Source organism: Marmota monax, unplaced genomic scaffold, assembly GCF_021218885.2.
Source record: "Marmota monax isolate L192 unplaced genomic scaffold, Marmota_monax_Labrador192_F-V1.1 WCK01_AAM20220418_F8-fsc00069, whole genome shotgun sequence".
In the NCBI taxonomy this organism is placed as follows: domain Eukaryota; kingdom Metazoa; phylum Chordata; class Mammalia; order Rodentia; family Sciuridae; genus Marmota; species Marmota monax.
Window position 1 is genome coordinate 6,914,962 of NW_026695243.1, and position 278,760 is coordinate 7,193,721.

The following is a 278,760-nucleotide window of genomic DNA, read 5'->3' on the forward strand; positions in this document are numbered from 1 at the left end:
CAAAATAAAGAAGAAAAATCACATCATCATCCCAACAAATGCATACAAAATACTGGAAAAAATTCAACATCCATTCATGATTTTTAAAACTTTTAGAGGAAAAAAAAGTAATAACATATATGTCTTCATTTGGGTGGGAAAAATAAAGGGAGAATGTGCACATGCCTGTCTGAGTAGAACGTCTCCAATGACTGTTACCATTAGTGTGCCCAGGAGGGGAAGTAGGTTATAAAGTGACATGAGCAGGAGGGAGACTTCGTCTGTATATCCTTTTCTACCTTTTAAATATTATACCACAAAATAAACTGCTTATTAAAAATAGATTTTAATTTAACAAGCAGTTAAATTTCTTAAAATTCTTAGCAAATTAGAAACAGAATCTTTCTTAACAAAGAATACCTAAAATCACAAATAATTCTAAATTTGATATTGGAGAGGATTCTGAAAGAGCAAAAGCCTGAAAAAGGAGGCTGGTCTTGCCATTTCTTTTCAGCATTATTCTCAAAGACCTTAGCCAGTTGAGGAAGCAAGATAAAATGTATACCAAAAAATAAAGATTGAAAAAGAAGAAACAAATTTGTCATTATTTGCAGATGATGTTATTATCCATAGGAAATTCCAAAATAAACTGTAAATTATTGCAATTAATAAGACACTGTAGTAATATCTTTTACCTTAGAATCAATAAATAAAAATTAGTTATATTCCAATAAAACAGTAATAAACAGCAAAAATCTAATTTCTAAAAATAGTTCCCTTTCCAATTTCAAATCACTGAAATACATTTAAAGAAAACAAAAACAAATGGAGCAATATGCCATGTTCATAGACTCGATCTCATAAAGATATCAGCTATTCCCAAACTGATTTATAGTAATGCAATTCTAATCAAAACTATAAGAAGTCTTTTAAAGTTTCAAGCTGATTCCAAAATATATATGAAATCAAGTCTCTCACAAAAAGAGAATAAAAAGTAAGGGTACTTTTTCTTGCCAAATATCAAGAATTATTCTAAAGCTCTTGTAATCGAGGCAGTACAATAATATTGCAATAATAGAGCACAATAAAGAACTCAAAAAAGATCCACACTCTCAAGAAAAGTTGATTTAGAGCTAGCATTGCAAATTATCAAGAAGGGGTGAGATTTTTAACAAATCTACTGGGAAACTTGGTTTTGCATATAGAAAAATGATACTGTGAACGTTTCCCTGATGTGTGCGATAACTTTTGAGCTGAGATCTGAATGAAGAGTCAGCCAAGGAAATACCTAGAGTCAGAGGTGAGGATTCCAGGAGTTTTCCAAGTAGAAGGGGCAATTTTTTTTTTTTAAGCTACGAATGAGCTTGGCTTGTCATCAGGCAGAAGAGAGGGACTACATTGTTAGAGGAAGAGAGTATCATGAAATACACAAGGGAAAGATGGAGGGAGATGATCACCATCAGTCAGGTGGTCTGGGATGGATGACATTGGGTGGGACTGGGCGGTAATGAAAAAGGAGAAAAACAGGCAGAGTCAGCAACATGGTTTGCTGGTACAGTCTGTAAGCCATGTTAATGCAGTAACTGGAAGGATAAGGGAAAGAGAGATCAGCATAATTACTAGGATTGTAGCTGAAGGTTACACTGAGCTCTGGAGAGGCGGGAGATTGGGAAAAAACAATAGTTTAGTTTCAGTCAACTTAAATTTCAATTCTAATAGCTATCCAAGTGGATATGTGATGAAAAGTCTGAAAATGATGATTCTTGATCCTTTGTAAGATATTTGTTTCTCTACCTCACTACCCCCCCCACCCCCACCCCCACCCCGTCACCCATGGAGTCCTTTGGGAATTTTCTATAATAGAGCTCTGAAATGTGTCTAGGTGTGAGTGATTCAGGGGTTTTGTTCATTTTTTTTCTTCAATCTGTGTGGAGGGCTTTTTCAGTCAAAAGAGTAGCTTATTCCTTCAGCCCTGGTACCTTTTCTTCTACAGAGAGAAAGAGAATCCCTGTCCCCAACCCTTATTCTTGTCATTCTATTCAACTGGAGTTTATCTTTCATATCATTTGAAATTTCTTTCCACACATTTTCCTTTTTACACTGTGTTTAGGCATATTTTGTACTGCCTTTGACCCTCTGGCTTGAGAGAGATTCTGCTCACCAAATATGTTCATGCATACTCAGCAAATTCACTGAGGTTGTTTGTCTTCATTTCAGCAATCAACAGAATCTTTTTTTTTTTAAATAAGTTTGACCATTTTTTTAAAGAGAGAGAGAGAGAGAATTTCAATATTTATTTTTCAGTTTTTGGCAGACACAACATCTTTGTTTGTATGTGGTGCTGAGGATCGAACCCAGGCTGCACGCATGCCAGGCAAGCGCGCTACAGCTTGAGCCAAATCCCCAGCCCCCAACAGAATCTGTACTTGGTTTTCATTTCATATTAAGTTACTGCTCCTTGGATGAAAACTCCATGCTTGTCCCTCTGATGGTATCAGTTACACATCTTTAACAGCCTTCTGCATTTCTCAGTGCTATTTCCTCTTTGTTGGTTTGACTTCTCTTTTACAGGGCTTATTTTTCTTAAGTGTGTGCTTATTCTTATTGGTAGGTTTATCTTCTCACTGAAGATTCCCTGTTGAACTGTCTGGGACTGCAGTTTCCATGTTTTGTCTCCCAGAATTATGATGGGGGGATAGCGTCGATGCTGCCTACTCCTCCAAGGACTTCTCTGAGCCTTGGGAAGCATTAATGATGATACACTCAGTTTAAGGGGAAATATCGCTGATGCCCACTACTTCCTGCTGCCTACTTGCTACAAATTAGAGTTCCTGATCTGTCACCTGATGGGTGCCTCATGCCAATCCTCCTGTTCCTTGTAACTGCTAGCCTGAGCTGGAAATGCCCCCCAAACTGCTCTCCTCATTGCAGTAATCCCCTCCTTTTTTTCTGTTTATTTTTTTTATTGGTTTTAATTAGTTACACATGACAGTACAATGATCTTGACATATCATATATTTGAATCAGATGGGATATAATTTCTCATTTTTCTGAGTGTACAGGTTGCAGAATTACATTGATCATACAGTCACGTATAAACCCACAGCAATAATAATGTCTATTTTACTCTGCTGTCCTAGTAATCCCCTCCTTAATTTGCCTGCGGTTTGCCCCTCCACTCCAACAATCCAATCTCATCTGCTTACCATTTTTCAGGAATCCCTCAACATTGCTGGTTGGCTGGTAGCACTTTTCTCTTGTTTTTCAGGGCCATTAAGAATTTGTTTTTATCTAAGCCTATACACATTCTATCTTTTACAACTTTCCAGGAAGATCTCCAAACAACTGTGAAGCTTCCCAACTGAGCTGGTGCCAGCAACTCAAGATTCTACTTTCTGTACCAAGTTTGGGACATAGTTTCCTGATTTGCAAGTTCGTTGATATAAAAAGCTAAATTCATGAAATGAAACAATATTGAGGGTTTGCTCTTGTTGAAACAGACATAAAGATCATGATTAAGCTTAGAGAAGAGGGCCTATCACTGAATGGACTGTTGGATTCTGGAAAGAATGGATTATTTTAACACAGATCACAGATATAGTCCCTTCCCCCAGGATATTCCTAGCAGTGAGAAGCTAGCAGATCCCAAGAAGGCCTACATAGCTGGTGGCACCTAGACTCTGTGTCTACCAGATTCCTAGATCTGTGATCCTGCTGACATAGTGATACACTAGAGCTTTGGAGTCCAGAATTTCACAGCAATTCTGATCCCCATTCCCAAAGGTTGCAAGAAGTGACCCAATGTCCACCAGGGGGAACCCAGGAGCTAGTCAGGTCACCTCAAGTCAATCCTGCACCCATGGACAAGACTACACATGCACCCCCAAAACACAAAAAGAATCCAACATTAGGAAAAAATATATATGCTTAGGTAAATCACTTCGCTAACATATTAGAAGAAGAACAACATGATCAGGATATGGCAAAAGGCCTGGATTAGTGGAGAGATAATTTTGTTGGATGAGAAAATTTGATTTTGTAAAAATGTCATTGCTGTGTCTCAAATTAGCCCAGAAATTAAAGGCAAAATCCCAGATGAATTTTTATGAAATATGACAAGTTGATTGCAAAATTTATCTGGAAAAGAAAATGTGCAAGAATAGCCAAGAAATTATTGAAAACAGGCTGGCAAGAGGGGGTTTAGACTAGTAGATAACAATATAAAACTATAGATCACAATAAAATGTTTCTGGAAATTGAAACAGTGTGAGATGAGGACAGCAAGAGAAAATAAAATTTCTTCAGAACATATCAGTGGGTGCAGAAAGAGACTCATAAATACCTGTGAAATTATCTCACAGTAAAGGTCGTGTTTTCAAATCAGTGAGAAAACAGTGAACTTTATAACCAAATTTGCTGTCAAAAGTAAATAAGCTCATCCTACCTCAATCAGTGCGTAAATAAATAAGTTCCAGATAAAATAAGAGTCAAATTGAAAAATGAAAAATGAGAATATATTTAAAATCTTGGGAACATGAAGCAAGAGACAAAAAGAAAAAGAAATTTGACTACCCCAAATAGTAAAGCTTCTATAAAACAAAAGATACCATAAACAAATGTACAAGGCAAGTGACATAAAATGTTTGCCACAGAGATAATAAACAGAAGAATACTACGGAGAATATACAAAGGACTTATAAATATCAATATTTTCAAAATTGGTGGGGGAAAGGCAAAAAAACATGAAGAGAAAATAAACAATTTTTTCATAGCAAAAAATACAGCCCATGGATATATGCTTAGTGTTCTTGTAATCAAAAAATGTAAAAATAAAACAATTATATTTTTATTTTCATCCATTATAATGCAAAATTTAAAAGACTAATAATACCCAGAACAGTTAAGGTATGGAGAAGTGGGTACTGCTGTACTGTACCTTGATGGAAAGTTAAATTAAGATATTTTTGAGGGTTATTTGATGACACTTGTAAAAAATTTAAGTAAACATGCCTTTGATCTAGCAATTCTCTATCAAGATAGCTAACCTAGGGAAGTATTTGATTTGGTTTTTTGTTGTTGTTTTGGTACTGGGATTGAACCCAGTAGCCTTTACCACTATGCTACATCCTCAGTCCTTTATAAAATTATTATTATTTTGACACAGGGCCTCACTAAGTTGTTGAGGGTCTTTCTAGGCTGCTGAGATTGGCCTCAAACTTTCAATCTTTTTGCCTTGGCCTCCCAAGTTGCTGGCATTACAGGCATACAGCATCACTCCTAGCTAGAGAGGTATTTGGACACGTGTCAAAGAGTTGGGTGAATTCTTTGCAGCATTATTTGCGTGAAAAAAGAAAAATACTGTCTATACCCTGAATGTCTACCAACAGAAAATGCTTAAATATGGGGCTGGGGATGTGGCTCAAGCGATAGCGTGCTCGCCTGGCATGTGTGCGGCCCAGGTTCGATCCTCAGCACTACATACATACAAAGATGTTGTGTCTGCCAAAAAACTAAAAAATAAATATTAAAAAAAATTCTCTCTCTCTCTCTCTCTCTCTCTCTCTCTCTAAAAAAAAGAAAGAAAATGCTTAAATAAGCTATAGTATATTCATACAATAAATTATTATGTGTTACTTTCTAAAAAACAAGTAATTATATAGAACTGTCTGAAAGCACACTATGATTTATTAAAAGCAAGTCTCACATATTAAGGAAAGACATAGAAGATTATACAAGACCCAAACAGAACTTCTAAAGATTAAGAAAAATACAATTTTTGAGATAAAAATTACATTAGATGACTAAATGCAATATGTTGTCCTGGATTACCTCCAGGAAACAGAAAAAGGATATTAATGGATAAAATGGTAGAATCTAAATAAAGTCTGTAGTTTAGTTAATAGTACTGATCGTAGTTAATTGTGACAAGGTCAATTTCTTAATTTTGATAAATGTACCATGGTTATATAAGATGTTCACATTAGGAGAAATGAAATGAAAAGAATACAGGAAATCTATGTGCTATCTTTAGAACTCTCCTGCAAACCTAAACTTTTTTAAAAAATAAAAAAAATTGTTTAAAAAGTACATTGGATAGAATCGATAGCAGATTAGAACCTACAGGAGAAAATGTTAGTAAACTTGGTGGCCCAACAAAAGACCCTATCAGGTGCTGGGAGATAGCTCAGTGCATGTGCAAGGTCCTGGGTTTGATTCCCTGCAGTGAAAACAACAAACTCTTGCAACTCAGTAATACAAAGACAGAAAACCCAATTTGAAAGTGGGCAAATGATCTGAACACATACTTTCCCAAAGAAAGATACACAAATGACCAATATGTACATAAAAGATGCTCAGCCTTATTGGTCATTAGGGAAATGCAAATCAAAACCACAAGATACTACCGCACTATAACTAGAATGGCTATTAGAAGAAGAAGGAGAAGAAGGAGAAGAAGGAGAAGAAGGAGAAGAAGAAGAAGAAGAAGAAGAAGAAGAAGAAGAAGAAGAAGAGGAGGAGGAGGAGGAGGAAGAGGAAGAAGAAGAAGAAGAAGGAGAAAATATTAATTGGTGAGGGTGTGGAGAAGTTGAAACCCTCATAGATTGTTAATGGGAATGTAAAAGGAAGTAGCCATTTTGAAAAACAGTTTGGCAATTTCTCAAAAGGTCACTTATTGAATTACCATCTGACCCAGCAATTCTGCTCCTAGGAAAATATTCAAAAGAAATGAAAACACATGTTCACCCACAAAATCTCATCATAGTAGAATATCTCTTCAATTGAATATTACTTAGCAATAAACAGTATAATAAATCAAAGAAAGTAGTCACAAATGGACACATATTTTAGGATTCTATTTATTTTAAATGTCCAGAATAGGCAATTTAAGAGAGACAGTAGATTGGTGATTTCCTGAGATTGAAGAAGGTTTGAGGGGTAAAGCAGAGAGACAACTGATGGGTATGGGGTTTCATTTGGAAATAATATAAAAATGTTCTAAAATTGGCCAGGTGCAGTGACACCCTCCTTTAATGCCTAAGGCAGTATACCAGCTTCAGCAACTTAGCAAGACCCTGTCTCAAATGAAAAACTAAACACGACTGGGATGTAGCTCAGTGTTAGCACATCCCAGAGTTCAATACTCACTACTGAAAAAAAAAGTTCTAAACTTGATTGTGATGATGGTTGCACAACTATGTGAATATACTAAAATCTATTGAATTGTATATGATATTTTAATTATAGCTAAATAAAGATACTTTTTAAAAAGAACTATTTAAAACTGTAAGATGGATGACTCAAAATAATTATGCTGATGCAAAGAAGATATATATATATATATATATATATATATATATATATATATACACACACTCACACACATAAACACACACATATGTATACATATACATTTTTTGTTGTTGTTGTACTAAGACTACCCAGGCACACCACTAAACTACATGCCTAGCCTTTTTTATTTTGATTTTGAGACAAGTGCAAGTTGCTGAAGCTGGACTTGAACTTGCTGTTCTTCCTGCCTCAGCCTCACAACTAGCTGGGATCTGCTCTTAATTAAACCAGATTTTGAAAAGAGTACATACTGCATAATTTCATTTACGTAAAATGCTAGAAAATACAAGTAATCTACAGTTACAGAAATCAGATCAGTGGTTGCTGTTTGGAGCCGGGAGGAATGGACTAGCAAGAGCACAAGAAAACTTTGTGGAATGATAGGTAAGTTTATTATCTAGATGGTGGTCATGATTTCATGGCTGAATACATATATTAAAACTCATCTAATTATATGATATGAATATGTGCAGTTGTACATTCCTCAATAAAGCTGCAGCCAAAAAAAAGCATACTAAAAAAGTACATATGATCACAAAATCTATTTCTATGTATAGATCGACATATGCAAATGACTAAAAAATTGTGTATGTGGGTGTGGGTGGGTGTGCATTTTATAACACTGGTTACATTTGAGGAAGGGGGCTGCAGGGGACATGGAAAGGAAGTGTCACTTTTATATTACATATTTATATTACAAATTTTTTACAAGAATGTTTTCTATGTATTACTTTTGTAAGTAAATAAAAAGCTAATAAAATTACTTGTTTTAAAATAATTAAATAAAACTTAACAACAACAACACCCAGTTACAAATTAAAATGATGCTATTTTTATTTCAGGGAACAAGCCCAGGCCTGAGATCATGCCAGGCAAGCACTCTAGCACCACCAAGCCACATCCCCAGTCCTATGATATCGTTTTAAAGAGGCTATGAAGCCTGCAAAATCATGGACTCTGTTAACTAGAAGGAACTTCCTGAAGGAACCATCAGGCTGGATGTTCTGAACACAAGGAAGTGGGAGCTGCTGAGGATGGGGGTAAACAGTCACTGGCTCCCAAGGACAGACCAGCTCTGCATTGGCTGAGGGACATAAGGTTCAAGAGTGGACAAATGGGGGGCGGGCGGGGCTGGGGTTGTGGCTCAGCAGTAAAGGCGTTCGCCTAGCACGTGAGAGGCCGTGGGTCCAATCCTCACAGAAAAATAAATAAAATAAAGGTATTGTGTCCAACTACAACTAAAAAATAAATATTAAAAAAAAGAGTGGGCAAATCAGCGTCAGAATGAACAGTACTTCTGCCTCATTGATGATGCTGAGCTGGTTCCTGCACCTCTCAAGGGCAGTCTCCGGTTTGTATAGTGAATATCAGACAGGATGGCCTTTAGGGACGTCCTGCTCTGATATTATAGAATTCTGTCTGTGTCTCTTCATCCTGGTCATTCCCCTGCCTCACTCCAGATTTTGCACTTTTGTAAGATCCTTATGGGAGCTGGACCATACCCCTGACTCCCAGGAAAGCAACTCTGCCTATCATTTTTTCACTTACTCATTCATTTATTTTTAAATTTGTTCATAGAGAATTGCTTATGCATTCATTTAATTGATCATATTTCCATTCATGTATTCATTCTGTAAACACTCCTGGACCAGCACTGACTGGGGACGGACCTGTGAGGATGGATCCCTGGCCGTGAGCCACTTTCTCCAACTTTTCCACGCCAATTAAAATCTCTAAGTAGATTGTGTAATTGGGTCTTTGGGACATCATCCCTGAAGCACCCCCAAAGTTTCTAAACTGGGCACATTTCTTCTTCTCCTCATAAATTGCCTTGAGAATTGAGCAGTCCCTTGGTACACAGAGAGCTTTGAAAAGTGCCACCTCCATTTGGCCTGCTGCTCGCCCCCACGCTGTCCGTTAGCCAGGATGGAGCTGGAAGCTGCCCAGGCCAGGGACTTCCTGCTTCCTACAAAAACTGTTCAGCCCTGAGCCCACCAGAGTTCTACTGTATCTGACACACTTCAGAGAACACCACCAAAATCTAAGCACTTGGAATATTCTGCTCAATTCTAAAAGCTTCACTTAATTAAATCAACTTTCAAATGCTTCACTGAATTTCATGAGAGTAAATTTTCTGTTTCGGAATCTTGGCTGAAGTATACCCACCATAATCCTCTGCACAGAAGAGGCTCAGCCCAACTTCATTGACCTGTGACCCCCTAAGGCTAGTCAGAGACTCTGGTCTCAAACCTTCAGAAACATCTTCCAGGTAACCAGGGACACAGACCCAAAAGAGCCTGAAGGTAAGTGGGAAATGGGGAAGTGCAGATAGAGGAAGCAGTCAAGATTCTGAGGAATAACTGGGAGCTTGGCTTCCATTCCCACTCACTGTGTTACTCTGTGTAAGCACCTTCCCCTCTCTGGGCCTGGGTCTTCATGTACAACAAGGGGGTAGTCCAGCTAATCCATACAACCCCTCCCAGCTTTGCCAGAGTGTCATCCAAGCTGGGAGAAACCCATGTTTGGAAGCCACCTACCCATTCAGTTTATCCCAATCCCTGGAAGTCATTACAAGACAGGAAGAAGTTGGCTGTGGCCAAGCTGGTACCCTCAATGTGGCCTCTAGAACCTGAGAGAGGAGAAGGAGGAGATGACAGCCCAGTGGGCTGGTAGGAGTGGGAAACAGGCAGAAAGAGAGTGAGAGAGGCAAGCAGCAGCCTAAAAGTACAAATGCAAGACTATGGAGCCCAAAGGAGAGGGAGGACTCCTTATTGGGTCTCAGAGTGACCTCCCAGTTCACACTCCCCCTGACAACTCTAGACACAGTCTGGTTGAGGCCAGACCTTCCACCTGAGGCCTAGGACTAGATCAGAGATCTCTTTTGCTGCAGAAATGGCCCTTAATTCCCCAAGGTAAGGTTCAGGGTATAGGGATACATTCTGAACCTGGTGACTTATCATGTGAGAGGAAGGAGTATTCACAGGGGCCACCTTGCCTGGTCACCTGACAGGCAGGAGAGTCCCACTGTACCCTTCAGGTGGTGTGTTAGCAAAAGAAAAGAAGAAATGGGCTTCCCATTACTAGGGGTGTGCAAAAAGAAGCAGGGTGAGGCCAAACCTGGGAAAGTAGAGGGAATTTCTTCCTGGAAAGTATTTGGATTCAGTGACCTGGGAGAATACTTGTCCTGACTTATCCCCTAATGCCTGGCACATAATAGTTCATCAGTTACTTCTTGATTTTGGAATGAATAAACAAGGGAAGAATGAAAATAGGAAAACATTGCACGCAAGTGAGGCAGAGCGGAACCTCCCGGCCCAAGGCTTTGGCCAAGGGTCTCATAGGGTCAAAGGCACCATGCCAGGTGCTCTGAAACATTGAGGAGAGATTGAGTACTGCTGCTTAGCAGGTGAGAAGATTGTGGGGAGGACATTGAAGAAGGACCATCATCTAGAACCATAGGCGTTTGGGGTTTGATGGGAGCAACTGTCCCCTCTAAACATGGTGTTGTGGTCATAATGTTGGGAGGGCTGTATTTGAGATTCACTTCACCAGAGACCGACCATACAACCTCAGTTTCCCGACCTATACCAGGGAGAGCCAAGTTGACCTCTCAAGGCATTTCCATGGGACATCCTCAGAGTACACACAGACAAGCAGCCCTGGCTCTGGCCCAGAGGAAATAGGGATTGGGGGTAGGTCAGGAGGTCTGTTAAATTTTAGCTAGAAAGCCCACAATGAAGGCAGATTCTGAAGGTCTAACACATACAAAGTAAATGACAAAGCAGGCCCTGTGGGGACAGGTGGATGTGTCCACTGATAGACTTAGAGGCCAACAGCCCCACTGAAGCAAGTCACAATGTACAATTTGTACATGGAAACCTCAGTACCTGAAGACTAGACCCACTGCTGCAACTGAGGGATAAAGGACATTGCAGACCATAGGAACAGCGTAAGCAATGGCTCAGAGGTTGCCTGAAAACCAAGAGGATCTTCAGAGACCATCTAGCCAAGGGGTTGTCAAGTGTGGTACCTGTGCCAGCAGCATCGCTCACACCTACTCAGTCAGAACCTCTGGGAGGGAGTGGTGTCAACAACGTGATTCTAGTGTCCATTCAAGTTGCAGCCCCTGGGTTCCCAAACTATGTTCACAGAACACTTATCTACAGCAGATTAAGGAGTGTTTTGAAATGGGTACCCAGGGTCAAATCAGCTTGGAGAGCACAAGTTCTACACTGCATTTGGAGGATGCTGAATCACATTAGCATATCAAAGGCTTCCTATAAAGAGCTTTGTTTGTTTTCATTAATCCAGCCTGACCTCAACTTGATTTTTAAGATTGCCCACCCCCCACTTCCATTAACACTCTCTTAGGGAATCACTGTTCTGAATCCTCATTTTTCATATAGGTAAACTGAGGTCTACAGAGGGTGAGGGGATTGCCCAAAAGTCACAGAGAGTGTGTCTGAGAGCAGAAGACCCTAGCAATCCACCCCATCCCACAAGAGGCTCCGTGAGCTCCCACCACATGTACCCTCTCTCCTTCCATCCCAGCTGTGTGGCCTACTCACATGGAGTCTGTCAACAGGACCATGGTCTCTCAGTTCTTCCTGAAGGGATTTTCTGGCTACCCAGTCCTGGAGCATATGCTCTTCCCACTCTGCTTAGCCATGTACCTGGTAACCCTGCTGGGGAACACGGCCATTGTGGCAGTGAGCATCCTCGACACCCGCCTGCACACACCCATGTACTTCTTCCTGGGCAACCTCTCCATCCTGGACATCTGCTACACATCCACCTTTGTGCCTCTGATGCTGGTTCACCTCCTGTCATCTCAGAAGACCATCTCCTTTATTGGCTGTGCCATCCAGATATGTCTGAGTCTGTCTACGGGCTCCACAGAGTGCCTGCTGCTTGCCATCATGGCCTATGACCGCTGTCTGGCCATTTGCCGACCACTCAGGTACCCCATGCTCATGAGCCCCCGGCTCTGCTTGCTGCTGGCGGGGGCTGCCTGGGTGCTCTGCCTCCTCAAGTCAGTGACTGAAACAGTCATCGTCATGAGGCTGCCATTCTGTGGCCACCACATGGTTAGTCACTTCACCTGTGAGATCCTGGCAGTGCTGAAGTTGGCCTGTGGTGACACGTCAGTCAGCGAGGCCTTCCTGCTAGTGGGTGCCATCCTGCTGCTGCCTGTGCCCCTGACCTTTATCTGCCTGTCCTACATGCTAATCCTGGCCACCATCTTGAGGGTACCCTCAGCTGCCGGCCGCCGCAAAGCCTTCTCCACCTGCTCAGCACACCTGGCTGTGGTGTTGCTTTTCTATGGCACCGTCATCTTCATGTACATGAAACCCAAGAGCAAGGAGGCCCGCATCTCTGATGAGGTCTTTACAATCCTCTACGCCGTGGTGACACCCATGCTTAACCCCGTCATCTACAGCCTACGGAACAAGGAGGTGAAGGAGGCTGTCAGGACAGTGTGGGGCAGGAGAAAGGCCCGTAGGTGAGAAAGGGAAGGGCTCTGCATGGCCGAGGGGCTTGGTGTCATGGTGAGGTTCCTGTATACCAATGGCAATGTGGGGCAGGGCACAGGGTTACATGTACCTTCATCCTAGGATGGAAGCACCAAGTCCCACTAATCCTGCCACAGAATAGCTCACAAATCACCCTTTGCTCCTCGCCTTGCTATGGTCTCAGGCTTTCACTCAGCCTTTACAACCTACTGTCTAGTCTTAAGACTTTTGTCTTATTCCCCCTTCTAATCTGTCCTCATATGGGCATCCAGAGAGCAAATGGGATCATATCACTCTTCTGATGGACACTTGGGATAGGCCTTCAGGACACTGGGGGTGCTCTTCAAGGCCCTCACAGCTGACCCCACCTGATGTAGCTCCCTAGCCTTGCACCCCACAGTCTCCCACCTCACAGCCACACACCAGGTAAATGTGAGCCTTGCCCTTCCTTGCTCTCCCCAACTCGGAGCTCTTTTTGGGTTCTCCCCATAAGGCAGCCTCCCCAGCACACACTAAACATATAAATGGACTGCCTGGCCCTTCAGGCTCAGCCCCATGCCACCTTAAACAGGAAGCCACCCCACTCTGTTCCTTTCACTGTGACTCTCCTGTGCTCTTGGTTTCCCGTAATTACTCCAAAACCAGCGAGTGTCTGATACCACTCTGTCCCAGAGTCCAGTCTTGCCTGACCCCAGGCCCCTCACAAGTTTTCTAAATATATAAATGAGCACAGGTGTAGCCATTATATTGGCAGAGCCTGAGTCCTCAAGGATGAGCAGAGCTGAGATGGAGTTGGATGACAGGCAAGGCCTAGCCCCTCTGGGAAGGCACCGTAGATGCAGCAATGATGCCTCAAGTCCAACATCCCCAAACGTGTCTGACCTTGGGACACTAACCACCCAGAGCTGCCCCAGCTGGAGCCCTGAACTTCCCACTTTAGTAGCAGCAGCAGCAGCCCCTGTTTTCAGTACTCCTACCTAGAAACATCACCTGGCTCTAAGGGAACTTGCTCTTCATCAATCACCCACCCCTGGGACCTGGACTGAAGTGGACTGTCTCCTTCCAGGATTGGATATATTTATCCTATTCTTCATGCCCAATCACAGAAGTGTGTTTAAATAAATTCTGGTGAAGGTTCAGTGATGAAATGTGATACAGTTGCTAGGAAACCTATTTTGTGAAGAATTTGATGATGAAATGTTCACAATACAATAGAAAAAAAAAGCAGATCACAAGACATCATATTTAATACATTTATTTTTTAAAAGTATCATTCATAAACCGATGGAAAAAAAGTATGTAGAAAATTCTGGAAAACTATGAAAAAATAGTAAGAGATAATTTCTGGGTGATAGGATTACAGATAAGTACTGTTACCTTATTCTTTTCAATATCATCCAATATTTCTGAAATGAATATGACTTTGGACTTAAAAAACATTATTTCTTGCAATAATATTACAAGAAGGAAGGAAGATGATATGTTCGAAGACAGCCCAGGCAACTTAATAACATGCTGTCTCAAAAGAAAATATGAAAGAAGAACTGGGAATGTAGCTCAAAGATAGAGGGTCCCTGGTGGTGGGGGGTGGTGGGGAGAATGAAGAAAGGGAGGGAGAAAGAGACAGAAAGAAAAAGAAAGTAATTAAGAAATCTATTTTAAGAAATGGGAGATCTTCTTGCTCTACAAAAGAGGACAAAGGATAGGGCCTGAGCCAAGGGCTGGGAATTGAGGAAGACATAGCAGTTTCCAGACATTTGATGAGGCTGAACCAGGCAGACAGTGAAGCAGACAGGGTGGGGCTGAGAAATATGTGGAGGATATTGACATATATATTATATATGTGCAATGATATTTGGGAAATAGAGATTTAATACATGACAAAATACATTATATATATATATACAATCTCTGGGATTACAGATATGGGTGAGGGAGAGGGAGGACTGTAGGCTGATGCCAGTTTCAGGTTTGACTGTGGGCATTGACTTGCCACCACTGAACCCTGAGATGGGGAAGATGAGTGAGCAGGAGGGGACAAAGGAGACAGAATGAGTCTGTTGAACTCAAGTGTCCAAAGGGCAATCAAAGAGCACTCTTCTGTAAACAGATGGAATAAGTGCGAATAGTCTTCCAGTTGTTTACCTTGACCTATGCTCCTGATAAAATTCCAGATCACAAATCATAATATAATGTGGCAACAGATACCTTCTGCTGTTTATTAAAGTCTGCTTTTCAGTATCTGAATTGTGTGAATTTGTTTACCCTTATGGTGAAAGGACAGGAAGAAGGGAGGCAAGGAAGAAAGAAACCTGTACACACCCACGTGCCTGAGTAGATCCTGGCTAGAAAAGCTCCCTCTCACACACTCTTGGTCTCCACATGATGAAGCAATGGATTCTCTTTCGGTTTGAATAAACTCAGGTCCTGCAGCAATCCTGGAAGGAGACAGCCCACTTCAGTCCAGGTGACCAGGCCTGGTGAAGGAGAGACCCACTCTCAGAACCTGTAATATCCAGGGGGCTGGACTGCAATGAGACCATCATCAGATTCTCTGTCCAGTCTCTTTGCTGTGGCCACTTCACCCCAGCAAGCCACTCAAGGGACAGTGAAAGGAACTTAGGTCCCTCAGATACCCAACCTGCAACTTTGTGTCATTACAGAGTTTGAACTTTAAATTGGGCAGGGACTACCAGGTCCCTGAGAACAAAATGCAAGCAGGCTGTCTGCATGGCAGGGGACCAGGACGCTAGTCCTTGGGGCCCCTCAGCCTGGCCTACCCCAGAACAGTGCATCTACTGGTAGTGAACTCATCAATTCGTCCATGGCTCCCCCAAGCCTCAGGTCATCTTACCTGGCTCCAGCTCTCTGCATACAATTCTGCCACAGGCCAGTGGTTAGGAGGAGCAGTCATCTGGTGTGTGAGTCTCACAAAAGCTTTTTAAAACATTTCAAAGCCAGAATATTTGCTTGGAGAAGGAGACACAAGAATAATAATAATATCATCCACCACTTGCTGCATATTGACCCCAGGCCAGGCTCTGCAGGAAGAGCTCTACTTCAGCTCACTGGATCCTCAGTTGACACTCACCCAACAAGGAAATGCCACTACCTCCTGTTACAGGTAAGGAACTGGATTGAGAAAACTGTTAACAAGTGACAGGGATGGGACCCCCAATCAGTGTGACTCCAAAGCCCACCCCAACACCTCTGACACACAAGAGGAAGTGGTGACACAGGAACCCCAGATCCAGGCATTACAAAATCTGGACCTGTGCTGGGCAGGCATTGCACACCTGTAATCTGCACAATCCAGAGGCTGAGGCAGGAGGACCCTAATTGTAAAGCACAGCAACTAAGGGAGGCTCTAAGCAACTTAGTGAGACCCTCTCAAAATAAAATTTTAAAAATAATAAAAAGGGCTGGGGATGTGGCTCAGTGGTAAAGTGCCTCTGGATTCAAATCCAAGTACCAATTAAAATAAATAAATAAAAAGCTGGACCTAAAGCTTCCTGCCTGTGATGCCTTTGCCTTTATTTTAAAATGATCTGTGAAGCCTAAAATAAGCATTAAGAGGGTAAAGTTAGATTTACCAGCCAATGAGATTCATGTGATATTTTCCTTACAAAGGAACTCTAGTTTCTCTGACCTCAGGATTGGAGGATTCTAGAGAGTCTGACTAAATGTTTGCAAGGTTACAGAGTCCAGAGGTCACCTAACTGACCAGCTCATTTCTCAGAAAGAGGAGCTGGATCCAGTCAGACTGCAGAACAGGAACAAAGGCCAACAATCAAACCTGGGCTCCATCCACCCACTCTAGGGCTCATTTCATGCTCACCCCACCATTCAAGAGGTATAAAATTGTGAAGTGAACTGAAACCATTACTTTCAGAGCCATTCAGTGTCTGATCATTCTGTGAATCTAGTCTTCTGGAAGATGACAGAGTGTGTGACATTGGCGGAGAGATGCCCTGGAATATACGGTAAAACAACATGGCACCCAAAGGCAGAGGGGCTGCTCAGCTGCTCTAGGCATGTGTTAAGAATACTTTGGGCCAGGGTATTGTGGGCAGGTGTGAAATGTGTCACAGCATTTCACTGCTGGTGGAAGATGCTCCAGGTGTCATTCCCTGGCCATAATAACTGGTAAAGCTTTTGATGGTGGAGCCTCCATCCACCAGGGTCTCTGAGGATAGGCCCCTGAAACCCACAGTGGACATACAGCATGAGAAGGCAAAAAACCTCTGTCATGTTGAGTCATAAAAAATATGAACCTGTGCATTAGCACAGCATAACCGAGCCATCCTAACCAGTTCTCCCCAAAGTCCTATCCTTTGCCTGGGTTGTAGTCAAAGCTGTTGGGCACCTGCAACATTGGCTTTTCTATACTCAGACTCCTTTCTTTGGGCTGTTTTTATTTGCCAGGAATGTGCCATACTCTGACCCTTAAGCTGCAAGGAAACTCACCATGCCCCTGATGTAGCTCTCCAGAAAGAGCAACTCTTCCCACAGGCAGGAGCCTGGATCACAAGGCTCATCTCCCAGCAATCACAATGGTGGCATCATTCTATTGAAGAGTGTGATGGACAGGGAAGCGGGTAAGGAGTGTTAGTCCCAAGGTGAGACATTGGGATGAGATTTTGGGACGAATAGCAGCTCTGGATTTCAATGAATGCTTAGTTCCATTAGAATGGCAATCACTGATACTCCTGGGCAGGTCACTTGGAGGGTGACAGTGATGAACCAGACACAGCACTTTTGCTTCAATTGCTCATTATTCAACAGTCTAGTCAGAGAGAATCAGCAATCTAGCCAGAATTCAAGGCACAATGAAATTAATCTGTGTTAATGCAGGGCAACCATCCTGTAGTTTGGGTGGACAGTCCTTCAGAGCCATCAGAGTGAGCTGCATGCAGAAAGTGCAGGGTGAACTCAGCCTATAAGAATAAGTAGACAACAAAGGGTCTAAGGGTAAGAGGTCAATGTCTGCTCCCCTCCTGCCACCTGGCCAAGTGACCAGTGGAGACAGTATAGCACAAAAATTAAGACCACACCACAAACTAAGCAGGAGATGGAGACGTAGCTAGAAGTAGAACACTGGCCTAGCATGCATGAGCCCCTGACCGTCTAGCAGCCTTTGTCCCAGCAATGGCAGTAGTCTGGCCAAGCAGGTGTGTGTGACGGGTGGTGTGGAAGTGAGGCAAGAGGGCAGGCCACAGTCTTGCCAGAAGCCTCAAATGCCTGCACCTCTCCCTCTTGGGTCTTTGGTAAGAGACCAGAGTGAGGAGAGAGATGCAGACTCAGGGAATTACCACCTTCCTCTGCCTGAAAAAAAAAAATGTCAGAATTTGAAATGAACATAGGTCTGTTGTAAGTGCACACAGAGCTGAGACAGAGCCCTCCCATGGCTTCTTTCCAGATTTCAGATTTGACAATTGTCTTTATACCCCAGACTCATGGACAATACTGGAGGTCTAAAGCAAAGGAGGAAAGAGATGTGTCCAAGGTTGCTGGGACCTAGAGAGTGAATAAATGAATATAAACTCCAGGAGGGTAGAAGACATGACTATTTCTGCTGTATTCTCAGTACCTGGCATAGGCACCAGCTCGTAGTACTTGCCCAGTGACTATTAGTCAAGTAGGAAATGAAGGACACAGCACACTGGGCATTTCTTTATCTTTGTGCCAATCTAAGCCCAAGGAACTCTGCCTTCAAATGTTCATATGGATAATTTAAGGGGAATTACTGACCCAGATTGAGCAACTGCCATGTAAATTGCAGATTACAGAAACTGTCCCTTAACAAGCACCTTAATTCAGGTTAAAGAAAGGAAAACCTGCATCAGCCCTCCACGGAGCCCTTGTCTTGAGAGGTGACAAGTACAGACCAAGCAGGTGCCTGTGGTTGAAGTTTCAATCTTCCATCTGGAGCCCCAGTAATATGTGGCTGTACCACCCTGGGTGGCTTACAAGCATGTCCATGTGTGTCTCCTCTGTGCTGCACAGATCTCCGATTTTCAAAGGGAAAGCAGTTTCAGAGGCAGTGAGTCTTGGTAATATCATACAGCTACTACGTGCCGAAACAAGGAGACCATCTGGGGGATTTCTTAAACAGGCATTCAAACCTATTGAGTGCCTGCTCTAGGCAGCACCAGGTATGGGTAGTGCAGGAAGGAAGGGCATATTGTTCTGCCCTCAAGGTGTGCTAGGGAAGGCAGGCAAATCACCTGCCACATAGTAATATAAAAGGATGGCTATGAGTCAACAAGAAGGCAGCAGGTAACTCTGCAAGGAACAGAGAAAAGAAGAGGAGATCCAGAGCTGGTCTCTGAAAAATGAGCAGGGAGGCCCCCACTGGCAAGAAGGGAGGACATGCCTCAATCTTGGGCAAAGTAATATAGAGTTGGGAAAGACATGGTTCACTGGAGCATGGGGCCCATACAAACGGCAGATATGATTAAGCAGGAGCAATGAGAAAATATTCCAGCCCAAAATGAAAGACAGGCTCTATCTCTGTCCTAGTTTGTCTGACTTTACAGACAAACCAAGAGTGGGGCGGGGGGGCGGGGATGCGTTATATCTACTGAACAATCAAAGTTCAACCTCACCTCCTATTTTTCCTTCACACCAGGGGCCACCTGACCCATAAGACAGTTTTTCTGTCCTAACAACACTATTATGCTTTGGGGACATATAGGCTCCCTCCTGTGAATATTGACGCTGTCCTTTCCCCAAGGAGAGCTTGACACCAAGCTTGGCATAGCAGTGAAGGCTGCCTAGCAGCAAGCAGTCCCTGCCCACAATTCCCTTTTCTAAAGCTAGTCAACAACTGGCCACACCAAGGCCAGATTAGCTCCTGGTGTCCCCTGCTTGACTGACAGCTCTGCCAATCTCACTTATCCTAAAAAGTAATATGGATGCTGTGGTGCAGGGGCTCTGATCCAGGAAAAAAGTTCTGGGCTCGGCAGGTGGAACGATTTACAAGATGCAAAGCCTCCTGCCTCCATCTTCAGTTTCAGCCCTCATTTTGCCCCCTGAACCCCCAAGTCTTTTCCATAGGCCTTTTATATGAAGGACAGATAAAGAAAGCACACTGCCAAGAGGCTACCTAAGGGGGCACATGGACACAAATTAAGGTTTATGACTTTGAGTATACAAGCAGAATCAGAATGTTTCTAGAATCGACTAAACATAAAATTGCCAGTTCCCAGCCCTGGAAATCTCAGCAGGAGGGCCCAAAAACAGCCATTTTGGGCTTGCCCCAACAGAGACACACAAGTGAGTCACTTGTATCTCATGACCAAGGTTAAATCCTGTGACCAGCAGCTCCACTGGGGTATATATGTTTATGTGTGTCTTTTCAAAAAAAAAAAAAAAAACCCACAATAAATGGTTTATGATTCCTTAAGGAGACAGGACCATTATCGGATTTACACATCCTATGAAGGCAAAATGTACCATCCTCAGGGCCCAGAGGGACACCTTCATGATCATCTATCACACACCTGCTTCTCAGAGATAATCTCACCTCAGTCAAAGAAGACAGCCAGCAAGAGGGATGGGATAAAATTTATTGATCTTATTTTTCTTACTGATGTAGACTCAGCACCTGAAACAATACCTAACACAGACTGAATGAATCAGCAAATGAAGAAATCCGTAATGCTGAGGACATAATTCAGTCATAAGAAGTCATAACGAAGAAAAAATGCTTACTTTAAAAGGTTAGAGTACTTTGGATTAAAAACCACAAAATATGTCAAAGATTCTCCTCTGAGAGCTTCAGACAAGAACAGACAGTAAGTAGTCCAGGAGGCTGAGATGCATCACATCGCCCCCTAGATAAGGTGGGAAGAACTGCAAGCTGGGAGGGCCAGCTGCAGGCCTGAAGGCCAGCAACTCTCTCCTTGTACAGATGATAAAACTCGGTTCCAGAGAGGGAGGCTGATACACTGCAAGTCACACATCTACCACCCTTGGTCCCCACACCAGCAAGAGCTTCTTTCCAAAAGCTCTGTGGTTAAAGAGCAAAGAGGATGAGATGGAGGAGACAAACCAGACAGCCGTGATGGACTATGTCCTGCTGGGGCTCCATGGGCACCATGACCTAGAGGTGGTCCTGTTTGTGCTTTGCCTGGGCATCTACTGCATGAATCTGCTGGGGAACTCCCTCCTCATGGTGCTGATCATGCTGGACCCCCACCTGCACAACCCCATGTACTTCTTTCTCAGCAACCTCTCCCTCATAGACATCTGTGGCACCTCCTCCTTCATACCTCTCATGCTCACCAACTTCCTACAAACCAGAAGTACCATCTCCTTCCCAGCCTGTGCCCTGCAGATGTACTTGACCCTGGCTTTGGGTGCTACAGAATGCTTGCTCCTGGCTGCGATGGCCTATGACCGTTATGTGGCTATCTGCCACCCACTCAGGTACACAGAGCTCATGACTGGACAGATGTGCATGCAGATGGCAGCGCTGAGCTGGGGGACAGGCTTTGTCAACTCACTGCTACAGTCCATCCTGATCTGGCGCCTCCCCTTCTGTGGCCACAATGTCATCAACCACTTCTTCTGTGAGATTTTAGCAGTGCTGAAACTCGCCTGTGGGGACATATCCCTTAATGCCCTGGTATTGATGGTGGCTACAACCATCCTGACAGTGACCCCTCTCCTGCTCATCTGCCTCTCCTACATTTTCATCCTGGCTGCCATCTTTCGGGTTCCCTCTGCTTCAGGCCGGCGCAAAGCCTTCTCCACCTGCTCTGCACACCTCACAGTGGTGGTGATTTTCTATGGGACCATCTCCTTCATGTACCTCAAGCCTAAGGCAAAGAACCCCAATGTGGATAAGATTATCACACTGTTTTATGCCGCCGTGACACCCTCACTGAACCCCATCATCTACAGCCTAAGAAATGCAGAGGTGAAAGCAGCTGTCACAGCTCTGCTTGGGGGAGGTCTGCTCACTAGAAAATTCTCCCACGTTTACTGTTGCCCTCCAACTCTGTCAGTCAACATGAGCTAGCCTATCTTGTGGTAATGGAATCATTAATTAAGTGGCTTAAAACCAACAGATTTCTCACTTATGCCCCAGGTCCATAAGGGCTTGGCTGGGGTTCTGCTCTGCTTCCTTTTATCCACCCCTCACCCCCACCACAGGACCCATCTGTAACATGGCTGGGCACCATTACAAAACGAGAAGAGAAGGTGTCCTTTCTCTCCCTTCACACCCACCTTCTTCCAGACTGTCATTCCAGGGTCCTGGAGCACCTTCAGGCCCACCACAAGACACAGAGGTACCAACTTTCATTGGTGTCTCCAGCTGCTCCCAAGGCTCTGTCCCTCTAGTCTCTAAAAGAAATTCCTCACATTCCTCATAGTGGTTCTGCCATTGAAGTCTAGCCCCAATTGATCCATCACTCTTTTGATCGAGACCCTTCATGGCTCCCCATCACCACAGCATTAAGTCCAAATCCTTGCTGAGTCTTCAAGGCCCCCAGAGTCTGGCAGCATCTGCTTCTTCAGCCTGACTTCCACTTCCCCCTCCACACAGGCCAGCCAATCACTACATCCTCTGCACTGCCCCCACCTCCAGGTCTTTGCTCCTGCTGTTCTCAGTCACACTGGGATGAGTTTTCAAAGCCAGCTCAGACACCATCTCTTTCATGCATTCTTCTCTGATGCACTTTGAGATTGTCCCCTTTATATCCTACAGCACCTTTCACTTTACCTGTCTCATCCTGACTTGTGACATTTCCTCATCATCAGAGCTCCTTGGGGGCAGCCTGCCACCAGGTCTCACCTACTGCTGTAGCTTTGGGAGGGCTTTCTCTACAGCAGATTTCCTGAACTGACTTGTTACCCAGAAGCTTTGAGCACTGAGTCCAGTGGTGCTGAGTATCTCCAAGCAGTGGCAGGTGGACAGGGGTCCTGGCGTGGCTATGTACAGACAGGTGAAGGGAGCAGCAGTACTGATGGCCACAGTCTTGTCCTCGATGCAGGCAGGGCTGCTCTGGACCTTGGGCTGTCTCCTGTGAGACAAGTCAGGAGACAGCCAAGGGCTGCTGACCTGCTTGGCTGTTAGGCCTGGCTCTGTCTTATGGTGGTATTCTTCCCACCAGGGATCCCACAGGCACCTCACACTCAACATGTCCAAATCGGAAATCATCCCCAACCCCCAAGTGATGGCACCATCTTCAGGAATGGCACCATTCTAAAACAGTACAGAAGACATCACTTATTCTCTGCTTCAAAGACCAGACACAAGTACTATAGTCCACTAAGTTACCCAGAATTCATTTAGGATTTGGGGTGTTTTTTCAAACATTTCACCTTTCAGGTTTAATGAGGTACTTGCTCCTAAACCATATTTTCAAGTGTATAGAAGGAAGGAAATGACCAAAAGTTTCTGGAAAAGGGACTTGTATTAAATCCTTCTATCTTTGATAAGGCAGGATACAGAGCATGGGGGTGGGGAGGCAAAGCCAAATCAGCAAATATTGAAGACACACCCAGGGGAATCACTGAGAACTGACTTTCTCCTATGAAATATTCTATGCTGAACAAAGACTGTGAGAAAATCTAGATATTGTTTCTGGAGTGTGGAGATTTGGGGAAATCATCTGATCGTCTACTTAACATTCTCAGTGTTAAGTAGGATTTAGAGCATAAAAAGGGATAGATAGCAAAGACAGAAATGTAGGTAACACCCCCAAGCTTTTAACCCACCTAATACACTGTCTGAATCACTTTTCTTTGAAGGAAAACTGGGTTATATTGCAACTAACGGAGGAAGCTAGATGGCCACAAGGGGGAATTCAAGCCCCTAATGTGAAAGTTCCAGATCTTGGTTGTGTATGTGCAATAATCTGAGGGACTGACCTAAAATTCACCTGTTGCTAGTTAACATATCATTAATATTGTGGTTTGTTCCCCCTGTGTGCATTTCCCAAGGAAAAATAAATTTACACATAGCCAGTAAAGAAAAAATTACACTAAAGTAAACTGTCAATCAAGGTTCCAATCAACCCCAATCCACCCAGGGGAAAAGGGGTAGGTAAAATTATCACAGCCCAATAAAAGTGAACTCCACTGTTTAGTCAGAACCTTGAGCTACTTTGCAGCTCAGCCCACTATGTTCTCCCAGAGTGTATGCTTTTACTTCCAATAAACCTTTGCTTTGCTTGTCAACTTCATAGGTCTGGATCAATTCTTTGTTTGAACATCAAGAACCTGGGCCCGGAAATTTCTGGGGATCCCCGTATCCATGCCAGTAATATCTGGAGTAGAGAGAATTGTGAGATTCTTCTCATTAATATTCTATAGCCGATCATCCTCTAAGCATATTAAAAAGTCAAAGTGATTGTTGAAGGTCATAGAAAATCCACAGGGGTAGAGTTCATTAAAATTGCCATTCAAGGAAATTGTTTTACTGGATTGTGTGGGTTAATTTTTAGACTGGTATTTCTCTTGTCAACAATAATGAAAAGAAGTGACAGAAATGAAACAGAAAATTTGGGGAATTTAACAAAATAAATTTTCACTCCAAGCTGGATTATGTTAATATAATTCTAATCCAAATCGTTCACCTTCTTTGGAATTGTTTTTTTCCTTTCCCCCTGAGAAAATTTACAGTTTTATAATGTAACTACATAGGTCATCTGAGGACCCAAAATAAGGTATCCAGGCACAAGAGAATGTCAAATTTAAAATGCAAATCTATTTAAACCATGCAAACCTTGGTATATTCACACTAAGGATAAAATGGAACTTAATGTCACTCTCTTATTTTTTGTTTCCTCATTCCATTTTCTTTGGAAACACTTTTGGGATTTGTTAAGGGTCACTGAGAATTATTCTTGAGGCTTTGAGGAACAGAACAAGTAATAAAAAAGTGGGCTTGCTTCCAGTATGTCAGCAAATCAGCAAAAAAGTGTGCACAGCCCAAAATGTGGGCTCTAACTGGGCCTTCTCAGATGTGATTATAAGGACTGGAGTAGCATTGTGAAGTATCGGACATTATGAATAAGCATTGCATGACGGCATGGTTGGGTATCCCCTTCCTGATGGATTTTTATATTTGGTGTGGTTATATGTTTGATCTCCTGATTGGCTCTTTTAAGAATTTTGGGAAGAGCTGGGAATGTGTCTCAGTGGTAGAGAGAGCACTTGCTTACCATGCAGGAAGCCCAAGGTTTCTAGCACCACAAAAAGGGGGGAAAACTATGCAAGAATTTAGGAAGAACCTCTAACTTAAGGTGATGTGTTTCCATACTCCAACACTTCTGAAAAACTACAGTCATAATAGAAATTGATCAACACTCACTGCTGTGGGTATATCATAGTTTAAGGGACATGGAGTCAAACTGAGTAAGAATCTAAGCTCTACCATTCACTTCTTCCCTTAGGCAAACTATGTAACTTTCTTTAATCTACAAAAAAAATTATAAGAATCTAACTTTATGCATTTTATTACAGGATTTGTGATAGTAAATCTGAGTATCCTCTTGATTAGATGGAGAGATGATTAGTTAACTAATAAAGCATATTTCCAACAGAGTCAGAGAGGGTGTTTCCAGAGACAACTGGCATGGGGGACAGCAAGCTGAAAGTGAGCAGCATGGTCCTACAGATGGAACAAAAGCAGAAGAGGAAGCCACACAGTACCTGCAGGCTCTCTTCTATGAGAGCAGGTGTGTCTGTTGCTTTGCCCATCACCCATGGACATCAGACTGGCTTCTTCAGCCTTTCATCCTGGAATCACCTCCAGTGACCCTTCAGGAGGCTTCCAAGTCTTCAGCATAGAGCCATGACTACATCGTTGGTCCCTCTTACCCTGAGACTCCAGCTTCTTGGCCAGAGGGATTCAGATCCTTCTTGGTTTCTCTGGCTCTCCAGCTTACAGACAGTCATTGTGGGACAATACAGCCTTGATGATGTGAGCCAAACTAATAAATCCACCTTTAAATTCATACATATATACATGCATATATATATATATATATATATATATATATATACACATATATATGCATAAATATGTATGTATATACACACACTCTCTTTATATATTCATATGTTACATTTAATATATATAATATATATTCTATGGATCCTATTCCTTTAGAGAACCCAAATACAGTGTTAATATGAGGACTAAATTAGCAGTGTCTGACACAGCACATGTTCAGTAGACATCATTTTGCTGTTATCATTATTCAAACCCTTTGGCTATACACAAAATCAACTGCAAGTTTGTGGCCTGTTTAGGAGTTTTTCAACAAGTTTTATGTTTGTAAGCACTGATTATAAACCTGCTATCTGTTCCTTGGCCCTGGATAGGAACCTGTTTACCAGTCCCAGAAGTCCAGTGTCCTAGATTTTAAGACAGGGACCCTGACTGTCAGCTACTGTCTTGGTACTGTCAATGCAACATGACCAATGCTTCCTCAAATAAACACAGCTGCAGGATAAAACAAGTCTAAACTCCTGAAAGAATGGGAAAGGAGAGACTATAGGGAAACTTCCCTGGAAACTGAATGACTAGGACCTCTCATTTTGGCCCAAGTAATAAAAGAATAGGAGTCAGAGAAGGATTCCAGCCAACACCTAAAGCCAGAAGCTCTTCCTTACTCTCTTGCTTCTTGCCTGGTTTAAGAAAGTAGGAGCTCTCTTTGTGGTGCTAGGCACTGGAGTCTCTTCCAGCACTCCAACTAGAGAGAAGGTCTTTTGTTTTCAAGTCAATATGCCATTGTATCCAGAAAAGGAAGTGTCAGCCAGCCTAGAACACTCTGGAACCAATGCCCAGATGCTTGTGCAAAGTCCAGGGGACTGAATATGCTCTCCCCACACGCTCCAGGCTCCTGACACACTGAAGCACTCATACCAGTTGTGAATCACATTCCACCTGCATGTAGCCAAGAGTGGGCTGGTGGAACAGCTGTTTCTATAGGATTTGGTGAGCAACAGTATGGAGGGCATCTGGCAATGAGAAGGGGAGACAGTGTCTAATATAAAAATAGAGTGAGCCACTATCAGAGCAGGCCTGAAAAGAGACCCAACCAAGAAAAACTGGACTATGTTCTTCTCATGCAGCTTAAAGGATCAAGGCCTGTCTCTGTAGCATGGTGGTAGCCCATGCTTCCTCAACCAGGGACCGGGCTGGGGAGTCAGGGGGTAGGACTCTCAGTTTCAGCACATTGGTCCTCTACTTTCTCCCAGATGACAAGTAGGTTTTTATAATGTGGACATATGTCTGATATAGTAATGCTGGACAGCAGGGAGGCACCAGTGGTTTCTGTGGTATTCTTGTTGCCAAGACATGAGGACAGTCTGAATCCCTCTAAGATTCCTGCAGTACTCATGGGCAGGCACTCTATGTCACAAGATGCCAAGAACAGATGAGATGACAAGATCCCTAGATGCAGAATCTTGGTGGGGCAGAAAGCCTACTTGGGGGGAAATCACATTAGTATATTCACTTTTCTTATTTCCTGATATCCAAGATGCTGATTCACCAATCAAAATTATGGAAAAATTATAATATATAAGATGCTTGTATGTGATATGAACATTTTTGGGTAAGGAGGAGTGGGAAAACTCAGGAAAGGAATCATGGAAATTCCATAATGAGAGTTCAGGGGATTCCAACACAAATCTTGCTGAGTGTGGTGGCACATACAGTAACCCAAGCTACTTAGAAGGTTAAAGCAGGAAGATCTTTTGATCTCAGGAATTCTAGATAAGTCTGCATAACATAGTGAGACTCCAATCTCAACAACAACAAAAACATCTAGAAATCTCTTTCAAAATGTACTCCTTTGAGCTGGGATTTTATATTACATTGCCATGTCCCATGATGCCTCAGGACCAAGTATCTCAGGACCCTGAGATCCAGACTTACCCACACTTTGTCCAGAGACAAAGAGAGATCCCTTCTGCCTTCCAAAATTTCCTGTGAGAATACAAGAACATGCAGATGCAGTTGTACATGACTGCAATCCCAGAGACTCCTGAAGCAGGAGAACAGCCTCAGCAACTTAAGGAGATCCTGTCTCAAAATTTTAAGAAATGGAATGGACTGGGGAGGTCACTCTGATTAATCATCCCTGGGTTCAAGTCCGAGTCCAGAAAGAAGAACAAACGAATGAAGGAACAAAGGAATAAAGGAAGATTGCCCATGCCTGTGCTCTCCTAGTGTCTCTCCTGTGCCCACTCAATCCAGCAAGGCACTCCAGAGATAGCAAAATGGACCTGAGTTTCTGAAGCCCAGGCCCCTTAGTTGCCTAACCTGAAATTTTGTATGGTTGGAGAGTGTGAACTTTAAATTGGGCAGGGACTACCAGGTCCCTGGGAGCAAGAGACAAGCAGGCTGTCTGTGTGTCAGGGGACTAGGTCTCTAGTCCTTGGGGCCCCTCAGCCTGGCCCACCCCAGCCTAGTGAAGCTGCTCGTAATGAATTCAGCACTTCTTCCATGGCTCTCTCGAACCTCAGAGCAGTTCACCTGGCTCCAGCTCTCTGCACACAATTCTGTCACAAGCCAGTGAGTAGGACAAAAAGCTTTTTGAAATATCTCAAAGTCAGAATATTTGCTTGGAGAAGGAGAAATAATAATAATAATAATAATAATAATAATAATATCATCCACCACTGGATCCACATTGACCCCAGGCCAGACTCTGCAGTAAGAGTTCTACTTAAGCTCACTGATCCCCAGCTGATACTCGCCCAACAAGGATATACCACTACCTCCTGTTACAGGTAAGGAACCTGGGTGGAGAACCTGTAGCAAATGACAGGGTCTGGACACCCAGTCAGTTTGAATTCAAGCCCATGCCAACTTCTCTGCCATACAACATGACATGCTGATCCAGGAACCCCAGATTCAGGCATTTCGAAAGCTGGACCTGAAGCTTCCTGTTTGTGATGCCCCTTCCTCTCTTTTAAAATATGTGTGAAGCCTAAAATAAGCATTAAGTGGGTAAAGTTAGGTTTACCAGCCAATGAGAATCATGTGATATCAACTTACCAAGGAACCCTAGTCTCTTTGACCGCAGAGTTGAAGGATTCTAGAAAGATTCAGAAAAAAATGTTGGCAAGACCACAGAGTCCATAGGTCACATAATTGACCAGCTCATTTCTCAGGAAGAGGAGCTCAATCAAGTCAGAAGCTAGAACAAAGGCCAAGAATCTAACTTGGGCCCCACATTCCCACTCCAGGGCTCCTTCCATGCATCACCGAATACAAAGAAATTATAAAATTGTGAAGTGAAACTAGACCATTACTTTCAGAGCCACTCAGTGTTTTATTGCTCTGAGAATCCGATACAGAGATATGACAGAGTGTGTGAAATTGGCAGAGAGATGCTAGAATAGCATTTGGAATGTACTGAAAAAAAAAAAAAAAAACACCCAGAGAGGAGCTGCTCAGTAATAGCGATGGCTTCCTTCATTCTGGACATACGTTACAAATAGTCAGAGTTAGTGTGTTGTGGGCACATGTGAAGTATGTCACTTCTGTGTCAGAGCATTTCACTGTTGGTGGAAGATATTCCAGGTGTCATTCCCTGGCCACATAACTGTAAAGCCCACATTGTAGAGCTTCCATCCACCAGGGACTGTGTGGACAGGCCCCTGAAACCCACAATGGACATGCAGCATGAGAAGGCAAGAAACCTCTTCATGTTAATTCATAAACATTATGCATCTCTGGGGGCTGGGGCTGTAGCTCAGTGGCAGAGCACTTGCCTAGAATGTGTGAGGCACTGGGTTAGATCCTTAGCACTGCATAAAAATGAAAAAAAATATAGGCATGCTGTCAATTACAACTACAAAAATAATTTTTAAAAAAATTATACATCTTTGCATTACAGCAGCAAAACCAAGCCCATCCTTACTGGTTCTCCCCAAAGTCACATCCTTTGCCCATGTAATAGTCAAAGCTGTTGCTCATCTGAAAAGTATCACATTTTCTATACACAAACTCCTTCTTTATGGCTGTTTCTACTAGACAGGAATATGCTATGACCTGACCCTTAAGTTGCTAGGAAACCCACCATGCTCCTGATCTGGTGCTCCAGAAACAAAGACTGTCCCTCCAGGTGGAACTGGCACACAGAGCATTTCTTCCAAATGTTCGTATTTTTCTTTTGGGGGTAGAATGAAAAGGGAGAGGGTGATCTCAAGGTGAGACACTGGGATCAAGATTTTTGGAAGAATGGCAGCATTAGAGCTCAATAAATGGTCACTTGCATTAGAATGGCAACCACTGATACTCCTTGGTACAGGGCAATTGGAGGGTGACAGTGATAAACCAAACACAGCACTTTCTCTCCAATTTCTCATATTCAACAATCTAGTCAGAGAGAGGGAATCAGCAATCTTGCCAGAATTCAAGGCACAATGAAATTAACCTGTGCTAAAACTGGACAACCATCAACTGATGGGATGGTCAGTTCTACCTTGTGCCATCAGAGAGGGTGACACACAAAATGCACAGTGTAAACTCAGCCTGGAAGAATAAGTGGACAACAAGGGACAGTCCAGCAGCCTTTGTCCCAGCAATAGCAATAGTCTGACCAGGTTGGAACAGGTGTGCATGAGGTGTGCTGTGGAAGTGAGACAGGAGGGCAGGAGCAGAGCCTGCTGCCAGAAGCCTCAAATGCCTGCACCTCTCCCTCTGGGTCTTTGATCAGAGGCCAGGGTGAGGAGAGAGAGGCACACCCAGTGGTTTCCACTATCCCCTGTCTGAAAACATGTGTCAGAATTTGAAATAAACATAGGTCATGTTGTAAGCACACATGGAGCAGAGACATCACCCTCCCAGGACTTCTTCCCAGGTTTGACAGTGATCTTTACACCCTAGACTCATGAACAATGTCAGAGGTCTAAAGCCAGGGAAGGAATGGATGCTTGCTGAGATCCAGAGAATGCTTGTAAGCTCCAGGAAGGCAGAAGACAAGACTGTGTCTGGCGTACTCTTAGCACCAGGCACAGGCACCAGCTTGTAGTAGCCACCTGACCCCTAAAACAGCTCTCGTGTGCTGACAACACTATTGGGCTTTGGGGACATGAGAGCTCCCTCCTGTGAATTTTAACACTGTCCTATTCCAAGAAGGCCTTGAGACCAGCTTGGCACAGCAATGGAGGCTGCTGGGAACAAACCTCAGCCTCCTTCCTGCCTTTCTAAAGCTAGTCAACAACTGGCCACGCCAAGGCTAGATGAGCTCCAGGTGTGCCTACTTGCCTGGTATCCCTGCCAATCTCACTTATCCCAAAAAGCAACTAGGAAGCCCACAAGTGAGTCTCTTGGTTCTCTTGACCAGGGATAAATCCTGTGACCAGCAATTCTATTGTACCTCTATATCTACCTCTATTGGGGTACTGTTGAGAGCCACAGCCGAAGGGGCCCCAGCAAACTTCCAGCTGCCAGCAAACTTCCAGCTGCCGGCTGATGATTGGCTCACAGCGGCCCCAGCAACATCTAGCTGATTGGCTCCTCTGCGGTGATGCTCATTGGGCTGTTTCCCTGCCCTTTCAGACCACGGGGCTGCTCATTGGGGGACTTTTTTGGCTCCGCCCATGTGACCCAGCCAATCGGCCTCAAGAGCAGGAGGATTGTGGGAGGTGGAGAGAGGCTTGTGTTGGAGAGAGAGGCTTGTGGGAAGCCGGTGGTGGCAGTTGGGGCTCTGAGGGTTTTTCCTGAGAGGCTGTGTTGTTTGGCCTGTGTGGTTCTAAAAATAAAGTTAGTTTCTTTTGACAAGTGGCTCCTGATTGTGCCCAGCCAGACTGCGGCATTTGGTGGCTCGCACGGGAAGCGACTGAGGGTAAGTGATAAGGTAAACTGCTCGCCCCTGAGGGCAGGGCGAGAGGATGGGTAGCCATTTTAAGATTCTTCTTTTGTTATTTTGTTTCACTTTTGTTTTAAGTTGCCTGTCCCTGGAGATGTGTAGGGTGGAAGAAAAACCGCTCACATCTGAGGAACAGATAGGGAGAAAGGACGGATGGACATTTCAGGAGGCTATTATAATGATTTTGTGTTGTTCCAATTTTGTTTCACTCTGTTTCAGTTTTGTTAGGCGTTATCTTGTTGGGTTGTATTATAGTAGAAATATGGGATCAGAAATTAGTAAAAAACAAACTGAAAGAGTGTTAAGTAAATTGTTAGAGGAAGGAGGCATCTCAGTAAAATCAAGAATAGTCAGGGCATACGTTGATACAATACAAAAATGTAGCCCATGGCTTTTTAAGGAGGAGTTGTTAAATATATCACAATGGAACCATCATGGTGAAGACTTAAAAAGAATAGAAAAGAAAAGCCCAGGGACTCTGCCAGTTGGCACATTGCCATTGTGGACATTGGTATCTTGTTTGCTTAGTCCAAAGCCTTCAGTTCAGACAAAGGTAGAGGAAGGAGAAGACATATTGATTCAAGTAAAAGAGAAGGTCTCTCAAGTTAGTCAGACAGAGGAAAAAATTCAAGTAAAAGAGAAGGCCTCTCAAGCTAGTCAGGCAGAGAAAGAAAGTGTAAAGCAGAAAAAGCCATCAGGGGGAAAGTTACAACAGGAGACTGCTACTAACACCTTTCTATCACCAGAGGACGTAAGTGTCCAACTAACAAGGCCACCTCCATATGCTGGGAGGCCCCCAACCCCCGCAGTTGATAGTTGGGATCCTGAGACAAGATCTCAAATATTAACATGCCCTGTATTTGAGGCAGGAGGGCAGCGAGTTTACCATGTTTTAAATTTCAAAACAGTGAAGCAGCTAAAAGAGGCTGTAACAACCTATGGTCTTCAAGCACCCTTCACTGTAAGCATGGTCGAATCCATTAACAACTTGAACATGACGCCAGCAGATTGGGCTAATATGTGTAAAGCTGTGCTAAATGGAGGACAATACCTGTTATGGAAGGTTGCCAATGAGGAATTTTGCAAGGAGACGGCTAGGTGAAATGCAGCAGCTGGTTATCCTCAGAGAAATCTAGATATGTTGTTAGGAAAGGGACCTTATGAGGATCAGCAGCAACAAATTGCATATGATCCTGGTGTATATGCACAAATTGCTGTAGATGCAATTAAGGCATGGAAGACTTTACAAGGACATGGAGGTATACAAGGTCAATTATCTAAGGTAATACAAGGAGCTAATGAACCTTATGCTGAATTTGTAGATAGGCTTATTCAAACAGCTACCAGAGTTTTTGGGAATACAGAACAAGCAATGCCATTACTAAAACACCTGGCTTATGAGCAAGCGAATCGTTGGTGCAGAGATATCATTAGACCATGGAAACATGAAGATTTAAACACATATATTAAATTATGTAGAGACATTAATGAACAAGAGCAAGTTGTGGCAGCTGCAGTAAAAGAGGCTTTAGATGCCAGAGACATTAATGAACAAGGGCAAATTGTGGCAGCTGCAGTAAAACAGGCTTTAGATGCCAGGCCAAGAACATGCTACAATTGTGAACAAACAGGACATTTTAAAAGGAATTGCCCCATAGGAGGAGGGTTTAACAAAACTAGGTATCAAAGGAGTAGAATACCAGGTATTTGCCCACGATGCCATAGAGGGAGACATTGGGCTAATGAATGCCATTCTCAAATCACCATAGAGGGTACTCCATTATCAAAAAATGAACAAGGAACAGGTGTTTATCCACGATATCGTGGAGAAAGGCATCGGTCTCCATTGCCAAAAAATGGACAGGGGGGCCCAATGCTCTGGGGCCCCAAACCACAAATATACGGAGCACTGGAGGAACCCAGCAACCCCATCAGGGTAGTGCCCAGGACACATTGTCCATCAGATCCCTCATCAGACAAACCAGAGGGAGCGGAGGGTTGGACATCTGTGCCTCCGCCAGAGCAGTACTAACTCCAGAAATGGGAGTTCAAATCATTCCCACAGGGGTAAAAGGACCTCTTCCCAAAGGAACAGTAGGCTTATTATTGGGACGCAGCTCTTCTACTCTAAAAGGACTTATGATAAGTCCTGGGGTAATTGATCCCAATTATGAAGGTGAAATAAAAATTATAGCCAGTTCTCCAAAGGGTATATCAGTAATTTCACCAGGAGATAGAATAGCACAGTTACTAATAATACCCAGCCTACATGATAAATTTTCCAGTCGTACTGTAGAAAGAGGTTCCAAGGGATTAGGCTCCACAGGTGTAGATTGGGCTATGCTTTCTTTAAATTTAGATTCTCGCCCCATGCTAAAACTAAATATTCAAGGACATGAATTTAATGGACTACTGGATACAGGCGCAGACCTTAGCATCATCTCTCGTCAAGAATGGCCAAAACATTGGCCATTACAACAAGCCACTCAAACGCTTCGAGGCCTAGGAGTGGCGACTAATCCCCATAGAAGTGCAATGGTATTAGATTGGAAGGATCCTGAAGGATGTGAAGGAACTATACAGCCATATGTATTGGATCATCTTCCCGTAAATTGATGGGGACGAGATGTCCTAGATCAATTAGGTTTGACATTAACAAATAACATCAACCAAAATGCACCCACTATTATGACTAGACAAGGTTTTAGGAAAGGAAAAAGATTAGAAAAACAAGAACAAGGTATAGCAGCACCAATACAAATAGATCAAGGAACAGACAGACATGGGTTGGATTTTCAGAAAGGGCCACTGAGACAATAAAAATTACTTGGAAATCAGAAAGACCAGTATGGGTTCCTCAGTGGCCCCTGACTAAAGAAAAGATACAAGCAGCCCATGACCTGGTCAAACAACAATTAGCAGAAGGACATATACAACCTTCTGTATCTCCCCATAATACTCCCATTTTTGTCATCAAAAAGAAATCTGGTAAATGGAGATTATTGCAAGATTTAAGAGCCATTAATAATGAGATGGTTATTATGGGACCTGCTCAATCAGGGATTCCTCAGTTGTCTGCTTTGCCAAAAACCTGGTATGTTTTAGTTATAGATATTAAAGATTGTTTTTTTTTTCAATTCCAATTCATCCTGAGGATTGTCCACGTTTTGCATTTACTATCCCTGCACTGAATCATGAAGGTCCTGATCAGAGATATGAATGGAAAGTACTCCCTCAAGGGATGGCTAACAGCCCAACTATGTGTCAAATTTATGTTAACAAAGTAATCCAGCCACTTAGAAATCAAAATCCTGAACTACAAATATTTCACTATATGGATGATGTATTATTAGCACACAAAGATAAAAACACATTGCTAGAATGTTACGCCACACTTACAAACTTATTAAAAAATTATAATCTAGAGATAGCAATAGATAAAGTACAATTAAATTTCCAATTAATTATTTAGGAGTTCTATTATCCTCAACCATGGTCCGTCCACCAAAAATTCAAATACGAGTAGATCAACTCAAATCACTTAATGACTTTCAAAAGTTATTAGGAGACATAAATTGGATAAGGCCGTATTTAGGTATACCAACAGGAGAGTTGGGACCTTTATTTGATATCCTAAAAGGTCCATCAGATCCAAATTCACCCCGAATGTTAACGCCTGAAGCAAGAAAGGCATTAAAAATCATTGAAACATATATGGAAAATATGCATTTGGATAGAATTGATATAAGTTTGCCTTTATTATTTATTGTACTACCAACAAAAAATATTCCTACAGGAGTATTTTGGCAAGAAGGTCCATTATTATGGATACATTTATCTTATTCTCCTAACACTATTCTTACTAGGTATCCTGAGGCTGTAGGACAATTAATACTCAAAGGAATAAAAGCAGCAAAGGGAGTGTTTGGAATTTCTCCCAATAAAATTATTACTCCATATACTATGAATCAAATTGATGAGTTAGCTAATGAGTTAAATACTTGGGCAATAATCATGTGCAAATCTAATGTTTCATTTGATAACCACTTACCATCTAATCCTTTATTGTCTTTTTGGTCATCGCATCCTGTAATTTTTCCAAAAATGACAAGAAAAACACCTATCATGAATGCTCCAAATATATTCACTGATGGATCAAATAATGGTACAGCAGCAATAGTTACACCTGATCAAACTTTTACATTTTTAGTACCCAAACAATCAGCTCAAAAGGTAGAGCTTAATGCAGTATTACAAGCTTTTGTGATGTTTAAAGATTCTGTATTTAATTTATTTTCTGATAGTCAGTATATAGTTAACGCTATAGTATCCCTTGAAGATGCTGGTAGGATTTCCCCTTCCTCTACTGTTTTCTCTTTGCTTTCCACTATACAAAGTCTAATCTGGGACAGAAAAGATCCATTCTTTATAGGACATATCAGGGCACATACAGGATTGCCTGGAGCCCTTAGTTTGGGCAATGATTTAGCAGATAAAACTACACATGACATACATATTTTCTCTACACTAGAAGAAGCTACAAATTTTCATAAAAAGTTCCATGTCAATGCTAATACTTTACAAAAGCGTTTTAAAATAACTAAGGAACAAGCTAGACAAATAATAAAACAATGTCAAAATTGTGTGACCTTTTTACCACAAGTTAATCTTGGAGTCAATCCTAGAGGATTGATACCTAACCATATTTGGCAGATGGACATCACACACTTGCCAGAATTTGGAAAATTAAAATATTTGCATGTTACAATTGATACTTCTTCTGGATTTTTGATGAGCTCCCTTCATGCCGGAGAAAAAACTAAAGATGTTATAGCTCATTGCTTACAAAATTTTGCCACTGTGGGTGTTCCAAAACAGTTAAAAACAGATAATGCCCCTGGTTATACTTCTACCTCTTTTAAACAATTTTGCTCAACATTTGGCATTACTCATATAACAGGAATCCCATACAATCCACAGGGACAAGGCATAGTTGAAAGAGCTCATCAAACTATTAAAATGTACTTATTAAAGCAAAAAGAAGGAATTGGGAAGGGGTATATATTCCCCAAAGATAAACTTAAAATAACCCTTTTTACTCTAAACTTTTTAAATTTGGATTCATCAGGACTTAGTGCTGCGGCAAGGCATATGTGTCCAAAAAATGTGCATAAGCCCAAGGTACTTTGGAAGGATATTCTAACAGGACAATGGAAAGGTCCTGACCCAGTAATTGTCTGGAGTCGGGGGTCTGTTTGTGTGTTTCCACAGGGAGAACAGCAGCCGATTTGGATTCCAGAAAGATTAACTAAAGCGATTTCTACAGACCAAAAAGAAGATGATTTGGCTCAAATCCATAACAACTGATATCCAAAACTCCAGTTTGGCTATTCTTACATCTGCAACAGAACCAGGATGCTTTTTTCAATATCTATTTTATTATTGCCCTTTGCCATATCATGAAGTTCTATTTTGTTTTTTGAGCTCATACAGACCTAGGTTAATGTTTTGCTGATCAGTTCTATTTTTTGACTATAGAGTTTTTAAACATTGCAATGGAGATTTCACCTGTAAAAAGTTATAAGGCCTTTACTATAATGTTATGTGTTGTATGTATTATATTATGTGTGCACACTTGTGTTTTGTGTTATATGTTTGAATGTATGTATGTCCATATATCATATATGATGAGCGCTCATGATAAAATGGATCCAAATATTTTTTTTCACGTGATTTATATGGTTTAATTTAAATTGGGTAAACAACTGTTGAGGATTGTTTTAATATGTGAACAAAAAAGGAGGTTAACAGATCTGTTTGTTTACTTTCACCTTTCCTTTTCATTATATTTAATAATTCTCTTAAAGACAATGTAAATTGTTAAGAAAATTGTTTTCTTTTAGTGCCTTCTGGAATGTTACATAATTTTTTCTTTAGCCATTATTGCCAGAATTCCTATCTTCATCCCAGTGCTGGTGAAGTCAAAGATAAAACCAATCTACAGCTTCTGCAATAGCCATCACTGAACTGCTTGCAGAACTTGCCTGGACACATTGTGAACTCACCTGTATGCATTGTGAACTATCTGTTGGTGCAGCGACTTGTGGTAGTGTTGGGGTATTTCTGCTGATGATGTCATCGGTGGTACAATTTTTCCAAAAGGAGCCGTCAATTGGCTTGGTGTATCTTCCTCTCTTCTGCTTGTCATGATCGTCCAGCTAAAATTTGGGGGCCAACAGAGGTGAGGCAAAGAACCTCACCCCCCCCCAGCTGGTACAAAGACCTCTCCACAGGTGTGGCTGTATACTGGACCGGTAGTCAGTGACGGGTAAGATCCAATTGCAATGGTACCAACCTAACGGGTAAGGACCATATGTACTATTGGACAACCTAAGGCAGGCACGGTCCCTAAGCCACATGCTTGTTGTTTAAACAGAGAGGGGGAGATGTTGAGAGCCACAGCCGAAGGGGCCCCAGCAAACTTCCAGCTGCCAGCAAACTTCCAGCTGCCGGCTGATGATTGGCTCACAGCGGCCCCAGCAACATCTAGCTGATTGGCTCCTCTGCGGTGATGCTCATTGGGCTGTTTCCCTGCCCTTTCAGACCACGGGGCTGCTCATTGGGGGACTTTTTTGGCTCCGCCCATGTGACCCAGCCAATCGGCCTCAAGAGCAGGAGGATTGTGGGAGGTGGAGAGAGGCTTGTGTTGGAGAGAGAGGCTTGTGGGAAGCCGGTGGTGGCAGTTGGGGCTCTGAGGGTTTTTCCTGAGAGGCTGTGTTGTTTGGCCTGTGTGGTTCTAAAAATAAAGTTAGTTTCTTTTGACAAGTGGCTCCTGATTGTGCCCAGCCAGACTGCAGCAGGGTACAAATGTTCATGTGTGTTCGTTTGAAAAAGCAATGAATGGTTTCTGATTCCTTAAGGAGAAATGACCATAATTCAGAATTACACACCAAAGTGTTCCATCCCCAGGGCCCTGAGGGACACTGGGTAAGATCAGCCATCATACACCTGCTTCCCAGAATGTCACCTCAGTCAAGGAAGTGAGGGTACAACAGAGACAGTGTGGAATCTTTTTTTTCTCTTATTTTTCTTACTGGTATAGCCCCAGCACCTGAAACAATACCTATCACAGAGTATGAATGAATCACTGAATGAAAGAATCTGAAATACAGTGGGCATTATTAGGAATAGGAAGTCATAACTGAGAAAAGATGGTTCCTTTGAATTGGTAGGAACTTTTTTAAAAAAAAAAAGAGAACATGTCACATATATTTGTATTCTACTGTCCCCTCTGAAATCTCCTGGGAAGAACAGCCAAGAGTCTAGGGAGCCAGGATGTTGCACATTCCCCTCAAAGTCCATAGAACAGCAGAGCTGGGAGGGCCAGATGCAGACCTGAAGGCCTCTCTCTCCTTGTACAGATGATAAAACTCGGTTCCAGAGAGGGAGGCTGACACACTGCAAGTCACATATCCAGCAGCACCCTTGGTCCCCACACCAGCAAGAGCTTCTTTCTAAAAGCTGTGTGGTCCAAATGAAAGAGCAAAGAGGATGAGATGGGAGGAGACAAACCAGACAGCCATGATGGACTATGTCCTGCTGGGGCTCCATGGGCACCAAGACCTAGAAATGGTCCTGTTTGTGCTTTGCCTGGGCATCTACTGCATGAATCTGCTGGGGAACTCCCTCCTCATGGTGCTGATCATGCTGGACCCCCACCTGCACAACCCCATGTACTTCTTTCTCAGCTACCTCTCCCTCATAGACAACTGTGGCACCTTCTCCTTCATACCTCTCATGCTCACCAACTTCCTACAAACCAGAAGTACCATCTCCTTCCCAGCCTGTGCCCTGCAGATATTCTTGACCCTGGCTTTGGGCACTACAGAGTGCCTGCTCCTGGCTGCGATGATCTATGACCGTTATGTGGCTATCTGCCACCCACTCAGGTACACAGAGCTCATGACTGGACAGATGTGCATGCAGATGGCAGCGCTGAGCTGGGGGACAGGCTTTGTCAACTCACTGCTACAGTCCATCCTGATCTGGTGCCTCCCCTTCTGTGGCCACAACGTCATCAACCACTTCTTCTGTGAGATTTTAGCAGTGCTGAAACTCGCCTGTGGGGACATCTCCCTTAATGCCCTGGTATTGATGGTGGCTACAACCATCCTGACAGTGACCCCTCTCTTGCTCATCTGCCTCTCCTACATTTTCATCCTGGCTGCCATCTTTCGGGTTCCCTCTGCTTCAGGCAGGTGCAAAGCCTTCTCCACCTCCTCTGCACACCTCACAGTGGTGGTGATTTTCTATGGGACCATCTACTTTATGTACCTCAAGCCTAAGGCAAAGAATCCCAATGTGGATAAGATTATCACACTGTTTTATGCAGTCATGACACCCTCACTGAACCTCATCATCTACAGCCTAAGAAATGCAGAGGTGAAAGCAGCTGTCACAGCTCTGCTTGGGGGAGTTCTGTGCACCAGGAAATTAGCCAACTTTACCATTGCCCTCTGTCTCTGTCAGGATGAACTAACCTATCTCGTGGTAATGGCCTCCCTCATATTTCAGTGGCTTAAAACCAATCGATTTCTTGTTTATGCCCCAGGTCCATAAGGACTTAGTTGGGGTTCTGCTCTGAATCCTTATCTTCTCCTTTCTGGTACCCATAATGACAAAGCAGTTACCATCTGCAACATGGCTAGGCATCACAACAAAAGGAGAAGAGAAGGTAACACAGCCTGAACTGACCTTAGTTCCCACTCAGAAGTGACACATGCTACTTCCACTCACACTCCTTTGATCAACACCAGGCTCATGGTCACATTTAACATCAAGGACAGGAGATTCACATGGAGAATGTGTGTGATAGGTCAAAAGGACTGAGAGGTTTGTGAGTACCCAATGACCATACGCTATGCTGCAGCTCCTATCCAGGTGCTCGTAGAGATTTGGTTTCCTTTTCCTTCATGGTGTTTCCTTCACAGGCTGCTGCCTGATCAATCATCTCAAGAAAGCCCAGCTTAGCTCACTTATAGCTCTCCAATGGGTCATCCAAGCTAGATTGGAAATGTGCTTCTTGGGATTTCCTTCCCTTATGGGTGGGCTGTGTTTGCCCATAAGGTAAATGCACATAGGGTGGAAGGCAAAGGTGAACAGCACCAGGCCTTGGGGGACATTGTGTTACCAATGCACTGGCTCTCCTAGTTCTGGCCATGTTTCCTCCTTCAGCTGTCCTCAGTCTGGGCCAGGTTCAGCTCCATTGGCAAAAGGTGCCAGCTACTCCCTCAAGTCACCTATGTCAATGAATTTGAAGGCACTGAGAGCCAGACACTGGTCATCCTGGGTTCTCCGTTGCCCTTCCTCTCCCCCTTTCACACTCAATTTTCCTTTTGACTGCCAGCCAGGAGGCCTGGAGCAACTTTATGCCCAACACCTAATGCAGAGGTACCAGTTTTCATTGGTTTCTCCAGCTGTTCCCATGACTGTGTCCATCTAGTCTCTGAATGAAATTTCTTACATCTCTCATAGTGGTTTTGCCATTTAATGTGAAATCCCAATTGATTTATCACTCTTGTGATCAACAATCTTTCATGGTTCCCCATCACCACAGCATTAAGTTCAAATTCTTTTGCTTAGTCTTCAAGTTCCCCAGAATCTGGCTACATCTGCTTCTTTGGCCTGATTTCCTCTCCCCCTCCACACAGGCTGGCCCCTTACTACATCCTCTGCGCTTTCTCCACCTCCAGGTCTTTGCTCCTGCTGTTCTCAGTCACCCTGGGATGAGATTTCAAAGCCAGCTCAGACACCATCTCTTTCATGCAATCTTCTCTGATGCACTTTGAGACTGTCCTCTTTACATCCTATGGCACCTTTCCCTTGGTACTTCATCCTTTCTTTTGTGCGATTTCACCACCATTTGAGTTCCCTCAGGACTGGAAGTCAGCATATCTTACCTATTTCTATAGCCCTCAGGGCTTTCCCAGGAGCAGTTTTTCTGAACTAAATGTTCACCCAGCAGCTCACCATTGGGGCTTGAGCTCTGTGGTGCTGAATGTGCTACAGGCAGTTGCCAGTGGTCAGGAATTAAGAGTGTGGCTGTGTAAAGATATGTGAAATGAGCACTAACACAGCTGACCACAGCCCCATCCTTATAGAAGGCAGGGCTGGTCTGGTTCTTGGCCTGTCACCAATAAGACAAGCTAGGGGAGAGACAAGGGCTCTAGGCCTGGTTTGAGTGCTATACCCAGCCTGGTTTTATTGCTAATCCCCTCCCCCCATGAACCTATAGGCACCTCAAACTCAAAATGTCCAAAATTAAATCATTTTCAACCTCAAGTGGTGGGACCATCTCAGTGACACCATCACCCCAAGTAAGAAACATAGTGGTTATCCTAGACTTTCTCTCACACCTCACCACCTACATGTTCAATCAGTTATTAAGTCCTGCACCATCTATCTCCTAAGAGCTCTTAAAGTGGTCCCCTCCTTTCTACTGATGCCACATAAAGTTTTTACTATTTCTCTCTCAAATAGTGCAACAGTTGTATAACTGCACTCTCATCTTCCAAACTCTCCCTAAAACCTGTCCCCTGCACCAGCCAGTTCCTCATTTCCTATTGAGCAAAGACCAGAACCCACCTACCTGTCCAACTACATCACTGGCTTCATTCCAACAACACCCCACTACACTCACGCACAAATGCACCTAGGCATACACAAACAAACATGGCCCATACACACTGCACTCTTCAGTTTTCTGAGTAAATATCTTTCCTTCCTGCCTGTGTCTCACCCTCAGTCTCCCCCCACATCCCAATACTCCACGGCCTTTGACTAGCATATACTGGATACACGTCACACACTAGCCTAGGGAATATGCTTTGTTCTAAGTTTTTTACTGAAAGGGAACCAGATGGAATGATAAGAATCTCGTGGAAGGGATATAACATGGACTTGGCGACCTCAGAGAACACTCTCCCAACATCTTGGCATTATAGAAATTCATTTAATCCTCATTCAAGCCCCTCATTTCCAGAAGCCCCTTCCAACCCATCCTAGCAGAGTGAGGTGTGTCCTAGCTCGGTTGCCTATTCCAGTGTCTTCTGGATTCCACTAACTCTATCCTGAATCCCAGCTAATTGGGTTCAAGCATCTTAGTAACATGGCTCTATCCAAATGAGTATTGAAAGAAAATAAAATTTCTGATGTAAGAACAGACACCAAGGTCATATATCTTCATTCTCACAATTCATTTGGCCACATCATTCTCTACTAAGTAACTCCAAGGAAGAGATGCGATTGTAGGAGGAGAGGATAAAGGGAGATTTTCCTGGCATTTGAGGATCAAAAGCTTAGTCCCTAAAGGGAACAGAAAAAAACTTAAGGCACAGATAAAAGATTTGGGAGAAAACATGGCAAGTAACAATAAGGCTTCCCCCATCCTCTCCTTAAGATTAACAAATGGAGGAAGAGAAAGGAAGAGGAAATGAAGTGATATCACTGCCACAAAAAGATCCCAAAGGGAGGGGCCCTGAGCCAAGCCCCTGCGTGGGTCTGTAGGATTTAAAAGAGCAACTTATGCCTTGTTTGTCAAGAGAAACTCAGAAAAGGACCCCACAGTAGAAATGGCTTCATGGTGTCCACATAACAAAGGCCTTAGACAATCTTGTAGGTCTTTGCATGTGGCACAGACCTTCAAACCAGAAGGGTTATATAGATAGGAACAAGATCTCTCCCTCATCCAGATGACTTACCTGGAATGCTAACTGGGAACCAAATGGGATGATGGAAGTCTCAGTGGATGGGTGAGGCCATTCTCTCTGGAGGCCAGAGAGAATGCTCCTTTCAACATCAATATCTTGGCATTTTGTAAAACCCTCAGAACTCAGCTATGACCCTGATGAAAATTATTAAATCCTAATTAACAAAAGATTGTTTCTGGTACTCAGAAAAAAATGGAGGCTCAAAATAGAAGTGACATTCTTGTGATATTTCTTGCACAGCTGAACTTTGTACCTGTCACTTAATTTCCTGGCACCTCAGCTTCCTTCCTGTGAGTGTGGGCTTATCATGAAGGAGGTCTGTCTCACTGATTCAAGCATCTCAGCATACACAAACACGTGCATGCTTATATGTGACCAACACACACACACACACACACACACACACACACACACACACCCCTCTTAATTACTGCAGTCTAGGTCCCACAGGAATTGAAAAGTAGGCACCAGGAACTGTTTAGAAATGAACACAGGGACCAGATGAGAGGGATGCAGGAGTGTACATGATAGGGCAGAAGCCTCAGACAGTAGGCTCCCAGCAGCTCCTGTAGGCTGGGGTCCTGTCACCCCTTCTATTACCTCAGGGACCCTCTCCTCCTCTTCTCCCCACTCCCTGAGCCCAGGGGAAAAAGGCAGCACAGAACCAGCACATACTTCATTGGAGACACTCCAGATCCCACCTGCATCAATTCAGGACGTCAGCCACCCAGCCCCAGTTCCAGTTACGTCTGTCCTACAATCCTCCCTTTCCAGCACAGCACAGGCCCAGATGCTGCTTCTGGGAAGGAAGCCTGAGGCCAGAGTTGCTGAGTCTCTGGGAAAATCTTAAGATTCAGTTTCCCCAAGATGGACTCCATTTCCTCTGGAACAATGCCACATTCCTAACAGAGCAGTGTCTCCCTAGTGTCTATATAGGAGGGCTCCATATCCTAGGGGCTCTATGCCCCTAGGAGGGACTCCTTGGTCCTGAGGGGGCTCTCTGCCCTGCATAGCTCCAGTCCTTAAGAAGGACTCCATGGTTGCAGAAGAACTCCAAGCCCTCAGAAAGTTCCCCATGTCCTTGGAAGGGCTCCAGGTCCCTGGAAGAGTTTGATGTCCTTGAGAAATGCTCCATGTCCTCAAGAAATACAACAATCTCTTGGCACCAGGAGGGCTCCACATTCCCAGGAAAATCCCTAGGAAGGGTTCATAACCTCAGGGGCCTGGCCTAAAGCCCCACTCAGCTGGCACAGATGCTGCTGACAGTGGTCCCTCCTGAGCCCACAAGGCCCAGCTCCTCCTGCTCATTGATGCACAGTTGGTATCCACAGCCCCTGGCCCGGGCTCCAGACGGGACCCGGTGGTCAGTCTTGGCACGAGGAGGCAGTAAGAAACCCACGCTGCCAGCGATAAGCATATGCCAAATGCTATGAATGTAGAAGTAGTTGTCCCGGGTCTCCACAAAAGCATACAGGAGGACAGCACTGCCTGCAATAAGGCTGCCTGGGCACAAGTAGAAAAGCCAGCGGCGCCACGTGGGTGGGTAGCAGTGCCGGCGGCGGACGCTGCGTACTGTCTAGGGGAGGCAGAGAAATGGGGCTCAGAAATGTAAGGCCCTGGGACCCAAGCCAAAGCCAGTCATGCTCAGGCTTCCCATGAGCCCTAGCTGTGACCTAAAGGCACCTGCCAAGACTACAGTGTACACGATGAACAGCAGGTGGTAACAAGAATCCATGCCCACCTTAAACGGAGAGCAGATGGCCAGGGCCCTTCATCCAAGTCTTCCTCCCTTGCCTCCCAACACACACAGCCTCCCAGCCCTTACCCAGGCTGTGGCCAAGATTCCCAGAGCGAAGAGACTGGGTCCAAGCAGGTTCCAGAGTCCATGTCGGTCAAGCTGCAGAGCCATGGACAGCAGCATAGCCCCCAGTAAATACAGCACCTAGGGAAAGAGGACTCCGGGGCTGGGCTAATGCCAAGTGACAGCACTCTAGGGACTGGGCCAGAATGGACAGAGGTACTTGGAAAATCCCCCAGGGAGAAGGCAGGAGTGGGTTTCAAGTAGATTTTGGCTATGGTTGTCCCCCAGGGCCCAATCCAAACTGACCTGCTTTACCACGGGCTGTAACCGAGCCATGGCAATGACAGTGACCCACACAGACATTAGGGAGCCCAGGAAATCACAGAACTGTAGCACATCGTAGTCCATGATGCAGAAAACCACAATGCCTGGCTGGTCACAGGCATGATAGAACTGGAGGAAGAAATGACAGGTGTTAAAGGAACTTGGGGCCAAGATCTAGGTCTACAAAACTAGAGAAAGAGGCCACAGGGGTGGTATACTGCTGTCAGAGAAGCAGAGGTGAGAGACCACAGGTGAGAAGAACCAGGAAATGCTCAACTCCCCACTCCTGAGAAGAATGTGGTAAGGAGGCCAGGTCTGCCTCATAAGCCATAAGCATCTGGAAGTTTTGACCTTGGTCCTCGCCTTCTAAATCTTTCCACTTCTGGAATGTGCTGTGAAGTGTGCCAGGCCAGGAGTAGGGGAGCACACATCTCTCAAGATGAGGTCAATCCCTTCCCTCTCTCCTCATGCTCATCATAGGTTCCATCAATAATCGCCATCCCTGGCCCACGCTTTGGGTCTAGCTCTGGCCTCTTTGAAAGCCTAGACCCACCAATTCCCTTAAATGTTCCAGTTTCTCCTGATAGATCGATCGGATTATGAAATGGGCTTCACTTTCAGGACTTGCACACACTGGCCTTCTTCATCCCTTCCCATCCAGTGCCAAGGGGAGCACACAGTAGGCAAAAAGGCAGTCATCAAGGCCCAGGAGAACAACATGGTGCTTCACACCACAGGGAACAATATGGGGACAGTATCCACCTCTCCTACACTACGGAGAATTAATGTTTGACTATGCCTGAGATTTGTTTATTTTTCAGATTTTTCTCTTACACATGCTGATTAATTGTTGATTGATTTTGTTCTTAAACAAATCAACATTTTTATCTTTTTCTATTTTAGCTATAAAACACTGATTATTCTCCACTTCTAAGACCAGATTGTAAGCACTACAGCCACCAAATTACCCAAACTATTTCACATTTTAGAGTGTTTTTTTTTCAAACATCTTTTTATGTTTCAGGCTTAACTAAGCATTTGCTTCATATACATGACTTTCAAGTATATAGAAAGGAATGTCCCAAAGTGTCTGGAAGAAGAACTTGTAATGAATCATTTGATCAAAAATAAAGGAAGATACAGATCAGCAGTGTTGAATTAACCAAATAGTGAAGACACATTAAGAGCCGACTTTCTCTAGGAATTTCTACGCACTGAAAAAAAGACTCGGGGGAATGCATATATTGTCTCTGGAGTAGAGATGTTTTAGAGAAATCACCTCACTGATATTCTGTGACTAGAATTCTCCTAATACAATAAAAAGTCGTAGTGATTGTTTCAGGTTGTGGAAACTCCACAGGAGTAGGGTTAAATTAAATTGCCATGTGAGGGAATTGTTCCATTGAAATGTGTGGGCTTATTTTTAGATTGGTATTTTTTGTCAACAGCAATAAAAAGTGGTAGAAATGACACAGAAAAACGGGAATTTAAAATTTTCCATTACAAACTGGATTCTATTAAAATAATTCTAATCCAAATTAATGACTTTGTCAGATTTGGATACTATATATGAGGACATTTGTACGTTTTATTTCTTAGTTGGTACAGTTATACATAATAGTGGGATTCACTGTGACATATTTATACATGCACATAACACAATTTGGTCAATCTAATTCCTCTTTCACTCCTCTCCCCCTTTTTCTACTGGTCTCCCATCTATTTTCAAGAGTTTCGTGCCCCCATCCCACCTTCTTTCCTTTGTTCTCTCTAGTGTCCAAATCAACCCTTGATATTATAAGTCAAACTTATTTTATTTAACATAATATTCTATCTGAAGTAAATTTGGGAAAATTATCCTAAATTCTTTTTTCTATACAATTTAACATTTTTATAATATAGTTCATCTAATGCTCCAAAACAGGGTACCCATGCACACATTGGGATACTTACACTCAGCATATACTGTAACTTAACTGTCACTCTCATTTTTTTGTTTCCTAAATTCATTTTCTCTTGGAAACACTTTTGGGATTTTGCTAAGGGCCACTGAGAATTACAAGTGGCAGGTCAAGGAACTGAAGAGGTAATGAGAGGGTGGGCTTGCTGCCAGGATGTCAGCAATCAGCAAGGAAGGCTGCATAGCCCACGATGTGGGCTCTAACTGGGCCTTTTGGGATCTGATTATAAGTAGCACTGTGAAGGATCTATGGCTTGCACCGAAGGGGTGAGCACTGCACAATTGCAGTGTTCTTCCTGGTTTGGTTTGGTATATTATTTAAGAACTGGAGAAGGGCTAGGGATGTGGTGCAGTGATACAGTACTCGCCTAGCATGTATGAAGTCCTGGGTTCAATCCCCAGCACTGAAAAAAAAATTTTTTTAAATTATCACACTGGGGCTGTAGCTTAGTGGCAGAGCACTTGCTTAGCATGCCTGAGGCACTGGGTTCTATCCTCAGCACCATATAAAAAAATAAATAAACAAATAAAATAAAGGCATTCTATCCATATACATTTACAAATTTAAAAAAAACTATCACAAGAATGTGGGGAGAACTACTAATCTAAGGTCATGAGTTTATATATGCCAGGATATCAGAAGAACAGAAGTCAGATTAGAAATTTATGAATAATTTCACTGTCCAGGATATCAGAAGAGCAATATATCTCAATGATTATTTGTAAGGGACCTGGAGTCAGGCTGAATGAGAATCTAGGCTCTACCATTCACCTTCTCTCTTAGACAAAGTATAAAACTTTCCTTCATCTACAAAAAGTTAAAATTAAAAAAGAATAAAAAGACCTACCTATTATATAGTTCTACTGTAAGGATTAAATTAGCAGAATGTGACACAACACATATTCAGTACATGTATGTCTTTTTGCTGTTATTATCTGAACTGTTTGGCTACATACAAAATCAACAGCAAGCTTGTGGCCTGTTTTTCCCCCCATATTTCATATCTGTAAACTTTTGAATTATAAACCTGCTCTCTGCTTCTGTGCCCTGGTTAGGAACCCATGTAACAATCCCAGGAGTATAGTATCCTAGATTTTAAGACAAGGAACCTGATTGTCATCTACTGCCCTGGTACTGTCAACTGCAACATGACCAATGCTTCCTCAAATGGAACTGCTGCAGAATGAAACAAGTCTAGACTCCTGAAAGAATGGGAAAGGAGAGACTATAGGGAAACTTCCCTGGAAACTGGATGACCAGGACCTCTCATTTTGGCCCATGTAATAAAAGAACAGGAGTCAGAGAAGGACTCCAGCCAACACCTAAAGCCAGAAGCTCTTCCTTACTCTCTTGCTTCTTGCCTGGTTTGAGAAAGTGGGAGCTCTCTCTCTCTCAGCACTCCTACTAGGGAAAAGAAGGTCTTTTGTTCTCAAGTCAACATGTCATTGAATCCAGAAAAGGAAAGGTCATCCAGCCTAGAACACTCTGGAGCCAATGCCCAGGATGCTTGTGCCAAGTCCAGGGGACTGAATATGCTCTCCCCACACACTCCATGCTCCTGACACACTGAAGCACTCATACCAGTTGTGAATCACATTCCACCTGCATGAAGCCAAGAGTGGGCTGGTGGAACAGCTGTTGCTACAGGATTTGGTGAGCAACAGTATGGAGGGCATCTGGCAATGAGAAGGGGAGACAGTGTCTAATATAAAAATAGAGTGAGCCACTATCAGAGCAGGCCTGAAAAGGGACCCAACCAAGAAAAACTGGGCTATGTTCTTCTCATGCAGCTTAAAGGGTCAAGGTCTGTGCAACATGGTTGTAGCCCACACTTCCTCAACCAGGGACCAGCATTGGGGGTCAGGTGGTAGGACCCTCAGTTTCAGCACACTGGACCTTTACTTTCTCCCAGATGACAAGTAGGTTTTTGTAACGTGGACATATGTCTGATCTAGTAATGCTGGACACCAGGGAGGCACCAGTGGTTTCTGTGGTATCCTTGTTGCCAAGACATGAGGACAGTCTGAATCCCTCTAAGATTCCTGCAGTACTCATGGGCAGGCACTCTATGCCATAAGATGCCAAGAACAGATGAGATGACAAGATCCCTAGATGTAGAATCTTGGTGGGGCATAAAGTCTCCTTTGGGGAAAATCACATTAGTAGATTCACTTCTCTACATTCCCTAATATTTACCTGAAATTTTTGTTTGTGATATGAACTTTTATGGTTAAGAGAAGTAGAAAAATTCAGGGGAGGAATCATGGAGATTCCATTATTGAGAATGGAGGGACTCCAAACTACAAATCTTTCCAGGTATGGTGGCATACATCGTAGCCCTTCACTACTCAAAAGGCTGAGGTGGGAGGATCACTTGAGCTCAGGAGTTCCAGACAAGCCTGGGTAACATTGTGAGACCCCATCTCAAAACAACAACAACAAAATTCTACAAATCTATATCAAAATGCACTCCTTTGAGCTGGGATTTTAGATCACATTGCCATATCCCACGATATCTCAGGACCAAGTATCTGAGACCCAGGCTTTCCTACATGTCTCTAAATCTCCTCTGCCTTCCAGAAGTTCCTATGAGAAGTCAAGAAGCCCATGGTGACTGAATGGGAGACATATCTTCATGCGCTACAGATGAACATGCTAAAGATAATAGAAATTCCCCCAGGATGATTGAGAACATGAGCACAAAGGAGCTAGAGCTCATATCAAGAAAGAACATGAGGGGCTGGGGTTGTGGCTCAGTGGTAGAGCGCTTGCCTCAAACCATACAACCCTGGGTACAATCCTCAGCATCACATAAAAATAAATAAATAAAAAATAAAGATATTGTTTCCATCTACAACTAAAAAATTTAAAAAAAAAGAAAGAAAGAACATGATGGTGAAGACTCAATGCAAAGATATGGGTAAAAGCATAGATTTCCTGTCCCCACCCAGAGGAGATCAGAGTGAAGGTATAGACATACTTCTGTATTGTCTCCTGGCCAGTGTGCTGAATAGAGTTGTCCTTGGCCCTCCAGAAGAACAGAGTATGGGGCAGCTAGAGTCTCACCCTGTTGTATTCAGTTGCAAACAGCTTTGTTCATTTTTACCCCAAGGTCTTTACCAAAACTATCACTTTCAATGCATGCCATGGGAGGTTGGAATACTATTATAAAAGCCATCCTAAAGGTATGCATCCCCCAGCCTGTAGAGAACATGATGGAAATGCAGACCCTCATGCATCACTATGGACAAGAACATGGTAAAGAGAAAGATGCATCACATACCGTTGAGAAGAACATGGTGAAGGTGTAGACGGCAGCTTCTAGCACATACCGGCTCCGAATGGCCAGGATCACAGGTGGCAAAAACATGAGGTTGCTTAGGCAGAGTAGAAGCGTGGACAGCAGCTGGAATCCATAGGTGAGTGCATCGGCACTGTCGGTACAGCCCCAGCCCCGCCACCCTGTAGGTAGGGAGGGCACAGGGTAGAGAACAGGAGGTAGCCACAAGTTCAGCAGATACTTCTGCTGGCCCCCAGAGTCCTAAGCCCATGTTGGGGCCCAGCATTTCCCCACTCCAAGCCACCTCCCAGGGTCAGGAAGGCCAGCATGCCCACTCCCTTGCCAGCATGCTCACCAGCCTTGCACTCGCAGGCTGCATATAGGTAATTGTGTGTACGCAACAGCTTGCACTGGCCGTAGGGTCCACAATCATCCACACACGGGGACAGGAAAGTGCGCAGCCGCACTTCAGCAGTTGCGTTGTGACACCGCACAAACCTGTACACACAATGACTGTTACCTGGAGCCGGGGTCTTCCCCACTCCACCCCCATCCATGCTGCACTGCTCACCGAGACCCTACACCACACAAGGAGCGGAGAGTCAAGAACCAGGTCCCTGTCTGTGGAAATGGGATACGTAGCCTGGCCATTCTGGAGGTGGCACTGACTGAGAGCAGGAAGCCAGCCAGGGATTCTGAAGAGGGAAGGGAGAGGGAAGAAAGAAGAAGCATGAGAGACAGGGAGGAGAAGCAGTCAGCCTGGGGTCAGGATCCAGGAACCTTCTACCCACCTTTACCCACTGCCCAGAGACCCTGTCCTTCCTCCACACCATCTCCCACCAAGCCCAGACATCAGCCTCCTCTCCCTCCTACTCCTCACCCCACCTTTGGAACAGGTCACTGCAGCATCCCCCAGGCTCAAAGGCACCTCATGAGTCAGGCATCCGAACACTGTCACATTTTCTTGGCGCACAGAGCTCTGTAGGAAAAGGTATTGAGATGAGGTTGTCAGATTCTTCAGGTGGGTCCACCACCTCCCGCCAGACTCCTACACCAGCCACCCTTCCAGACCTCACTGGACCTCACTTAATCTAAGGCAAGGTTTGCCTGCCACTCTGGTCAGACTACCTCAGATCATTTATTTCAGAGACAGGATGACCAGTAGAAGTATGACCAGAGAAGAAGTGGCAGATAAAGAGAGATCTGAATAGTAGGGGCCCAAGTCACCAAGGTTGTTTCAACTTTGGGGAATCTAAAGGGAAACATCAGAGGGCTGTTAAAATACAATAGGGATATAGTGAACACACCTCACCAAGATCAGATGTCAGTAACAGGGAACACTGTGCAGACAGAGAAGGGCATTGAACTGAGTACTTTCTGCTCACTCTATAAACTAAAACTGCGCTAAAAAAGTAGTTTATTAATTTTATTTTATTTATTTATTTTGATGCCAGGGACTGAACTCAGGCGCACTCAACCACTGAGCCATATCCCTAGCCCTATTTTGTATTTTATTTAGAGACAGGGTATCACTGAGTTCCTTCGCAGCTTGCTTTTGCTGAGGCTAGCTTTGAACTCAAGATTCTCCTGCCTCAGCCTCCCAAGCTGCTGGGATTGCAGGCATGTGCCATTGTGCCTAGCACGTCTATTAATTTTTTTAAAAGGACAGGGATAGATTTACTAGCTATGACTTCTGAGCAAGACAAAGATAAAAAAAAAAAATCTTGCAGGCAGACTTTGACGGAATGTCAGAAACATCACTGGCAAAAGGAGCTACCCAAACAAGGACTGCCTGGCCACAAGAAGTGGTGAGCCCCTCTTTACAGAAGATATGCAAGAAAAAAATGAACAATTACCAATTACCATTAGAGAGGCCCTCTGCAAAGGCAGTCAGCCTACAAAAATGGAAACTCAGACCACTCTGAGTTGCCCTGGCTGACCCAGCCTGTTCTCAGCAGAGTCAATATGCAGAGCATGCTTTCTGACCAAAACTGGACTGAGACAAGTTCTCTTAAAATGGGAGCACCGTCTTGTTGGATAGGTGGAAGTGACCCATTCAATAGCTTAGGTGGAAGCAGTCTGGACTGGCTTTTTGGAGGAAGCAAGGCCCTCCACACCTCTGACACCTTCCCCTTCAACTCCCCCACAGGACAACCACTCCATTCTACAAAAGAGTACCGCATTGAGCTGGAGCTCCAGGCTGAGGACACCTCCACTGTCCAGAACTGGCAATAGCCTCAGGGCAAACACAGCTGGGCGCTCAGGTGGAAGAGCCACACTGGGTCCAAAGAAGATGTAGAAGTGGACAGAGAAGGTGTCCAGCTCATTGCGCAGAGTCGGGCGCACTGGCCAGCAGTGCTCAGGTGGAGATGTGGCCTCAGGCCCCTCTGCAGGAGTCCTCAGGGATGGTGGCTCTGGAGGAAGTGGTTGGTTGCCCAGTGATTGAGGCATATTCATAGCAGCTCCAGGGACCAGGGCACGGGACAGACTGGGCTGTGGGCACTCTGTAAAGCAGAAGAAACCAGAGCTGACACCTGTAGCCCTCACAGCCCTACAGCCACACCACAAACCAGAACTGAGCCAGACAGGAATTATCAAAGGATATGAGGGGTAAGAACTAGAATATGATATCTCTTGGGAGTGTAGGGCATCCAGCTTGCAAGACAGGGTCCAGGTGTTTCCCAGTGGACACAGCTAATATAACATCATGTTGAAGGAATCAAGGTCATATGTCCCTCCCCTAAGGGCAGTGAAACACTGTTGAAACAGGTAACTAAGTATGACAGACCGTCTCACTGAATTGCATGGACTTTGGCAATGATAGTATCCCCAGAAATCCTAGCTGTTCCTGCCTACCCCAGGAAATTGAAAGAGGTTTAAATCAAGAAAAATAATGAAGAGTCATCAGCTATCTCAAGGCAGGTGCAAACAATGATCTCAATGCCATTAATGATTTGGAGGCCCAAATTGTGGGGGATTCAGGGAATGTGAAGAAACCTGGGTGGGATGGGGAAGATTGTAGAGATATGGCAGAGGGTCACTGAACGCAGCAATCCAGATCATTTCCCAGTCATGGATGTTTGCACAGGCTGAGTGACTGGGGTACATGTGAGGGTTCTGACCTTGTAGCCACACACATAGCTGGAAGCGGATGGTCCTGCCAGGGCCCCGGTATGATGTCTCCACACGCACGTAGACCCAGTGCCCCCAGGGGGGCAGTGCCAGCTCCAGCTGGCATACTGAGGCACCGCCACAGGCCACGGAGCTTGAGTTGTGCAAGGGTGGGGCCTTGGGACGTAGGCGCAGTGTCAGAGGGCAGGCAGACACCCCTCGGCCCCCCACACACACCAGCTGCGCTGAAACCCTGTAAGTAAAGCTGGGCACAAAGACCCTGGGCAGAGGAGAGGTTGGGGGCAAGAAAGGACAGTGAGGTGAGAGGGACACCAGAAGGAGGGAAACATGAGGAAGAAGGGAACAGGGAAGGGATAGGAAACACAGGAGCATAGGTGGCCTTTTCAAGTCTTGCCCTCTATGCTAGAAAAGAGGAGGCAGGAATCCAACCCACCCTGGGGGTTCTGGGTCACCCAGCCATCTAGTTCAGCCAGAGGATGAACAGGACCAGGCAGGTAGCTGAGAAACCAAAACAACCCTGCCATCTGCTTAAGATCCAACATGGAAGTGAAAAGGGGCCCAGTATAGAGTATTTGACTTACTTGTACAGAGCTGAGCGATTGTGTGGAAAAAGGGTTTGCTCTGAGGGTCGGCCAGGAACCAGTACAGCCACGTCCAGCAAACGCCGGACAATCAGCTGCGGTTGAAGGAGATACTGACACTCATCCTGGAGACCCTGAGACAGAAGCAAGGGTGGCAGGAGCAGGAGAGACAGCAGGGGTGCTAGTAAACCAAAGCTAAGGAATCTGCTAAATAGATTAGAGAGAACCCTCCCTGCCCATCCCCCTCCCCTGTCCACCTGATCCCTGGGCTCTGACTGTGGTCTTTCTAAGCTCTGGTCCTTCCTGCCTGAGCAGTCATTTCTGATCTCCTCTGTCTACCGGGGTCTTCAAAGTCTGCTGTGATCCTCAGCACTGACAGATTTGGGGACTTAAGCCCAAACCCACCCAATAATCAGGCCCTTGTGCTTCTCCCAACCCAACCCTCTCTCTTTAGCATTCCTATCTAGCCCCAAGATGCTGTAATTTCAAACCACCCCATTCCCTGACCAGAACACTGGCTCTCTGGGGGGTGGGGGTCAGGGGAAGCTCATTCAAGCCTTCCTAGCCAACTCCCACCACCACCACCACCACCATCTGAATCATTCACTGCTTTTATGTCCCACCTTGTTCCCTCCCTTGTCTAGTTTCTGCTTCGATACTCCCAGTGAGGGTTACTCATCACCTCTCAGGCAACCTCCATACTCTTTGTAACTTGAATACAAGAAACTTTGTTTTATTTTATTTTTGTTCCTTCAGATATAAAGCCAAATGTAGTATACAAAATACATAATAAATATCTGTTTAATAAATGAATCAATAGGGGCTGGGGTTGTGGCTCAGCAGCAAAGCTCTTGCCTCGCACATGTGAGGCACTGGGTTCAATCTTCAGCACAACATGAAAATAAATAAACAAAATAAAAATAAATAAATGAATCAATAGTGAAACATACCAGCTTGGGGCAGCTCGAACATTTTTGAAGCCAAAACCTATCATCTTTGAATCCCCTTCCCACCTCTCTGTCCTTGAGACCCACAGTTACACCTGTCTCCTCAGCCTGAGACTATTTATTCTGACACTGGAGGACAACATTTCCCCCAGCTTATCTTGTCCTGGACAATTTACCTAGCCCATTCTTCTCTACTGCACTGACACCACCCCAGCCAACTGAGCCCCATTACTCCAGTGAACACAGTCCCATTTGTTATGGTGCCTCTTCTCCAGCATTTTCAGATACATAATTCTAAAAACCTAACAGTTAAGGGACAGAGTGGTCTCCTAATTTGTTTCCTATAATCTTCTGGACAAATGGTCTTCTGCTGGCCGAAGAAAGTAAGGCCATGACCCACTTATGTGGTTATTCTGACCAGGACATACCTCCAAACCTTGTTCTGAAATAAAATTTCTAGGCCCTGACATTCCATTGAGTTTCATGCCATGGAATAATCCAGTCAAGATACTGACTCCCTGCCAAGTTCCATGAGGTTGGAAGGAGGCCTTGAGAGATGATAGCCAGAAGATCTCACTATCCTCTTCCTGGAACAAGAATGGCATCCCCAGTGCCTAGCATGGATCTGGCACACACTGGGTGCCGAAGAAAAACAGCCATCAAGTTGAAATAATAGCCATCAAGTAAGTTAAGTGTCAAAAGAGGGTTCTTCCAAAGAGCTACTGAACAATCTAGTTGCTCACAAATTTCCCTCTCTGATATACAAAGCACATGTCTGTCATTTATGGTGTCATACCCTAAGGATCAGAAATACTCTCAACAAGGCATTTCAGTGGCCCCACCTCTTAAGTTGGAAATCACCACAAAAATCTTTCAGTGAGTGAGTCCCGACGGTGGGGCTCATGCTCAGGAAGTAGCCCATTTCCTTGCTAGACAGTTCAGGGATATAAACACTGCTCCACATTTTGTTTGCTATTTGCTGTGGGCTTCAGTAAGGATCATATGACATGACTTCTCTAGTTAAAATGGGCTTCTTCCTTCAACTGTAAAACATGCATGTGCAGCCCCTTCCCTCGATATGGAATAGAAAACAGAGAAGTTACAGGGCAGAGAAAGGGCCCAGAAGTCAGGTCCTCAAGAACTGACAAGGCAGAAACCATGTAAGAGAGTTCAGACTAAATCAACAGACCAAGCCAACATTAACAGCCATGGAAGGAACAGGTTCAAAGCAAAGAAACTCAAGAAACCAGAGAGTCAAGAATTAGAAGTAGATGAGAAACAATCTGAATGATCCTGGTGTGGAAGACAAGGTAGATGGATTCTGGAATGTCTTTGTATGGGTGAGCTGCATTTCTTTAAAAGATGGAAGATGCCCAAAGAAACTTGGCCTTCTCTGGAAATAGCCTATTATTGGCCCAGCTCCCTTGCCCACAGTTGTCAGCACCAACTCAACAGGAAAGTAAATGATGGCCAGAGAGACTGCAAGGGGCAGAAGCAGAAGCAGGGAGACCATTTAGGAGTTTAACATGGTGACCCAGGAGAAAGCTAAGAGAAGGTACACTAAGAGTGGAAATGGATAAAAATGGAATTGAAACACTTTAGAAGTTGACAAAAAAATTTTCTTTATGGATTGGTTATGGAGAAAATAGGAATCAAGACAGTGACGTTTACTAAGAAGATAGCTGGAAAAAGAAGAGGCTTGGATTGGAAGAAGTGAAATGGGAATCAAAGAGTTTTTTACCTTTAACTTTGCTTTGATTTGTACATACTAAGCTTGAAACATTTCTTGGACATCCAATTGCAGATGCCAAATAAGCAGTTGAAAATTGAGTTTGAGATTCAAAGAAATTAGGACTGGCTGCCTACTCTTAAAAGGCATTAACTCATAGATGATATTTTAAACAATTGTGCTGGTTACACCAAGCAAGAGAATAAAAAAATAAAAAGGAGGTGTTCTAGGACCATTCATCAGATCACTACAGTACATACAGATCAAGCAGAGAAGCAGCCAGGAAAAGAGAAAGAGAGGGGGTCAGGGGTAGTGGGAAGGAGAACAAGGACAGTGCTATAATGTTACAAAGGTCAAGAGGAGAAAGTACTTCAAGAAGGAAAGAGTAATATAAGAAACTAGTTAACAGCTGATTACAAGTTAACTCTGAGGAGAGAAACTGGGAACTGGGAGGAGAAAAAGGGAAGACTTACTTTTCACTGTACGCCTTTTGTACCATTTGAACGTTGTACCAGGTGCATATATTACCTATTTGAAATATATAAATACAATAACTTAGAAGGAGGAGGAAAAATAGCAATGGTACTATTAGTAGATTTGAACCACTTCAGGTGAGATTGAGTCAAACTTAGTCCTAGTTAGTGGATCGAACAGGTTCTTTTCCTCCATAAACTCAGCTTCTTTGTTTTCTTTTTGGTTGTTTTCTTTATTTCACCTTTTATTTAGTTTCAAATTTTAGACCCAGAAGAGGAAGGCTTTGAGGAGAACCTACACCTATCCATGTAGGAGAAGTTTCTCCTTATGAAGTATCCTTATGAGCCATTTGGGTGCCAGCTGAAATCTACAAGCCAAAGGCCAGCCTCTCCAGGCAGGCTGGCAACTAGGCACTGTAGAACGAACACATTCTTCAAGACAGGAAAGGCAAGGATATTGGGAACAGGGAAACAAGACAGAAGTGGTTGACACGAAGAAGGCAACAAGGGAAGGAGGAGAAATTAAGTCAGTTTGGGATATAAGAGTTTGAGAAGGTGGCAGGAGGGCAAAAAAAATTGCCAAGGCTCCACCATGGATCAGATAATGTGCTGGGTACTAGTAATAAATCATGCAGATATGGGCTCTAGCAGAGTGTGGGACTGGAGCTCAGAAGAGCAGCCTATACCAGATAAATTACTTCCCTCTTATAACCTTTCCAGGCTCCTCAACAGTCTCAGAATACAGTTCAAACTTCTAGGCCCTTCAGGAGATGACTTCCATTAATCCCTCCACCTTCCTCACCCAACCTAACACTCAGCCCACACTGAACTACTCCAGTTCTCCCTTCTGAACTTTGGCCTATGTTACTCCCATTATTTGGAATGCCTTCCCTCCTCATCCTTAGGTCTTACTTCCTCTAACATTTGCCAAATATCACCTCCAACAAACTCTCAAACTGAATTAGCCATTTCTCCTTTGTCCTCTTAAAACATTTCTGGTATCTCACCAATATATATCTTATTTACCCCAGTGTTCCCAGCACCCAACACAAGGCCTAGTACAAGCAGGTGCAAAAGGACTAAGGAATAAAGGCTATCTGAGCTTATCCCCAGAGTTGAGGAAGATCCTAGAAACAACACTGCCTTTTCATTGTTGGAACTCTTTAGCTCTCACCTAAGTCTATTCCTGATTCCCCATAACTTCCTGTGTTTGACGAGTCTCACAGGAAGTCAGAACAACCATGGTACAAGGACTACACAAGTAGAGAGAATGGAGGAATGTTCTGGGCATAAACCCATGGGTTTGAGTGTGGAAAACTAGCCATGGTATGGAGAGCTTGGAGGTGCGTATAAGAGTTCAGATGGCAATCAAATTCTTAGAAGGATCACACACAACTAACCTCTAGAGCAGGACTGGCTAAAGAGTTACATCTTCTTGGTGTCTAAACCTTTTGCCACCTCATGAGCAAGAGCTGTGCCCTTTCCCCCTAGTCACATTGCTGCCTGGGAGCCCTGCTGGCTGAGGCTCCAGCTACAGTAGCAAGGACTTGTTCTAAATAGAAGTAAATAAGCATGGCAGACCTGGTTCTTTTCTTATTACCCAGCTCCCTTTAATCTGAGCACTTTGAATCATGCTTTAGGTTTAGAGCAGCCTTTCTCTGTACTACTATCTCTGATTCCCCATTTTCCCAATTTGGCAGCTATAAGAAACCCTGTCCACTTCTACTCAGGCCACAGCTGCCATAATCCCAGCCCAGGACTAAGCCCCAGGATCCTCTGCTCATTTAGGAAGATTATGGATAATTAGAGAAGGGATTGAAGAGTCTCCTCATCAGTTCTCAAAAAGCAAGTCAAGGATCATAGTTGGGATTAGGAGCAGGTTCTTTGAAATTTGGCCAAAGACCCATGAAGACATTCCTCCCTGGTTCTGATACAGCTCAAGGCCTACCTAGATCCCAGAGCCTTTTCCAGGTAAGCTTCCAGCATGAACTCATCCAGAGGGCTCCCAGGCTCTCTTCCTCATCACTCTTAGGAAAACTAGGCCTATTATCGAGGCCTCCAGAGACTACCTCATTCCTAGTTCATGTCTCTGCCAACAACAAAGCCAGTGTACTTGTCCCTGTGCAATTCACAGCTCATTCAAAGGCATTATTAACACATGTTCTTAATGCTGGACTCCAACAGGAAGTGAAGAGGTGAGTCTGACACAATCACTGTCTCATTCCTCAAGAAACTTATCCTGGAGAGATATATCAAAGTCAAATATTGACCTGGGTGGGAATTTCTTCCACTCCCAATTATCAGTGACCAAATTCCACCAGCTTTCTTATTCTATAATGTCCTGTTCTTTAAATATTTTCTCTGTTCATGCTTTGACCTTTGCCCTTACTAATAGCCCCACACATATGGCTATCCTACTCTGACAATGTCCAAATCATCGTGCCCTCCCCACTTCTCCAACAAACAGGAGTAGGAAACTTACAGCTCTCCTTACAACTGCAAGGAAACCCAGCCAAACACATGAGAGTGGCAGGAAAACACTGTGACATTTCCTTCCTCTCCCAACCAGAGAAGCACCCTGACCTTTAACCTGCCCTTTAGACTTTAATAATCTCTGCTTTGTAAAATCAGTGCTGATATTTAAATCAAATGAAGGCCAAGTCATAATGGACACTGGCCACCCAAAATCTCCTTTTAACAGAAGAGGGCTTCTCTTATGGTTTCCACAGGGTGAGGAGTGCTGTCTGAAACTATGATGGATGAGCAACATACTCCCTCTTGTTCTAGAGATTAGGCTGTGAAATAAGAGAGACTTCAGGGATCTCACCAGCCAAAATGTAAACAAGATCCTAGAAACAACACTGCTGAATTTGTACAGCAGATTTGACCAGTGCTGAATTTGTACAGCAGATATGACCAGTCTCTTGTTGGCTTCTGGTCACCTTGATTAACCCTAGTAAGTTCCAATAGGAAGGGACACTACACCCCAGTGCCAGAACCTCTAATTCCAGGTTATGGACTTTGTCTTCATTTTCCTGGAACCACTATATCTCCCTAAGGCTCCCAAGTTGTATCCTGCAGACTATCTCACCAAATGACCTGCTGGCCTGAAGCCATGCTCTACCACAACCACCCTTGTGCTGCTGCCCACCCTGGCTCAAGATTAGTGTGACTGGTAGCCCATGCAATAAATTCAGCAGAGATGGAGAGGCAACTCTGATCCCTCCTACCCTGGGCAATATACACCCACCTTGACAGAGATGTGGCCATGCGCCTGGGGAAGGTGGGCAGCCAAGAACCAGTCCCCAGGTAACGGGCTGCTGACGTTAAAGATGCCTGAGGTGCGGTTGGGCAATGTCCAGCTGAGGGTCAGTGAGAAAACCCCAGGCACAGCTGTGTCCCCTGGGAAGTGTGTATGCAGGGGATTGATGACAGGGGGTGCCCCAGACCGGAAATACCTGAGGGACCAGAATTAGGAGAGAAGGAAAGCAGGCAATGGAATAGGAGATAGGAAATGGGGGAAAGAAAGGAGAACTGTACCTCATCATCAGAAAAACAAATGGATTCCCTATACTGACCCATACAATAAAGTGGTTCCAGGTTAGAAGTTCAGGCTATAAGGGGAAAAGGGTCAGCTCAGTTGCTCACACTATTATACAGTAGTCAGGAAGTAGTTAGATGACAGAGTTCACGGCCCTCAGTCACCCTCCAATATGGATAAGGGTCAAGATCAGGGTCAAGAGATCAGTTTACATACTCATAAAGTCACACTTTAGTTTGGAAAGTGTTCTGGATTTAGAAGGGGAAGTGGGAGGGCAACCCAGACACTTACACAGTCACACTTTGATCTGGGCAGTGATCTCCAAAGGTTCCTCCCTGCTCCTTGAATATGATGAGGTTCCAAACTGCCAGGAATGTGTCTTCAGGAACATGGAAGTGGAAGAGCTCGGTGCTGGCAAAGGAGCGAAAAGGACTCAGCTTTCGGGGTGAGCAGGTGGAGTAATCAGTCAGGAAAAGGCCTCCTAGGAAGTAGGAGAAAGATAAAAGAGCAGAACAGAACAGAGGGCATTTCCATTAGGCATGCCAGTCACCCTAACCATAGCACCAAATCAACAAATGCTCTCCTCCAAGCCAGGAAGTAGATCTCATGATGCCCTAGTAAGCATTTGGTATAATCCTTATAGGGACCTTGTTAAGAAGGGAAAAAAAAAGGAAAAAGAAAAAATATCTTATTTTACAAATAAGGAAACTGAGGCTCCTACCTAGACCAAACTGAGGATTTAAAACCAGGGCCCTTTAGATAATCAGCTGCCCCCTTACTTAGGAGCCATTGTTTTCTTCTTACCAAACCTAACAACCTAACAAAACAGAGGTACAGAAGGTGTGTTTGTTTGTTTGTTTGTGTGTGTGTGTGTGTGTGTTTGTGTGTGTTGGCATGGGCTCTTAAGCCACTGAGCAGGCTAGAACTCCACCTGTGGGGCCTGGGAGTCAGCATGGAACTGTGTAACTTCCTTGTTTATTTTCTGCCCCTTTCTGTTCCCTGGTGGTTAGGAGCAGCAAAATCCCTCAGAAGCTTCACAAGAGCTGTCTGTATACTAGCTCAGAGCAGGAGAAGGGAGGGGAAGGTGTGGTGAGGCTACAAGGGGGCCTGCTTGGGTGGCAGAGGCAAGAACAGGAGCTGGCAGACCACCAGCAGAATGCCCAGGAAAAGAGAGTCATTAGGCCCTCTAGGGTTAGAGTAAGCAGTCAGGGGTGTTTACCCTGAGGGAGGCCCTGTGAGGCAGTCATTTGGTGACCCAGTGGAATCTCAAACCACTTGGGAATATTCAGGCTGGGAGGTGGGGAGGAAGCGGTCATCTCTAGCTGAAATACCGAGATACCTGATCATAGTTGTCAGGAGCAGAGCCAAGGTGAGCAGGAACGTGGTGTCAGCACCATCCAAGCCAACATGTGGTGACTAGGACTGCTGTGGTAGTGAAAATAACCCAGCAGTTTATCTGGATAGAAAAAGAGGGTTCTAAAAGACAGGCAAGGTCTTCCAGAGTAAAGCTCTAGGGAGTCTGACCACTCTGGAGACTTCAGACCAGTCCCCATAGAAGCCTAGTAGCATGTCTTAATGACAAGTGAGAAGGTAGGGAAATCAAGTATTTTCAGGCAGAACAGGGGTTAGGGTGGGGAGTTTCTGGAAGGGAGTTTTCAGGCAAGCAGGAAATATCAAAAGGGTGTAAATCTGACAGTCTCTAAAGACAGGAGACACAAACTCCCAAAATGTTATTTCCTTGAAATAACAAAGAAAAAGGCATCTAGAAAAGCATGGCTACTGAAGGAGAGAACATGGTAAAGGTTGGCCCCACTAAACTGAGGCAACTTTAAGAGTCACAGACACTCCAGAGAGCTTCCCTATATAGGTAGAGGTCACTGCTCTAAATTGGTCTGTGCTCATCCTCAAAGGTAATGGTTACACTCAAGCACTACTCTTTCCAGTTCCAACAGTACCATCAGTTTCAACTGTCAGCAAAGATCTGCCACCTTGCAAGCTGAGCACTGCCCAGGAACCTTTCTAGGCTCACAGCACAGCACTCAGAAAGCAATGGAGATGCATCCAAGAGTGATAAAGGACATCGGGACCAACTGATGGGGAAGGCAGGTTTTCTAGGAGCCCTGGCTGTGACAACTGTGAAACAGAAGGCCTACAGCTGAAGAGCCTGGATTCTGTTACAAAAAATAAGAGCTCTAGAGCACCCTCTGCTGGGTTTAGGGAAGGGCTGCTCCTGCTCAAAGCTGGTAGCGGAGCCTTTGCTACTCTTAGGAGACATGTTGGTCAGTCCCTCAGAGAGCTAGTGTAAACAGCAGCTTGTGACTTTTAGCAAACATGGATAGATGAGCACAAAGAGTCCTGGGATTTGAAAGATAGTAGTATGACCTGAAGAATCAGGGAACTAGTAAGCCATCCCCAAAGTGATTAGGGGCTGTGGAGGTCACAGAATAGGCTGGTGGCAAAAAAGAGTGAGCAGCAGCTGAGAATGCTGGGAGGAACCTTGAAGTGGTTCTGGGGACACATCCTTGAGAAAGGATCCACAGCTCCATTCACCCCAAGCTTTTATATGGGGCTTGAACAGGGCCTATCAGAGCTGTGCCAAAGAAGAAACATAAGTAAGGCCTTAGCCAAGATCAGATGATCCTATCCTGATGTCCCAGTACTTTTATGATGAAGCTAGGGAGATTTACCACTACTAACCCCTGCACACACACACACATGTGCACATGCATGCATACACACACATATACATACATGGAGGCTGACACTGCTCCTAACAGCACTAGGTAGAACAAAATAGAATTTTTAATATATTTATATTATATACTTATATACATACACACACACACACACACACACACACACACACACTTACATGTTGGAGATTGAACCCAGGGGTGCTCTTCCACTGAGCTATATCCCCAACCCTTTTCTATTTTGAGACAGGATCCCTCCAAGTTGCTGAGACTGGCCTCATACTTGCAATCCTCTGGCCCCAGCCTCCCAAGTCACTAGAATTACAGCCATGTGCTACCACACCTCACCAAAAGATCATTTCTCAAAATGACAAGGCATGCCCAGGTTATCAACCAGAGTCAGCTAAACCGAAGGAATGACCCAAAGATCAGAGACAGAATCAGAAGATCCAGAAATCAACAATAAGAATTTGTGCAGTCCTATACTATGATGATCCTATGACACTGACAGTTTCTCTTCAAACAAAGAAGGTCACAGAGCACCCATGAATGCCAGGTCACAATTGTCAAGGCACTGGCTAATAACAGTACTAAGGGAAGCCCCACCTGCTTTTGGGCCTATTTGGAATTCTTTTTCAGTTTCATTATAATTCTCCCCAAAGCAGTGAACCTGCTTCTGGGCAATCATATTTTTATCCACAACTTTCAGCCCTATACACTGTGGCTTGCAGTCTCCCTCCTCCCCTAGCCAGCCCAGTGGGCTCATGAACAAAGAAACTCTGGTGGCAGGGATGGAAGCTATGGATTAGGCTAACTAACCAGTATGGGTTCCCTCATCAAAACTGAAAAGCTGATGGGCTGCTGACTCTGCTGAGTGCCCAACTTGCCAAATGTAACAATCAACACTGAACCCCATCTTCCTCAATGATTCCTTCCTTCTAGGAGATGGGCTGGAGACCAGTGGATTAGTTCTACATATTGTGAACACTGTCTTCAACCTAGGAACCATCTACTTCTAAAGGTAACACTTCAGTGATAAGTCTGTACAAGCAGCAGATAGAGATGAAGAGGTTTATGCATGAACCACATGTCCCCTCATGCTCACACAAAAACATAGGTATTCTGAGGACACTTGGGTTACATGTACCCCACAAAAACCTGTGGTTATACTCATTAACACACAAACATGTACAAACACTGCACATGCCAATATTCTTACAGATCCCTCAGTTAACACACAGCATATAAATGTGCAGGCATCTCTGCAGGGTCTGTGACCTCTGGCTTGCATTGATCTCCTCAAGTCTATACACTAAATCAGACCCACAGAGCTCAATGAAACCCACATTTACCCACAGCTGTTCTGTTAGCTGTTATTGCCAAAGATTCCACTAGGCACATCTCCATGTGATCTAGAGTGCCATCATCCAGCAGAGGTAGTTAGAAGGTAGTTAGAAGCTGAGGCCATGAAGACTACAGTCATTTCATTATGGAGCCACTGATATGGCAAATCCCCTAGGCCAGGACCCCTTCTTCCTCCCTCATTCCACTCACTAAGAAGCTGGACCTCTTAGTAGCCAAGTTACTTTCTGGGCTAGATGGTGGCCCCAGGTTGACAGTTGATAAATAATAAACAGTTCACTGATGAAGCCCCTTTGTAGGCAGACTGGGGAGAAGAGAGGTTGTACTTTGAACCTTTCCTTACTTCATCTTGTTTCCTATTCAGTGTACATTGCAATGGGGTGGGAAGAGGGAAACACTAGTAAGGACAGGATTTAGGAAATCTTTTTCTAGCCCCAGCACCATTTATAAATGATATGACCTTTAAAAATTGCTCCCTCACTGAGCCTCAGTTTCCCCATCTGTAAAACAGCCTCTGGGTTTCAACCATGCTCTAAAACTATCAAGAATTATTTCTAGGCAAATCAAGCTTGTTTGGAAAAAAGACTCACTACAAGAAGAAAGTTCATTATATTGGCAACTAATCTAGGTCCATCTATTTGCTACATGTTATCTTCAATACTCTGCACTAAGCATATCCAATATCTCAAAGATTTAGGCCATATCTTCTCAGAGTGGACTAGAGGCTTCTGATACAAGGCTATGTCTTCCCCTATCAAACTTTGACAGAAGGAGGAGCAAAGCCCTCAAGACTTCCTTGGAAAAGCCAGAATCAAGGGGGGTCAAGATGGACACACCAGCAGAGAAAATCTTTAAGTCTCTGATCTAGGGACTCTTAGCCACTTGCTGAGTCTCAAACCCAGTTCCACTCTTGATGCTGCCAATTCCTCTGTTGTATAAACCCTCTCTCCTCCCTATTTCTCCCCACTTCTTCCCCAGAGATCTAGCTCCCCAGGTCCCATCTCTCCTGAATCTCTCCCCAGCCCACCCAGCCCTACTGGAACCCCATCCTTGCCTCAATTTTTCCTGCTTCCGCACTCACCAGCCCCTGGACCAAGGACAGAGAACAGCAACAACAGCAATAGGGCTGGCGGCAGCTGGAGCCCAGACCTGAGTCGAGGCTGGGAGAGGGGCAGAGTATGAGAGGGGCGGGGGGCCAGCGGGAGAGACTTGGGTAAACACAGAGATGAGGGCAAAGGCTGAGATAATGGATTGGGCTGAGCTGAGCACTGGGGCTTGAATAAGGGCAGCGGGTGTGATGGAAGGTGGGACTGTGGTGGGGACCTGAGCAAGGGCCGAGGTTGGGTCAGGGACTTAAGCGAACCCTGGGAATGGGGTGGGGGCAAAGGCTGGGCTAGAATTTGTGACAGAGGGTGAAACAAGAGCCGAGGCCGGGATGGGAGCCAGGCCAGAGACAAGGACTGGGACTGGAGGGGGGCCCTGGATTGGGACCCGGACCTTGGCATTCGCTGGGACCCAGACCGGGGTTGGGACAGATTTGGGAAATGGGGCGAGGGCGGGGCCGGAGGCCAAGACCGGGATTGGGATAGGATGAGGGGCCGGGATAAGGGCTGGGCCATGGCCCGGGGCGGGGGCGGGGCCGGACTGGCCAATGCGGGACGCTCGCAGAGCTGACCCGCGGCTCCGTTCCCCACCCCCTAGGGGTGGCCTCCGGTGTCCTCGAGGGCCTGGGGCCGGGGTCTGGGACCTGGGTAGGAGTTCAGGCCTGGGCGACTCCGGGCTGCGCTGAACCGGCGATAACCAGGCCCCGCGGCGGCGGCCTGGGCCTGACGTCGTATGACGCTCCGCCCCTGTCCCAGTCCGATTGGTCCCTCTCAATAAAGCCCGCCCCCTGACCAATTCTACTGGTCTCTAACTTAGTCCTGCTGGGTTTCGAGAACAGACTCCGCCCAGCCCAATTCACCTGAGACCCTTCCCTTCTCGCTCATACAACTGAGCCCGTTGACCCCTCAGATCCTCACAGCCCCCACTGAACACCTCACAGGTATCTCACAGGAACCCTAGAGGGACCCTCACAAATCCAGACTCCCCACGGTTGTACCCACAATATCGACACTTCCTACCTAGAGACTCGCTGAAAACCCCCTTAGCAGGTCCAAGGTAGTCCCCTCAGGAAAGAGCAGCCTCGAGAAAGATGTTTAGACTGCTATTTGGCAGGGAGAATACTGGGCGTTCCGGTTGTCCTGGTGACCGATCCCTCCTCTCCCGGCCCGGATTCTAGGGGTTTCAGTCAATCCCCTCTCCTTGACCCTGGACCCCCTCTTCCTTATCGCCACTCCCCAGGTAAGGTTAAGAGCCCCTTTGCGAAGGTCTGCGGATGTTCAAGTCTCCCCAAACAATAGACTTTCAAGCAAGGCCTTTCACTTTTCACCTCCTGAAGCCGAGCTCATCCACAACCAAGATCATCTCCTCTCTTGGGATCGACACTTTGCTCTTCAATCTACCATAATTTCCTGATCTAAGGACAACAACCAAGCCAAAGCCCAAAGGTATGTAGTTTCTCCAATGGTTCTTCCCACCCAAACCTTCAACCTCGTCCCCTCCTAATACCTGTCCTGCCACCTTCTACTTTTCATCCTTCTCCTCCCCATCCCTCAGTCCCTCCTCCCCCTCTGGTTCCCTTTCCTTTCCTCCCATTCTTTAGTTCTTCAGCCTCCGGCTACTTTTCCCTCTAAGTGACTTTGAGCCTCTTCCCACTTATCACCCTACCTCTGTCACTACTTCCCGTCCCAAACTTTCCTTTGGAAAGGCTCTGATGGATTATGGGTTTTTTGTTGTGTTGTTGTTTGTTTTTGTTTTGTTTTTTGTCTTTTGGTACTGAGGATTGAACCAAGGGGTGTTTAACCACTAAGCCACATCCCCAGCCCTTTTTTTTTTATTGTATTTAGAAACAGGGTGTCTCTGAATTACTTAGGGCCTCTCTAAGTTGCTGAGGCTGGCTTTCAACTCGCAATTCTCCTGCCTCAGCCTCCCAAACTCCTGGGATTACAGTCATGTGCCACTGCACCCACCCAATGAGTTTAAGAAGTGATATATCTAGTGTCTCTGGAGCAAGGCAAAAAGTAGAGAGCAGAGAAAGTAAAGGCAGGAATTCTCAGTAGTGTCGCAAATGATAACAGACCTTGAATGTCAACGGCAAAGAAATTTGGACTTAATCCAAATTTAAACTGAGTCATTGAATGCTTTTAAGCAAGGCAAGACTAATGTTGGGTTTGTGTTGATTGGGTCAGGAAGAAGGACTACCTATCTGGGGCCTCCTTCCAGGAGGAATTAGACAGCCCCATAGCATCCTATACTTACCCCAGCATAATATCAATTATTCCTTGTCATTGTTAGTTGACTTGTCTCTCCCAAACTCAGCTGAATCCAAGGCTTAGTACAGTGCTTGAGTAAAAGCATAAGATCAGGCTCTTTGCAAAAAGTGTAAATTACATAAATGAATAAAATAATGGGTAAATGAATTAATATGCTGGGGGGATAGTAGAGGATAGGAAAGGTAGCAGAATACAACAGTTACTAATATGGCATTATGTAAAAATGTGGATGTGTAACCGATGTGATTCTGCAATCTATATTTGGGGTAAAAATGGGAGTTCATAACCCACTTGAATCTAATGTATGAAATATGATATGTCAAGAGCTTTGTAATGTTTTGAACAACCAATAAAAAAAGAATTAATATGCTGAGGGTGGCAGTACAGAGGCAAAGTTATTACACAATTCAGGCAGAAAATAATGAGAACATGAATAAAATTGGAGGAATAGCAAAGGAGAGAATGCGTATCAAGACTTTTTAGAAAATAGAAATGCAGTTCTCATTACCTATTTGAAGATCAGGACTTAGCAAAAAGAAGACTAGGATAATTTTCAGAGTTCAATTTGATGTCTCTGGGACATCCATTTAGAAATGTCCCATGGGCAGTTGGGTGAGTGTGAAATACAAGAGTCTAGAGAGGATCTACTCTGGAAATATGGACTTAGAAGTCAGCAGCACACAGCTAGAAGTAGTTGAATCCTTAAATATAAATGACGTCATCAAGAGAGGGTATATGTGGTCCCTAAACAAAACCAGACTACAGACAGGGCCTCCCTGCCTTAGGCATCATGGCATACTCTTCACTCTTGAGAGCCAACCCCAACTTTGGCTTGATATTCTCAATCTCTGGAATGCCATAGCTTGACCTCCAGGGGCCAAAGACATACCTAGGACCCAACTCTTGGACTGGCCAAATAGCTATGTTCAGACTCCCTCCTAGGGATGGTCCTCTGCTACCATCTACTGATGGGATTCTGACTACTTCGGCCTTTCTTTTTTTTTTTTTTAAAGTATTTATTTTTTTAGTTTTTTATGTGGATACAATATCTTTATTTCATTTTTATGTGGTGCTGAGAATTGAACCCAGTGCCTCACACATGCTAGGTGAGTGCACTACCACTTGAGCCACATCCCCAGCCCTACTTCGGCCTTTCAAACTTTTAAGTTTCAGCTCCCTAACCTCCCATTAGCAGCATGCCTCATCATGTTTGCCACATGAGAGAACCTCCTGGCATTATACCTGGAGACACTCTTTTTTTTTTTAATTAGCTACACATGACATTACAATGATCTTGGCAATTCATACATTTGAATCAATTGGGATTGGAGACACTCTTTTTGTTTTCTTCTTGTGTCTCACATGTACTGAGAATCTTCTCCTAATTCCATAACACGCCCGCCCCCAACCCTGTGAACCCTATGCTCTCTGTCCTGACTTGTAGACCCTCCAGTCTAAAACTAACGAAGCCTGTACCTTATTCTACCATTAGATTGAAGCAGACAAGGTCACAGAAGAGCCTCATACCACCATGGATGCCAAGAAACACCCCTCTTCCAAGGACCCCTCTACTGAAGATTTACAGGAGCCCCCCCTCTCTGAAACTACCTTGGAGCCTTCCATCTCCCAGATCCCTTTAGAGGCCCAGGCCTCTGAGAGCCTTTTAGAGCATTCTGTCTCTGAACCCCCTTTAGATAAATCCACTTTCAAGACCCTTTTAGAGCCCCATACCTCTGAAAATCCTTTGGAGCCTTCTATCTATGTAACCTCTTTAAAAGAGTCAGCCTCCATGGTCCCTTTGGAAGCCCCTACCTTTGAGACTCACAATTCTGAAGTACCAGAGAAGCATATTGCTTTTCAGTCCTCACCAGTAAACCAGCTCTCTTCCTCTGATACATTGAGCGATGATGACCTCTCTGAGTCTTCTTCCACTGAGGTCTCATGGACAAGGACATCCTCCCAGGAGCTTTTTCCAAAGCACTTCGTTTCAGGCCCTTCAGCCCAGAACCACATGGATACATCTACCATGCAGAAGGAAGATTCAGGGGAGAACAAGGAGGGAATGGATACCAATGACATCACTGCTCAGACAGCCCATCCTGAACACCAGCTGGGCAAGAAAAAGGAGAAGAAAGGAGTTGGCCGTAATTGCTCCTGCCCTTTCCCCTGTTCTCATCACTGTCTACTGTCCTTGACCTACTCCAGAAGGAGAGGACTGTGTTCCTCTTGGACATGGCCCTTCCTCTTAATTTTAGGGACTTCTCACTTCCACCTGGTTACTCATCCCCTTCCTTCCCAGGTTACATAGGCAGCCCAGTGGTCCCTGCTAAGCAGGCAGAGCTGATGGACCTGACTAAGGAAATGGAGAGGGAGAAGTCTGGTGCTCAGTTGAATCATCTTTTCCAATGGGAGAAGGATGCATCCCTGAATGCTATCCAGACAGGTGAGCCTAGGTGGCCTTTCAGAGGCCTGTAAGAGGGCCCATGGATATCTTCCAATCCAATAGGATCTGGAAACCTGCCCATTCCATAGATAGCTGCCCCTTGTGGAAACAGCCATGCCATTCTGCCTGGAATCTGGAAGGGGAGCAAGCGGGTAAGCCAAGAAATAGCAGTGTGGGTCTGACAAAAGGTGAGAATATTCATACAAAGTCCAGGCAGGCACAGATGGCCCATCATAATTTTAATAAATGTATTAAAAACAGAAGGGCCAGAGGCCAGCCCAAGATCTAGGGCCCAGATCCAGGTAGCCTGTACCAGACAGATCCTAAGGCAGACATGGCCCAGGACCATGGTCAGTCTCCAGGAGACTTGTTGTTCTGATATGGCAAAAACCATTAGCCTCTTTGGTGCAACTCAATTAAAAGCTGTCATCCCAAAGCAGCATGCCAATTCTTTTTCCTTGTGGAACTTCAGGTTTATGCCTAGAATTGCTCACACGGTGTGGTGGCTTATGATTATAATCCAGCAGCTCAGGAGGATCACAGGTTCAAAGTCAGACTCAACTTAGTGTGGCTGTCAACACAGAAAGATAAGACCCTGTCTCAAAATAAAACATAAAAAGGGCTGGGAGGCTGGGCACATGGCACATGCCTATAATCCCAGCGGCTCAGGAGGCTGAGGCAGGAGGATCATGAGTTAAAAGCCAGCCCCAGCAAAAGCAAGGTGCTAAGCAACTCAATGAGGCCCTGTCTCTAAGTAAAATACAAAATAGGGATGGGGATGTAGCTCAGTGATTGAGTGCCCCTGAGTTCAATTCCAGATACCCCAAAAAAAGGGAGGGAGCTATGGATGTGGGTCCGGGATTAAGCACCCCTGGGTTCAATCCCTGGTACAAAAAAAAAAAAAAAAGCTGCCATCCCTGCTTGTGAAATCCATGATAACTTGTATATCCAAAAGTTTTGAGTCTCCCCACCGAAGAGGAGAGCTGTGTCCTCTAGCCCTGTTGAATCTAAGTCTCAGTCCAGAGCTAGTACCTTTAACTGTGCTGTTAGCAGCATGCTCTGAGTATCTCTGTAATGGGTGTGCAGACGAGCTGTGTAAACACATACCATCCTGTGTTTAACAATGTCTACCTGTGTTATTGAACTTCATATCTATAGGGATTACTGACTTCAGTAAGAGGGCCACCCTGACCTGATGAGAAGATTCTGAGATTTCTAGAATAAATTTATATATGTCACTACATTTATGTTGGTCTTTCATACTTCCTTTCTACTTAAGATGGAAATAAGGCTTAAGATATAAAGATAACCAGGTAATTCCATATCCTTATCCCTTCTCTGTGTAATTTACTTTCCCCATTCCCATGCAGGATCCCTCCCCACTCTACCTCTAGCCAATGAAGTCACAATGATCTAATTTGCTTCTCAGTTTATTTCAGGCATTGAGACAGGTTTTGTTTTGTTTTTTGCTTATTTTAATATCTTCTGTTACTCTTGCTTATTTTCTTGCAAATATAGGATTTGTTAGTTTCCCTTCTTAGACACTCTTGTCTACTACCTTCTTCTCATTTCTTCTTCTAAATTGAATGCCTTCATTTTCCTATTGAAACAGGAAGTGTAATTTAATCCTGATCAAAGATATTTGGGGCCCCCTTTTAATACTGGGTATCTTCAGTCCCTAGAGAGTAATGACTACATGACAGTACACGTAACATGTTGATAAATGTCAAATGTAAGCTTTTTTTAATTATTTCAACAAATATTTGTGCACCAACTATGTGCCAGTACGAGCCTAGCTGTGGAGGTGGTGGGATTGGAAAAGTTTCAAAAACAAAATTCCTCATTAGAGTCCAAAAAACTAATTTGCACTCTAATAAGTGACACCAATAAGGACAATTATAATTCACTTTAATAATTTCTATACCAAGAATGCTGCAGGGGTAGAGAAGAGGGACACCCAATCTTTGGTAGTAAAGGAACAATGTCTTACGAGGAAAGATTTCTCAATTGATATCTGTAAGATAGTAAGGAGAGGCGGCCAAGTCAAGAAAAGAGTAAGGTGAGACATGACAAGGCAGCTTAAGGAACAGCAGCAGTATATTATACCTGGCAAATAGTGTTTTTGACGGGGAGTAACCCAGCTCAGCTTTGGAAGGGAAGAATTATGCAGGCATTTCTGTGCCCAGCTAAAGAGTTGGAATTATATCCTGAGGGCAACTCAGAATCACTAAAAGTCTTTCATACTTCCTCTCCCTTAAGATGGAAATAAGGCCTAACATATAAAGATAACCAGGTAATTCCATATCTCAGGCCAAGCCTTGATCTATGGGCACAGACCCTTGTTCTGTACTTCTGTACATCACCTGCTTATCCACTGTGTCCTGTTACTCCAGACAGGGTTCAGGATTCCTCTGGTGGAATCCTGGCTCCCACCCATTTCCATTGTGACACTGCCTCAACCAAGCTTTCTTGGTGTAATAGGGCATTGGTACTACAAGCTGTAAGCATCAAGACAGAATCAGCCAAGCCAAAAGACGCATCTGAACAGGTTTTAGGTCCTAAGAAGCTATGGGTAAGACTAGGAAACCTGGCCTGAGGCACAAATTTGTGGATTGTGACCCTGGCCAGAGTTAAAAACAAAGCATGCCAATTCTTTTTCCTTGTGGAACTTCAGGTTTATGCCTAGAATTGCTCACACAGTCAGGCAGTCTGTGTTCTCTGAGTACCTATTTCATGCCAGGCCCTGTGCTAGGAATAGAAATGTGTATGAAAAGACAGGTATTACCCTTAAGGAGCTCACACACTAATGGGAATCATGGTAGGAATAACACAAGAAGCTGTGGAATGGGTCCTAGACAGACAAGGGAAATCAGGGGCAACTTTTTGGAAGAGGTGAAATTTCAGTTGAAACTTCAAATGGGAATAAGAGTCCTGCAGCCTCAGGTCCTACTCCATGGGGACTCAGGCAGAATTCTTGGTTAGAAGAACAAAGGATGAGAAAATCTGAGTGGGAGGTGCTCTCTGGTTCTCCTACCATGTTGACATAGCACCACTCTTGCCTCATGGTGAGACTGGCCATGAAGCCAGAAAGCTTCAGATCCCACTGCTGAAACCAGGCTCTCAAAGGTTGTAGCCTTCTGCTGGTGCCTGCTCTCAGGGATATTTATTAAGCTTGCTTTCCTTTCTATGTCTCCTTTCCTAGTCTCAGAACATATTCTTGGTCTTCAACAGCCATAACTTCTGGCCTACCCCCTTTTCCTGGGCCTTGGAGAGCAACAGGCAGCCCTTCTCAGGCTCAAAGAGGGTATTAGTTCCTTAACACTAGGAACACAGAAGAGACATATGAAGGAGCCAATCTAGAGAAGATAGGGGAAGTCCTCCTTCTATTTCCTGGTACCAAGGGTTCCCAACCACCTCCTCTTCTTCAGGGTCTGTCACTAACCATTCTCCTTAGGAACCAATCCCTATCACATACTGTATATCTGGCCACGTTTCCTCTTCCTCACCTCTAAGTGTCTAACACTTCAAAGGAACAAAGCAAAGCTGGGTTCTAATGTGAAGAGGGGAAGAGAAAAGAAACCCCACAGTCACAAAGAACTCAGTGAGATTCATGTTCACCTTCAAACAAAATTTTACCTGTAATCTTCCTGCTCAGAAACTGAAGACTCTTCAGTCATCTCTGGCGGACTCATATAGAATTGATCCTGGGATAGGAAGGGAATTGAAGACATGGGATGATCAGAAAACCTTGAGGGAAAAAGTCAATGGGGTAGCTGTGAGGACTGTGGGGTGGAGATAAACATACCTGGGGTAGAGGTGAAGCTCCACCCTGACCCCACGAAATAGGTCAAAATATCTGGGAGAGCTTAGGATTTTTTTTTCTTTCTCACTTTTCCATATTATTCATTCCTTCCACAATTCCCTATTATTCACCATTTATAGGTCTCTACATTGGTTGGCGCTGTCCCCATTACCTATGGGACTGCTTCCTGATTGGGGATGAGTCCAAGTGCTTTTGTGGACACTTACTGAGAGAGCACCACATTATCTCAGGTAGGGGAGAAGTGACCAGCCTTTGTCAGGTATGGAGGGACAACTCTGTCATCATGTCTTGGGATATGTGAAACTGTGTGTGTGTGTGTGTGTGTGTGTGTGTGTGTGTGTGTTAATATGGGGAGGATTTGGCATGGGCAGGCCAGGCCCTGTCAGGTGCTCATCCAACCCTACCACCCATCCTTGTCCCATAGACATAACTGTGCCCTGCAATGTGAGTCAGTGCCGCTGCCTCATGTTCTGCTTCATCCCATCACGCCCAGAAGAGGTGGGTGAATTCTGGCTCAAGAGACGAGCCACTTTTGATCCCAAGGCCTGGAGGGCTCAATGTCGCTGCAAACATAGCCATGAAGAGCATGCAGCCACTGGAACTCATCCCTGCAGGCATCGTGGTAACTTCTAATGCAGGGGAGTATTGGGTGGGAAGAAGTGAGTATAGGATGCAAATAGTTTGGGGAGGAGAGTGGGGAGCTGATAAAAAAGATACTTGTTTGGTGTTTGGTGGGTAAGGAAGAGCTGAGAATGTAGTCAGCCCATGGAGATGCCTCTCCATTCTCTATATTCTCCTGGGCTGTCCTTTTGTCTCAGGTTGTGGCTGCAACAATTTTGAGTCTAATTTCCTCTGTGCCGCTTGTGACTGGCCCTGGGAGGAACATGAGACTTTCTTTGAGACCCAGGAGACACGCCGACGAGGAGGGAGACCTCATGGTAAGGATGCAATCTGGGACAGGGGGCCAGCCCAGCATCTGTAGTCAGGAGGCTGGGCAGAAAGGCACCTTAACTGTCCCCTCCAGGACTACTGTATTTTCTCACTCCCCAAATCCAATGCCTGAACTGGTTTCTACCCCCAGGAGCAGAATATGTGACATTTGCAGACATGCCTGTCCTCCAAGAAACCATCCTGAACAGCTCTGACTTCGAGGCCCTCCAGATGCAAAGGCTCCCTTGTCATCCCAGTCCCCACCCTAGTTCCCCTGCATTCCCTAGCCCACACAGACTCCAGCCTGGTCCCCCATCTGACCGCCATACCTGATCCTTTAAACATTTACTCTCCCATCCTCCAGGGACATACACTTCAACAAACGGCATAGGCCCTTCTGAGCCTGGCCCAGATCAGCAATAAAATGGAAGCCACTAGAATCTGACGTAGTCCTATATGGGGCAGTAGAGCCAAGAGCCAACCAAAAGTCATTAGAGTTGGCACTGTTTGGGGGCAAGAGACAGCACCAAGCAGGATAAAGGCTGGATCCAGCTATCTGCCCCACATCATGCCCACATTCAACCTTCTGGCTGTGACATCACAAGCAGAGTGATTTCAAGAAAGCCAAGAAGGGAGGAAATTTCAAGAAGGATAAAGTGGGCAATGATTTAAGATGTAGCTAGGGCTTCTGTAAGATAAAGACTAAATAGTGCCCATTGGATTTTACAGTTAGAAAGTGGGGACTTCAGAGAGTACAGTTTCATACTGGTATAGTAGAGGGAGAAACAAAATAGCTATGAGTTTGAAAGGGACTCTTCCAGAAGCTTGGATGAAAAATGCAGGGAAAACGTCAGACAATATCCAGAGGGAGATATGGAGTCAAGGAAGCAGTTTTTTAGGAAGGAAAGGGGGAAGAGACCAGTAGATAAAATGTCCTTGAAAGATGCAGAAGAAAGAGGAAAGATTCCTAGTGAGACAAGATCCCAGAGAAAAAGAAATGGTATGAGATCAGGCAGAGGTGAAGGGATATGCTCTGAACAAAAAGGAACATCACTTCCTGAGACCAAGAAGAGGAACGAAAGTTTGGAGCCTTCACTGAGCTTCAGGAAACATATTAGAGAATTTCCCTTCTGATAGCTTCTCTATGAAGAGGATAAGAATGAGGGAGTATTAGGAGACAAGAAGGGAAAGGTGAGAGTTTAGGCAGGCTAATGTTGGGGAATTGGAGAAAATCCTGATCATAGTTTAGGATTCAGGTACAGTTGGAAGTGAAAAACCTAAGAAAAATGTTTAGATTACCTGATAGATGGAGATGGGAGGTTGTCGGGAAGGATTATCAGGAAAATGAGGCAAAAGGAATTGGCATAAAGATGTGGAGGGTGTGGATGATACAAATAGGGAAAGAAAATGATTCCAGGAATCAATTGATGAGTTGAAAGGAAATAAAAGTCTCTAACGAGGTCCAGTAGCAGTTGTAGTGGCATGGACTGAATTAAGGAGACAACAATCAGAGCCTGCAAAGCATTACAGCTTTCACATGAGAACAGCTGTAGGTGATAACAAGGACTTAGAATAGAGAAAACTGTGAAAAAACAGTGAATTTGGGGGAGTAACAAGGAAGTTGATAGGTAATTCTTCCAGGAGTTGGAAAGCCTGACACTGATGGAGCTCTGTGCCTCTAGAGAAGAACTTCCCCACTTTGGGCCTTGGTTTCTGGATCTGTAAAACAGGATTAACCAGTGTTGTTCTCTGTGAAAACCCAAGGAAATAACCAGTTTTAACAAGCTTTGTATTCACTATCCCTCCAGGCTGGTTTCCTTCCTCTTCTAGATCTCAGTTCTCTTGCCTTCTCCAGGGAGTTTTAAGGTCTTCAGGTGTCCCAGAAGCATAGAGAAAGGAAGCCTCTGGGATACAGAGAAGAGGTCATTCTACATTTCCTCACATTTAGGGAGGTCGTCTGTCCTACCAAGGGAAGGAATACAGCCTAGACTACTAAGACCCCTAGGGAACATCACAGGATCAAATGTCTGCCCTGGGGCTGGGGACGTGGCTCAAGCATAGCCTGCTCACCTGGCACGCCTGGCATGCGCGGGCACTAGGTTCAATCCTCAGCACCACATAAAAATAAAATAAAGATGTTGTGTTCACCGAAAACTAAAAAGTAAATTTAAAAAAAAAAATGTCTGCCCTTTGGAGAACAATGGACTTTCTAACAATAATATAGTTATATAAAAGAGATCCGGTAGGGTTAGGGATGTAGTTCAGTGATTGAGCCTTGTATAGCAGGCATAAAGCCCCAGCAACACAACTTTAAAGAAAAGGAGACTGTACTAACTCTAGAAGAATTTTCCAATACTGATTATATGCTCCTTGATAACCATTCATCTAAAACTAATTCATTTAAAAGTCAGCTACAGAGTGCTATGGTAAACTCATTAAGGAAATAGTATGCAGCCCCATTACCTGATATATTGACATAGCCTATGTAATAATTTGAAAAATTGATGGGAGAATAATATGCCATATATTATAAAAAAAATGTAACACCAAATTTGATTAATTCAACAAACAGTTATTAAGCTCCTGTATGTGGCAGGTCATGTGCTTTTTTAAAAAAGAAAAACAGTGGAGATTTATCCTGTGTTAAACTTCAGACTAAATTCACCCTGTCTTGAGTATTTTCGTGACACGATGTTTCTTATATCAAAAGTATGAACTCCAGCAGAGTGAACATGTTTCCCTGAAAACTCCTGAGCTAACTATATCATACTCTTGATTAGAAAAGAACATTAGATGCATATTCCTTTGCTTTTTGGTGCAGTAAAGGTAGGACGTTCCCATCTTCACCCGATTAAAAAAAATTTATATATATATATAATTTTTATATATATATAATTTATATATATATATAATTTATATATATATATATATATATATATATAATTTTTATATATATATATATATATATATATATATATATATAAAACACACACACACACTACTGTCATATATATCTAAAACCAATTAAAAAAAAAACTGACCTGGAAATAATTTATGGTGTGAATGTGTTAATGAGAACACAAGAATGAATTGCCTTTTAAAATCTTCCAAATGGTTCCTGCGCGGTGACCCAAGCCTGTGATCTTGGAAGGCTGAAGCAGGAGGATCCCAAGTTTGAGGACTGCTTAGGCAATTTAGCAAGACCCAGTCTCAAAATCTGAAAATAATTATCCCCAAAAGGTGAGGGGCGCTGGGGACGTACTTCAGTGGTAGAGCGCCTGCCTAGTGTGCCTGAGGCTCTGGGTGCAATCCCAGTATCACACACACAAAAAAATCTCTGAAATGGTCAAGTGACTGAAACCGCCCGTGTGGAGAAAATGCTGGGTATCAACACCACCAATTAGAAAGACCCCCTTCCGGTTCATCTTTAGCCCCACCCAGGTGATTCCTGGAACCACATGTACCTAATGCCCTCAGAACCTTGCCCGCCGCCTAGCCAAAACAGTGAAAGGATCCAAAGTACGTTTAAACCTTTGTGCAGCAACTGACGGAGCCCGCCCCCTTCCTCCAGCCCACCAGTAGGGGCCAGAACTGAGAAGGACTAGCCGGGAACGTGAAAGCTCGGGGTCCCTAACCTAAACCGAGCTATGGCTGTGAGTCAAAGCCAACTAGGTGAAAAATTACACCTCCAAGTTTCTTAATCCTTGGAAATTTATCTCGTAGCGAAATCAGAGACAACACTCAAGAAGGAACTTTTACGCTAAAAGACGAAGCCAATGGAGTGGGAATTGGCCCTGCGTTGGAAGATGCAGCCAATTGGATGAAAAGATTCCGCCTCTAAAGTGGCAGCGGAGCCAATGGCTTGAGTAGCGCCCGGAACCGCGATCCAATGGAGGTGGCCAGGCCCGCCCCCGGCCGCGGAAGGGGCCAATGACCCCAGCTCTCCCTCTCCGACTGCCCACCTTCCGTAGGCCGCAGAGTGCGGGACGAGTGAGCGGTTCCCGCAGCTCCGGGAGGATGGCTGCTGCGGTGGTGCTAGCCGCCAGCTTGCGCGCGGCGAGCAGAGCCTTGGCGGCCTCTGGGCCCCGGGGGGTGCAGGTGAGAAGTGTCCGCGGGGACAAGGAGGGACTTCCTCAGTTTCTGACGCCCTCTGTGGCGGGAGCCACGGCGCAAGCAACCCAGCAGCCTTGCAGAGCCACTGCCCTTTCCGAGGATCAAGCTCTAGGATTGTGCGGTGAGGTCGGACTTGATGGCTGCGGGTGTAGCGAACTAGCGATCACCGCCTCCCCGCACAGGCCCTGGCTCCGAGGTCAGGACGGGGTCAATGCAGCAGCTGCTGCCCTCCATTGTCTGAAGCCCAGCTGGCCGGTCACCTCAGTTCCCTCAGTAGAAAGTGAGGTCTCTCAGAGCAAGTCCTCTGCCTGCTCCCTTGGGCCTTCTAATAAACAAAGGTGTTAACCTTTGATCTTCCCCACTTTGCAGTAGCAACTCGGGAGTCAAGAGCCTAATTCGTCCAGTTCTTTTCTCCCCCATTATGACGCACTGACTTTATTTTTCTCTGAGTCCATGGGAAACAGGTATATCTCTTCCTCCTGGATAACTGGGGGAGGACTGAGTTCATTTAGCTGATTTATTTATTTTTTATTTTAATTTATTTTATTTATATATTTTTGGTACTGGGGAATGAACCATCCAGGGACACTCAACCACTGAGCCACATCCCAGCCCTTTTTTGTATTTTATTCAGAGACAGGGTCTCACTAAGTTGCTAAATTGCTGAGGCTGGCTTAGAACTCGAAATCCTCCTGCCTCAGCCTCCCAAGCCTCTGGGATTACATGTGTGCACCACTGCCTGGCTAAATTAATATGTAATTCCACTGATGTAAGTTACTAGAGTTAAAATCCACGTAAGAGATCAGACATGACACCCAAATGAGAAAGAGCTAGAGTCAAACAGGACATATGCATTAAAACCTAAATAAACAGGTAACCAGGCTTAAATATCAGAAAACAAGTAATGGAAATAAGTGAACACATACTAACAAGGTGGGAGTATACAGACCTTCAAGCTGTGTTGAGATAATACAAACCGCCCCTTTTTATATGAAGCTACAGAAGAAATTTTTCTGAGGTAATTCAGTGTTAGAACAGGAACTGAGACATAAATCTTGAGACTCTCATTTTGGATCCTTTTCCCTGCACATGTTAGATTTTATACACACATTAGCAGGAATCAATTGCACTCCTGAATCTTGCATAATATTGCCAGTTATGTCCCAGTGTCTCATAGTCATTTATATATATATATATATATATATATATATATATATATATATATACACACACACACACATACATACATACACATATACATATATACATACACACAAACACACACACACACCCTACATATGGAATACCAGCATGTAATAGGTTGATAACTATCAAAGCACAACTCTGCCAGCTCCAACTGAGTACATGGAAGAGTTATTGCCAGTTCCCTCCCTTGGGTGTATCTGATTCTCCTGCAGGTCCGAGGAGCTGCAGGTATGATAAATGGGAATGAAGTGGCTAAGGCCCAGCAGGCAGCTCCTGGAGGAGCAGCTCCAACCATCTTTTCCCGGATCCTGGACAGAAGCCTTCCAGCTGACATTCTATATGAGGACCAACAGGTGGGAACCAAACCCCTTAGGAATTTCATAGATACAGCTAGCCTGATAAACTAATGTGATTGTCTCTGGCCTGTCATTGCTCCCAGTGTCTGGTGTTCCGTGATGTGGCCCCTCAAGCTCCTGTGCATTTTCTGGTCATTCCTAAGAAGCCCATTCCTCGTATTAGCCAGGCTGAAGAAGAAGACCAGCAGGTGGGAAGAACAAGGCCAGGAGTTGTTGTGGGAAGAGCCCTGGTAAAGCTAGAGGTTTTGCCCTCTGTGAATAAAGACAACTATGTCCCTCCCTTCTCCCTATAGCTTCTAGGACACCTTCTCCTTGTAGCCAAGAAAACAGCAAAAGCTGAGGGCCTGGGAGATGGATACCGACTTGGTGAGTGACTTGGCCCATGGGTCCCTCATCTATGAATTCCTGCTCCTCAATATGATCTTCATTCTTTGACCTCTCCCATAATCCTGACCCCCTAACTTCAAGCTCTATTTCAGTGATCAATGATGGAAAGCTGGGAGCACAATCTGTATATCACCTTCACATTCACGTACTTGGAGGCCGGCAGCTCCAGTGGCCTCCAGGTTGAACCTGCCAACTGACCCAAGAAACTCAGATCTGGATGTTTGGATGGGAAAAGGAACCCTGTGATGCTAATAAACCTGTTCTCCCTCACTTTTGCATGCCTGTCTTTAATAAAAAGGATTTATACCACAAAGGGGAAAGAAGAGTGATTCTGCTGTGTGCTCCTTTGACAATGATCAAAGTAAGAGACACTGAGGAAGCCCACTGTGTGGTCAAAAAAAGCACCTGCCTGTAGATATGCCTCATGACTAGTAATCTGCCCTGGGTCAAACTTTAGAAAAGTAGCAGTAGGAATGAGCCTGAATGAGTAGAAAGAGACTGAAACCCAGGTGTAATCCTGGACTTCATTCAGAGGCCCAACCAGGTTCAAAAGGGAATTGGGAGGAAGGTAGTCAATATAAGGGCCTAATATTTGAAAAGTAGTAACATACACACACGAACACACCAGCTGTTAGCTATATGCTGCTCCATATGTTCTCTGTTTTGCTCTTTAACTGTTTTATATATTTTCATCCTTAAAAACAATTTTAAAGCCTCCTCACTCCTCACTTTTGAGAATGAACCAAGCAAATTAAGAGGAAGCTACTATTGGTCCTCCACAACACATCAACTAGGCGTTTGTCCGATGCCACGGTCCTATGCCAGTCTCCAAGGTATCCCCATAAAGAATCACCTTAGCCGCAAAGAATCAGGCTTGAACAGGGAAGTCGAGGTCTCAGGCTAATGGAACCTTAAAACCGCGTCTGAGGCAGCATGGAGTCGGAACCAGAAAACGGAGAGCGCACCCAGCTTAAGACTTCCGCCCCTCAGAGGACTTGCCTCCACCTCTTCCCTCCACTTCCGCCCAGCTTTAGTTCTGCGCAGTCTCTTGGAATTTTTTGCTGTCTCTATGGCAACCGTGTAGCTGAAGCCTGAAGATGGAGCCCAACGAATCTACAGAGGGATCGCCGTCGCGGTGAGAGCCACAGCTCTGGCTGCAAGTGAAAAGGGACAAGAAAGGTCAGCGGACTTCCTCTGCTGGGCTTTTGATACCTTGACGCTTTTGTTTTCTTTTAGATCTTTAGAAGTACAACCCTGCGCCGAAGAACTAGGGACTGTTTCGGAACCGTTTCTTTCTTCACATGGCCATGCATCAGCCCTGGCATCCGCAACCACTGCATCAGCTGCCGCAGCCGCCGCCTCCGCCAGAGCAGCTGCATTATTTACAGAGACCCCAGCACCCTATTCTAGGTTCACAGAGCCCTCCTCTGACAATTTTCTTGGGGCGGTCTATGCTGGAACCCCACAAATAGGCCGTGAAAGTCTTGGCTTTGACCCTGACTATGTTTCCTCTACTGCTAGGCATCCCTATACTACAACTGACCTTAGCTCTAGCGCTGCTCCTGTTCCTGGCTTCAGCTCTGACCCTTTAACTGGTTCCAGCTCCAGCCCTGTCCCCAGTCCTGGCTTCCGTGGCTATAGTTCTTTCCCTGGCTCCAGTTCTGTTCCTGACCGTGGTTTAGTCCCTAGTTCTGGCACTGGTCCTGGAAGTGGCTCTAGCCCTGGCTTCCTCACTGGTCCTGGCCCTGGAACTGTCCCTCCCTCTGGCCCTGGCACTATCCTTCCCTCTGGCCCTGGCACTATCCCTCCCTCTGGCCCTGGCACTATCCCTCCCTCTGGCCTTGCCACTATCCCTCGTTCTGACACTGGTCGTGGCCATACCTCTGGCCAAGGCTTCGGTCCTGCCTCAGGTCCTGATCCTGCCTCTGGAGCTGGTCCAGGTTCTAGCCCTGGCCCTGAGCCCAGGCCCAGCACTCCTCAAAGGTTCAAAAACCTTAGGCCAGATCTTTTTCCTAATTATGCCTCCTGGAATCAATACTGCCACTGGGATCCTCAGAAACAACCATCTTGGGAATCTTTGCAAGTCTCAGAACCTGGTGCCCGAGGGCTGTGGAAAACCCGAGAAGATGGAGGGAAGCCTAAGTTTCTCTATGAAACAATGCCACGGGGCCAGTGCCTCCTCTACAACTGGGAGGAAGAGGTATTAAGTTTTGACCTTCTTTTCTTTTTTGAAGGCTGACCCAAGTTTCTAGGGGAGCCAATAGTTTGTGATGAGGGTAGATAACAAGGGATATCACAGTCATTCAACTTACGGCCCACAGAGAGCTACAAACCACCTGGATCAAGTTCCAAACTGGCAGGATATCTCTGAGAGTTTCTTCTTCCGACATGGACACCAGGGACTGCTGACCACCCAACCACCTTCACCCATGCCCTCGAGTACCACCCAGAAGGATTCATACCAGCCCCCAAGAAACCTTTCTCAGCCTCTTCAAGGTGTGAAGCATGACAGCCAGAATGAGCCCATCAGGCAGACAAAAAAGAGGAAGGAATTTCTGGTGGGACTGTGGATTGTGTGATGGATATAAGGGCAAAATCTAAGATTCCCATTCCTTTTCTCAAATTTGTTTCTTTTTCTTTTCTTTTTTTTTTTTTTTTTTTTTTAATTTTTGGGGCCTGCTTTGTAATCACACTCCCACTTCACCCTCCCACAGGGAAGCGTGAAGCCATGGTGGAGATGCTCCTGCACCACCAGATCTGGTGAGAAACTAGGGGAGGGGGAGGGGGAGGGGGAAGAGCAAAACTGGGGAGAATGGCCTTGACATCTCCCAGGGCTGCATAGTAAAGAGGTACAGGCAGATCTGGAACCCATAAAGAAGCCCTTTAAGGCGGAGTCAGTGACACACCATGACTACAGAATGGAGCTGGTGCAAGGAGGGCCTCCTGCCCCAACGAAGGTGAGAACCCATCCTACCCCACTTGCACAGCAGGGCTCTGATTGATAGGTGGTGGGAAAGTTCCTAGTCCAGAAGTTGAGAGAAAGGACCAAAGTCCAATTATTCAGTATTTCTCCCTACAGCCTCACGATTATCGTCGGGAACAGCCTGAAAGCTTCTGGATTCAGAGGGCACCGCAGTTACCGGTGTGTGAGAGTGACTAGGTGTGGGGGGATGGAGAAGAGAAGACAGGGAAGAGTCTGTCTATTGTGGGGAGAGGGACCTGTCATCATGTTGGCATTGATCCAGGGTGTCAGTAACATCAGGACACTGGACACACCGTTCCGGAAGAACTGCAGCTTCTCAACACCAGTGCCCTTGTCTCTGGGTCAGCCTTTGCCCTATGAACTTGAGAATTATCCCCACCAATTAGGGGAAATGTCTTCCCTTGCCTGTCAGAGAGAAGGGCAGGGGCATCCAGGGGGCAGAATGGGTCCTGTGTAAAAGTTGAAGGGGGAAGTTGGATATGGAATTTGGAATCTGTTTCTGCTTATATCAGAGAGGTGAGCAGAAGGAAGTTAATTCCCTCTGTACTTGATGAAGGAGCTTTACATAAAGGTTCTTCATCCTGAGACTGTTAATTGACTGATTCTGTGAGTCACTGTGTGCATACCCTATAACCTTTCCTTGGAGTTACCTACCCCAGACTATGACACCATGACTACTACTTCTTGTTATTTTATATTTGGCCAAAATATTCTGGTTTAGATATATATATTTACAGGAGGTAGGGAAGAAGGGGACCAAACCAGAGAAGGACAGATATATGTACAAAACTGAGCTGCAGAGGGCTATGACTTCCATATAAGGTGGGGTTTTTGTGCACATTTTCCATCTCATGTGACAACGTCTGTTTCTGGTATATGGAGAGATGGTGGCTACTGCTCATCCAGGTGCCAGAAGCAGGAGATTGTCTAGCTTGGGAAGATGTAGGGTTTACAGCAGTCCAGGAGGTCCTTTCCGCTCTCCTATGAGCCAATAAGTTCGCATCTTTCCTTTTCCCTGGAAGCAGAGGGAGTAAACATGGTTCAGACTCTTCTGTTAGTCCTTGATCTCCCTCTCTTCACCCCCAGCCACATAATCACTTTCATTCTCCCTTTCCATGACCCCCTCCCCATGGCCTGCCATCACCTTCATCTCCACATCACCCCGAAGCTCTAGCTGGAAACATCCTAGCTCATCCAGGGCATCCTTGGTGGTAGAGGAGACATGGATCTTCAGGGCTGGGGTAGCATGGGGTATGATAGGAAAAAAAAAAGTCAAAGAAAAAGGAAATAGAAGAATTGACAGTGCTGAAGAGCACCTTACCCAACCAACCACCCCCCAGGAGGCTCCCAGTCCTCCCAGCACACACATTCACTAGAACCAAAATGTGCACAAGGATGGGCCACTTAGGAGTTGTGGTCTCTTGTATTGAAGATTTGGAGGAGCTCTGAAAAGAAGAGAGCAAGACAGAGTGAGGCTGAGGCTGGGGTTGAAGGCTAATGTCTCACCTTGACCATTAGACTCCATTCGGGAAGCAGTATTCACTGTATCTCCAAAAAGACAATAGCGGGGCATCTTCAGGCCAACAACCCCAGCACAGACTGGCCCTATGAAAAGAAACAGGTTGGAGAGAGCCTGGGAAACATGGCATCTAGGGTTGGAGTGAGAGTTAGTCTTACCAGTATGAACCCCTATGCGTAGCCTCAGCTGGTCATGGGGTCGGTGGCGGATACGGAAGGAAGAAACTGCATCTAGTAACGCTAGGGCCATCCGGGCAATTTCTGGTGCATGGCGTTGACCATTTCGGCCTGGGAGGCCAGACACCACCATGTAGGCATCCCCAATCGTCTCCACCTGATTTAGAGGGGGATTAAAACATCACTTCTCTCTGTATCAGTAGGAATGAGAAAAAGTACCTGTAGACAAGCTAGACAGTATCAGGCATCATCCTGACCTCCTGGGAGGCCAAAATTTCAACTAAAAAATAAAAGCTGTAGTCCTGAGAATCTGGGAAGAAGGGCAGTCAAGAAACCCTGGCAAATACTCAGTAAGCATTTGCTGAATGACTAGACACCCTTTCCACAACAGGACATGGACAGACAGGCCCTGTTGCCAGGAAATGGAAAGCAAGAAAATGAGCTAACCTGAAGAGCACAAAGACTGGCAAGAAGGTAAAGCAGACCAATGACATGAGCCAGACCACCCAAATTGCCAGACAGTGAGAAAGCAGGCACTTGATTTTAGTAATTGTACCAAAGTTATACAAGAGAATGCTCTTATTTTTAGGAAATGTGCTGTGAAATTTTTAGGATATACACACTAAGAATTTAGGGATAAACTGGTCCTCTATCTGAAACTTACTCTTGGTTTAGAAAATAATTATATAAATAGATTTTTTAATAAAATAGAGGAAAATAGAAACAATTGATAGAATAACTGATGTATCTGATGGGAGTTCTTTGTTACAGAAACTATAGATCAGTAAACCCAAAGGGAAGGGGCAGGAATGGATATTTATTATCTACCATGCACTACACAGTGCTAGGCACTTCCCATACAATCTCTTATTCCTTTTTTTTTTTTTTTCCTTGATACTGGAGACTGAACCCAGGACCCAAGGTTCTCTACCACTAAGCTATATCCTAGTCCTTTTATTTTATTATTTTTATTTTGAGACAGGGTCTCACTAAGTTGCCCAGGCTGGCCTTGAACTTGTGATCCTTCTGCCTCAACCTCCCAAACAGTCAGAATTACAAGTGTGCACTGCTGCACTCAGTCTATTATTCCCATCTTAAAACCACCAAGGATCAGGGAGGTGCTGTTACTTACCTAAGACCACAAAGCTAGCTATAAAGCCAATATTTAAATACAGCTCATTTGCACTCCCAAGGACAATAAAGCTAACTCTCTGCCAAGTCGGTGACTTCAACAAAAAGCCTTACAACATTATTCATACTTGCCCCTCACCCCACTGAATCAATTTGTACCCATATCCTGTAGGGATTGTTCCATGTCTGGAGGAGAAAAAGAGAAGATGGGTAGGCAATATTTATATACTCAGAGAGATAGAGACTAAAGTCTGTGATGGTTCTGATTAAAGAAGCTTAAGAGTTCACAAGTTATTAGACCTGAATGTACAATTAGAATCCTGGAGCCACATCCATGTACGAAGTGCACTTCAGCATTGCACTCTAGAGACCCTAGAGTGAAAACTGACCATGGAGTGGGTAATCTATGTGGGGAGGTTCCAGGAGCCTGGACCTTAAAGGGGTCTCAGTAGGAAGGCAACCCCAACTCTCACCTTGTAGACATCAAAGTTGTCAATTATGGCATCAAAACAGGTATACAGATCATTAAGAAGTGTCACCACCTAAATTAAAATAATTTAAAAAGTGTCACCACCTAAGAAGATAGAAGAGGCCCTGAAGCTCATGCCCAACTTTCTAAGCATTCTCAAGCTACAAACTCTTAACAAAATATGGGAACTCCAGAATGAACTAGTCTTCCCTATTAGTGAAGCTCCCAGGTCCCTATCCTACACACTACCTCTCACACATGGCTCTTACCTGCATAGGGGTGCTCTCAGCTGACAATGCTGTGAAGCCAACGATATCACTGAAGTAGATGGTAACACTGTCAAAGGCCTCAGCCTGTACAGTCTCTCCCCGTTTTAACTGCTCTGCCACTGAACTAGAGAACAAGGGTGTAGTGTGAGCGAAATTCCAAGAAAGATGTGGGAGAGGGAAAGAGGAAAGCAATATGTGGCTGCAGCAGACAGAGCTAAGTTGTAATGGGAAAGCTGGGGTTGGTGAAGGAAAAGGAAAGTGGTTGAGAAGACATTGTCTAGCACATAGTAAGGTGCATAAGTGGTGGGGACACAGTGTTTCAATTTGGGATTATTTTACATATACTTGCTGAAGCAGAGGCAAGGTAGAACGGTGTCCTAAGGAGGAAGGATGAGAAACCCCAGAAAGAGCCCAGCTCATTTGGAGACAGAATGAAAGCAATTAGTCTATAGCCAGGAGGGCTCACTATGGCAAGATATAACAAAACAGGTTTGGAGGCTTGGGAAGTGGGCTTTCAGGAGACTGAGGCAGAATTCAACAGCTGAATCCGAAAGGAAAATTCAGGAAGGGGGACAAAGTTCTCACTGGGGCAGAATTTGGTAGAGCAGAGCTTCAGCCTTGCGTTTTTCCTCGAGATAAGCCTGTGTGCGTTCCTCCACCAGTTTCTCCAGGTTATTGGCATACTGTTCCATGCGTAGCAAGAGGTTGTCCAATATACTGGTGCCACCTTCCCTGCAGGGAGGCCAGGATATGTCACCTGCTCCAAGATTCTCAAGACTCCCCAGACTTTCTATCCAACCCACCAGCCCCACTTCTTCCATGAAGACCTGATAAGGCTTCTATCCCTTTAGTGTCTTCTCACTTGTTAAAGCGGCGAATGAAACCCTTGATCTGTCCAAAGTCCGGTCGCTCAGCTGAATCCTGGGCCCAACATCTCTCCATCAGCAAAACTAGCTCTTCATTCAGTTGGGTTCTGTCAATGCTTGGCCGGAAATATGGCCGCTGACTATTTCTTACCTTCTGGACAATCTCTGAGGGTGATAAAAGGTTTGGATGAAGAACAGAGTCCCCCAAGGAAGAAAAGACTATGGATAGCAGATCAACTCTCACCTTTGGGGCTGAGGTCTAGGCCCTCCAAGTAGAATGGACCACTGCGAAGTGCTATCTCCTGCAGGATGATCCCGAAGCTGTAGACATCAGCCTTTTGCATGCCTGTGGTTGGCAAGGAGTTCCCACTGAGCAGTTCTGGGGCAGTCCACAGCTTCTCTGAAAAGAGGAAACAAGCTAGCCAGGTCCCCCAAATAGGGTACCCCCACCCACTCATTTATTACTGTAACTTGTCTCCCTCTCCCACCCTCCCTAAGTGGAACTGATCAAGGCCAGAGGAGCAGTGTAAAAAGTGCATTATGGGGCAGGCCTCACTGGCATAGAGGGCGTGGCTATCATCAGGTTCAGCAGTTGATCGGAAGCTGGCCAAGCCATAGTCTGTGATTTTGAGCACAAAACGACTATCCACCACACAGTTGGAGGACTTGAGACTTCCATGAGATGAAATAATGCTGTTGTGGAGAAAAGCCATGCCCTGCAGGATAGGATACAGATCAAGTATCTGGATCATAACTGACTTTAACTATACCCTTTCCAACAGATGGGCACTAGGTTAGCTACCTAAAGATCTTGGGACCATAAAAACAATAAGCTGATTTTGGAAGGCATCCCTTAAATAGTTTCTATACAAGGAAGCAGGAAGAATAGGAGAGTCATTCCTTCCTGGTAATATGAATATATATAGGTACCCAGCAACATAAAAAATGCTTAAGAGCAGGAATAAGAGGAGCTACCACTTACTATCCTGGAAAGGCAGTCAATTTTCTGAATAGTGAAAGGAAAAGAATTATGAAGGAGAACTCCAAGAATAATATGCACTCATGGTGGCCTCTAATGCCTAATTAGGCTACTAATAGGAAGACACACTTGAGACCCTGTTACAAGAGTAGCTAGATGCACCAAAGACTAACCAGTTGTAAACTTTAGCACATAACCATGTATATATAGACATGTGGGTCAGGATGGAGGATGAATATGCTCTACTAGAGGGGATGCTGGACCAGCAGAAAGTGGAGAAAGTAGTAAATTAGAAAAACTTGGAAAATGGACAAAAGTAGAAGACAACTGTCAGGCCAATGCAGAAGCCTGAGGCTGCTGGCTCCACAGGCCCAGAGATGAGAGAAACTTTGCTTCCAAAAACTAAAAGATCTTAAAAGGACAGGGCTGTGCTTCCCCAAAACAAAACTCTGGGAGCCACCCCAGTCAGTGCCAGTAGGACTGTGAGGCACTATGGTACATGCCTATAATCCCAGCAACTTGAGAGACAAGCAGGAAAATCACAAATTAGAGGCCAGCCTGGGCAACTTAGTGAAAACTTGTCTCAAAATAAAAAGATTAAAAAGGACTGAGGATGCATCTTTCAGATACAGTATCTCTGGGTTCAATCCTCAGTAACATACACACACAAAGGATATAAGTTCTATATGCTATCATAAAATACCTCTGCTAAATGTTTAGCTCTGGACTTGGAACAACTCAAAACTAGTCCCTGTGAACTCTTCCTTTCCATTCTTTTTTCTAGCCACAAAACTTCAAGAATTTCCCAATTTCTGAATTTACTTGTGTGGAAACTGCAAGGATATTTTCCAAAACCACTTTTCCATCAAATCATTGTTCTCTCAAAAGAGTCATGTTTTCTTATATGTATCAACTTTACCTAATATTTTTCTCTCTCATTTGATGGCAAACTTTCTCACACACACACACACAAATTTTAAACTACTTCATGAGATTTTAGCAGAAAACCAAAGCCGGCTTCAGGTACAATGCAGTGTGAGCCACTAGACTTTCTTTTCAACACCTGTCTAACCCATGCAGGATTCAATTTTATGCCGCCACAATTCCTTGGCCTCTGGGTATTTCAAAATAGCTGAAACCTAGTATACTGGAAGAATAATAAAGTACAATCTTCCTTGGTTTCTCTTAGTCTAAACAGTAAATGTTCTTTTTAAAATTTTGGTTTCTGAACAAAAAAAAAAAAAAAATAGGTGTGCCAAATATTGGTCAGAGAGTAAAATGATGAGAGTAAAAACAGGAGGTAAATGCACTTGGATATTTCACTTATCTTTTCCCTGTGTAGGGATTTTAATATGATCTTTTGGCTATTAAAAAGATACTGGAGAAACATCTGAGATATCTAGGGCAGAAAGACAAAAATTCTCTCCAAGTATAGGACTCCTTGTGGCCTATAAATCTCACTCCCCCAAATATAAACCCCAGAATCTTTGTTTATCCACTATCACCCAATGACAGGAATAAGGGGAGATGGAGAGAACAGGACTTTCAGAGGACTAGGAAGAGAGAGATCATAGCAAAGACTGAATGATGGAGGTATTTAAAAGAGGATAAGCTCTTAAGGAGTGGGAGAGACTCACCTTAACAAGGTCATTAATAAGTGAATAACGAAACATCCAGTCCAAGTTGATGCTGTCATTTTCTAGAATATCCTGGTAAGTGACATGGAATAGATTTATAATGTGTCTGTCCCAGTCCCAGTGGCTATCATTTGGCACAAAGTCAATGTAACTTTGGGGAATCCCCCCACCCACACACACACACCGTTATCCCCTACACCCATCCTTCACCTGTAGACTCCCACGAGGACAGTACTCAGTGACAATACAAATGTTGGGAGGGTCTATGCATGCTCCAATGAAGCGAGTAAGATGGTTGAACTGGACGTCTCTCATCTAGAAAAAATGGGAAGGAGAATTGAAAGAGCTAAAAATCAGATATAGAAACCTCCCACTATAAGAGGACCTTTCTCTTAGTTATACCTACAACTTAAAATCAACTATAAATAAACCCCTTGTCCTCCTAGGCAATGTTAGTATTCCATAGTCTCCCCCTATCCTTTCCCCCTCCCTTTTTATCCCTCACCCTCAACCCATTCAGCATTACATACATGTTTGAGTTCAAACAGAACCTGCCGCGTCAGCTCAATGCGCTTCTTATTCACGTGTTTAATGGCGACAACATTTCCCTGATAGTGAGGGTGGAAAGTGAAAAGGAAAGTAAGTATCAGAAGGAGTTTCTTGGTGCTAGGAAATATTGAAGAACCGTGAGAGCATCCAGGAGACCAGCTGGGTTTAGAAGGGGTTATGAGGGGAAGAGGTTAAGGGGCAGAGGTGGCAGATGGGATGAGACAGGATGAAATGGTGGGGACCAGAACAAGCAGATGACTGTTCACCTTGAAGTGACCGGTGTTGGCAAAGATCTGGTATTTCCCATGGGCTGTCATGAGCGAGCCGTAACTGGATCCCCGCTGGGGCCAAGGGCAACATGGAGGCGGAAGGATGAAAGGAACATTAGATGATGGTGGTAGTGCAGGAGCTATCATTACAGGCCAATGTGCTGGGAAAGGTCCAGGGTGGAAAGGACAGGAACTCAGAGGGAGGCAGCAGGAACAACAGAGACAAGGACTCACCAGTGACAGTGTGAGGCGACTGCCTGCACCTTTATGATAACGCTCTGAGTTGCCAAACTGCAGTTCTTCCCAGCGAATGCGCCACAGCATGCTAGCCAGCTCCTTCTCCAGCATTAGTTTTCTGTAAGGACTGTACACTCAGTTGACTGGCAAGCCCGATCCTGTGCCCCCCAAGCCAACAGTAGGGTTGCAGGGGCTTCCCTGCAGCTCCTAAAGCTACAGTTGTTACACTGGGGACACAGAACAGGACTAGAAAATAAGTACATATTCTCTACAAGTCTGGCACATGCCTATATGTACTCACAAACTTAGAGGTTGGAGATGCAAGTTCTTTCTTAAAATGGTATCATCCATAGAAAAGTCATCTTTGACCTTAACCCCACTCAAAATCACTACTTAGTAACCCAGGCTAGAACCAAAAGTAGAACAAACACCTAGGCTGAAAGACAACCAAAGAGAAAGGTAAAAGAGGAAGATGTCACTAAGTCTGAGACAATCACCAGATTAGGTGATCTGCTGCCCCTAACTCACATTACAGGAACCCCTGGCCTCAGCCAGAGACCCTGTGGCAATGGGGAGGTAAGAAACAGGTCGGTGGAAAGCCCAGAACTCACCGGAAAATTAGGAAGCTGGAAACACCAAACATGATGAAGGTGATTCCTGTGCCCAGAGCCACAATTGCCAGAGTAGAAAGTGGAGCTGAAGGGGAGAGAGAGACCCTGAGAAAGACTGGGTGGGAGGCTGTAAGAATGGGGAAGGGAGAGGCACAGGTACAAGGAGTAGACAGATTTCCTGAGGGAGAGGTAAGGAGGTAGGGCAACGGATATAGAGATAAAATTAGAGCTAAGAGCAGGGAGTCAGCAAGGGTGGAAGTAAAGAATGGAAAGTAAAGGGAGGAAGAATTGCTCCCAGTCCCTGCACACACCCACTTTTATCACAGGATGGGTCGTCCAAGTCAAAGGCACAGGGGGGATTGTCCAAGGGGGGGGCCCCCTTCACCCAGGGAATAGGCCGTCCTGTCCACCAAATCTGCTTCTCAGCTCCTGAGTAGTGGGCTGCAGGCTGTGAGGAAGCAGAACACTGGGCCCACAGGCCTGCTCCCGCCAGCCTCCTCCCCCAGACCCCAGCTATTTTGCTGCTTCTCTCCCAGCCAGGGTACAGCTCTGGCAGCAAAAATAAGTCCCTGCCCCTAGGACCTTTGATTCTGCCCCCAACAAACACTTGAAAGCTGGATTTTACAGGACTGTACTCTCTTCCTTGCCTCCTCCCCCATCACCTGAAAGTCCCCAGAATCCAAGTCTCCCATGGCCCACAGAACAAAATCAGTCTCCCGGTCATTGTTCTTGTCCATAACAACCAGTCCAGTGACACCTAGGATAAAAAAGAGTACCTCTCACTTTGAGATCTACCCTAGGCCCCTATCCTGTCCCCCAACTCTGCCCTGCTGCTGCAGAGTCTGAGCCTGCCCCTGTTCTTGAAGTGTGTCTACCTCAGCCAAGATCCCAAACCCTACTGACTCCCTGTGGAGCCTGATGTGTTTCTTCTGCCCACTCCACTCCTGAGCCTGCTATCAACCCTCAGGCCTCCATCTGCCCCTTTTTATTACCGTGATATCTTCGTCCCTGCATCTTCTCCACAATTCGAAGTCCATCTTTTCGGGTGCCTCCTTCCTGTATTGTCTCGTTCAGGACTTCAGCATAGAGCAGGATCCCATCATAGAAGCAGCCAGCAATGAGGTTCATCTGGGGGTGGCAACTTCAGCAGTGCTCTCCAAGTGTCCTGCAAGGGCCCTTTCCCAGCCACCTTTCCCAGCCCTGGAATATCCTTCTACCTCTTCTCCCTTCTGGTTTACTTTCTTCCCTCCTCTCATTCCTAAAGTACCATCCCTACCTAACTGGTCCCTACAGCAAAAAGAAATATCTTGGATAGACGTAGATAGCCCCCAAGTGCGGCTTGCTCCATGGCCAAGACTTGATGCTGAGTTAAGGAGGGAGCCCTTTCTCCCAGTCTGCCTGACTCTCAAGGAGAGAGAGATCTATCTACTTACCAGGGATGGAGCCAGCTCCACACCGAAATCTTCCCGGGCTCTGATAAGCAGCCGATTCTGGAATTCCTGATATTCAGGATTTGGGGGTTCTCGATATGTAATCACTAATACAGTCTACCAGCAGCACACAGGAAACAGTATACAGGATTCAAAGTGAGCATGAGGGGAAGAGAGAAGCAGAATAGGGAAACTTGGTAAAATACACGATATTAAATATACACAGGAGAGTGCAAAGGCTAAAAAGGGCACGAAACTATGTGGAGGTGAGATATGGGTGAGGGGAGTGGCACCCCTCCATGAAAGGCAGACAAGGATGGGAAAGTAAGACTGGGAAGCAACAGAAGAGGCTAACTCCATTCCCAAACCAAGCCCATCATCTTCCTGAACTCCCTACCACCACCAGGCCTCCCAGGCTGGGCTACCACAGCTCTCACAGAAGCCCTCCATCCCATCTTTTCCAAGTACCAATATCTATCAAGGACAACACTCATCAACAGCTCCTCTCCAAAGTGTTAATTACTGTTTAATGTTATTGGTTCGAAGTTGACATTTTCATGTGGGTCACTTGCACACAGTGCCTCCACACAGTGAATTAAAGAGATTTCAACCCCTATGGCAACTGTGGGAAATACTTCGAGACAGAAATTCTACCTGTGAAAAGTTGTGAGTTCAGTCATTCCACGTGTATGGAACACCTACCATAAGCAGCATTGTCCTGCTTACTAAATAAATAGCAGACGAATCACAGGGACAAACTCACAAGTCACATGCCCACACACATTGCATAGATAAGCAAATGATATGTGAAGCCTTGCCCACACTGGCACATGACTCAAAGGTGTCTTTTCATGCTCACCTGCCAGGCTCCCTTTAACCCATGAAGTGCATGCCTGGCTCTCTAAACTTCACGTTTCCCCTTCTTTAGCTGCTGGACCTCTCAGATTCAGGTCATACTGTCACTGAGACTGGCCTCTGCTCAGACAGGAAATAGGTCTTATAACTTCAAGGGAAGACTTCAATTCAATATACTTTATGAACCTAGCTTTGTGAAATGATAGATTAAAATCTAGTCATTAAAAGTTTTGTTCAGGGGCTAGGGTTGTGGCTCAGTAGTAGAGCACTTGTCTCACATGTGTGAGGCCCTGGGTTCGATCCTCAGCACCATATAAAAAATAAATAAAGGTATTGTGTCCATCTACAACTAAAAATATTAAAAAAAAAAAAAAGTTTTGTTCATTTTGGGGATGAGGTTGTAGTCCAGTGGTTAAGCACTTGTCTAGCACATGTGAGGCCCTGGGTTCAATCCTCAGTGCTGCATAAAAATAAATAAATAAAATAAGGTATTGTGGGCTGGGGTTGTAGCTCAGAGGTAGAGCGTTTGCCTAGTATGCGTGAGGCACTGGGTTCAATCCTCAGCACCACATAAAAATAAAATAAAGATGATATTGTGTCCACCTATAACTTAAAAAATAAATGTTTAAAAAATTTTAAAAAAAGGTATTGTGTCCATCTACAATTAATTTTTTTTTAAGTTCTATTCATTCTTGTAGAAAGTACATGTGGATCACAGAGGTACTAGATACATCACATATGATCTACAATCCATAAATTCATTCCAGGTAGGAAATAATGAAGTCAATTTCTTGCTTTCTTTCTTTACCACTGAGCTATATCCCCAGCCCTTTTCATTTTTTTCATTTTTGAGACAAGATCTCACTAAGTTGTTTGGGGACTGGCTAAATTACTGAGGCTGGCCTTGAACTTGCAATCCTGCCTCAGCCTCCTATGTCACTTTGATTATATAAGGCACACACCACCATTCCTGACTGAAGCCAACTTCTAATATGCATTCACTATATTAAATTGGAGTTTGCTTCAAGATGTAATTATTCTTTAAAAACAACAATATTAAAAAGCCAAACCAGAAAGAAAAAAAAAACAGAGAAGAGTCAAGTTTCTTGCTTGCTTGCTTGCTTTCATAAAAAAAGGAAGCAATAAAAAAGGAATTTTGAAGAAAGAATGAAAGAAGGAAAAAAGATGTAATTATTTTTGCTAAAGAAGTTAGATGCTCTAATATTCTCCCACTCAGGCATAATAATAATAATAATAATAATAATAATAATAATGTGGCGGGGGAATGGGGTTCATTCATTAACAACTGTTCCAAGAATAAAAGAACAATAAAGAGGTAGGACATTATTGATAAATAGTATTAAAAAAAAGAAGGAAAAGACCAGGTTTACATAATTTATATTTCAATAAAGGCCATGAGAGGTTTTTAACACTTTTTTTTTAACACTTAGTAATTCTCTAGGTTGGTTTGTTTGCTAGGCTAGCAATAATTGAAATTTTTGGTCTCAGCATGCCTTTATAGTCTTAAAAATTATGATCCCAGGGATGGGGTTGTGGCTTAGCGGTAGAGCGCTCACCTAGCACGTGCAAGGCCCTGAGTTCGATCCTCTGCACCACATAAGAATAAAAAAATAAAATAACAGTATTGTGTCCAACTACAAATAAAAAATAAATAGTTTTTAAAACTATTTTTTAAAAACAGGCTGGGGCTGGGGCTCAGTGATAGCGCACTTGCCTGGCACGTGTGCGGCACTGGGTTCAATTCTCAGCACCACGTGTAAGTAAATAAACGTCTATCAATAACTAAAAATATATAATAAAAAATTAAAAAATATGATCCCAAAGAACTTCATATGGGTTTTATCTATCAGTATTTTCCATATTAGAAATTAAAACTGATAGATTTTGAAGATATAAGAATGCAGAAGCATGCCTTCCATGGCTGTCAGAAACATGATGTCATCACAAGTTGGAAAACTCCACTGTATAACCAGACTGCGAGTGACAAAGGCAAATAACATCTTAGTATTATTTTTTAAATAGTTTTAACCTCATGGTTCCCCTAAAAGGATTTCAGGACCCCCCAGGATCCCAAAGACCACACTTTGAAAACGACTGTTAGACTGTTTTGCTGTGGTCACTAACTAGCTTCTAAAAAAAAACAACTCCAAACAGTTTCTGTGCTTGCTCAGGGGCTAGAGAGAAGGTGAAGGTAGGTAAATGAGTCCCATTTCACAGTGGACCCCAGGTGGAAAAAAACAAGCAAAGATGGCCAAACATGGGTTCAGTGGTGAGTGGTAGCCAGGAGTGCACATTGCACCTAGGAAATGTGCATGGCCAGAGGTGCCTGCCTCCGCCTGTGCCACCCACTCTGCGACCTGCTCTGGCCACAGCAGGAGGTTCTGTCAACAGTAGCCTGAGGAGACATCAAATGGTCTCCAAGAAGATGGTCTGCTTTAACTGTTGATTTAGTGCTTTCCTCCATTCTTGCTTGCAGGTATTCCCCATCTGTAAACCAGTCTCAGGCTGGTCAAACCATTCTCTGCTTGGGTTTCTTTTTTTTATTATTTTTTGGTTGTAAATGAATGTAATACCTTTATTTTATTTATTTATTTTTATGTGATGCTGAGGATTCAACCCAGTGCCTCACACGTGCTAGGCAAGCGCTCTACCACTGAGCTACACCCCAGCCCCTCTGCCTGGGTATCTAACCCTGTCATCCCCACTTGTCCAGCCTGGGCCTCTGGATCCTCAGACCCTACTCATTTGCTTATTTAGTTTTACTCATCTACTTTTCTTCCCTCTCCTGGTTGATCACCTTGGTTTATAGTACCAAGCTCTACTCCTTTCTGAACCAATTCTTTAGTCTCATCCCTGCCCCGAAACACACACTTTAATTCAATTCAACAAATATGTATTAAATGCCCATTACATATTAGACATGTGGAATGCAAATATGAGTGTGATCTCTGACCATGAACTGCTATGACTAAATGGGAGAAAAAAAATCATATCAACATATTTAATCTCAGAGCCCTCTCCCCCAGTGGCTGGTATCCAGTCTGTGCTGGCACTTTGTCTTAAGTATAATACCATCCTGAAAAGGCTTCAGACACTTACACCAGGGCCACCTTGCCTCACCTATCATCTTTTTCCAGGCCAGCCTGGACTAGGACTCCAGTAGGCCAGTGACTCTGGAAGAAGGGCTCTGTTTTTTCATCCTTGGCTGGAGCTGGCCACCCAACTTCCCTGTTCTCTGTTCTGTGTAAGCACTGGGAAAGAATTGAAAGAAGCTTTGCCAGAGGGAACCTCACCACCCCTCAACCCATCCTACCCTATACCACACCTTGGATTTCCCCTGAGCATATTCTTTGGTTTTGTTTTGGTTTGATTTGGTTAACAGAGGGTCTTGCTAAGTTGCCAGAGCTGGCCTCGAACTCATGATTCCTCCTGCCTCAGCCTACCAAGAACCTGGGATTACAGGAGCACATCACTATACCCTGATTTCCCTCAGCGTATTCTTCACCACCTACTTCCCTTCTCTTTCTGTTGTAGCAAAATATTTCTCTATTTTCCTATTTCAATAAGACCTGAATTGAGGGGAGAACAGAGGATTGATTGATATAATTGATTGTTAGTTGATTAGGTCCCTATTCTAAGTGCTGGGAACTCTTAGCTGGCAGAAATTCTCATACAAGAAAGAGGTGTTTTTTTTCCCACAAAAAGAACACAGCTCATCTGGGAGAGTAACAGAATTTCCTTGACCACAATCCCCTCATTGTTCTCTTCTCGTACCATCTATTATCTTCCTTTTTCTTTCTTATCCACTCACCTCCCCACCTGGCAACACTAATCACAATATGTTCCTATATTTGCTTATATTTGTGTCTGTCTCTCCTATTAAATGTAAACTCCAAAAAGACCAAAAATATATCTATTATGTTCTCTACCAAATACCAGTACAATCACTGGGGCATAAAAGATGCTCAGTAATACTAGTAAAATGAGTCAGTCTTCAAACAAATCACAGAAAAATTTCTATGATAGAGTTAAGCAAAGGGTAGGAAACCTGAAGATTTAAAGATTGTTTCCTAGAAAGGAAAAAAAATGGTCTGAGTCTTAAAAAATATGGAAGCATTATCCAGACACAAAAGGTGAGAAGGCTGTTTTAGGAAAAAAATTATAGCATAAATAAAACCTGTCTGTCATTGCCATGTTCAAGTGTGACAGTCACAGACTCCTACTCAGGCATGCAAACAGATATGTCATTCACAGTCAGACACTCGTCAGTCACAACCAAATATATAATCACAGCCACATAAAACCTTACTCACTGGAGAAGAATGGCCACCCAGGTCCAGCCCTTATACATGTCTACTTAGAACCAAAGAATCTCAGGGTTGAAAAGGACCTCAAGGTATCCCATAAACCACCTCAAATTCTTTTGGGGAAAAACAAGGGATATGGATAAATAAATATGAAACACTTATATAAATGATTCAGAGAAAAAATTAGTGAGGGAACCAGGGAAAGATTTATGGGTCTGAGGATTCATGGGTATGTTTCTTTTTAATATTTATTTTTTAGTTTTAGGTGGACACAATGTCTTTATTTTACATTTATGTGGTTCTAAGGATCGAACCCAGTGCCTCATGTGTACTAGGCAAGCGCTCTACCACTGAGCCACAACCCCGGCCCCCCTACTCCCACCACCACCACCCCCCACCCCCGCATGGTTTTGCAAGGAAGGGATTTGGGATGACGGAAAGAGCACAGCTACTCAGCTGGAGTTCTGGGCCTGAGAACAAGGGAGGTGAGTAGAAACAGTGGGTTAAGAACATACTATATATGTTCTGATGTCATGATGAGCAGTCAGGATTTTATTCTGAGGTAACAAGTCATTAAAAGTTTGGAGCTGAGGAGGGAAATGAACTGTCACGTGAACCTTCTCTACAAATTCTTAAATTCCTTTCTTTCCATTCCTACTATCATCATCCTTGTTCAATCACCTCATTCCTTTCTAACCTAGTAGTTGGTCTCACTGCCTGGTCTCCTTCTCATCTAATGCAACCTGAATTCTGTCACTAAATTTAACTTCACAAACAAATGTCAAAGACCCAAAATTCAAGCCCTACTGCTTAAAGTTTAGAGCCCTGTTTAATCTGATTATACTTTTGCAACTTTATTTCCTATTTCTGCTTTAAGTAAGCCCTTCTTTCTTGCTGACAAGAAGAATACTCCAGTATTTTCTAGGTCCCCTAAACATACCCATGCCTATCTTTCTTTTTGCCCAGGCAGCCTGGATCCCCTTTTCCACTCTGGGAACATGGCATCTATCATTAAAATCACAATGAAGTCTCACTTCCATTATAAAAAGCCTTCCCTAAACCCTGCCCACATTGAACCACTGAAGCTCTCATTGTCTGTTTCAGGCACATACTCATACCCTTTTTTGAATTTTTTTCTAACAGTTTACAATTATGCATTGCCTCTCCAGAAAGAGTGGAAGGCCTCCTGGGGGTTTGGCTCAGATCTTTTTCTGAACTTTCCCCCCCACACACAGTGTAGCCTACTACTGGCACTTAGAAAAATCAGTGTTCTGGGATCTTTGACAGACACAACAAAAGTCACAAAGCTGGGGAAGGAGGAAAGACAGATACTAGACTTTGAAAGCCTGTTCCTTTCACTTCTGTAGCTCAGAACTTGTGCTCTGCTTCTGGAGTTTCTGTGAGGTCGTGTGAGAAACAGATAATCCCCATCCAAGTACCTCTTCCCCTCCTCCTTCAGATAGGGCTCAAATGATACCTGAAAGGCCTGTCTGAGGGCCTGGGCCTGTTCCTGGGTGCGATTGTCCTGCCAGGGCCGACCTGTAGAGCGTGTGGGGCCCGCACGGAGACTCTCCCCAAAGACATCCACGTAAAAGAAGACATAGTCTCCATTGGTCAGGTTCTCTCTCTGGGCCTGAAGCAGGATCTCATGCAACATCTCCAGAGGGCCGCAGATATACACAACTGGGAGCAGGCATATGACAGAGGAGCACCCTGAGAAAGCATTCAGTCCCCCACATGATCCCCTCTCTCAATCATCTGCAAGTCCCTCTTTAGCAAGAGAGTGCCCTACCTATCGACCACCCAGCAGATGTTCCCCATCTTCCCCCATGAAACCCATGTCATAAGTGCCCTGAGGCCATATGGACCATCTGGCAGAAGTCAGAGCCTGACTCCAGACCCTAGAAAAAAGGAGTGATCACTCAACCCAGACCTTTCCCCAGAGCCTTGCCTGCTGCTCCTCTTCCCTGCCTTTCCCTAGGCTTGAAGATGCTGGCTGCTCAGAATTTCTCAAAGTGAGATTTATCTGCCTTTCCCAACCATATCTGCTGAGCCCTGAACCCATTTAAGGAGTTCTCTCTATTTGTACACCACCAAAGGGTCCCAGAGCCCCAGTCTGGTGGGGAAAGAGGGGGTGTGCATTCTGTGTTCACAAAGAGGCACAGGCTGCAGAGTGGTCATCAACACATCCAGTACTTTAGGGCCCCCACATTGCTTCCCCAAACTCAACATCCCCCAGGCCCACATTCTACCAAGACAAGCTTCACTTTTTTGTGCTCCTATTGTTTACATTTGCCTATGATGACCATGAACCCCTCTGCCTATGACAACTAGGAATCTCTCTTCTAACTCCGGAGCCCTCTCCCAGGTGCTCTGTCCACAATCATTTCTCCTTTCCAACCATCACACATAGCTTCTCCATGCCTAGTTCCATCTTCAGCTACCCAGTGCTGAGCTTCACAAACACAGTGACCCTCCTCCCCCGACCCTAAAACAGCCCGGGCCACACTCACTGCGCCCGTTGGCCCGGATGAAGTGGGTGGCCTGCTCAGGGCCCCCTGGCTCCCGGGCATACACCTGGTGCTGCACACTGAGGTTGCTGCCCAGCAGGGCCTCAAAGACGCCCTCGATGGTGAAGTAGTGAGGCCGGTCATCTGTGCGGGCATCCAGATACAGCAAGGCTGCACGGGCAGTCCAATTGAAGTGCCCGTGTAGTGTCAGTACGAACTCACCCAGTTTGGGAGCAGAGGGGCCAGTGCGAACCAGGGTACGATAATGCTCATTCTTAGCCGCAAAACCAGAGGCCACTGCACCAGCAGTCAGCAGGGGAAGGCGCCAGTGTGAGGCAAAGCGAGCCACAGAGGCAGCGGGGTACACACAACCAGGGCCCAACAGAAGGTCAGGGTCATGGTACAGCTTAAGGTCCACAGCGCTCAGAGGTGCCAGGTACTCAGAGCAGGCGCCATCTAGTTCAGAGCTGACAAATCGCAGGTCCACGGGCAGTGCCCGGCCCAGGGCCTCCACAGCTAGTGCAACAGCAGGACCCACCCGTGGCCAGGCCCAAGCATAGCTCAGGTTGTGTTCTGGCAGCACCACCGCTAGCGTCAGATTCCGAGCCCCAGGAGGACGCACCCCACCTGCCAGGGCTGCCACCACCAGCAGCAATGATGGCAGTGCCATGGGGATAAAGCAGCAGCCCCACCGCCCCCAGAACCTGGGGCCACTCTGGCCTACCGGGCAGGCACAAGCGCCACCCAGCCTGGCGCCTGGGAAAGAGGGCCAGGAAGAGAAACAGGGACAAGCTAAGTCGGTCTGGATACACAAATTGCTGGGGACCGGGAGAGAAGATGGGAGAAAGCCTTGGGGTGGGGAAGGAGTGGGCTACCAGCCTAGGGGAAGGACCTAAGACTAAGGGTAGGGTGGCAGGAGGAGAGAGGGACCAAGGGGGCCTGTGACCGGGATGGGGACAGTGAGGGTGAAGTGGCCTGACGAATCCAAAGCCGAGAAAGAGAAGGGGATCTGAGCTTGGGATGGGGTGGGGGGTGGGGGGAAGGGGGTACAAAGAAACGGCCTGGGGGCACCTCACAGTTTAAGGGGCTGGGAGGGCAGGGAGCTGCGAAAAACAGGACCAAGGGGCTAAGGTGGGAGGGCGCCCGCGCCGCGGAAGGACTGGGACATGGGCAGGCGGGCAGCGAAGCGAGGCCTGGGCCGGAGGGGAGGGAAAGGCACGGGTAAATCTCCCTGTGAAGGCTTCTCCAGAAGCTCCAGCTTGGACTAACGGGCCCGGACGCTGGTCCCATCCGGAGCTGCGGCGGCCCCGCCCGTGTCCCCGCTCCTCTCCGCTCCGCTTTTCCTGGGCCCCGGCGGCCGGCGCTGCCCGGCGCTTCCTCCCGCCCCCCGCCTGGGCCCCCGCGCGCGCCGCTCGTCCAGGTCAGCTCGCCTCGGCCCGGCGCGTCTCCGCTCGCTGCGCCGGCAGCGGCGGCCGAGTGTGACTCCCCGGGCAGGCCGCCTGCCCCCGCCCCGCCGCCCCTCCCCCGCCCGGCCCCACCCTCCGGCGCCTGCTGTCTCCCCCCACCCCCCACCCGGCGCCCAGGGACCTCCCAGTTCTCCAACCCACCCAGTGAGCGCTTGGGGGCTCCGCACCAGCGCCTCTCAGGCCGGCGAGGTTCCCGGGCGTCCCCATGCTCCAAGGGCCTCCCGCAAGCCCCTGGTCCACCCTGCCGCTCTCTTTCCATCTCACGGGCGACCCCATGGCCGTCTTGCCCCTCCTCTCTTACCTTGCTCTTCTTAAGGTGCTTTCTCTTTAACTCCCTGAGTCCCTCGCTCGCTACAATCTGCAGGAAGCAGTCAAGAATCCCCAAACTTATGGTATCCTCTCCAGTCCCCTTTGTAGAAAACCATACCACCTTCCTAAAGACAGAGACCTGTCATTCCTTCAGTAGGAAGACAAGCCTGCTCCCAGGAAGACAGGTCCCTCAGGCACCAAGGGGCTCTCACCTTCCGTTCTTCATGAGACCTTATGAAGCCCATGAGTCTCCTTCTTGGGGACTCAACCCTCCACTCACCCTCTTCCTGACACCACGGTCCCTATTGTGCCCTCCACATGTCCTCAGAGGTCAGCCATAGCCCACCAGCTTCCACTAGCCATCTGCTCTGAGGCCTCTTCTTTCTTTTGTCTCCCGGTACAGCAGAGGCTAGCACCTGATGGATGCTTATAGAATGACTAAGCCAGCTGGCCCCAGCAAAGAAGTCCATTGTACTCCTCCTTCTCCTGCCCCGCCCCCCTCAAGCTTCCAACCTAGAAAGTTCACCCAAGTACCCACATCTGGAGTGCTGATCCCATCCTGGGGAACAGCTTGTGAGAGATGACATCATGGTTGCAGGGGGAACTGCTATGGGACCTTGGGGAGTTTTCTCAAACTGTCACAAAGGAAATGCACATAAGCCCATTCTTTTCCCTGCTGAGAGCCACCGTTTCTCTTCTGCTTCAAGCCACTTCAGAAATCACAGTGCCAAGAAGCTAAGAGCTCCTGAGCAGAGGGAGGGGTGGGAGTGTAAACTGAGGAGGGGCAGTTTCTCTGAGATGAAGGCGACACCTAGTGGTTTGGGGAAGGATATTAAGGACAATGCCATTTTATTCTTTGATATTATATTTATTTATTGAACTCTGGAAACAGTGCACAATCTGTAGGGGTGAATATAAAGAAAGCAGAATGATATAACCTTTTCCTTTGAGGAACATACTGTTGGAATCTCTAGGGCGCAGAGATCAAAGGCAAGCCCCCAATGACAATGTCTGCTGCCTCAAACCCAGGAGAAAAGGAAGCCATAGAACAGCACATACAAAGTGTGAGAAAATAGACTCTACTGGCCTAAGAAGCACCCAGCTAGGGTCCCAGCATCCTTTCTGTAGGGTCATTATGGTTTCCTACAATCCACAGGTATCACCTGTAATGTCTTCTGGACAGAGTCAACCCAAACACTGATTCATATTTCTGGATTGGTTCTGATCCATAACCAAACTGCAGAGCATCAAATGGGCTAGCTGTTAGAAGTTGTTGTAGTTTCTAAGCTGCCATATTCTTTAGCAGAAAGAAATCCTAATCCCAGCCACACTCAAGACTTTAGCAGACTTCTGGAACCACCATGGGATTCAGGCTCATATTAATCTTCTCCATGGTAGGTTGTCCCTGATGCCCCAAACTGACAGCAGTGAACAGTTTTATAAGTGACCTGATTTCACAACTAAATCTGGATCCTTGGGTTTACTCTACACCAGACTGTGCCTCCCATCCCCACAGGATTCCAGAGAAACAAAACATCATCCAGTCTTGTCTCCACTTGATCAGTTAGACTTACAGAAAAAGACTTTAACTATATGCAGTTGCCCTCATCACACAGGTGTGAGAGAATAAAACAGACAGGTCCAAGAGAACCTACCAACAGAGGGCAGAGAATAGCCATGAAAAGTAAGATCAAATAAGTCATGAAAGGTACATTTTACATGACACATTTCATTAAGGAAAAGGAGGCAGCAGTGTGAAAAGAGAAGATCAGTAAAGTGTAGAGAAGGCAAGGAAAGATATTATAATTCTGTATTACTGTATTTCTCTCCCTTGCCCCAGCGAGGCAGAGAGGGAATCCTGAAAGCAGGTCAAACCATTGTGGTTCCTGCACCACTATCCTCCACTTCCTGCTCCCTTCCAGAACCACATAGCACACAGATCTTGAGTCCACTTCACCTTCCCAACACCCTCAAAAAGCTGCTATGATTGTAAAGGCACCAAGGGTTTTTACTCTGAATTCATACACCTCTTTCTTTGGAGGAGCTAAAAAAGTTTTTAAGGGCTTGGGGGTGCAATGCAAGCTTAGCATGTGCAAGACCCTAGATTCAATCCCCAGCACCACCAAAAAAGAAAGAAGATTTTAAATTCAAAATATTTTCAGTTTCCACCTTACCTGTCTACATATGTGTAATAAAAGATGAACGGGAGCCAGAAACATTGGCTTTATTGAAAACACACTCCAGATGAATGGTTTTCCGGTGGAAAATGCATCATAGACTGTCAATGACTCTTTCAAAAGGAATTTAATAATTGTCAGGAGGAGAAACAATATACACATATATTCTTGATGATTCAACCTCCAGGTGAATGGTATTTTGCCTGTCTATTTATCCAGGCTGGACCAACATCTCTGTGAGTGTTCCAATGACTTTTCTTCCCAAGTTCATAGACTGCTTCCCTGTGTTCCCACTGTCACCCTTCACCATCATTACCAACCCCAGTATTTATTTGCCACCTCTGAGGAACATCAGATAGTATAAAATCTCTAATGTAATATTCTCTGTTATAAGCTCTGCTCTACTCCACTTAAAATTCCACTTTCTTCACAAAATCTTTCCCTGAGAAGTGTCGAGAGGGAAGTGCCAATGGGTTCCCTCACCTTTTAAGTCCTGACAAATTTTCAAATAACTCACCAGAAAAAGGTAAACAGGGTACCTACAGCTTCCAGAGAATGGAAAAGTATCCATCACTATTTTTTAAAATATATATGTATTTTTAGTTGTTGATAGACCTTTAGTTATTTATATGTGCTGCTAAGAATCGAACCCAGTGCCTCACACATGCCAGGCAAGTGTACCACTGAGCACCAGCCCCAGCCCCCATCCATCACTATTTTAACCTTCTATTTTGCTTGGAATTTTCTAGAGAAGATGAAAACTGGGGAGAGGGAAAGAAATCTGAAGCAAAATTTTGACAAAACAAAACTATTTCTGCGTGTGCTGTAATATGAAAAATAGAGTAGTTATGCAACTGCAACGAGGGACTGATTGGCAGGTAAACTGAAAGCAGGAAGAAGAGGTAAGAGTTACTAGAGAAATCTAATCATGAAATAGTGCCTAATGTAGGCTGATGGGATGGAAATAGAGGAAGAAACAAAACTCAAATAACTTAAAGGAAGAAATGAGCCTTGGTGATAGATCACATCTGCAAGATGAAGAGCAATGAATCAAAGATTACTTTAAGGCAGGGGTCCCAAAGGTAGAGGACAGGGACAAGATCCTCAGGAACTAGGCAAATGGAGAGGGCACTGGGTGGGAACTGGCAATCCCAGAAGCCCCTGCTCCATCTAAAGTAGATGCTGCCACTCTGGGATGGAGCCCAGAGTTGCCAGTTTTGATAATTTTTCCTTTGGACCATTTCAAGTCTCTGGATATCCAGTTTGCCCCCTCCTAGCCTCCACAATGTGTTCAGATGCCAAAGTGACCTTTTCAAGCAAAAACCTAATTATGTCACTTTCCTGCTTAAAATCCTTAAATGGTTCCCCATGGAAGCTGTGTTTTTCACACTTATTTTTAGCAGCAAAGCCCTTCCTTCAAATAAAAAGTTTAAATGTAAAACAGAATTTAGGAGGAGGGGGAGGAATAAATGACAATGACTAAAAAGAAAAAATGCCCTTCTGGAAGAAAAAAATGCTTCTGCTCCAGATGAAGCAGTAGGAATGGTCCTGAGATCCCTTTCTCTTTCCCCCTTCTTGGAGAGCCTCTGAGGCACCTTCAAGAAACCTCTGGGCAGTGGCCATCAAACAGGGGTAGCCCAAAAAGGTTTTCCAAGGGATATATATACAGAACTGGTTCCAGATCCTCAACTTTCATACGTACCCTTTCCTAAAACTGATCTGCCTGAGTATGACCTATGCTGACATCAGTCCTTGTCCCACTTTACAAAAGAAAGACATATCCTTCACCCATGCCAAGTCTTATTGTGACTCATTGTCCTAGGGTGTAAGAACTTCCAAAGTACCCAGCAAAAGGATATTTAAACGAAAGCATTGGCCTAGAGAAAATTTTAAAGATTAACCAAGATGCCTTAAACTATGTGTTTTCTGGCCTTTCCCCATTGTATTCATATTCTTTGAAGGGTAAAGCCTGGCATTAGAAATGGGGTGTTATATGATTCCAAGCCCCATCAAATAAATAAAATAAAATAGAAATGGGGTGTTTTAGCCAATGTTATAATTCTCTATAACCAGTACAGCCAAAGGAAAATATGTTAGTGACACATTTTTAAATATACACTAATTATTCAGAATAATAGTTTTCATTGTGGCATATTTATACATGCACTTAACATACTTTGATCATTTCCATCCCCTCAACCCCTCTTCTTCCCTCTCTCCTTCCCCTCTAATATTCTCCCTTCTGATTTCACATCCTCTTTTTTCCCCTAGATTTCACATTTGAGGGAGAACATGATACTTGTCTTTCTGAGTCTGACTTACTTTGCTTAACATAATGATCTCCAGTTCTATCCATTTTCCTGCAAATGACATGATTTCATTCTTCTTTATGACTAAATAATGTTCCATTAATATATACCACATTTTCTTTATCCATTCATCTTTTGATGTGTATCTAGACTGATTCCATAACTTAAATATTGAGAATAACCATGCAATAAACATGGTGGGCAGGCATCTCTGTAGCATTTTTTTATATATTTATTTTTTACTTGGAAGTGGACATTATATCTTTATTTCATTTTTATGGAGTGCTAAGGATGGAACCCAGTGCCTCATGGGTGCTAGGGGAGTGCTCTACCACTGAGCCACAACCCCAGCCCCAAATGTTCTGACTTTAATTCCTTCAAGTATATACAGAGGAGTGGTATAGCTGGATCACGTGGTAATCCTATTTTTAATTTTTTGAGGAAACCTCCATGCTGATTTCCATAGTGTCTACTAGTTTACATTCCCACCAACAGAATATAAGGGTTCCTTTTTTTCTGTGTCCTTACCAGCACTTATTTTGCTTTCCTGATGACAGCCATTCTAACTGGGGTGAAACTGAATCTCAATGTAGTTTTGATTTGCATTTTCCTGATAGCTAAAGTCATTGAGCATTTTTCATACAATTACCAGTTACTTGTACTTCTTTTGAGAAGTGTCTGTTCAATTCGTGTGCCCATTTATTAATTGGGTTATTTGGGGTTTTGGTATTAAGGTTTTTCAGTACTTTATTCTGGATATTAATTCTCTGTCAGAAGAGTAGCTGGCAGAGTTTCTCCCTTTCTGCAGGCTCTGTCTTCACCCCGTTGATTGTATCCTTTGCTGTGCAAAAAGCTTTTTACTTTGATGCAATCCATTTGTCAATTTTTGCTATTATTTCCTGAGCTACTGGAATCCTATTCAGGAAGTCATTGCCCCGTGCCTGTATCTTGAAATGTTTCCCCTACATTTTCTTCTAGCAGTTTCAAAGTTTCAGATTTTACACTTAGGTCTTCGATCCATTTTGAATTGATTTTTGCACAAGGTGAAAGAGAAAGACCAAATTCCAATCAGCTACCTATGGATACCCAGTTTTCCCAGCACCATTTCTTAAAGAGGCTGTCTTTTCTCCAATGTAAGTGTTTAGCACCTTTGGCAAGAATCAGATGGCGGTAGCTTTTTGTACTCATTATGTAGGAAAGTTCTGTTCTGGGTTGAGAGTAGGGCTCAGTGTGGTAGGGCACCTGCCTAGTAGGCATAGGACCCTAGGTCCAATCCCCAGTAAAGCAAAATAAATAAATAAATAGCTCTATTCTATCCCTCTAGTCTACACATCCATTTTTATGCCAGTACCATGTTGTTTTTGTTACTATGACTCTGTAGTATGAAATCTGATATTGTCATGTCTCCAATGTTGCCCTTTCTGCTCAGGATTTGGCTATTTAGGGTCTTTTTTGTTTCCATATGGATTTTCTGATTGTTTTTTCTAGTTCTGCAAAGAATATTGGTATTTTGATGGGTATTGAACTAAATCTATATATTGTTTTCAGTAATTGGGTCATTTTAATAATATTAACTCTGCCAATCTATGAACATGAAAGGTCTTTCCATCTTCTAATTCTTCAATTTCTTTCTTCAGTGTTCTGTGGTTTTTATTGTAGAAGTCTTTCACTTTCTTGGTTAATTTTATTCCTAGTTTTTTAAAAACGCTATAGTAAATCAGAATTATTTTCCTAATTTCTCAGCAGGTTCATTATTCATGCATAGAAAAGCTATTGATTTTTATATGTTGATTTTGTATCCTGCTACTTTGTTAAATTTGTTTATCAGATCTTAAAGTCCTCTGATGGAGCCTTTAGGTATGAATCATATCATCTGCAAATAGGAATAAATTGACTTCTTCCTTTCCTATTTGTATCCCTTTTATTTATTTCCCTTGCCTAATTGCTGTGGCTAAAAAATCAAATATTACATTCAGTGGTGAAAATGAACATCCATATCTTAGACCTATATTAGAGGAAAAAGTTTTCCCCCAATTAGTATAATGTTGGCCATTTGTTTTTCATATATAGCCTTTGTTATGTTGAGGTAAGATCCTTCTTATCTCATTTCTTCAGGGCTTTTATCATGATGGGATGTTAGATTTTGTCAAAGGCTTTTTCTGCATCTATTGAGATGATTATGTGATTTTATCATTGATTCTACTTATGTGGTATATTATATTTATTGACTTGAACTCATTGAACCATCCTTGTACCCCTGGAATAAAACCAACTTGATCATGGAGTATGAACTTTTTAGTGTGCTGTTGAATTCAATTTACAAATATTTCATTGAGGATTTTTTTCACCTGTGTTCATCAAGGATATTGGTTTGTAATTTTCTTCTTCTGTTGTTATTGGTGGTGTGACACATCTTCTTTTAAAGATCTAGAATACACCTAAAAAGTTGAATTTTACTATACAAAAATTTAATAACCTATATAAAACAAACAGAAAAATGCAACTGGAAAGTTTTGCAAGCCACCAAAAAATTTTAGATAAACTCAATAAAACCCATGAATTAAAAAAGTACTCAGTGACTTATTTCATAATTGGTGTGCTTTATTCAATAAAATAGTTAAAAGTCTGCTTTATTAAATCATCACAAAATATAATTCTCAGTTTATTTGATTTATGATTAATATTTTCTATCTCCTATTCACAATGTGTAAATTTAAACTTGTGTTAATAAGTGTTAGATTTCAACTTAAAACTGTGTGAGGGAATTATTATTTTAAGAAATTCATAAACAAAAATATTTGAGCTCTGAAATTCAAAATAACACCAAAAATCAATGGCTATATAGTGACTCCTGATGCTATCAAAACTAAGTCTTCCTGCCAGGCACAATGGCACATACCTATAATCCCAGCAACTCAGGAGCCTGAGGGAGGAGGACCACAAGTTCAAAGCCAGCCTCAGCAACTTCAAAGCACTAAGCAACTCAGTGAGACCCTGTCTCTAAATAAAATACAAAATAGAGCTACCCTCCCCACCAAAAAAAGACTGTCTTCCCTCTTCTAATAAATATTTTGTAAATGAGGCTTTATTAACCCAAAATGAAATTCATAGATGATGCAACCAACATATACACACAATTTCAAAGCATCAACAAAATATTCTAACTATAATATAAACAAGAAATAAAATACAATAGTTTATAATAAAATAATAGGTATTTCAATATGCAAATGGTTGAATGACTATGCATAGAAGAGATTAGGAAGGTGGGCATGGTGGTATGACACCATATGACACCACAAATAAAATCTACAACTCAGGAGGCTGAGGCAGGAGGATCACAAATTCAAAGTCAGCCTCAACAACTTAGGGAGGCCCTAAGCAACTTAGCAAGATCCTGTCTCAAAATAAAACATAAAAAGGACTGGGGATGTTCTCAGTGGTTAAGTGCCTCTAGATTCGATCCCAGGTATCAAAAATAAAAAAGAAGAAGAAGGAGGAGGAGGAGGAGGAGGAGGAGGAGGAGGAGGAAAAAAAAAAGATTTAAGGAAGTACTCAGATGCTCCCACCTAATTACAGTAATGAGTAAGTCAGAATTTAAAATAAATAAAATCTGTCATGAAAATCTAAGGGAGATAAATAGAGTAGAGTAAAGAGATCAGGGGAGGGAGGAAGGGAGGAAAGGGGGAATTACTGGGAAATGATATTGACCAGATTATGTTTTTTTGCATGCATGTATTAATATGTAACTACAAATTAAACCATTATGCACAACTCTAATGCACCAATAAAAAACACAGAGAAAAAGTGATAAATAAGGTCAGAAGCCATTCCACAAAGAAAGATAATACATTAAACACCAGTGTTAGGATAACAAACAAGATTTTTTTTATATATACCCTACACAACTGTTCAGTGGAACATACAAAGATCTTGCAGAACTCAGAATATCTAAATCATGCAGACTTCAGGACATTTTTTTTTTACATTTAAAGTGTATTATCAGCATCTAGATACAAAGATTAAGACAAAATTCCTTCTTTCATGAAATACATTCTTGGTTATGTGGAACTGTTCTCACATTGCAGCGTCTAGCATCTGTGGTCCCCAACTACTAAAATGCCAGTCCAGTAGCCCCCACCCCTCATCACAACTAAGAATGCCCATGATTTCTAAAATGCCTTTCCAGGGAAAGTCCTACTACTATTTAGAGTCACTAGCCTACAGAATACAGAATAAGAACCCTCACCCACAGGATCTCCAGCTTTCTCTGAAGCCATGTATGTCTTCTAAACCCACAAACCTATGTATAATTTCCTAAATGAGCTGCCTAATTTCATGCCTATGTGTTGTCCATCATCTTGAAATATCCTCTTTAAAGATATTTTCCCCTTAGTTGTTGATAGATCTTTATTTTATTTATTTATATGTGCTGCGGAGAATCAAACCGAGTGCCTCACACATGCAAGGCAGGTGCACTACTGCTGAGCCACAGTCCCAGCTCACCTGAAATACCTTTTCTCCTACCTTATAACTACTCTTCTTTAAGACCTTCCCAGACCATCTTTCATAATCTCTTACTTAGTGCTTTGATTTTAAACTAGGTAGTTACTCTCCATCTTCTCCATTAAGTGGTACATTCCATGACAGAAGGAATTTTACCATGTTTCATCTTTGTATGTCAACACTGGCAATATATTTTAGATGTCAAAGAAATGTTTTCTTATTGGTAAACAAGAGTATAGATGGAGAAATTCACATTAAAGGAAAAAAATAATTCCCCTGAGACTTCAAGGAAAGACTGGAAAATGGATTCAGGGATGGATTTAGTGATAGATAAATTTAAATATGGATTTAGTGATAGGTAAATATAATGTATTTCAGTTAGATATAGACTTCAGTTGTTTTGTTTTTTGGCAATTCTGCGGATTGAACCCAGGACCTCCTGCATACCAGATAAGCACTCCCACCTAGCTACATCCCCAGACTTTTAAAATTTTAGACAGTATCTAAGTTGCCAAGGCTGGCCTTAAATTTGCAATCCTCTTGCCTTGCCTCCCAAGTAGCCAGGATTACAAGTATGTGCTACCACTCCCAGATTTACCACAGACTTCATCTATGCCATGACAAACACCTTATATGCATTTCTTCACAACATTATGGACACGGTCCATAACACTCTGTACCCTTTTGGCTACCTACAAACTCAGCCCATCCTAGTTTAAAACACCACTCTCAGGTCCAGTGAAGAGCTAATCGCCTCCCTTCTTCCATCCCAGACTTGAGCGATGGCATAAAGAACCTGAAGTGGGGAGGAGAGTTAGGTCCCTTCTGATGCTTCTCCTCTTCTTTCTAATCCTCTGGAAGTTTCTCTAGACGGGTTCTAGTTCTTCAGTGGTTGAGAACTGGGAGGAAAGCAGGAAGGAAAGAGACAACTGTCTATTTAATGGTGGCAATTGCACTGTTCACAGATGTCAAGATGCTAGCTCCAATATGGGACATTTGTGCATTCTTCAGAAGGTCCTTTGGGGCCTCTCCACTGAGTTATGTCCTAACGTAGACAATTCTACTCCAAGTCATCTCTTATTTTCTGGGGGAGGGGGGTACCAGATATTGAACTCAGGAGCCTCGACCTCTGAGCCACATCCCCAGCTCTATTTTGTATTTTATTTAGAGACAGGGTCTCACTGAGTTGCTTAACGCCTCACTTTGTTGAGACTGGCTTTGAACTTGTGATCTTCCTGCCTCAGCCTCCAGAGTCACTGGGATTACAGGCATGCACCATCTCTTAATCCTCCTAGTTTCTGTTCAGCAAGCAACTTTTGAATGTGTTACCAGCAAAATGACTCAAGTTCAGCTATCTTCCTCAGTATCCCTTACATCATAGAAACTTGCATATCCTTGCTAAGCCAAGCAGAAGGAGTACAGATAATTCCCTCACTCTGCCCTTCCACCTGTCTCTAATTGCCTTCCTTCTCAGCTAGGTACAGCGCTTGAGCAACTGCACTGTCTAAACTGTCTAACCAAGGAACACAAAGTCAGCCTCTCCTTCATGTAGATTCTCTTTGATATCCACTTGCTTTGTTTGGGAGGGAAAGAAGGGGAACACACTCCTGGCAGGCTCCTGACTCCCTCCCTTAAAGTCATATCTTAGATAGGTTGGGAATGGAGGTTGGGTGTAAGGGACGGGTTGGATCAGTGATTGGAAGTAGCAGGGCCAGTTCTGCTACTTCTTTGTAAGCCTTAGAAAGTTATCTGATCTAATTTATTAGCAACCATCTCTAAAACGTGTACTTTGTGCTTCCTTGGCCCCAGTTTTTGCCCCCAATTTCAGGGCATTAATAAAAAAAAACTCATTTAATATCTTCTACAATACATTGAAACAAAGGGAGGGTCATATGAAATAAGGATTTCAACTATATTCCTAATGAGGAGGTAAAGTCATCTTCTAAGTGAGAAAAAAATACAGGTATTGTCAGACAAAGAAAGAAGACAGATTGAGGGTAGAATAGCCAATAAAAGCTTTCTTTTTGGTACTGGAAATTGAACTTGGGCCACACTTAACAACTGAGCTATATCCCCAGTCCTTTCTATTTTTCTCTTTTGAAATAGGGTCTCACTAAGTTGCCCAGGATGACCTTGAACATGATCCTCCTGCCTCAGCCTCCTGAGTCACTGGGATTACAGCTGTGCAACATGGCTCCCAACAACAGCATTTTTTTTTAGTTGTAGATGGACACAATACTTTTATTAATTTTTGTGTGGTGCTGAAGATCGAACCCAGTGCCTCACATGCTAAAGCAAGTGCTCTACCACTGAGCCACAACCCAGCCCAACAATGGCATTTTTTTAATTTAAAGGCAGGTATACAAAGATCCAGGATCATCTGACATTCTCAAAGAGGCCAAAGGACCCCACATTAACAAGTTCTTGGGCTAAAAGTAAGCAAGCAGGAAGTTGACAGTTCTTTATTTGTATAACTCAGGGAGGTCAAGTATTGAGGCAGGCAAAGCACATGCGTGGCATGGGGGTCAGACATCTAGGAGCTTGAATACATCCAGAAGCAGTGCATGCCAATTTTCTAAATGCAATGTTCTAATATAAAAGTATTCTGGTGGGTCTGGGGCTGGGGCTCAGTGGCAGATTGTTTGCCTAGCACACATGAGCACTGGGTTTGATCCTTAGCACCACATACAAAAAAATAAAATAAATAAATAAGCAAATAAAATAAAGGCATGCTGTCCATCTACAACTACAAAAAAAATTAATGTTTAGAAGTATTCTGGGGCTGGGGCTGTAGCTCAGTGGTAGAGCACTCGCCTAGCACGAGTGAAGCCCTGGGTTCGATCCTCAGCACCACATAAAGATAAATAAATAAATTAAATTAAATAAAGATGTTGTATCCAGCTACAACTACCAAAAAAAATTTTTAAGTATTCTGTGTCTTCAATTTATTTTTTCAATATTAAGCCATGATATATTCTACTACATAGTAAAATATGATTAATAATAGAGGGACTTCAGAAAAGGGGCCAGAAATTGATTATGCCTTACAAAATAGATGTTGGATTTTAAATTGCTAATATTGATAGCCTACCTAAAAGGGAATGAGGCATTTGAGGGACAAGATGCAAAGGAATTTTTTTTATTATTTATCATTTTATATTTCTTTAATTTTGTAACATGTGCAAGTATTACCTTTCAATGTTTAAAAATAATATTTTCATTATTTTTATCAGGTTAATTTTTTAACCTGCCTCTCCAAATTTTAAGTTAAACTAATATTAATCATAAATAAGAAAATATAAAAAGATACCTTCAATAGAGGATGCTTGCTATTTTGAATGTCTTAAAGGAACACAATGGGACCTCAAAGGAAATTATGTCCTTACATAGATAAACCCACGTGATAAATCCCTCATAGTGAAATGAAAGAAATCCTGAATAAACCCTCTCACTTCACTTGCTATTAGTTACTTGCTTTTACTTGACTTTAAAAATCACTAATTTTGGAGGGAACACAGCTGAACAATGTATTATTAGTCTTCCACTAGCTTTGCTGACATGTGCATTATGATGACAACAGTTGCCCAGGTTACTTTTTCAGAAACTTGTAGGCATTTTTTTCTTTTCTTTCTTTCTTTTTTTTTTTTTTTTGGTCTGGGGATTGAACACAGAAGTGCTTAACCACTGAACCACATTCCCAGCCCTTTTTATTTTTAGACAGGGACCTGTTAAGTTGCTTAGGGCCTCACTAACTTGGTGAGGCTGGCTGTGAACTTGCAATCATCCTGCCTCATCATCCCGAGTTGCTGGGATTACAGGCACACACCACAGCACACCCAGCTTGTAGGCTGTTTTTGTTGAAACCACCAACTCTTCACTTGCGTCTGCATGGGTATATGGTAGGTGGCCTTTTGGTGTCAGGAGGTTGAAATCGCCCTCAGATCATGCTAATGCCACCATTTCTGAATATGCATCACAAGAAGAGCCACAAAGATTAATTATGCACGTGCCTACCACTAATATTCCTCTCCAATCACCTTTCCCCTTGCTTCTTCTCCTTCTTCTTCTCCTTCTCCTTCTCCTTCTCCTTCTTCTTCTTTCTTCACTAGGGATTGAACTCAGGAACTCAGGGACACTCAACTACTGAGCCACATCCCCAACCCAATTTTTGTATTTTATTTAGAGACAAGTCTCACATCTCACTGAGTTGCTTAGCACCTTGCTTCTGCTGAGTCTGGCTTTGAACACACAATCCTCCTGCCTCAGCTTCCTCTGGGATTCCAGGCTGCGCCACTGCACCCAGCTTACTCTGCTTCTTTATCCCACAAATATCTCTAAACCTGCAACAGGGGGAGACAGATTTGGTGCCTTTCAAATTAACAATTTCTGTTTTATAAAACTCAAAGTTTTGAAAGGTTAATAATCTTGAGAACTGTTTGCTAATCTTGTTCCCAAAATGTGCTGTCCCCAACTGCCAAACTGCAGAATGTATCCCCTCACCCAGTTGCAGGCAAACCGCCCACTCGCCCTGACCCGTCAATGAACTTCCCTCCCTGCCCTCTCCAAGGAAAGTATATAAGCTCTGCTTAAGCTGTTCTCAGGGCTCTTTGCTCTATTCAAGTGAGCTCTGAGCCCCAGCATGCTGGACCCCAATAAACCCTTTGCTGTTGCATGAGACAGTCTCTTGGTGGTCTCTTCCTCCGACGCTCGCCTGACCTTTACAGTTTCAGTGATTATCATACTGTGCAGTGGACAAAATGGGCCATCATAGAGATTAAAAACATCAGGGGGGCAGAATGGTGATATCAGAACTAAAAGGGCTTTTCTGAAAGCCAATAATTTGGAGCCAAAAGACAATAATGAAGTATTATAGAAAGTGTAGTCCCACATTAATAGGTATAAAGAAAAGCATTATGACTAAAACATCTTACAAGAAATAAGTATTGCTGAGTACAGTGGCTCATGCCGATAATCCTCAATTTCGGAAGTTGAGGCAGGAAGATCACAAGTTCAAAGCCAGCCTCAGAAATTCAGTGAGACCCTGTCTCTAAATAAAATATTTTTTAAAATGGCTGGGGAGGTTGCTCCAGTGGTTAAGCACACCTGAGTTAAATCCCTGGTACCAAAAAAAGGCACAAAACATGATTTAAATAATTTCATGTATAATGTCATAAAAATAAAGCTAAACAAGATGTGATGGCACACATTGTAACTGGGGCAACTGAGGCAGGAGGCTCACAAATTTAAGGTCAGCCCAGGCAAGTTAGTGAGACTCAGCTGTGGCACATACCTATAATCCCAGTGGCTCAGGAGGCTGAGGCAGGAGAATGGAGAGTTCAAAGCCAGCCTCAGCAAAAGTGAGGCCCTAAGCAACTCCGTGAGAACCTGTCTCTAAATAAAATACAAAATAGGGCTAGGGATGTGGCTCAGTAGTTGAGTGCTCCTGAGTTCAATACCTAGTACCCTCCCCCACCAAAAAAAGTTAGTGAGACTCTGTCTCAAATTTTTAAAAATTATAAAAGGAAAAGAGCTGGGAATGTAGCCCAGAGACACAGCATCCCTGGGTTCAATCCCTGCTACCAAACAAACAAACAAAAACAAAAACAAAACTGAGATTGGTTGGGTCTTTCTGGCCCTAGAACTGAGTCAATTGTTTTGATTTTCCATGAAACAAATCTGGATCAAACACCAGACAAGATGAACTACAAGACTTGATGTATACTCTTCCTTGAGAACTACGAATGATAATCAAAAAATAAAACATGTGTTTAGATGAGAATAGGATTCTAAAAACAACAGGCCTTATCTATATGGCTGCATAAACACCATGTGAGCAGTAGGGTATTCAGTCATTGTCCACAATACCCGCTAGATCTCTGGGAAGGAAAAAAGTGGTAATGTGATACTGGCCTCTCCCACTAAGTGACAGCTGAGAACATCTCCTGTCAGCTTTGGAGAGTAACTCAACTGCTAACAAAAAGGTCAAAAAAGTCTACCCATCACCTGTGGCTCACAAGAAAAAAAAAATCAAAACAACCCTCATGTTTTCTTTTCAAATCTAAGCTTTAAACTAACTTCATAAAAGTTAAAAAAAAAAAAAAAAAAAACAGATTCCAGGATCCCCAGAGTAAGACCTATTTATACTGAAAATAAATATTAAAGAAACTTGTGTGCTGTAAAACATTATGTAAATGTTAACTATTATGGTAATTTTAAAGGGTCTTTCCTATCCAAAGTGAACTAAATCCCAGTCCTCAGGATAACATGGGAAGGGGGCTGCTGACAAAGAACAGAACATGATTGACAACCCTTAAACATTGGGATGAGTCAGAGATCAGTCTTACATAAAAACTCCAAATAATACCTATAATCCCAATTACTCAGGAGGCTGAGGCAGGAAGACAACAAATTGGAGGCCAGCCTGAGCAACTTAGTGAGACCGTGTCTCAAAATAAAAATTTTAAAAGGGCTGAGATGTAGCTTGATGGCAGAGTGTCCCTGAATTCAATCCCTATCGTCAAAAAGAAAAAAAAAATTCTAGATTTCTCCTAATTTTTCATTATTATAAACAGTATATTATTTCCTAAAAGTCTTTTTTATAGGTGAAAAAATAACATCCATTGTTATTTCATCTTTAAAAATATGCATTTATTGGTAACAAATAATTATTCTCTGAAGACAAATTTTATTTAAAAAGCCAAAAATTGCTGGGCATGGTGGCACATTCCTATAATCTCAGTGACTCATAGATTATAGGAGGCTGAGGCAGGAGAATCCCAAGTTCAAAGCCAGCCTCAGCAATTTAGCAAGACCTTGTCTCAAAATAAAAAATAAAGGGCTAGGGATGTGGCTCAGTGTTTAAGGGCCCCAGTACCAAAATAAATTAATAAACAAAATAAATAAAAATAAAAGCCAGAAATTATTCTAAATTACTTGAATGAAATAAATGATTAATATGGGTAAAGTTGTTTTTTGACTAACATAGATGTGACTCTGAAATGGTAATATCCCAGTTTTGTCACATACTAACTTGTCTTATATTTCACCACCTACAGATACTGTATAAATTTTTATGCCTGTATATTAAAATCTAAGCAACCCACTAAATATTTTTTCAGAGATATATCAAAGACTTTACCATACGTCATTAAAACAGAAGGTTGAAAATGTACAGAATGTTCACTTTCACCTAAAATATACATACACATAAATCAAAATATTAAGAGTGGTTATCTCTTGGGGATATCAGAGGCTAACACTCCCCCCCCCCCCCACACACACACATATTCTGGATTTTCAATGATTATTATTACTTTTGTAATGAAAATGTCTGAGAGTTTTCTTTTAAAGAGACCACAAGGAGGGCTGGGGATGTGGCTCAAGCGGTAGCGAGCTCGCCTGGCATGTGTGCGGCCCGGGTTCGATCCTCAGCACCACATACAAACAAAGATGTTGTGTCCGCCAAAAAACTAAAAAACAAATATTAAAATTGTCTCTCTCTCTCTTTAAAAAAAAATGTTCTCTCCTTTTAAAAAAAAATAGATACCACAAGGAGAGGCTGTGATTATGGCTCAGTGGTAGAGTGCTTGCCTAGCATGTGTGAGGCACTGGGTTCAATTCTCAGCACTGCATATAAATAAATGAATAAAATAAAGGTCCATCAACATCTAAAAAATTTTTTCTTAAAAAGATTCCATAAGGATGAAAGAATAAAGAGTTATTTTAAACATCACTGAAATAAGTTCATTTAACAAATATACCAGTGTTCTGGTTTGACTATGTCACCCAAAGTTCATGTGTTGGAAATTGAATCTTCAATGCAACAGAGTTGACAGGTAGGCCCTTTAAGAGGTGATTAGGTCCTGAGGACTTGTCCCTTCATGGATGGATCAAGATTATTATCACAGAAGTGGGTTCCTAACTAAAGAATAAGTTTGGGCTGGGGATGTGGCTAAAGCGGTAGCACGCTCGCCTAGCATGTGTACGGCCTGGGTTCGATCCTCAGCACCACATACAAAGAAAGATGTTGTGTCCGCCAAAAACTAAAAAATAAATATTAAAAATATCTCTCTCTCTCTCTCTCTCTCTCTCTCTCTCTCTCTCTCTCTCTTAAAAAAAAAAAAAAAAGAATAAGTTTGACCTCTCTCTCCCTCTTTCTCTCCCCCCACCCTTCTACTTTCCACACAGGGAATGATGCAGCAAGGCCCTCACCAGCAAGACCCCTGGACCTGGAAGAAATGGATCTCTATGAATCCGTTCTTTATAAATTTCCTACTCTTGAGCATTGTCACAGCAGCACAAAATGAACTAAAGCAACCATTAAAAATTGATAGAGCTTTCATGTATAAATGATCAGTATACTCGTCTACAAAGAGGTATAATTGGACTGGGGATGTGGCTCAGTGGTAGAGTGCTAGCCTGGCATGTGTAGGCCCTGGGTTCAATCCCCAGCACTGCAAAGAACAAAAGGAGAGAGAGCAAGAAAGAGACAACACCTCCACAGCTTGCATTTAGCTCAATAATAAATACTTGTTATAGAGTTGAATAGTCAAGTGTCAAATTTTAGTAAATGATCTAAATGAGGAAGAACATAGTAAAGTTACTAGTTTACAGGTGACATCATGTCCCTCCAGTGACACCTCAATCATTTGACACTGGTGATTGTCACTTCCTTCCAAAATCTCTTACAATAGTTTCTACAACAACCCAGACTCCTACTCATCCTCCACTCTCAAGGTCCAACTAATTTCTCACCATGAAGAGCCTCTTCATCCTCTGAACTACAGGCTTTTCCCCTGAGCTCCTGTCCTCCAGTTTCTACATCCTTCTTCCCAGACTTCCTTGGTGAGTTCATCCACAATCATGGTATCACCTACCACACACACGAGTTCCATAGGAAATGACTTTGCTTCTTTGGGTGTGGGCATGTGTGCTGCTGATGCTACATATATAAGGTATTTTGACATTGTGTAATAGTAATGATTAGAATTTTATGGGACAACTCCCCAAGGAAAAGACTGTTTGAAAGATTTGAGAGAGTTGACCTTAATGGCAGTAAACTTCCCTCCTGCTCCATGAAGCAAACTATATAAAAATAATACATAAATAGAAAAAAGAAGTCAGCAAAGTATATATTTAAAATTCTTAGGTTAATGTTGTTAGTGTTCTTCCTTCCCCTGTTTGGGGAAGGAAGAAACTAATTAAATGCAATAATTGGCCAAAGGAAGTAAGAAATTAGGCTTGACCAGAATTTTAAAACTTCTGCTCTTCAAAAGACACCATATAAAGAAAATAAAAAGGCAAGCCACCAACTGGGAGCAAATATTTTTAATTCATATACTCACAAAGGAGTTGTATCCAAAATAAAGTACATTTAAGACTCAATAAAATGAAACCAAACATTCTACTTTTTAAAAAAAATAGGCAAATGATTTGAGTAGACTCCACCAAATATGAGATAATGATGGCAGATAAGCACATGAAAAGATGTTCAATATCATTAATCATCAGGAAAATGCACAATGAGACACCCACCACTACACACTTACTAGAATTATTCTTTTAAAAACTAAAAATACTAAGTGCTAATGAGGCTGAAGAGTAACTGGAACTCTCACACAATGCTGGTAAGTGTAAAATTGTCCAGGCACTTTGGAAAACAGTTAAGCAGCTCATTCTATATCAAGTACATTCACTTACCACAGGATCTAATGTCTCATTCACAGGTATTTATCCAAGAAAAATACAAATATATTTCCACAAAAAGACTTGTCTGTAAATTTTCATAGCAGCTTCCAAAAAGTGGAAATTAGCCCAAATACCCATAAACAGATGAATGGATAAATAAACTGTGGTATAGGACACCCCATGAAACACTGTTCTACAATACTTTATGTTTGATATACACAGACACATGAACAACAACAACAAAAACAGTGTGCTGAATTAAAGAAGCCAAACACAGGATACACACTCTGTGCTTCTGTTTATAAAGCCCTACAACAGGCCAAAAAAAAAAAAAACACCAAAAACCTATAGGAATAGAAATCAGATGACTGGGTGAGGGAAAATGATGTGAAAGGTAATGGGCTAGGCACAGTAGTAAGCACCTGTAGTGCCAGTTACTCAGGAGGCTGAGGCAGAAGAATTTCTTGAGTTCAGGAGTTCAAGGCCAGCCTGGACAACATAGTGAGACCATTTCTCCAAAAAAAATAAAAAATAGGGGCTGGGGTTGTAGCTCAGTGGTAGAAAACTTACCTAGCACACATGCAGCAATGGGTTCTATCCTCAGCAGCACATGAATATAAATAAAGGTGTTGTGTCCATCTATAACTAAAATTTTAAACAAAATAATAATAATAATAATAATGAGGGGATAATAAGGGGTTCTATACCTTGACTGGGGAGATAACTACACAGGTATACACCATATCTGTGAAAACTCACTGAATCATACATTTACCATAGGACCTAAGATGGTCCTTTAAGATTTGTGCACCTTTTCATGTGTAAATTTTATTTTAAAAAATGGAAAACATAACTATTTTGAGACAGTTAAGGAGTTACTTACAAGTCTTTTTTGTGCAGTAATCCCAGCAACTAGGGAAGCTGGGGCAGGAGGATCACAAGTTCAAGGTCAGCCTCAGCAATTTAGTGAGGCTCCAAGCAACTACTGAGATCTGTTTCAAAAATAAAAATAAAAAAGACTGGGGATGTGTCTCGGTGGTTAAGTGCCCCTGCGTTCAATCCCTAATACTAAAAGATAAAAGAGAGAGAAAAAATTTCTTTTTTGTTATCAATGGTAGCTGTCTAACAAATCATAACAGAGGTTAATTAGTTCATTGGCAGCATAAGATTATCCTTGCTCTTTTAGCCTTCTGAAACATGCCAGAGTAATGGATGTGTCTATCTAGTGGAAATGGAGTGGGTTAGGGAATTTGTTTTCCCATCTAAAGAACTCATAGTGTAAATTTGCATACCCTTTCATGATTAACTCAAATTTAAAAATCAGCCCCAAGCTATGAAAAGGATTAAAATGAGCCATTTTTTATCAAAAGGTCAATAGTTCATAAGTAAAGAATCCCTGCTGTAGGAAAAACAGAACATTGTTACATAACCAGCTTAGAGCCTGGACCTTCTCAAGATGGCAGAGAATCATCTAGCAGGACACTACCACCACTCCACACACAAGCACAGGAGATAGTCAGAGATGCCCCTTTGGCCACTCTGATATGGCATAGCAAAGAATGGCTCCACCATCAGAGATGTAGGTTGTTAGAAAAGCTAGATGAATACTTTTTTAAAATTTGTAATTCAACTTCAAAAGTTTAAGTATCAGGCACCAAAAAGGCTTTTTGGCACAGGCACAGGAATGGAATCAAAGCAAATGTGAACCCTAACTGCCCTACCTGCCCATCTTGCACTTCTCCTCTCTCCTGACCCCTTAACACATGGTCTGTCAATCTTCAGGAAGTGTTAAAATCATACCAGAAGGCTTGGGTTGGGTCAAGTGTAAAAAAAGTCCCAGGATCAAGGTATAGATAAAAAGTGTGTGTGAAAGGGGTGGATTTAGTGAACTGGAAATTTGTCATTTTTAGCTTCCAGCATCCATATTCTTCCTCTGAGTATTCTGGTGTTCTTTCAAGCAATTAACTCACCACCTCTGTTGTATAGCCTTTGTTGGAAGATTAAAATCAAGTGTTTTCCCTCCTTTAACAGAAACCAAGGAGTTCCCTAGGAACTCTTTCCCTTAGATTCTTTCTCTGTGCATCTTGATAGAACAATGGATGGCACTTGACCAACCAAATTATCTGTTGGGATTTTACTTACTTCTTTAGCAATAATACAATAACCAAAGAAATGGTGAGCAATGGAGCCAGGCAAATCAGTCGAGTAGTTTCTGGCTACCAAGCTCTTCTCCATCAGTTCCAAGATGGGTTTTTTCAGTTTCCCTCCTATCCTGGGAAGCTTCATCTTGGTAGAGAAATATATATTTCAATTTTCCCCTTCCTCACCTGCCCACTCCCCACCTGTTCTCAACCTCTTTCATCAGAATTAATGTCAATAGGTTTATGTGTTTTCTTCCAATTTCTATGCAAGCACGCTATAAATAGGATTATACATGTTGTTATGAAATTGCTTTATACTAGCTGTGATTTTTTTTATCTTCTCATCACATCTGATTAAAACTATATATATGAAAGCCAAGCATGGTGGCACATGCCTGTAATCTGAGTGATTTGGGAGGCTAAGGCAGGAGGATCACAGTTTGAGGTCAGCCTCAGCAATTTAGTAAGGTCCTAAGCAACTTAGCGAGACCCTGTCTCAAAATAAAAAAAATTAAAATGGCTGGGGATGTGGCTCAGTGGTTAAGCACCCCGGGGTTTAATTCCTGTTAAAAAAAACAAACAAACACAACAACAACAAAACCATACACATGAAAATCCCTGCCAAAGTTGGAGTCTAGGGGTAGGGTAGGGGGGGACTCAGTTATTCTCACTATTATATAGCCCATTAATTACTCATACTAGGATGGATTTGGTCTCACATTAAGCTGAACAGGAAAATCCTAAAGAATGCTAAAATTATAGGCTAAAAAAAGTCCTAAAGGCAATAGAGAGAAGATTCTTCAGCAGGAAAATCTCACAATGAAGATATTTTAAAAATAATAAAATCGCAATGGTATATATGATGCCAACCATAAGGAGGATAGATTGGGTAGAAAGGAGACTACTTGTGGTTAATATAAAATAGTAAATCTAAAGAAATAAAATTCTAGATTATGGTGGAGGCCAACAAAACAAAAGAATACTTTTAGTGAATTATGAGGAGGGAAAGCTGGGTATGGTGATTCACGCCTATAAATCCCAGCAACTCAAGTAGCTGAGACAGGAGGTTCACAAATTTGACGCCAGCCTCAAGATGTGCCTCAATAGCAGAGTTCTAGCCTAGCATGTGTAATACCCTAGGTTCAATCCCTAGCACCACCAAAAAGAAAAATGAGAAAGGAAAAAAAATTAGAAGAGCTAGATTTGAAAATTGATTGTGAATTTTATTAGCTGTGTGACACTTCCCTGGTCCATATCTTAAATTTCCCTCCATAAATAAAGATATTAGAATACCAGCACCCTTGAATACACTTTTTTTTTTTAGCAGCCCTCCTTCTTGAAGGAAATCTAATTTTTAAAACAAATAAAAGCAAGATTTTTCTGGTTAAAGCATAGGTAAAGGGCCCAGAGATTTTCACTTCACCCTTCTCAACCACTTCTGAGACCATGAATATCCTGAAGGCTAAGGAACAAAGTTTGAGAAGTCTCTAAAGACCTTTATACAACTCTAATGTTGAATGACTCAGGGGGTAAACTTGGCAGAAATGCCTAAAAAAATAGTAATAACTTGAACAGTTGCCACAGAATCATATAATAAAAAAAAGATGAATTGATTTTGGCTAAATTTGCCTGTTTCTCCTTACAGGTTAAACCTAATTTAATGACCAAAACCTTATCCAAACTTGTGCAAATGGTAATCTAACCTCTACATAAGGAATGTATGGAGGTCACAAATAATTCACTCCCTAATAATTTATCTCATTCCAATTTGGGGTCCTAAAATTATTCAAAAGTTCATCCTTATCAAGCCAAAATGTGTCCACTATTACTGTCATCTAAATAAAAGTTTTCATTCCACCTTCTGGAGTTAAACCAAGTAAATGTGATCCCTCCCCCACATGACAGTCCTTCCACTGTTTGAAAAGAATTAGCAATTCTGCCTTACTTTAAGGGATCTTTTCGGTCCCTTACTTTAATCTGTCTTGAATGCTCCATGGAGGTGGTCAATTTAACATTTTCAAGCATCTAAGTAGCTTTTCATTTATTCATGATTTTAACAGGACTTAACCAAGCCAGATGATTTTCCTTAAACAAATGATTAGCTTTGATAATGAAGTGTAAATTAAATCTAAATTCATTATTTAGCAACTATTCTTTTCTGGCTAAACCTTACCTGTTCCCAGTGTATTAAAAGTGTATTGCTAAGCTGGGTGTGGTGGCACACACATAAAATCCCAGTGGCTTGAGAGACTGAAGAAGTTCAAATTGCAAGTTCAAAAGCAGCCTCAGCAATTTAGTAAGGCCCTAAGCAACTTAAGGACACTCTATCTTGAAATACAAAATAAAAATGGCTGAGAATGTGGCTCAGTGGTTAAGTGTCCCTGGGTTCAATCCTCAATAACAAAAATTTAAAAAAAAAATTTTTTTTAAATTCTTTTTACTAAGTTGGGGTTGTGGCCCATTGGTAGAGTGCTTGTCTGGCATGCATGCATGAGGGCCTAGGTTGGATCCCTAGCACCACAATCAAAAAAAAAAAATAGTACCTTTCTAAATCTTCTGGCCCAAAACAAATTATGAACATCTAGTGAGGAGGATGAAAAACATCCAATACTCAAGGTCCAATGAAATAGGTATTAATAATATAAATAAATGGAAACATCCTGACTTCAAAACTTGTAATCTAACTAGCTCTCAGGGAAATGTAATTCTTACCATAAAAAATTCACCATTTAGTTATCACCAAGGTGACATGGAATATCAATGTTAGAACAAAAGCTTCCCTCACCATTCCTTTTGTGTCTTGTTTGTTTTCTTGGGATCAAACCCTGACTTCATGCCAAGCATGTGCTGAGCCACATCCCCAGCCCCTGCCCATTCCATATTCTATTACCAGGTCTGTGAAGTCAGGATCTGTGGTATGGACCTGGGTATCTTCCAGTCTGGGTACTTTGAGGCTAGGAAGTAAGAAGGCTGACTGAGTCCCTAAGGAGAAAGCAAGCCAGGATAGCCACCATCCGTGATGCCTGTGGGAGCGCTGAGTCTTTATGGTTTCCTGTGCTCCAGTTGTCCTGGTTACCTGAGGCCTCCCTATTTGTGTTGGCATCATGAGTCCAAGAGCGGAAGCAAAGCTGAAGCACCAGGAAGACTTGTAGGAAAAAATGTGGGTAATGCAGCAGTTATGCCACAGGAGGGTCAAACCTAGGGCATAGAATTACCTGATTAAGGGCAGGGGGACTGTTATGTAAAAATCCCATCTCTGGATTCTACCTCCAGTGTTTCTGATTCAGTAGATCTAGGATAAGCTCAGGAACCCGATTTGAGAGGCAATCTCCTATCAAGTAAGTTCAAAGACCACACTTTTACAGGCCAGGTTAAGCAAAATCGGCATCTGGGGAGAAAAGGTACAACTAATAAAATTCAGAAGGCAATTATTCTAGTACAATAGTTCTCAACACTGGAATGGGGGAAATATTGCCTACCTGGAACAAGCAACGTCTGGAAACATTTTTGGTTGTCATAAATGAGAGGATACCAATGGCATCTAGTGAATAGCTGCTAAATATCCTACAATGTACAGGAGAGCACCCCTTTCCCAACAAAGGATAATCCAGCCCCAAATGGTAACAGTGCCAAGGTTGGCAAACTCTGCATGAGAGGATATTCTGCTCCCAAAACCCCATCAGTTCCAATCCACATGGAAATCAATGCTACGTATACAAAATTAGGTCCCAGTACAAAGACTTATGTAAGATCCCTCAAAATATTTTTGAGACCCCGAAAATTATCTATCTTTAATAGTGAATTTTGCCCAGCAAAGGGGCACATGCCTGAAAACCCAGTGACTCAGGAGACTGAGGCAGGAGGATCACATGTTAGAGCCAGCCTCAGCAACTTAGCAAGACTTTGTCTCAGAACAGAAAAGTAAAAAGGGTTAGGGATATAGCTCAGTGATAGTGTCCCTGGATTCAATCTCCAGTACCCACCCCACCCCCCAAAATAAAAAAGTGAATTTTATTCAGAGATGGATTGGAAGAGATGAGAACAACAGACAATAAAGGGAAGTAAGTATGGACAACAATGATGAGTCAAAAAGTTAATCAATGGAGTATGAGATATTGAGTGACAAGCAGCAGAAAAATAAATGTTGCTCCTTCAGTGGATGTGGCATATTTATGCCTGGACAGGTAAAAATGATAAACCTATTACAAATAACATAGAAGGAAAAGTTAAGAGCAAAAACCAAAGGAAAATAGACAAAGGAACTATCTATAAAAGTAGCTTTAGGATATATTCAACTGTAGATATAGAATGACAAAATGACATTAGCCGGCATTATGGTACACACCTATAATTTCAGCAGCTCAGGATGCTGAGGCAGGAGGATCACAAGTTCAAAGCCAGCCTCAGCAACTTGGCAAGGCCCTGAGTAATTTAGTAAAGAGAAAGCCCTGTCTCAAAAATTTAATATGTAATTTTAAAAAAATTAGCTGGGGAGGTGGCTCAGTGGTTAAGTGCCCCTAGGTTTAATCCCTGGTACCCACACACCCCGCCACCAAAAAAAAAAAAAAGACACTAAAGATTCTTCTGTAAAACAATGCTTAAGAATGTCCAGCAAAAAAAAAAAAAAAAACCAATGCAAAAAAAAAAAAAGAAAAAGAATGTCCAGCAAAGATGAGAGGACTACTGGAAGGAATTCAGGAATTATGTATAAGAGGAAAAAATATATATGTACTTATCACCTTCTTCCCCTAGTTATACCCCCCAAGAAAGTGGGTCCAGAAAATGCCTGTTGGTTTTAAAGCAGACAGGATAGAAAAGCAAAAGCACAGCTGAGGGCTAGGGTAGAGCTCTGTGGTAGAATGTCTGCCTTACGTGCATGAGGCTTTGGGTTCAATCCCCAGTAACCACCCCCCAGAATTTAAAAAGCACACCTAAAAACTCTCCTCAGAAGGGAAGAGGGCAAATGGTGGTGCTTAAAGAAAATGGACAGGCAAAGCTCAATGAGAAAAAGAATTTCTTTTGATAAAGAAGAGAAGGAGAGAAGAGAGGGGTGATTTGGTAGCCAGTATGGGAGCCACTAGGGAATGGGACTCTAGGAAAAGACAGATATTCAATGAAGACATTTTTAAGTTCTTCTTTTGGGTTCTTCTTTTTGGGATGTGAGCTACAATCTTGCCTTCTTGCCCTTCTAAGAAAACTTTGGTAAATTTGACATTATTCATCAGGGCTTTGGGAGTTGAGTTTGAGCTATTTCTCAGTTGCATAATGTGAGATGGCCTCAGAAGACAGTAACTTCAAGAGCAAGTTACACATTTTTACCATGCTTTATAAGATTTATGAAGTGGCCAAGAAGAGAACTGTGTGACAAATACTAACTCCCAGAGAGTCAGAGCTGTACTAACACAGAAGCCACTGGACTCATGGGGCTAGCTAAATTAAAATTAAATACAATTTTAAAATACAGTTCCTCAGTCTCACTAGGCACATTACAAATGTTTAAGAGTCACATGTGGCTCACATGGGAGAGAGCATTTCCACCTTGGCGGAAAGTTCCATTGGACAATGTTGAAGTAAAGAGAAAGCTTAGACAAATAGCTAACAAAAAGAAACCCCAAACTTTTCAAATCTTTAAAAAGCTGCCATATTGAAAACTGATGTCTCCCATATTGTTCCAAAGAGTAGAATTAAGAGGGGAAAAGGAGTAGATAAGCAAGACATGTTTCAGCTCCACTACTCTCTAGTTACTAAACTTGATAATGGTAGAACAGGCAGCTCCATCTCAGGAAGAAGCAATCCATTCAATAGAGACAGCTGGGCAAAGAGCTTATTAAAGATAAGTAGAACTGTAAATTCTGTTTTGGGTAAAACACACACACACACACACAAAATAAAAAAATAAAAAACTAGAATCCTTCAAAGTGTCAAGTTTTAAATCTATTATTTTAAGAAATCAGTAATCTACAAATGAGATAAAGGCAAGAGTCACAAGTGGAATTTTAAGCCACTACTACCATAAGTAGATTGTGGAGCAGGCAGGAAAAATCAAAGCATACAAGTAGATAGGTAATTTGGTGAAAATTAATAGTAGTTAACTAGGGGTTAATTGGTAGGGGGTTATCATGAACATAGGAATTTGTAAGTAGAAAACATAATAAAGAAAATTTTGGTTAAGAATGACTCCAGGGAGGGCTGGGATTGTGGCTCAGTGGTAGAGCACTGGCCTAGCTGTGTGAGGCCCTGGGTTTGATCCTCAGCACCACTTAAAAATAAAGAAAGAAAGATGTTGTGTCCATCTACAACTAAAAAATAATAATAATAAATTTAAAAAAAAAAAAAAGAATGACTCCAGGGCTGGGATTGTGGCTCAGCGGTAGAGCGCTCGCCTAGCACATGTGAGACCCTGGGTTCAATCCTCAGCACCACATAAATAAATAAAATAAAGATATTGTGTCCAACTACAACTGAATAAATAAATAAATATATATATATATATATATATTTTTTAAAAAAAGAATGACTCCAATGGTATAGAGATAGGCAAATTTCAAAATGGATTATTAGAAAGTTAACTATGGTTGCAATCAGTATCACAGTGAGAAAATCTTTTATATTCTCTGTCAGAATACTGGGCTGCTGGGTATAGCAACCTTGTGTTCTTGGAACTCTGGCCCTCCACCCATCCTCCTTCCATTCACCACAGCCTTAAAGTCATCCTTCCCAATTGTTGAAACTCAGCTTCTTTTATGAAGATACCATCTTCACAGGGATAACTCTTTCCTCTCACCCTTCTCTAGTCTGAAAACAAAATATTAAAGGTTGGTTTTTTGTTTCTATCCTAACTGCTTACCTACCCTCATCTTCCACCCCAAAATGTAATTAGCTTGATTGTGATGTAATTGTATGTGCCTGTGTGTGCATTATTTATTTGTTGGCTTTTGGTTCTGTTGTGCGAAGTGTATGGCAACATTCATGCACATGTGTGATAGCATTTTTTGTTTGTAAGCATTTAGGAATCTGGTACCAGGATTATGAAATTCACTACACAGTGCTTAGCACAACACCAATCTTAAATCTATTATTTTAAGAAATCTTAAATTTTCACTCAATGAACTTTACAGTAATGGACCCGTCACATCTCTGGATGCAAAACATTGGGAGAAGAGACTGAACGAGATGTGAATTGAGAACTACTTTTATACAAAAAAATGTATTTTTACTGAATTCAGAGGAATAATTTTAATCATAAAAGAAAAGTATAAGGCTTTGGGTGAAAATAAGCATAATGGAGTTTCAAAACAGTCCAGAATAAGAAAAAAGGTGATAGAAGAGGAAGGAAGGCAGAAGTGGATCATGCAGAATAAATAACCAAAGCCTAGCCTTTTAAAAAACCCCAGTTCTCATCAAAAAAAAAAAAAAGGAGGGGGGAGGATTTCAACAAGAGTGTTAAAGATGGAAAAGAGCCAGGAAGGGATATGGGCTTAAAAAAAAAAAAAAAAAAGTAGGGAAGAAGTTGTGGTGTATGTTGGCAAAGACAAGTGTAGAGATGAAGGGAGGGAGCAAATTTATAGTAGAGGAAGTTGGTGTGAAGTTTTCCTCTAAAGATGCCCAGCAGAGCACAGAAGGAATGAAGGTAAAGGCCACTGGGAATAGGGCAGGGCTAGGGCTGAAATAGCATGGGAGGAAAGCAACAGGATCCAAAGTAAGAAAAAAAAATTTTTTTTTTTTTTTTCACTAGCTGACCCAGATTTTCTTGTTTGGGACCAAAGGCAAATGAAGAATTAAGGATCTTTAAAATGACTTGAGGGAGGGGAGCAGGGGCAAGAGGCACCTCAACTCTAGTCCAGGCAATTTAGCAAGATCCTGACTCAAAAAGCAAAAAAGGTCTGGGGATGTAGCTCAGTGGTATAGCACGGATGCACTCCAATCCCCAGTACCAAAAGGAGGAAGCACCTTGAGAAATACTACCAGTGAATGAAACAGCTTTAGCTTTCTCTTTATCAGCCACAGGGTAAACATAGAAACTTTGTAGTTACATAACTGCCCACAGAAGATAGTAAGTAACCTAATGTCCATGACAGAATTGTTACTTGTCTTTGTAGACTGGAGTTCAATGACCCATGCCCCGCCCCAAGAAATGTTTTACTTGGTTCAGGATATATAAGGGCAGGTTAAAGAGTTAAGCAGGAAAAAAAGTCAAGTAAACATAGCTGGACAGGGGCCGGAGATTTAGCTCAGTTGGTAGAGTGCTTGCCTCATATGGGCAAGGCCCTGGGTTCAATCCCCAGCACAACCAAATAGGTGGACAAACTGGGAAGGCACAGTGATGCAGGCCTGTAAACCCAGAGATTCAGGAGGCTGCGGGAGGAGGATTGCAAATTCAGGAGGCTCAGCAACTTAGCCACACTCTGTCTCAAAAAAAAAAAAAGGGTAGGGGAGGGCAGGGGATGCAGTTCAATGATAAAGCACCCCTGGGTTCAATCCCCAGTAGGAAAGAAAGGAGGAAAGAAAGAAAGAAAAGATAAAGTTGGCATAGCTTGGGAGTCTGAGGCAGGAAGATCACAAGTTTGAGGCCAGCCTGGGCAATTTATTCAGACCAATAAAAATTTTAAAAGGGCTGAGGATGTAGCTCAGTGGTAGAACACTTGCTACCAAGTGCAAGCCCCCCCCCCCCAAAAAAAAAAAAAAGGATAAGATGAAGGAGAGGGAAAGAAGCAGATGTGCTATGCTACAGATGAGGACGAAATGAGGCACTGACTCACAGAAGTCAGTCCTCTCACTGAGATAAAATTGTCACAAAGAGCAACAAAGGAAAGGCCCAACACCATATAACTAATTGTAAGAACCTGCCTTTAGGTTTTAAATCAAATATTGAATCATTTTTCAACTTTTCAATTTTATTTAAAATTTTGTTTTTAAAATTCAAAAAATTTACTTAATCATGATAGATATACTCATGCAATTTCAAATGACTATAAAAATGAGATTAATGCTTAATTTCTTTGGCAAAAACTGAATGGCAGGCAATAATGCTGGACACATAATTTTGCATTTCAGCCACCTCTTTCTGACACAGACCAATGATGGTTTTTTCTACCTGGGAGGCCAAATAGACTTTCTTCATCCTGGTACTAAAAGCCTTCAATGACCAAATCACAATTGTTGCCTAACCTCCCCTGTCCACACAGGTCTCTGGAGGGGACTAGCCAGTTCCACCTCTCATCTGATGAGTATCTTTCCTTGCACTGAGTCTCTCAGTTCTCTAAGGCCCAACCTGGAGTTTCTTCTTGGTACTGCAGTCCTAGGGCTCCTCTTCCCTTTCTGAGTACCTCCTCAAGATTCTAGGTTTTCCCCAGGGCCCTTTTCTCTGTGTGAGTTTTCTAAGGCCTCTCCCAGTACATGAAGTTCTCCCAGAGACTTTCATCCCAAGAAACTCCATTCAGTCACAAGCTACATACTCAGCGTGCTTTGCGGTTTGCCCTTGTACCAACAGGACACTGTCCGCACAGATACCCCTCCCCCATGGTTTCTGGGCTTTTCCATGATCCTTCTGGGGTCCAGGCTCCCAAATCTCCAGGTGCCACCATCCCCAAAGGCCGCTGCTCTCTCCCTCCTGGCCCGGGAGTTGGTGGCTCCAATCCGGCTGCAGGCCAGCGGGGGTCCGCAGTGACTCACTGAAAGGCGGGTGGCCGAGAAGGAGCCGGAATGTGCTCACTTCCTCATCCCGCGCACCTGCCGGCTCTGCTGGAGCGCTGCCCGGTTGGGCCTCCGGCGGATGTTTTCCTTATTCCTGCGCTGGCAGTGCATGCCAACCACTGTGCCCCCCGCCACTAGTGCCCCAAATGGCCATTTCCCTGGGACTCAGAGGGCTGGACCCCAAGCACTGACACTCCCTACACATGGACATACTAATAGGAATGCATACTTGGATCAACCAACACCTCCACACCCACCCCTCTAACTTCTGGGAGAGGAATCCTGGCTCACCAAGCCTCTTTCCCAAAAGCCCCCTATTCCTGCCCCTATATACTGACCGCATGTCCATTGCAGGCGAAAACCCTCATTTTTCCTGTATCCATAACCTCACACACCAATGAATAATAGGCCCCTTCACCTTCCAGCATCACAACCGCCACCTCCATGCACTCCCGCTCTCCACTCACGCCTGCCCCCTATGGAGTCGGCCCCAGGTTATAGTCTATGGCTCAGCTTCCTGGACATTGGCTGGACCCCACCAAAGATAGCCGCAGAGATACTGACAATTGACAAGACTTCTGGGCCTTTGTGCCAGATAGGGCTTCTAATTCCGGGGCTCCAACCAAGTGAGCAGTCGCAGGCCATGGTATTCCACACACCAGCCTACCTCAGGGCACCCTGCTGCAATTGTGAGTTTTTCTTTCTTATCTTGGCACTCCTCTGAAAGAATATTTTGGAAGAGGATTGCTAGGGAGTTTGAAGTGCACTGAAAGTCATTTCTGAATGGAGAGGATGTTGACAGACAGGGTGGTCCTCTGAAAAAGTTTGCCAGAAGTAGTTGTACCTACAGGTGACAGAGTAAGTCTTGAAGTAAATGGAAGCAGACATTTAGGAGGAAAAATGGTAACAATGGCAGTGATCAGCCCCATGCGTAGGAGGGGAAGAGCTGGAGCATGGGCCTTCAAAGTGTGGAAAAGTCAAAGAAATCCAGTTTGACCAGGGCCTTTAGTACCAAAAAGAAAGCTAATATTAGAGTGATCAGAACATAGAACTTGAGCAGCCACTTCAGTGTGGATGGGAAGAAATGGATCAGAATCCTAATGAAAAAAAAAGTAGAAGCTCTAAAGTTAGCCGGAAAGAAATAAGAACACCTCTTCCCAGGCAAGATATGAGGGCACTGATATGAGGAAAAAGCAGGTTGATCAACAACATTGTTTTTCAAACCAGACACTTAGAATTCAATATTAGGACCCAAATCAAAATATTCCTGGATGCATGTTTGAAGGAGGTGGTAGGGATAACACAGAGCATATACATGAAAGGGAAGAAGTTGGCTGTGAGAGAGCAGTCCTCAACAGATGACCTCAGCTGTGCACAGAGCTACTCCGTGTCATTCAAAGTAAAGAATGTCACCCATTTTGTCTGTGAGCTTTAGCACCAATACAGTAGCTATGTGCCAGACGGTGCTAAGAATATTCCCTATGCTATTGCATAACAACTCTATGATGTGGCGTTACTATCCCTGACTTATAGATGAGGAAATAGGCTGAGAGAGATGAAGTAACTTGCCCAAAGTCACATGGCTAATAAGTCAGGATCTGAATCCCAGTAGCCTATCTCTTTGGCCTACATTCTCAATCACCCATCTGAGTCCTTCAGAACCTGAAGGAAACTCAAAGGAGAATGCCAAAAGATAAATTCCTGAAGCCTCATTCCACCCTGAATAAAGATGGGGCCCCTCTGTAAAACAGGTGATTCAAGCAGGTGATTAGGGTGCCTAGAGAAAATGCTCCTCTTTGAAATGGGAACAGAAGTATCCCCAGACATGAGGCAGTCTTACAGCAGCTGCTTTATGTTTGCGGGTGATAAATTATGGATAGCTCATCTCTGGGATGCCTGAGGAAAACACCCCTCACTCCCAACATCTCTGAAGGGCAGCCCTGTTTCTTGAACGCATCAAAGAAAACCTGCCCCAGGATCTGAAGGAAACAGGCTCTCCACTCCAGGTGCCTGTTCGCTCTCCTGGAGCCTCTGGCTGTTGCACCCTGCTGTAGCTCCTTGGTTTGGCGAGGGCACAGAATTAGCCATCCCCAGGAAATACCTCCCTCCGGTTCAGGCAGGGATCCCAGCACACACACTCCTGGTGGTGGTAGTGGAGGGTGGGGTGGGGGAAGGTGGAATGTTTCCTCTCTCCATTTCAGGGAGATCTGGGACCACCTGGAGCTCTCACCCCTCCCACCTCCTTGCTTGGGGAACTGCCCAGTCCAGTGCCCCTTCCACAGCCACCTCCCTCCTTCTAGCCGTGCTGGGGCATGAATCAGCTCTCACAGCTTGTTAAAGCTGGACCTCTTGTTTTCATGCCCTCACCTCAGGAAACAGAGTTACAGCGGTTCCAGCTCTACTCAGCAGGGGGCCAGGGTCCTCACTTTATAAACATCCCAGCCTGTGAGAGCAGAGGGCAAGGAGATGGTGTGAGATAGGAGGCCAGGGAAAAACAGCAAAACTAAAGACTCAAGGAGCAAAGCAAAGAAGAGCCAAAAGGACAAGATCAGAGTATCCTGAACAGAAGCTAAGAAGGGTCCAAGAGGGCAGTGCTGCAAGAATGGCTCTGAGGATGCTCTGGGCTGGACAGACCAAAGGGATCCTAGGAGGCTGGGGGATCATCTGTTTGGTGATGTCTCTTTTCTTGCAGTACCCAGGAGTCCACAGCAAGTGTTACTTCCAAGCTCAAGGTAAAGTGGGTTGAGACTTGAGTAAATCAAAGAATAAGGAATGGGCTTGGGGGTGATGATGAGGGCTTTACAGATGATGCTAATCAAATTACTCAGATTCCTTTTAGCTGTGAAACAGGACAGAAAGATTAAATATAGGGATAGTATGAACAGACTCTCTCCAACCTCAGACCAGAAGAGACTGTCTGCTGTCACCCCTCCCATGCCTACTAACATTTCTCATTCTTCCCTAGCCCCCTGTCACTATGAGGGGAAATATTTCACCTTGGGTGAGTCTTGGCTCCGCAAGGATTGTTTCCATTGCACCTGTCTGCATCCTGTTGGTGTGGGCTGCTGTGACACGTGAGTAACCAAGAATGGCCAGAGGGAATGCCTCTGATGTGAGTGACTGAGGGAAGGCCAGGGAGTGATTAGATTGCTATGAGGTAAGAATGAATAGAAGGGCAGTATGAGACTGGCCAGACCTGAAAGTACGTACAAGAATGAGAAAGATAAAGCTTCAAGCCACAAAGTCAGGGAGGTGGAAGCAGATCTAGAAGGAAAATACTCCTGCACACAGCCCAAAAGTTCTTGTATAGTAGGTGAAGAAGATATAGGAAGACAGCAGCAGTGAGAAAGAATGGGGGTACCATAAAGGTGGGCTTTTACTGTGAGCTCTTTCCCCATCCTTGGTTCCCTAGGTCTCAGCACCCCATCGACTTCCCTGCTGAGTGTGAGGTACGTCAAGAGGCAGGAACCTGCCAGTTCTCCCTGGTGCAAAAATCAGACCCTCGGCTGCCCTGCAAAGGGGGAGGACCCGACCCAGAGTGGGGCTCAGCTAACACCCCTGTTCCTGGGATTCCTGCTCCTCACTCCGGCTAAACTCAACTGATCACCTGTCTGCAGACTGCTCACTGCTGTTGCCACTTCCAGGGAAACCACTAGCAGCTGCCAATTTATTCTGAATAAATAAATTAATGCTATAGCTGAAAGCCTGCCTCTTTCTCTCTCTCTCTTTATATATATATATATATATATATCCGCCCCCCCCCCGCCCCGCCCCGTGCTGGGATTGAACCCAGGGCCTTGCACATGCTAGACAAATGCTCTACCACTGAGCTACACTCCCAGCCCAGACTGCCTCTCAATTGTCTGTGCTATTAGGTCCTAGGTGGAAAAAGTGGATTCCAGCTAGAGTCCACATGCTAAGTTCTCAGAATCTTGAAGAAGCTAGTGTCATGGTGGGTAGATGGGCCAGTTTCAGATGGTTATGGTGCTGGTGCTGGGGCCTGGAGCAGCATATGAGGCCAGGGTTGGGCTTGTAGGCAGCACCTTGATGGGAAGATCCCAGCTGAAGGTGTCTACAGGCACTTGCTCAGGACCTGTCCAGGTAGCAGGTTCAGGTTGTTCCACAGGGGGCAAGAGTACCAATCCTGGTTCTCGGGATGTTACAAATTCAAAATGCAGTCGCCACTTCAGGGACACTATGGGAAAAAAGAGAGATAGAGGCATTAGAAGCCAGCAGGAGTAAAAGCCAACAGCAGGATATGGTTAGTGAATGAGAAACAATACAAAACAAAATTTGTATTCAGGGAAAGGAAAGTCACAAGGAGTTCTGATCAAGGGCATTTTTTGAAGAAATCTGTTAAGGAGAGCAGTATCAACTACCTAATAACCCAAGAATGGGACAGTCGGGACTACATAGATTGAAGTAAATGTTCTGAAGAATTAGAGATCAGTGCATCACAGAGGCCCAGTAGGTTGGAGTGGGGAAGGAATTCTACAAAGCTGCTGAAGAGTTTAGGGTTCTATGCATCCAAAAACAGAGGTAGAGGTTACAGCTCTGAGAAAACATTAAGGGTCACAGGATGAACATAGGTATATAGGGAAATGTGTTAGCAATCAAGACCCATTACACTCTAGCTAATACAGAATTTTATTCTCCTTTCTCCAATATTGGTCAGTGTCTCACCAATGGCAGTGCAGAAGCCTGGGGTAGAGCTGAGAGGGATGGGGAGAGAGAAGCTGGTTCTGGTAGTATGTAAGCAGGACTCCTGGTGCCGGGCATGAGTCACATGGGACACAGAGGGAGCACCCCCTGTCCCCCGGCGCCGCTGGTATTCAGGCTGTACCCGTTCCTCGGTCTGTAAGCTTACTGAAAACTAGGAGCAAGAAGAGAGTTACATGCAAGCAGGCATTTATAAATGCAGACATAAGTGACAGAGTAGCCCAATCTCAAAATGTTTTACCAAAGGCACCCTGGGTGACCCCACTGTCCACTTCTACATACCACCCCTCTCTCTGTAGGGCCTCCTTCTACAACAGCCCTTCAAGCCCAGAACCCCAGTCTCCCTTCTTACCTGCAAACAAGCTACAGTTCCTTCCCCTAAGTTTAAGGTTCCCACCACGTCCTCGCCAAGTCTGTACACAGATTTGAAGATGCCAAATGTCCCAACTTTCCCTCGACCATCACTGATATTATACAGATCTGGGGAGAATGAAACACTATAAGCCTGGAGTCTACACTGGGGGATGTCTAGCACTGTGTTCCAGAGGCCAAAAGGTGGGACTTATCTTTATAATCCGGGGTGAGATAATCAGATCATCCAGAAAAACATGTGGTAGTTAGGAGACTGTCTTTGACATGGGAATAATTTGCAAGGAGGAATGGGGCGGAACAATTCTGAAAGGATTCTCACGGAGGCTACGGCAGGATGTGGCAGCCATGAGACGCTCCCCAGCTAGCTCAGCAAGCCATGAGTCCTTCTTGCCACCCTCATCCTCCTCTAAGAATGGACTAGATGGGGCTACAGCCTCATCCTGGGGAAACCGGACATCTTGAAGGCCTAGAGAGAGAAAAAGTGAAGAGGTAGTGCTAGGAGGGAACAGATGAAAATAGAGATTTGAGTTTAGACTCCAACCTGAGAGAAGTGCAAGTAAGGAAAGCATTGGATGAGGTCAACATCTTCACATAATTTCCAGAACACTCCCTCCCTCCCCAATTCCCTAGCACCATCCCTAAGAAAGCTTCCCTGCAGCCCCGCTTGCAAGCCCTCTTAGATTATTTCTGCTTTGGCAATGCTCTACTCCAGCCCTTCCCTCCAGGCACCCTTACTTACCAGTCAGTACAAGAACCCTCAAAGGGACCCTAAGTAAAGTGATGGGTGAGTTGACACGCTGGCAGCCAATAGTCAGTTTGTAGACGTACTTGACCGACTGACCCCGAAAGGAGGGTGGTCCCTCAATGGGCAGCACTTCACTGTAGGAGTCTGGTTGGGAAGCAGTAGTCAGGGCAGCTAGAGGCAGCCAGAGGAGTCCTCCCTCCAGGAGACTTAGAAGGCAATCCAGGGCTAGGGACAGTCACTCACATGATTTGGACTCTCCAGGGTCTAGCCTCAGGTCACAAAATAGAATTTTTGGTGGAGTAGAAAGGATACACTGACCTCTCTCACCTATAAAAATCAGGAAAGACTGCAATTTAATGACTCCACTGTCCAATGTCAGACAAGGCTAGTAAAGCAAGTGGAGGCAGTGAAAGGATGCCACCTCTTTTCCTGTTGTGATATGGGACAGAATCTTACACCACAAAGCACCAGCTACCTTCCTCTACATCCCCAGTGTGACACGGACTGTAACACACGAGAACAACTTAAAATCACACTGGGTGACAATGACTCCAACCACCCCCGAACCCCAGGCAAATGCCCCATCTCTAACCTCGGTGTGGCAGAAACACAGTCTGACTGTCAGGCTGGACATCTGGCTGACTAGAATCAGGGGGAGGCAGTGCTACTCGACTTTCACTGGCATGGAACTGGCAGTGGATCTGGGCACTGGCCCAAGCCAGAGCCTCACTGTGGAAAGAGGAAAAGGAGACATCAGAGGGTAATTCCTGACCTCACAAATGCTTTCCCAAACTCCCTACCACATTGTCTGATGAGACCAACAAGGTTAGAAGGCTATCCTAGTGATCAGGAAATTTGGAACCCCCAAAGAGAAACCATTACATTAAAGTATACTATGAGTACAACGGGAAATGGGGAGGGCTAGGGAAGGGAGGAGGAGAGTGGAGGGCTATGTCATCCACCCCTTCTGTTAAATAGCCCTTTCCTACAATGAGAACACAATGAGCAAGAAGTTGGTGGTATAGCTACTGAACAACCTGATCTCTGTCATAGCACCAGAGATACCAAGCTTCCTCCCAGAAGTGCCACCACCTTCAGCAGGAGCATCCTCACCTGGATGCAGAAGTGGCTGTAGGAGGTAAAGGGTTGGTGACGGTTACCACACACTCCAGTGCCTCCCCCGCCAGAAATACAGGACCTCGGCTCAACTCAGCTACCACTTCAATCATGGCAGCTCTGGATTCAGATCTAGAAGGAAACATGGGAGATCAGAGGTCAGTAACATGACAGGGAGGGAGCCTGAACCTAGGGGTATGTCTAGAACTGAGTCCCAGAGACCAATATATGGGGGTTTTCTTACAAGTGTCAGAGGACTGGCGGTCAACACCTCGGTACCAGAGGAAAATGCCAGGATTTTGGGTAGCTGGCAGGACAGGAGGGTCACGGGGCTGCTGACCCTGTACTGCCTAGGGGGAAGGCGTCGTTCTGGTCCCCAGACCCCGGCTCCCCTTAGCACCGGCTTAGTCCCCCCATCACAGGCTGGCCTCCACACCCCACTTCCCTCAAGACTTCACATCCCAGCCCAAGACCACCGCCGCCTGTCACCTCGCACGGTCCAAACCCAGGGTCTCAGGACACCAAGGTCCTCACCTGCCCGGGCCCCTCCGGGACCCGGCCAGGTACGCGGCGGCGTCCGCGGCGTTGGTGGCGCGGCAGAGGCGGGACTTCCTTTCAGATCCGCCCCCCCCCCCGCCCCGCTCAGGGAGCCCCTTCCGGCCGGAAGCACCCGGCTGTCCGGACCGGAAGAAGCTCGGGTCCTCCAGGCGCCCGGGGTCACCATCCCACGGGCTGGCACCTGGGTGCGGGCGCTGTCCCGGACCCCCGCGGGCCGGACCCGGCGGTCAACCCTGGGGGGCCTGGTGCCGTGGCCCCGGGGCGGGGCCAAGGCCGCCGTGAGCTCCCGGGCCGGTTCCGGGGGCGGGACTGTACGGGCTGGTCCCGGGGCGGTGCCTTGCGGGCCGGTCCCACGGCTCCGCCCCTCTCCGCGGGCCCAGTCGGCCTTTGGCCAGACGAGCTAATCACCACGGCCCAATGAAGGCGAGGCCCGACCCTTCCCGCCCAGGACCTAGAGACACTACCGAAAGGGAGTCCGAGGCAGCTTTATTGCTGTCGTCGCCACCGCTGCAACAAGAACTCCCCGCTTCTACGAAGCCACCAGCTCACCCCAGTTTTCCCCAGCGTCCAGCCCTCCCGGACGGCACCTAACTACTACCGGCGCCCGCGTCTGCACTTGGCTTGGCGATATACTTTGTGTCAGAGGTCTCGGGACCCGGGGCCATACATTGTGTCAGAGGTTGTGGGCGCCCAGGATCCAAAGAACATGGAAACCAGCGTCCCAGCCTTGGAGCAGATTAGCAGCGCCAAAGGGGATTCCCAGCTCTATCGCCCAGAAGCTGTTGGGAGCTCGGAGGCTGTGCAGGTTACAGGTTTCGAGAACCCTGAGGACAGTCGACGCCAAAATGAACCAGGCTACTGCAATCCGGAGGACTCTGGGCAGCTGATGGCGTCCTATGAGGGAAAAGCTAGGGGGTACCAGGTGCCTCCTTTTGGCTGGCGCATCTGCCTGGCACACGAGTTTGCAGAGAAGAGGAAACCCTTTCAAGCTAACAACATCTCCCTAAGCAACCTGGTAAAGCATTTGGGCATGGGCTTGAGGTGAGTAGATCCTATTGTCTAGAATGCCTTACTTTGTTCCATTTCAAGACTTCCATCAGAAGTGGGAAAGGGTGGAAAAGCAAATGAGCTCCTGATCCCATTCAAGTGGCCCTTGTTCCGGAATATCTTAGGCTTGTGATTTTGGAGGGTGAGACCAAGTCATATCTCTTTGCAACCATCTTCCTCCCTTGTCTTTTTAGCAGGAAAAGGTAGGAACTTTTGGTCCTGTTCCCTCTCATTTACTCCCTCTTTCCCAAAGACTTCCCTTTGGGATTAGCTAGACTTTGTGTCAAGGTAGGAGAGAATGGTAGGACTGCTGTTGCACTGACACAGTGTTTTATTTGGAAGGGGGAAGTTTTCAACCCCAGATTACTCTGAGCAGCTGGAGCATTCTCTGTACCATCTTTAAGCAGACAGTATTACACTTCCAACACTTGTCTGGGTCTGGTTTCTTTTCCTCAAAGTTTAGCTCCAGTGAGTAGGTGAGAGCCTGCCTGTTGTCATCCCCAAGGAGAGGGTAATGAGAACTTCACTCTATTCTCTATTATATCAGACAGCTTATATAAAAAGCAAAGACAAGGAGCTGGGCACACTGGTATGCACTTGTAATCCCAGCTACTTGGGAGGTGGAAGCAGGAGGACTGCTTGAGCCCAGGAGTTCAGAGCCAGCCTGGGCAACATACTGAAACCTGTGTCAAAAGTGGGGGTGGGGGGAGTAGTAGGCTGGGGAAACAACTCAGTGGTAGATTGCATGCAAGTGCTCTGCCACTGAACTTCACCCCTAGCTCCACAAAGATGCCTTCTGATCAGAGAGGTGCTGCTATAGATGTCCCCAGAGGTCTTAGTAATAGTCTTACAGAGGGTGCCCTGGCTTCTCCCCTACCTCAAGATTACAGACACCCACAGAGCCTATTGGGCTGTAGAAACCCTCTGGGTTCCCACTGAGTTCAAAGACTATGATGAGAAACCATACTTGTTAACAGGAACAGGTGGATGTGAGGCCAGAAAGCATCACCCTGAGGTCATCCTGAGTCAGTCCCACACAGTAAACACAGAGCTGGGGAGGGAGGTATATATGTTGGGAAACTGAGTCCTGATAATTTCTAAAGCAGGGGATCCTTCACTTCCCCAGTGTTGAGGGTTGTGGTGGGAAGGTCACTTACCTAAGCCCAATCCTGGACTATGGGAAGGACCTGGTGCTGCCTAGACATCTGACTCCTCTGTTAGTGCCTGCAGTGTCCTGTACCACAGAAGAATCATCCCTCCAGGCTGCTTCTGAAACTAATACAGTCCAAATTTGACCCTAAAAACCTTTGGGTTAAAATGGGATCTAGGGTACTGAGACAAGTACAGTTGGTTGCATGTGTTGGGGACCATGAGGTAAAAAACATCTGGGCATTCTAGCCCCTTAGTCCCTAAATATGAGCTGAATCAGAGACCTGAAGTTTTGCTCAGTCCTCTGGACCCTGGCTCCCTATCCCAGGATAGGGTAGGAGCCATTAACACAGAACTCCTAGAATGAGAGAATAGTCTTCATTGAGAAGAAAGCAGGAGTGAGACAAGGAAAAATTTGGAATGATAATTTTTGAGTTAGGGCAGAAATTATGGAGAAGGCCAGCTGCTAAATTAGGGGAATGCAAAAGCTAAGACGGAGCCCAACTGGAGGAACTCTCATTAGGAGCTACAGCAAGATGGAGTTCTCTGGGCCTGGGCTTGGTGGGAGCTCAATTTTGATGACTCCCTTCAACCAGAATCCATTCATGCAATAAATATTTATCAAGTGATTGTTCTATGCCAAATAGTCCTTTGTTCTGCTTATCTTCATATCTTTCATTTCTTTTCCATGGCTGTCCTAATCACAGCTGCACCCACCTTCCTTCCACCAATCCCTTTTGGCCTTTAGTACCAAACTCTAGTTTCCTCTAAGCTAGCAAAGAAGACCTCTGCCTCCCCACATCTCATCCTTCATCCTCAGAGCTGTTCTCCCTGCCTCCATAATGTACTGCCACCTGTTCCTTAATCACATTTCTCCTCCCTTAGCTCAAGTCTGTTGTGTCCCATTGTTTGTACATTCATTTGTAAGCAACCATTTATGGATTGCAGACCATGTGCCCTGCCCTGTACTTAGAGCTGAGAGTAATACTGAATTAGTCTTTGTCACTATCCCTTTCCCCAAGAAACTTAAAAATTTGTCAGGCTCACATGGAGAACATTGAAATAACAATCAGCATACCTGTCACAGGTATTCCACTTTATGGCTTTCTTATCTGTCATGTCATTTGATATTTCATTTACTCTATGAGATAGCTAGGGCAGGAGGTATGCCCATTTTATAGATGGAGGGAACAGGCTTTAGGGTATACTTACCTAATTACTTGGTTAGAAGTGGTGTCACTGGACATCGGGTATAAAATCATTGGGCCAGAGAAGAGAGTAGAAGTGGAAAAGAGTCTGGCAGGGCATGCTTAGTGCAGATCCATCTTGAATAAGAATTTGTAGGAAATAAGATTAGAAGGCAGGCTGGGGCTTTCTTCGCCTTGAAATGGAATGATTTACGTATTGGAGATAGCCTTAGTCATTTGTCTATTGGCTATAAGGTGGGGACAAGACCAGGAAATTGTTGGGATTTTTAGAAGACTTTACTGGAATATTATGAAAGAGCAAAATCTGAAAGCTTATAGTTTAAATGCTGAATTTAAAAAGGAAGACTTACAAGGAAATGGCTGGATACAAAAATATTGGTTCTCTTTGGGTGAGATATTTTTTTCTTTTTCTCTAGTGTATTTCCAGATTTTCATTTTTCATAATCAAAAAGAAAAATAATCATTTTTAAAAGAAGAAAGTTATCTTGGCAGCCTGTACCTGTTTGGGAGGTAGGGAGTGGGTGGTAGAGTGGGTGGACAGAGAAGTATAACTGACCCTTTCAACATCTCACACAAAAGCTCCTAAGGTTTGAACTAAAGCAATAGTAGTAGAATTGGAGAGGAAAGGAAAGATCAGAAAGCCCCTTTTGCAGAGAATAAAGAGGAGAAACAAAGGCTATCCTACACCAATGGCTGGGGCAACTGGGAAAATGAAGGGGCCTTGAACTGTAGAATAATCAAGACAAGGAAAGGCTTGGAAGCCAAGGTGATGATGCCTTGTTACATTTAATGGGATGTCACTGCTGGATGTTGAAAGGCAAGTCATTGCAGCCTGTGAAGAACTGCCTATCCACCCCTGTACTCACTACCTCTTGCTCCTCAGGTACTTAAAGTGGTGGTACCGGAAGACCCAGGTAGAGAAGAAGACACCTTTTATCGACATGTTCAATTGTGTACCCCTGAGGCAGATCTATGGTGAGCCTCACCCCACTTCTGCCCTGCTCAGAAAGGTTGTAGCATTCAGGTCTACTATAGAGTTAGGCAAAGAGGCTTCCAGGTTATGCAAATTGCACTGCCCCATTCCCTAGGTTTTTAGAGGAAGTGGTTTTTATAGTCCACAAAGTGAGAAAGGCATTGTTTTCTTCTCCCCTTACCCCACTAACCATCATGTTCCTCTCTCTAGGTTGTCCCTTGGGTGGCATCGGGGGAGGCACTATCACCCGTGGCTGGAGAGGCCAGTTCTGTCGTTGGCAGCTTAACCCTGGAATGTACCAGCACCAGACAGTCATTGCTGACCAAGTAAGAGCCAAGAGGCAGAGGAAAGTTTCAAAGAAGAGCCTCTTGGCTAGGGTGGGACAGTTAAATGTAGACAGGATTCAATCCAAGAAAGACTTTTAGGATGCTTTTTGTGTGCTCAGTCCTTTCTAGGATATACAGTGGGAATAAGACACGCACGGCACACATTTGTTGAACAAGGGAACAGCCCTGGCATTTCTGTATTAAATGTCTCCTATCTACCTTGCGGCCCCAATTCTACTAGCTGAGCCAGAACCCACCACAAGGAGTACAGAGAGTTCCCAGCTCACTGAACCTGGCTGAAAGAACATTTGGTAGGATTAGAAAGGAAAATTAAGGGGCTAGGGAGCTCAGTTGGGTGAGTGCTTGCGTATCATGCGTTCAATCCCCAGCACCACCAAAAAAAAAAAAAAGGAAAATGAAAACCAAGTCTCTAAAGTCAACGAGGAAAAAAGATCATAGTTCAACCTTCAGCTGGAGGTCAACTTCTTTGTGTGAATCACAGGTCTCTGTGGCTAGGGCCCCCACAACCTTCTCTAGCCCTTTCCTTTTCTGAAACTTCTTGTCCCCTTCTGCTTCTACATTGTTTGGGTCTTAAGTTGCCAGAGGTACATGGCCTGCCTTTCATCATATCTTTCTAATGGCCTACCTTTTTATTTATCTACCAAGTTCCTCTGTTCCTCTTCCCTGTTTGAGGAATGCCTCCTGCTTTCAGCTCATCTTCAAAGGAGAAATGACTGACAGATCTTAGTCCCATTGATGACAGTGCCCTTCTTAATTCAAGTTTATTAGCCCCACCCAATGCCCCAAGATCCCCCTCTGCCTCATCCCTTAGGTATCCCAAGGGAATGCCTTCTGGAATCATGACTTTACAGTTAAAATAATTATTGCATGCTTAATATGTCTAGGCCCTGTGCTAGACTTCTTGTATATTTAATATTAAAAACAATCCTATGCTCATTTTATAGATGGGGATACTAAGAGCCAGAGAGGGCTGTATTACATTCAAGGTCACATGAGTGGTAAAAGGAAAGATTGGGATTTAGAACCAGTTCTTTCTATGATAAAGTACCTGTGGTTTTAACCATTATGTACTGTTCCAAGAACATGAAAAATTATTTTCTGTACAGTAAAAATACCAGGAGTAGTTTGAACCAAGAGAAGAGCTATTAATCTCTCATAACTCCTACTCTCCAGGAGGGGTGTGTGTGTGTGTGTGTGTGTGTGTGAGAGAGAGAGAGAGAGAGAGAGAGAGAGAGAATGTATATGTTTGTGTGTGTGGTGGGCCTTACACATAGGCAAGCACTATACCACTGAGCTATATCCCCAGCCTTAGCAGCTTGAATTTTTGTTGGGGAAATAGAACTTAGAGAAAACGGGAGACTGTGAGTGGCAAGGTGAGGATAGATAGTCTACTAAGAAAAGGAACTTTGTATGGTACGGACTTGCTCATTCGCTTTACACACATGCCAGCTCTGCAGAGGGCCACATCAGTGAACTAAAAGAGTCTCAAAAGAACCGATAGAGCAATCAGGGAAATAGAATGGCAATTAAATACATTTTGACATAATACACAAATGCTACAACAGAGGGACACATGGAATGACTCACTACTGGAGGAAGAAGAGATAGCATCTGACCTGGCCCTTGAAGGTTCAGGAGGAGTTACTAGATGGAGAATGAACATGAGCAGATCCATGGAGGAGGAAATGTAGTGTGCTCAAGGAACAGGAAGTATTTTATGTAACTAGAATATAAGTGTTTAAAGAGGTAGAGATCAGATTAAGAAGGGCTTTGGAAGCCAGGTAAGAGAATTTAGACTTCAGCCAGGTGTAGTGGTACACAGCTGTAATCCCAGCTACATGGGAGGCAGGAAGATCACAAGTTCTAGGCCAGCCTGGGCAACTTAGTGAGGCACTATCATAAAATTAAAAAATAAAAGTCCCAGAGCATCCCTAGATCAATTCCAGTACTAACAAGGGGCAAAAAGAATTTAGACTTTAGCATTACACCATAGGAGTCAATGAAACATTAGAAGCAGAGACTAACATATCTTGATTTGTGTGTAAGAAAGATCACTCTGCTAACCAGATAAGAAGTGGCATAGACTGTAGACTTAGATTAGGGTGTGGAGACCATAGTAGTAGAAAGGAAAGAGGAAACCTGGGAGCTAGATAATGGGGGAGGCAGCAGGACTTGGTGGCTTACTGAGCTTAGAGGAAGGCCTGGGGGATAAACTGAGGCTGGTGGTGCAGCTGTGAGGATCCAGGCTCTGGGAGGGGAGGAACTGCTCAAGGGGAGGAAGACTAGTGTGTGGTACCTGTGGGTTGCCCTGTTCCAGCCTATCTGCCCTCTTGATCAAGTTCACAGTGTGCTTGCGTCGGGAGGGGCAGACTGTATACCAGCAAGTTCTGTCCCTGGAGCGCCCAAGTGTCCTGCGCAGCTGGAACTGGGGATTGTGTGGGTACTTTGCTTTCTACCACGCCCTCTATCCCCGAGCCTGGACTGTCTATCAGCTTCCTGGCCAGAATGTCACCCTCACCTGCCGTCAGATCACACCCATCTTGCCCCATGACTACCAGGTGAGGCTCTCTTTCTGTTTCCTCCATTGCCCTCCCTCCCCCAGATCCACCTCTGCTGAATATTCCATGACCTGTGAAAGGGAGGGGTTGGAGCCATGAACATCACACACCTTGTCTTCTATGTACTCTGGTAGGCAGCTTGCCTGGGAATATGGGGAGATGCAAGTGGAAGACAAGAGTACATTGGGGATATATGAGACAGGTCCTTCTTGCCCAGGAATAATCCTGGGGAGTGAGATCAGAAAGGGCTACAATGAGACCGTGTGAGTCCAATTTTTTTGTCCCCAGGACAGCAGCCTACCTGTAGGAGTCTTTGTATGGGATGTGGAAAATGAAGGGGATGAAGCTATGGATGTGTCCATCATGTTCTCCATGCGGAATGGACTAGGGGGTGAAGACGATGCCCCAGGGGGTTTGTGGAATGAGCCCTTCTGTCTGGAGCAAGACGGGAAGACTGTACAGGGACTACTGCTGCATCACCCAACCCTTCCAAATCCTTACACCATGGCTGTGGCTGCACGACTCACGGTAATGGAAGAGCCTGCCCTTTACCTTAGCCCCTACCCTTAACCTAACTCTAGACCCACCCCCAGTACATCATGCTCTCTTCATTTCTTCAACCCCTAAGTCCCACCCTCATCAGAGTCCTTCAGCCTCTGGAACTTGGAGGCGATAGTATGTAAGAGGAGCTGGACAGCTAGTCAGAATCCAGCATACTTGTGGAGCTTGTCCTCACAGAGTTTTTGGCCCCTTAACAGGCAGATACCACAGTAACCCACATCACAGCCTTCGACCCTGACAGTACTGGGCAGCAGGTGTGGCAGGACCTACTTCAGGATGGACAACTGGACTCCCCTGCTGGTGATGGAGGGTCTGACTGGGAGGGTTGGGAAGAAAGACTGTACCTGTCTTAAGGACTAGGGGTGGGAGACCTGATAATAAACAGGCCTTGTTCTCATTTTAGGGACCCCAGCCCTGGTGTTGGAGAGGGTGCCTTTGCTGATTTGTCTTGTGATTCTCAGGCCAAAGCACCCCCTCACAGAAAGGAGAAGGCGTTGCTGGGGCTGTATGTGTTTCGGGCAAGCTGCCACCTCGAGGCCAGTGCCGCCTGGAGTTTTCACTGGCTTGGGACATGCCCAGGATCATGTTTGGAGCTAAAGGCCAAGTCCACTACAGGTGTGGGGACCAAGAACCTTTAATGATTCAAGACTCTAGAACTCTGACCTGGAACAGGTGTTCTCATCCCTTCCGTTTCTTTCTACCACAGGCGGTATACAAGATTCTTTGGCCTAGATGGTGATGCAGCACCTGCTCTTAGCCACTATGCACTATGCCGATATGCAGACTGGGAAGACAGGATCTCAGCTTGGCAGAGCCCGGTATTAGATGACAGGTGCCAGAGGAGTCTTCTCTTACCTTTTTTCTGGGCATGCCCTTCCAACTGGGACTCTGATTCATTGGCTACCCACCAAATTTCCACTATGTTGAACACCAGAATCCTTTCTATCCTTGGTGGTCCACACTCATGAAACCATTGGCTCCTTCTGACTTCCCAGATCCTTGCCTGCCTGGTACAAATCTGCACTGTTCAATGAACTATACTTCCTTGCTGATGGAGGCACAGTATGGCTTGAAGTTCCTGAGGACTCCCTACCAGAAGAGCTGGGAGGAAACATGTGTTGGCTCCGCCCTGTTCTGCGGGACTATGGTCGATTTGGCTATCTTGAGGGTATGGACTGCTTGTGGGATTTGGCAGGCCATACCCCTCAGGTCAGTTAGTGACCTATCACAAAGCCAGATGATGATTTTTACCATCCAGGGTATTGATGGGATGAGGGGGTCAGTGGTGACCATGAACAGATCACAGGCAATGCTCTGCCTCTAGCTTTGGAAGATGTGGGGAGGGAGCTATGAAGGGAAAGCAGGAATTCTGGCAACAGTGTATCTTCCCTCATTCCTCTAGGCCAGGAGTATCGCATGTACAACACATATGATGTTCATTTTTATGCCTCCTTTGCTCTTGTTATGCTCTGGCCCAAACTCGAGCTCAGCCTACAGTATGACATGGGTGAGGGTAACTTTTGTGTTGTTTTGTGTCTTTCCCCTTAGCTTCCTATATCCCTGAATGTTTGTGGTCCCTCAGATTATCTCTTCTTCCACTTTCCTCCAAATATATCTGTATCCTGTTCATTTCCCCTCTGGGGTGGCATACATAGCTCTGCGCCCCATCCCAAACCTGCCCATTCCATGCTTTTCCCCCTCCCACTTGTATGTCTGCTTCTCCAGCTCTGGCAACTCTCAGGGAGGACCTGACACGGCGACGATATCTGATGAGTGGAGTAATGGCGCCTGTGAAAAGGAAGAACGTCATCCCCCATGATATTGGGGACCCAGGTAAAGATCCCTCCACCTCAAGGTCAAATGCCCTCCTTCAACTTTTTATACCCTTCACTTTGTCCACCAATGCAAATGAACCAGGTCCTCTTCCTTCTCACAGATGATGAGCCATGGCTCCGGGTCAATGCATATTTGATCCATGATACTGCTGACTGGAAGGACCTGAACCTGAAGTTTGTGCTGCAAGTTTATCGGGACTATTACCTGACGGGTGACCAAGGCTTCTTGAAGGACATGTGGCCTGTGTGTTTGGTAAGGGATGCATGTGCAGTAGCCAGTGTGTCAGGCATGACTAGCATCTGGGGAGAGCCCAGCTATTATCTTTTCTTAGCACCTAGGTCTTCCATTTCTTCGTCTTTCTCTAGGCTGTAATGGAGTCTGAAATGAAGTTTGACAAGGACCATGATGGACTCATTGAAAATGGAGGCTATGCAGACCAGACTTATGATGGATGGGTCACCACAGGCCCCAGGTTAGAGGCAGGGAGCAGGCAGGAGTTTCCAGGAGGCTGGAGATGGGGAATTGGGCACCAAGAGATGGGGAAGGCTTAAGAAAGAACAACTGTTAGATTACATGAGGGTAGCTTGAGTTGCCAGTCTGACCCCCCAAACTCCTGTCCCTGATCAGTGCTTACTGTGGAGGGCTATGGCTGGCAGCTGTGGCTGTGATGGTCCAGATGGCTCTTCTATGTGGGGCACAAGAGGTCCAGGATAAGTTTTCCTCCATCCTCAGCCAGGGCCAAGAAGCCTATGAGAGACTGCTATGGAATGGTGAGTTGGGACAACCTGAGGAGTCTTAAGGCAGCTGCAGGGGCCCAGGATGCTTATTTTACCTTTCCTCTACTCTAGGCCGCTATTACAACTATGATAGCAGCTCTCAGCCTCAGTCTCGTAGTATCATGTCTGATCAGTGTGCTGGACAGTGGTTCCTGAGGGCCTGTGGCCTAGGAGAAGGTGACACTGAGGTGAGAGACACTGAAAGGAAGAACCAGAGAAAAAGGTGGATTGTCCCCAATACACGGGAAGCAAGTATAATAATTCATGTCCCTGCCTTTGCCCTTGACCCTCCAGGTATTTCCTACCCCGCATGTGGTTCGTGCTCTCCAAACCATCTTTGAGCTCAACGTCCAGGCTTTTGCAGGAGGGGCCATGGGGGCTGTGAATGGGATGCAGCCCCATGGTGTCCCCGATAGATCCAGTGTGCAGTCTGATGAAGTCTGGGTGGGTGTAGTCTATGGGCTGGCAGCCACCATGATCCAAGAGGTAATGTAATGCACTCCTTCTCCTCTCTACCATCTGTACTGTGGCCCAGAAAACTTGATAATCCACCAGACATCAAGGCATAACCCAGTGCCACATCATCGGTCCATAAAGCCTCCCCCTTTTCTTTGGCATGTGTTCCACCCGCTGCCTTTAGGTTTTTCCCTGTGGGTTAAGTTTTATCTCCCTAATAGCTGGGTGTTCCTTGAGGGCAGAGACCTTACTTCTCTATCTGTCCCTTCTCTATCTATCTGATAACACTGGGAGTGCTAAGTTATATGTGTAACTTCCATCTCTCCCTACAGGGCCTGACTTGGGAGGGCTTCCAGACAGCTGAAGGCTGCTACCGTACTGTGTGGGAACGCCTGGGCCTGGCTTTCCAGACCCCAGAAGCATATTGCCAGCAGCGGGTATTCCGCTCACTGGCCTACATGCGGCCACTAAGCATCTGGGCCATGCAGCTGGCCCTACAACAGCAGCAGCATAAAAAGGCTTCCAGGCCAATAGTTGAACAGAGCACAGGACCAAGAACAGGGCCCAAATGTGGACCAAAGGAAGCCTTGGCAAATCTAAACCCAGAGTGAGCCCTCTGAACTGTGGGAGCCAGCCTCCAGCCTGGTTGATGCTCCTTACCCCAAACCTCCTGCATCCCTGAGCCACCAGGACAATCATGCCTTCCCCTTTTCCCCACCCTGCTGTGCCAGTAAAGAGGGGCTGAGGGTGAACCATGCATCAGAATCACTTATTTATTTCCTTACCCTTTCCCTCACTGCATGAAATATTTGAGGTGGTCAGTTGATTTCCCCAGATCCATTCATGGGATAATAGACACACATGGGTACAAATAAAAGACCCACAAAGCCAGTAAGTGTTGTGTGTTTGCGCCTGTAGGCATCCTAGCAGGGCACAGGAGTGAAAGCCAACCCTCTCCTATTCTTTTTTTATTTGCACAGACAGCAGGGTGGGGTGGGCTTTTGCTGAAACACCTATATTCTCACATTTAACCTGAGTATCTATCCTGCAAGATGACAGGTGATGGGCTGTGGGTAGGGAGGCATCCCCCCTTTCCTGTGAGATTTGCCTGCAGGGGAAGAGTGGGTCCTGGGCAGAGGGGCTCTGAGAAGAGGTTGGGGAGTGGCCACTGCAGAGAAGGCTCTTCCTGAGAAGCCTGAGGCATGTGATATTGCAGGCAGGAAAAGTTGCCAGGGGCCGGGAGTGTATGTTCTGAGCTGTCCAGTAACTGGTTCCTGTTGTCCTTTTGTACGTCTGACTGCTGTGCAGGCAGCTCCAGCTGGTGCAGGTCCCTACTGGGGAGGGCACGAAGCTGGCGGAACACTGAGAAGACAAGAACTGTTAGGAAACAACACAGAAGGAGTCTAAGCCTCTAGTCAGTGCCTGAAAGATATCCTTAATCCTCTTACCAACATGCTCAGCCAGCAGGCTCCCCCTTGTGTCCGAGGAGTACATAGCAGGCACAAGGAGAAGGCAGAAGGAGAATAGTAGGACCTGGAGCATAGAAAAAAGGGGATAAAGGGATCTGAATTGTACTCCTGTCTCCACCCCTGAGGAATCCCTCCTCCCAACACCATCCTCACCAGGACACAGGTGCTGCTGCTGCTGGTTTTGTTTGATATCTCGATCACCATGGCCTGGAGTTTCCTCAACTGATCTAGAAGGGACCTAGAAGAGGGTACTGTATTGAATACTCCTTGCTGGCATCCTAAGCCACAATGAAAACCTCTGTTATGCCCATCTCCTCCCTCTGCCCTGAATCCTCTTATTATTTTGTCCTATTTTTGCAAATGACTTCTTCTCTGAACAAAATACTGAGTCCCTCATTAAAATAAAACACTTCCCTGACTGAAAATAATACCTTCAATAGTTCGTCAGTGCCTGGTCAGCAGTGCACATAATTCTCACCAGGTACTCTGTGTTCTCTACCTTCTAGCCCAATGTGCCTTCCAGCCAAACCTGACTGTCGTGTTCTCTCTGCCTAGAATGCTTTCTCTACCCATCCCTCCCCACAGTCCTAACTGCATTCAGCTACTACTGCCCTGTGAGGTCTGTAACTTACTTCCACTTTCCAGGTACTTAACTCCTTGGATACTTATAAATTTATTCCCATCATTGGGAACTTCTTGTAATCATAGACAGAGTAAAGGCCAATGACCAGACCTTGCATTTGAGGAGCTGCCCCTACAAATCAAGTGTAGGATAACAGGGAAGAGACAACATTAAGTGGCAGGTTTGGGAGAAATTATCTGGAAGGTTGCTCACAAATTCTGTTCCTCCAGAAGTTGTACTTTGTTCTGTAGCTCCAGATTCTGGGCTGTGTATTTCAAGACCCTGGAGGATAAAAGGAATATGGGAATATGGCCGTATCCTCCCTTTAAAACCTTAACACAGCTATTCTATTCCTTCTCCCTTTCATACCTGTTCTCTAAACCCCCCACATACACCTTCTTCTTCCTACGGCTCTCTTGAGCAGACCTCTTGTTTCGAATCTTCCTCCTCACTCGTTTCAGAACTTGTTCTTCCATCTGAGAGAAGATGGGATAGAGTATCAAAGGAGTATTGGATCAAAGAAGGCAACCAAGTTCAATATTCCCAGTGTAGGAATCCCTAACAGCTACCCTGACCAGTAGTCATTCTACTTCTGTCTGGATGCTAAGGACCAGTGTTAACCCTCTCACAAGCCAGGACATTTTTAACAAGCTTATTTTTTTAAAACTTTATTCTGAACAAACATCAGCCTTCTTACAATTTTTCTTTTTTCTATTTTTTTGGTTTGGGGCATGGTGGGCAGTATTGGGGATAGAACCCAGGAGCACTTTACCACTGAGCTACATACATCCCCAGTTTTTGAGATAGGATTTACTGACTTGCCAAGGCTGGCCTCAAAATTGTGAACTTCCTGCCTCAGCCTCTCGAGTCACTTGGATTAGAGGAGTGCACCACCGTGCCCAGCTTCTCATTATAATTTCTGCCCATCAGACTTACCTAGTCTCTGGGGCCAAATAGAACAAACCCTAATTAACTATTTTAGGACACTTTTAACATTGCCTAAATTTAAAAAGGAAAAAACCTCAACAAAATTTTAAATCATTGATGAACTCTAAAATGCACACTAAAATGTCCTTTAACTAGTATAAAGGAGAGCAAATTAGTCACTGCCCTTGTAGGGGTAGCACCTCTATCAATAGCTTCCAAATCCCATGTACTTTTTGCTGGCTACACCACACTGCTGACTCATTTTGTACTTTTTAAGAACTCAAAATTCCCTTAACCTTTCTGCCAATGAACATTGATTTCCTCATAGTATCATAATACTATGCCTATGAAGTTGCCATTCACTGCTTGCAACCTAAAACAGGATTTTATCCTTATTCTTATTATATTGTTTGGTCCCAATTGTTGAACTCAAGACACTTTACAACTGAGTAAGAAGTGGATTACCATGAAGCCAATAGAATGCCCTTCACTTGGACAGATCTTTCCAAGGCTGTATACTAATGTTGCACTGATAATTTTGAATTTATTTTTTCTTAAAAAGAACACCAAAGTCAGGAACTGCCCCAGTTTCCTACTAGCAACAGATTTGCTAACTTTGTCACAGAATTTGCCTACTTGGGAATTTGCATCCAGCCTTTGCTTCACCAATGGAAGCCTTACCTTAGTGAGAGGAAGTGTCCTGGGCAGAGTAAGCCCCTCCTTTTCCAATAGCCTTTTCTCCTCTTCTGTCAGTATCAGCCTAGCAATCTCCTGGGGTTATGGGAAATGGGCAGCAGAGTTGCAGGCCGATGTCAGAAAGAAATGGGGAACTCTGGCCCCACCCGTGCAATGTGGGAATAATCCTCTTGAAAACCAAGTCAAGTACCTGCTCAGTGGGCTCCTCCATATGCAGTGGAGTCATCTGGACCTCCTTTCCACAGCTCCCGCTATCTACAAAAAGGGATAGTAGGAATAATCAGACCCATGAACCCTCCCTCCCCCAAAACTGCTTATTTCAGACTCACCTAGATCGACGGTAACATACTCCTGTGGTAGGGAGTAGGTGTGATCGTGGTGGACAAGGCTAGAGTCGGAGGATCCAAGAGCATCCAAGGATTGTGGGGGACTCAGCAGAAAGCTCAGTAAATCCTCTGCCTCCCAGTCGCTCAGTAATTGCATGGAGTCCTAACAAATTAACAGGCTTTGATTGATCTCCACCCCCATTCCCGGGCTCACAGATATCCCGAGCTTTCCCCCTCAGAACCTCTATCCACCTCGGAGGGCGGCAGCTTCCCGTCCAGCTGAGCCTCCACGACTTCGTCCCGCACAGCCCCCAAATCTCCGCCTTCCTCTAGCAGAAAGCCCAGCAGGTCCTGGTCACCAGGGTCCAAGGCCAGCTCCATGTGGGACATCTACGGAAAAGATAGGCAGAAACTAAAGGTACACCCCTCCACGCGGCTCCACCCCGGATTCTAGGCCGGACCCCAGGCCATCTCCCCTACCTCGCTGGTCCGTCCGCTGGGTTGCCCCGCTGGGGGCTAGCAGTCGCTATCAAGCCGGAGCCGACTCCCAGCTCCAGGGCTCCTCAGCCTCCAACACAACATAAATGACGCATCCAACCCCATGGCATATTGGGACTTGGAGTTCTCTCCAACTCGGAAGTGGCCTCCGGGCCGCGCCACGTCCCGGGGGCTATGCAAATAATTGGGACGTCCCCGCGGCTACCTCACACCCTGCGGGCGGGGATTCGGGGATCCGGCCACGCCTCCGCTCCAAGCTAGAAAAAGGAAGAGTTAAGAGTCTGAAAGGGAACTCGGGCGTAGTTCGGGTGTTTTCTCCGGTAGCGCCGCACCCTTGCTTCCTGCCGGGGAGGGGCTGCCGGTCTTCGGCGGGCTCCCGAGCATCGAGAGCTGGGGCCAGAGCAGCTTCCTGCAGTCCCCGCAACCATAGAGCGCGGGCCCAGGGCGCCGCCCGCGGGTGGGGGACGTTCCCGGGACGGAAGTGGCGGAGAGTGTCGAAGGGAGGGCGAGGCCGAAGCCCGACAGCGACCCGGACTACGAGCGGCTAGCGGGCCGGCGGGTGGGGCACAGAGCCCGGCAGCACAGGTAGGCCGGACCGGGCGAACTGGAGCCTCGGGGTGGGGCCGCGGGGCCCGGCCCGGAAGGCGGGCGGACGGGCGGGGCCCCCGACTGTCCTGCGTGTGGTGTTTCGGGTTCAGTGGGAGAGGTCAGTGTCCAGTGTGTCTCAGCTAGGTATCGGAGTTAAGTAGGCCGGCTTGCGGGAGACAGGCCCTTCCTGGGAACCGTCCCCCGCCTGGTCTAGGTTTTGGGGAGGGTGAGGAATGGGTGGCAGTGAGGCTCAGGGCGGCGATGTGCTTTGGTGTTAGCTGATAGCGGGTATGTGGTAGAAAAGTTTTGGGTGAGTTTGGGACTAGTTGGGGTTGGCTTAGAAGTTATAAAACGGGGCTAAAATTTCAGTTATTCCTATGAGTCAGGTCCGTTTTGTGTAGGTGAGGTTTAGATTAAGGTCATTATTTTGTTTTATGAAATGGCCACTGTAAGTCAGAGTGCAAGGTCGGGTTAAAGGTCAACAACAGGAATTAGATTAGTAGTCCGTTTTAGGGGTTAAAGACCGTGTCATGGTCAGTATTAAGGACAAACTGAAAATGAGATTTAGCAATCAAATTACAAATGAGTTTTAGGTTTAGGGCTCAACCTTTAAGGTTATAGACAGGAGAGCTGGTGCTAAAGGTAAAAATTAGACCAGTATGGGTGTCTGCTAGGAAAGAGAAGAATGTTAAAGCTAGTACTGGGGATCAGGAAACAAATTAGGGTCAGGGTTAATGTTAGGATTTAGAGGCAACTTTGGGATTGTGGCTGAGGCCAGGGTCCTTGACCTTGAGCAGGTAAAATTTAAGAAGTTTGTAGTAAGTAGATGCCTTTGTTTTGTGCAGAGGTCCCTTATTCCTGTGTAGTCACAGGAGCTTCTTTCACGCAGAGAGATGATAAACTAATTTCAGACCAGGATTCTGGGATTCAGCTAAAATCAGAGGTATCTGGGATTCCAGCTTTTTTATTCCACTCTCTATGCCCAAGGCTCTTACTGTGGTTACCACAGTTGGAGGACAGGGATTCCTGACTCTCTGTTTATAAGAAGGGATGTAGAAAATAAACAGGGACCCAGAAGATGTTACAAGGCCTAGTGGTAAGTGGGGGACTGCCTAGGGAAGAGGAGACAGGTGACTAAGGGGGATGCAGACAAGGAAACACTATTGCCAGGGGAGAAGGGGATGACTAAATCCCCTGACAGTTTAGCTACACTGCCTTCCCTTTAACTCTTTCTCTAGATATTAAGTGTCCCTCTCCAACTCTCATCCCTGTCTCTGATTACATACCCTTTTGTCATACCTCCTTATAGAATACTTTCTTTGCCTTTGACTTTCCTATGTTGTTCCAGCCATTCCCATCCTCTCTGCTGCCTCAACCCCACCTCTTAATCCACATATGCTACTTTAATTTACCCTCACCCAAACCTGCACTTTCCTGCATACCACCTGGTCATCTGCTAAATACCTTTCCACCCACCAGCCCCTGCCATGTACATCCACTAGTTCTGAGTCTTTTTTAATTTCTTGATCCAGTTATAGATCCCCTTCCCCCACTCCCCAACAGAAAAGAGGAAATGAGACCCAAAGAGGAAACTGGGTCTTGCTGATCTCACGCCTAGCCAGGCCACTGACCACACCCCCATTTCACTCCCAGCTTGACCCTGCCACTGACTATACCCTACCCATCCTGATTCAGCTACTGTCTATACCCTAGACTGCCCTGCCCCCCACCACAGCTCCAGTTTTAGACACTGCCAATATCTCTTTACTTCCCCACCCTACTCAGCCTAATTTAGCTACTTACTGTATCCTCCATCTGTTCTCAAACCCCTATAGCCTGACTTGGCCTCTGACCTCACTCCATCTTCCTCTGACTTAGGCATCATCCATGTAGTCACTCCTCCCTTTCCCCCAGCCTGATCCAGTGACTGATAGTATATGTATTTTTCCTACCTGATTATTAATCACATCCCATCTTCTTTTCCCTCATCCTTGCCCCAGTTGGGAAAGTCCCAATTCTTTACCTAAATTCAAGCTGCTCTATCCACTGATGATAGGAAGCTAAGAGATCCCATTCTGACTTTGGGCTCTGGTCCAAGAGATTGACAGAACAGACTGTCATTAGGTATTGTCAATTCTACCTCTTAAAAATCTCTCCTGAGCCAGGTGCGGAGGTGCACACCTGTAAGCCCCAGTGGCTCAGGAGACTCAGGCAGGAGGATCGCAAGTTCAAAGCCAGACTCAGCAAAAGTGAGGTGCTAAGCAACTCAGTGAGAACCTGTCTCTAAATAAAATATGAAATAAGGCTGGGGATGTAGCTCAGTGGTCGTGTGCCTCTGAGTTCAAATTCCCGGTACCCTCCACCAAAAAGTCTCTCCTGAGTGGCGGTTTCCTCTTTACCATTCTAACTCTGGTTTCCTTACTTCTTACTTGTACTAAACAGTGTCTTTGTAAACAATCTCTGAGTTATTTTCCTAAATTGCAGTTCTGGTTATGTTCCTTCTCTGCTTCAAAGCTTCCTTTTGTCTCCTGTCCCCCACCAGTAGGTAAAATTCTCGTACTCTTCTGTAGGCCTTCCCTGCCTTTCCATCCTAACCCTGACTTCCTCACCACTGCTCCCTTGCAGGTACCCTGTGCTTCAACCAGTCTGCCTACTCACTTCCCTGACTGCTCCTCCACGATTTCCTGCTTCTCCATCTTTGCTTAAGCTGTTCTCCCTGCCTGGAATGCTACTTTTGACTCATCTCCGGCTGGCGTAATGGAGAGAGCTTGGGCTTTGGAGTCAGAGAGACATGGGTTCGGATCCTGACTTCACCAACTTAGTATTTGGACAAGTACTTTGAACAAGTATTTAATTTTCTTGAGCCTCAGTTTCCAAATCTGTAAAAATGGAAATAATGACACCTACCTTGCAGGGTTGTTGTAAGGATAACTGAAATTATGTGTACAGTGCAATGGATATATAGTCAATAAATGTTAGATCACTATTACTTCTTATTATATTTATTTATTTTTTTAAATCCTAACTTCAAATGATACTTTTCATGGACATTTTTTCATCCCACTCCCTAATCTTCCTACTTCCCCCTCCCCCCCTTGGAAGTAGATCTGTCTTCTGAGCACACACTCTTTGGCTTTTATCACATCACATTATTGTAATTCTTTATTTAGCTTACCCACCTATCTGGAAGATTGGGAGCCCATTGAAGGCAAAGGCTAGGTCTTACTCATCTTGATTCCTAGCCACTGAAAGTTTGGCCCATTCCTCAAGGAATTCTGGCTGGGTGAATGAAGGAGAATGTGTACGTAATAGGAGGAGAGATGCTGGGGACCAGAGCACTGAAGCATGGCATGCTTGTGATTTGTGGGGAAGCTATGTGTGTGGGATGGGGACCCTATAAGAAGATCCGTGTAGAGGCTGTGTGGTTGAGATAAGATGTATATAGAGACAATGTAGGTGGCTTTGTGGGAAAGAGGTCTGTGCACATGCTGGGGTGCGTTAGGGGAGAATGAGTGTGCGTGTGTAAATGTGGAGGGGCTGTGTTGGAGGAAGTTAGGTCCAAAGCCCAGCTCAGCTGCCCAGTCCAGCCCTAAATGAGCCTCCAGCAGCCCGATGCCGGATATGTCAGTCTCACCCACAAACCCTCCCCCCCTCCCCGCGGTTGAGGACTCAGAGGCCAAATTTGGTAACAGACTGAGTGTTACTCCCCCAACCCTCTTACATTCTGACTCCATCTTCAGCTTTCTCGCTCTCTTTGTCCCTTTCCATAACTCCTTATCTTTCCGTAGTTCTGTTTGTGGGTATCTGCTCTATGTTCTCCACGTACCCTAAAATTCCTTAGCCCCAATACACTTACATTCCATTCCTTGCTGGGATTTGACCTCCTGTCCTCTGTCCTACCTCCCCCCTCCAATTGCCCAACTCCTCTGGAATGCATCTCAGGAATGTATTGAGGGAGGAGGAGTTCCCTGGGAGGGGGACACGGAGGGGGTGTTGTTGCTGTTCCATAAAACATGATGGAAAAGGGAGCAAAGTTCTTAGGCCAGGGCAGGAATCAGTTAGCTTCTATTCATACTTCCAGGGGCCTTGTTCTTTGCCACCACTACCCCCAGTGCACTAATTCCCTCCCCATCCTTCACCCTCCCCATCCTTCACCCAATTTTGTAGATGTCCACTCAGGACCAGCCTGGGAGTTAGGGTAGGCATGACTCAACTGCCTTATCGGGGTCTCACCAGAGGCCTCTGAGGAAGATGTGGGTGTCCATATGTCCGGAGGAAATGGGGGGAGACATGCAATTTCAGTTTAGGGTGAAGGGTCCTTTCAGTCCTGCTTTAGCTCCTCAGACTCCTGGCAGCTTCTCTGACCCTCCAGCCATCACTTTTGTGGTAAGCAGTCCATGGCCAGGTCTGTCCATTTTGGGAGAAGTGCCCCAGGAGAACAGGTGGAAAGAGGGGAGATTGGAAGGGTTCTTTCTTTTTTTGGAGAAAAGAGAGAGTGAGCCATCGTTTTTCTCTTTTGAGATTCTTGACTATTTATAAGGTCAGAAATGGTCTAGTAGTCACTGAGCCAGACCTTTCCCACATCTGCCTCCTGTTTCTACCTAGACTTTGAACTCTCTCCACTCATTTCTCCTGACCTCTTTACCCTCCACCCCTTTCCAACTTCCCTGGTTCTCAAATGCCTTCTGTATTCAGACACCCCACCTCTGCTTGCCAGTCCTGCTTTCCCCACTTGAAGCTAGCAGTTTGCCAGGAAGGGAATGGGGACCTCATTCTCTTAATTAAGAAGCACCCAATCCCTGTACCACACTGGGTCACATCATCAGCTGCTGGGCAGACTTGTCCTCTTGTAGCCTGTGCGCCACCTGCTGCCCACAGTGGCTCCTTTAGCCCTCTGAGATGTGGTGCCCCGAGAGCAGAAAAGCCGAGTAAGACCCCTGTGTGCTGAGCTGCACTAATACTGTAAGAGGAGGTAACTGAGGTGGAGGGCAGAGAAGGACTTGCTGAAGCGGAGAGTGCATAGGAGTTGCAGCAAGACCTGAGTATCAACTTGGTGACTTGGAAGGAACAAGGACTGAGTTAGAAGGACTGGGCTCTTTCCCTCACTTGCCTTGAAACTTTGTCCTCTCTTCCCAGGGTCTGCTTCCCCTTTTGCAAAATTCAAGAGTTAGCTAGATAATTTCTGAGATCCCTTTGGACTAGAGAATCATAATTTTAGCTTGACTGGCAGGGAAACCAGATATGTGGCTCTGCTCCTTGAGGAGCCACCCACCCCCCAACCTCTCAGGTTGAAGAAAGGCTGGGGCAGGAGTGGGCCTGGATGGCCAGAAGAGCCTGCACTCGATCTCCCTGCCAGGCTAGCTAGAGTCTGTTTGCAGGCTTTAGAACCCTTGGGAATTATCTCATATAACGTCTTCATTTTGCAGAAAAGGCTAAAGCTAAGAGAAGAGGTCACGTGATGTGTTAGGGCAGAGCTCTGAAAAGCACAGACAGGGAAAAGCCAGCAGAGAGAAGAATACAGAGACAGAGAGAAAAATACAGGTGGGGTAGGACTTGAAAAGGAAGTGAGCAGGGACAAGTGGCAAGAGAGGCACTTAGAAGAAAGAAGGGAGACAAAATTTCAATGGTGGGTCAGGGCAGTGCCCACAGTAACATAGTATTTCAGATCCACTATTGTACCCTGCAGACTAGCCTCTCCCCTGGATGTCTTAAATGATCAGAACTGGTCCTTTTAATGTAATGAATCTTTAATTCTTTTAAATTACTAAATTTAAAAAAAAAAACAGCTTTAGTCTGTTTTGGTAAGTCCCTTTCAAAAAATCTTCTCTCTAGAACTTCACTGACTGATAAGCCTCTTTTCCAATTGAGAGTGTATTCTAATGCCCCAATGTCGCAGGACAGGTATAGCCAGGCTGGAGAGCCGAAGCTGCCATCATGGTTGCACTTTCGCTGAAGATCAGCATTGGGAATGTGGTGAAGACGATGCAGTTTGAGCCATCTACCATGGTGTACGATGCCTGCCGCATTATTCGTGAGCGTATCCCAGAGGCCCTGGCTGGCCCTCGTAAGTCTAACTACCCAGTGGCTGGGGCAGGGGTCCTCTGTCTCTTCTCCTTTCCATGCTCTTGAACTTGAGGGATGACCTCATAGTTCCCTAAGACTACTCACTCCTCATGGTTATGCTCCATTGTTCCCTTCTTCCTCTTTAGGCCCAAGGTCATGGGAGAAATGGTAAGGAGCAGTGATGTAGCCAGCCACGGTGGGGTCTTTATAAGTCTAAGGTGATCCATCTTCTCTTTTAGCCAGCGACTTCGGGCTGTTTCTGTCAGATGATGACCCCAAAAAAGGTATATGGCTGGAGGCTGGGAAAGCTTTGGATTACTATATGCTCCGAAATGGGGTGAGTATCAGTCCATCAAGGATCACTAACATCCTCTTCTATCAGCAATCACTGTCCCACCTCCTATTTTCAGCACCCACATCTATTGTCTCTGATCCCTCCCCCTCTTGCTTTATTTGTTATTTTTTTTTTAATGGTTCTGAGGATTAAACCCAGGGCTTTATGTAAATGCTCAACCCATGTTGCTTTCTCTTATAAAATAAATAATACCCAGCCCCGCTCCCATATTGCTTTCTGTTACAGTCAGTCATAATACCCTACTTTTGAATGAATCATGATAGTTTTCCTTTTGGTAAATTAGTTTCCTCCCCTCAGGCCATGTGAAATAGAAGTAATGCCTTTAGCCTAAAGTAGGCCTGACCTCCTTCTCCTACCCCAATAGGACACTATGGAGTACAGGAAGAAACAGAGACCTCTGAAGATCCGGATGCTAGATGGAACTGTGAAGACAATCATGGTGGATGACTCCAAGACTGTTACTGACATGCTCATGACCATCTGTGCTCGCATTGGTAAGGGGTCTTGGTGGAGCTGAGGGCCCAGGCCCGGAAGCTCCAACTCTGCCATAAGATCTAGATGTGGTGCCTGGAAAGTTATCAAACCGTCCCCCTTCCCCAGGTATTACCAACCATGACGAATATTCACTGGTTCGAGAGCTGATGGAAGAGAAAAAGGATGAGGGAACAGGCACTTTGCGAAAGGACAAGACACTGCTACGAGATGAAAAGAAGATGGAGAAACTAAAGCAAAAATTGCACACAGATGATGAGTGTAAGCAACTGGAAAAAAGAGGACTTTTGGGGGGACTGGGGTTGTGGCTCAGTGGTAATGTGCCGCCTAGCATGCATGAGGCACTGGGTTCGACCTTAGCACCACGTAAAAATAAAATAAAGATATTATTATGTCCACCTAAAGCTAAAAAATAAACAAACAAAAAAAGAGGGCTTTGGGAGAGGGCCAGGAAGGGCAGTCAGTTATTCCTTATTTATTCTGCATCAGCTTGTAAAAGGCACTGTTTTACACACTGGGGATGCATCTATAATAAAAACAAGTCCTACACTCACGGAACTTACATTTTAGTGAGGGAAAGTAGGAAATGAAGAAATAAACAAAAACCCAGACAGCAGACAGCTCAGGAGCAATGGGGATTTGACATTGAGGGAACTCTCTATGTCCCAGTGAACTGGTTGGACCATGGTCGGACACTGAGGGAACAGGGAGTAGAGGAGCATGAGACACTGCTGCTGCGGAGGAAGTTCTTCTACTCAGACCAGAATGTGGATTCCCGAGACCCTGTACAGCTGAACCTCCTTTACGTGCAGGTATTAAAAGGACTTGGCTGGTGCAGGACAGGTAGAGGGAGCGGAGCACATTGTGGGGTAGTATCACTACACCCACACAACATTTGCTCCTCCTGTGCTCTCCAGGCACGAGATGATATCCTGAATGGCTCCCACCCTGTCTCCTTTGACAAAGCCTGTGAATTTGCTGGCTTTCAATGCCAGATCCAGTTTGGACCCCACAACGAACAGAAGCACAAGGCTGGCTTCCTCGAGTGAGTAACCCACATCCCATGCTCTGTCATGGCCCAGACTCCCTACCATTGTCACCCCAAAAAGCCTGTCTCCATCCCAGACCTTCTCCCCCTGTCTTCTCTTCCAAGGAACCAGGATTTGACCCACACAGTCATCATTCTTTTTTTCCTTATTGGTCCCATTGGAGTGTGTGACTGTAGTGCTGTATCTCTGCCCCTGTTCCCTTTCCCAGAAGTGTGTAACTCTTGTCTATTTATTTAAGATTCCCTGAAGAATTTTGCTGCAGTAGCCAGAGGAAAATAAGATAACATTTTCCTTGTAGGGGAATTAGATTAAAAAGTTTCTAAAGTAGCCAGGTATGATGGCACTCACCTATAATCCCAGTGACTCAGGAGGCTGAGGCAGAAGGATTGCAAGTTTGAGGCCAGCCTTAGCAGCTTAGTGAAACCTTGTCAAAAAAAAAAAAGAAGTAGTACTGGGAGTAGGGGAATGTGGCTTGATGGTAAAGCACCCCTTGGTTCAATCCCTAGCATATGGCTCCCCCCCAAAAAAAATCTCCCAAGTTTCATCTACTAGTATTTCTAGAAATGCATAATTCATTATGACTTTCTAGCTTCCTAAGTGCATGGTCATCCTTCTAGGGAGTTCTTCCACTTCTTGGTTCCCTGAAATGGTGCTCTAGACCCTTTCTCTTTCAGAGACTGAACTTCCGATTTAATGAGCCCCTTTCCCCACAGAGGGAGACATGGGTTGCATTCAAGAATTCATGTTAAGTTATCTCCATTTCAGAAGATAATCCAGACCCAGTTTCCTTAGAGTCCTCCTTCTCCCTAGAGGTAGCACTGTCCTAGACATTTCCTCATACCCCTAGGCCCAAAATTGATGTCCCACATGTCCCCCAATGCTGTCCACTATGTGCTGACCCTCCCTTTTCTGGTGTAGCCTGAAGGACTTCCTGCCCAAGGAATATGTGAAGCAGAAGGGAGAGCGTAAGATCTTCCAGGTGAATGGGGTAGGGGAGAGTGTCTGGGATGATCTGGGAGCTTTGCTGCTTGATCCTACTGACTAAGTGGACCCCTGCCCACTGCCCATCTCTGCTTACCCTGCTTCTACCCTCCGCTATTCTTCTACCTGTCTTGTGTCAAACAAGCAGAAGACTTGGGCTTTGATATCAGCCCCATCACCAATTTTGCCATGGAATTCAGTTCAATATTTTCTTTACCTCTAATGTGGGATAAAAGTGCCTACACCCCGTGTATGATTGATGGGAGCATCAAATGGGCTACTATGCCTGAAATTACTGTGAAAGTATAATCTTTGTCCAAGGATGAGGTGTTATCTCCATTATTTGAATACTCATCCCGCAAGGCCTTCTCTTTGAACTTTTAATTCCTAACTACCTATTTCACTGTAGAATATCTGTAAGTTCTTTATCCTTATCTGTAAGTTCTTTATCCATATCTCATGAGTCATCGCTTCTGTATATCCCTAGCCAGTCCCCATTCCATCATTTCTCATCTCTTGCACTCCTGAACCTTTCTGTGTCCCCATAATATTCTCTTGATACAGTTAACATATCACCTTGACTTCTTAGCTGTAGCTTTATTCCCATATTTTTGCTGAATCTTTCTCCATTTCATATTTGAAGGCACACAAGAATTGTGGGCAGATGAGTGAGATTGAGGCCAAGGTACGCTATGTGAAGCTAGCCCGTTCCCTCAAGACTTATGGTGTCTCCTTCTTCCTGGTCAAGGTGGGTTCTGGTCCCTCTCATTATCCTCCTATTTCTCACTCTTGTCCTTTCCTATCTCTCTGAAAGTCTCTGACTCTTCCCTCAATCACATTTCCCAATATTTCCCCAAAAGTCCCATTCTCTGCTTTTCTGATCTTGTGAAACTTGCCTGGAACACCTGCCTGTTGTCAGTCCTCCACCGCTACTTCCCTCTCTACCTAGCGTTTTCCCTTGTCCCAGGCCCATTCATGGACACCCTTGTGTAGCCCTCCTAACAACCTTAGCATCCTTGTGATCTAGAGCTAATCTGACAGTTTGCCTCTCATTCAACCTCTGACCTGAAATACCAACACCAATCTGCTTTATAGGAGAAGATGAAAGGGAAGAACAAGCTAGTGCCCAGGCTTCTAGGCATCACTAAAGAGTGTGTGATGCGTGTGGATGAGAAGACCAAGGAGGTGATCCAGGAGTGGAGCCTCACCAACATCAAACGCTGGGCTGCCTCTCCCAAAAGCTTCACCCTGGTGGGTCTGGGGACTCCAATGAGGAAGGGCTTTGGGATTTTCTGAGAAGGGACAGCTATAGAGGTCTTTCCCCTTTTCTTGGGATAGGTGCACTGAGTGCGACTCCAGAAAAGCTGTTACTTCGACTTTCCATTCTAGTTAGACTTTAACTTTTCTTCTGAGTCCCCACCTTGTTACCCTAGGACTTTGGGGATTATCAGGATGGCTACTATTCAGTCCAGACAACTGAGGGAGAGCAGATTGCACAGCTTATTGCCGGCTACATCGACATCATCCTTAAGAAGGTGAGCACTGTCGACTCATCTTCACCTCCTCTCCCCAACACCTTCCCCAAGCCAGTCCTTTAGAAATGGGGTCCCAGGTGTGAAACAGCTGACTATAGAAAGAAGAGACTCCCTTTCCCAGCTTCCTCTTCTTTAACTGCCCCCAATTCTTCCTTTTTTCTTCCTACAGAAGAAAAGCAAGGACCACTTTGGGCTGGAGGGAGATGAGGAGTCTACTATGCTGGAGGACTCAGTGTCTCCCAAAAAGTAGGAAGAGAGTTGGGCTGATCCCATCCCTTGGGTAGGGAAGGCAAGGCTTGACTTCAACGACTGTTGGGGGACAGGGATCCCTAGGATGGTTCTTTCACTAGGCATAGGCTGTAATGATCCTTCATAAACCCCCAGATCCCAGGACCTGCTGTGGCGGTGTTACTGGAGGGTGGCAGGGAGATGAGGAGTCCTGTGTCCTCCACCTTGTCTCCAGGTCAACAGTCCTTCAGCAGCAGTATAATCGGGTGGGGAAAGTGGAGCATGGTTCTGTGGCCCTTCCTGCCATCATGCGCTCTGGAGCCTCTGGGCCTGAGAACTTCCAGGTGGGCAGCATGCCACCTGCCCAGCAGCAGATTACCAGTGGTCAGATGCACCGAGGACACATGCCTCCATTGGTAAGTATGCCCCATCTTCCACCCCAGTACCTGGGCCCTTCTTCTACCCTCTGCCAGGCCTACCTAGGAGTCAGCAGTGCCCAGGCTTCTGTGTTCCTATTTGAATTCCCTTTAACTTCTCTTTCTTCTAAACTTTCCGTTCCAGCCTCTGTTATTCCTCCTTCCCTTGTTTTTTAGACTTCAGCACAGCAAGCCCTCACCGGAACCATTAACTCCAGCATGCAGGCTGTGCAGGCTGCCCAGGCCACTCTGGATGATTTTGACACTCTTCCCCCTCTTGGCCAGGATGCTGTGAGTATGGAATGGAGGAGAGACCAGTGGTCCTAAAGCTGGAGCTCCCAAGGGATAGAGAGGGACTAACCAAACCAGAAACAGATCCTGAGGGGGATTTTTTTTTTTTTTTTTTTTTGCTTCCTTCTTTCAGGCCTCCAAGGCCTGGCGTAAGAACAAGATGGATGAATCAAAGCATGAGATCCACTCCCAGGTAGATGCCATCACAGCTGGTACTGCCTCTGTGGTGAACCTGACAGCAGGTAGGCTGGATACCAACATGTGTGCGTGTGCCAGGGAAGGGAGGACAAGTGTGTACAAGCATGCGTGTGACTGGCTCCATGTGTGACTGTACCTTGACTCATTGTGGAATGTTCTATGTGTGTACATCTCTTTTAGGACTTGTATGTGACTAACTGGGTGTGACAATGCTCCTTCCCTAGCCTGTTGTCTAGCCTGCCCTGTCTCATGCTTTTCCTCTGCCCTCAGGAGACCCTGCAGAGACAGACTATACTGCAGTAGGCTGTGCAGTCACTACAATCTCCTCCAACCTGACGGAGATGTCCCGTGGGGTGAAACTGCTGGCTGCCCTGCTGGAGGATGAAGGTGGCAGTGGCCGGCCCCTGCTACAGGCAGCAAAGGGTCTTGCAGGAGCAGTGTCAGAACTGCTGCGCAGTGCCCAACCAGCCAGTGCTGAGGTCAGGGGCCAGGGGGCTGCAGTGAGGGTGGACACAGGGTTCCAGTCCAAGGAGAAAGGGCAGTCCAAGTTGTAAGATGGAAGTGTGGCCCAGGGGACTAGGAGACCCTTTAGTACGTGGGCAGATATTGGGCAGCTTCTGACAGGTGTTCACTCTCCACAGCCCCGTCAGAACCTGCTACAAGCAGCTGGGAACGTGGGCCAGGCCAGTGGGGAGCTGTTGCAGCAAATTGGGGAAAGTGACACTGACCCCCATTTCCAGGTTGGTGACTTACCTGGTCCCTAGAACCCCTGCTTCTAGGAGGTAACCTCTGATCCTGAATCCAGATCCCAGTCCCTGCTTCTATGCACTGACCCCTTCAAACCAACCTGGGTCTGTTTCCAGGAATGACACTTTGAACTTACAGGGTTTTTTTTTGTTTTTTTTTTTTTTCGAGTGGGGGGACAGTAAGAATTGAGAATCCCTGAATCCAAACAACCTACTAATTTACTCATGGCCCTCAACGATGATATTCTTAGCCCTGTCATCCCTATATAGCCCTTGCCCAAGCTTGAGGCTGTCTTGAATCTCTAATCACATTACCCTGAGGACATTGGTCCTCTGGCTATTCCCCTTCCCCACCCCATGCCAGTTGCCACAGCTGACTTTTTCTCCTGAATTTCCCATGCAGATATGTGCACCCAGAGGGGCCGGGGCTCCATCTCCCCCCAATTCCCCTACGGTAACGGCCTCTGGCCTGGGCCTTCCCAGCTTGGTCCTCTCTGAGCCGCATACACTCGCTTCTGTACCTCTCCCCCAGCCTCCTAGGGGAGCAGAACACAATGGGAGATGAGGAGGCTTGGCCCAGGCAAGGCTGGGGAACTGGGATCAGGTAGAGTAGTTCAGGGACTTGTTCCCAAGATGCCAGGACGACTGCTTACTTGCAAACCAAGATTGAGAAGAAAGGAAAAAGAGAAGCTGGAGGTAGGAAGGACCCCAAAGGTCCCTCCTCTCCCCATCCTACTGTACTAGTGCCATCCCTCCCTCACCATTCGAGTGTATCCGCCTCGTACATTTTTCTCTTTGGTGTAGGCTCTATTTCTTTTGGTGTAGGTTTGTTCCTTGGTGGGGTTTCTGTCCTGCTGGGTTGCTCAAGGCAGGGACTAGGAATAGGTTCTGGTTGCTTCTGCATACACTGTCCTCTGATTGGAGTCATTGGGAATAATGAAGCAGCTTATGCTTTGGAGAAATGTCTATGGATCCCAATTTCAATCTCAGGTCATACTAACTGCTATTTTCTCATAGGATGTACTAATGCAACTAGCTAAGGCAGTGGCAAGTGCTGCAGCTGCCCTGGTCCTCAAGGCCAAGAGTGTGGCCCAGCGAACAGAGGACTCAGGCCTTCAGACCCAAGTTATTGCTGCAGCCACACAGTGTGCCTTGTCTACCTCCCAATTGGTGGCCTGTACCAAGGTAAGCCCAAATAGTACTATCGCCTGCATCTAGGACTGATATTACCAGACACTCATTTTATTTCTTTGGGTTTTGAGGCCTCATTACCTATCCCAATGACTATGTGAAAACCACAAACACCTCATGACTTCTTTCCCTTGCCTACATCTTTGCCCATAGGTGGTGGCACCTACAATCAGCTCACCTGTGTGTCAAGAGCAGCTGGTGGAGGCCGGAAGATTGGTGGCCAAAGCTGTGGAAGGCTGTGTTTCTGCCTCCCAGGCAGCCACAGAAGATGGGCAGCTGTTGCGAGGGGTAGGAGCAGCAGCCACAGCTGTCACTCAGGCCCTGAATGAACTGCTGCAGCATGTAAAGGCCCACGCCACAGGGGCCGGGCCTGCTGGCCGTTATGACCAGGCCACTGACACCATCCTTACTGTCACTGAGAATATCTTCAGCTCCATGGGTGATGCTGGTAAGGACACCCACCCCCAGGAAGACAAAAGCCCAGATGATATTCCCCAGGCCTTTGGACATTCCTTTGCCAACCCAACCACTCTACCCCTAAAGGCTCAGCACCGTGTGGCCATCTCAGCCATGCAACCACAGGCTCAATGTTTAATCTCTAAAATCTCCACTTTCCCATCTATAAAGCAAAAACATGAGCCCAGCTCTGCTTTCCTTGGAGTATTTTAAAGAATATACGAAAGGTAGGGGAATAGCCAGGTGTAGTGACATATGCCTGTAATACCAGCAGTTCAGGGGACTGAGGCAGGAGGATCACAAGTTCAAAGCCAGCCTCAGCAACTTGGCAAGACCCTAAGCAACTTCATGAAACTCTATCTCAAAATAAAAATACAAAGGGCTGGTGATATGACTCAATGGTTAAGCACGCCTGGGTTCAATCCCCAGTGCCAAAAAAAAAAAAAAGAAAAGAAACAATAAGAATATAACAAAGTACACACCCAAATATGCTAAATATAAGAGCTAGCCCTACCAGGTACTGTGGCACACACCTGTAAACTCAGCATTTGTAGAGATGAGACAGGAGGATCACAAGATCAAGGCCAGCACCTGAAACTTAGCAAGACCCTGTGTCCAAAACAAAACAAAAAAAAACATTGGGGATGTAGCTCAGAGGTAAAAGGTAAACGTGGCCTGGCCCATGTTCCCGGCTGGGTTCAATCCCCAGTACCAAACAAAAGCAAAAAAAAAAAAAGAGAGAGAGAGAGAGATAGCCTTCCCCATACTACCTGCTTAATTCCAAAAGCCTTCACAAAGAATGTCTTGTCTTCTCAAGACTGTTTCCTGAAAATAACCCATGGGAGATTGTCCTGTCCCCCATAAGAACTCACAGGGAAATCTTCCCCAAGATCCTAAGCCCAGAGAAAAAGAACTTGCTAGAAATCACTCAAAAACTTTTGCCAGTTTCTTTCCTGTCCCTAAAATCCCCCACCTACCTTGTCTTCACTGTTTTCCTTCTCCATTGTCTCCACCCACTACCCTCTCAGTGTCTCTAGCTTCCTAACCTGATTATACCCTGTTCTCTCAGGAGAGATGGTGCGACAGGCCCGTATCCTGGCCCAGGCCACCTCAGACCTGGTCAATGCCATCAAGGCTGATGCTGAGGGAGAGAGTGATCTGGAAAACTCTCGCAAGCTCCTGAGTGCTGCCAAGATCCTGGCTGATGCCACAGCCAAGATGGTGGAGGCTGCCAAGGTAAAAAGCCTTCTTGGCAGACCCCAGACTGGGCCCTGAAGGAAGTAGAAAGGTCTAGATGTTCAGCTTCATCTGATGGGGAGACCCAGGAAAAATAGAAAATATAAAAGAACAAAGAATACTTAAGAAGCAAGTGTGTCCCCATTGCTGCAGGTGGCTGCAACCTAGACTCCCAGCCATTGTGACTACCAGGCATCCATACCCTTTCCTCCTGTCCAGTCCAAGGTCTGCTGTTCCTACTTTTCCCTACATTGCTGCCACCACCTGCCTGGGATTCCTCTCCTTCCTGATCTTTCCTGTGGAGGTGCATGGGCCTTCAGTCCCAGGCATCTTGGCACTAGTAGCACAAAGACAAGGCATTGGGACACTAAGACATAAGAGTACAGAGGACCAAAATTCCTTTGGTGTCGTTTTGGAAGCTCCAAAGATTCCCAGACCTGTTGAGCTCTAGAGCTTTTTGGTTTGCAGGGAGAGACAGTTCCCTGCTTAGGAATCATGAGGTCCCTACTCTAAACTGAGTCCTCACTTTTCCAAGGATCCTTTCTCACTGCACTCTCTGTAGTATTCTGGGTGCTTTAGGGAGTGGGGCAGGAAATGAGGGAAAGAAGGAACAATTCTACCTAAAGAAGGGATTTGCCATCCCAGAGGGAATGCATATGCCCCTGAGGCTTCCTGTTGACTTTCCCAAGACAGTTCCTATCAATAGTGATTATCTTTCAGTGTGGGACAAACAGAAGTGACCTCAGGAAAACAAATGTATTTCAAATCAAGTCTAGAGGGGTCATAGCAGAGCATATAGAGGGTCCACAGGGATGCAGGGTGATGACTGTCCACTTTTCTCAGGGGGCAGCTGCCCACCCTGACAGTGAGGAGCAGCAGCAACGGCTGCGAGAGGCGGCTGAGGGGCTCCGCATGGCCACCAATGCAGCTGCACAGAATGCCATCAAAAAAAAGCTGGTACAACGCCTGGAGGTGAGGCTGAGAAGTCAACAAGAACAAGAGAGTGTGGGTGCTGTGAGAGGCTTGAACCAGAGGGATGTGCAGGAGAGTCAGTGTGTCCTTGTGGGCATAGCAGGGGCCAGGTGACCTGGGACTGAATTTGGAAATACCTGGGTTGTCCTGACTGCTCTGTCCTCACAGCACGCAGCCAAACAGGCTGCAGCCTCAGCCACACAGACCATTGCTGCAGCCCAACATGCAGCCTCCACCCCCAAGGCCTCTGCGGGTCCTCAGCCCCTGCTGGTGCAGAGCTGCAAGGTAAGTCTCCAAGAGGCACATGAGATGAGAAGAAGGGGACTTTCCCTAGTCTGTGGGGAGGTGGCACTGATGACATTTCTATCTACAGGCTGTGGCAGAACAGATTCCACTGCTGGTACAGGGCGTCCGAGGGAGCCAAGCACAACCTGACAGCCCCAGCGCTCAGCTAGCCCTCATTGCTGCCAGCCAGAGCTTCCTGCAGGCAAGGCGCCCTCTCCTTCCTCTTAGACCAGGCCCTCCCCACCTTGCCAGCACCAACTTCTCCCACAATTTAAATGTTTGCTAATACTGAGCTCCAGTGCTCACCATGTCCTGACCATTATTAGTCCCTACACCCAAGCTCAAAGGGAGGATGGCACACCCTATCTGCCCATCTGTTCCCTAACAGCCAGGTGGGAAGATGGTGGCAGCTGCGAAGGCCTCAGTGCCAACAATTCAGGACCAGGCTTCAGCCATGCAGCTAAGTCAGTGTGCTAAGAACCTGGGCACCGCACTGGCTGAACTCCGAACAGCTGCCCAGAAGGTATGAAAGCCACTTTTGGCTGTTGGGAAATGAGGGTAGAGTCCTGGTATAATAGGTAATCTGTATCGTATAACCTTTTATAGGGACAGTGTGTAATCTGAGGTGTCGGTGAGACATACCCATACCTCCTACACCCCAAACCCCTTCTTATCATTGCAGGCTCAGGAAGCATGTGGGCCTTTGGAGATGGATTCTGCACTGAGTGTGGTACAGAATCTAGAGAGAGATCTGCAGGAAGTGAAGGCAGCAGCTCGAGATGGCAAGCTTAAACCCTTACCTGGGGAGACGGTGAGGTTTTTTTTTTGTGTGTGTGTGTGTGTGTGGTGGGGATGGAACCCAGGCCTTTATAGCCATGCTGAGCAAGCTCTCTACCACTGAGCTACCCCCATAGCCCTGATAATGAGTATTCTTAACATCTTCTTACTCAAATCCCAAACGTCTTCCTTGCTAGCTGTGCTACAGAGCTGCCCGAAACTATCATTTAAACTGTACCCAGGTACCTTCTCAAGTGCATTCTCCTCATTCCTCCTTCCCCTGAGCCTATTTCTCCCATCATGTGTAGATGGAGAAATGTGCCCAGGACCTTGGCAACAGCACCAAAGCAGTGAGCTCTGCCATTGCCCAGCTGCTGGGGGAGGTCGCACAGGGCAATGAGAATTATGCAGGTATGCAGGCAGAGGGCCAGGAACGGGGCATATGGTAGGGAGGTGGGGAAATGGGAGCTAGATGAGGGATGGGGCCAACAGAGGAAACCACTGGGATCAGAGCCCTCCATTGAAGGCAGTTTTTCCCTTCCCTCCTCTCGTTTCCCCAGGTATTGCTGCTCGGGATGTGGCAGGTGGGCTGCGGTCACTGGCCCAGGCTGCTAGGGGTGTAGCTGCTCTGACATCAGATCCCACAGTGCAAGCCATTGTGCTTGACACAGCCAGTGATGTACTGGACAAGGCTAGCAGCCTCATCGAGGAAGCAAAAAAGGCAGCTGGCCACCCAGGGGATCCTGAGAGCCAGCAGCGTCTTGCCCAGGTCAGGTTTTAGGAAGGGCCACTCGCTCTCTTAATAAGGTCAACCCCATCAGAACTTCATGCACACTGACAGAGGGATATCTTGGACCTGCTCATGAGAGCTTTTTCCTGGATTCTATCCTTCTTTCTTCCAATCTTGGAAAAAGTATCTCAGTAGGCTAAAGCATGGGCCTAGCTAAATATCAAGTTTAAGGAAGTTTGATCACTCACTTGATACTCTGACCCCAGCCTGTTCAGCTAGAGCACCCCCTTTCCTTTTCCACTTTCGGAATCAGGAGCACTTGTTATCTCCTGTGTCTCGGGAATGGGGAAGACGAAAACTCCTAGATTTTTCCCACTTTGGCAACCTTATTTCCTTTCCACTTCAGGTAGCTAAAGCAGTGACCCAGGCACTAAACCGCTGTGTCAGCTGCCTGCCCGGCCAACGAGATGTGGATAATGCCCTGAGAGCAGTTGGAGATGCCAGCAAGCGACTCCTGAGTGACTCGGTAAGGGGACCAAAGTGTAGGAGAACAGAAGAGTCAAGAATATTCTAAGCCTTCCCTTCTTACTGATAGACTTTTTTGATTCTGACTGCCCAGATCTCTCCCCCTTTTTTCCCCTCAGGTTTTGTGCCTACCCTCCCAACCCTCCTTTCCCACACCATTCCATTCTTCTCTAACCCTGCAGCTTCCTCCCAGCACTGGGACATTTCAAGAAGCTCAGAGCCGATTGAATGAAGCTGCTGCTGGGCTGAATCAGGCAGCCACAGAACTGGTGCAGGCCTCCCGGGGAACCCCTCAGGACCTGGCTCGAGCTTCAGGTCGATTTGGACAGGACTTCAGTACCTTCCTAGAAGCTGGCGTGGAAATGGCAGGACAGGCCCCGGTATGAAAGCAGGGGGTCTAATTACATGGTCTCCTTTGGGGGCCACTTACGAGGACTTGGGTGACCACAGAGACTAGATGTGCTCCTGGCTCCCTCCTTACACCACTCTCTAGCAGTGCCTGAATGTCTACAAAAGATTTTTTTTAGAGACAAATAAGATGGGACTGGAGAACATATGACCTTCTCACCTTTAACAGAGCCAGGAGGACCGGGCCCAAGTTGTATCCAACTTGAAGGGCATCTCCATGTCTTCAAGTAAACTTCTTCTGGCTGCTAAGGCCCTGTCCACAGACCCTGCTGCCCCCAACCTCAAGAGTCAGCTGGCTACAGCTGCCAGGTAAGTCAGCACTGGGAAGCCCAACCCTAGGGCATGTGAGAGAAACTAGGGAGGAGGCATTTCATGTGAGGTCCCCAGCTTAGGAACAATAAGGAAAAAGGGAGAAATAGAGACTTCCCATGTGTACAAAGGACCCAGGAATGATCACCTATTCACCCATTAACCTATTTACTCAATTTTCTGTCCCCCAAGGGCAGTGACTGATAGCATCAACCAGCTCATCACCATGTGCACTCAGCAGGCACCAGGCCAGAAGGAGTGTGATAACGCCCTGAGGGAATTGGAGGTGAGCACTTGGCTAGGGTTAGAGGCTCAAGGAGGGTGCTCTGGGTTTGGGGCTGAGGGAGGTGTCTTGTATTTCCTATCTCCTTCCACTCACACAGACAGTCCGCGAACTTCTGGAGAATCCAGTCCAGCCCATCAATGATATGTCCTACTTTGGCTGCCTGGACAGTGTCATGGAGAACTCAAAGGTAAATGCAGCTGGGAGCCCAGGAGGAACGAGGCTAGGAAGATGGTACCAACTAGATGCTGCCCTTAGTGCTCAGATGACACCATCTAACTCTCATATTCTCTGTTCCTCAGGTGCTGGGTGAGGCCATGACTGGCATCTCCCAAAATGCCAAGAATGGAAACCTGCCAGAATTTGGGGAGGCCATTGCCACAGCTTCCAAGGCCCTCTGTGGCTTCACTGAAGCAGCTGCACAGGTTATTTCCCTGAAACAGGTTCTGGGAATAATTCCTACTTTCCTTGCCCCATCTCCCCTCACATGTACATAAATCAAGAAGTTTGTGTCTACAAAGCCAACTCTTTAAAATCTGAGTTTCCCACTGGGTTCATTTCTCAACACCACATATAAATAAATAAGATAAAGGTCTATCAACAACTAAAATATATTTTTAAAATACTAAAGAAGAAAGAAAGAAAAGAAAAGGAAAAAGAAATCTGGGCTTCCCCCTCCTGAAGGGGAGATACTCGACAGCAATTGTTGAATAGCAACAATTCTGATTGCTGTAAACCTTGAGCTGTAGTTATGATCACACTGTCCATCTGTGAGGTTGCTTTGTTGTTTTGTTTTGCTTATTATTAGTGGGGGGGGGGGGGGCTAGAGATTACAGCCAGGGCCTCGTGAATGCTAGCAAGTGCTATACCACTGAACCACACTCTCTGCCCAAGTGAAGTCTTTTTTTATTAAAATAGTATCAGAAACAACATCTCTAGTCACTTGAGTTACCACTTAACTATCATTTTCTACATTATCAAGTATAAAACTCCCTAGTAGCTTGGAGAGTGTTTTACTTTAATGCATTGACCCTTAAACTAGCTGGAGAGTCCTTCTTAGACTTGTGTCTCCCTGCAAGCCCACCATCTACTCCCCCAAACTCCACCTCCCATTGTCCTATTATTTTGGATACCCAGCTCTGTGTATCTGAGCTTTTGAAAATCTTTTTGTTTTTGTTTCTTCATTTCTTTCTGATAAACATAAACAGGAAAAAGCAAAGCTTTCATGTACTGATGGAGGTATAAATCAAAAAAACTTTTTTATATCCAGTATATCCCCATCCCTTCCTGTTTTTCAAATATCTGAAGCTTAGAGATGCCATCAGTGTTAATTAACTTAACAACCTTCATAGTTTTGTCTTTAAAGAGACTTTGCCTATATGTGTGGGGTTGGGGGATGAGAGAGAGAAACTTTTTCACCATTACTCACAGTAAGCTATACTTTTCACTATAGGGCCCAACACACACATACATACACACACCTCTAAATAGATATTCATTAAAATCCTTTGTATGTGTTTTTTGTTGTTGGCTTTTTTTTTTTTTTTTTTGGCATTGGGGATTAAACTCAGGGGCCCTTGACCACTGAGCCACATCCCCAGCCCTATTTTGTATTTTATTTAGAGACAGGGTCTCACTGAGTTGTAAGCACCTCACTTTTGCTGAGGCTGGCTTTGGACTTGTGGTCCTCCTGCCTCAGCCTCCAGAGCCACTGGGATTACAGGCATGCACCACAGTGCCTGGCTATTGTTAGCTTTTTTTTTTTTTTTTTTTTTTAATTACTTTTTTAATCTTCTGAAATTTTTAAAAATATTTAACAAAATAGGAGTTTGGTGTTTCCACTTATGTAGAACTCAGAAAAATAAACCCTATTCTTTAAACTTACTCCTCTTTCTTTCTGTCCCTACTTTCACTAATCATTTCTGACCTGCAATCTTTATTCCTCACCCCCACCCCTTTTCTCTTTAGGCAGCATATCTGGTTGGCGTCTCTGACCCTAACAGCCAAGCCGGACAGCAAGGACTGGTGGAACCCACACAGTTTGCCAGGGCAAACCAAGCAATTCAGATGGCCTGTCAGAGTTTGGGGGAGCCTGGCTGTACCCAGGCCCAGGTAACACAAGGGAGCAAGTACCATGGGCAATCTGGAAAGAGCAGTCTGGACTTCAAGGGGAGAGAGGGAGAGGAAGCATATGTGGGGAGTAGAGGGGAGGGACCCATCTCTAACCTTCCACACAGAGCTTCTCCTTGGGTAATGTCTTCTGTCATATTTCTCATCATTCTTCTAGCTAAATTCACAACTTCCTTACAGATGATTGAGATTATTCTCCCAGTTGCCCTATTTTGGTTTTTCTCCGTTAATGTATCTGTCTTTCATCTTCTCCTCCCTACTGCCTCAATTCATCTTTAGGTATCTCTGTTTCCAATCTTGACTTATCTGGTGACTGTGTCTTTCCTATTTAGACATCCAAGAACATTGTTCTCCATCCTCCAACCTTAAAATGGCTTCTCCTTGGGTATGTGCACTTCTTTCCTGCCCTTGTCATGAGTTTTCCATATCTCTGTCTTCTCAGGTGCTCTCTGCAGCCACTATTGTGGCCAAACACACCTCTGCGCTGTGTAACAGCTGCCGCCTGGCTTCTGCCCGTACAGCCAATCCTACTGCCAAACGCCAGTTTGTACAATCAGCCAAGGAGGTGGCCAATAGCACAGCCAATCTTGTCAAGACCATCAAGGTTTCCAGTGATTGAATTTCATCATCTCCCTGATCTGCCCTGGTTTCTCCCCCTCAGTCTCCCACTCATTCTCTGAGGCCTTCTGCCAGATCCTCTAACTAAGCCTAAGCCCTTTCCTATTCCAGTGGCTACTGCCAGTCTCCTAATATTTTAAGCTCTGGAGGGAGGTATGGGCTTCACTTTCTATGTCTACAAGCTGAATCCTCAGGACCTTCCTGTCATTTCCAGGCATTAGATGGGGCCTTTACAGAAGAGAACCGTGCCCAGTGTAGGGCAGCAACAGCCCCTCTGCTGGAGGCTGTGGACAATCTGAGTGCCTTTGCATCAAACCCTGAGTTCTCCAGCATCCCTGCCCAGATCAGCCCTGAGGTGAGACAAAGTGAAGAGAGAACTGACAGACCTAACATGTCACCTCATCTTCTGGGGTACTGTGAGACCAACCTCTCTGCTCCCCTCTCCCTAGGGCCGGGCTGCCATGGAGCCCATTGTGATCTCTGCCAAGACAATGTTGGAGAGTGCTGGGGGACTCATCCAGACAGCCCGGGCCCTTGCAGTCAATCCTCGGGACCCCCCACGCTGGTCAGTGCTGGCCGGCCACTCCCGAACTGTCTCAGACTCCATCAAGAAGCTCATTACAAGCATGAGGTACTGTGAGGTGCAGAACTGGTGCGGCTGGGGGACAAACATGGCAGAATGGAGAAGGTGGGCACTTAGATACAGTTAGATGGAGTAGGGTTGAATGACACCTTTTTACTCCAAATTTGGGGAATTCATGGAGGAGATAGACTAGCCCTGTTTAAAGGAGATGTTCTTGGTATGGAACCTGTGATGCATCTACAGGGACAAGGCCCCAGGGCAGCTGGAATGTGAGACGGCCATTGCAGCTCTGAACAGCTGTCTACGGGACTTAGACCAGGCTTCCCTTGCTGCAGTCAGCCAGCAGCTTGCTCCCCGTGAAGGAATCTCTCAAGAGGTAAAGGGAAAGTTTACATGAAAAGGAAGACATCAGACTCCAGGAAGATAGGGAATCAGAGATTGGGCTTCACAAAGACATCAAAGAGCTGAAACACGTCCAGCAGGATTAGGAAGTTCTGTATGGGAAGAAGATTGGGGCAGGGGCGTAGCTCAGGGGTCGAGTGTGTGCTTATTGTGCATAATGCCCTGAGTTCAGCCTCCAGCACCACAAAAAAATGTTGGAAGCCAAGCATGGTGTTTCACACCTATAACCCCAGCAACTCGGAAGGCTGAGACAGGAGGATCACCAAGTTCAAGGCCAGCCTCAGTGGCTTATCTAAACCCTAAGCAACTTAACAAGATCCTATCAAAATAAAAAATTTTAAAAAGGGTTGGGGTTGTGGTTCTGTGGTTAAGTACCCTTGGGTTCAATCCCTGGTACCAAAAAAAAAAAAAAAAGTTGGAAGAGTAGGGTTCTGTGCACCACAGGATCCTACTACAGGTCACAATCAGAGTTGATATACACTTGCTTCCCCAGGCCTTGCACACCCAGATGCTCACTGCAGTGCAGGAGATATCCCATCTCATCGAGCCACTGGCCAGTGCGGCCAGAGCTGAAGCCTCCCAGCTGGGACACAAGGTACCTAGGAAGATCTGTGAGGAGTCCTGGTTGGGGAAGGTGAGAGAGAGTACTTGACCCCATTCTAACCCCTTGCCTCAGGTGTCCCAGATGGCCCAATACTTTGAGCCACTCACCCTGGCTGCAGTGGGTGCTGCCTCCAAGACTCTGAGCCACCCGCAGCAGATGGCGCTTCTGGACCAGACTAAAACCTTGGCAGAGTCTGCCCTGCAGTTGCTGTACACTGCCAAGGAGGCTGGTGGTAACCCCAAGGTAGTGAGGGGGAGGGAGAGTGGGAGGAGCAGGAATAACAGGGTTCCCTTCCACTAACTCACTGTGCCCCACAGCAAGCAGCTCACACCCAGGAAGCCCTGGAGGAAGCTGTGCAGATGATGACAGAGGCTGTAGAGGACCTAACAACCACCCTGAATGAGGCAGCCAGCGCTGCAGGGGTTGTTGGCGGCATGGTGGACTCCATCACTCAGGCCATCAACCAGGTTAGACTCCTGGGTCCCTGTGGGTATGGAGGTTATCCTGGCCTGGGGCCTTGAGCAGTGCCAGAGACCCTGTTGGTCTTCCTCCTTGCCCCACTCCCCCCACTCAGCTAGATGAAGGACCAATGGGTGAACCAGAAGGTTCCTTTGTGGATTACCAAACAACTATGGTGCGGACAGCCAAGGCCATTGCAGTCACTGTTCAGGAGATGGTGAGTTTAGGAGATTGTAAATGGACTGCCCTTGGAGAGTTGAGTTTGGATAGAACATGACTTTTTCTGTTATCATTAGGTAACCAAGTCAAACACCAGTCCTGAGGAGCTAGGCCCTCTCGCCAACCAGCTGACCAGTGACTATGGCCGGCTGGCCTTGGAGGCCAAGCCTGCAGCTGTGGCTGCTGAAAATGAAGAGGTAAAGGTGGAGGCAGCTCTGGCCTTCCCTGACCCCCTCACAGGAAATCCCTGGGGCATGCCCTTTGTTCCCATCTGTCAGCCTCTAGGGTTGTCCCTCTGACTTTATCTAATCTGGCAGAAAAGGGAACATGCCCTCAGGGCCCCTCTACTAAAGAGTGATCAGGGCTCTACATAGGGACAGAGGAGATCAAAGCCTTCAGTCACAAGGATAAGGGAGATAGCTCAAGTTCTAAGGACTTCTCAGCCCTGCCTCTCTTGCCTCTGCCAACCCTCTGCTTCTCTTCTACAAGTCTATACTGGCACTATCCCTTCTTAGCTCTTCCTTGTTGTAAACTCATGGCGCTCATCCTTCCCTAAGCTCCTGGCTTTCCAAGAAAGCAAGTAATTGGATCTTAGCCGGACACAACATAATCCCCAACCCCAAACCTACTGCAGTCCCATACAGGCCAGATTGTAATCCACAGCCCTCTGGTCCAACCCCTCAAGTACAAAGTGCTTCTCTCCTCCTCCTCACTGTGCTTAACACAACCTCACCAGTTGGTGCCTACATGCTATTGTTTTCCATGTGTATGAGGTGACCTCCGCTTAAAGGACATGAAACCAGAAGAGTGTGCTGGCAGCTTTTCTCCACAATTCCATTTGTCAGTGATCCTAATATCCTTGGTTACTCTTCTAAATACTGTGGAGGTGCCCTGAGTGCCCCTTGTAAAATCCATCTTTCCCCCTGCTCACAGATAGGTGCCCACATCAAGCACCGAGTACAGGAGCTGGGCCATGGCTGTGCTGCTCTGGTCACCAAGGCAGGTGCCCTGCAGTGCAGCCCCAGTGATGCCTACACCAAGAAAGAACTCATCGAGTGTGCCCGGAGAGTGTCTGAGAAGGTGACCATGGGCTGCAGGGCTGGCTCCCCAACCTGAAGTCTTTTCCACACTCCTCTGGCCTTCCCAGCCCTTTCCTTTTGTTTCTTCTTCCAAGCGTGGATGACCTTTCCCTTATACATGGCACCATGTAACTTTCCCTATCCCAGGTCTCCCATGTCCTGGCTGCACTCCAGGCTGGGAATCGTGGCACCCAGGCCTGCATCACAGCAGCCAGTGCTGTGTCTGGTATTATCGCTGACCTCGACACCACCATCATGTTTGCTACTGCTGGCACGCTCAACCGTGAGGGTGCTGAAACTTTTGCTGACCATCGGTGAGGAGGGAACTGGCCTGAGGGAAGCACCCAGGTTGGGACACAGGGCCAGAAAAAGGCAGGATATCATTAGCTTGTTTGGGGAAAAACCTAGTCTGGGAACTCTGGGTCAGCTCAAGTGGGCAGTCAGATCTGAGAAGAGCTGACTAGGCTGGACCCTTCCTCAGGGAGGGCATTCTGAAGACTGCAAAGGTGCTGGTGGAGGATACTAAGGTCCTGGTGCAGAATGCAGCTGGGAGCCAGGAAAAGTTGGCACAGGCTGCCCAGTCTTCTGTTGCCACCATCACCCGCCTTGCTGATGTGGTCAAGCTTGGTGCAGCCAGCTTGGGAGCCGAGGACCCTGAGACCCAGGTATCTATACACCTGATATCCCTAATTCTGGCTAGAACTACTTCCTGCTCCTCTTCCTTCTCCCATAGACCAGAGCCACCTCTCTTATACACAGGTGGTGCTGATCAATGCAGTGAAGGATGTAGCCAAGGCCCTAGGAGACCTCATCAGTGCAACAAAGGCTGCAGCTGGCAAAGTTGGGGATGACCCTGCAGTGTGGCAGCTGAAGAATTCTGCCAAGGTTGAAGGGAATGAGGAGCACTATCAGGATGGGGGTGATTAATGCACTTCTTCCTGTTATTTTAAAGTGATCCCCTCCCCCCACTCTTTGATGCTGTTAGGTGATGGTGACCAATGTGACATCACTGCTCAAGACAGTGAAAGCTGTGGAAGACGAAGCCACCAAAGGCACCCGAGCCCTGGAGGCAACTACAGAACACATACGGCAGGAACTGGCGGTGAGCACAAGAAGTCTGGGCATCACAAACTAGGGTCAGAGAGAGGGAACATGATAGATTGTAAACACGTACCTCACATTCACAAATACAGTTAAACACATTCTTATTGCCAAACTTCTTGTGTGTCTTTCCCTTCTTATTGATTCCTTAGCATTTGATAGCTATTTGCTTTCACCACCATCTTCCCATTTTCTCCATTCTCCACAGGCCTCTTAGTTGCTACATTCAGTGATCTCTTTTTGATCTTTATTCTCTGCAGACATTTCCATAGCGTTTGACTCTGTTAATAAACATCTCTTTGAAATTCTCTCTGCTTTTGGCTTTCTTGATACTGGCTTTTCTCTTGCTGCTTAAACGTCATTTTAGTAGCCATCATTAGATCACCTTCAACCTAGTAAATGCAGAGGCCTTTCCAGAATTGTAAAAATAGCCTTTTTTCTGTATTCCAATCTTGGGTGAGTTTAATCACTTTCATTTTCATTCTTTAAGCTGACTTCCTGTTCTTTGTTCGTCTCAACTATCTGTTTGATATCACCACCTAGATGCAGTGCCTCCATGCAGTTCTTTTTTATTTTTTTTATTTTTTAATATTTATTTTTTTTAGTTTTCAGCGGACACACATCTTTATTTTTTTAATGTGGTGCTGAGAATCGAACCCGGGCCGCACACATGCCAGGCGAGCGCGCTACCGCTTGAGCCACATCCCCAGCCCGCCTCCATGCAGTTCTGCCTCAAGGCCACCTCTATAAACAGTGGTCATAACCTGAAATCATGAAGAGTTCTCAAACATCCTTGATTTCCAACTTATTCACCACATCCAAGCCATTGCAAAACCCTTCCACTCCTCTTCTCTAGTCCCTTTTCCTTTCTAACTTTCTCTACCACCATCCCCCTGCAATACTGGGGATAGAATTCAGGGGTACTTTATCACTGAGCTAAATCCCTAGCTATATAAACAAATACATATATATTCGTTGTAGTTGGACACAATACCTTTATTTTATTTATTTTTATGTGGTGCTGAGGATCAAACCCAGGGCCTCGCACATGCTAGGTGAGCACTGAGCCACAACCTCAGCCCAATCCCTAGTCCTTTTAATTTTTATTTTGAAACAAGGTCTTGATATTATCAAGTTGTTGAGGCTGGCTTTGAACTTGATCCTCCTGCCTGTGCCTCTCTAGTCACTGGGATTGTAGGTATGCACCAGCACTGCTTTCATGCCCTTTTCCTTTCATTCCTCCCCTCTAGCCCCATTGTCTGCACTCTTGTTCAGACTTTTATTTTCTCTCCTTCACTTTGCCTGTTGTACCAGTCTTCTCCCTGCTTTCAGCCTCTACCACTTTCCTCTCTCCTCATCTTTCTGATGCTCTGTTTTCACCAGATATCCAAATTGAAACTCTCAACTTTCTGCCTTCCAAACCTAGTCCTTTCCTAGTCTTCTCCATCCCAGTAAATGGAAATTTTGAATAACTCATTTTCTAAAGCTAGAAACCCAGCTTTAACATCTAAAAATCTTTCATTCTCCTTAGCAATTCTTGTTAGTTCTCCCTCCAGATAGATCTCACTTTGTCTCTTCCCCATCTCTTCTACCACCACTGCCTTGTCCAGATCATCAACAGTCCTTAGCCGAATTCATGCAATAGTATCTATCTGATCTCTACATTTCAGCACTTGCCCCTCCAATCTATTCTTTCTATAGTAGCCCAAATTATCTTTTAAATTTTTAAATTAGGGCTGGTGATAGAGCTTAATGGTAGAGTGCTTGCCTAGCATGCTTGAGATCCTGGGTTCAATCCTGAGCATAAATAAGATTATGTTACTTCACTGCTTAAAACCCACTACTGTTGGGCCTCTGCCAACATCCCACTCTTCTGCTTTCTGTGCCCCTATTCCTCTGGACTCTTATCATTTCTAAGAGCATGCCAGGCTGTTGCCAGCTGTAGGCTTTTCTACTTGCTTTGCTCTGACATTTTTTTTTCTTTCTTTGTTTTTTCAGTGCTAGGAGTTGTACCCAGAGCCTTGTAGATGCTAAGCACGTGCTTTTCCACTGAGCTACATCCCCAGCCAGAAGCCTCTATTTTCATTTCAAACAAACTCTCCCCCACTCATGTTTCAGTAGAAACATCAATCAGCTGCCTTCAATTCCATTAGCTATGTACAAATGTCCACAAGGACTTAACCTCCAATAAATACTCAAGGAATGTTTGCTGAACAATCACAGATGATTGAGCAAATCACATGAGCATAGAGTATGACATTGTCTTACAGTCTCAGTCACTGTAAAATCTTTCTTCTTATTCTGCTCCAACAGGTTTTCTGTTCCCCAGAGCCACCTGCCAAGACCTCTACCCCAGAAGATTTCATCAGAATGACCAAGGGTATTACCATGGCAACAGCCAAAGCTGTTGCTGCTGGCAATTCTTGTCGCCAGGAAGATGTCATTGCCACAGCCAATCTGAGCCGTCGTGCTATTGCAGATATGCTTCGGGCTTGCAAGGTAGGAATGCTAATAGTGAGGTAGCCTTGGGGAAGAATATGAGGGCCATGAAACTGCAGGGACTTGGGAGGCCTGGAGGTCTATGGAATCCTAAAGCTAATATATTACTCTGGGGACAGGAAGCAGCTTATCACCCAGAAGTAGCCCCTGATGTACGGCTTCGGGCCCTGCACTATGGCCGAGAATGTGCCAATGGCTACCTGGAATTGCTGGACCATGTGCTGCTGGTAAGGAGGGCATTGTTTGCTCATCATCCCAGCCTCCCTGAATACATAGTCTTCTTCCCACAAGGCTCAAACCCAACTCTTATTTTTTTTTTAAATTCCCTCCATACCCTGCCATGTATTTCCCAAATTCATTCTTGTTTCCAAAACTCCCTTTCTCTGGGGCCCTATCATTCTTATTGTCTTTGTTTCTCCCTCTTACTTCCTCTTCTTCCTCTTGTCTTTTCGCACCTTCATCATCTGTCTTTTTATTTCATCATTCTGCTTGCTGCTCCTTGTCAGCCGGTGAGTGACAAAGCCCTGCTCCTCACCATGTGTGCAGCATGATACACGGAGTATACTTGGATAGGCAGCATGATGTTTGAGGGCTGTGCTGTGGAGTGCTTAGGGATGGGGTGGTGGCATGGTCTGCCCTGCTTCATAGATCAGAGTGGAATCTAAGATGTTATACTTTTTGTTTCCTGCCCCCCCAGACCTTGCAGAAGCCAAACCCAGAACTGAAGCAGCAATTGACAGGACACTCAAAACGGGTGGCTGGTTCAGTCACTGAGCTCATACAGGCTGCTGAGGCCATGAAGGGTGAGAAGTGACCAGGGACTGGGAGGGAAGGAAAAGCCTTACAATGGTATGATCTCTGCTTCCTGGTTAGATATCTCTGAGCTAACATAGTCCCCACAAGTGCCAGGACCTAGTGGTACTAACCAAATTTTCCAGTGCTTCTGACCCCCCTGCTCTACCTTAGCCTCCTCCTTTCCCCTTCATCCCATCAGGAACAGAGTGGGTGGACCCTGAGGACCCCACAGTCATTGCTGAAAATGAGCTTCTGGGAGCGGCAGCTGCCATTGAGGCTGCAGCCAAAAAGCTAGAGCAGCTGAAGCCCCGGGCCAAACCCAAGGTCAGTGCTTTCCCCTCCCCGCACCCCTCCAATGGCAGAAGGTCCCCACCTTTGGTCTCCTGAATTTTTATCTCTCCCTGCAATCTGTATGTCTTTGTTGCAGGAGGCAGATGAGTCCTTGAACTTTGAGGAACAGATATTAGAAGCTGCCAAGTCCATCGCAGCAGCCACCAGTGCACTGGTAAAGGCCGCATCAGCTGCCCAGAGAGAACTGGTTGCCCAAGGAAAGGTAAATACTTAAAATATTAATACCCAGAATCCAGGTGCAGTGGTACACACCTAGAATCCAGGCTGTTTGGGAGACTGAGGTGGGAGAATCGTAATTTCAAGGCCTGAGCAATTTAGGGAGACCCTGTCTGAAAATAAAAAATAAAAAGTCCAGCAGATCTGGAGGGTGAAGCAGGAGGATAGCAAAATCAAAGCCAGCCTCAGCAACAGTAAGGTGCTAAACTTCTCGGTGAGACCCTCTCTCTAAATAAAATACAAAATGGGCCTGGGGAATATGGCTCAGTGGTTGAGTGCCCCTGCGTTCAATCCCTGGTACCAAAAAAAAAAAAATCCCCCCAAAAAACAAAATAGGGCTGGGAGGGGTTGGGGCTGTAGCTCAGTGATAGAGTGCTTGCCTAGCACATGTGAGGGCACTGGGTTCAATCCTCAGCACCACCACATAAAAATAAATAAATAAATAATAAAGGTATTGTGTCCCTCTACAGCTAAAAAAAAAAAATAGGGCTGGGGATGTGGCTCAGTTGAGTGCCCCTGCATTTGATTCCTAGTATCCAATAAATAAATAAATAGCTGGCTCAGTAGTAGAAGGCCCCTTGGTTAAATCCTTGGTACCCTTGGTACCACAAATAATAATAATGAGAGCAGGGAGACAGCTTTGTTATTCACACCATATTCTTACCTGAGAGGATTGACATAAGGAGAGCACAGGTCTAACGGGCTCTCCTTCTTCCTCCACAGGTGGGTGCCATTCCAGCCAATGCACTGGACGATGGGCAGTGGTCCCAGGGTCTTATTTCTGCTGTGAGTATACTACACATTCTGGGTCTCAAGTTGGGGAGGCATAAAAGGCTGGAGGAGGGATGGACCAGGGCAAGAGGCATATTTTCATCTAACTCTCCCTGCTGTAGGCCCGGATGGTGGCAGCAGCCACCAACAATCTGTGCGAGGCAGCCAATGCAGCTGTCCAAGGCCATGCCAGCCAGGAGAAGCTCATCTCCTCTGCCAAACAGGTAGCAGCCTCCACAGCCCAACTCCTCGTGGCCTGCAAGGTCAAGGCTGACCAGGACTCTGAGGCAATGAAGCGGCTTCAGGTGAGGAATTCTGACCATCCCATTGTCCCTTGGGTTATACTTCATCCAACTGTCACTCCTGAGATGCTGAGACATACATTTCTTTTTTTTTTTTTTTTTGGTGCTAGGGATCGAACCCAGGGCCTTGTGCATGCAAGGCAAGCACTCTACCAACTGAGCTATATCCCCAGCCCTTAACTGATTTTAATAACATGATATAAAGCCCCTAAGCTTAATATAACAGTTATGCAAAATACATTTTCAAGTATATAAAATACACACAACATGTGAAAATAGGCAAGTTTCCATTAAATAAATGAAAAGTTTAAAAAGAGTATTATAAAATATTAACTTTCATCAGCTTCAAGATTTATGTTGCTGCCAAATTTTGCATATAACTGAACTTTCAAATCTGCTAACACCCATTGAATTGATTCCGCTCTGGATTCTAAGGCATCAAGTTCTTCTTGCAAGTTTTTCTTTGCTTCCTCTAACATTTCCTGTGTTTCCTCTTGATGATGGCTAATGAAAACATCCCCAGTTTGATAAGGTATCATTAAACAGTCATCATCTGCAAACATCTTGGCCCTGTGTCTCTCAGATGTCATCACAGGTATCTTCTAAATTTTGGAGTTGTTTCTTTTTTACTTCTATTTCATCCTTTAGCTTTTTGTATTCTATTTGTATTCCAGGCAAATTTGTTTATCTTTTGCTGATCTTCAAAAGTAACATTGATATCTTCTGCAGCTGCCTTCTTCATGGTGGCTGCCATCTTGGGGCTGCTGAGATGTACATTTCTATGAGGAAATTAGGGACTCTCAGCTGGGCTCCTAACTGAGTTCTAACTCATGCTGCTTTCTCCATGCTCAGGCTGCAGGCAATGCAGTGAAGCGAGCCTCAGATAATCTGGTGAAGGCAGCCCAAAAGGCTGCAGCCTTTGAAGACCAGGAGAATGAGACGGTGGTGGTGAAGGAGAAGATGGTTGGGGGCATTGCCCAGGTGAGCCACTCTCAGGCAGGAGGGTAGTTCTGTTGCTCACACTACCCCACCCATGCTCTGCCCCTAATGAAAATACTGACCAAACCGATCTTGGCCTTGTGTCCCTCAGATCATTGCAGCGCAAGAAGAGATGCTCCGGAAGGAAAGAGAGCTGGAGGAGGCTCGGAAGAAGCTGGCCCAGATCCGGCAGCAGCAGTACAAGTTCCTACCTTCAGAGCTTCGAGATGAGCATTAGGGATGCCACTTCTATTTATGCAGACCCAGCCCAGAGACTGTGCCTGCCACTACCAAAGCCTTCGGGCTGTCAGGGCCCAACCTGCCCAACCCCAGCACTCCCCAAAGTGCCTGCCAAACCCCGGGCCTGGCCCTGCCCAGTCCCACTGCACATCCCCTGCCCCTACCCTGATTCCAAGTGCCTTCATGCCCTGGGACCCCTAAGTGCCTACCCCTTCCCAGAGTATTAACGCTCCAAGAGTATTATTAACGCTGCTGTACCTCAGTCTGAACCTGCCAGGGCTCCAGCCCGTTCCACCCTGCCAGCAGCTTCCAGCCAGTCCCCACGGCCTCATCAGCTCGGCTCATCTTTTTTGATACTATCTATCCCCAACCCCAGCCACCTATGGGGCTACAGGGTTGTTAGCCCCCAACAGATCATGCTCCAATAAAGATATTCTACCTACAAATCCTGCTTGGCTTCTTGAAGAGATACAACATTTATTCCTGGACAGCATGGAAGAGCAAGGGACTGAGTTCTGTCACCCAGCTTGATCTGGATCAAAGTAGGAGTTGGGAGAGACAGGAGCATCTGCCCCCTCAGACCTCTTCCTCCTTTTTGCACTCAAATCCCTAAAGTCATCCTAGTTAGGAAGCTGTGCCTGAGAAGTCACATTCCTGTTGTCTCCATTTCATTGGCCAGTGCCTGAGCTTCACCAAAGTGTTGTCTTCTGTCACTGGGATAACAGCTGCCATTGCTCTTTGTGGCTACCAGGATACTTTGTTCTTCGTAACTACTTAAAGAGTATATGACAGGTCTAATCCCTCACCAAATTTGAATTTTCAAAGCATCTTTGCTAAAAATAAGCAGCCTATAAAATATGTGTCTGAGCCTAAAAGAACTGTGGTTACAGAATTGGTTAAAACCTGAGGCTGTCTGGGGTGCTACAACTATTAAGTGGGATGGGGAGATTATTCCAGTATAGAATCATACTAAAAGGAAAGAGGGTGGATCTTGGCCCAGGTGTGAGACTTTTCTAGTTGGAGGGGAACAGCACCCCTAGTGGCCAGTTAATTGTGGTCGCCCTGCTCCAGCTTCTTGCCTCATCTGAAGGTTCCATGAGGAGACATGTCAAGGAGGTAAATGATGTGTGCTTCCATGATTCCACTTCCTTGTACATTCACACCCCTGGGCCTACACTGCATGGGCCCTCTGGCAATCCTCTTGGTTAGCCACTATTTTCATGCATGATTTTTAGCCAATCCCACTGCCAGGCATATTGTTTCCACAATATTTCTCCCTCGAAATAGAACACAAACATAGCCTAATACCATCTACTCCCCTGCATTAGAGTAAGTTTAAAGTGGATGCAAATACTTTGCCCTCCTCAGGGCAGTCCAACTTCCTACTGACACCCATGTCACCTGTGATTCATTCATTCAATATTTACTAAGCCATGCCCATGCTAAGCCCTGGAAAACTGAGATGCATTATCACTTCTCTGACGCACAGACTGGCAATTCCAGTACATACTGCTGTGGTCCCTGAACCCCAGATTCAGTGTCACAGCATCGTGAGTTAAGGACCTTGGAGATCAAATCCCTTCTACAACCTCCCTGACAAGTAACAATCCAAGAATCTGAACTACAGCTATGAACCAGAACAACTGCTTACTCCTGGTGCTACTTCCCTGTCATGTCCTCAGGAACTGTGTCCACTCACGTTCCTATCACTGGTGATAGCCTAGGAGACTTCTGGGGAGAGGCTCTAATATCCATTAGAACAGCAGGTCTTCAAATATGGCCCTCAGACCACTGGGGATCCCTAAGACCCTTTTAGGGTCCAGAAGTCAAAATTATTTTCATAATAATAATATATTAATTTTCTTTGTCACATTGTCAACATTTGCACTGACAAGGTAAAAAATATCTTAGCACAAATCAAGGCAGTGCCCAAAACTGTACTAATAGTTGTATTTTTCAGCACCATGCATTAGCAATTTAAGAAATAGGCCAGGCACAGTGATCCCTGTAATTCCAGCGTCCTGGGAGGCTGAGGCAGGAGGATCTCAAGTTCAGAGCCAGCCTCAGCAACTTGGCGAGACCCTGAGCAACTCAGCAAGACCCTGTCTCTAAACAAAATATAAAAAGAGCTGGGGATGTGTCTAAGTGGTTAAGCACCCCTGGGTGGTTCAGTGTTTAAGTACCCCTTGGTTTGATCCCTGGTACCAAAACAAGGAAGGAAGGAAAGAAGGAAGGAGGGAAGGAGGGAGGGAAGGAAGGAGAGAGGGAAGAAGGGAAGAAGGGAGGGAGGAAAGGAGGAAGGAAGGAAGGAAGGTAGGAAGGGAGGGAGGGAGGGAGAAAAGCCAGCTTCACTTAAGAATATCCTTGATTTCTTGATGAAGCCAGGAGAGGCCAGGAAGGAAAGAAGAAAGGAAGGAAGGAGAAAGAAGGAAGGAGGGAAGAAAAGCCAGCTTCACTTAAGAATATTGTTGATTTCTCGATGAAGCCAGGAGAGGCCAGGCTTGACAATTTAGACCCTGTCTCAAAATAAAAATAAAGGACTGGAGATATATATAGTTCAGTGGTAAAGTGGTCCTGGATTTAATATCAATATAAAAATAATACAATATATATGTACATACACACATATATACTTGATGAAATAGTAGAAAATTACTAATTTTAGTCTGGCGCAGTGGTAATGCTCACCTGTGATTCCAGCTACCCAGGAAGCTGAGGCAGGAGATCCCACTTTTGTCAAAGTGGGTTCCATCCTCAACTAAGTTAAAATCCCAAGTTTGAAGCTAGCCTTGGCAACTTAATGAGAACTTATCTCGAAAAAAAAATAATAATAAAAATAAAAAGGGCCGGGGATATAGCTCAAATTTCTTGTGTTCCTGGGTTCAACCCCAGTACTACAAAAATAAATAAATAATACAATTTTTTGAAGGGCCGGGGATGGAGATTATTGGTACAGTACTTGCCTAGCACGTGCAAGACTCTGGGTTCAACCTCCAGTTCTGAAAACGGGGCAGGCATTGATATGGTTTCAGAGTCTACACTGCAACTAACCCTTAAAAAATTACCATTTGTCCAAGCTTCGGTGTTGTATCATCAAAGAATACCCATAGTTATCTGGAAAAGCTCTAAGCATGTATTTTTTTCTAACCGCATATTTGTGTGAGGCTGGGTTTATTCCTATCCAGTACTTCAAACAAACCAGCATATCACAACAGATTGCATGCTGAAGCAGATTTTTGAGACTCCAGTTATCCTCTACTAAACAGATACTAAAGAGATTTGCAAAAATTGTATAATTGCCGCACTCTAATTTGGAAAGTATAATTATTTTCCATTTAAAACATTTATGTGAACATGGTTAATGTGTAAGGGATTCATTTTTATTATATGTATTCATTAATTTTTGGTATTGAGGGATTGAACCCAGGGGCACTTTTACCACTGAGCTATATTCCCAGTCCCTTTCTTTATTTTTCTTTTCTTTCTTTTTTTTTTTGAGATAGGGTCTTCTAAATTGCTTAGGACCTCACTAAGTCACCAAGGCTGGCCTTGAATTTGAAATTCTTCTGGCTTCAGCCTCCTGATTCACTGGGATTACAGGTGTGCCCCATCATGCCTGGCCATTTTTACTATTTTTAATGAATTAATAAATATTTTTAAATGTTCTCAGTTTCTATTTTAATATGCAAAGTGTTGATAGATGGAACCCACTTCGACAAAAGTTACTTGGGGTCTTTGATCATTATTAAGAGTGTAAGGGAGGGGCTGAGGCTGTGGCTCCGTGGTAGAGCACTCGCCTAGCATGAGCGAGGCGCTAGGATCAATCCTCAGCACCACATAAAAATAAATAAAGGTATAAAAAATCACATCAATCTTTAAAAAAAAAAAAAAGACTGTAAGGGGGTGCTGTGGCTGTGCTGGCCTAGAACTTACGAGTTGCTGAGTTTGATCCTCAGCACCACATTAAAAAAAAAATAATAAAGATACTGTGTCCAACTACAACTTAATAAATAAATAAATAAAGAGTGTAAGGGATACTAAGACCAAAAGTTTGAGGGAACTGTGGCACTAGACTGTGAGTTCCTCTACACCCACACCATATTAGTATACACAGACACACTCCATATTAGTGTATCTAGAACCTGGTATGTAAAAACTTCTGCCTGGTATGTAAAAACTCAGCCTGGTGCTGTGCTAGGCCCTCAGGATTCAGAATTGAAAAACAACAGTCCATGTCTGGAGGACACACAAATGAAGGGGACAAGCATATACAAAAAGTTATAACATGGGACTAGGATGAGAATCACAGGAGTCTGCACCAAGAACAAGCACCTATTAGGTGGAGAGAGTGAGAAGGGAAGGCTTCCCAGAAAAGCTGACACTTGATCTGAGTCTTAGAGGACACCAGGAATCAACAGAGGGGAAGGGCATTTTAGAGAGAGGAAAACAGAATGCACAAAATGTGGAAGCTTTAAGAAAGTTCTTATTTCCAGCTCCTGTACACTGTTCAATCTGAATGCAACCTGGAGTAAAAGTCTGAGTATTGGTGGCAAGGTTGAGAATGAAAGGAGATGAGGCAGGGGCCTAAACAAAGGACCTTCTATACCATATTAAGAAATGTGGATTTTTTACATCTTGGGGGGGGGGGGTTAGGGAGGAGTTTTGGAGAATTTGGGATCCTATTTGCATTAACTTTTTAAAGGTCTTTGATAGCTCTGGGCCCTGGTAGCACAAGCCTGTAATGCCAGCAACTTCAGAGGATGAGGCAGGAGGATACCAAATTCCAGGTCAGCTTCAGCAATAAAGCGAGGCCCTAAGCAACTTTGTGAGATCCTGTCTCAAAATTTTAAAAAAGGGCTGGGGATGTAGCTCAGGGATAAAGCGTCCCTGGATTCAATACCCACTAGCCCAAAATAAGTAAACAAATGAACAGGTCTTTGGAGCAATGTCAAGGGGTTAAATGAGTTGGGGAACCAGGAGCAAGACCAAAACAGATTCACTCAAGCCGCAGGTTACATGAATTGTGCAAAAGAAGTCCCAAGGCAACTTCAAGGAGGAACAAATTTGTAGAATCCCAGGATTAAGTGGATGTGGGAAGTGAAGAATGGGAGAGCGCCCCTGGTAACACCCAGAGTCCAGCAGAACCTACTAGATGGATGTCTTTCGCAGAGTTTGGGAAACACACGGCTATAGGTTGGAGTGAACATTGAGTAGTCAGGTCAGGTCTGTTCTTGTCTACTAAGCAAGCGGCCAAGCAGATCTGAATGCTTTTCCGCGCCCCAACCCCAAGGTCCGGCCCTCAGCCCAGGGTTCCCCACTGCCCCCAACTCGCCACCAAAACCTAAGCCTTCAGCTCCATAAGCCCTGGGGAGTGCGGCAGCCCGTTCCCTCCCGGCTCTCTCCAGGCTTCCTCCGCCAGGTCTCTCCTCCGCATCCCCCTCCTCCGGGGTGAATTTCCACTTCCCCTCCCACCCTGCCCCACCCAGAGGAAAACCTAAAACAAACGCCTTGCGCCACGCGCCCCAGACTTCCAGACCCGAGACCCGGCTCCGGGAGCGATTTCTTGAGGCCTGGATTAGACAGAGCATATCGCCCACCCAGGCTCCCGAAGCCCGCAGCTCCGCAATTCTTCCCCTAGCCCCCAGCCTTCCCAGCCTCGGCCCGGCCCCGCCTCCCCATAGGGAAACATCCCAAAAAAGGGCAGAAAAGAAATTTTGGCATAAAGTTGGCCACTGGGGAAGAGCAGAGTCTGCTGGGGGAAGGGGAGAAGGGAGGGCTCGAGGGAAAGAGGGAGAGGCAAAAGCAAGGGTGGGGACAGACGGATCCTGGGGGGGGGGGGGGGGGGACTTTTAGCGGATGGGAGTCCGGGAGGGGAACGCACCCAGTCCAGCCCCGCCGCAGCCGCGTGGAAAATATGCGGGGCACGTGGGGGGCGGGGCGGGCAGGCGAGGAGCTGGGTCCCCCGCCGCCCGGCGCTTTCAGGAGAAGGGCCCTGGCTCCTGAGCTGGGTTGGAAGGGGACTCTAGGGAAAGAGAGGTCAGGCCCGCCCTGGGGGACAGCAAGCCGGGCCGCGTTCCACAGTGTGACGGGGGCTCCTCCGGCCAGTTTCACCCAGCCCATGGGGAGACTGAGCTACCACCCCCACGCCCTGAACGCAAACTTGCGGTCTGGAACTCGGGGTAAACTGAGGCACTCGAGGCGCGGAGGAGCTCCGCCTCCCAAGAGACATTTAATCTGGGGGGATTTACAGGAAACTTCTAAATTAAGGGCAGCGGCTGCTGCAGCTGAGAGGAGGGGGGGGGGGGACACGCAGGTCCTTGTGCCCGGGCAGCTGCCGTGAGCTCACGCCCCGAAATAGCCCCAGGGGCCCCAGCCGCAGCTGCCACTGGGTCCGGCTGTCACTCAGAGGAAACGCGGAGCCCCCCGCCCAAGGGTCCCCTCCCTCCTTCGCAGCGCCAGGAGTTTTACAGCCCACCGCGGGCTACTTTCTCACCCGACGGCTGGCTGGGGGTGGAGGGGATGGGAGGCAGAGGCGGGACCCCAAGGGGCGGGCCCGACGGAGTGTGCGCAGGGGGCGGCTGCGCCCCCGGGCCGGGCCGAGCTTCTGCCCCTACAAGGTTTGGGCCGTGGTGGGGGAGGGTCTTGGTCCCCGGCTCCGCCTGGTCCCTCCCCGCCTTTTAGGCGCCCGCGCAGTTGGGACATCCCAGTCCCGCTCAGTCTTTCTTACCCGGCCCTGGTCCGCCGAGCCCTAGCAGCCAGCCCAGTCCACCAGGTTCTCACCACCCGCCCGCCGGCCCACCCCGCACCGCAGCCATGGACGCCATCAAGAAGAAGATGCAGATGCTGAAGCTGGACAAGGAGAATGCCATCGACCGCGCCGAACAGGCCGAAGCCGACAAAAAGCAAGCTGAAGACCGCTGCAAGCAGGTGGGGGGACCGTGCGTTCAGTGCAACCTCTTCTCCCTTCCCCTCCACTAAGGGTCAGATGGGCCCTTGCCAAACTTGGGCCTGCTCCCAAGGCTTTTTCCCACCCAGTAGCCTCCGGGGCCCTCACAGGACCCTCAGGGGCCCAGCAGAAACCACACTCCATTTCACCCATGGCTGCCCAGGGAGCCCGTCCCTCAGTTTCCACTCCTGCCCTTGCATAACAGCGATGGGTCCTACCCCTTGGGACTTGAGATTTATTCTCTATCCTCACCAGCTTCCCCCAACATTCTCAACTGGACTGTCCTCTGTTATCCCTCTTCCTCCCTAACAGCCTCCAAATATCTTTTAGTAGCCCCCACGTACACCCCTCCTCCTTCCTAGGCCCTCACCAGGGCCTAGCTGACTTCCTCTCTCCCCTAGCTGGAAGAGGAGCAGCAGGCCCTCCAGAAGAAGCTGAAAGGGACAGAAGATGAGGTGGAAAAGTATTCTGAATCAGTGAAGGATGCCCAGGAGAAACTGGAGCAGGCTGAGAAGAAGGCCACCGACGTGAGTGTGGACTTGGGGGATATGGGGGGCATTAATGAACTGGGGAGGGGTCCCAGGCATGGAGATAAGTAGTGAAGCAGACCTAGATATTCCCAGCATTAGCACAGAAATAGTTTCCTCTCCGTAACCCAAGCTAGGGCAGGCTTACACAAATAATACAAGACAGTGGGTAAATCAAAACCACCTACCACTTCCCTCCAGGACTTAAGTCTTGTAATTCCATTTGGTTCCAGCTTTTGGAAAGTACAGTGATCCATCCAGTAGTGAGTCATCGTGGGGGTGGGGGTGTGAGAATTTACTGTCTACCTCAATTAATGTTGCTGCTGAAAATGGTAAGGAGACTGCAGCTATATTTGGGGGGTGGAGTGTAAGTGTGAGGTACTAGTGGGTAGGAAGAGATAGAGGGATCCAAAGATGGGGCCCTAGCTTGAGTTACATCCCTATGGGACCATTAGAAATTCCCTGGCCTTGACCTCTGGCTCTAGCAGCTCTGCTGTACCCTGGGGCTCCAGCTCAGGTTCTAACGGGCTCCTCATTTACCCTCATTAAGCTGTCAGGCTTCAGACCATGCCAGGCTAATGGGCAGAAGGACAGGGCCACAATGCCAAAGCAGCCATCTTGGCAGGTCCTGCTTACCCTGAGATTTCTCTGCCTGCACCTCCAGCCCCAACCAGACTTGTCTACTTCTTAGGATTCCCAACCCCACCAAATGGTAGAAGAATGGCATATGACTTTAGATGTGGTTCTCACGAATCCCTGTCTCAATGGCCTCATCTGCCTTCCCCCAGGAATTGTTTTAAATTGAAGATGGGCCTGTGGTTAGGGTGTGCCAGTAGTTAGCATAAAGTATGGTCTGAACATCAGGGATGACATTCCTGTTTCTGTTGACCATACTTCATGCTTCCCAACCCCCAGGGTTGGGCCTCTTTGACCTCCAGCCTCCAGTTTTGGTTCTTCACCAGCCCTGGCACATGGGAGGGAACTGACCTGCAGCTGCTAGCAAAGATGACCCTGGGCATTTGATACTCTATAAATAACCAAGGCCCAGTGCAGCTAGAGGCCAGACTGGAAACCCAAGGAGCTAGGTGGGGGCTGGAGGGGGGATGGTGGATGGAGTGGAAAGCCCTGGGAATAGGGACAGGGCAGCAGTGCCAGAAGTAGGGAGGAAACACTGATCAAATTTATAGTGTGACCTTGAACACAGTAGTTATATAGTGCCTCAGTTTCTCCCTTTGATTAAAGAACAGCCATAGCTTTGAGGAACTTGAGCAGCAGGCAATGGCAAATGTCAGACCTGTGATGAGGGCCCTAGTACTTCCCAAACTTGGCCCTCATTTGTCATCCCACCACCATGAAGAGAGTTTTCCTTATACGGAGTCTCATCTCTCTAGAGTAGCCCCCAATATCCTCCTTCCCAACACCAGTGATGTCTCCAGAATCTTTCCACACTGAGTCATCAGGCCCTGAGCCTATGATGGGCTCTTGTCACTCTAGGTGGCCAAGCTCCAGGTGCCTTCAGCACCTGGAGGACAAGCTATAATCCACTTTCTATATATGGTACTGTGTTTCTCTTGCCCTGTAGTGCCACCAGGGCCTGTCTTCTACACCCTCTGCTACCAGTGCTGCCACTCAGCTTCTCCCCTCCACTCACTTTTTCCCTTACACTGGCTCTTTATCCTTTCCAGTCCTAAAATTCTGTGGGGTTGCTGGGCGCAATGGCACAGGCTTGTAATCCCAGCAGCTCTGGAGGCTGAGGCAGGAAGATGGTGAGTTCAAAGCCAGCCTCAGCCAAAAGCAAGGCACTAAGCAACTCAGTGAGACCTTCTCTCTAAATAAAATACAAAATAAAGCTAAGGATGTGGCTCAGTGGTCGGTTGCCCCATAGTTCAATCCCTGGTATCCCCCCATCACACACACTCACAAAAAAAAAAAAAAACACTATGGGGTCTCTATGGCTTTGAGGGAGAGAAACTTTTGGAGTATGCTCGTGCAGGCAATGTGCTCAAGTTTTTTCTGCACATTGTTTCATAATTTCCCAAACTTGGCTTATCATCAGAATCACTTGGAAGCTTAAAAAAAAAAAATGATTCCCATTCTTTACCCTGTAGGTCTCAGTTCAGTGGATCTAGCATGGAGCTAGTTTTTTAAGTCTCCCAGATGGTCCTATTGATGAAGTGCTAGAAGCACTACATTATCTCAGAACAGTCTCCAAAAGGAGGAACTGATCATTAACACCAATTTATGAAAGAGGAAACTGAGGCTTAGAGAGACTAAATAAGGTGCCCAAGGTCACACAAGTATTGAGTGGCCTCCATGGCTCCAAGACAGCAGTCTGACTCAGAGCTGTGCTCGTAATACCAAACCGCACTGCTGCTCTTTTTCCTTTTGGGGGCCTGTCTTGCTCTGCCCTCTTTTCTCAGGATGTCCTCAGTTTTTGTTTTTTATGGGCCTTCTCCAAAATCTCAAAGGTTTTGTTTCCATATTGTAAGACCAGGGGCCTTGGTAGGAAGCCCCTCGCTATAACCATGGATGTTGACCTAGTGTGCCCTCTTGGATCCCTTGTTGGTAGTCTGCCTGGCAGCTGGTGACATCACTGAGTTCAATTCTGTGATTGGCCGTTTTTAGCAATGGTGAAGTCTGTTTGGCCTAACTCTTCCCCCTTACCTGTCCTGCACCCACCCTGTGCTCTGCTGAGGAGGAATCAGGGCTACCTCAGACCAGTCTCAGCACTTCAAATGCTCTCAAAAAGAACAGAGTGACCAACCATCAAGAGACTCACCATGCACTGTGCCAGAAGAGGCCCCATGGCCGGGGAGTGAAGCTTGTCAAGTAATGTTTTGGGCTAGAGCAGGGTTTTAACAGAAGATAGTTAGTAGAAAAACAGGTTAAAATCTAGAAGTCAGGAAGCCTAGGTTCTTTCTGAGAGGAGTCTTACCATCCTCTGGAGCCCCTCTGACTCACCCAAGGCAGACAAAGCTTTTTGACCTCTGACCTCTGGCCCACAGGCTGAGGCAGATGTGGCCTCCCTGAACCGCCGCATCCAGCTGGTAGAAGAGGAGCTGGACCGGGCACAGGAGCGCCTGGCTACAGCCCTGCAAAAGCTGGAGGAGGCTGAGAAGGCCGCTGATGAGAGCGAGAGGTGGAGAGGGGCACACGGGGAGGTTCAGGGACAGGGGAGGGAGCCTGTCTCTGCTGGTGCTGACCTCACACTCACCTCTCTCCCTGACTCTCAGAGGAATGAAGGTCATCGAAAACCGGGCCATGAAGGATGAGGAAAAGATGGAGCTGCAGGAGATGCAGCTGAAGGAGGCCAAGCATATTGCTGAGGACTCCGACCGCAAATATGAGGAGGTGAGAGCCCTACCCCACTTCCTTCCCATTCCCAAGCCTCACACCCCAAATCAGTAACCACTGATCTGCTCTCTCCCAATGCTCTCAGGTGGCCAGGAAGCTGGTGATCCTGGAAGGAGAGCTGGAACGCTCAGAAGAGAGAGCCGAGGTGGCCGAGAGGTAAGGATACCCTGGGGTGACCGATGGAACTGGACCTGAGCCAGTGGCTGTGGGATACCCTGCACAGTAGGCAGTCGATTTCCCAGGCCTGGGGTGCCCTAGGGACAGGGTCTATCCTCTGACCCCTGCCTGCTGCCCCCAGCCGAGCCAGGCAGCTGGAGGAGGAACTTCGAACTATGGACCAAGCCCTCAAGTCCCTGATGGCCTCAGAGGAGGAGGTAGTGACCTCTGTGGAACTTTCTGGGCAATGCCACTTTCTTGCAGCTCATCTTCCCTTTCCCACCTCAGCATCTCAGGCTGCTCTCTCTCACCTGCCAAGGGTTGGGAAGGGCCTGGGCTTCCAAACTCTGCCTGCTGTCACTCTCACCACTTGGCTCCTCTTTTCTCTCCTCCACCCTTCCCCCACTATGCATCCTTGCTGTCTCGCCTCACTGTGCCCTCACACCCCACCCTGCCGCACACCCCTGCAGTAAATGTGGGGACCTAGAGGAAGAGCTGAAAATTGTTACCAACAACTTGAAATCCCTGGAGGCCCAAGCGGACAAGGTAGAGGCGGTAGAGGGGTAGTGAAGATTGGGTCCTGCAGGGGAGGGAGGTGAGGGCCCAGGCAGGGAGGGCTGGGTACTCAATGGAGGCAAAGTTAGAGGAACCTGAGGGCCTCTGTGGAGAAATGAAAGACTTGAGAAGGCGAATTACTAATGGCATGTGTATGTCCCTAAAAGTATTCCACCAAAGAGGACAAATATGAAGAGGAGATCAAACTGCTGGAGGAAAAGCTAAAGGAGGTAAGAGCTCTCTTCTAGCTCCCAGGCTCCCCTCAAGCCATCCTTGTCCCTGCCAGAGGCTGCCTGTGACAGGGGATCTGGAACTAGGGATGGGAGAGAAGATTGACTTAGATGCTGAGTCTCTCTGAGATGCTTAATTCTTTACCATGCCACTCATCCCACCCTTATTAACAGGCTGAGACCCGAGCAGAATTTGCTGAAAGGTCTGTGGCAAAGTTGGAGAAAACCATTGATGACCTGGAAGGTAAAGGATACTCCCCCCACACACCTGTCACTGTAGGCCTGTCCCTTATCTCCTCATCGGGTTATATTTACCACTCATAAACTAGGGTTGGACTTACCTAGGACTCCACAAATTCTGGTGGGCTATGCCCATAATTCAAGAAGCTGTAACAAGCCAGAGTGCATCAGCTCTTGTACTTCTTAGACTTGAGCATGCAGAAGGCTCAGGGTATAGTTCCTTGTACAGCACATTTAAAAACCCCCATAGAGGACTGGAGATGTAGCTCAGTTGGTAGAGTGCTTGCCTCACATGTACAAGGCCCTGGGTTCAATCCTCAGCACCACACACACACACACACAAAAAAAAAAAAAAAAAACATAGAGCCGGACATGGTGGCTGTAATCCCAGCATCTTGGGAGGCTGAGGCAGGATTACAAGTTCAAATCTAGCCTCAGCAACCTAGCAAGGCCCTAAGCAATTTCTTGAGACCCTGTCTCAAAATAAAAAATAAAAAGGGCTGGGAATGTGGCTTAGTGGTTAAGCGCCTCATGAATTCAGTAAAAAAAAATACCCATAGATACCTGCATTCTAATCCAAAGTGATTGATTGCTGACCTAGGGCTGGTGAATTTGTATTTCTCACAAGATCTTTGGAAATAACTATGCTGCTGGTCTGTAGAATGTACTTTGCATAATACTGATCTAACAAAGCAAAGCCATCTCCAAGCACAACACAATAGAAACCGATCACAGAGCCTTCTTGATTGAAGAGACAGCTATTTGATGTAGTGTTTGAGTTTGCCTGACAACATTAATGGAAGACACTACATTTGGTGAAAACAAACATCCAGATATTTGCTAGTCTCTGGTTATTTCTGTTATCAACAATGCTGCTGTACTCAAGGTCACCTTTCCTTTTTATCTGATAACTCTTTAACTTTCACAATTCCCAGTGCCTTGCTTCTTCTCAGGCAGGTGCTACTTTTATCTCCAACTTTAGGACTTTAGCCCTCTTTGATTCAAGCACCCTCCCTCTCCTACTTCAGCAAGCATGCCTGCCTGTTCAGAGCACTGTGCCCATAGGTTCCTGGGAGGGCAGATGCTCAGGGGAAGAACCAGGCTGGGGCAAGAGAAAGGCAAAAGAGAGACGGGGTAGAGAAAGGGGAGGAGGGAGCCCCCAAAACCATCCAGCCTGTTCTCTGGTTGCTTTCTCTTACTCTCTCTGCCTCTCTGATTCATTTTCTCCCCATCATCCTTTCTCTTTCCTTTTTTCTTCCCCTCCATTCCCTCTTCCCACACTCCCACCTGGCCCCTCTCCCCTGGTCATCCCAGATGAAGTCTATGCACAGAAGATGAAGTACAAGGCCATCAGCGAGGAGCTGGACAACGCACTCAATGACATCACCTCCCTCTGAGCCCACATCAGTGTGACCATCTCAGCCCCCTTCTCTCCCCTCTTTTCATTTTCTCTATGGGGAGGGGCAGATAGGAGGAGCAAAAATTGGCATCATTGCACAGCCAGATTGGGAACAGCCTAGGGAGAGTCTCCATCACCCCTGCTGCCCACTCTGGCACTGGCTTCATCCTTCAATCTCTGCACAATGCCCTCCACCCGCTGCCCTCCAGCCCTCTCTGCTGCCTAATAAACTCTAAACTTGGTCTCCATGCTGTTTTCCTGCCCTCCAGAGAGCATTTCTTCACTGCCACAGACCACTCCTTCACTCCTGAGACCCTGGCTTTTACCGACACACCCAATCTTGTGACCCTCACCTCCTGCCTTGAATCCCCCTACAAAATGCTGTGACCCACACCAAGACCTCTCTGCACTGCAGTCTCTGTCTCTGACTCTCATTATTGCATGTGGGAATGTGTGACCCCATCAAGTACCATGGCCTCCTCTGGTGCCTGTCAGACTTTAGAGCACTTAACTGGGATTCCAGGATCTAACAGAATGATTAGAAAGGAAATAGGGTGGGGTGAGCTACAGGGGAGGGACAAGAAGATCGTGGAATGAAGTTTGAAAAAGTACTGGATATCAGCAACAGGGCTTTCCACTGCAGCTGCAGGTCTGTCTTCCAACTCATTTCTGTCTGTCTGTCTGGTCTTCTCTTTCCTGGCTCAGCCTTTGTCTTTCCTTTGGTTTTCAATTTTTGCTATACCTTCTAAAGAAGGAGGGTAAACTAGTTTATGACTCAAACCTCCCCATTCCCACCTGCATAACCACATAGGCCTTAAGTGAGGCATCTGTCTGTCCTGCTTAATTCATCCAATTGCCCCTGCCAGGGAGCCCATAGGTCCCTAAAGTTTATGTCTTCCTATGTCTTCCTGTGTCTCCTAACCCACCCCATGTCTGTGTCACCTTCCCCTGTCCATGGCATCCCCCTGTCTCCCCCATGCTCCCCGTCTCCCTTCCCTCTCCTCACCAGCTTCCTCCCCTCACAGAGACCTTGGCCAGTGCCAAGGAGGAGAACGTGGAGATTCACCAGACCCTGGACCAGACCCTGCTGGAACTCAACAACCTGTGAGGGCTGGCCCTGCTCCCAGCCAGGGTATAGTTGCCACCCCAACCCAATAAAACTGATTTACCAGCATCCCAGGGCCCTTTAAGCCTTTCTTTTGGTTGCCAATGGAATCAGAATGATTATGGCCTGAGTCCTTGCTCTATGATGGGAACTCCTTTTCATTCAGAGCCCTGGGGAAGGGGTGCTAGGCTCACTGAGGAGAGGTTTGAACAGGTTATGTGAAAGCAGAAGATCCTAAGGGGTGGGGGAATATCCTGACCTTTACTCTTCAGGGCAAAGGAGCTGTCATCTGCAGCACTGCCCTATTCTAATGGGCAGCTGGGTCAAATGATATGTTCTGAAGACAAAACTGCAAGAAAAGACAGATTTTCCTCCAACAGGGTAAAAGCCTAAAAGCCTCAATGTAATTTTAAGCCTAGTAGCTTGTAGCCTACCCCTCCTCCCAACACCCATGCTGACACACACACCCATCTCAGAAATATCAGTCACCTCCATTCTGGATAACATCTGTGGTGGACAGAATAATCCCCCTCCCCCAAAGATGTCCACATTCTTATCCTATGAAATGTTAACTTACATAGGAAAAGGGACTCTGAGCAAAAGGTCTGAGATGAAGAGATTCTTCTATGTTACCTGGGCAAGCCCAGTGTAATCACAGGGTCCTTCCAAGATGGAGAAAGATCAAAGGCAGTAGGACACGTGACAATGAAAGCAGAGGTTGGAGTGATGCGAGGAAGGGGCCATAAGCCAAGGAATGCAGGGAACTTCCAGAATCTGAAAAAGGCCAGGAAACCTTCTACCCTTAGAATGTTCAGAAGGAACTAGCCCCTTGGGCTGGGGATGTGGCTCAAGCAGTAGCGCGCTTGCCTGGCATGCGTGCGCCCGGGTTCGATCCTCAGCACCACATACAGACAAAGATGTTGTGTCTGCCGAAAACTAAAAAATAAATATTAAAAAAAAAATTCTCTCTCAAAAAAAAAAGGAACCAGCCCCACTGACCCCTGGACTTGGACACCTAAAATTCATTTTGGACTAACTATAAGAATAAATCTGCATTACCACCAAGATTGTGAAAATTTGTTAAAGCAGCAATGGGAAACTAATATACCAACCTTCTGGTTTGAGGGAAAAAGGTGACTTACACATTTTGTTAGGAATATTTATTTTTTTAAAAAATGGAAGTTGAGTGCAATCTTGCTTCGCTACTATAAGATCCCATTTCAGTGGCTTTAGGGGGGAAAAGAAGAAGAAGAAACATTCTTTGGAAATTAAAAAGGAATCATCTAGTGGGCAAAATAGGAAAAAGTTTCCAGCTCCCCCCAGAATCCTCTAGCTGGCTTATCTGCATATTTTCCAAGTTCCGGGCTTCTAGGCTCCAGTTTCCGCCATCTCTGGTGGGCTGTAGCTAACACCCTCTTTGGTCCTACTTCTGTGTCTATACAACAAGGAACTTGAATCAGAAAACTGGCCCTGGATGAGTTAATTTGCATGCACTCCACAAAGGGTGGGTGGGAGAGCTGTACTGAAGGAGAGGGTCAGTGAATACCTGTGCTGCCTCCCCATCTGCACAAGGAAGGCGATACTGGTGACAGCAAACAGGAAGCCAAACACCAGGGCCAGGATGTCACCTGAGAGGAAGAGGAGAAGGACCACCTTAAGAGGGGTGCCTGGGGTCCACTGGGTCCCTTTAGGCCTGCTTCAATGGTTGCCACACCATCAGCCCCAGACTTCTGTCTCTGGAAGAGGCCAGCCCAGAGAACCATGGATGCACTGGAAGGTTTTCTTCCTAACAGCTAGGTAAAAATTGTTTGGGAGAGAGGATGCTAGAACATTTGGGGAGCTTCATCCTCATCAACTAAGTCATGGGGTCAGTGGGGGAATCCCCCTCACCAGTCTGACTCTGTCATATTAGGGACAGGGGTCTGTTCAAGGAAGAGGAGAGGAAGCATAGGTGGCCTGATTACCCCCTGGGGCTGAATGATGCTAAGAGTAAAAGAGACACAGACTCACCGGCAGCAAGGCAGGAGGAATTCATGTGGACTGAAGAGAAAAAGGAGACATTAGAGCCAGAGACTGTAACCACCAGTGATAGACTCTGATATAAATGAAGACATGTGAGGAGGAGGGACCTATGGCTGGGGTGATGTAGCAATATGGGACACCAGACAAAGCTGCACCTGGCTCAGGGTGACTGTCCACTTCAACAGGGAAGGAGGCCTCAATCATTCGCCCATTCAAAGGCTGCGTGGCTCGGAAGTTCAGCTGTAGCCGGGAGTCATGAGATTCCCACAGGGAACTGGAGAGGATGTGGAGCTGGGAAGGTCAACGGATAGTACAGGTAGACTCCGTAAAATAAAAGAGGGCTGGGGATGTAGCTCACTAGTGGAGAGTTTGCAAAGCATATGCAAGGCCCTGGATTCAATCCCCCAACACCACAAAAAAATAAAAATAAAAAAAGGAAACAAAAGGGTCCCACACCGTGCCCAAGTCTTACCTGCTTAGCACTCAGCCTCACTGTCTGATTGAACACAGTCCAGATGACCCCCTGGGCACAGGGGGGTGTGGTCAGAGATCCCTCATATCGGAAATAGCGGCTGAGGTCAGAGGGCAGCAGAGCAGATACATCCAGTCCTGGGACCCAGATCTCTGAGTCTGTGGAGAAGACTTGTTGGTGTCTCACTTAGACTATGTCCCCTTAAAGTTCCGAGGCAGAGAGATACAGTTTCACCTCCCAGAAGCCAACTTAACTCCCTGAGCATATTTCTTCACTATGTGTGGTCCCTTCCCATAACTCCACATAGGACAACTCAAAAGGAAGTAAAGGGCTTTGAGCAATCCGATGAGGCCTCACAGAGTGAGAAAAGAAGACTGAGTCTTCACTCTTACTTTGCATACCATCATAACTTGCTGGATCACCAATTTAAGCCCAGAGTGAATTAAAAAGAAAAAATGAGGCTAGGGAAATAATTCAGAGGTAGAATGCTTGCCTAGCATGGACCTTGCCTTGTAAAGACCTGGTTTTGAACCCTGGTATAACTAAATAAATAAATTTGAATAACTTGTAAATAAACTAATATTCATAATTATCAAAAACAGACACAAAACTTCAAAGGCAGCTGGGTGTGATGGCACATGCCTATAATCCCAATCACTGGGGAGGCTGAGACAGACAGGAGGATCACAAGTTCAAAACCAGCCTCAGCAACTTACTGAAGCCCTGCCTCAAAATTAAAAAAAAAAAAAAGCTGAGGATATTTCTCAATTGTGAAGTACCCCTGGGTTCAATCCCCAATGCCACAAAAACAAAACAAAAAACCCTCCAAAGGCACACTTCTTTCCATTTAGCAAAAACCTAAAGGTCCAGTGGAGTAAGTGAAGTTTAAAATGACCCACTGCAACTGAGAAAGATTTCCAACAACTGTTTCTAAAAACTTCAAATATTTGATGATTATGAATGAGAAACAGAGTTTTCAGAAAAAGTGTATCTTTCCACACTCAACCCAGGAATTTCCAAACACTGTTTTTTTTTTTTTTTTGGTCCTTTTTTTCTTTTCTTTTCCTTTTTTTTTCTAACTTTGTTTTCAGTTTGGTTTTTGGTTTGGAATCATCAAGCCTATGGGCAACAGCTTGCCTGTGGTCAACTTCACAGTTATTATCCAGATCAAAGCTAGTTCACACCCATCTCCATCCAATCTCCATTCTCAGATCTGAAGCTCTCAAAAGCTTTTTTTTTTTTTTTTTTTTTTTAATAATGGTACTGGGGATTGAAGCCAAGGGCACTCTACCACTGAGCTACATCCACAGCCCTTTTTATTTTGAGACAGTGTCTTGCTAAGTTGCTGAGGAGGGCCTTGAACTTGCCATCCTCCAGCTTCAGGCTCCCAAGTCACTGGCATTACAAATGCAGGTATGCACATTGCACAGCTACGTCTTTTTTTCTTTTTCTTTCTTTCTTTTATTATTTATTTAGAGATGGGGTGTCACTAAATTGTCCTGGCCTCAATCTTGGAACTCTCTTGCCTCAGCCTTCTAAGTAGCTGGGATTACAAACATGTGCCGCCATACCCAGCTCCCCAGGGCAAGTATTTAAGCATTAGGGTATAGAAAGTAGTGGCCAGACCAACAAACTGACCTTCCTCAGCAATTTCTTCCAAATGCAACAGCAACTGCTCATAGGCATTGTTTTCTTCTGGGCCCTCCTGGGGGTGAAAATGCAAAACAGACTTATACCTATAATCTAGGGCCTTGCCTGGAGGCCTAAACATGGGGTGGGTTTCCAATAATCCTCCCCCATTCTTCACTTCTGAGAGGAAATCTTATTACTCTTACTGAGTAAGTTTATACTCTTGTTTTGCAAACTAATGAGCTTGGTGAATTGGGTTTCAAACTGGAGGAGGAAGAGGAGGAGGAGGAGGAGGAGGAGAAGCTGCCACTTCACTAGGATACTAGGCCCTCAAGGACCTTGGCTCTGCTAACTTTTATACATACACTGCATAGTTCTCCCACAGAAAACCATAATACACCTTGTATTTGTGCTACTTCTGCATTCACTTTAATAACTCATGTTTGGCTTTTGGAACCTGGTCCTGACGTGCTATTTCTGAGGCATTTCTCTGAACATTGTGCTGTGAGTATGGCATTTGAGAGTGAGCCTAGCAGGTCTCTCATCCTTTCCCTTTACTGGCCTCCTCTAATCATGGCATATATATCCTTGATCATTAAGGTCCAAAGAGGTCAATAAATGCTGCATTTTAGGAAGGGAAATGACAGGTTACAAGAGTTAATAGAGAAATTACTTCTTCCAATGTCTAACTGTTTCATCTGCCATTCCCCAAACGGGCCACATTGTATTTGCACATACTGTTCTCTCTGGTTGGAATGTTTCCCTTTTTTTTCCTGTCAAAAGCTTCAGAATTAACCTCCTCCCTGACCACCATTTTACTGTGTCCTTCCCATTACCTATCATGTCAGCTCCCACGGGTTGTGAGTTCCTTAGAGGCAAGAACCCACAGCTTCTGAATCTTTTTTTATGGTCCAGTGCCTGGTTCAACATGGGTGTTGAATGAGGATGAAGGCTAGAGGCCAGAGTGACAGTTTGGGGATGGGATCTCTGACTGCAAGATACATTAGACCCCAGGGAAGAAGGGAACGGGGGTGGGAGGGGTGTGCAGATCTGGTACCTGTAGGAAGGCGGCCAATACCGCCAGGCCTCCCGGGCGCCCCAAGGCTTCATCAACTCCCGAAAATGCAGTGCTGAGGTGAACTACATGAATCTGGAGAAAACACTGGCGTCAAAGTGGGGTATATCTCGGGCCACGCCCCTTGGCCCCTACTCGGATGCTCACCTCGGCAGGGAAATGGTGGCCATCAACAGAGTGCTCTGAGCCCGGGCGATCCGAAGTACCCCAGTGCAGATGCAACTGCAGGGCTCTGTACTCCCGCCCGGGACCCAGGGCCATCTCCAGCCCGGGAGGCAGAGTCAGCTGCACTGCGGGGGGAGCGCCAGGTGAGCCCGACCCTGTCTCGCCTGCCCGCGGGTGAAACCACCCTAACCCCCAAGCACCTCCCCAACCGCCCTCATCTTAGTCCCATCCCCAGACAGTCCCTTCGGTTTCCCTGAGGCTCCACCCCAGACCCCCTCACCGGTGTGCCCATTGTTGCGCAGGCGCAGTTCCGGACGTGGCGGTAGCGCAAAACCCTGAAGTTGTGGGGGTCGCAGGGCGCGGCTGAACGCAGTGAGTTCCGGGCGGATATCTATAGGGGACTGAAAGCGGCCTGCGCAGGCTGGGGACACCTGGGGCCAGGGCGGGTTGCCTGGGAATAGAGAGTATGGTGGAGAAGTCTGGTGACTAGGTAAGGAACTTTTAAGCAACCTGGGCGAAAAAGTGAAGCGGGTGGAGTCTGGAGGCCTCGGAGCGGGAAATAGAAATCAGGGATGTGGGCGGGGACCGGAGCCTGCGGGGACCGGAGCCTGCCGTGAATGGGACGCCCAGAAACCAGTCTTGGGATGGTTGTGGGGCAGATCAACAGAGCCGGGTTCCCAGGTTGGATCTCTGCAGGGAGTGGGTGTCTCACCTCCGTAGCGCCAATGAATGTGGCCATCCCCTGCGTAAATGAGAAGGATGTACAAGCCAGCCTTAGAGCCCATCCCTTCCCAGGGGTCGGGAGAAATAGGTCCCCCACCTCGCGGCAGGGCCCCATAAATTAAGATGTCTTACAGGGCATAGCAGGTAACAAATGTCTGAAGCGGACCACGTGCAAAAACGCAGTGGACTGCAACCAAACATAACACTGGAGCCGGGAGGGCAAACAATGGCCCCATTGGCCCCAGAGATACCTGTTTGCAACCACTAGTTTTGGATCTGTAGAGTAGGTGGGTGCCTCAGTCCCCAGGCCCAACTCAGGAGACCATCTTTTTCCTCTCTCCCTTATTCATCCCTTTCCCATACTCATTCCACTGCCCTTCCTAGTCTCCAACTCTTTTCCCTAAGTTCCTGGCTTGGAAATCAAGTTATCAGGTCCCTCTCCTGTTGTTGATTCCTTCTTCCTAGTCCCAGCTTCTTCCTTGCAGACTGAAGCTGAGAAAGTCTACAGGTTCTGCCTTTCCTTTGGTACCCACCCTCTCCCCCTGGTCTTTCCTCTTTACTTCACATTCTCTCTTCCTCTTCACCTATCCCCCCCTTTCTGGACAGTCCTGTTCTCCTTCTCCTCTCCAATCTCCCCATTCTTTCCCATCTCTTCCAGCAGTTCTCCATGTTTTTCCTTTCCCCATCTTTCCTCTTCTAGCGCTGAAAGACAGAGGGGTCTAATGGTGTGGGAGCCCCCTGGAGGGGTCCTTCCCTGAATGATCTCTGCCAGGAGTAGGGAGAGGTGGCATGATTCTACTGAGCCTAAATTTGGAGGCTGATGACCACTTACCTTTTTTGTTCCCTGGAGCTTTACTTGGGTGACCTTGACTGTCCCCAGGAGCTTCAACAGTTGGTAGATCCTCTAACTTCAGGGAGTTGTCCTCTTCTGGTTTAGAAGTAACTTCAGGTGAATCCTCCTCCCCAGGTGGATCCTCTTCACTGTACAAATCCTCCTGGCCCAGTGGACTGTCTTCCCCAGATGAACCTCCTCCCACAGAGTGATCCCCCTGCATCCAGGACAGTTTCTGGGGATGGGCAGGCACCAGGAGCAGTAGCAACAGCAGCAGTTGCACAGTAGGGGCTGGGATCAACAGAGGGAGCCAGGGGCTGGGGCACAGGGAAGCCATGCGGCTGACTGGGGTGTCCCGGGACACGGTGTGGTGTGTACGGGCTGTACGTGCATAGGAAACAGGAGCTGGGTGGGGGAGGAGCAAGCCTTGAGGGGAGCAGGCTGACTCACAGAGTGCCCTTCTGTAGAGATGGAGCCAAAGTCCCGCGGGTCTGTCTGGCCCTGTGCCCCCTCCCCGATACCAAAGCTTGGATGGGGTGGAGTGAGGGGCAGGTGTGTTCACAAGCACAAGGTTATCGGGGTCATGGGCCCAGCTTGGAACCCAAGGCACTGCCTGGCACTATACAGGCTCTCCCTGGCACCAGCCAGCTGCTCGCCAGCAGCAGCCTCAGCTAACCCTGGCCTGCTTCCCAGCCCCAAGAAAGGAAGGGAAAAGACAGGGAAGCTGGGGCCCCTGTGTCGCCTGGCTAAGAGGGAAAGCAGCCCACCTCTGGCCCAGCCAGGGAGCAGAATGGGGCAGGGCAAGCTGTACAGGGACTGTAAGGATAAATAGTTAAACGTGTAGAAGGGTAGGTAGGAGGCAAATTTGAGCATGAATGAAAAACTGAATGTATGAATGAAAAACTGGGTGTCTGAAAGAAATTCTGGTGGGTTTAAACTAAATTTATCTTGTTTTCATCTTTCCACCTGCTCAAAAACCTTCATTGGTTTCTCAGTGCTTACCAAAGTATGCCCATTTTCTCCTTCTCGCTTGCATGTCCCTTCAAAACCTTTCCTAAGAGATCTTTCCATCTTATCTCCTCCCACTCTTCCTCATACTCCAAATTAAACCATTCATTTTCATAAACTCCTTTCCCCCCTTTTTTTGTTTTTTTTTCATGTGTATGTGTATGTGTGTGTGTGTGAGTGTGTGTGTGTGTGTGTGTGTGGTGCTGGGGATAGTGTGTGTGTATGTGTGTATGTGTGTGGTGCTGGGGATAGTGTGTGTGTGTGGAGTTGGGGATAGTGTGTTTGTGTGTGTGGTGCTGTGGATTTTGTGTGTGTGTATGTGTGTGTGTGTATGTGTGTGTGTGTGTGTGTGGTGCTGGGGATAGTGTGTGTGTGTTTGTGTGTGTGGTGCTGGGGATAGTGTGTGTGTGTGTGTGTGTGTGTGTGTTGCTAGGGATAGAACCAAAGGCCTCATGGGAGACAAGTGCTCTACCACTGAGCTAAACTCCTAACCCCCAATTTTTTTTTTTTTTTGGTATGCGGGATTGAAATCAGGAGTGCTTTACCACTGAGAACTACATTCCCAGTACTTTGTATTTTTTTATTTTGAGATAGAGTATTGCTAAATTGCCCAAGCTTGGCCTTAAATTTGTGATCCTCCTATTTTTTGACTTGCTGGGATTTTAGACATGCACCACCACATCTAACTCAAACTATTCATTTTTTCTTCCCCTTTTCTATTTTTTTTTGGATACTGGCTATTGAACCCAACAGGTATTTAACACTGAGCCACATCCCCAGCCCTTTTATTTTTTTATTTTGAGACAGGGTCTCATTGAGTTGCTTAGGGCCTTGCTTAGTTGCTGAGGCTGGCTTTGCACTTAATCCTCCTGCCTCAGCCTTCTGAGTTGCTGGGATTATGGACATGTGCCACCATGCCTAGTTTATTTATTTTTTTGCTCCAAACTGTTTACCACCTTTTTAAATCTAGTTCTCATTGCCTTTAATGCCATTCACTGAAGACTTTTTGTTTGTTTGTTTTGCTGTGCTGGAGATAAAACCCAGAACATCCTCTGTAATAGGCAAGCACTCCTCCACTGAGCTACATTTCCAACCAATGCCATTCACTGTTGCATTTGCTATTTATTTAACACCTTCTATATGTCAAGCACTGGGCTTTGGACTGGGTGTCTGGAAATGAATAAGAGAATCCCCTCTTTAAGAAGCTCACTGTCCAGTGAGCAAGGGCAAGTACTCTCATATTTTGGGGGAGAGAGAGTCCTTCTGCCTCAGAAAGTAATAAGTAGGTAAAATTTGATCAGGACTTTGAAGAGGAAGAAGTAGCAGTCCAATTGATTTTTTTTTTTAATGGGGATAATGGTAGTCTGAAAAAAAGGGTAGGCATAAAATATTTTGAGCAAGAGAGTGGCCAATTATGTTATGTTGAGTAAGTCCCAACCGTAAATTGGAGGGGGAAATTGGATGTAAGAGGATGAGGTAGAAGAGTGAAAGGACATCAAGAATGGTCTCCTAGGGCTGGGAATGTAGCTCAGTTGGTAGAGTGCTTACCTCATATGCACAAGGCCCTGGGTTCAATCCCCAGCACCACAAAAAAAAAAAAAAAAAAAAAAGAATGGCCTCCTAATTTGCCCATTTAATGAGTATTTATTGAGCCTCCTCCAGTCCTCCTGGTATTGCTCACAGCCCTAGGGATGCAGCATGGAACAGAAAACAGCCTTCATTGTTCTGTAGCTGACATTTTAGAAAGGCCCCTAAGGCTCTGACAAGTCATTTCATGTCCATATCTAGGGCCATTCAACAAGCATGAACCAGCATAGTTGTATAGGTATATTGAAATATTTCTAATCATGTTGGCATACAGCTTCAGCCCCTTAATCCAGGGTACCCTACTATCCCATCTCCTCCCTGGGAACACTATTGTCCTCATGATTCCTTATCTAAAGGGGTCATGCCTAGCATAGAGGAGCCTCAGAACCCCATTTGAATGCTTCAGTTCTGACACATTGGTGCTTGTGCTAAACTATAGAGTTAAACTGTCTCCCTGTGTCCTTTGTCTAAATCTCTTCTCAAGACTCAGTTCACAGGCCAACTCCTCCAGGAAGCCTTCACCAGCCCTCTACCACCAGTCCAGAAGAGATCTCTAGTGCCTCTGAGCTACCACAGTTCTTTGCCCGCCTTTGATAATAACCTTGCCCTCCATCTAACTCATATTAGGGTGATTTATGACATTTTATCTGCTCTAATAACCTTAAGTACCATTAGGGCAGGGTCCAGTATTTGATTGAGTCAATCTTTTATTCAGTAACTATTAGGTAGATCACCTTGCCAGGTGCTTGAAAAATACCAAAATGACTGAGATGTCTTCCTTCCCCTCAGCTCATCATCAATAACCTTTGTATTTCAAATCACTGCTGTCCCAGGAGGATGACATCACATTTTTTATGGCACCCCAAATTATCTGCCTTGACTGAGTGACTCTCATTGTTCCCAAAACTTGTATGGCTAAGTAAAAGCTCTTCTCCAAGTGGTCATCTTATGAGATAGTCAGCCCAAAATTCTAGGTTGTCTTTCTAAAGCCAAATTCCAAGCCATATTCCAATTCTGTAGCATTCTGATCCAGCATGCAATCTGGGTAGTGAGCTATGTTGTCAGCACCTTGTTTGGCAGCCAAAACCTGGAAGGCAAATGGTAAGATCTGAATTGGATGGGCCTGTGCAAGACAGAATGTGGTAACTAATTTAGTTGAGGTGTGAGAGGTTATGGGAGCAGAGATGGTAAAAGTACCATGCTAACTGGAGACTATAACTAGACATCTTTCTCCAACATGAGTCAGCTTTTTTTCATTTTTCTTTCCAAATATTCTGAACATTTGAGTCTTTTTCTTTTTTAGGCAGGATCTCTCCGTATACTTCTCTGAAGCATTAGCTATGACCCCATATCTCTATGTACATCCCTCCCCACTATCTGTGGAGTATTTCAGATCACATATCTGCCTATAGGTGCTGAACTCTCTCTCTGTTACAGCTCACTAACTTTCCAAACACTCTTCCCTATGGTTCCGTCTCTCCCTTGCCTTTCTAGTTACTGTTCCTCTGGCCTGGGTGGAGATGTGGACTCTGATCCTGGATCACACCTTCACAGCTGGGAGTCTGCCAAACACTAAAACAGGTTTGAGCTCCTGGAATTCTTGTGTCCTGAATCTGCCCAGGTGGGGACACAGCATACTCAGGACTAATCAACTGGGGTAGTCCCCACCTGGTGCAGAAGTCGCTGCAGTTGTTTAAGACCAAGTTTTCTGTCAACTGGATCTGTGTTGTCAAACACTCAGGAACACGTTACTTAAACGTGTTTCTGATTAGCTCAGGGTTGCAGAGGAGGGAGATATTTGCTGACAGGGTAGAATAAGAAAAGATCCCTTTTCTCCAACCACGGATTGGGAACAAAGACAGGTCAAAGCCTTTCTGGAGCTTTGAGGCTGACCTGTAGTTCTGGCCCATTGCACCATCTGTATTAATAGTTTCTTAGGACGGCTGTAATAAGGACTTCTGTAACAAATTACCACAAACTCGCTGGGTATAGTCTTGCGCACCTTAACCTCAGCTACTTGGGAAGCTGAGGCTGAAGGATCATAAATTCAAGGACAGCCTTAGCAATGTAACAACAACCTGGTTCAAATTAAAACATAAAAACTGGGTTGTAACTCAATGTTAGAGCGACGCTGGGTTCGATCCCCCAAATCTGAGAAAAACAAAACAAACAAAAAAATTATCAAAAACTAGGTATAAACAACAGAAATTTATTCTTTCACAGTTCTGAAGGCCAGAAGTCTAAAATTAAGGTATTAGTGGGGCCAGGCTCCTTAAGAAGCCTCCAGGGAGGAATCTTTCCTTGCCTCTTCTAGATTCTTATGACTCCTGGGCTTGAGGCCGACAATAACACCATATGGGAGTCTGCCAAACATAAAACAGGTTTGAGCTCCTAGAATTTTTTTTTTTTCTAATTAGTAACTCCTGAAATTCTTGTGTCCTGAATCTTCCCAGGTCGGGATACAGCATACTGCAATATCTATCTACCTCTTTCATGTGGCAGCTGCCTCTGATGCTGTGTCTTTCTACAGGGTGACTTACTTACTTACTTACTTTATTCATTCATTTATTGATTGATTGATTGATTGATTGATTGATGCTGGAAATTGAACCCAGAGGCACTTTATCACTGAGCCACATCCCCAGCCCTTTTTATTTTGAGACAGAGTCTCACTAAGCTGCCTCGGTTAGTTGCTGAGGCTGGCCTCTAACTTGGCAATCCTCCTGCCTCGGCCTCCCAAGCTGCTGGGATTACAGGTGTGCCCCACAGGGTATCAATACAAACACACTTTTTGGATTTAGGGCCCACTGAGATAATTCAAGATGATCTCATCTCAAGATCCTTAATCATATCTATAAAGACCCTTTTTCCAAAGAATGTCACATTTGCAGGTTAAAGGCATGGACCTGGACATGTCTTTATGGGGGCCACTATTTAGTCTATCGTCAGTGTAGTGGAACTAGAGTGGATGCACAGAATGTCCTCAGTATGTCTTCTCAGCTTTTCCCTCTCCTTCCTCCAGAGTTGAATGATTCCCTCACCTGAGCTCACAGTAGGCTCTATTCTCTCCCTTAAGCACAGTCACAATGGCAGCATCCTCAAACATACTGGTCACCAACTGCCTCCACCAGGCATTATGATGTTCTATTCTCATCACCTATGATGTTCTATTCTCATCACCTGGGGTCACAGTGATACTGATGACTATGGGATTCTCTGGCTTTTTCCATACTTGAGCTTTTAGTATGAACTGTGCCTCATTCATTTGAGACAGTGTAACCATATGTTGTCACCAGTTTCCACGGGACTTGAGCATAAGATACAGTCTGATCCAAACTCTTAACTTTTCTCCATCCAAGATCTTCAAGTTGTTCCTGCCTGGTCCAAGCCCAGCATTTTCCCATTCTTAGAATTCTTAGAATATCAGAGCTGGAGGGGAGCTTAGAACCCTGACAATCCCCTGGTTCTTGGCTTGGGGCCCAGATTCCTGAGAATCCAAAATGGTAGTTTCTCTCTTAACATTTTGTTTCCTACTTCGAAATGTATCTTCTAATTATAAATAAGGCATGCTCAAAGCTGAATACTTGGAAGGTGAAGAGGGAATTTGTACCTTGAATCTTAGTGATTCACTGTCTGGAACAGGTTAGGTACATAATACATCTTTGTCCAAATTATCTTCACTCTGATCACACAGAGATTAAAAACACAATTAGCTTTTGATTATTTAGTCTTCCTTTTATATGTTACCCAGTTTTATAGCCTGCTTTTTCCCTTCAACAATATACTTATAATGAGTGTTTTCTTTTTTATTATTTTTATGTAGTGCTGAGGATCGAACCCAGTGCCTCACATGTGCAAGGCAAGTGCTCTACCACTGAGCTACAACCCCAGCCCCTTAAACATCATTTTTAATGTTTTCATATTATTCCTTCAAATAGCTGGGGGATTTTTTGTTTGTTTGTTTTGTTGTTGTTGTTTTGGTAGCACTGGGGATTGAACCCAGGGGCTCCTTACCATTGAGCTACATCCCTACACTTTTTTTTTTAATTTTTATTTTATTATTATTTTTTTTTAAATATCTATTTATTTATTTTAAATCTTTGGTGGACACAACATCTTTGTTGGTATGTGGTGCTGAGGATCGAACCCGGGCCGCACGCATGGCAGGCGAGCGCGCTACCTCTTGAGCCACATCCGCAGCCCCCCTACACTTTTTTATTTTGAGGTTCTCAATAAGTTGTTGAGCCTAGCCTCAAACTTGTAATCTTCCTGCCTCAGCCTCCTAAATAGCTGGGATTATAGGAATAAGCTACTGCACCTGGCTATACCATAATTTTTCTAACCAGGTCTTTTCCATTGGACATTTTAGGTGGTTTCCAGTTTTCTGTTGTTACAAACACTGTGCCAGACATTCTGGCACATATATTTGTCCACATAGTCATTAAGATGCATTTAGGAACCACTAGTCTGATACACTCTGGAGGCTGAGGCAAGAGGATCACAAGTTCAAGGCTCTGAGCAACTTAGCGAGGCCCTGTCTCAAAATCAAAAATAAAGGGGTTGGAAGTAGCTCAGTGGTAAAGCACCCTATGGTTCAATACCTAGTACCTCCACAAAAAAGAGCTGATACATACATACTAACAAAATGGCATTGCCAATTTACCACATGGCTATTTCCAGTTTTTCAAAAGACTAAATTAGGAAAATTGGGTACATTTATTATTTTTTAAGGTTTTTTTTTAACTTTGTTGTTTTGTGTTTTACCTTCCTCTATTTTCTTAGATTTAAATTGTTCCACTTATTTTTTAGGAATTATTGCTCTTTTAAATTAGGAAACACTCTATTTTCTTTTTTATTTTGTAGTTGGACACAATACCTTTATTTTATTTATTTTTATGTGGTGCTGAGGATCGAACCCAGGGCCTCGCATGTGCTAGGCAAGCGCTCTACCACTGAGCCACAACCCCAGCCCCTACATTTATTATTATTATCATTACTATTTTTTTTATTCCAGCACCAACCATTTTAATCATTTTGCCGCATTTGAGGCCCCAAACATAATTAACATAAACAAGCCATCCTCGTTACACCCTGATAAACACCTGGCCCACAAAACACAAATGTATAGTACAATAATTATCTTATAACACTAAATCTTGTATCATTACTCTTTTTGTACTGAATTGAACCCAGGGCCTTGTACTTGGCAGGCAAGTACTCTACAGCTAAGCTACATCCCAGCTGTTTTTTAAATAAGTTTTATTTTGAGACAATGTCTTAGGAAATTGCCTAGGCTGGCAGGAATTCACAGAGATCCTCCTGCCTCACCCTCAGGCCTCAAGCCCTGCTGGTACACCTTATTATTTTTTAAAAGTATTTGTTTTTTAGTTGTAGGTGGACATACACATCTTTTTTTCATTTTTATGAGGTGCTGAGGATCGAACCCAGTGCTTCACACGTGCTAGGCAAGCACTCTACCACTGAGCCACAACCCCAGCCCAGTACACTTTATTTTATCTATTTTTTGTGTGCTGAGGATCAAACCCAGCCAAGCACTTTTAACACTGAGCCGCATCCCCAGCCCAGGTACATTTTATGTTTATTTTTTATTTTATAGGTACTGGGGATTGAACCCAGGAGCATTTTATCACTGAGATACATCCCTCGCCCTCTTTTTTTTTTTTTTTTTAAATTTATTTTATTTATTTATTTTGAGACAGGGTCTCTCTTAGTTGCTGAGGCTGGCCTTAAATTTGCCACACTCCTGCCTCAGATTCCCCAGCTGCTGGAATTACAGGCATGGGCCACCACACCAGGCCAAGTACATTTCATTTTTGGTAAGGCAGCAAGGACCCATCAACTCAAAGCTTTTGCCCTGGGTCAAAATTACAGCAAATCAGAACTACCACTTAATTGACATCCTCATCAGAAGCTAGTGATCTGTCAGGCTTTGGACCAGTAGGAAATGAATAAAACAATAACTTAAAATCTGTAAACTTGTTTGTTCAGGGGCCAGAAAGGTGTTGAAAACATTGGGAATGACTGAACCCCTTCTGTAGACTGGCATGGGCCCAGGACAGAACATACCGTAATGATTGTCCCATTCCCAATTCTACAAATAAGACACTGAGGCTAGCCCGGCAGGGTGGCGCCCACCTGTGACCCCAGCGATTCGGGAGGCTGAGACAGGAGGATCGCGAGTTCAAAGCCAGCCTTAGCAAAAGCAAGGTGCTAAGCAACTCAGACTATGTCTCTAAATACAAAATAGAGCTGGGGATGTCGCTCAGTAGTCGAGTGTCCCTGAGATTAGTCCCAGGTACCCAAAGGGGATTTTAAAAAAAAGACATGAGGCTCTGCCAGTGGTTGCACCTATTGAGTGTCCTGACTCCAAATCCAGCTGCCGCCACAGTCCACGCTCACCTACAGGGTTGCCCTTGTGTTGGGGCGACCACAGGAAAAGGAGAGCCGAGGGGAGCCGATGGCCATTGCGCATGCTCATTCCTGAGAGCTCCTCCCCTATCCCACCCGGGGCCCCGCCCTGGGAGCGTTGGAATTTGAATCTCCGGCGGGCTGCGGCCGGAAACATCAACCCTCGGACAGTAATGGAGATCCCAGATCCCAGCTTGCGGTGCCCGGTGCGGGAGCAGCGTGCTCGGTGGGAGCGGAAACGCGCCTGCACCGCCAGGGAGCTGCTCGAGACCGAGCGGCGTTACCAGGAACAACTAGGGCTGGTGGCCACGGTGCGGGCCCGGAGCGGCCTCCTCGTGTGGGGTTGGGAGCCCAGGGTGTGGGAAGGTCTCTGCTAGGTGACGACCCCGAGTATGGTGGGTCTTAGATTCTGCATATAGGGAGTCAGGCAAGCGTCTGTCTGGCTGCAGCTTGCATTGGCCCATTCTTCCCGACACCTGTATTCGCTCCTTCCACAGTACTTCTTGGGGATCCTGAAAGCCAAGGGGACTCTACGACCACCCGAGCGCCAGGCCCTATTTGGGTCCTGGGAGCTCATCTACGGCGCCAGCCAGTGAGTGGAAGGGGCGCGAGAAGAGGGAGGGCCATAACTTCTGGCAAGGAGCTCTGTCTTGAGTCAGAGCGAATCAGGTCTGCCAATTTTCTCACCTGTAGCCTTGGCCCAGTTCCTTAACCTGCCAGCCTCTCCATCTGTAAAATGGGTTAATAGCACTACCTCGGGGTAGAATTATGAGAATTAAGTGAGGGAGTCCTTGAGTAGTTCTTGGGCTTCCCTTTTACTGCCTTTGCCCACACAGAATGCTGCTTCCCTACCTGGAAGAAGGACACTGGGGACAGGGGCTGGAAGGCTTCTGCCACCACCTGGAGCTCTACACCCAATTTGCAGCTAATGCGGAGAGGTCCCAGACCACCCTACAGGTAACCTGGAGATGACCTCAAATCCATCCCTTTTCCCTAGTGTCTAGCTTGCCCCTCACATTTTCTCTTCATCTTAGAAACCAAACTTCATTCACATAATCCCTGCATTTATAGAGCTCTGGGTGCTTAGCCTGTGTCGAGTTTCCCCTAGGGAGACCAAGTTTCTCTCAGGAGCACAGAGCACACAGTTACTGAAGGCTGGGGTTTGTACACAGATGAATGCAATATAAGGAGTGGCTTCTCTTGTTGCCAATTATTTTCCCCTCACTCTAGGAACAACTAAAGAAAAACAAGCGTTTTCGGAGGTTTGTGCACCTTCAGGAAGGTCGCCCTGAGTTTGGGGGACTTAAGCTTCAAGATCTGCTCCCTCTGCCTCTGCAGCGGCTGCAGCAGTGAGTGAACTCCCCTCGACTCCAACCAAGTCTCTTTGAGACTGTATAACTGCTGTCCTCAGTTTTGGGGGATGTCATGGGGTCATCCCAACCTACTGGCTCTCTCCTGAGCCAGATTTCTTCTAAGAAGTTTTTACAAGAGTACATGCGAACCCACAAGTACCCATAGTCTGAGACTGTGGAACCCTGTAAAGTGAGTGGGGGGCTGCAATAGGGTCTGAGGCAAGTTATCTGGAGAAGTTTGTTGAAATGAGTGGCCAACCTACACTAGAATCTCTGTCCCTGGGAATGGGTTTAAGGGTTCATAGGTTGTCTGCAGCATCCTTCTAGGTTTGATTAACTTTTATATCCTGACCTGGCCTTCCAGACTGTGGCCTGCCTTTGACTCTTCAGTGTGGAATTGAAGCGGGCCAAATGGTGTGAGCCCAGGTTCCAAGTCCCAGATGAAAGAAGGGGATACAGTAGCCAGAAGCAGATCTTTCCTGGACCTGCAACTGAAGAATATATGGGGGCTGATTGTGTGTCAAGCAGAGGCAAAGGGAATTTTGCCTGGCTCTACTTCCCCTTGTAGACTTACACTGTTAATTCCAGGTATGAGAATCTGGTTGTTGCTTTGGCTGAAAATACAGGTCCCAATAGTCCTGACCATCAACAGCTCACACGTAAGTTCTTGCTCCTTTTCAGCTCAGGCAGGAGGCTGGCTCTTGTATCCTTTTCTGGTTCTGATTTCCAACAATGTATGTCCCTAGCTTCCATTAATATATCCTTATTGCCCTGCCTTTTCTTCAAGAAGTTAAACCCTGACCCAGTCCCCTCCAGCATAGCCTGTCTTTCACCGGTACCAATCAGTCACCCAAAGTCAAAAGTGTGTGAGCATTGAGGTTGAAGGTGTTATATTCTAGGGGCTGCCCGGCTGATAAGTGAGACTGCCCAGAGAGTCCACAGCATTGGTCAGAAACAGAAGAATGAGCAGCACCTCCAGCGTATCCAGGCTCTGCTCAGTGGACGCCAGGCAAAGGGACTTACTTCAGGTAGATTGTTTACTTTTTCATCTCAATCCTCAAATCCTTCTTGCCTATCATCTCTTCCTCTATAGAACCCACACATGCCCCTCAAACTCTACCTCTTTCCTCCTATTCCCATGGATCCTGGAGCTGCACCAAAATAACAGCTCTCCCATCCCCCAGGACGCTGGTTCCTACGCCAGGGGTGGCTGTTGGTGGTGCCTTCCAGTGGGGAACCTCGGCCTCGCATGTTTTTTCTCTTCTCCGATGTGCTCCTCATGGCCAAGCCTCGACCCCAGTTGCACCTGCTGCAGAGTGGCACCTTTGCCTGTAAAGCCCTCTATCCTATGGCCCAGTGTCAACTCTGCAGGGTCTTTGGCCACTCAGGAGGCCCTTGTGGTGGACTGCTCAGCGTAAGTAATAGCAGGAATCCTAGATCCAAAGTATATCTCAAACACTACTGGGCCTGTTTATCTCCTTCACCTGGGTCCCTTTTCATAGTAATGAGAGGATATGAGAAATACCTGGGGCTTGAGCCTCATAGTTCTCAGTCCTAAATCACCTCAATGGAATAGCAAGGGCTTCAGCCTGGACCTTTCTGAGCCATGCACTAAGAGGTGGTCTCTCCCTAGTTGTCCTTCCCCCGTGAGAAGCTACTGCTTATGTCCACAGACCAGGAGGAGCTGTCACACTGGTACCACAGTCTGACTTTGGCTATCAGGTGAGTTGTGTTGTCTTTATATCAAGAAGAGTGCTGTGACAAGACCCAGGACTGAAATGAGCAGGATCACAGGTCTAATCCTACCTCATTCCTATATCTCCTGGGACCTCCCCCAACCCTGCAGGTGGCTGTGTCTAAATGGAGTGCTCATGTTAGTACCTGAACTGTTTTTTCTCCACAGCAGCCAGAAGAACTAGAGGAATCTTACAAATTCAAAACTCAGAATACTTCAGGGATAGGTCAGAGCCAGAAGTACAAAGGAATCTTCTTCAGCACTAAAAGTACAGAACCCTTCTTGGTTTGACAGGGATCATTTTAAGAATCAGGAACCCAGGCTGGGGACATGGTGGCTGGTGCTTATAATCCTAGCAACTTGAGAGGATCACAAGTACAAGTCCAGCATGGGCAATTTAGCAAGAGACCCTGTCTCAAAAATTATTAAAAGGACTGGGAATGTAGCTCTGTGGTACACTGCCCCTGGGTCCAGTCCCCAGTACTGCAGACAAAAATCAGGAAATCAGCTAACAACCTCAGCTGAACTAGACCCTCCAACACAGATGAGGGGATTTGGGGCTGGTAAGCTCATGCCCTCTATGGGTATGCAGCTTTGTTAAGGGTGGCTGTTTTTATGTTGTATATAGTTTTCTATAATTTATTTTCCCACTGGATTTTAATAAATGTTTTTGGAAAGATTCTTCTGTCTCACCTATGAAAAAAGGGATTTTGGGGGGGGGGGGGGGCCTGAAGGTTGGTGTGCTGGTAGCCTCAGGAATACAAGGAAAAGAACTGGAGCTCCCTCTGTCTTCTCTGCTCTCACTCTGGAAGGCAGTGTCTTTTGTCCTAATAAGGGAAGCTTTTCAAGGAGGCCTGAGGCACCTAGTATGGGTGTATGACCAACGGGGAGAGAAAAAAGTGCACAGAAGCAGACTTATTTTACTAAAGGATAGACTTTATTTTACTAAACCTTCAGCTGTTGTCCTTTCTTCCTGGCTGGAGCTGTATCTGGATTCCTTTGTCACAGTCTTACTGTATCTTCTCCTTAGCCCCTGCTTTACTTCCCAGGAAGTCTCTGTGCTCCAATTTATGGGTTCTTCCCAGTCCTGACTGTCACCAGCCTCTTCATCCTCCTCTGTTCTTAAGTCCTCAGGAGAAGGTATGCTGGCTTCTGTGAAAGGAAAGATCAGCATGTTCCAGTTTCAGAGACTATCTCCCCATCACCAGACTCAGCTCTCAACCCTTTACCTGGTTCTGGGACCTCCACACCTTTATCTGGTTTGCAGTCTTGTAGAAGCTGGTGGATGGTCTGTAGCTTCATGTTCAGAAGCTCCCGCTGGGCTCCAACCAAAGTAGTCACACTGCAGAAATACTCACTCAGGGGCTGCCCAAACTGTCTCCATGACTCCCACCTGCCACAAATTCTTACCACTCAAAAAGGGGGTCCAGCTGGGACATTAGATTGTTCAGGTGCTGCTCTGTCTGGGTCAGCTGTTGTGTCAACTGGGCCAGATGCCTCTCTGTGTAGGGAGAAAAGGGGAGCAAAGTTAAGTAACCATTCTGCTGTCCCAGTCTCCTCACCATCACCACCAAGGACAGACTTATGCTTAACCCACCTGACTGCAATGATTCCTCCTTGTCTTTCTCCTCTTGGAAAACTGCAGCATCATCTTTGCCCTGTAGGGGGAGAAGAAAAGGGCAATATAGTAGCAACAAAGTTCTGCTCTAGCACCTAAGTCTCCCATAACTAGAAAGGACAGGAGAATTTGCAGTAGAAAGCTATTGTTTATTTGTTTTCCTCAGTTGTAAATGAACACAATATTTTATTGTGGTGCTGAGGATCAAACCCAGTGCCTCACATGTGCTAGGCAAGCACTTTACCACTGAGCCACAAGCCCAGTCCCAGCTATTGGGTTTTTAACCTTAGAGAATCTCATTTCTAGTCCAGGTTCTTACCCGAGACATGAAGCAACCTATCAATATGCCCCCTATGTGCTCTATCTGTGGAACTATCTCCAGGAATAAGCAAACCTCTCCAGTTTGATAAAGCTTTGGTTATCAGTTCATACACAAAGTCAAAAATTTTTCCTTTGAATATCCATAATGCTGACAAAAGCCTTCCAAATAATGTCTTTATTTTCAACATGATAGCCCCTCAGGAATCTGAAGACAATGGTTGCACTCCTGCCTCCTTCCCATCTTTTCTGGTGTAAAATCTTAAATCTTTTCTGTCAGGGCTCCATTCACATGTTTTTCTCCAGTTGCTTTACTGAGCATGTAGTGCAGATGGAGCACAATAACTTGTTCAGTTTACTGATTTGGGAAGTGGGTTGCCACATCACACAATGAACTTAATAGTCAACTGTAATGCCTCTTTTATAGGTGCTGGTTCTAAGTTGTTTTCTCCCCACTGTACTTGGGCCCAAGAATAAAACTCATTAATCTATCCTTGTTAATTTTTTTTTTAGTTGTAGACGGACACAATACCTTTATTTTATTTATTGTTAAGTGGTGCTGAGGATCAAACCCAGTACCTCACACATGCAAGGCAAACGCTCCACCCACTAAGCTACAATCCCAGCCCCAAAACTTACTAAATTTTATCATTAAATTCATATCCTCATCCTTGCCTGTCAAGTATACTTGGGATGATTACTAGCTAACTCTTCTAGTTTCATATAATCTCCAAACTGGTTCAGCCCTGTTTTCTAATGCAAGTGAGTGATAGGATCAGGACTAAAGATACAGCCCTGGGTGGTGCTACTTTCCATTTCAACAATTTCAATCCACCAAAATGTACTGTCAGCTCATATTTCAGGGCCTCTTTCCCAAGGAGAACCTGAGACTGCCTGATGTCTTGAACTCTGGACACACTGGGGCTGCAGCAATCAACTGCTGCCAAGGCTGGATCCTCACCAGGAACTGCACTTTCGTAGTACACACAGCAGCTGGGTTCAAATCCCAGCTCCACTATTTACTTAGTGATCGCTCTTCATTGGATTGTGGAAGAAGTAAATGTGACGGTCTTCATTTACAATTTACCAGGAGCCCTTCTTATCCATTACCTGTCTGGATCCTTCGAACCCTATAACGTGGGAAAGCCAAGAAACTACTGACTGCAATTTATAGACAGAAGGGAAGCGGAGTCCTGTTTTTGATACTATAGCGCCCCCACGGGAAATTCAGGCCCTGGAAAGCCCCACCCACTGCCGTCCCGCACCTGCAAACACTTGTACAGCACAAAAGCCACGACAGCTGCAGTGTACAGAGCCCCCAAAGGTAGCGCGTCCGCCCGGTCCCGCTCGCGCTGATCTTTGGGCGGCAACCGCCGCCGGGGTTCGGAGGCCCCAAGGCTGACCTGGGCGCGGTGTCCTGCGGACGGAGAGAAGAGACTCGTCAGCAGAGCGAGGACTCCTCCCTTGCAGTCCCAGCCTCCCTCCAGCAGCCCTCCACGGTACCTGGGTGTGTTCCGAAGTCGGAGCTGGGGGGCTCTCCGAGAACCCCAAGCAGCGCAGATATAAGCATCAGCCCCAGCACACCTGAGGACGAAACCGCGCCGGCCATTGCTGGCCCACAGGCGGGCAAGCTTGGTGCCCAGACTTTGAGCGTTGCCCTCCCTCCCTAGTGCGCAGGCGCGCACGCGACCCGAGCGGATCCCGCGCGCCGGATCCCCCAGTGAGGCCACTCCCAATCGTGTGGGGCGTGACCATAGGATATTTGCATAAGACCAACTCCTGGCTTTCTTAAGTTAGTTCATTTTCCACCGATTTAGGTATTCTATTAGTCAAAATGCTCCCAGAAACTTTTTTAAAAGCTTTTTTAAAAAAGTTATGCTTGAAAATGCTTTCTTTTATATCCCTCATCACCAATTTCTTCACCCTAATCAAAAGATTAAGTTTCTCTTAGAGCTATAAAGTGCCACAGAGCACAACAAAAGCCGCAGTTCGTGCTGAAGGCCTGTTTCCTAGGCTACAAACGAGGGACTAGTTCCTTACCTTTCCGCCTAGGGGAAAGTCCCCGGACCACCGGCAGAGAGTGCCACGTGCGCTTGCACGTAGACCATCCCGCCAGTCACTGGCTTATCCGCCAAGAAGCGATCCGGCGCTTGCGACGGGGAGCTGAGCGGCGTGTGGCGTGGGCGTCGACCGTCATCTCTCCTAGTAACGCAGGCAGTGCGTGCTTGCGCGCACCAACCGCACGGGGCTCATTCTCAGCGCGGCTGCTTTTTGTGCACCAACAAATTGTTGGTGTTACCCAAAATATGGACTACTAAAAGGTTTTGGTAGCACTTCCCTGTGCCACTTTTTGCAGTTCCCTCTTTCTGACAGCCTCCCACTCTGCCCTCTGCCAGATGTAGAGGCCTTTCATTACCAGGCACCATTTATTGTGTACCATGCTACAAACGCTATGAAGTCTGCCTGGAGTAGAATCCCGACTCATTAACTCGAAAGCAGGTGACTTGAGCCAAGTTACTTAGTATCTCTCCGTACCTCAGTTTCCACTCTGAGGAATGGAGGTAGTAATATGCATGCACCTCACTGGTTTGTATGATGATTAAATAGGAAAATCTAAAGAGTTTAGGACTGTGCCTAGCTATTAGTGATTTTAAACCTTGTCAGCTACTACTATAAGTCAGGCAGTGAAATGATTGAAATGATACTAACTCCCGGGTATTCCATAGTCCTTTCCTTGCCACAAAGTTGACTTCTACATACCCTTCAGTTCTGAGCTCAAGTGTGTTCCTTCCCTTCGTTCAGAACCCTTAACAGTTTCTAATTCATTCCTTGGTGCAACAATTTTACTTTCTTCAGTACCACTAGAATATTAGTCCCACAAGAGTAGGAACCTCGTCTCTATTTTCCTATTTTATCCCAATGCCTAGCACAGCACCTGGCACTAACAGGCATTCAATGAATAATTCAATGAAATCAATGAATGTTCACAACCACCCCTCAAAAATATAATTAGGCTATTTTAAAGAATAAAGAAGCTGGGTGCATGGGTGCACGCCTGCAGTCTTCCAGCGGACTCAGGAGACTGAGGCAGGAAGATCACATGTTGGAGGCAATTTGGTGAGACTCTGTCTCAAAATTTAAAAATAAATAAATAAATTGAGAAGGGGTGGGGATGTTAAGTCAATGGTAGAGCACCCTAAGGTTCAATCTCTAGTACAAAGGGGTGGGAGATGAAGAAACTATGGATTCAGAAATTTAAGTCAACTATGAATCAGGTAAGAAGAGGCAGAGGAGAGATTCCAACCCTTTCTGCCTATCTCCATACCACCTGCCTCACCATTGCTCACCCTTCTGCCTTCCACTTTTTCAGGCAGCACGGTGTTCCACTCTATATTCCACATTGCCTTTTAATTTTCTGGGATACACAAGGCCATCTTCCCAACTAGACCAAAGGTTCTCTGAAGAAAGAAACATGTTCCTTTCACATTTCTATCTCCAGAGCTTGGCATATGGCCGACAATAGGTATATATGTGTCAAATAAATGAATAAAATATGGGTGTATCTTCTTGTTTTTCCAAAAGGGAGTGAGGACAGGGCAGGGCAGGGAGAGATCTGCACTCAGGGAAATAGTCAGAGTCTAATTGATTACCTGGAGGCAGCCTGGGTAGGAGAGTAAGGAAGTCCAAACCCTTAATATAAGTGGGTTGGCTCAGTTGACCTAAATAGCCAGTTGAGACCAGCTATGATGAGATAAATGAGTGCCAGGTGACTGTTACCTTTAGGAACTCAGGTCCACTGTTGCTGGATCTTTTGATTCTTTCAAAAGAATTAACCAATCAGGATTTTAAAATTGGAATTTTAAATTTAAAAAAAACTGAAAATTATCAATTTTGATAAGGAGTCAATGGTATACTTAGTATACTTTACACTCAAATGAATTTTTTTTTTTTTTGAACTGGGGACTAAATCAGGGGTGCTTTATGACAGAGCTACATCCCTAGAGCTTTTTATTTTTTATTTCTGAGACATGGTCTCATTAAGCTGCCCAGGATGCCTCAGCCTCCCAGGTCCCTAGAATTTCAGAAATGTGCCATCATGCCTAGCTTCAAGTGGATCTCTGTTTTTGTTTTTGTTTTGTACTGGGGATTTAACCCAGGGGCACTTAAAAGCTGAGCCACAACCCCAGCCCTTTTTATTTTTTATTTGAGACAGAGTCTTGCTAAATTCCTTAGGACTTCACTAAATTGCTGAGGCTGGCTTTGAACTTGCAATTCTTCTGCCTCAGCCTCCGGAGCTGCTGGGATTATAGGTGTGTGCCACCACACCCAGATCAAAAGAATCATTTTAAAAATGTTTCCTCTAGGGCTACAGATGTAGTTCACTGATAGAGCACTTGCCAAGCATATGCAAGTCCCCAAGTTCAATACCCAATACCAAAAAAAAAAAAAAAAGAAAGAAAAGAAATAAATTAAATTCTCTGTGACAAAATTTCTTTCAGTAATAATCACAAAATGAAACAAATAATAAGGGCCAGAAAAGAAATGCAGATAGGGCTGGGGTTGTGGCTCAACAGTAGAGCACTCCCCTAGCACATGGGAGGCCCTGGGTTTGATCCTCAGCACCACATATAAATAAAGAGAAAGGTATTGTGTGAAATATAACTAAAAAATAAATATTTTTTAAAAAACAGTGAACATTTTTTATTATTGAACTCCACATATAATCAGATCAGTATAAAATAGATATAGTTAACAATTTTAAATCAAATAAATATTACAGGACAATAAATGAAAATGAGTTTATAATTCTTTTTTTTTTTGTGTGTGTGTGTGTGTGTGTGTGTGTGGTACTAGGGATTGAGCCATCCAGGGGCACTTAACCTCTGAGCCACATCCCCAACCCTTTTTTAATTTTTATTTTAAGACAGGTTCTCATTAAATTGCTGAGGCTGGCCTTGAACTTGCAATCAACCTCCCCAATTGCTGGGATTGCAGGCATGTACCACCACTCCCAGTCTGTATCCACATATTAATCTGTTGGAATGCTGAATAGGGTCATGATTTCTTTTTTTGATTCTTAACTTTGGCAAATTTGTCAAAAATAATCTTATTTGTATTCAATAAAAGTATAACCAGATTTGTTGACTTTCACTGAAGTTGATTAAAATAAATTTAATTAATATTATTAAATATTAAATATTATTATTTATTATTATTTTTTAAGAGAGAGAGAGAATTTTAATATTTATTTTTTAGTTTTCGGTGGACACAACATCTTTGTTTGTATGTGGTGCTGAGGATCGAACCTGAGCAGCACGCATGCCAGGCGAGCTCGCTACTGCTTGAGCCACATCCCCAGCCCCTTAAATATTATTTAATTAAATATTATTTCAAAAAGTTCTTTTCATGTGAAGCAACAGGTATACAAATAGGAAAATCTTAAACATAAGAATAAATTTGGCAAAGTCTCACAAAAGTCCCATTTCACAGTGAATTCCAGAAAATTTAAATACCACATAAATGAACCTCAACAGGTCACCTAGAATGAGAGAATTATAAGAACTCAAGTTCAGTTTCTTTGATTTTACAATCAGGGTGCTATAGTTGTTTATTTTGTTTATTTATTTATTTATTTATTTGTTCTGGGGATTGAATCCAGGTCTTCAAGCATAAGAAGCACATGCTTTACCACTGAGTTACCGTCAGCCAGCCTCTCATTGTTTATTTTATTTATTTTTAAATCAATATATTTATTTTCAGATGGTGTATTCGCCATGTTTTCCAGATTGCCTCAAACTCCTAGCTGAAGTGATCTGCCTGTCTAAGCCTTCTGAGTAGCTGGAACTACAGGCATGTGCCACTAAACCCAGCTCATTGTTTATTTTAAATACAGAAATATGTAGCTATCTTTGGGGCTGGAGACAGACATTGCACTCAAAGCAAATTTGAACAATTCCAAACTGTTAAGAACTAATTCTAGATTTAAACACACATAGACAAGTCAGCTTGTGTCAAGGGCTATTGCATAAGTGAAAATTCTCTGGATTGCTGGGCGAGGTGGCCAAAGCCTGTAATCCCAGTGACTCAGGAGCCTGAGGCAGGAGGATTGCAATTTCAAGGCCAGCCTCAGCAAATTAGTGAGGCCCTAGGCAATTTAGTGAGACTGTCTCAAAAAACTAAAAATGTGGCCTGGGGTAGTGGCTCAGTGGTAGAGCGCTTGCCTTGCATGCATGGGGCACTGGGTTTGATCCTCAGCACCACACAAATAAATAAAATAAAGGTATTGTGTCCTACAACTAAAAAAAAAAAATGCTGGGGACTTAGCTCAGTGGTTAAGTGACCTGGGGTTCCAAGGGGGGGGGGGTGCGTGGGAGTGTAAACTTCCATGTATATTACAATGTTTTAAAAAAATGTGCCAATTTGGAGCAAAAAAATATGCTTATTTGAAGCTTATATAGCATTAAAACTTATCAGTGACTACAATTTAGAACTAAGATTTACAAAATATTTTTTTGTGAAGAGTATTTTGTCATTGACATTTTTAAAAATTGTTGAAATATGGTGATAACAAATAAAAAGACAGCTGAATTTTATTTTATTTTATTTTTTAAGGCCTATACAGACAATACACTCCCTTCCTGTCTGCAACAAAAGGACAGGACTTCTCTATTTATTCCTAGCCTTGGCAGGCCACTGTAGTTTGAATCTAAATTTAAATTTATATTCAGGGTTGGCACTCCCTCAAAATGAACAAGTGCACCCAGCGGCTGTGGAGCACTCCTGTAATCCCAGCAGCTCCAGAGGCTGAGACAGGAGGAACACGAGTTCAAAGCCAGCCTCAGCAAAAAGTGAGGCACTAAGCAACTCAGTGAGACCTTGTCTCTAAATAAAATACAAACTAGAGCTGGGGATGTGGCTCAGTGGATGAGTGTCCCTGAGTTCAATTCCTGGTACCAAAAAGAAAAAAGAACAAGTGCAAAGACTGAGATAAGTTTGCTAGAACAGTCCTGGTTCAGAAATTCCTTTAATACAATTAAATGAAATGAGAGTTCTTAGGAACAGTTTGGATGAAATGGGTCAAATGGATCCAGAGTGGATCACACCTATAATCCCAGCAATTTGGGAAGTTGAGGCAAGAGGATCACCAAGGTTGAGAACAGCCTGAGCATCTTGTCTCAAAATAAAAATAAATAAGTCTGGGGACACAGCTCAGTGGTAAAGTACCCTAGGTTCAATCCCTAATACCAAAAAAAAAAAAAAAAAAAAAAGGTTGGGGTGGGAACCTAGCTTCCTTATTCTCCCCCCACTATAATAGTAGTAATAACAATGACAATAATTATATATTTTTTTTCAGGTTGCTAGGAATGGAACCCAGGGCCTCATGCAAATATTTTCTCTCAGTCAACCTTAGACTGTGATGAGACTGCAGGCACCCCAAGGCCACTGCGCTTGACAGCATGCTCATTAAGGAATACATTCTCATCCATTCATGACTCAGAGTTAGACAGAACAAGTGGACATAAAGTGGCAGATGGGATGGGGGCTCCTGTCCTTTTTGGTCATGTCTCATGCCACTTCTGCCCCTTGGTCCTTATGGGCTCACCTACACATGGCACAGAACATTTGGGCCTGCAGGTGTTCTTGGGTGAAGGGGACTCAGCCTGAGTGTGGAGGGAACTCAGGAACTGCAGAGTGGTGCAGGTGCAGGCACAGGGCGGGGTCTTTGTTCTTTCAAGATCATCCTTCCCCTCCCCCTTCCTTCCGGGAAACCAGCAACTTTGCCACCCTCAGTACTGGGGATGTTGAGCTGTGGGGGCCAGACCCAGGGAGGGATGGGAGTAAGGGGGGCTGTGGCAGCTGTCCAGCCATGAGCTTGGCTGGCCAGCTCAGGGCAGTGTGTTTATGGACCCAACTCTCACATCAGCAGTCATGAGCAGAGGTGACAACTGCACGGATCTACTAGCATTGGGTGAGCTGGGCGGGGCAGGGGTTTCTGGGGGAGGGGTCATGTGGCTCCATGTCCCACTTGCTGGCAAAGGTAGAGATAGGTGGCTGGGCGGTAACAACCCCCACCACCCCAACCCTGTCATATCCACAGGAATCCCTTCCATAACCCAGGCCTGGGGACTGTGGGCCCTCTTAGGAGCTGTGATACTGATGCTTCTCATCTCACTGGCTGCACTGTTGTCCCAGTGGACCAGTGGCCGGAGCAAGAGCCAGCCAGGGCAGGGACGGTGAGTGGGGGACAAAAGGGATGGGTTAACTCCTCCTTACCAAGGAGTCCCGCTTATCCCCCAATTCTGTATTGCAGTTCTGGAGGGTCTGTGGAAGAGGTCCCCCTGTATGGGAACCTACACTATCTACAGACAGGTAGGGTGCTTCGGAGGAGGGACAGGCACAGGGGCCAGGTCCTGGTGGGTGGGTCGGGGGTATGTAGAAGGAGGAACAAGAAGCTGACCAGAGTTCTGTTCCCTGCCCAAGGACGGCTGTCTCAAGAGCCAGGACCAGACCAGCAGGCTCCATCCCCGGGAGGTCCTACCAGGGTGAGTCAGATGGTGCTGAAGAAGAAGGGAGGGAAGGACATGGGGGTCTTTTCCAAGGGTTCAGTGAACTCTGACAGCCTTCATTTCCAGGCTGCAGAGGAGGTGATGTGCTACACCAGCCTGCAGCTGCGGCCTCCTCAGGGCCGGATCACCAGTCCTGTGACCCCCATCAAGTACTCAGAGGTGGTGCTGGACTCCGAGTCAAAGCCCCAGGCTGCCAGCCCTGAGCCAGAGCTCTATGCCTCAGTGTGTGCCCAGACACGCAGAGCCCGGGCTTCCTTCCCAGATCAGGCCTATGCCAACAGCCAGCCTGCACCCAGCTGAGGAGGAGGGCCTGGAGCAGTGGCCATGCACTGCCACCTCTTTGTCACAAGGACTCTTGCTGCCCTGCCAGGGGCATGCCTGTTTTCCAACCACACCCAAGGACTGCCAGCTATTACCCAGTCACAGGTGGTGACCTACCCAGAATTTCCTATCTGAGCGGCGAGGGAGACATCTCAGGGTATGGTAGGCCCAAGGCTTCCTGAGAATAGAGGAAGCAAAGACAGTGGCCCCCTCCCCACTTCTTTTTTCTATTTGTTCTTCTCAGCCCTCACACTCCCAGGTTGTCACCTCTTTCTCCTTCCGGAGTTCAACCAGATTCCCCTCAATCCCCTCCCTCACAGCCTACCCTGCACCTCAGTGTCTCTTCAGGCACAGGAAGTGGGTACTGTGGCAGGTCTAAACACCTGAGAGGATGTGGGTAAGAATCATTTTGGGGAGTTCATAGGCTGGAAGGGTCCTAGGACCTATGACCTGAGGGACCCAAACCTGGCTTCTAACCTGAGAATCCTGACAGGACAATATTGTCTCTATGCTGCTGTCTCTGTCGTATTTTGAAATAAAACTTTTCAAAAAGTGTTTCGGTTTTTACCTAGAAGTCTACAAACAACAGGCCCCACAAGAGTGGGGGTGTGTGCTGCCATCCACACAGATCATTTCTGGGGATTCCTAGCTGCAGAAGAAGGACCAAGAGGGAAGTAGGTGCTAGGGATAGAGGGCTGGAGCTCAGCTCCTCAGCTGCTCTTGCTGCTGCTAGAACATTCCCAGGATTTGCACTCAGGGCCAGCTCATTGTCCCTGGGTCAGCAAGCTCACCAGCCCCATGACCTCTGCAACTGTGCTACCGCCTGCTTACAATCTGCTGGCCTAGCTCCTCCATCAGTTCCCCTATCAATCCCCTCATGCCTCATGAGTTCACCTATACCCCTGTTGTACACTTCTTCTGGCCTTTTCTTCATCTCTATGGCAACAGTTCACTCCATCCTATTCTACTTCAATTTCTCAGTTGTCACTTATGGTCCTGGCAACAGCTTTGCCTGTTACCACTTTCATTTTAATCCCTATCTAATATGCCCTCCCTCTCCACCCATCATCATCTGCTTTATTCTTAACTCTAGCTTCCTGTACTATATAAAATGCCACAATAGGCAGGTTAGCATTGACATTAGAACCGTGGGCTTCGGAGCCTGACCATCTGAGGTCAACGTCTAATTCTACCCCTGCCACTACCAACTGTGTGTTCTTGAGCAACTGAGCCTCAGTCTCATTCATTCCCGCCTCCCCCCGCCCCTCTTTCTCTTTGCGGTAATGAGGATCAAACCTAGGGCTTCATGCATGGTAGGCCTGAGCCCTTTTTATTTTTTTATTTTGAGGCACAGTCTTTCTGATTCTCTTATATGCCTTACCAAGTTGCTGAGGTTGGCCTAGAACTTTTGATCCTCCTGGCTCAGCCTCCTGAGTGGTTGGTATTACAAGTGTGTGTCACCATGCCTTACCCAGCCTCTTTCTTTTTGAAAATTTTATATTGAGACAGGGTCATGCTAAGTTCCTCACGTTAGTCTTGAACTTGTGATCCTCCTGCCTCAACCTCCTGAGTAGCAGGAACTACACGTGTCTACCACTATGCCCAGACTGAGTTCAGGTTTTCAAGATGAAGAGGATATTGATGTCTATTTTTATTTTGGGGGGGTGTACTAGGGATTGAACTCAGGGGCACTCAACCACTGAGCCACATCCCCAGCCCTATTTTGTTTTTTATTTAGAGACAGGGTCTCACTGAGTTGCTTAGCACCTCGCGGTTGCTGAGGCTGGCTTTGAACCAGTGATCCTCCTGTTTCAGCCTCAGGAGCTGCTGGGATTACAGGCGTGTGCCACCACGCCCAGGCTTAATGTCTATTTTTAAAAGGATGTTGTGTGACTTAAATGAATTACCAAATGTAAAACACGGAGAAGAGAGTGCTCAATAATTATTAAAATAAGAGAAAAATTGAATACTCTGGAGGAGCTTATAGTTGAAACTATAAGCAGGAACATAATACGTAGTATGAATCACAACAGAAGAGCAGAGGGAACCATATGGCAAAGGGCTTCTTTGGAGGAGCTGATGGAAATTCATCCACCAGGGCTGGAGGGATATGAAAGGGGAAATGGTAATATAAGGCTGGTGGGAGACAGAAGCCAGATCACATGGAGCCTATAAACCACACCAAGAAGTTTGGACTTTATCCTGGAGATGAGGTAGAGGGGAGTCACTGAGGGTTTAAAGCAAGGGATGAACACAGATATGGTAGAGAGGCACTAACTCCCCTGGCTTCTGTGTAGATCTGGAGGTCTGCAGAACTGAAGCCAGGAGGCTTTTAGGAAGATGTTACAAACTTTGAGAGAAATTGGTGGCAGTAGCAGTGGGGATGGAGAGAAGGTGATAGATTTTATATGCTTAGGGTGGGAGTGATGACACATGTGTATGATCCCAGCTATTGGGGAAGCTGAGGCAGGAAGATCTCAAGTTTGAGGTCAGCCTGGGCAACTTAGCAAGGTCCTGGCATACAATTAAAAAAAAAAATTAAAAAGGGCTCCTGGTGTCGGGAGGGGTGGCGCACACCTGTAATCCCACCGGCTCAGGAGGCTGAGACAGGAGGATTGTGAGTTCAAAGCCTGCCTCGTCACGGCGAAGTGCTAAGCAACTCAGTGAGACCCTGCCTCTAAATAAAATACAAAATAAGGCTGGGAATGCGAATATTGCTCAGTGGTTGAGTACCCCTGAGTTCAACCCCAATACCAAAAAAAAAAAAAAAAAAAAAGCTGCTGGGTATGTAGCTCAGTGATAGAACACTGGCCTAGCATGTGCAAGGTCCTCCTTCAATCCCCAGTAGGGAGGAGATGGAGAGCCACCATCTATCACATCCTCTATCTTTCCGGTTAGCACTCGAAACAACCCCCCCTCTCAATCTCTACCACAATAATACAACCTAGCTCCGAATGGGTCCAGGTAGTCAGCTTCGTTGCCCTGGTAACAACACAGTCTCTCGCACACTGCTTATTTCTTGCACTCCAGTAGAGGGGTCTCTTCCACCTTTCCTGTAGCCCATCTATGATCCATCCCTCACTCTGGCAAAAGCTCCAACCACCTCAGGCTCAGGGGTAAGAATCACGTTGAGTCTGAGCTGTAGGCCATCTCCTTCTAGGGCCTCTGTAGACGTTGTCCAGCTTGACAGACCTGGGGTTTGAGGGGCAGAAGAAAGGGGAAGCTGAGGTTTTCACTTCCAAGCTTCACTCCTTCCCACTTCAGTATGAGTCCCAAAGAAAACCACAGAGCAGGGAACCCTGCGCTTGATTCTCGACTGGCCGGATGGTCACAATGAGAAGGGGACACCCTCACTAGAAACAAAATGCCCTTGGGTCCCTAGACTTCAGAGGATCACAACCTGGGCCTCCCCAGGAGACGCCCAGGTCGCAGTAAGAACAGGCAGCTGGGCTGCGTAGGAGGGAAGGTGGTTAGGGGGCTGACAACGGATGCGGGTAGCCACCGGCAGCAGGATGTGGAGTTCTGAGAGCTGCTGCGTTTCTGAAGATGGCTCAGAGTGTGCGAGCTAGGAAATCGTGAGAGCTAACCTTGAAGAGGCGGGGATCTGGTACCAGCCAGGAATCAGGGTTGAGGGCTCCAACGCTCCAAGCGCAGGAGGCGGACTTCAGCCCCTAGACCCGTTCTCCCAGCCACTACCTTCAGCACCCAGAATTAGACGCCAGCGCCCCCAAGGGGCAAGGCACGGTATTACTGCCACCTCTGCGCAGTCGTAATACTGCTCGCCTCCGCGGCATCCTGGGAGTTGTAGTCCTACTGTTTAGGCCGCCCCAAAGTCCAGCTCAGGCGCTGCAACCTTCTCACTCGTTCGCTAACTTAGCGGACTCGATCTTATGAGAAGCCGGGTGATATGACTGTCCTCTTGCAGTCGCTCTCAAATTGAGTTTCTTTAAAACGATTTTATTTTTCATGGATGGATGCAACATGTGTGGTTTGAACTTCCTTTGCCTTCTTTCTCCTCTATGACCCTTCATTTTTTTCTTACTTTCTTACCTTGTCTCCATCACCAAAGTTCGTACTCTGGCCTAACTCCTGAAGGATGAACACCAGAACCATGACAGCTTCCCAACTGGTCTCTGAAACTAAGAATATACTCGCATCTTTAGCTGGTCAGCTTGTCATTGCTGACATTCCTTTCCCTTTCCATAGCTCCAGGTGCTTTTCTTGGTGGGATCCATTGCCTTAATGGTGTATGATTCCAGCCAGGGGTCCCCTGTCTCAAGCAACTTCAGGGGCAGATACTTAAGGAAGCCACTAGGACTTCTGGGGACCCAACTTTCCCTCTCTTCCTGAGATCTCAGCTTAGAGAATAGAAATAAACTTAAGACCCAAACAAGAATGGTTTTTGAGACAAAGATTCAATGACAAAACTTAAGGAATTACTTATAGTTGCGAAGGGGACTTGGAATCATCTAGCTAAGGCCCCTCCATCTTTGACTTTGCTTTGCAGTCTGTCAAGATGGTTTTATCGATCCTCAGCACCACATAAAAATAAAGGCATTGTGTTTGGGCTGGGGATGTGGCTCAAGCGGTAGCGCGCTCGCCTGGCATGCGTGCGGCCCAGGTTCAATCCTAGTTTTTCTGAAAACTAGAAAATAAATATTAAAATTCTTTCTCTCCTAAAATGATAAATATTAAAATTCTTTCTCTCTCTCTCTCTCTCTCTCTCTCTCTCTCTCTCTCTCTCTCTCAGTCTCTCTCTCTCTTAAAAAAAAAAATGGAATTCTGGGGCTGGGGTTATGGCTCCGTGTAGGACACTCACCTAGCATGTGCGAGACTCTAGGTTCGAACCTCAGTACCACATAAAAATAAACGTAAAAAAAAAAAAAAGATATTTTTAAATTCCAAGCTGGTTTTGGTTACAGGAGGGAAACAGAGTTAGGTATCCAGAGAGATGAAGCCTTAATTTGAAATCATGCAGAGCTAGATCCACCTTCTGAGCTTTTCAGTTATGAAAGCTAATAAATTCCCTTTTTGCTTAAGTCAAAGTTAGGTTTCCTTATCTCTTGCAGCCCAGAGTTCTGAGTAATTCTGTAGGGAAATGTCAGCAGACCAGTGGCAAAGGAAGATGCTGAACCACTTGATATCTTGACTTATTGCTCAATTCTTCCATGAGCCACACTTCTCTAAACTCACATGCACTATCATGTCACTTGACCCTGAGATATTTCTGCTTATTATCAGGGTTAATTTGGTTTATTGTCTTGTTTATCCGTTTCTAGAATTATATAGCTAGAAGGAGGATAAAAGATCTGGTCCAAATTTATGCCTACTGCAGGAACCACCCTATGAACACTTGCAGAGATGGGGACCTCACTACTGGTCAAGCACTCATTTCCAATCTTTCTTATTGAAAAAAACATTTTATTTGGAACCAAATACGTATCGTTGTAACTTTTGTCCTGATCTACAATCATACAACAGTCTTCTTCTCCTGCATATGGCAATTTTGAGGAATTAGTAGCCAGTTCTTATGGATGTATGTTTTTTCTTTCCAAGAAGAGTTTTCTAACGTCCTTTCTATAGTTTTAATAAGCTGTATTTTCAACCTACTCGTTACTCTTATTGTTTTGCTTGATCAGAGTCCACCGTAAAATGTGGGGCTAAGAAGTGTGAACGGGGTACTGGCCTGTACAGTGGCAGCCTGCCTTTGGGTGAGCACTAAATCTCCTAGGACTTTGTAAGAACAGACTAGGAAAAGGAGTGTTTATTATGAGGACACGTGAGGCAGTTGGGAGGACTAATGGCTAAGATAACGGGAGCCCTGCAGTATGTTACTGGATCTTGGAACTCTGTAGTACTGGGGCCTCAGTGACAGAAGAATGTGGGTCTTCATGTTCCTGTTTCTGATCCTTGTTCACTCACTCTGTCTCTACTTTTTTTACATATATCCAAATTTCTTCCTACTTTGCTAATTTAGTTCCCTATCCTTTACTGTACATTTTCTATTTCCTCACCACAGCTTCACATTTCCTTCTCTGTCTGTGACCTCTGTGAAGTGTTTAATTATAGAAATGGTGTATGTACGTGATTAAAAAATCAAATAGAATCTACAGTTATAGAAAGGGTATACAGCAGGGCTAGGGATGTGGCTCAAGTGGTAACACGTTCACCTAGCATCCGTGGGGCACTGGGTTCAATTCTCAGCACCATATAAAAATAAAATAAAGATACTGTGTCCACCTAAAACTAAAAAATAAATATTAAAAAAATAAAGGGTATACAGCAGTGGTTCTCAACCAGGGGGGAACTCTGCCCCTTAGGGGACATTCGGGAGTTTGTGTGGAAACGTCTTCTTTTTTCTTTTTTTAGTACCGTCATCAAGTCCTGAGCCTTGTTCATACTAATTTCATGCTCTCTACTCAGCTGTACTCCCTGCCTTGGAAACAGTTTTGGTGGTCAAAAGTAAGGAGGAGATAGATGCTAGTGGGAAGAGACCAAAGATGCTGCTAAACATCCTACAACATAGTCAATAGCTGGGCATGGGGGCACATGCCTACTATCCCAGTAATTTGGGAGGCTGAGGCAGGAGGATTGTAATTTTGAGGTCAGCCTCAGCATCTTAGTGAGATCCCGTCTCAAAATTCTCAAAATAAAAAAAAATTAAAAAAAAAAGGGCTGAGAATGTGGCTCAGTAGGTTCAATCCCCAGAACTGCAAAAATAGATAAATAAATAAATAAAAATCCTGATATAAACCTCTTCCTCACCACATTCTAGTGGTAGTTCCCAGAGGCAACTACTGTTAATGGTTTCTGAGTCTTTTGATGATTATCAAATAAGTATTTGTCAATAACACATAGACTACCAGAGTGGTGGGGAGAAGTTGCGGGAAGATTCGGGTAGTTGGCAATCCTAATGAGGCTCATCCTTCCACTTCCCCTCTCACTGGGCTCTACTGGACTCCCAGCAAAGAATTCCCTGCAGACAAGTTCTGGAGGACAGTCTCAGAGCCAAGGACAAGGATCTTCAGGAATAAAACAAGTCCCAGAAACAACCTGCTTCTCAAGGACAATCAATAACTTTGCAGTCTCCCTGACCATCCCCCAACACTGCCACCAAAAACAAACAAAAAAAGAGCCACAAACAAAAAAACCTACTAGTGGATTGCATTTCTCAGCTTTTGAAGCTGGGAAAATACAGACAAACCAGAGAGCAAATAGACATGTTTGCAGAAACTGATGAATGCCTAACAGAAAATATGAGGACCTGAAGGAGGTGAGTATGAAGCTCAAACACAAAAGATTTCCTTGAACTAGAAAATGTGATAACAGTACCAAAGGTACCAAAAGAGAGGACAGCTACTGCTGAAACCCCCAAAAAATGGGTCCAGAAAATGAAATAGAATATCTCAAAATGTACAATAAAAATATAGATATGCATGTCTGGTAGTGAAAGATGAGAGACTGAAACAGACCCAGGAGGTCTGCAACACACTGGGTTCCAGAAGAAAGGGAACAGGAAAGAAGAGGTCATGATTAAATAATAGATGACATTTCTATGTGCTGGAAAAAGACTTAAATTCCAGACCAGATTGATAGAAAAAGACACACAGCCGTAACAGGTAAGGAAACTAGAAAGACCTAAGAGTCCTACACACTTTTTCTGTCAGAAATCAAGAACTTTTTTTCTTTTCTTTCTTTCTTTTTTCTTTTTTTTGTATCAGGGATTGAACTCAGGGGCACTCAATCACTTAGCCACATCTGCAGCCCTAGTTTGTATTTTATATAGTGACAGGGTCTCACTGAGTTGCTTAGCACCTCTCTGTTGCTGAGGCTGGCTTTGAACTCAGGAGCCGCTTGGATTACAGGTGTGCACCACCTGACAGGCTTCAAGGTCTTTATTCTCATCTGCAACCCTAGAAGTTAAAAGGCAGCAAAAGTGAATGAAGGTTAATGAGTAAAAGGCCTGCAACTTGAACCCAGTCAAGGAAGAATAAAAGATATTTGACAGTTTGCTGAAGTCACTATACTTCATCTGAGAAAGACTTTTGAGAGAAGAGAAGACCCTAATTAAGGAACAAATGAATCAGAACTTTAAGACAGGGGAAGATGAAGAAAAGAGGAAAGAAAGCAGCGGGGAGTAATGAACCATGATCTATGTATTTATATCCAAACTTATTTATAATGTGTAACCCACATGCTAAATAAGAACTCTTGAAACTGAACACACTGCAAGGGAAATTCTAAGAAAAGTAAATTATCTTACTCTGGAATCAGATGGCAGGGATAAAGGGAAGGTAAAGTGTTCCGGAAGTCTAATGGAGGAGAGGCAGGGAAGAAAAGGGGGAGGAAAGAAGGGTAGTGAAAGTAATCTCAAGATCACATTTCACTGGGGTGGGGAGGAAGTAGAAGATCATTATAATATTTTGGAAATAGTTATTCTGTTTTATATACTAGAAGAGTCGTGTGTATCTGAGAGCAGCGACGAGGATGATAACTAATAATAGGATGAAAAACTCCAAAGTAATAAGGGAAAAAAGTAGTGAATAGCAATCCATTCAATCAAGGTAAAGAAGAGTTAACAACAATGTAAACATTTTAGGCAACTTTTTTTTTTTTTTTTTTTTTTTTGGTGGTGCTGGGGATTAAACCCAGGATTTTGTGCATTGAGAGGCAAGCATTCTATCAACTGAGCTATATCCCCAGCATCAATGTAAACATTTTAAAACAAATAATACCCTGTGAAAAATGTAGCCTGAAAATCTTTTGAGACAGGGTCTCTCTAAATTGATGAGGCTAACCTGGAAGTTGCGCTCCTCCCTTAGCCTCCTGAGTGGGATTACAGGTGAGCCTCACTGCCTGGGCTCCACAGACCTTAATGACAAGTCTCATCTTCCATTGTTTCATCCATGTTTCCACTCTTTCTACTTAAAGCTAGCTAAAATGAAAAATTACCTTTCTAATTGGCTTTTTCTAGAATGATTTCAAGTTCTTTCCACAAACCTAATACAAGACACTTCAATGCTGGCTCTGGTAAATGGGACACCTTCTATAATGGGTCCTGTGAATCTCTTATTTTTTAAAAAAAATATTTATTTATTTATTTATTTATTTTGGATAATGGTACATTTCCAGGTTTGCCATGGCTCCTGGCTCCAGGAACCCAATTCTGCTCCAGTCAGTCCAACATGGCTTCCCCTAGAGTGGTTTCCAGGCCCTCTTATTTCCTTAGGGCATAAAAAGCCCCTGTGTCTAAACTGTTTTCTGGAAATTCCATAACATGGAAATATAAATAAAAGTTATGTGCTATTCCCCCTAAAACATTAGAATGAAACAAAAACAAGTAAGATGGAAAAAATAAAATCAAAAGCATCACTCTTTACCAGTAAACACAAGTGAAGTGAATCCTCACATTAAAAAGACTGTCAGGCTGGGTACAGTTGTCTTCACTTGTAACCCCAGCCACTTCAGAGGCTGAAACAGAAGGATCACAAGTTCAAGGCCAGTCTCAGCAATTTCCTGAGGCCCTAAAGCAACTTATTGATACTGTGTTTCAAAACAAAAGGGCTGAAGATGTAGCTCAGTCTGTAAAGTGCCCCCTGTACCAAAAGCAAAAACAAAAAGACTGTCACACTTTGCTATTAATCAAATAATTCAGGTACATATAACTTAAGAGAAATACAATTAAAGCAAAGCGATAGAGTTTTAAAATAAAAATGAAGAGAGTTATCAGACAAATAAACAAAGGCAGAGCTATGTAACAGTGTCAAAACAGGGGTATTTGAGTTTCAGGATTGGGGAAGTGCCTGCAAAGATGAAGGGGCGAATTTCTGGATGATAGGAATACTTTGTGTCTTGACCCGGTGGGTACAGAGTTGAATACATCTTTCAAAACTCAGGATGCTACAATTCAAAACTGATCAACTTTGTTGTATGTAAACTCATGCAGTAGCCAGGTAAGGTGGTGAATCCTGTAGTCGCAGTGACTCAGGAGGCTGAAGTAAGAGGATCTCAAGTTCAAGGCCAGCCTGGGCAACTTAGCAAAAGACTGTTTCAAATTAAAAATAATTTTTTAAAAAATTACAGTGCAAGGGCTGGGGATATAGCTCAGTTGTAGAGCGTTTGTTTAGCATGCATGAGGCCCTGGATTCAATCCCCAATACCATCAAAAAATAAAAAATACAAAAATTACAATGCAATAAAGCTGGTTTTATTTTTTAAATATTTTTAGTTGTAGATGAACACAATACCTTTTTCTATTTATTTTTACCTGGTGCTAAGGATTGAACCTAGCGCCTCACAAATGCTAGGCAAGCACTCTACCACTGAGCCACAACCCCAGCCCATAAAGCTGGTTTTAAAAAAGAAAAAACAACTCACCACATTTCCAAAATAAATGTTGAATGAACAAAAATAGTACACCACTGGATACTTTCTTAATTACCTTGTATCATATATTATCCACTGAACTGCCATAAAGGTAACAAGCTTAAAAGAAAAAAAAAAACCCACAGGAAAAATAAAGGGAGTACTCATTTTTAAAAGTTATTAAAACACCAAGAAAAGACACCAAAAGAAAACAGAAAATAATTATGACAGAAGCTAGCATTTAGAAATGAAAAACAAAATTTTAAAAAAGATGAATAAGTCCAAAAAGTTGTTATTTTAAAGGGATCATAAAATAGGTAGCTGGGCATGGTGGTCCATGCCTGTAAATTCAGGAGACTGAAGCAGGAGGATTGCAAGTTTGAGGCCAGCCTCAGCAACTTAGCAAGACCCTCAGCAACTTAGAGAGATCCTGTCTACTATTAAAAAAATAAAAAATAAAAAGGGCTGGGGATGTAGCTCCCCTGGGTTCAATCTCTAGTACCCCCCCCCCAAAAAAAAAGTAAACCTTAGGCAAGCACAATTAAGGGGCCTAAAAGAGAGTAAAAATAGTCAAGACTAGTTGTTATTAATTTTATTTATTTCCTACAGATAAAAGGGAAAATTAAAGAATGATAAGAAATTACAGTTTAAAATTCCTCAGCAACCAACTTAAAATTTAGAGGAAATAGATATATTTCAGGAAGAATTTAGACAGAGATGTCTGCCATTCTTCTTCTTATTTAACATATTTTGGAAATTTTACTGAATGCAGTAAGACAAGACAGTGAATTACTATAACCATCTGAAAAGAAAGCATAAAGTTCTTTGAATTGCTGAAGTGATTGTATTACCAGAAAATCCAAAAGACTCTAGTAATAAAGACTTAATGCAATTGGGAGAGGTAACTGGATCCATGATAAATATAATGAAAACAAATCATATTTTACTCTAGTAATAAGCATCTCAAATGGTAAATCTCAATTTCAAATTTTCCTCTTTTCCTTTCTTTTTTTACAATACTGGGGTGAATTCAGGAACACTCTACCACCAAGCTATATCCCCAGGTCTTTTTCTTTTTAATTTTGAGATAGGATCTTTTTAATTTTGAGATAGGATCTTGTTAAGATGCCCTGGCTGGCATCTGGACCACCAGAGTAGCTAATATAACAGGAGGGTGCCACCATGCCCAGCACAATTTCAATCTCCAATTACAAAATTATAAAATTCTTAGGATAATAATGGTAACATACACCATTCTAAGCACTTTGTATTAATCCTACAACATCCTCTTGAGATGATAATGATAATGATGATTTTTACCAGAGAATACTGAGGAGCGGAGAAATTCAATGATTTACCTCAGAGCAGTAGCCAGTAACATTTCCAAGTAGAAATTTGAGTCCTGGCAGTTTAGCATTGATGCTACCCTTGTAACCACTAGGCTATGGTGTGTAAATTTAACCACAAAATGCACAGTACTTATTGCATACAGTGGTGCACACTGATAATCCCATCAGCTCTGGAGGCTGAGCCAGGAGGATCGTGAGTTCAAAGCTAGCTTCAGAAACTTAGCAAGGCCCTAAGCAACTCAGTGAGACCCTGTTTCTAAAAAAAAAAAAAAAAAAAGGCTGAGGATGTGGCTCAGTGGATAAGCTTCCCTGACTTCAGTTCCTGGTACCAAAAAAAAAAAAAAAAAAAACAAAACCACAGTACTCAAGAAGAAAGAAGAAAGTTATACAATATTATTTAAAAATGTGAATCTATATTTTTTAAAATTTATTTTAGTTGTAGGTGGACACATATCTTTATTTATTTTCATATGGTACTAAGGAATGAACCGAGGGCCTCACATATGCTAGGCAATCACTCTACCACTGAGCTTTAATCCCAGCCCCTCACTTCATTATTTTTTTAAACAGAGAGAAAAAGAGAAAATTTTTTAATACTTATTTTTTAGTTTTCGGCGGACACAACATCTTTGTTTGTATGTGGTGCTGAGGATCGAACCCGGGCCGCACGCATGCCAGGCGAGCGTGCTACCGCTTGAGCCACATCCCCAGCCCCCCTCTCTCTCTCTCTCTCTTTTAAAGTGTGTGTTTTTTTTTTTCCAGTTGTAGATGGACAGCATGCCTTTATTTTATTTATTATTATTTTTTTATGGATGGGACCCAGTGCCTCACATGTGCTAGGCAAGCACTCTATCACTGAGCTACAGCTCCATCCCTATCCCCAGCTCTTTTATTTATTTATTTCTCTCTCTCTTTTTTTAAATTTGTTTTAATTAGTTACAAATGACAGTACAATGATCTTGACATATCATACATTTGAATCAGATGGGATATAGTTTTTCATTTTTCTGAGTGTACAGGTTGCAGAATTACATTGGTCATGCAGTCACGTATGTACCCACAGCAATAATAATGTCTATTTTATTCTGCTGTCCTTCATTCCTCCCTTCCCCTCCCCTTTATTTTTTTATAACTATTTTATTTACTTGTTTTTCATGTGGTGCTGAGGATCAAACCCAGTACCTCACACATGCTAGGCAAGCACTCACCACTGAGCCACAACCCCAGTCCCCCCAGCTCTTTTAATTTTTTTATTTTGAGTCAGGGTCTTGCTAAGTTGCTAAAGCTGGCCTAGAACTTGCAATCCTGCTGCCTCAGACTCCTTAGACTCCAGGGGTGAGATTGTTGGTGTATTCGTAACCCCTGGGATTACAGGTGTGTGCCACCATGCCCAGTATGAGGAAAAAAGGTATATCTCTCTATATATGTATATTCAGTACGGGGATCAAACCCAGAAAAAAAATTTTTAAGTGTGAGAGAACTGGGGATGTAGCTTAGTCCAGAGTATTTGCCTACCATTTGTGAGACCCTGGGTTTGATCCCCACCACCACCACCCACCCACAGAGAGAGAGAGAGAGAGAGAGAGAGAGAGAGAGAGAGAGAGAGAGAGAGATTTACTTTAGCAAATATCAGAACACACTGTAAGGCCACTTACTGGATAAAGGGGAAAAATTGATCAGCGGAATAAAACAGAATCCAAAACTAGGTCATTGTATATTTTAAAAAATAACAAATCAACTCATTGGGAAAAGTAAAGACAACATAATAAACAGTCCTGGTACATCCAGTGATTGCTAGTGAGTGCCTATTATGTGCTAGGCCTAAGTAGCAGGGACTGCATTCCAGTGTGGCAGCAGGGTATGCTAGAAGCACAGCTTCTCCTGCAGGACATATATAGCATCACGATAGAGGCAGTAATAGAGTCTGTCCCCATGGATCCTGGCTTATCTCTGCTCTCCCTATTTTCCACCCATATTTCCATACTCCAGTATCAGAAGCAAAGATGCATTTCAGAGTCTCTTTTCAGCTCCTACAACTGTATAATTGTGCAAAAGCAATTCCCCATCCCACTCTTAGTTGAAAAAAGTGTTTATGTATGTACTACAATCGTGCCACTTAATGATGGGCCACATTCTAAGATGCATCATTAGGTGATTTAATCCTTAAGCAAACAACATAGAGCGTGCTTAAACCTAGATGGGATAGTTGACTACATTATCTGGACTCTTTGATAGAGCCTATTGCTCCTAAGCTACAAACTCATTCAGCATGTCACTATATCAAATACTGTAGGTAACATTAACATAATGTAAGTACTGATGTTCCTGCTGAGGATGTAGTTCAGTGGTTGAGACTTGCCTAGTATGTTCAAGACCCTCAGTTTAATCCCCAGTACCACAAAAATGAAAGTACTGATGTATCTAAACATAAAAAAAGGCACAGTAAAAATACAAGGTGATAAGAATTTTTTAGCTTCATTATAATCTTATGGGAACACCGTCATGTATATATCGTCTATCATTGATGAAAGCATTGTTATACAGCACGTGACTGCCTGTATATGTAAGTAATATGCATATCCTTATGGTTCTGCTTCTCTGATTGAGCCTTAACAAGGACATACAGGTGTTCATTGTATTATTCTTTCAACTTTCCTTTAGATTTAAAATGTTTCAGAATAATGTTCAGGGCAGGGGAGAAAAAATAAATGCAAAGAATTCTAACCTCAATACAAAAGCAAATCCAACTGGCTAAGAAACATGGAAATATATGCAAATCTACTAGGATTAAGAGATGTACAATTTAAAGTAAAAATGGGATACTGTTTTACATCCATAGTGCAAAACTGGGACCAAAAACCATTGGGGAACTCTGAGAGCCTGCGCCAAACATAACCCTCTCGACTATTTCCCCACCCCCAGGGGTGAGATTGTTGGTGTATTCATAACCCCAGTTACCACCCCCTCACAGAATTTGCCATACTTTCCACTTAGCTCAAATCTACTCATGTCCTGCATTAAGTTCATGTTGTAACTGTTTCTTCAGGTCAGTTTCTTGAGAAAGAAAGGGGAAGAGGAAGAAAAATAAAAATTTACAGTTGGGCACAATGGCACCAGTTCCTGGGGAGGTAGAGGCAGGGAGATCACAAATTCAAGGCCAATCTGGGCAACACAACAAGACCCTGTCTCAAAATAAAAAATGCCGGTGATGTAGCTCAGTTTTTGTCTAGCATGTGCAAATTCCTGGCTCAATACCCATACTGCAACAAAACAAGACAAACTTAAAATAGGAGAGTCAGGGGCACAAGCCACTGACTTGCTGTGGTTGTTTCTAAGGTTGCAACTGGATCATCTTCATTTTCCTCTACCATTCATTCTAGACTCTCCTCTCTCTCAAGCAGCAATTCTTGCTGGACTAGACTGTTTGCCTGGTGGGTAAGTCAGATTTTAGTTTTCAAGAGTTCTGAGCCTTGGTTACCGGCATTTCAGGCTGTCAAGGTTACCCATCAGTGGCTCTATCACTGGACAGAGAGCAATATGAGGCACCAGTGCGGATCCCTTCCTCTTGCTCCCATTTTGTAGCAGCAACTCTGTCCCCTCGTGATACTCAGTGTCAGTTACCTCTGCCAGGATACGCATTCCTCACTAAGTGTGTGAGCCAGAAGTAGCCCAGTCCTCCTTGCTAAGTGTGGAGGACTCCACTCTGGGTTGACAGACTCTAAGCATCTTTTAACCTTCACCTCCTACTGCTAATGAGAAGTCATCTCTACATTTTCCACTTACATTCCTGAGAATGGACACATGAAAAGCTCATGTCATCCCTGATTTCCTGGCCGTTGTCTTATCTGTGGCCCTCAGCCTCAAGGCAGTTATCCTTTTGCCTCTGTCAACCAGCTGAGGTCAGAAAGGTTGAAGTGGATCACAAATCACAATTCTGGGGGTCTAGGGCTAACTCATCAGCAGAGGTTTGCCCCCTTAGGAGGAGCTCTAGGTGTGGCTGACATAGTGCTGACATACTTGGTAAATGACATAGTACTGACACACTTGGTAAATGTCTTTTGGGACATCTTTTGTCCAAACCCTCCTAGTCACTAGGTAATTCATAATGAGCTTATGGCCCACAGAGCCCATTTTCCTAATTTGTAAGATAAATAGGTTGGGCTCTCTAAGATCCATTCAAGTCTAAAAAGCCTCATAGCTGCCTTTCACCTTGAATTTTTGTACATAATCTGTTAAGCCAAAGCTCTCCCTTCAGCTTATGATCATGTAACTTATTTTTTGAACCCCCAATTTTGTTTAAATAAATAAGTGCTAGCTCTTATCCTTTATTTTTGCTTTTTAATTTTTTGCAGTACTGGGATTGAAACTCGAACACTCTACCACTGAGCTACATGCCCAGTCTTTTTTTAAACAGGGTCTCACTAAGTTGTTGAGGTTGGTCTTAAACTTGACACCTTCCTGCCTCAGCCTTCCCAGTCGCTGGGATCACAGGAGTGCACCACTGTGCCCCATATTGTCCTTTCCTTTATGACACTTCATTCTGCAGATAGGAGCCATCGTTTTGCCTGTGGCAATGCTTGAATCTTGAGTTTGCCTTTTGAAGCAAGGTATTTGCTTTTCTTCTCAGCTCTGTGCCATCAGCATATAAGATTATTATCTGTGTCACTATTCAAGACAGGACTAAGGAGAGGCCTGGGGCAAGTCACCAGAGCCCTCCCAGTGCTCTTAAGTTTCAGGGATCAAAGAATCACAAGTCCCCTTGATGGTACTATCAGATGGCCTGTAGTTCTCCTTCCTGACTCTGCAGCTATTGTGGCTGATGTTTTAAAAGAGGACTTTGCTCAAGGTTACATCTCCTGTCTCTAGCAATCATACCCCCCCCTTTTTTTTTTTGAGGCTGGGGGTGGGGGATCAAGGATTGAACTCAGGGGAACTCAACCTCTGAGCTGCATCTCCAGCCCTATTTTGTATTTTATTTAGAGACAGGGTCTCACTGAGTTGTTGAACACCTTGTCTTTGCTGAAGCTGGCTTTGAACTCTTGATCCTCCTGAATTGCTGAGACTACAGGCATGCACCATCGCACCCAGCTGCAGTCATATTCTTGATTGAGGTCTGGACATCTTGCATTTTAGAGACGGGAAATGGCCACACCTGTGGTAGGACTGGCCATTTCAACCATAGAATCATGTTTGTTCAATTTTGGCACTACAAACTTCATGGCTTAAACCATTAAAAATTTATTATCTTACAGGTTAGAAGTCTGATGCAGGTCTACAACTAAAATTAAGGTGACAGCAGGGCTGGGTTCCTTTCTGTTTATTTGCTTTTCCATCTTCTAGAGGTTGCCTGGACTCCTTGGCTAATGATCCCTTTTCTCCACTTTCAAAGCCAGCAACTGTGGCTTGAGTCTTCATGTTGTACCTCTGTGATCCTTGAATCTTCCCTCCTTGAATCTCTCTTCCCATGGCTGGGAAAGGTTCTCCCTTTTTTTTTTTTTAATTTATTTATTTTTTAATAGCTACACACGACATTACAATGATCTTGGCGATTCATACTTTTGAATCATTGGGGTATAATTTCTCATTTAAAGGTTCTCCCTTTTAAGAACCTATGTGAGGGTGGGGGTTGTGGTAGAGTGCTTGCCTAGCATGTGTGAGGCACTGGGTTCAATTCTCAGCACCACATATAAATAAATGAATAAAATAAAGATCCATCAACATCTAAAAATAATTTTTTTTTAAAAAAAGAACCTATGTGATTAGACTGGGCCTGCTAGAATTAAACAGGATGACCTCCCATTTAACAGACCTTCACATAAGTCACATCTACATTTTATCAGGTAAAGTAATGTATTTTCTAGTTCCAAGGTTTAGAGTGTGAATGTTTTAGGGAGGTCATTATTCTGTCTACCCTGTCACCTGACTCGGGTTTTCTAGAAGCCAGTGAGTTACAGTAAAGATGAAGTATAACCTGACTTTCTGATGTTGACTAGACTTTATCAAAGTTGACAGAGAGGAGCCCTTCCCCATGCCATCCCACCCCATGCCCTCACAGTTGGGCCCCCTCCCCTTATAGACCTTCACAACCTGTTTCCCACAATAAGCAGTGGAACAACCAAGAGACAGCAAGAAGTAGACTTTGGTGTTGGTCCTCTCAGATCTCAGATGATGACATTATGGTCCTGGAAAGGTTGAAACACACAACACTGACCCCTCGGCTCTTAAAAAAAAAAAAAAAAACAACTCACTGTCGGGGCTGGGGTTTTGGCTCAGTGGTAGAGCACTTGCCTAGCATGTGTGAGGCACTAGGTTTGATCCTCAGCACCACGTAAAAATAATTAAACAAAATAAACGTATTGTGTTCATCTACAACTGAAAACAGAATTAAAAAAAAAACACTGTTACTGAAACTTGGACAGTAGGGGTGCACCTCCAAGTCACAGGCATCATGTCTGATGTCCAGCCTAGAAAGGTAATGTGAATGTGAGTATTGCAAAGGCCTATGTGACATACCTAGAGAAGGGCAAGAATTCCCTTCTTTTACCCTATTCACTCAAAAGGACCACAAAGTACTATAAGAAGGAATGGAATGCAGAATGTCTTGAAATATGTAACTGTCACCAAAACAGCTTCGGAGGAGAGATGTACAGACCAAGTCTGATGAAGATCTGGAGATGTGGATGGACAGCTTAGCCCAGCCCAGCTCCACTTGGGTAACCCCTTTTTAAGCCTCTTCAAGGGTCATGTTAGACTGCATGCCCATTCTCTTTTTTGAGTGAATACTGGAAGATTGACTTTGTCATTTTACCTGGCATCCAGGTCATGTTCACCTGTGCAGTGGTTCTGAAAACTAGGACATTTTCTACAGTTTATGGAATTCCTATAAATAGAATTTACTCACATGCTGCCTATCATCACCCCTGTACCCCATAGAGGCAGTGCCCTGACTGTCCCCACCCACCCTGGCACCAGCTGCTCTGTAGCTTCCCACTATCACAGGCCCCTGGAGGCCCCCAGGGAGTCACCAGCACACGCCACTGTCTGTATCTGGGGGAGGCCATGCCAGGGTGCCCAGGGGAGGGGACTGGGCTGTTGGAAACTTTAATCAAGCAAGGACCGTTAACAGCTGCAGGGACACCTTAGGAAACAGTGAACCTCAAAAAGGAAATACTTGTAGAATCTGTTGCCATGACCCATAATGATTTTTCTGAAAATGGCCCATCTTTCCCTGTGGTGGCAAAAGGTAACAGCTTTCACAGGCACCCCTTGGGCCACAGGATCCATTTATCCTCTGAGTGGGCTGCGACATAGACACTCACCTCCCATGACACCCCTAACAGATCACAAAGTGCTGGGGATGTGTGTGCATACACAAGTACATACACGCACACACATACATCCACCTCTCCTCAGACACATCCTCAGGTGCCAGGTGTGCCATTCTGCCTCAGTGGCCACCCTCTCTGGGGCAGGCTGGACAGTGCTGCTGTGCACCGTGTGGTCTGCAGCCCATCACAGAGCCTGACACACACCACCAGTCATATGAGCTATTAGCATGTGGTGAGGACCTTCCTTTTCCTCCCCACAGCTGCAGGAGGGGTTTCTGAGGGGGCGGATGTGCTCTGAAAGGGACTGGGTTTTTCCCTACTCCATATGGTATCTGGTCTCAGCTGTTTCCCACCCCCTGAGGCAGGCCCTTTTGGCATTCCCGTCAGAGTCAAATCCTGGTAAAAGAACATTAGGGAGCACCCTTGAGCACTGCTGCTCAGCAACTCCTTCTCTGCTCCCCTGGTTTCCCTCTCTGCTCCATCAGCCAGGTCCTCACCACCTTGGAGAGCATCCCAATTTCTGGGGGTCTCTCCTATACACAAATGCCCCTTTTCCTTGGGGATGGGTATAAAGGGACAAAGTTGGGAGGTTATTTTTTTTTAATGTTGGGGTTTTGACGCAGAGTGTCACATTCTGCCCTATCACTGAGCTACAACCCCAGCCCTCAATACCTTTCATTTTAATTAATTAATTAATTAATTAATTGCAACACTGGGGATTGAACCTGGGCATGCTACCACTGAGTTATCTCTTTTGAATTTTTTTAATATTATGGATTTAAACCAGGATGTTTTACCACTGAGTCATATCACCAGCCCTTTTATCTTTTGAGTCAAGGACTCCATAAGTTGCCCAGGCTGGCCTTGAACTTGTGATCCTCCTGCTTATAGGCATGTGCCATCACTTCCTTGAGACCTTTTTTTTTCTGTTTTTTTTTTTTTAATTTTTATTATTGGTTGTTCAAAACATTACATAGTTCTTGACATATCATATTTCATACATTTGATTCAAGTGGGTTATGAACTCCCATTTTTACCCTGTATACAGATTGCAGAATCACATCAGTTACACATCCACTGTTTTACATATTGCCATACTAGTGTCTGATGTGTTCTGCTGCCTTTTCTATCCTCTACTATCCCCCCTCCCCTACTTCCCTGAGACCTTTTAAAAGAAGAATTTTACTGGGCATGGTGGCACATGCCTGTAATCCCAGCAACTCTGGAGGCTAAGGCAGGAGGATCACAAGTTCAAGGCCAGCCTGGGCAACTTATCGAGGTCCTGAGTAACTTAGTGAGACCCCTTTTCAAAATAAAAAATAAAAAAGGCTGGGGATGTAGCACAGTTGTAAAGTGCCCTTGGGTTCAAATCCCCAGTACCAAAAATAAATAAATAATAAAAACTTTACAAAAAAAGTTAGAAGAAATTTCTTTGCCTTATTTGTGGGTCTAGGAAGCTGTAGCTTGATCTTTGTGAAACTCCAGACTCATTGGTTTCCTGGCCCTCACAGGGTGAATGAAGATCAGTGCTACCACAGATTTCCCCAGAGGTGTCCCAGCTATGGCTCTGTGTGGCAGTTCTGAGGGTTACACAAGAGAGAAGATGGGTACAGCCTGAAAGCCCCCAAGTTGATGGGGATGTGACACTCATTTGAGTCACCAAATCAGGGACTCACTCATAGACCTACTGGAAACCTCAGAATAACAAAGTGCTAAGGCTCCATGCTACGAGACACAATCTGATGGGGAAGATGAAACCTCCTTCTAGAACAATGATTGGAAAGATTGCCTGGTGTCAGTTGGGCACAAAAGAGCTCCAACCACACATCAACAAGCCCCAGTAGAGGGCAGTCAGGAGGAGAGGGCAAATCAGAGAAGATAACTGGAGCCCAGCAGTGTGGAGCCCCAGTAGGATATATGAAGAGTGGGGGGGACACAGGGCTGACCCAGGGCCAGGCCTAGCCCCTGGCCTGTGCTCTGGACCTGAATGTTTCCCTCCTGCCCTTTTGGCTCTGACCCAAGATGACTTCTGCTTCATTGAGCCCATCTGTCAGAGGCTCATTCACATCTTCCTCTTTTGTTAAGTGGGAGGGCAAAGAGCTAAGAAGTGCAATCACAGAGATCACAGAATCTAAGAGTGTGGAGAGAGGAGAGTGGCCAGGGAGGCTTGGGTCCTGTGGATGAGAGGGGAGACTCCAGCCTGCAGAGGTGCTCAGGACCATGGCTGACGCTATTACCTATGCAGACCTGCGGTTCGTGAAGGCACCTCTGAAAAAGATTGTCTCCAGCCAGTTAGGAGAGGGTAAGGGGGGAACATGGGACTCCTCCATCCTGTCTATCCCCTTTCACAACCCACCCTCATCCCACAGACCACACCTGACTTCCACTTTGGTTCTTTTTCTCCCCAGACCCAGAGGCCTATGAGGATGGGGAACTCACCTATGAAAATGTCCAAGTGCCCTCAGTCCCAGGGGGGCCCTCCGGCTTGGCCTCCTCTGGACTAGGGGACAAATCAGGTATGGAGAGCCCTGGGGATGGGTTTACCGGGTTCTCTTGAGCTGGGGAGTCCACAGAAATCTTGGGAGGACAAGGCCTTGGAGAAATGAGGAGGGTGGTTCTTAGAAGAGAGTAGGATAAATGGGAACTAGGGGAAGAAAAGTCTCAGGGGCAAGGTGGAGATCCCAGTGGGACAAGTGTGTGGGGGAGGAGGGGGAGAGGGTGGCTGATAAGTGCTGGAGGAAGACTCAGGACGGCCCTGTGGGAGATGGGTTCTGGGGGGGAAATGGGGAGCCGAGGAGGGAGAGGGAAGAGAGCAATGCGGGCAGGCAGATAAGGGCCCCTGAAGTTACGATAAAGGGATAAAGGGAGACTGGGAGGGAGTGGAGGGGAGGGTGGGGATGAACGGAGACACGGAGGTAGCTGAGAGAGTCCCGGGGGAAGCAGAGGTACTCCGGGAGTGATGCGGGTGTCCCGGAGCAGTGACAGAGGGTATCTCAGGGCAGCTCGGAGTCCCGGTGTGGGGCGAGCTGCGGAGAAGGGGCGTGATCTGGGGCTTTCACACTGGACGTTGCTTTTCCGCAGGGTTTAAGTCAGAGCAGCTAACTGCGACCTGGAGCTCCGTGACGTCGCCGCCTGTTGGAAGGCTTCTCCCCTGTGGGTATTGTCCCCTTCCAGCCCCAGGCGTTCTCCCCTCCTGCATGCTTTGGAGGGTGGCGACCCTGACCCCTGACGTACCAATGGGTGGGACTGAGGCCCGGGAGCAGGGGCTTGAGCGCTGATCCCCATCCTGTTCTGTTCTTTGTGGGGATGAGCCCAGGGTGCAGCCTTGAGACAGCTCGCTCAGCACCGCGACCCCGCTGCCTGCCCACTAAGCCACATCCCGGTAGGGATTATTCCAAGACGGGTCCATCCAGATCACTACCCACCATTCATTTGGTCCCAATATACAAATCCTGTCATCCCCTTTCCCTCTTTCTTCTGAGATTTAGTTCCCCTTTAACAGGCAATGCGCCTCAACTCACTTTACCAATTACAAATCCCCAACCCACATTCTAGAACTCCCTCTCTCCTCTACCTGCAAAACCTCCCACCATCCGAAAAACCCCACCATACTGCTCCTTTGCCCTCCTCTTAAGAATGTCCTCCTCTGGAATCTCTGCTGCTGCCCACACCCTCACTCTGTAAATTGTTTCCTGGGACTGACTGCCCTTCATCCCTGTCCTTTAAGGTAGTCCAGCTTGCTTGCGATACCTCCTGTTCAGCTTGCTCCTCACCTGCCTGCTGTTAGGGGTGGCTGCCATCTGCCTGGGAGCCCGCTGTGAGTATGGCTGCCCCATTTCCCACTCACCTCAAACTACTTCTCTCCTCTCCCCCATAGTGCCCTTCACAGAAGAGTTCATAGTCACTACCACTACATCCTCAGCTTTTGGTCTGGTTTCCTGCTGGGTCTATTTTCAGTGCCCTGTCTTCCCCGTCAGTCCTTACCTAATCCAGTATCTCTTTAAGCTTTAGGCAGTCAGGTCTTATATTTTAGCCTGTTATGTAAAAAGTTTCATAAAAATGATGCTGTAGTCTCAAGACATCAGGGTCTGGCTGGAGAAGATGCCCTCCAAATCTCTCTTTATGGCTAACCAGATCTGCAGGTATCTCAGAAACTCCAGCAGGTGAGCAGTGTTCTGGAAGACACTAATAGCAGCCTTCAGGAGCAGCTTCACCTAAGGATAACTCAGCTGGGGCAGAAGGAAGAGAATCTGCAAGAGTCCAAGAGAAAGCTGGCCCAGAGTCAGGAAGTGCTACAGGTGGCGCAGGAAAATCGCCAGGCTGCTGAGGGGAAGCTAAAGGACTGCCAGTTGGACAAGGAGAAGACCCAGGAGACTTTGCAAAGGGAGGAGGATCAGAGGAGGGCCTTGCAGGAGAGGCTACACAACATGCAGGACACACTGAAACCCTTCTTTACATGCTCCCAACAAGGTAACTGCTCTGGGAGAAGAGAGGTGGCAGAGGTGGTCTGTGAAGGATGGATTGAAGCAAGGAAACACTGTGTCAGGGCTCTATCTAGCTCCCAGGGATCAGTGGATTGTTCAGGAAAGGGGCAATGAAGCAGAAGAGTGGCTGCCTGAGCTATGTAACCTTGGCCAATGGGGAGAAAGATCAAGCAGCATACTGGATTTAGGGCTCTAAGGCTAACTCTAAGGCAGATCCTGGTGAGGGGTGGGTAGCAGCCAGCAGTCCAAATCACACTGTTTAAAGAAGCATGGAAAAATTTGTTTTCATCTGGTTGACATCGACAGCAGGATCTAGGAATACCTTGAATTTGTATGTGGGATTAGTTGTTTGTACAGTTTTCTAAACACTTGGTGGCAGCTTTAATTAATTTTCAATACATCTGAGATCCCCCTAAAAGTTAAGAACTACTGACTAACATTAGGTGCAGTCGGGAGGTGGGGCAAGATAGTTAAAGTTCTCAGGCACATGTGGCAACCATCATGTGGTTTAGGGGACCAGGATGGCGTATCCATCCTCTTTCAAAGCAGGAGCCCAGCCATTATGTAGAGGTGGGTAAAGGGACACCTAATAAAGGAAAGGCTGTGCAGAAGCAGAAAGGTTCTAGGCAAGGTGCCAGACCTGAGGGGACTGGAGTTTTCATGGACTATGGTGGGGGTTGGGGTCTATTTTGCTCAGGGAGCATCTAAATGTTTTCTCTAGGTTTAAAGCAGCAAGATTACATGTAGTCACCCATCCCAGCCCTTATTTTTTTAACCTTCTTATCTACTACGGCCCACAGTCCCTTGACAGTGCTGCCACCCATTCCTATAGCTGCAACCCATACTGCTCTACTGTAACATCGGTTGCAGACTTCCACTCTGATCACAACTGCTCAGGCTTTTACTTCTTTCACCCCACTGAGGCCTCCTCCACTCTGGGGACTCCTGTTTCCTTTCTTCCCATCAGCTGTTTCCTATCCTCATTTATCTCCCTACTCATCTCATGTTCTGGATTCCATCATTCAATAACTCATCCCTTTGTTCCATTGTCTATCTCTTACACTAGACTGGTAAAAACTCACTTTCAGGTTGGGGATGTAGCTTAGTGGTAGAGCATTTACTCAGTATGTGTGAAGGCCTGGGCTTGATCTCCTGTACCATAAAAGCAAAACTCACTTTTTAAAAAATTTTTTTTTTTGTAGTACTGGACATGGAACACATGGCCTTGCAAATGCTAGGTAAACACTGAGCTACATCCCCAGACATTTTTTTTTAATTTTATTTTGAGACAGTTGCCTAGGTTGGCTTCCAACTTGCTATCCTCCTTCTTTAATCTCCAGAGTAGCTGGCATTGGTGGTGTGTATCATCAGGCCCTCAGCTCTATTTTGCATTTTAGCCTACCCACTTCTCCAACCCCTGTGCTGAGGATTGAATCTCAGCCCTTTTTATAAAAAATTTTTAAATTTTGAGACAGGGTCTTGCTAAGTTGCTGAGGGTCTTGCTGAGTTGCTGAGGCTGGCCTCAAACTTGAGATCCTCCTTTCTCCAACTCCCTAGTAACTAGGATTACAGGTGTACACCACCATACCTAGATGATTTTTTAAAAAAAAATATTTAGCTTTTAGTTGGACACAATATGTTTATTTTATTTATTTTTATGTGGTGCTGAGGATCGAATCCAGGGCCTCGCACGTGCTACGAGAGTCCTCTGCCACTGAGCCACAACCCCAGCCCCCTAGCTGATTTTTTTGTTTAATTTTTTTAAAGATGTTGATGGAATTTTTTTTTTATTCATTTGTTTATATGTGGTGCTGAAGATCGAACCCAGTGCCTCACACATGCTAGGCAAGAACTCTACCGCTGAGCCACAGCCCCAGTCCCCATACCCAGCTGACTTTTAAGTGATGGAGTTAGGACTGATGAATCAAATCACTGGAGAGAGTTGGGTTGTGCTCAGGAGCACAGATTGGAACATAGGATGTTAAAGAGGGATGTCTATTTCTTATGCATAATCAGGTAAAGAAGAACAGAGACAGAAATTTTGAGGTGAGAAGGAGGGAAGTGGAGAGTATTTACAAAACAGAAACTGAGCAAAATGGGAACCAAAATTGTCTCCTTATGGAAGAGTAGGGAGGGGAGGCAGCTAGTGGCTGGAAGAGTGTGATGAAGTTTCGATGGACAGCAGAGAATGCTTTAGGGAGCAAATGGGATGAAGGAACAAATGAGAGGCTTGTTGACCAAATACAGGGGCCTAGGTGAGGATAATCAAACTGTTGGTGTAGACCGTAGTCTTTCAGAAATTGGGGATAATAACCAGTCCAACTAAAATAAACCTCCCAGATTGTTAAGAAGAAATGTTGTTAGCTAACATGGTGGCTAGCACACACCTGCAATCCAGAGACTCAAGAGGCTGAGGCAGGAGGATTATAAGTTTGAGGTCAGCCTTAGCAATTTAGAGAGGACCTAAGTAACTTAGGGAAACCCTGTTTCAAAATAAAAAAAATAAAAAGACTGGGACTCAGTGGTTAAGCACCCCTGGGTTCAATCCCCACTTACCAAAAATGAAGGAGGAGAGAGAGGAGGGTAGGTGTAAGAGGAAATGTTATTAATGTTAAGACCTTAAACAATGAAACAAACGAAATGTATATGCAGAGGTAAGGCATTTCCAGAAGAGGAAAAAGAAAGGAAGATTGCAAAGATCAAGGACTAGAAGTCCATTAAGTTGCCAAGATTAGACTTAGGGGAATGTTGTTAGCAACCAGATTGTGAGTAGTCACGTTCATCCTAGGTCCTAGGGGTTGTGATGTTGCAGTCTCTCTGCTTTCTAGGCCATTGCTGTCCAGTGGGATGGATACTGAAGGAGAATCGCTGCTTTTACTTCTCATCTATTCGTCAGACTTGGACGAAGAGCCAAAACTATTGTAAATCTCTATCCTCCAACCTGGCCACATTCAGTGAGACATGATTACTCAGTAAGCATACCCTTACCCACAGAACGAAGGGGCACTGTTAGATGAAGGGAGGTATGTCATCGAATCAGGAATGGCAGTGCACACCTGGCATACATGCCATGACTTACATTCCTTTTCCATGGCAAATAGTGATAATCACAACACTCTTTGCCACTGAACTTGAAAATGGCCTGTGTCTTCTCAGTCCTGTGTTCCAGATGGCTTCTACTAACTGATTAGAGTTGGCATGAGAGCTGAAACTTATAATCTCTACTTTGTGTCTCATCTCCCTGGTCAACCCTATGGGCTGCTTAACAGCTCTTTGACTTCGAGGTGCCAGATTTGGTGGGTTGGATCATAGTAACTGGTTCCTTGGGACCAGAACAGTCCTAACATAGCAACTCCCCTCCAAAGGATAGCGTAAATTCTTACCATGCTGGGAGGTGAACTAAAGAGTGAGACTGCATCTGCAGAGTGGCACTGAAGGATGCAGGAACAAGTCACTTATGAGCTGTCATGCACCAAAGATGGACACATCTCCCTTTGCCAAAGTTCATAGGTCTTTTCCTAGGATTTGATTTTCTCCTATATTTCTCATCACTATCTACACATCTCTGGTTTCTCTGAATCTCATAGTATCAGCTCATCGGAGAACCTATATTTTCACATGGTGGTCTCTATCCATATTGGATTAGCTCCACCTCTAATAAGGACCAATGGAGGACTTCTGGTTTACATAATTATGGGTAAGTTGGTGAGGACTTTTTGGCATTTTGAATTCCATAATCCCCTCATAAAGACATAGTAAAAAAATTTCTTCCCCAACTCCAGCTCCCAAATTTCTTCTATAAATCAATACTGTAACTGCCTATTTTTTTTTATTCCCCCTATTTGATTAATAACTTTAGAGCAGTCTTATTCTCTGTTCTATCTTTGGTGTCTAGAAGTCCCTGGCATAATTAAAAAAAAATTACTAGGTTGGGATCCATGTCATCTTTCAGAGGGAGAAGCTGAGAATTTAGCTAGGGCTTCACAGCCAAAGGGACACCTGCATTCTGACTCCCCATCCCTTACAAGGCTGCCCAAACTGGGGTCATACTTTCTCAGTCCAGGCCACCTGGGGCATAAGAGCCATCCCAAGGAAGTGAACAAGGGAGCAGTGGAGTAGCTTTGAGAATCACACTTAAGGACTGTGAAACAGAGTGGCCACATCCTTATGTTCCCTATCTGGAGTTTTCATCTTTAAGATTTGGGTAATTTTTTTCTGCCCTGGACTTAAAGCCTTTTGTAGCTGGAGTCTAGAAATCTGCCTCTGAACCATGCCCAGATATGGACATAGGCTAAGTTTTATGCATAGCAAGATGAGAGATGGTAGGATTGATTAGAAGGGGTCCAGAGCATTTCCCACTTCTAATCATTCTAAGTCTTGTCCTTAAGCTCAGGATGCATCAAGATACAAAAAGGACATTATTCACGGTGGTATATACAGTCAGAGACATGTACAAGTTCCCTTCCCTTCATCTGTGAGCAGTCATCTTTCAGGTTTCCAGATGGGGACCATTCTTTGCAATGAATGGGGTAAGCATGAGAGATGGGGCTGAGGCATGGGAATCCAGGGATGGGACAGAGGGGAAACTTGTTCCTGGGTTCAACATCCTCAGCCTCTGATGACTTGGTCTGCTTATGTAAGGGTAGGTTGAACAGAAAGTCTTGTGCTGTGGCTGTCCAGAGAGCTGGAGAAAAGATAGCAAAAGGTGGATGAAGGTTTGGTGACAGTCCACTGTGGAGCTCACTGATGCTTTACCCTTCCAGACACTCATGCTAACAAGAGCTTGTGACTCTGATCCCTAACCTGTGGCCTGCACATCCAAGATTGTCATCCCCAGGCATCCCCCAAGTGTGGGCATTGCCAATCAAGGACTGATCCACACCTGACACTTCTAGCCAGCCTGCTCGAAAACCTGTCCCAGAAACTGGACTGATCCTGGGAAGAGGATAAAGAAGCCTCTAGAAGGGACTTTGACCCCCCTCAAGAACCTCCCATACTGGAAATGGGTGGGGGGAGCAGGGCGCAAGGGCTGAGTGGATGGGGCGGCCCGGAGCCAGCCAGGCAGTTTTTATTGAAATATTTTTAAATAATTTGCACGTGTTAGTCTCGTGTATCAGCAATGCTGTGTCTGATTCAGTGATCCCCTTGGGAGAGTGAGCCCAGGGGTTGGATAGGAAGTGCTTTGTCCCTTGAGAGTCCATGCTGAGGCTCCCCTACGGGGAGAAGAGCCAGTCAGCCCATCTGGGGCTGGCATTGTCCAGCAAGTGTGCTCTGTCCTTACAGGGTGTCCTGAAGGCCAAAGTTGGAGGCCTGAGATCACAGGCCCCACTGCTAAGAGCGTGCCCCAGGCAGCTGCAGGCTGGGCGTGGGTGGCTTGGCGTGGTGCCCTCGGTGGCAGAGGAGACTGCCCGCCTCACAGTTCAGATTGCGGTAGCGGGCGACAGCTGGGGTGGGGCGGGGGCACATGGACAGGAAACCAAAGCTGAAGGGGCCAAGGCAGCAGCCGGGACAGGGCAGCCCCTCCTCGGGCTCCCGGGGAGCTGAAGGGGGTGGCGAGGGTTCTGTCCTCTCCAGGGCTGCTGCCCGGGGCAAGCTATGCTGAGCCCGGTTCCAGGGCTCCCCTGCCCAGCCTTGTGGGGAGTTCACCACCACAGCTGGGGGGTTGTTGTTGAGGGGAGGTCCTGATCTAGGGGACCAGGGCTGGGAGGCTGAGGAACAAGTACTGATAAAGTTGTCTGTGGCCACCGCCAGGGGCAGCTGGGGAGCTGGTCCTGGGGGTTCTGGCTCAGGGCTGCTGCCCTCACACTCCATCTTTTCTTCAGCCGAGGGACCCACAGCAGGAGGGCCAGGACCTGGCAGTGCAGTCTCCATTCGTCGAGGGAGTTCAGGGGATGAGGGTAGTGAGCGGCAGCGTCTGGCAGGTGTCCCAGGTTGGACCAGGGCCTCTGGAGTAGTCACCAAGGGCAGCTGGGTAGAGGGCAGTGGTGATGGTGGAACAAGGGGCAGAGGAGTGACCGGCTTGTTGGGTGTGTCCAGGAGCTTGATCTTGCCACCCTTGAGATCTTCCCGTAGGGAGAAGGGGTTGATTCGTGTCAGATTGTCCCCCCAGTTGGGGGGTGATTCTGGTGATGGGGGCAGGAAGAGGTCTGACCGGCTTCGGGAGAGCCGGGGGTCTGGTCTTGGAAGCGTGGCAGAGGGACCACCTCTTGGAATGGACCCTATAGACAGAGAAGTCCGTGATTATCGTTCTTAGCATTTGATTGTAGCTTCTGAGTGCTTCATTAGAAAAGGGAGTCACACAGGGTGCTCTTGGAAAGAGGAAATGTCACCCCTACCCACCTTTTTTTTTTTTTTACCTCTTTTCCCTTGGGCTCTAGCATTAGAAAACCATCTTTTTTGAGTTGTTCTCCCTCCCCACCCCATACCAACTCCTAGAGTTCTCAAACTATTAAATCCACTTAACCTTAATAACTCCCTTGAATTTTGATAGGCAAAAGGATTTTTATTGGGTCAAGGTCATGCTCACTTACCCTGATTGGTCTTTTTTTTTTGGTACTAGGAATTGAATCCACGGACCCATTACCATTGAGCTACATCCCCAGCCCTTTTTACTTTTTATTTTGAAATAGGGTCTTGTTAAGTTGCTGAGAGTCTCACTGAGTTGCCTCAAACTTGAGATCCTCCTGCCTCAGCCTCTTGAGTTGCTGGAATTACAGGTGTGCACCACCACACCTGGCTTTACTTACCTTGATTGTGTGTCAGGGGAGTCCTGGTAAGGGAAGCTGGCTCAGGCAGCTGTTCAAGGATCCATTCTAGGTGCTGGGTGATCTCAGTGAAGGGGGCCCGGGTGCTGGGTTCCATCTAGTGGGTAGACATAGGTGGTGTTATGGGGTTCCTGAGTTTTCTTCCTATCACTGGAGTCCCATAGAGCAGTCATATCAGCTCATAGATGGGGGAAGAGGGGCTGGGAGGGAAACAGAGGCTCTTACGCTGCAACAATGGATGGCCAGGAGCAGGAAAGGCAGTGGGCAGTCATCCCCCACCAGGGTTCGGAAAGCAGGCACATCTAGGCCGAAGTCCTGAGGATACAAGCAGGGCCTCTAAGTCAGCCTTCCTTGGGTTCTCCTCCCGCCCCTCTATGAGGACCTCTACCTCCAGGGAACCCTCCTTGATTATGGGCCATCTTAGTCTGGAGTCTCCCTCTGCTTCAAACCTAGAGATGTTCACCTCTGTACGGGGTAGGTAGTCGGGATCTGCAGGTACTCGGGCGATAAGCTCACAGAGGACAATCCCGAAGGCAAAGACATCAGCCTATGGGTAGGAGATAATAATGTCAGGGGGACAACTGACAGTTTTCACTTCAGAATTTTGTAGGACTAGGTCAGGATTTGGGGAGGCAGTCTTGACAGTTTTCATGGAGGAGGGTGATTTGGGGAGGGTGATGGTGAGGGCATGGGGGATTTGGGGAACCTTGAATATCTGGTAGAATTTTGGTTGGGATGGGGCCTTATGAGAGCATCTCAAGAGTCTCTGAAGGCCCTTGAGGCTCTGATCAGTTAATGTCTTACCTTCTCATCATACAGCTCACCCCTCAACACCTCTGGAGCCATCCAATATGGGGAACCCACCACAGCCAATGGCTCCTTCCTTGCCCCTTCCCTGCAGGGGCAGGGGCGGATAGTCAGAAACATCCACTCAGGCATTTTCCCCAGGCAAAAAGATATAAAGCGAGGACCCTCCCCACCCCAAGGGAAATGTCCCTGGGGGCTTCACTTCAAGAGAAGATCTCTGGGAGGCTTCTGGGGGAATAGGGTATTTACTTTACCTATACACGGGAATCTTTTCAGCCAGCCCGAAATCACCAACCACGGCCGTGAAGCCTCGGTCTTCCCGACGGACCAGACAGTTCTGATACACACATATAGGCATCCTCACACACTTATCACCTTTTGCTCTCTGGTCTCTCAATATATATATCCCAAAGCTCTGTCACTCCAGCATAACCCCACCCTTTCTCCCAGTTCTCCAGTGCACCCCAATATTGCAATACTGTCCAACACTTTAAACAGTGTGATAGTTATTAGTCCTTCAGAGCCTCTCACCCTAGGACCCTGGGATTCCCCAATATCTTGCCACTCTAATATCCTAATATATCTATTATCCACATTCCAACATCCATGGGGCCTAATACATTATAACCTAATTGTCATGCCTCCACCCACCTTGCCAGCCTACCTTGGATGTGAGGTCTCGGTGGAATACACCTTTAGCATGCAGGTATCGCAGGCCTCGGGCAATGTCCAGAGCTAGGCGGAGCCTGACTGGCCAGGATAAGGGCTCGGGGGAGCTGAGCAGCTGTTCTAGGGTTCCCCCATTCATATACTGGGGCATAGGGGAAGGAGAATGAGTGTCAAGGTCTCAGCCTGCATTCTAGGTCTCCCACTTATCATCCAGGGGATATTCAGGAGGATCACAAAAGTCAGAAGTGTGCATCTGTGCTCTAAGGGCCTCCTTTCATGTTCTAGGGCTGCCCTGTCCAATGCAGTTGTTGCTAGCCATGTGAAACTATTTGAGTTATTAAATTTAAATACAATTAAATATTCAGTTCCTCATTCACATAAGCCACATTTCCCATGCTGTAGCACACCCCCCCCCCCAGTAGCTGGTGGCTACTGTACTGGACAGTACAGACAGAACATTTTCATCACTGCATAAAGTTTATGGAACTGCTGTGTTCTAGAGGACACAGGGAATGAGACCAGATGAGGCTTCCTATATGTGGTTTATCCACAGGGAAGTTCAGGGACCCTCCCCTGGGAGGAGGTCTTACGCCTCTCCTTATTCTCTGTAGATACAGCAGGCCCATTGATCCCTTTCCCCTTGGTGATGGTGGTAGTGGTGAAGGTGGGTTCCCCTTTCTTCTATCCTCACCTCTGTAAGAGCGTGCAGCTGTCCCTGGTGCACACAGACCCCCATGAACCTGGAAGAGGATGGGGAGGATAGGAGGGCAGGCTGTAAGAGACCCGGCCCCTCCTTAGTTCCCACTTTTCGCACTGGTTCTTCCCCTTTCCCTCCAGCCCAGCAAGGTGCCCAGCAAGAGGCTGGAGTCGCTCACCTTAGGATGTTAGGGTGCCTGAGCCGGTTCATCAGCTGCACCTCCCGTAGTGTATTGCCCCGGTTACTGGGGAGCTTGTTCATCTTCAGCACCATGACTTGCCCTGACTGTCGGTGCCGAACCTGGGGGCAGTAGGGGCCGGTGAGTGTCGGACAGATTGGGTGGGTTGCCGGAGTCCGGGATCTCTAGCCTGGGGGCGAGCCCCCAAGTTCCAGCCTCTTGTTGAAGGCTCGGTCCCGCCCCTCTGTGCTCTCCGCGGGTCTTACCTTATAGACCTCAGAGAAGAAGCCGGCCCCGATCTTCTCAGCGCAGTGGAAATCGTCCACACGAGCCAGGCTGGACACAGCGCTGCGGAGAGCTCGATAGGAGGAGGGGCGGCCCCGGCCCGGGCCTCCGCCTGCAGCCCCCGGCCCAGGCGGCCCCTCCCCCGGCGCCTCTCCGGGCCCGGGCCCAGGGCCCCGCAGTGGGGGCCGTTCCCCGGCCATGGCCGGGCCCCCAGCCCGGGCCTGGCTCACATGGCAGGGTCCCCAGGGCCCGGGCAGGCCGCGCTCGCCATGGGAGCGGGCCTGCCCGATCAGGGGTGCCGGGACTCCCGCTCCCGACGGGAGAATGGAAGACCAGCCCAAGATCCTGGGCCCGCCCCCGCCGCGCCAGCTAGCTGGGCCGGGGTGGACGCCGCTCCGCTCCGCTCGGCTCTGCGCAGGGCCTGGGCCTGGGCCGGGCGGTGGTGGCAGCCGCGCTCCCGGGAGCCGGCGGGCGGGCGGGCTCCCCGCAGGCGGAGGCGGCGGGCGGCGGCTGCTCCGCTTCGCCGCCAGGGATCCGGCTCGCGGCCTGCCAGGGGCGGGGCGGGGCTGGGCCCGGCTGCGCTTAACTCCTTGGAGCCCGGCCTCCGGCAGCGGCCACGCCCCCCCAGGTACGCAACCTCCGTCCTTGGCAGCGACACTCTAGGTGAGCGTGCCTGGGGTGCCGGGGTCAAGTGAGTTCAGGCCCGGGTTTAAATAGGGAATTAAGGGCGGACTGCTCAAACGTCTTTCAGCTCAATGAAGCTCAAACGTCTTTGAGCTGCCCTGAAAATCCTTTCTTCTCCCTCGGGTCACGTCCGTGGAGGAATAGGTTCAGGAAGCCTCCACCTGGGCTCCATGGATCAGCATGGCAGATTATCAGACCCCTCAGGCCCAGCCATAATCGTAGGCAGCCCAGCAACCCGTCCACCTTTCCAGCCTGCGCTCCAGCTCCGACTGTCCATTTCCCAGGTTTTTCGACCCCTACACACTAAATGTCTGGAGTTCCTAACGCCTTCTACCTTCTCCTCGGGCGTTAGTGACACGCCAGGACTATAGAGAGTCCCTGGCTGGCCCATCCCTGGCTTGGCCCGATTCCTCCTCACTCCATCCCACCTCCCAGATTCCAGTGCTTCCGCTCAGTGGCCACCCAGCCTGGACCTCCCTCTTTGTCCAAATGACCCTCTATTAAGTGAAGCCTCCACCTGCCCGGAAGCCCCTCCTTCCGCGAGCGCCTGCCCCTCAGCAAGATCCCACCCCTTCAAAGACCGTTTTCCCTCTGAGACCCCTCCCCTTTCCTTAGAAAGACAGTGCCACCATCAGTGTACATCGGAATCCCTCAGTGCTGCACCCCCTCCTCTGTGTGTTCCTCCCACTCAGTGAGACCTCTCTGGGTGACTCCACCAGTCATTGTGACCCCTCCTCTCAAGGTGACTCCTCCCCTCCGTATTGCCCTGCCGTTATCAATGTGACCCCTCAATCTGTTTCCTCCCTCCGTCAAGTAGAAGGAGGGTCTGCCTCCTCAGGCCAGAGGAGGAGCTGCAGCTGCCCTTTTTAAAGTCAGGTCGGCGTCCTGAATGCGCAAGCCCAGTCTTGGGACGCTGAACTCTCCTTACTCAACGCTTCCGGTTCTGCCACTGGCTCCTCCTCCAGGTCAGCGGAGAAAAAACCAATCAACACCGGGATTTGGTGACGTCACTGGTTCCGGGCAATCGGCTCCATGCCTAGAGGTTTCCAACGTCAGTGAGCCTGCTGCCACCTAATGGCAGAACGGAGGGAAGGCGCGGGCCTCTGGAGTGGAGACAGCTGAAGAAGCAAAGCCTCAACTTTTTCTAAGAAATTTAAAGCACTATATTTCTGTTGCAAACTAAGAAATATAAACAGAGTCTGCATCGCGTGGGTGACTACCTTCTAACCGATTTCTGTCATGCATTTATGAGAGTTGGAACCAAGAACTGCTATTTGCTTTTCAAGGGCTAATGAGAGAGAAATAAAGGTCTTAGATGATGCATCACTTGTTTGGGTGAGAGAAGGTATAGGAAAGACTGTCGTTGTATAAGGGAAGGTATCACACCAATGTAGAGAGAGGACAGGGAGTAATTTCCAATCCTTGTAGAGCTAGTTTAGGGAGTCCAGCGCTGAGAGCAATCTCTGCCTAGGCCATGTTCATTTTTCGGGAGACATTTGGTCTCACCAATACCTGCTCACTCACCAATTAAATTATTGTTAACATCTACGACTGTCTTTTGAATTTGCTTTCTAAAGTTGTGTGAGACCTTTAAGTACTAGGAATTTATGCCTTGTTTTAGTTAATATCAACATGGTTGTCTTAATTGATGGTGGGTGATTAAACCCAGGGGTGTGCTACCACTGGGGAGCTATATCTCGAGCCCTTTATATTTTTTTAAAAAAATATATATTTTAGTTGTAGTTGGGAACAATATCTTTATTTTGTTTACTTATTATTATTATTTTTTAATGTGGTGCTGAGGATCGAACCCAGGGCCTCGCACGTACTAGGCGAGCTCTATTGCTGAGCCACAACCCCAACACCTTTTATGTTTTTCAAGACAGGGTCTCACTAAGTTGACTGGAACTTGTGATCTTATGCTTCAACCTCTGGAGTAGTTGGGTTTACAGGTGTGCACCACCCAGCCCAAACCAGGTTAATTGTTAAGTGTTTAGCTGAGATACTGGGTGGCATTAACCAAGATAAAAAAAAAAAATTAGGAGGAGAAAATATGCAGGTGGTTGGAAGATAGATGATAAGCAAGGATGATGAAGATGCCATCAATGGATGCAGAATATACAAAGGGAGAAAAGCAGTGCCTGCTTTCTCATATGTGGAAGCACATGAAATACCTACTTTGATGGAGCTTCTATACCAGTGATTCCCCATAAGTAATTCATGGCCAGTCTTGTTTCCTCTATGCCCCTGCCCTATTCCAGGAACCAACTGTTTGGTGCATATTTATGTCCGTTATCATTTCATTGGTAACTACTTCGTTTTATTATCTCTAAAGGTTGAAGGCTGGTTCTTCTTTAAAATAAAAGCACAGTATCATTGTCACACCATTTTTTTTTTTTTGTACTGGGGATAGAATACACAGGCATTTTACCACATCCTCTGTCCTTTTTTATTTTTGAGACAGGGTCTCTTGCAAAATTGCTGAGGGTCTGCTAAATTGCCAAAGCTGGCTTCAAATTTGTAATCCTCATGTTTAAGCCTCTCAAGCTCCTGGGATTACTGGCCTGTGCCACGACGCCTGACATTGTCACACTTTTTAAAAAACAACAATACCAAGTATCCAATTGTCCACATTTCCCTATTGACTCATGTTTGTTTTTTGTATTTGGGGTTGTACCCAGGGGTGCTTAACCACTGAGCCTCATCCCCAGTCCTTTTTAATGTTTTATTTTTGAGACAGGGCCTCACTAATTGCTTAGGGCCTTGCTAAATTGCTGAGGTTGGCTTTTAACTTAGGATCCTCCTGCCTCAGCCTCCCAAGGCACTGGAATTACAGAGATGTGCCACCAGCCTGGTGATATGCTTGGTTCTCAAAAATTATTTACTTGAATTGATATTCAAATAAGATTCTTATGTTATAATTGATATGTCTCTTAATCATTTTAATTTCTTAAATCCATTCTCCATCTTTTTTTTTAATTTGTTTTTTTTAAAGAGAGAGAGAGAGAGAGAATTTTTTAAATATTTATTTTTTAGTTTTCGGCAGACATAACATCTTTATTTGTATGTGGTGCTGAGGATCGAACCCCAACCGCACGCATGCCAGGCGAGTGCGCTACGGATTGAGCCACATCTCCAGCCCCTCCATCTTTTTTTTAAGAATTCATGTAATTTTTCCTATAAAATTTCTCAAAAAGTCTGAATTCTGATGAGAAGCTTGTGGTATAAATTAGTATGTTCCTCAGTCCCCTTTATTTCATGTAAGTTGATGGTTATACATTTGATCAGATTTAAAGTAGATTAATTTGTAGGTGGTTTTAGTACTTCTGTCAGGGTAGGCAATGGTGATTTTTTTTTTTTTCTTTTTGCATTGGGAATTGAACAGAGAGGCACTTTACCACTGATCTACATCTTGGCCCTTTATTTATTTATTTTTAAAAAAACTTTTTTAGATGTTGATGCCTTTATTTTATTTATTTATTTATATGTGGTGCTGAGAATCAAACCCAGTGCCCCACAGTTGCTCTACCACTAAGCCAGAACTCCATCCCTATTTATTTTTATTTTTAAATTTTTGATACCAGGGATTGAATCCACGGGTGCTTAACCACTGAGCAACATCCTCAGCCCTGTTTTGAATTTAATTTAGAGACAGGGTCTCACTGAGTTGCTTAGTGCCTCACTTTTGCTGAGGCTGGCTTTGAACTCATGATCCTCTTGTCTCTGTGCCCCTGAGCTGCTAGGATTACAGGTGTGTGCCACCTCACCCGGCTGAAACACACATATTTCAAGTATGCAATTTGATAAGTTTTGACATGTATATAACCAATACAATCAATTTAAAAAGGATTTCCATTAGTTTTTTTTTTAAATTTGAAATCATGCAGATTGTGTTTCCTATATGATTTATTACATTAAAATCACTGTGGGCTGGGGATGTAGCTCAGTGGCAGAGTGCTTGCCTAGCATGTGTGAGGCACTGGGTTCGATCTTAAGCACCACATAAAAATAAATAAATAAAATAAAGGTATTGTGTCTATCTACACTAAAAATTTTTTTAAAAATTATTTTTTTAAAAAAAATCAATCACCTTAAGATATATAGAACCTCACCCTTGAATGAAAACTATTTTAAAATTAAATGGCATACTTATGAATATCAACATCAAAAGTAGTAAAAGACAGGAAATAATTAAAATCAGAGCTGAAATAAATGAAATTGAAACAAACCATTGAAAAAAATTGACAAAATGAAAAGTTGATTCTTTGAAAAAATAAATAAAATTGATAAACCCTGAGCCATGCTAACAAAGAGAAGGAGAAAGAAAGCTCAAATTACTAAAAGTTGTGATGAAAAAGGAAATATCACAACAGATGCTGCTGAAATACAGAAAATAATTAGAAACTACTTTGAAAATTTATACTCCAACAAAATAGAAAATCTCAAAGACATTGACAAATATCTAGAAACATATGATATACCCAAACTGAGTCAGAAGGACATACACAATTTAAACAGATCAATTTCCAGCAGTGAAATAGAAGATGCTGTCAAAAGCTACCAACCAAGAAAAAAGCCCAGGACCAGATGGATTCTCAGCTAAGTTCTACAAGGCCATCAAAGAAGAACTAATACCAGTACTCCTCAAATTATTTCATGAAATAGAAAAGGAGAGAATCCTTCCAAACTCATTCTATGAGGCTACTAGCACTGGCAATGTCTAGAGATATTTTTGGTTGTCACAATGGGAAGAAGTGCTACTGGTATCTAGTGAGTAGGGGCCAGGGATATAGCTAAACATCCTACACAGGGGACACAGGACAGCCTCCTACTATAAAGAATTTTCTGGGCCAAAATGTCAATAATGTCAGGGTTTAAAAATCCAGGTCTTTTTTGGATTAGGCAGAGGGGAGTGAAGGGAATAGAGGGGGTAATGGAGTAGGAAGGATAGTAGAATGAATTGGACATTATTTCCATATGTACATATTTGATTACATGACCAGTATGATTCTACATCATGTACAACTAGAAGAATAAGAAGTTATGCTCTCTCTCTATATATGATGTGTCAAAATGCATTATACTGTCATGTATAACTAATTAGAACAAATAGAAAAATTCCATGAAGATGAAAAAAAAAATGACCAGCAAAGGGAGGAACTACATTAAAGTAATAGCCAATCAAAGGAGAAATTAGGGGCTGGGGATGTGGCTCAAGCGGTAGCGCACTCGCCTGGCATGCGTGCGGCCCGGGTTCGATCCTCAGCACCACATACAAACAAAGATGTTGTGTCCGCTGAAAACTAAAAAATAAATATTTAAAAAAAAAATTTTAAAAAAGGAGAAATTAATTCAAATAAGAAATCAGATATAAACCCAAATGACTGGGAATACAAACCGTATTTCAATAATAACCTTGAATATTAATGACCTAAACTCATCAATCAAAAGGCACAGATTGGCAGATTGAATTAAAAAATAAGACCCAATAATATGCTGTCTCCAAGAGACTCACTTTATAGCCAAAGACATCCACAGACTGAAGGTGAAAGAATGGGAAAAAACATATCACTCACTTGGATCACATAAATAAGCAGAAGTTTCGATACTCATATAAAGTGTACTTCAAGCCAAAGTTAATCAGAAGGGACAAAGAAAGTTATTTCATACCCCTTAAGGGAATTATACATCAACAAGAGATAACATTCATAAATATTTATGCCCCAAACAATGGAGCATCTACTTACATCAAACAAACTCTTCTCGATTTCAATAATCAAATAGACCACAACACAATAATAGTAGGTAACTTTAAACATGCCTATGTCACCACTGGATAGATTCTCCAAACAAAAATTTAAAAAGCTATAGAAGAAAAAAATTACAATTAATAATTTAATCTTATCAGACATATATTGAATATTTCATCTGTCAAAGAATACACTTTCTTCTCAGCAGCACAGAGATCCTTCTCTAATATAGATCATGTTATGTAAGCTATCACATATGTTGGCATACAATTGTATTATAACTTAATATATTTTTAGCATGTGTTATTTTGACAGTCCCCTTTCCATTGATATTAATTTTTGTGTTCTTGCTTTTTTCTTGATTAAACTTTATTTTTATAAAATTTTAGCTTTATTATTTCTTCTCTGTTTCATATATATCTGCTTCTACTCTTATTTTTTCTTCCTATTACATAATTTGAAAATAATTTGATTGTTATTCTAGCTTCTTTCTGATATATATACTTTAAGTTATAAGTGTTCATCTGAGTACCATTCTGTCCCAGAGATCCTGACATTTTAAGCTTTTATTATCACTTAGTTCAAAGCACTTTTTTAAAATTTACTTTTCTTGTGCTTCTTCCATAACCTCTGAGATATTTATAAGTGTGCTTTTAATTTTTTTTAAAGAGAGAGAGAGAGAGAGAGAGAGAGAGAGAGAGAGAGAATTTTAATATTTATTTTTTTTAGTTTTCAGCAGACACAACATCTTTGTATGTGGTACTGAGGATCGAACCTGGGCTGCACGCATGCCAGACAAGTGCGCTACCGCTTGAGCCACATCCCCAGCCCCGCTTTTAATTTTTTTGTTTCATTTTTTAGTATATATTTTTTATTTGTTTTGCTTAGTTATACACGACAGCAGAATGCATTTCAATTAATTGTACACAAATTTTCATTTCTCTGGTTCATGATGTAGGGGAGTCTCATCATTTATGCAATTATACATGTATCTAGGGTAATTATGTCCATCTCATTCCACCATCTTTTCTGCCCCATGCCCATCTCCTCTCCACCCTTCTGTTTGCCCAATCAAAAATTCCTCCATTCTTCCCACGCCACCACCCCATTATGGATCAGCATCGACTAATCAGAGAAAACATTGAGTCTTTGTTTTTTGGAATTGGCTTACTTCACTTAGCATGATATTCTACAACTCCATCTTTTTACCTGCAAATTCAATAATTTTATTCTCTTTTAATGCTTAGCATGATATTCTCCAACTCCATCTATTTACCTGCAAATGCCATAATTTTATTCTCTTTTAATGCTGAGTAATATTCCATTGTGTATATATACCAAAGTTTCCCTATCCATTCATCTATAGTTGGGCATCTAGGTTGGTTCCACAGTTTAGCTATTGTGAATAGAACTACGTCACTATACTATGCTGATTTAAGTCCTTTGGGTATAGAACTAGGAGTGGGATAGCTGGGTCAAATGGTGGTTCCATTCCAGGTTTTCCAAGGAATCTCCATACTATTTTCAAATTGGCTGCACCAATTTGCAGTCCCACAAGCAATGTATGAGTGTACCTTTCCCCCCACATCTTCACCAATGCTTATTGCTTGTATTCTTGACAGCTGCCATTCTGATTGGAGTGAGATGAAATCTTAGGGTAGTTTTTATTTGCATTTCTCTAATTACTAAAGATGTTGAACATTTTAGATTTTGTTGATCACTTGTATATCTTCTTAGAAGTTTCTGCAATAAATCTATGTAACAGTTTTGATAGTATGGCCATTTTGACAAATTAGTTCTGCCTATCCAAGAACATGAGAGATCATTCCATCTTCTAAGATCTTCTTTAATTTCTTTCTTTAGCTTTCTGTAATTTTCATTGTAGAGGTCTTTCACCTCTTTTGTTGATTCCCAAGTATTTTATTTTATTTTTGAGGCTATTATAAATGGAGTGGTTTTTTTTAGTTTCTCTTTCTGAGGATTTGTCACTGATGTACAGAAATGCCTTCGATTTATGGGTGTTGATTTTATATCTTGCTGCTTTGCTGAATTCACCTATTAGTTCTAGAAGTTTTCTGGTGGAATTTTTTGGGTCTTCTAGGTATAGAATCATATTGTTGGCAAATAGTGATAATCTGAGTTCTTTTTCTATTCATATCCCTTTAATTTCTTTCATCTGTCTAATTGCTCTGGCTAGAGTTTTAATAATTATGTTAAATAGAAGTGGTGAAAGAGGGCATCCCTGTCTTGTTCCAGTTTTTTTTTTTTTTGAGAGAGAGAGAGAGAGAGAATTTTTTAATATTTATTTTTTTTTAGTTTTCAGCGGACACAACATCTTTGTATGTGGTGCTGAGGATCGAATCTGGGCCGCACGCATGCCGGGCAAGCGCACTACTGCTTAAGCCACATCCCCTGCCCTTGTTCCAGTTTTTAGAGGGAATGCTTTCGATTTTTCCCCATTTAGATGATGTTGGCCTGGCTTAGCATAGATAGCTTTTACAATGTTGAAATATGTTCCTGATATCCCTAGTTTTTCTAAGTTTTTCTAGTGTTTTGAACATGAAGTGTGCTGTATTTTGTCAAATGCTTTCTCTGCATCTATTGAGATGATCATATGATTTTTATCTTTGAGTCTATTGATGTGATGAATTACTTTTTGATTTCTGTATGTTGAACCTACCTTGCATCCCTGAGATGAACCCTACTTGATCGTGGTGCACTATCTTTTTGATATGTTTTGGTATTCAATTTGCCAGAATTTTATTGAGAATTTTTGCATCTATATTTATTAGAGATATTGGTCTGAAGTTTTCTTTCTTTGATGTATCTTTGTCTGGTTTTCAAATCAGGGTGATATTGGCCTCATAGAATGTGTTTGGAAGTGTTCCCTCTTTTTCTATTTCATGAAATAATTTGAGAAGTATTGGTGTTAGTTCTTCTTTAAAGGTCTTATGGAACTCAGCTGTGTTTCCATTTGGTCTTGGGTTTTTCTTGGTTGATCGGTTTCTGATGGCGTCCTCTATTTCCTTGCTTGAAATTGATCTGTTTAAATTGTGTATATCATCCTGGTTTAGTTTGGGCATATTATATGCCTCCAGAAATTTGTTGATGCCTTCGATATTTTCTATTTTATTGGAGTACAAATTTTCAAAATAATTTCTAATTATCTTCTGTATTTCTGTAGTGTCTATCATGGATTTCCTTTTTCATCACGGATGTTAATAATTTGAATTTTCTCTCTCCGTCTCTTCATTAGCATGGCTAATGGTTTATCAATTTTATTTATTTTTTTCAAAGAACCAACTTTTTGTTTTGTCAGTTTTTTCAATTGTTTGTTTCAATTTCATTGATTTCAGCTCTGATTTTAATTATTTCCAGTCTTCTAATGCTTTTGGGTTGATTTGTTCTTCGTTTTATAGGGCTTTGAGATGTAATGTTATGTCATTTATTTGTTGACTTTTTCTTCTTTGAAGGAATGAACTCCATGCAATGAACTATCAGAACTGCCTTCATAGTGTCCCAGAGATTTCAATATGTTGTATCAGTGTCCTTGTTTACCTCTAAGAATATTTTAATCTGGCACCAATCCTTA

General features: G+C 45.2%; 20 protein-coding genes, 1 long non-coding RNA gene and 1 pseudogene across 37 annotated transcripts; 13 read left to right on the top strand and 9 right to left on the bottom strand.

Annotated features, from left to right (window-relative positions):
• The first annotated feature begins 11,897 nt into the window (after positions 1-11,897).
• LOC124101263 (olfactory receptor 13J1) lies at positions 11,898-12,836 on the top strand. The gene has a single exon (XM_046457136.1). The coding sequence runs from the start codon at positions 11,898-11,900 to the stop codon at positions 12,834-12,836; it is 939 nt and encodes a 312-aa protein (XP_046313092.1).
• Positions 12,837-20,259: 7,423 nt separating this feature from the next.
• Positions 20,260-24,035, top strand: LOC124101383 (olfactory receptor 13C7-like). The gene has a single exon (XM_046457375.2). The coding sequence runs from the start codon at positions 20,884-20,886 to the stop codon at positions 21,868-21,870; it is 987 nt and encodes a 328-aa protein (XP_046313331.1). The 5' UTR covers positions 20,260-20,883; the 3' UTR covers positions 21,871-24,035.
• A 15,209-nt stretch (positions 24,036-39,244) lies between these two features.
• On the top strand, positions 39,245-40,312 carry LOC124101288 (olfactory receptor 13C2). Its single transcript, XM_046457173.1, has one exon. It carries the CDS (start codon positions 39,245-39,247, stop codon positions 40,310-40,312), a length of 1,068 nt encoding a protein of 355 aa, XP_046313129.1.
• A 912-nt stretch (positions 40,313-41,224) lies between these two features.
• Positions 41,225-67,112, bottom strand: Tmem8b (transmembrane protein 8B). 3 transcript variants are annotated; one of them, XM_046457180.2, is made up of 13 exons: positions 66,367-67,112; positions 61,522-61,711; positions 60,940-61,147; positions 54,541-54,674; positions 53,950-54,218; positions 53,006-53,331; positions 51,713-51,806; positions 51,399-51,522; positions 51,183-51,325; positions 50,831-51,009; positions 45,569-45,715; positions 45,287-45,403; positions 41,225-45,033 (listed from the first exon to the last, which is right to left on the bottom strand). In XM_046457180.2, exons 1-13 carry the CDS (start codon positions 66,902-66,904, stop codon positions 44,677-44,679), a joined length of 2,826 nt encoding a protein of 941 aa, XP_046313136.1. In that variant the 5' UTR covers positions 66,905-67,112; the 3' UTR covers positions 41,225-44,676. The 3 variants fall into 3 exon arrangements, with proteins under 3 accessions (XP_046313136.1, XP_046313137.1, XP_046313138.1); XM_046457181.2 differs by having other exon boundaries at positions 41,225-45,037; positions 66,367-67,110; XM_046457182.2 differs by lacking the exons at positions 53,950-54,218; positions 60,940-61,147; positions 61,522-61,711; positions 66,367-67,112 and having other exon boundaries at positions 54,541-57,464.
• Positions 67,113-69,259: 2,147 nt separating this feature from the next.
• Fam221b (family with sequence similarity 221 member B) lies at positions 69,260-77,656 on the top strand. Its single transcript, XM_058578065.1, has 7 exons — positions 69,260-69,271; positions 70,152-70,803; positions 70,959-71,102; positions 75,045-75,155; positions 75,350-75,547; positions 75,744-75,863; positions 76,007-77,656. Exons 1-7 carry the CDS (start codon positions 69,260-69,262, stop codon positions 76,186-76,188), a joined length of 1,419 nt encoding a protein of 472 aa, XP_058434048.1. The 3' UTR covers positions 76,189-77,656.
• A 2,136-nt stretch (positions 77,657-79,792) lies between these two features.
• On the top strand, positions 79,793-82,187 carry Hint2 (histidine triad nucleotide binding protein 2). The gene is made up of 5 exons (XM_046457268.2): positions 79,793-79,953; positions 81,387-81,527; positions 81,614-81,718; positions 81,824-81,896; positions 82,010-82,187. Exons 1-5 carry the CDS (start codon positions 79,873-79,875, stop codon positions 82,099-82,101), a joined length of 492 nt encoding a protein of 163 aa, XP_046313224.1. The 5' UTR covers positions 79,793-79,872; the 3' UTR covers positions 82,102-82,187.
• Positions 82,188-82,804: 617 nt separating this feature from the next.
• On the bottom strand, positions 82,805-83,569 carry LOC124101341 (uncharacterized). Its single transcript, XR_006854590.2, has 2 exons — positions 83,461-83,569; positions 82,805-83,071 (listed from the first exon to the last, which is right to left on the bottom strand). It is a non-coding gene; the product is annotated as an uncharacterized LOC124101341 (long non-coding RNA).
• Spag8 (sperm associated antigen 8) lies at positions 82,930-85,485 on the top strand. Its single transcript, XM_046457267.2, has 7 exons — positions 82,930-83,052; positions 83,154-84,117; positions 84,239-84,413; positions 84,632-84,677; positions 84,760-84,874; positions 84,997-85,059; positions 85,163-85,485. Exons 1-7 carry the CDS (start codon positions 83,015-83,017, stop codon positions 85,355-85,357), a joined length of 1,596 nt encoding a protein of 531 aa, XP_046313223.1. The 5' UTR covers positions 82,930-83,014; the 3' UTR covers positions 85,358-85,485.
• A 90-nt stretch (positions 85,486-85,575) lies between these two features.
• On the bottom strand, positions 85,576-104,148 carry Npr2 (natriuretic peptide receptor 2). Of its 4 annotated transcripts, none has more exons than XM_058578060.1 (22): positions 102,739-104,147; positions 101,703-101,908; positions 95,046-95,159; positions 94,605-94,740; positions 94,275-94,369; positions 93,928-94,060; positions 93,613-93,697; positions 92,999-93,128; positions 92,762-92,836; positions 92,477-92,554; positions 92,157-92,261; positions 91,947-92,018; positions 89,887-90,046; positions 89,575-89,730; positions 89,327-89,495; positions 89,050-89,196; positions 88,465-88,588; positions 88,200-88,268; positions 86,578-86,752; positions 86,407-86,505; positions 86,045-86,136; positions 85,576-85,915 (listed from the first exon to the last, which is right to left on the bottom strand). In XM_058578060.1, the coding sequence occupies exons 1-22, from the start codon at positions 103,403-103,405 to the stop codon at positions 85,850-85,852; spliced, it is 3,153 nt and encodes a 1,050-aa protein (XP_058434043.1). In that variant the 5' UTR covers positions 103,406-104,147; the 3' UTR covers positions 85,576-85,849. The 4 variants fall into 4 exon arrangements, with proteins under 4 accessions (XP_058434043.1, XP_046313221.1, XP_058434044.1 ...); XM_046457265.2 differs by having other exon boundaries at positions 92,999-93,119; positions 102,739-104,146; XM_058578061.1 differs by lacking the exon at positions 92,762-92,836 and having other exon boundaries at positions 102,739-104,148.
• Positions 104,149-134,203: 30,055 nt separating this feature from the next.
• Positions 134,204-142,808, bottom strand: Rgp1 (RGP1 homolog, RAB6A GEF complex partner 1). Of its 4 annotated transcripts, none has more exons than XM_046457250.2 (9): positions 142,715-142,808; positions 141,973-142,107; positions 141,452-141,588; positions 141,103-141,186; positions 140,854-141,003; positions 140,434-140,580; positions 140,095-140,222; positions 139,707-139,896; positions 134,204-139,218 (listed from the first exon to the last, which is right to left on the bottom strand). In XM_046457250.2, exons 2-9 carry the CDS (start codon positions 142,086-142,088, stop codon positions 138,995-138,997), a joined length of 1,176 nt encoding a protein of 391 aa, XP_046313206.1. In that variant the 5' UTR covers positions 142,089-142,107; positions 142,715-142,808; the 3' UTR covers positions 134,204-138,994. The 4 variants fall into 4 exon arrangements, with proteins under 4 accessions (XP_046313206.1, XP_046313204.1, XP_046313203.1 ...); XM_046457248.2 differs by lacking the exon at positions 142,715-142,808 and adding an exon at positions 142,510-142,662; XM_046457247.2 differs by lacking the exon at positions 142,715-142,808 and adding an exon at positions 142,465-142,609.
• On the top strand, positions 137,626-138,616 carry Msmp (microseminoprotein, prostate associated). Its single transcript, XM_046457253.2, has 3 exons — positions 137,626-137,755; positions 137,989-138,097; positions 138,436-138,616. The coding sequence occupies exons 1-3, from the start codon at positions 137,626-137,628 to the stop codon at positions 138,614-138,616; spliced, it is 420 nt and encodes a 139-aa protein (XP_046313209.1).
• A 150-nt stretch (positions 142,809-142,958) lies between the features above and the next one.
• Gba2 (glucosylceramidase beta 2) lies at positions 142,959-154,335 on the top strand. The gene is made up of 17 exons (XM_046457245.2): positions 142,959-143,574; positions 146,821-146,912; positions 147,121-147,236; positions 149,597-149,815; positions 150,104-150,343; positions 150,574-150,676; positions 150,838-150,991; positions 151,083-151,208; positions 151,372-151,544; positions 151,779-151,883; positions 152,102-152,209; positions 152,313-152,464; positions 152,578-152,684; positions 152,840-152,982; positions 153,061-153,176; positions 153,283-153,474; positions 153,777-154,335. Exons 1-17 carry the CDS (start codon positions 143,240-143,242, stop codon positions 154,053-154,055), a joined length of 2,760 nt encoding a protein of 919 aa, XP_046313201.1. The 5' UTR covers positions 142,959-143,239; the 3' UTR covers positions 154,056-154,335.
• Positions 154,204-158,202, bottom strand: Creb3 (cAMP responsive element binding protein 3). The gene is made up of 10 exons (XM_046457251.2): positions 157,965-158,202; positions 157,737-157,874; positions 157,488-157,647; positions 157,349-157,413; positions 157,144-157,233; positions 155,905-156,011; positions 155,749-155,817; positions 155,067-155,151; positions 154,893-154,977; positions 154,204-154,806 (listed from the first exon to the last, which is right to left on the bottom strand). Exons 2-10 carry the CDS (start codon positions 157,872-157,874, stop codon positions 154,472-154,474), a joined length of 1,134 nt encoding a protein of 377 aa, XP_046313207.1. The 5' UTR covers positions 157,965-158,202; the 3' UTR covers positions 154,204-154,471.
• Positions 158,203-158,391: 189 nt separating this feature from the next.
• Positions 158,392-191,889, top strand: Tln1 (talin 1). Of its 3 annotated transcripts, none has more exons than XM_046457241.2 (58): positions 158,392-158,567; positions 164,467-164,634; positions 164,873-164,970; positions 165,353-165,482; positions 165,589-165,741; positions 166,150-166,292; positions 166,398-166,525; positions 167,448-167,508; positions 168,154-168,258; positions 168,606-168,761; positions 168,944-169,045; positions 169,215-169,291; positions 169,509-169,689; positions 169,867-169,980; positions 170,114-170,222; positions 170,449-170,657; positions 170,820-170,918; positions 171,328-171,378; positions 171,942-172,109; positions 172,269-172,563; positions 173,641-173,807; positions 174,651-174,779; positions 174,948-175,064; positions 175,153-175,266; positions 175,453-175,587; positions 175,747-175,875; positions 176,150-176,252; positions 176,402-176,610; positions 176,978-177,097; positions 177,279-177,476; positions 177,674-177,813; positions 178,006-178,099; positions 178,197-178,286; positions 178,399-178,521; positions 180,065-180,208; positions 180,669-180,830; positions 181,059-181,199; positions 181,294-181,475; positions 181,671-181,803; positions 182,323-182,424; positions 182,506-182,676; positions 182,751-182,900; positions 183,008-183,109; positions 183,189-183,308; positions 184,045-184,191; positions 184,338-184,504; positions 184,672-184,855; positions 184,950-185,075; positions 185,176-185,292; positions 187,605-187,790; positions 187,910-188,017; positions 188,488-188,593; positions 188,785-188,909; positions 189,013-189,138; positions 189,876-189,938; positions 190,046-190,228; positions 191,078-191,206; positions 191,316-191,889. In XM_046457241.2, exons 2-58 carry the CDS (start codon positions 164,505-164,507, stop codon positions 191,439-191,441), a joined length of 7,677 nt encoding a protein of 2,558 aa, XP_046313197.1. In that variant the 5' UTR covers positions 158,392-158,567; positions 164,467-164,504; the 3' UTR covers positions 191,442-191,889. The 3 variants fall into 3 exon arrangements, with proteins under 3 accessions (XP_046313197.1, XP_046313199.1, XP_046313200.1); XM_046457243.2 differs by having other exon boundaries at positions 164,472-164,634; XM_046457244.2 differs by lacking the exon at positions 171,328-171,378.
• Positions 190,376-190,981, bottom strand: LOC124101333 (prefoldin subunit 4-like; annotated as a pseudogene).
• Positions 191,890-198,073: 6,184 nt separating the features above from the next.
• Tpm2 (tropomyosin 2) lies at positions 198,074-206,024 on the top strand. 4 transcript variants are annotated; one of them, XM_046457282.2, is made up of 9 exons: positions 198,074-198,370; positions 198,791-198,916; positions 201,922-202,055; positions 202,150-202,267; positions 202,356-202,426; positions 202,897-202,972; positions 203,149-203,211; positions 203,386-203,455; positions 204,766-205,094. In XM_046457282.2, the coding sequence occupies exons 1-9, from the start codon at positions 198,257-198,259 to the stop codon at positions 204,846-204,848; spliced, it is 855 nt and encodes a 284-aa protein (XP_046313238.1). In that variant the 5' UTR covers positions 198,074-198,256; the 3' UTR covers positions 204,849-205,094. The 4 variants fall into 4 exon arrangements, with proteins under 4 accessions (XP_046313238.1, XP_046313239.1, XP_046313237.1 ...); XM_046457283.2 differs by lacking the exon at positions 204,766-205,094 and adding an exon at positions 205,876-206,024 and having other exon boundaries at positions 198,087-198,370; XM_046457281.2 differs by lacking the exon at positions 202,897-202,972 and adding an exon at positions 202,569-202,644 and having other exon boundaries at positions 198,090-198,370.
• Positions 206,025-207,100: 1,076 nt separating this feature from the next.
• Positions 207,101-213,431, bottom strand: Ca9 (carbonic anhydrase 9). Its single transcript, XM_046457276.2, has 11 exons — positions 212,874-213,431; positions 212,031-212,060; positions 211,599-211,769; positions 211,301-211,443; positions 211,136-211,228; positions 210,088-210,154; positions 208,450-208,607; positions 208,133-208,268; positions 207,966-207,995; positions 207,502-207,583; positions 207,101-207,390 (listed from the first exon to the last, which is right to left on the bottom strand). The coding sequence occupies exons 1-11, from the start codon at positions 213,208-213,210 to the stop codon at positions 207,324-207,326; spliced, it is 1,314 nt and encodes a 437-aa protein (XP_046313232.1). The 5' UTR covers positions 213,211-213,431; the 3' UTR covers positions 207,101-207,323.
• Positions 213,432-221,982: 8,551 nt separating this feature from the next.
• On the top strand, positions 221,983-225,665 carry Arhgef39 (Rho guanine nucleotide exchange factor 39). Of its 2 annotated transcripts, none has more exons than XM_046457279.2 (9): positions 221,983-222,208; positions 222,395-222,489; positions 222,734-222,854; positions 223,128-223,246; positions 223,838-223,908; positions 224,149-224,277; positions 224,434-224,663; positions 224,883-224,971; positions 225,156-225,665. In XM_046457279.2, exons 1-9 carry the CDS (start codon positions 222,071-222,073, stop codon positions 225,166-225,168), a joined length of 1,005 nt encoding a protein of 334 aa, XP_046313235.1. In that variant the 5' UTR covers positions 221,983-222,070; the 3' UTR covers positions 225,169-225,665. The 2 variants fall into 2 exon arrangements, with proteins under 2 accessions (XP_046313235.1, XP_046313234.1); XM_046457278.1 differs by having other exon boundaries at positions 221,984-222,208; positions 225,153-225,665.
• Positions 225,666-225,899: 234 nt separating this feature from the next.
• Positions 225,900-228,614, bottom strand: Ccdc107 (coiled-coil domain containing 107). 2 transcript variants are annotated; one of them, XM_046457285.2, is made up of 6 exons: positions 228,424-228,614; positions 228,186-228,337; positions 226,582-226,642; positions 226,395-226,485; positions 226,235-226,326; positions 225,900-226,136 (listed from the first exon to the last, which is right to left on the bottom strand). In XM_046457285.2, the coding sequence occupies exons 1-6, from the start codon at positions 228,527-228,529 to the stop codon at positions 225,922-225,924; spliced, it is 717 nt and encodes a 238-aa protein (XP_046313241.1). In that variant the 5' UTR covers positions 228,530-228,614; the 3' UTR covers positions 225,900-225,921. The 2 variants fall into 2 exon arrangements, with proteins under 2 accessions (XP_046313241.1, XP_046313240.1); XM_046457284.2 differs by having other exon boundaries at positions 226,214-226,326; positions 228,424-228,610.
• A 6,095-nt stretch (positions 228,615-234,709) lies between these two features.
• Positions 234,710-236,363, top strand: Sit1 (signaling threshold regulating transmembrane adaptor 1). The gene is given in 6 exon segments (XM_046457287.2): positions 234,710-234,826; positions 234,829-234,889; positions 235,019-235,154; positions 235,232-235,290; positions 235,402-235,463; positions 235,554-236,363. Coding segments are annotated over 6 exon segments (591 nt in total). The 5' UTR covers positions 234,710-234,787; the 3' UTR covers positions 235,788-236,363.
• Positions 236,364-256,937: 20,574 nt separating this feature from the next.
• Positions 256,938-264,424, top strand: Cd72 (CD72 molecule). Of its 2 annotated transcripts, XM_046457409.2 has the most exons (8): positions 256,939-257,152; positions 257,259-257,366; positions 257,932-258,003; positions 258,578-258,667; positions 258,985-259,320; positions 262,163-262,306; positions 262,922-263,863; positions 264,098-264,424. In XM_046457409.2, the coding sequence occupies exons 1-6, from the start codon at positions 257,071-257,073 to the stop codon at positions 262,297-262,299; spliced, it is 825 nt and encodes a 274-aa protein (XP_046313365.1). In that variant the 5' UTR covers positions 256,939-257,070; the 3' UTR covers positions 262,300-262,306; positions 262,922-263,863; positions 264,098-264,424. The 2 variants fall into 2 exon arrangements, with proteins under 2 accessions (XP_046313366.1, XP_046313365.1); XM_046457410.2 differs by lacking the exon at positions 258,578-258,667 and having other exon boundaries at positions 256,938-257,152.
• Tesk1 (testis associated actin remodelling kinase 1) lies at positions 264,369-269,243 on the bottom strand. Its single transcript, XM_046457408.2, has 10 exons — positions 268,716-269,243; positions 268,450-268,571; positions 268,266-268,314; positions 267,570-267,716; positions 267,160-267,242; positions 266,903-266,993; positions 266,562-266,645; positions 266,324-266,413; positions 266,081-266,195; positions 264,369-265,552 (listed from the first exon to the last, which is right to left on the bottom strand). The coding sequence occupies exons 1-10, from the start codon at positions 268,932-268,934 to the stop codon at positions 264,666-264,668; spliced, it is 1,887 nt and encodes a 628-aa protein (XP_046313364.1). The 5' UTR covers positions 268,935-269,243; the 3' UTR covers positions 264,369-264,665.
• Between the last annotated feature and the right edge of the window lie 9,517 nt (positions 269,244-278,760).

Bases quoted from the DNA above. Each gene is read 5' to 3' on its own strand.
- LOC124101288 (XM_046457173.1), top strand. From the start codon at position 39,245: ATGAGATGGGAGGAGACAAACCAGACAGCCATGATGGACTATGTCCTG.
- Rgp1 (XM_046457250.2), bottom strand. From the start codon at position 142,088: ATGATTGAAGTGGTAGCTGAGTTGAGCCGAGGTCCTGTATTTCTGGCG. The intron at 141,589-141,972 runs GTGAGGATGCTC...CTCTTTCCACAG, and splicing joins ACAGCCACTTCTGCATCCAG to TGAGGCTCTGGCTTGGGCCA. The intron at 139,897-140,094 runs GTAAGAAGGGAG...TCTTGCTCCTAG, and splicing joins GAACTGTAGCTTGTTTGCAG to TTTTCAGTAAGCTTACAGAC.
- Fam221b (XM_058578065.1), top strand. The intron at 71,103-75,044 runs GTGAGCCTAGGT...CACCATTTATAG, and splicing joins CCTGAATGCTATCCAGACAG to GTCTCTACATTGGTTGGCGC. The intron at 75,864-76,006 runs GTAAGGATGCAA...TTCTACCCCCAG, and splicing joins ACGAGGAGGGAGACCTCATG to GAGCAGAATATGTGACATTT.
- Msmp (XM_046457253.2), top strand. From the start codon at position 137,626: ATGGCTCTGAGGATGCTCTGGGCTGGACAGACCAAAGGGATCCTAGGA. The intron at 137,756-137,988 runs GTAAAGTGGGTT...ATTCTTCCCTAG, and splicing joins GTGTTACTTCCAAGCTCAAG to CCCCCTGTCACTATGAGGGG. The intron at 138,098-138,435 runs GTGAGTAACCAA...TTGGTTCCCTAG, and splicing joins GGTGTGGGCTGCTGTGACAC to GTCTCAGCACCCCATCGACT.
- Tmem8b (XM_046457180.2), bottom strand. From the start codon at position 66,904: ATGGCCCAGCCCTTATCCCGGCCCCTCATCCTATCCCAATCCCGGTCT. The intron at 51,326-51,398 runs GTGAGCAGTGCA...TTGTGTGTACAG, and splicing joins TTGTGTGGTGTAGGGTCTCG to GTTTGTGCGGTGTCACAACG. The intron at 45,404-45,568 runs GTCAGTTTGGAT...CTCTTTCCCTAG, and splicing joins TACAGCCCGTGGTAAAGCAG to GTGCTGTATTTACTGGGGGC.
- LOC124101383 (XM_046457375.2), top strand. From the start codon at position 20,884: ATGGAGGAGACAAACCAGACAGCCGTGATGGACTATGTCCTGCTGGGG.
- Cd72 (XM_046457409.2), top strand. From the start codon at position 257,071: ATGGCTGACGCTATTACCTATGCAGACCTGCGGTTCGTGAAGGCACCT. The intron at 257,153-257,258 runs GTAAGGGGGGAA...TTTTCTCCCCAG, and splicing joins CTCCAGCCAGTTAGGAGAGG to ACCCAGAGGCCTATGAGGAT. The intron at 257,367-257,931 runs GTATGGAGAGCC...GCTTTTCCGCAG, and splicing joins TGGACTAGGGGACAAATCAG to GGTTTAAGTCAGAGCAGCTA.
- Tpm2 (XM_046457282.2), top strand. From the start codon at position 198,257: ATGGACGCCATCAAGAAGAAGATGCAGATGCTGAAGCTGGACAAGGAG. The intron at 202,268-202,355 runs GTGAGAGCCCTA...CAATGCTCTCAG, and splicing joins CCGACCGCAAATATGAGGAG to GTGGCCAGGAAGCTGGTGAT. The intron at 202,427-202,896 runs GTAAGGATACCC...ACACCCCTGCAG, and splicing joins AGAGCCGAGGTGGCCGAGAG to TAAATGTGGGGACCTAGAGG.
- Tesk1 (XM_046457408.2), bottom strand. From the start codon at position 268,934: ATGGCCGGGGAACGGCCCCCACTGCGGGGCCCTGGGCCCGGGCCCGGA. The intron at 267,243-267,569 runs GTAGGCTGGCAA...TGTGTGTATCAG, and splicing joins ACCGAGACCTCACATCCAAG to AACTGTCTGGTCCGTCGGGA. The intron at 265,553-266,080 runs GTAAGTAAAGCC...CTCTGTCTATAG, and splicing joins TCCCCTGACACACAATCAAG to GGTCCATTCCAAGAGGTGGT.
- Gba2 (XM_046457245.2), top strand. From the start codon at position 143,240: ATGGAAACCAGCGTCCCAGCCTTGGAGCAGATTAGCAGCGCCAAAGGG. The intron at 146,913-147,120 runs GTGAGCCTCACC...TCCTCTCTCTAG, and splicing joins ACCCCTGAGGCAGATCTATG to GTTGTCCCTTGGGTGGCATC. The intron at 152,685-152,839 runs GTTAGAGGCAGG...GTCCCTGATCAG, and splicing joins TGGGTCACCACAGGCCCCAG to TGCTTACTGTGGAGGGCTAT.
- Hint2 (XM_046457268.2), top strand. From the start codon at position 79,873: ATGGCTGCTGCGGTGGTGCTAGCCGCCAGCTTGCGCGCGGCGAGCAGA. The intron at 81,719-81,823 runs GTGGGAAGAACA...TTCTCCCTATAG, and splicing joins CTGAAGAAGAAGACCAGCAG to CTTCTAGGACACCTTCTCCT. The intron at 81,897-82,009 runs GTGAGTGACTTG...GCTCTATTTCAG, and splicing joins GGGAGATGGATACCGACTTG to TGATCAATGATGGAAAGCTG.
- LOC124101263 (XM_046457136.1), top strand. From the start codon at position 11,898: ATGGAGTCTGTCAACAGGACCATGGTCTCTCAGTTCTTCCTGAAGGGA.
- Creb3 (XM_046457251.2), bottom strand. From the start codon at position 157,874: ATGTCCCACATGGAGCTGGCCTTGGACCCTGGTGACCAGGACCTGCTG. The intron at 156,012-157,143 runs GTAAGGCTTCCA...ATCTTCTCTCAG, and splicing joins GGACACTTCCTCTCACTAAG to ATGGAAGAACAAGTTCTGAA. The intron at 154,807-154,892 runs GTAAGAGGATTA...TTGTCTTCTCAG, and splicing joins CCTGCTGGCTGAGCATGTTG to TGTTCCGCCAGCTTCGTGCC.
- Arhgef39 (XM_046457278.1), top strand. From the start codon at position 222,071: ATGGAGATCCCAGATCCCAGCTTGCGGTGCCCGGTGCGGGAGCAGCGT. The intron at 222,209-222,394 runs GTGCGGGCCCGG...CTCCTTCCACAG, and splicing joins AACTAGGGCTGGTGGCCACG to TACTTCTTGGGGATCCTGAA. The intron at 222,855-223,127 runs GTAACCTGGAGA...CCCTCACTCTAG, and splicing joins GGTCCCAGACCACCCTACAG to GAACAACTAAAGAAAAACAA.
- Tln1 (XM_046457241.2), top strand. From the start codon at position 164,505: ATGGTTGCACTTTCGCTGAAGATCAGCATTGGGAATGTGGTGAAGACG. The intron at 169,292-169,508 runs GTAGGAAGAGAG...CCTTGTCTCCAG, and splicing joins GACTCAGTGTCTCCCAAAAA to GTCAACAGTCCTTCAGCAGC. The intron at 178,287-178,398 runs GTAAATGCAGCT...TCTGTTCCTCAG, and splicing joins GTGTCATGGAGAACTCAAAG to GTGCTGGGTGAGGCCATGAC.
- Ccdc107 (XM_046457284.2), bottom strand. From the start codon at position 228,529: ATGGCCGGCGCGGTTTCGTCCTCAGGTGTGCTGGGGCTGATGCTTATA. The intron at 226,643-228,185 runs GTGCGGGACGGC...CTCCCCCTACAG, and splicing joins TGCTGTACAAGTGTTTGCAG to GGCAAAGATGATGCTGCAGT. The intron at 226,486-226,581 runs GTGGGTTAAGCA...CTCCCTACACAG, and splicing joins GGAGGAATCATTGCAGTCAG to AGAGGCATCTGGCCCAGTTG.
- Spag8 (XM_046457267.2), top strand. From the start codon at position 83,015: ATGGAGCCCAACGAATCTACAGAGGGATCGCCGTCGCG. The intron at 84,678-84,759 runs GTGAGAAACTAG...AGGGCTGCATAG, and splicing joins CTCCTGCACCACCAGATCTG to TAAAGAGGTACAGGCAGATC. The intron at 84,875-84,996 runs GTGAGAACCCAT...TTCTCCCTACAG, and splicing joins GGCCTCCTGCCCCAACGAAG to CCTCACGATTATCGTCGGGA.
- Ca9 (XM_046457276.2), bottom strand. From the start codon at position 213,210: ATGGCTTCCCTGTGCCCCAGCCCCTGGCTCCCTCTGTTGATCCCAGCC. The intron at 211,444-211,598 runs GTGAGGGGGTCT...CTCCCCCCGCAG, and splicing joins GCGCAACAATGGGCACACCG to TGCAGCTGACTCTGCCTCCC. The intron at 208,608-210,087 runs GTCAGTTTGTTG...TCTTCTCCACAG, and splicing joins GGAAGAAATTGCTGAGGAAG to ACTCAGAGATCTGGGTCCCA.
- Npr2 (XM_058578060.1), bottom strand. From the start codon at position 103,405: ATGGCACTGCCATCATTGCTGCTGGTGGTGGCAGCCCTGGCAGGTGGG. The intron at 94,741-95,045 runs GTAAGTAGATAG...TGCCACCCCCAG, and splicing joins TGGAGCTGGCTCCATCCCTG to ATGAACCTCATTGCTGGCTG. The intron at 88,269-88,464 runs GTAAGAGCCATG...ATTTTAATTTAG, and splicing joins CTGAGAGCACCCCTATGCAG to GTGGTGACACTTCTTAATGA.